At 38.4% G+C, this 288,358-nt stretch overlaps 4 protein-coding genes, 1 long non-coding RNA gene and 1 other non-coding gene across 8 annotated transcripts; 3 read left to right on the top strand and 3 right to left on the bottom strand.

Annotated features, from left to right (window-relative positions):
- The first annotated feature begins 58,521 nt into the window (after window positions 1-58,521).
- Nsmaf (neutral sphingomyelinase activation associated factor) lies at window positions 58,522-121,281 on the top strand. The gene is made up of 32 exons (XM_042666836.1): window positions 58,522-58,948; window positions 75,592-75,681; window positions 77,902-77,980; window positions 78,074-78,141; window positions 78,220-78,256; window positions 82,450-82,500; window positions 85,018-85,089; window positions 85,577-85,624; window positions 85,730-85,782; window positions 96,820-96,949; window positions 98,449-98,520; window positions 101,299-101,407; window positions 103,461-103,637; window positions 104,803-104,882; window positions 105,370-105,460; window positions 105,564-105,627; window positions 107,039-107,090; window positions 107,191-107,311; window positions 107,697-107,828; window positions 109,024-109,066; window positions 109,330-109,481; window positions 110,771-110,879; window positions 111,561-111,619; window positions 114,355-114,422; window positions 115,985-116,052; window positions 116,411-116,534; window positions 116,903-116,986; window positions 117,914-118,064; window positions 119,211-119,313; window positions 119,442-119,551; window positions 120,372-120,470; window positions 120,723-121,281. The coding sequence occupies exons 1-31, from the start codon at window positions 58,899-58,901 to the stop codon at window positions 120,464-120,466; spliced, it is 2,742 nt and encodes a 913-aa protein (XP_042522770.1). The 5' UTR covers window positions 58,522-58,898; the 3' UTR covers window positions 120,467-120,470; window positions 120,723-121,281.
- Window positions 121,282-122,167: 886 nt separating this feature from the next.
- On the bottom strand, window positions 122,168-144,179 carry LOC122096301 (syndecan binding protein). The gene is made up of 9 exons (XM_042666851.1): window positions 144,075-144,179; window positions 137,256-137,321; window positions 134,075-134,153; window positions 132,186-132,295; window positions 129,085-129,243; window positions 126,937-127,112; window positions 125,373-125,544; window positions 124,979-125,070; window positions 122,168-123,258 (listed from the first exon to the last, which is right to left on the bottom strand). The coding sequence occupies exons 2-9, from the start codon at window positions 137,304-137,306 to the stop codon at window positions 123,204-123,206; spliced, it is 894 nt and encodes a 297-aa protein (XP_042522785.1). The 5' UTR covers window positions 137,307-137,321; window positions 144,075-144,179; the 3' UTR covers window positions 122,168-123,203.
- Window positions 144,180-149,192: 5,013 nt separating this feature from the next.
- Window positions 149,193-195,494, top strand: LOC122095949 (cholesterol 7-alpha-monooxygenase). Of its 3 annotated transcripts, none has more exons than XM_042666294.1 (8): window positions 149,193-149,249; window positions 165,488-165,575; window positions 187,090-187,193; window positions 188,593-188,833; window positions 189,514-190,100; window positions 191,153-191,283; window positions 192,530-192,705; window positions 194,063-195,494. In XM_042666294.1, the coding sequence occupies exons 2-8, from the start codon at window positions 165,507-165,509 to the stop codon at window positions 194,372-194,374; spliced, it is 1,620 nt and encodes a 539-aa protein (XP_042522228.1). In that variant the 5' UTR covers window positions 149,193-149,249; window positions 165,488-165,506; the 3' UTR covers window positions 194,375-195,494. The 3 variants fall into 3 exon arrangements, with proteins under 3 accessions (XP_042522228.1, XP_042522245.1, XP_042522237.1); XM_042666303.1 differs by lacking the exon at window positions 149,193-149,249 and adding an exon at window positions 151,518-151,727; XM_042666311.1 differs by lacking the exon at window positions 165,488-165,575 and having other exon boundaries at window positions 149,206-149,249.
- Window positions 195,495-236,871: 41,377 nt separating this feature from the next.
- Ubxn2b (UBX domain protein 2B) lies at window positions 236,872-266,229 on the bottom strand. Its single transcript, XM_042666581.1, has 8 exons — window positions 266,123-266,229; window positions 260,027-260,130; window positions 254,391-254,541; window positions 250,011-250,094; window positions 249,100-249,209; window positions 246,399-246,536; window positions 238,824-238,985; window positions 236,872-237,559 (listed from the first exon to the last, which is right to left on the bottom strand). The coding sequence occupies exons 1-8, from the start codon at window positions 266,204-266,206 to the stop codon at window positions 237,397-237,399; spliced, it is 996 nt and encodes a 331-aa protein (XP_042522515.1). The 5' UTR covers window positions 266,207-266,229; the 3' UTR covers window positions 236,872-237,396.
- Window positions 266,230-266,358: 129 nt separating this feature from the next.
- Window positions 266,359-267,327, top strand: LOC122096404. Its single transcript, XR_006145296.1, has 2 exons — window positions 266,359-266,554; window positions 266,971-267,327. It is a non-coding gene; the product is annotated as an uncharacterized LOC122096404 (long non-coding RNA).
- An 11,327-nt stretch (window positions 267,328-278,654) lies between these two features.
- On the bottom strand, window positions 278,655-278,719 carry LOC122096518. Its single transcript, XR_006145326.1, has one exon. It is a non-coding gene; the product is annotated as a small nucleolar RNA SNORD36 (small nucleolar RNA).
- Window positions 278,720-288,358: the final 9,639 nt, after the last annotated feature.

The raw sequence follows: 288,358 nt of genomic DNA, 5'->3' as shown, positions 1-288,358 counted from the left end.
GGAGAGTTTTATTTCTTCTTTCCCTATTTGGATCCCCTTTATGTCTGCATCTTGTCTTATTGCTGTAGCTAGGCATTCTAACACTAGATTGAAGAGAAGTGGAGAGAGTGGGCATCCTTGTCTTGTTCCTGAGTTAAGAGGAAATGGCTTTAGTTTTTCACCATTGAGTATAATGCTGGCTGTAGGTTTGTCATATACAGCCTTTATTGTACTGAGGAATGTTCCATGGATTCCTAATTTTTCCAAAACCTTCATCATAAAGGGGTGTTGGATCTTGTCGAATGCTTTTTCTGCGTCTATTGAGATAACCATGTGGTTCTTATTCTTGCTCCTGTTGATGTGATGAATAATATTAATTGATTTGCGTATATTGAACCAGCTTTGCATCCCTGAAATGAATCCTGTTTGATCGTGGTGTATGATTTTTTGGATGAATTGTTGAAGTCGATTGACCAAGATTTTGTTGAGAAGTTTTGCATCAATATTCATCAAAGAAATGGGTCTATAGTTCTCTTTCTTTGATGAGTCCCTGCCTGGTTTTGGGATGAGGGTTATGATGGCTTCATAGAATGTGTTCGGTAGTGAGCTTTCTCTTTCAATTTCATTGAAGAGTTGGAGGAGTATTGGTGTGAGCTCTGCTTTGAAGGCCTTGTAAAATTCCGCTGTAAAACCATCTGGTCCTGGACTTTTCTTAGCTGGGAGGTCTCTTATTGCTGTTTCTATTTCAGTGCTTGATATGGGCCTGTTAAGATAGTTTAACTCATCTTGGTTTAGTTTTGGCATGTCAATATTTGCTAGGAAGAGGTCCATTTCTGTCAAGTTCTCAAACTTATTAGCATACAGTTTTGAGAAGTATTCCCTTATAATGTTCTGAATCTTGCTTGTTTCCGTGGTGATGTTTCCATTCTCATCTCTGAGTTTATTAATTTGGGTGTGTTCTCTTCTTTTTCTGATAAGATTTGCTAAGGGTCTGTCAATTTTGTTAAGTTTTTCGAAGAACCAACTCTTTGTTTTGTTGATTCTTTCTATAGTTTTTTTGGATTCTAATTCATTTAATTCTGATTTAATTTTGATTATTTCTTTCCGTCTACTGGATTGGGGTTTATCTTGCTGCTCTTTTTCAAGGAGGTTTAGATGCGTCATTAAATTGCTAGTTTCAGATCTCTCCAATTTGTTGATGTAGGAGCTCAGAGCTATAAACTTGCCTCTGAGTACTGCCTTTGCTGTGTCCCAGAGGAGCTGGTAATTTGTGTGTTCATTTTTGTTGAATAGCATGAACATTTGAATTTCCTTTCTAATCTCTTCCATGACCCACTCATGATTCAGCAGTGTGTTGTTCAGCCTCCATGTGATACCGGACTTTCTTTGGTGGCTTTTGATGTTGAGTTCTAATTTTATTCCCTTGTGGTCAGAGAGAATGCAAGGTATAACTTCAATGTTTCTGAATTTAGCAAGTTTGCTTTGTGGCCTAAAATGTGGTCTATTTTAGAAAACGTTCCATGTGCTGCTGAGAAAAACGTGTATTCTGATGCTGCTGGGTGAAATGTTCGGTAAATGTCTGTTAAGTCTAGTTGATCTATGCAGCTGTTTAGATCTGCGGTTTCTCTGTTGAGTTTTTGCCGAGTTGATCTATCTAGTGGGGAGAGTGGTGTGTTAAAATCCCCAACTATTAATGTCTTTGGATCTATATGGGATTTGAGGGAAAGTAGTGTTTCTTTGATAAATTTGGGTGCTCCATTGTTTGGTGAATAGATATTTAGAATTGTAATATCCTTCTGAAGGAGAGATCCTTTAATTAGTATGTAGTGACCTTCTTTATCTCTTTTCACGAATTTTAATTTGAAGTCTATTTTATCTGATATTAGGATTGCAACTCCCGCCTGTTTATGGGGGCCGTTTGCTTGGTAGATTTTGTTCCAGCCTTTCACATTGAAAATGTGTTTGTTTTTACGGGCAAGATGTGACTCCTGCAGGCAGCAGATAGAAGGGTCTTGTTTTTTAATCCAACTAGACAGTCTATGTCGCTTAATTGGAGAGTTCAGTCCGTTAACATTAAGAGATAGGACTGAGAGGTATTTGGGAGTTCCGGCCATGTTATCTACCTTTTTGGGGGCTGCGAAAACTGGGTTCTTCCTATGGTTCTTGGATTCTCAGTTTGGGTGCAGTTTCTTGGCCTTTATTGCGGTCTTGTTGGTTTTCTATGTGTAGGACATCTTTAAGAATCTTTTGTAGGGCTGGTTTGGTGGAGATGTATTGTTTCAATTTTTCTTTGCTATGGAAGGTTTTTATTTGGCCTTCGGTTATGAAGGAGAGTTTAGTTGGGTACAGTATTCTTGGTTGATAGTTGTTTGTTTTTAGGGCATGGCATACATCGTTCCAGGCTCTTCTTGATTTGATTGTCTCTGCTGAGAAATCTGAGGTGATTCTAATTGGTTTCCCTTTATAAGTGATTACCCTTTTCTCTCTGACAGCTTTCAGGATCTTTTCCTTGTTCTGAGTTGATCCTGTGTGGATTATAATGTGGCAGTGGGATGTCCTATTCTGGTCTGGTCTATTTGGGGTTCTAACGGCTTCTTGTATCTGGACAGGCCTATCTTTTTGCATGTTTGGGAAGTTCTCTGCTAGGATCCTGTTAAACAAATTTCCTAGACCATTAACTTCTGTTTCTAGGTGCTCCTCTACACCCATTATCCTTAGATTAGGCCTTCTGATGGTGTCTTCCAGGTGTTGGATAGATCTATCATATTTCTTGGACTTGTCTTGGATGGTTGTATGTTCTTTCTCTATAATATCTAGGCTGTCTTCAATCCCTGAGATTCGATCTTCTGCATGGTCTAACCTGCTGTCAAGACTCTCTACTTTGTTTTTTATCTCTTTTCCTTCTAGTTGGTCATCTTTGATGGCTTCAAGTTCTTTGTTGAAGCTCTGTTTTAGGTCTTGTATGAATTTCTTTACTTCCTTAATTTGGTGTTCAGTGTTTGTCCTCAAATCACTTAGTTGATTGGTTGTGGTTTCTTTGGGCTCCCATTCCTTCTGTTGGGTTCCATTCAGCATTCCCTTTGTGGTCTCCCTGACTTCCTTCAGCTCTTTGTTAATGGATTCCATGAATGCCTTTAGTGATCTTTGTGTGTTCTCTACCTGGTCTCTCAATTCCTGTATTACTCTTTGATTAGCTTCCTCCCGTTCGTGGGATTCCTGCAGATCTCTTTGAGTGTTCTCAGCCTGCTCATGCCATTCCTCCCTTTCTCTTTGAGTATTCTCAAGTTGTTCACGCAAATCCTGTATCAGTTTTTGAGTAGCTTCCTGACGCTTATGATATTCCTGTATAAACTTCTGGGATGCCTCCTCTCTCTCCCTGTCACGCTCATACAGAATCCTTTGTACATTGTCAAACTTTTCATTTATCATGTTTGCCAGCAGTGTTTGTAGAGCTGTTTGCGAACTCTCCTCTGGATTATTCATTATCTGTTCTAACCCCTGATTATCAAGATTGGGAATTGAGATACCCGAATTTGCCATTTTTCTTGTGTTTTTCCGGCTTACTCTGCCCATTTGACATGAAGATAGCACCAGTTTTGTGCTAGAACACTATCTTAAGGCAACCATCAACCAAAGTTTGCATTTGTACAGTCAATAGTCTACAGATACAATCTAGTTCAACAGATACATCTATTCGACATCAAACAAGTATATGTTAAAGGACTTCGAACCGCAGAGAAGAATTTGGAAAACCAGAAATTATTAGGGTTAGGGAGAGATGTGGGTAAAAAATAGGAATAGATTGGTGTGGGGAGGCACAGGGAGAGTTAACTATGTCCTAATCACAGTGCAGGAAATAGGTTGGGTAGGATGCAAGTAGAGAGAGAGAGAGAAAGAAGAAAGGGAAAGGGGAATGAAAAGAGACCAGAAAAAAAAATAGAAACGTAAAAATTAATGTTATTTTAGGGATTAAAAGACCATCTATTTATAGAGGAATATGAATATGTTGAGAGAAAGGGAGGGACATAGAGGAGATGTGGAAAACTTTAAAAAAATGCTTAAAATATTATATAGGTATAAAGAGGTAGTACTGCTATTAATGAATTTAAGTCTCAGAGGTTTTGAATTGAGTAATAAGTTTGTGGGTTAAGTGTGTACACAATGGGGGATAGGGTCTACTGGTTAACTATGGGTTTATCTGAGGATGTGCAGGACAAGAGTTAAGTCACATAAAGAAGAACAAAGAGGAAAAGATGGAAAGGATAGGAAAGTGAGAAGAAAAGATCAGAAGTTCAGTAGAGCTAGACAAAAAACAAAAAGATAATTAAGAATGAAAGAAAAAGAGAAAGAAGACAAGAAAAGAAAGGAAAACACTCATTCACGTATTCCTAAAATAAAAATTATAAGAGGAGAAAAGAAAAAAAAAAAAGTTAATGGAAAACAATTATTTTTTCAGAAGAGGCAAAAATTAAAGATTAATAAAAGTTTTAGAAAAGCAAAAAAAATTTTTTATATATATATAAGGTAACAAAAAACGAAGAAAAAAAAACAAAACAAAAAAAAAGAAAAAAAGAAAAGAAGAAGAAGAAGAAAAAAAAAAAAGGTCTTTGATTTTTTTTTGGGGGGGGGGAGGGGTGGGAAGAGTCCTGTATCTCCCTTTTGTCTGTAACCAGAGTGTGGTTGGAGTCTCTGGTCAGCTTGAGGTCCTGTGGCTTGATTGGTTTCTTAAGTCAGTTTGTTGGAACAGGCAGAAAAATGCTCTGCTTTACCCAAGATTTTGAGATTCCCCCTCCCAGGTTAGTTTACTGGGAGGGTGATCTGCTTTGAGAATCACAAAAGAGGGGGATGCAGTGATGAGGCTAGGTTCTGGGTAGAGTTGAGGCCTTTCAACAAACAGTAGCTTTTCCCTGGGGCTATTTTGTGAAAAAAACTCACAGCACCCAGCCTGGAGCCATTCTCAGGGTTTCTGTTTTTCAATTGATTGTGGTGGCTGCTAGAGGGAGGGGCAGCCTCTGGCTCTGGTTACCCGGTGAGGAGAGCCATTCCAATGGCTGGCGCCTGAGCTGGGTGACTTTTCCCTGGATGGAACTGAGTCTGTGAGGTCACTTCGCCGTTAAGTTCTTGTGACCTGCTAAATGACTAGTTTTATTCCAAGGCCTGAGCTGGAGCTAGCCGCTCCTCTGAGCTTTGTCGGTATCCAAGATGGAGATCACCGGTGCTGGGGGGCGGGGAGGGGTGGCCTTCCCTCCTCTGCTCCCTGGGAGGGAGTGAGGAAGTGGGGCTACTCACGCCGAGTCTTGGATCCTGGGTCGTCTCTGGTCTGCAAAGTGCAGGATGAAGTTGTCCGCTCCTTGTTGGTTCTTGCTGGTGTTGAGTAGAATCCGCTCGCCCGCTGCGTCTGGCTCCTTAGTCCCGGACTCTCTGTGTGAGCGCTCAGGTATGGCCGCGGCTGCGGTCGCCGCTGCGACCCTCTAGGTTGGAATTATATTAAGTGAAGTAAGCCAAACCCAAAGAAACATAGGTCCCATGATTTCCCTTATTTGCAATATCTAGTATATGTATGAGTCAAGCAGAAAAGATCAGATAAGGTGATGTTAGGAAAATGAACCCTAAGATATGTATTTTAAATGTTTTTTTTCTTTCATGCATTTGTTTCTAACGCAATTATAAGATGATTTCTTTGTTGCTTTGTATGTCCCTCCCCCACAGTATAACCCCTGCTTTCACTGTATTTGATGTCGGTATAATTTGTGGAGGGGAAGGGGAAAAACAAGTCATTTAAATAAGGATACAGGTGGACCTGTTGCAACAATGAGAAGTACAAGTTGTCATGTGGAAACGAACTTTACAAATTGGAGGGGGGGGGGAGGACTGAGTGGGGCGGGGGGAGGGAGGATGGGAAGGGATGGGAAGGGTAAACAAAGGAGGAGGCTACAATGCTTGATAAGAAATGTACTCACTATCTTGCCCATGTAATTGTAACCCCTCTGTACAGTATTTTCACAATAAAAAAAATATAAAAAAAAATCCAACAATAAAGAATTTATAATATCTGGAACTTAATTAAAAAATTATCTGAAGCCTAGTGCCTTTGGCTCATAGCTAAACTGTGAGCTATGCAGGAGGCTGAGATTGGAGGATCATGGTTCATAGCCAACCTGGGCAGGAAAGTCTATGAAGTTTTTAATCTCCAATAAACTACTCCAAAAAAGCCAGTAGAAGCTCTGTGGCTCAAGTTGCATTTTGCTAGCCTTGTGCACAAAGAGGCTCATGTACAGTGCCCAGGCCCAGAGTTCAAGCCAAAGGACCAGCAAAAAAAGAATAGAAAAGAAAATAAAGAAAGAAAAGAAAAATTACCAAGCATACCAAAAATAGAAAACTGCAACTAATACTCAGGAGGGAAATCAATCAATCCAACCCAAACTAGAATGGACATAAATATTAGGATTAGCAATCAAGCTAGTAAGAACTATTTATATTTTATATGCCCAAAATGTAGAAACATAGAATATATTTTTGGAAAGACCAAAATGTAATCCTTAGAGAAAAAGAAGTATAATATCTGAGATGAAAATTATACTTCATAATATAGTAGCACATTGTATATTGCAGAAGAAAAAAAATTTTGGGGGGGTCCAGTCGTTAGGCTTGAACTCTGGGCCTGGGTGCTTTCCCTCAGCTCTTCAGCTCAAGGCTAGCGCTCTACCACTTGAGCCACAGCGCCACTTCCGGTTTTTCTCTTTTTGCTCATGTGGTGCTGAAGAATCGAACCCAGGGCCTCGAGCATGCAAGGCAAGCGCTCTACCACTGAGCCACCTTCCCAGCCCCTGCAGAAGAAAATATTGAAGACAGCAAAACTACCCAAAATAAAGCAGACAAAAATAAGAATTTTTAAACCTCAACAGGACATCAGTAGGCTCTGGTGTAACCTCAAAGGGGTGGGGCTAAGGGCAGAGGAAATGTTGAAAGAAACAATAACTAAAATTTTTCCACATTTGATAAAATCTATGAACCCACAGATCCCAGAATCTGAAAGAACTCCAGGCACAAGAAACATAGGGAAAATTGACAAGACAAATCATAATCAATTTGCCCCAAGCCAATGGCAAAGAGAAAACTTTAAAAACAGACAGTGGAACAAAGAGAAATGGAGGGCAACAATATAAAATGTTACATGGAAAAACTCCACACCCAATAATATAGAATCTGTAATGCCATGGATCTAATTAAAGATAAAACAACAACCACCCTACCAGGCATGCAAGAAGGATGACAGATTTCTTATCAGAAGCAATGTACACAAGGAGACAATAGAGCAAATACTTTAAAATACTGAAAGAAAAAACGATCAACCTATAATTCCTTTCTTTCAATTTGCTTTACTTTCAGAAATTAAATAAAAATAAAACTATTGCTGATATATAAAAGCTGACAAATCATCACCAGACAAAGCATAATATAAGGAATATTTAAGAAAATATTTTGAGTAGAACTAGGTGAATGCCAGGTGGAAATCTGGATTTATACAACAGACTGATAGACATGGAAAATGTATAAGATTTTAAAAATTACTTAAATCCCCTTTACGAATAGTCAACTGCCTAAACAAAAGTTTCGAAATATAGCACAAGGCTTAAAACTTATGGACAATAAATTTGTATGACAAACTAGCATGGAAATTGGAAAGGTCAAAGTAAAAGTATTTCTACACCACCTAATGATGAAGAAGTGTTCTGAAAAATGCATCATTAGGCAATTTCATCATAGTGCAAACATAATGTGCACTATACAAACAACAATCTCTCCTGAGCATGACTATATTCTCTTGTAGAATCTTTATATTATATGTATATTGACCAACTGTCCCAGGTTACCTGGACCTGAGAGTTTCCTTTACCACCAGAATTTCAGTCCAGTCATCTTAACATATCAAATGTTACTATCACTTGAGGATTAACTACAATAGCTTTGCTTACTTTAGCCAAAATATTTCATCTCTCTATGCTTCAGTGTATATATCTCCGAAATAGGAGCAAAGATACTGTTTTCTTTATGTTAGCTCAAGAACTTAACCATAGGCTTTTAGAACAATAGGAAGGAGAAGGGGAAAAGAAAAAGGGTGAATAATTTTGAGAAACAGTGCAACTATGTATGAAAATAGCATAAAGAGTCTCAGTGGAAGCTGTTGATCAAGTGGAGGGGGGGTTAGAGAAAAGGACAGGCTCTGTTAAAGTAGTGGACACTTGCAATAGGAAGTTATATTAGAAAGGGTAAAACAAAATGGATATAGTCAAAATATTGTCTGCAAATATATAAATAGAACAAGAAAACTTGTTTTAGGAAGGGGGTAAAAGAGAGTGGTAGAGGAAAAGGTTGATTGGAATATATTGAATACATGTGTGGGAATAGCACATAAAATCTCCCTTTGTATAGCTAAACAATGAAAGCTATCAACAAAATAAATATGAAAAAATTTTAAAGTATACGCTGTATACTATGGATTTGTAAATAGTGTGTTTTCTAAAGCCTAGGATACCTAATATGCCAGGCCTGGTTCTACCACTGAGCTACATCTCAGCCCCTTAACAGCTATTTTTTTTTATTGTGAAAAAACTGTACAGAGGGGTTACAATTACATGGGCAAGATAATGAGTACATTTCTTATCAAGCATTGCAGCCTCCTCCTTTGTTTACCCTTCACATCCCTTCCCAGCCTCCCCCCACCTACCCAATCCTCCCCCCACCCCCCCACCAAAGTTGTAAAGTTCGTTTTCAACATGACAACTTGTACTTCTCATTGTTGCAACAGGTCCACCTGTATCCTTATTTAAATGACTTGTTTTTCCCCTTCCCTTCCACAAATTATACCGACATCAAATACAGTGAAAGCAGGGGTTATACTGTGGGGGAGGGACATACAAAGCAACAAAGAAATAATCATATAAATGTGTTAGAAACAAATGCATGAAAGAAAAAACATTTAAATACATATCTTAGGGTTCATTTTCCTAACATCACCTTATCTGATCTTTTCTGCTTGACTCATCATACATATACTATTGCAAATGAGGGAAACCATGGGACCTATGTTTCTTTGGGCTTGGCTTACTTCACTTAATATAATTTTTTCCAAGCCTTTCCATTTCCTAACAAATGGGGCAATGTCATTCTTTCTGATGGAGGCATAGAATTCCATTGTGTATATATACCACATTTTCTTGATCCATTCATCTACTGAGGGGCATCTGTTATTGTGACCTCACTTGGTTTGTGGGAATCAAAGTTACCTGAAAGAGAATGAATCAGAAATCACCAGGACAGAAAAAAAAATTAGTATAATAACTAGCCAGATGTTTGCGATTAGAATTGAGGAAGACAGTAAATGAAGGAACCACAGGAAAAGGACAGACAGGAGTGTCTAATGCTCCCTTCCTCCCCTGACTGAGCACCTGTGTGTTCCATGTAACGTATTAGGTGCGCATGCGAGCGCGCGCACGCACACACACACACACACACACACACACAATCAGGAGACCAATATACACTAAATTCTCTCTCTCTCTCTCTCCCTCTCTCTCTCTCTCTCTCTCTCTCTCTCTCTCTCTCTCTCTCTCTCTCTCTCTCTCTCATTGGTTGTAGGGCTTGAGTGCTGTCCCTCAGCTCTTCAGCTCAAGGCAAGTGCTCTGCTGCTTGCGCCACAGCACCACCTGGTTTTCTAGTGGTTTATTGGAGATAAGAGTCTCATGGACTTTTCTGCCCTGGCTGGCTTTGAACCATGATCTTCAGATCTCAGCCTCCTGAGTAGCTAGAATTATAGGTGTGAGCCAGCACCCAGCTAAATAAATTCTCTTTTAAGAATGTATTTCATGCTTGAATTTTGATCCCCAGATTCAAACATCTATTACTCTAAAGACTCAGCTATTGAGTAAATTTTCTCCTCTGCATATTGAAAAGTTTTAAATGTTAAGAGAAAGATTGTTTTCAGTCAAAATATGAAAATATTTTCCTCTTTAGACCTATTCAGACCCATATGAAACAGTAAGCCTTAGAAACTCTTCTCTTTCCTTAGTAAAATTGCTTCAGGTTTTAGATGTTCATTTTTTTTTAAAGCACATGAGGGCAGCATTAGATTTATTAGATTTTGCCTGTGAAGACTTTTATCTATCATTAAAGATGAAAGGATTTTGACTCACAGCTTTTAGATAGCATTGTGTAAAATGTTAAGAAATATTATAGGGTTTTTCCTATTTCTCTGTTTCATAAAAATTTGTGTGGGCTACACAAAATACCAATTTGACTCACCAAGCTCTTCTTGTTAAGGGTAAAATTAATGTTCCTTCTGTGCATCATATAGCTTTTGGCATTTTAACAATATCTGATTGCTCAAGAAATATCCTAGATTGTTTAAATAAAACAGCATACCAGAAGAAGGAGGAGAGCTAATGGAGAGAGGGAATGAAGATGAACATGAGCCAAGTAGTTTATTTGTATGTATGAAAATAAAACAATGAAACCTGGTGAAATTATTTTAAGAAGATGTAGAAAGTAACAGGGAATATAGAAGAGATAAGGTTGATGAGGACACATTGTGTGCATATATGGAAATGTCCCAAAGAACCCTTCTTGTACAATTAATATATGCTACTAAAAAATTTAAAACTCAGGCTTTATGTAGGTTTTTAGTCTCTCTGGGATTTGTTCTCGTTTAAATTTTGGAACATCTATTTACCTATTTTTAGATTCTTATAATCTATGGGTAACATTTATAAATTGACAAACAATAGAAATGCTTTAACGCTGAATGAGGGTTTTTTTCCCGTTCTCTAGAGAAATAAACAGGCTCTGAAATATTTGGGTTTTCACTGTAAAAGAGGAAGGAAGTGGACACTGCAGACTGGCAGTGACAAAGTACAGCACTTAAATTAAAAGTCACATGCACAGTTTATTTTCTCGCAGGGTCTTTGCCTTAAAGACCTGATTGTCTTAAATAGTGAACTGTTTAGGGGTACCACTGGGAGGTAGGAATCAGGGGGAAAGAGAGGGACTTGGGGTGAGAGTGATAGTGTGGTCATGATGAAACCCATCATTGTGGGAGTTGATAGAAATCAACAGAGGGAGTGAAAATGATAAAAGAATATTACAAGCATGTATAGAAAAAAATCACAATAAAATCCCCACACTACAATTCCTATGCATTTGTGAAAATGTGGAGAAAAAAGTGATCATCTCAATGCATGTATGGATATACTACACCAACAAACCTTCCCAGAAAGGTTGAAAGGAAAAGATCAGTGAAAGGATCCTTCACGCCCATCCCAGAGGACCACTCGGAGGCAAAGCAGGCACAGGAGAAAGATTATCACAAGGTTTATTAAAGGAGCTATATCTCCAGGAGAGGGAGCACATAGTGTCTGCCCCCATCCAAATCCTAGATAGGTCTGGGGGAAATAAGGCAAAATGGATGTCCTGGCAGGTTTGCACAAAGAGAGGGAGTGGCCAGCTGTAGGGCCAGAACTCCAGGGCAGGGAGGAGCTCAGGTCTCAGGGGAGCTGAGGACCAAAGGTGGGGATAATACTAACGATCAGGTCTTAAAACAATAATTCATTCATCGTATTTGAAAATAAGCAATAAGGCCCTGCTCTCACAGGGCCTCCTGACTCCCCAGGACAACAGAGCCTGCCAGGTTCAGAGGTCAGAGACAAGCAAAATGGACTCTAGCATCCTCACACAGGAAGAAAGCCCTTGCAAAAAATGTATAAGAATCTAAGTGAAGTCCTCTACTGTATTGCAAGTCAGGAAAAAGGCCTGTTACAGTTACTCTAAATAGAGATTCATGTGTCCTTTATGATTCACGTTTTGCAATTCCAAATTCCCATACACTTAAGGAATGATTTTGTTGTAAGGTGCATTATTGCAGAAGCCACATTTTAGAAGATGGACTATTGGAGTCTTTGTTATACAGTTAGCAGTCTGTAGGCAGCCAGTTGTTACAAAGGCCTGCAGCCCCCAAATACACATAACATGGTTAGGAAACAGGCTAGAGAGAAAGAAAGAACAAAAACAATACTAACAAACCAATTCAGCTCCCATGGAAGAGCTGAATAGACGCTATGATGACTGGATACACATGGTATATGCATAATGGCGTCTGGGCTAGTCTGAGCCTAAACAGTGTCCAAGCAAGGGGCAGGTCCACAGGAAATTCCCAGTCCCAGGCATTGGATTGATAGACTCAGCAACCAAGAAGCCAAAGGCCCACCACTGCCTCCAGGGATCTGGGCACACCCATCACCTGGAAAGCAGGTGATGGGCAGGGACATTTCCTAACCTCAGCATGAAGACAAGATGCCAGACCCTACCATCCATCATGTGGCCAATATGGCACCAGCCAGACCTGACCTCCTTACTTCAATTTCACTCAGAAAATGTAAGGGCCAATTTCTTTTGTGTTGGTTCAATTATGTGAAACAAGAAGTCATGACTATTTGGTCTGCTCAGGAGGACAGCCCCTCCTCCCTTCCTCTTCACCTGCCTGAAACCAGTAATCACCTGACTGTCAATCACCTGACTCTGAGGTCATTTCTTCATTCACGGAGATCATTTCCTGAACCACCCTGGTCACACTTCCTTCAACTATGAGAGGTTCCCCAGGCTCTGAGATCACTTCCTCATCCCCTGTGGTCCTGCCCCTGTCCGTTCCTTGTATAATCCTGCTCAACACAAGCCTCCTCCTCTTTTTCTCCTTTTCCTTCCCCTCTCTCCACACACCTACATCTCGTTTGGGCTGGCTGTTTGCTTTCCCCCTTAATGAACTCTTTTCTGCCTGAACCATGTGGTGGTTTCCTCTCAGTGAACCTTACAATGACTTTATTTGATGTATGCCCTTTTTAGCAAATGTATCTCAATCTAGCCTATCAATTTTCTGCAATCTATAATCTCTTCATCAACCAAGAATCACTTGTATTACTTTCGACTAAAGGGTCAGAACAAAGAAGCCTTATTTTACAAGGACAAAAGCAACAGCAAATGCTAGTGAGGATTCAGGGATAAAGGAACACTTATACATTGTTATGGGAATGTAAATTAGTGCAACCATTATAAAATTCTTTAAACTTTTTCCTAAAAATATAATTTACCTCTTCTCCCTCTTATCCCTCCCCCCTCGCCCCCCCCCCCCCCCCCCCGGCCCAATCAAACACTAAACTAAAAGTAGCTAGAGCTACCATCAGATCCAGCGATAGTCACTCTTGGGCATGTATCTGAAGAAATGTAAGTCAGTATACAATAGAGGCACTAGCACATCCACATTCATTGCAGCACTATTCAGAATAGCCAGATCATGGAAACAGCCTACCTTCCCTACAACTAATGAACAGATGAGGAAAATGTGATACATAACCAGTATATATGTATATGTGCGTGATACATATGTACATAAAGAAGAATAAATTTGACAAACAATGATATTGTACCATGGAAGTAGGGATGCTATATCCAACCAGCGCCATCTTGGCCACGTGGTAGATGATAGGTATTGGGCATAGTTGGTGCCATGTTGCCTTCATAGTGGAAGCAGGGAAGTCCTACTTCCCAGGTGATTGGAGGTGATGGAAGTGATGGCTTGAATTCGTAGAGGCAGGGGCAGGGACTTGGACCATATGTTACTGGGCCTTCTGGTCTTCGGTCTTAAACTCTCCAGCTCCCTGCGACCCTCTCCTCTGACCTGACCCTATTTAGGCCCAGACCAGCTCAGGTGTAAAGACACCATGCTACATGTCTCTTGTCTGCTCATGTCCTGTCTCCTGGCTCTCCTCTAGTCAAATGGAGTCCCACTTCAGCTCTCCATTGGAACTGATCTGGTTTGTCAGTATTGGTTTTCTTCTCTTTCTTTCCTTGTCTGCTCTCATGGCTCAGTTTTCTGACAGTATTAAGTGTATTCACGAAGCTGCAGGTCTTCATGACAAGTCCACCTGCAGTTACTGGCTTTCTAATAAAGACTTCTGATTCGACTTCTCAAAATTTGGCTTCTCTGTTTTCTCACCATATAACACTATTTGTAAGGAAATGGAAAAACTTGGAAAAAAATATATTAAGTCAAGTAAGCCAGAGCTAAAAAAAACATAGGCTGCATGGTTTGCCTCATTTGTGGTAAATAGAATTTGTCTATAAATCTACAAGTAAACACATTGAAAGATTTAAATATACATACACATGCACACACACTGGGACATAATAACTCCTATGGGACTCTGGTCATTAAAGGAGGATATGCATAGGAGTGGTGGACAAAGGCTCAATGGCTAGGTACAGATGATCATATAAAATAATATGTGTGAAATGAACTTCAAGAAAAGGAAACAAAAATTTTTAGCTACCATTTTTGCTGTTTTAATTTTCTTTTTCTTTTGTCTTATTAGTTTGTTTGTATTTGGAAGGGGCTGGGAGGGCAAATAAAAGGTTGAACAGTGATGAATGAATGCAGTAGTGGTACTCACTGGACACCACACCGAAAATGAACTGGATATGTTGTGGTTGGGGATGGGAGGGAAAACTTGGGAGAAAATGACAGAATGGGAGACATGATTCAATAAGAATTGTACTCATTACTCATTCCCTGATTCATGTAACTGTAACCCCTGTTTGTAACACTACAATAACAATAAAAAACAAGTATTTCTTTTGTATGTGGAATATAGAGCTAAAAGATAAGTTTAAACATAAATATATGCATGATCATATTCATATCTATATTCTTAATAGTGAGACTATTTAAAGGGATTGGGGAAGATGAAAAAAGAAAAGGGAAATGATAGAAAGTGAATACTAAAATATATGTGTATAGTGATGGTATAACAAAAATTCATCAAATAATAGGAGGTGAGGGATGGGGAGAGAGCAATAGAAGGGCATTAATATGATTCCAGTAAAGTACTATATATACAAAGGTATGATCCCTTTGAAAAAGGAACACATACTCTAAAGAATGAATGACAAGAATGTAAATCAAATCCTGCCTACAGGATTTGTGGTTGGGTACCAGTAAAAGAGGAAATGGGGTGGACAAATATTGTCAAAGTAATTTACATTTGAGGATGAAAATGGAACAGGTTGAATATGAAAATTGAACAATGAAGCCTGTTTACATTGTTTTAAGAAAGAGGGAATGATGTTGTGGGGGAGTGATGAAGCAGATGAATCTAATCAAGATACATTATAACCTCTGATACTGAAAAATAATATTTATCAAAATGAATTCCAAAAAAGATACATTGTAAGCAAATGGGGAGTCACAGAAAAATTTACTGTACAGCTAATATTTGCTAATAATTTTTTTAAGATATAGGCAAAGTTGGGCATGGTGGTGCTCACCTATACATAGTCTCAGCCCTTTAGCACTTAGGAGGTTGAGGCAGGAGGATTGTGAGTTCGACACCAGCCTAGGCAATTTAACAATTCCATGTCTTAGAGAGACAGAGAGGCAAAGAAAGGAGACATAAGCAAAAGGGCTCCTCCCAGAAGCAAAGCATGAGAGAATCCCACCTCCCTCCTTAACCTGCAGTTTCCCTATCCTGGCTTCCCTCCTGTGAAAGTTCTGTCTCCTCTTGGATCTACTAGGAAGTAGCAAAACCTCCTCCTCCATTCCATCTTTCTCAGGAAGTAATTCCACTAGAAATCTTGTGATTCATGTCTATCAGGACTCTAATAGCTCAGAGACAATATTATTGACTTCCCTAGGGCTCATAAGAGATGAGGAAGAAGCAAGAGACAAGAAGATAAAAGAAAAACTCTCTGGTCCTAAAGAGTTCCAATGCATCTTTTTTTTTTTAAGTCTTAAAAGCAGCTGCAATTCTTTAAGAATGTTTAATCTTTTTTTCCCCACTGAGCATATTCAAAGCTCTAAGCCAAGAAAGACCTTTAGCATTCATAAGGTCTAAGATTATGGAAACACGCTGAAAACACATTTCTGCAGCAAACTGCCAGGAAGGATTAGCCCATATTCGATGTTAGTTTAGTGCCATCAAGTGGAGTAGTAGAAGAAGTTACACTTCTGAACGTTTCTATCACTGTCAAACTTGTAGACATTTTAGCCCCCTTTTACGCCTGGAGGCATTTTCTGAAAGTGGAGTAAATGAAGGGAAATCTTGACTTTATTTTCATATTCCATATGGCTATAATAAAAAGAGTTGGCCTACATTTCCTGCAAAATTAATAAAACAGATTGCTATTGTCAACAAATTTCACCAAGAATCTTTCTATCTGTAGCACTTATGGTTAAAAAAATATGAGTATTAAAGTTCAGATGTCTAAATATTTGTAATTATAAATAGTAAGTAAGCACATTATATCCTATATTAGATATTTCCTAGAGCTAAGAAAGTATGATGCAACGGCATCAATGCTACACCCCATTATAGTGCATCAGAGGAAATAAGGATATCTGACAGACAACTATAGCTATCCACTTATTCTTTTTCCAATGGGATCTTAGCTAATCTTGGTTCTTTATATTTTCAAATAAATGTCACAATTGGTATATCTAGTTTCCTTTTTAAAAAAGTGAAGATTTGATTTGGATAAGAATTACATTGGAGCTGCATATCAATTTAGAAACAATTTCCATCTTTATATTAGTATTTTCCAATCTATGCATATACTATATCTCTCCACTTAGTTATTTTAAAAAAATCTCTTGCTATAGTTTCATGACTTTGTCTATTGAGATCTAGCACATATTTGTTTATTTTTCCTCTTAGATACTTGGCATTTTCTTTTTAACCTCACTGTATATGGTACATTTTTATATTTGCTTTTTCTTTCTGGTACATAGAAATATGGTTGGTTTTTAGGCATTAATAATTCACCCAAATATTTCATTTATTAATAATTTTAATAATTATTCTGCTACTACTTCCAATGATTTATATTTTTAGTTTGCTAATATTACTGACAGGTAATTAATTTCTACCTTTAATTATTTATGTTTCCCTTATTTGTTTTGCTAAAGTGCTACAGTTTGGATCTATGTGTTAAAAGCTTGTCCTTTATCCTATAACTGTTAAAAGATAGAAGAACCCTGAGAATGTAGAATCTAGGAGGAGGAGGGCTTTGGGTCATCAACACATGCCCTTGAAGGAGGTTGTGGGAACACTATTCCTTCTACTCTTAGTTTTCTTTTTTGGGGGTGGGGGTGGGGGGCGCGTCCAGTTGTGGGCCTGTACTCTGGGCCTGGGCACTGTCCCTCAGCTCTTCACCTCAAAGCTAGCACTCTACCACTTGAGCCACACTGCCACTTCCGGCTTTTTTTTTCTGCTTATGTGGTGCTGAGGAATCGAACCCAGGGCCTCATACATGCAAGGCAAGCGCTCTACCACTGAGCCACCTTCCCAGCTCTTAGTTTTCTTTTTGTCTTGTTCTTGTCTCAAATTCTCCCTCTCCCTTCCTCCATCTCCTCCATCCTCCCCAACCCCCACCCCCACCCCATCTCTCTGTCTCCCATTCCTTGCCCTCCATCTCCTGCCCCTGGTTTGAATTCATGGTCACATCCACAACATTTTTTTTTCTTGTCGGTTGTGGGGCTTGAAGTCAGGGCCTGGGCACTGTCCCTGAGCTCTTTTGCTTAAAGCTAGCACTCAACCACTACAAGCCACAGATCTATTTCCGGTTTTCTGGTGGTTAATAAGAGATAAGCGAGTCTCATGGACTGTCCTGCCTGGGGTGGCAATGAATCGCAATCTGAGGATCTCAGCCTCCTGAGTAGCTAGGATTACAGACGTGAGCCACCAGCGCCCGGCCACCACAACCTTTTTGCTTTTCTTATTTAAGACACATGATCTTGCTTTTTTCCCAAGGCTGATCTCGACCATGTTCCTACTATTTATGCTCCCCTACCAATTCATATGGCAGGTGTCACCACCACATCTAGTTTTTTATTGGTTGAGATGGGATCTCAAAAATATTTTTTCCTGAGATGGCATTTTTGCTTCATCATCCTGATCTTTGCCTCCTTCATTGCTAGGATGATAGGAATGAGTCACAATTCCTAGCTAATGCTTTCTCTTTGTAAAGATTGTCTCAGGTATTTGGTTTTTGTTTGCACCTACCTGTGTGTTTGTTGGTACTGGGATTTGGACTCAGGGCCTCCTCTCCCACTTGGCATTTTCCACTCATGTCTGGCACTCTACCACTTGAGCCATGCCTCTAGTTCCTGTCTCTGATGTTTGTAACAATAATAGAGCTGTAACTTAACACAAGTAGTTAACTAGCTAGACCTCACAATAGGATGTGTTGTGTGTCGTATGATGATAAGCAATGGTAATGCGCACTCTTATTCCTGAACTTAAGGGAAGATTTTATTATATTTATTTTATTAGGGATGATAATTGCTTCATTTACTTGATTTGCTTTATGAGACACCTTCACCACACTGAACAAGTTCCCTTCTATTTCTGTTTCTTAGGTTTTCTTTTCATTTTTCTTTGTTGGTCATAGGACTTGAACTCAGGGCTTGAGCACTGTCTCTGGGCTTTTTTACTCAAGGCTAGCACTCTATGACTTTGAGCCACAGCACCACTTTCAGTTTTCTGGTGGTTAATTAGAGATAAGAGTCCCATGGATTTTTCTGCCCAGGATGGATTCAAACCATGATCCTCAGATCTCAGCCTCCTGAGTAGCTAAAATTATAGGCATGAGCTGGCACTCAGCTTTCATGATGTTTCCTAGAAATTATTAGTAGATACTAAATTTTTATCACATACTTTCCTTTTGGCATCTACTGTTAATCTATATATACATATATATAATTTCTCCATTCCATTCATGTAGTTTTATTTTTATTTTTTATTGTTATTGTAAAGGTGCTGTACAGAGGGGTTACAGTTACATAAGTCAAGTATTGAGTATATCTCTTTTTGGACAATGTCGCCCCTTCCCTCACTCTCTCCAGTTTTCCTCTCCTATTCCTACCCACAAATTGTGTCCAAGTAGTTTAAAAAGTGATGATAGTTGAATGTGAAGCAAATTGTGCATTCCAGAAGAACCCAGACTGTCTGTGATAAATTATTATCATTGTTTATAAATAAATAAATGTATACAAATTTACATATTAATTTAATTCTCTTCTTTCAAAACATTTATAGGTACATCTGAGTGAAATTAACATATTTTCCCTTCCTTTCCCTAGTCCTATAGGACTTGAATGTCAAAATTATGGTAGCTTCCTGAATTGGAAGTCTGCTTTTTTTCTTTTAGAAGAGTTTGTATAAGACTAGAATTTTTATATGAATATTTGCTATAACATTGTTGAAATCATCAAAGTCTATAGTTTTCTCTTTGGACAAATTTAATTCAAATTTTAAAGTAATTATTATAAGACTATTGTTGGCTCCTTCTGAAAAATTTGGCATGTAATATTTTTCTCAGGATGTAGTCATTTCATCTAAATTTTTCAGATTTGTAGGTCTATAGCTATGCACATAACCTCTAATTAACTGTTAATATTTGTAAAAATCTATGAAGTATTCCTTTTTTTGTTCTCAATAATAGCTATTTTCTTTTTCTTTTTTCTTACCAGGATTTTTATCAGTTTCATTAATCATTTTAAAGACCTAATTACCAGCTTTGTTGATACTTTTTCTATTCTATTTTCTTTCTATATCATTATTTTCTGCTATTGTCCGAATTATTTCTATATTTCATGTTCTTAGGATTCATTAGGTTATTCTTTCACTAATGTGCTAATATAAATGTTTAGTTCATTCTGTGGTTCCCCTAATTACTATAAAAGTTGTATAGTATTTTTACCATAGAGATGAAATATGAAATCCTTATAAATACTTCTTGTATTCATGGGTCCTTTAAAAGATTTAAGCTATATAAGCCTTGGAGGGTTTTCTTGCCTCTATTGCACAATGGCATTGTAGTAATATAGTATATTATTTCAGCCTTTCCATATTTTTGATGTCTGCCTGATAGAGCTGTCCATGGTGAGTATTTTAAATGTTCCTGCTCCAAAGGTAAAGGTACTCTGAAGCTGTTTAGTGAAGTGTCTTGTAGTTGTTAACTGTGTCTTTAAAATACTCTATTCTATTTTCTTTTATTCATGCCAGTCCTGGGGCTTGACCTCAGGGCCTGAGCACTGTCACTGAGGGTCTTCTGCTCAAGGCTAGCTCTCTACCACTTGAGCAATAGGTCCACTTCCTCATGTGGTGTCTACCTCCAAGACCTTACATTCTACCCAAAACATCCTATTTCTTGAGATAGTTAGCAATTACAGTGTCTTTCCCCTTCAGGAAACTCTACAGTTTGATCTCAGGGGAATGTTAGGGACTTGATAGCACCGTGTTAATATCAACAGTAAGAGCTAATAATTACTTAGCAGTGTCAAGACTTTCTATGTAGTAATAGCAATTACATTTTACAATAAACCCTGCAAGGTCAATAATATTGATATTCCACTTTTAGATGAGAAGATGCCTTACCTACTGACTTGCTCAAGATTACATAAGTAGTAGGTTGTAGTAGCTACCAAAAACCCAGATCTAACTCAAATCAGTTTTTAACTTAGGCTCTAAAGAAAATTACTGCAAGGGTTATGCTCATAAATTAGTCAAAGATATCAGAGGTAGCCAGTTTACACAATACTCTGTAATTATGTATACACCTGGCTCAAATATGACTGTCATCTACTATATAATTGGTGACATTAAACATTGTAAGAGCCAGGTGCTGGTGGCTCACATCTGTAATCCTAGCTACTCGGGTGGTTGGACTCTGAGGATCACAGTTCCAAGCCAGCCCAGGCAGACAAACCCATGAGGCTCTTATCTCCAGATAACCATCAAAAATCCAGAAGAGGAGCTCAAGTGGTAGAGTGTTATCCTTGAACAAAAATGCAAAGAAAGAGTACATGCATGTGTGCATGCATGTGCACATTCACACAAACACACACACACACACAAATATAATATGGGAACTCTCTAAGCCTTGTCTACTTCATTACCTTATACTGTGAAGATTAAAAGAAATGGCTTTTACAAGGTCACTAACAATGTCTGGTATTTTAAGGTGTTTAATAAATGCTAACTATAATATCATGACTGGATTATTTCTTGTCTACAGTCATTTCTACATGTTTGAAAAGTCCATATTCAGCATATTGATAGAGAAATATCTAAAGCAATTTGAAATCCATAATATGTCCATGATATAGTTCTTCAAACTGTGATGCTAAACAGTATTCTCACAAGTATATTAACTATCTTAGTTTACTCATGGAGCTATAGCAAAATATCATAAACAGGATATTTTATAAATAATTATAAATAAATTGTTTTCCTCACAGTTCTGAGGGTAGGAAGTCCATGAGTGAAAGGCTGTATGATGAATTCTGCTTCTGGGTTCAAAGCTGATGCCCTCTGTATGTGCGCTCATGGTGGAAGGAGCAGGGCAGCTTTCAAGGGTACCATGAAGACTCCATCCCCATGGCTTCATCATCTCCTCAAGGTCCCATCACCTGCAAGCACCATCAGACCGATGACTAGATTCACAGGTATTAAGTTCCAGGAGGACACAAACATTGAGACCACAGCAATGAACGTATTGCTTACGTACAAATAGAGGTTCCCAAAGTAAAAGAGAGCAAGATGGCTGAAAAAACACTTTTCATTTACCAATTCTAAATATTTTCCTGTGATTGGAATAGGCAGTAAAAAGAGTTCATTGATATATGAGTGGTCATTTTAGACAAACATAGTCATAAAATAGAATATATGGGTTTGAATAAAACAATATATACTTTGAAGAGTGTAAATAAATCTATCATGTAAATGTTTATATTCTACCACATAATTCCCACAGATACATTTTATTTTTATTCATAGAGTGACAGCAAAATAGTATTTTTTTCCTTGTTTGAGTGTCTTTTAAAGGCTGGGAATGTGGCTTAGTGATAGAGTGGTTGGCTAGCATGCATGAAGCTCTGGGTTCCATTCCTCAGTACCACGTCAAGAGAAAAAGCCAGCAGTGGAGCTATGGCTCAAGTGGTAGAGTGCTAGCCTTGTGCAAAAGAAGCTCAGGGACAGCGCCTGAGTTCAAGCCCCAGAACTGCCAAAAAAATTATAGGATGTCTTTTTAAGATTTACCAGCATTTTGAATGAAGTAAACGGATTCTTTCATTCACTCTTTCACTGACCATTCTCAGAAGACAGAAAGATAAACTCCAATACACACACACACAAACACACACACACACACACACACACACACACAATTAATCTAGGAGGTCCTTCTTAAAGAGTTTATTATGGGACAGGGAAGAAAGATGGATGGGATGACTATGATGATGAAGGGCTGGACACTTAGGTAGACATGTTAGATTGGAACTCTGTACAACTTTTTAAAGTCAGAAAATAAACTAAATTCAATAAAATCTAAAGATGAAATAAAAAATAAACCAGAAAAATTTCACTTGCTATTATAAAGAAAAGCTTCAGATAAACTATTCACAACTCAGTTTTGTACTTTCAAAAATATTTAACATGTAAGCTTGCCTTTTTCCATATACTAGCTTGTCTATTTACCGGGATATGAATTTTCCAGTCAAATAATCTTGGAGATTGCTAGATTATACTGATCAAACATAAGGATTCTAGGAGTCTTTTTGTAAAATATGTGTGTGTGTGTGTGTGTATGTATGATTTCATGAAATAATAAATATTTCCTTAAAACCATTGGAGATTTTTTAAGAGAAAGGGGTCTTGGCTGCTCTGTGAATTATGCAAAGTATTCTTTAAGTATTTTTCACAAGAAGAAAATAAACAGGGCTGAGAAGGTGGCTCAGTGGTAGAGCGCTTGCCTTGCATGCCTGAGGCCCTGGGTTTGATTCCTCAGCACCACATAAGCAAAAAGAAAAAAGCCAGAAGTGGAGCTGTGGCTCAAGTGGTAGAGCGCTAGCCTTGAGCTGAAGAGCTGAGGGACAGTGCCCAGGCCCAAAAAATAAACAGTGGATGGATTCATTATAGATAGTACATGTATGAAGAAAGGACATTAAAATATCCATAGTCCCACCAACAAGGACAACTATTTTTAATACTTATATTTACATACATTTTGGAATTGGTTTTGTAAGAATTAAGAATATATGGATTATTTTATAGATACAACAAAATACCATAAACACCATCCAGTATAAATATTAATCTATACAAACATTTTAGTACTTTTTGTTCCATTGAGACAAGGTTGTGCTGCCTAGATGAGGCTGGCCTCAATTCTATAGCACAAACTAGCATGGAACTTACAGGCTTCCTGCCTCAGTCTGTCTCTTGAGTGGTGTGGAATTACAAGCATGCATCACTACATTTGGCCATAAAAGTTGTTTTATTAACTAAAGATTAATTCAAAACATGTCAATTAATAATCTACTTTCTGTCCTATTGATTTCCTTGTTCTGGACATTTCATATGAATGGAATCATACAATAGATGGTCTTTTGTGAAGAGTTTCTTTTTGTTTCCAAGGCTGATTCATGTTGTAGCATAAGTAACTTACTTCATCCCTTTAAATGTTGAAATGTGTATAGTGGATAGCTCTGCCACACTGTAAAGTCCTATTAATCCCTGCCACCAGGAATGCATCTAATCAAGATTAACTATTAATTTTTCTATATCTTATTTTGGTTTTTGGTACTTTTGTTGTGATTCTGTTTGGGTTTATTTCTCAGCTCTTTATTCTGGCCCATTAGTCTATCTTTTTTAAACTGGTAAAGGAAAGAGTTGGGTTAAAGGAAAATCCACAGAATGGGAGAAAACACTTGGAAATATTAATCTAAAAAAAGGATTGACATCCAGAACATGTAAGGAATTTAAAAGCTAAATAGTAAATAACAATCCAATTGAAAATTACCAAGTAATCTGAAGAGACATTTCTCAAAAAAAAATACAAATGCCCCCAATATATATGGAAAAATAATACCATTAGCTACCAGGAAAACATAAAACAAAACCACACTGAATACCATAAGTCCGAATAAGAGAGTTTATTATCAACCCCCCCCAAAAAAAAATGCTAGTAAGGATGTAGAGAAAAGAGAACTCCTGTACACAAATGATGGGAATATAAATTGGTGAAGACATTATGGAAACAATAGGGAGGTTCCTCAAACTAAGAACAGTCCTTGGAGCTGGTAGAGTGGTAGAGTGTTTGCCTTACATGCATGAGGCCCTGGGTTCAACTCCTCAGCACTACATAAGCTAAAAAAGCCAGAGTTGTCACTGTGGCTCAAGTGGTAGAGTGCTAGCCTTGAGCTGAAGAGCTGAGGGACAGCACTTAGGCCCAGAGTTCAGGCTCCGCGACTGAAAAAAAAAAAAAAGAATACTCCTATATGATTCATATATCACTTTTGGGTATGTATGTGCAGATGAAATGAAGTCAGAACATTAAAGGGACGACAGATGCACTCACATATTTTGTGGCACTTTTCACAATAGCCAAGATACAGAATAGGCTTGTGTGCCCATCCAATAGATGACTGCATAAAGAAAATGTGGTATAGAAACACATGGAATTTTCTATAGTCATAATGAAGAACGTACATTTGGAAATAGATGATGGAATTGGACATCATTGTGTCCAAAACAAAATGGCACATATTCTCTTATATGTGAGAGAGAAAAAATAGTCTGGAAGTATAATAGTGATTATTGGGTTGGAAAGGGAGGGATTAAAGGAAAGTTGAATAATAAGTATCAAAATATAGCTACATGAGGGAATAAGTGCTAAAGTTCCACAGCATAGTTGGATGACAATAGCTTGCAATAACTTATTATATTATTTGATGAAAAATTACAACAGTGGTACTTAAAGGTTCCACACATAAATAAATGATAAGGAGAGGGAAATGCTAATTACTCTACTTTGATCAGTACATGCTTGTATGTCAGTTAAAATATCATATTATCCCTCATAAAATATCATACCACATATTAATACTTTTTAAAATATAAAGCAGTTTTATTTCTTTCCTATGGCCATTAATGCAAATTCTTTTCTCTATTATGGATTTAGCCTGTATTTTAATCTCTAGAAACAACTTCTCATTTGCCAACAATGTAAACTCTGCCTTACGAAATATCTTCAGCCAGCATTGGGAATCTACCTCCAGGTAGCTACAGTGGCCTTCGCTTCTATAACCATTTTTCTTCAATGTCCCAGCTGAAGTGGTAACATAATGACTGGGCATGGATCACTCTCTAGAATGAGTAACAAGATCTGACAGAGGGCAAGACATAAAAAAATCAGGGGATTTATGAAGTCTAAGCACGCAGTAGACATACCCTGTAGCTCCACCAGTTTTACCTCTTGATGAATTCAGCAAATCTAGATTTAACTACAAGAAAAAAAATTCAGAGAACTATTTATTTAACTATTTAAAATATGAATGCTTTCTAGAGAGTTATAAAGTTTCATATGAATTTTAGCTCCCTGGAATAAATCTAATTTAGGTACTCAAGACCTTAAGTTTTCTCTTATACAGGAATGGCAGCGACAGATCATAAAGAACAAGAGAAAATCTAAAAAGATAAAAGTCGCATTCCAAGAGAGAGAAAATAGATATTGAAAATATTTTCCTTTAAGTGGCTCATGGATTCTGACTTGCTGAGAAGGATATATAATCCTAGCTTACCAAGAAAGTAAGTAATAATTTAATAAATATGAGAGGAGTACAGTAGATGTTCAAGTATGTTATATATTAAGAGCAAGCTTATGGAATATATTATGGCATCAATGGTTATGATGTAAAATGAAAGGGCAATTTACAAAAGAAGGGAAATTTTTAAAGGTGCTATGGTTTAAACCTGTCCCACTAAAACCAGCATATTTAAATGTGTCCTGCTAAAACCAGTATATGTTGGAACCTTAATTCTCAATGCACCAGTGTTGGGAGATGGAGCCTAATAAGATGATTGGGCCCATAGGCGAATGGAATAATGCTGTTATAATGGGACTAGGTTTGTTATCTTGAAAGTCGGTTTCTTATAAAAGGAAATTTCTCTCCCTACTTCACCACAACCAGCACAGGTGTGCATACATATATACCTTTTTGCCCATCTGCCATGGGATCATACAGCATGAAGTGCTCCACAGATGTGAACTTCCCAGCTTCCAGAAGCATAAGCCAATAAATCTCTGTTCTTTACGATTTACTCAGTCTCAGATATTCTGGTAGAATAGTAAAAAACTGACTGTGCCTTGGAGAAAATTTTAAGTTCCTGTTGTCTTCAATTTTATATTGAGGAGAATAGCTTAGCAATGGGTCAAGAAATTGAATTTTATGGCATGCATATGAGACTTGTAGAACCAAATTTTTTTTTTATTTTATTTGAGAACATACTGTACAGAGGGGTTACAATTACATGGGCAGGATAATGCATACATTTCTTACCAAGCATGCTTACTGTTGCAATTAAGTCCAAAATTACAATTTATATGTTTAAAATATATGTTAAGAAGTAGCATTTTACATAGTATTATGCAGTAACTACTAGAAGAATGAAGCATATGCCATTATTGCCTCTGATGCATGAGTCTAAGTTGAGGGAGAGCTAGGGAAGGAAGTTGGCTGTATCAGAGCCATTATTTTACTTGGATTTTTACCATACACATGTTACTTTGATTACATTTTAACATATTTGTCAGAAGTCATTGAGAAAGCTATATTTGGGGAAGAATGCCTAAAATATAGGGTAACGAATCTCTTTTCTTTTTATTTACTTGGACGCACTGATGATATGTTCTCATAACTCCATATTGCTCTCATGACCCACTCACTGACCACCCTCCCCAAGGGATCTCTCCTGGTTCTCTGGAAAACTTCACCCCTGATCTTGTGTGAAAGTGCAGAACTGTCAACATCAGAAGGATACCCCTACCATAAATTCCCAACAGGACAGGACAAAGGCATTCCAAAGAAGGATCTCCTCTTCGAATGTATAAACGCCCAACCCTACCCTCCACTCCCTGCAATTTGTTTCTCTGACTCTGATCGGTATTACATGGAGACCTTCTGCAGTACTGATTAAAGCGTGTTCTGGTCTGTTAAGGTCTCTGCCTTCTTTCTCTCCTTTTGTCCACTTTATCTTTCCTAACACTTATGACTCAGTTTCCCAATACCCATTATTTCTGGATCTATGGGCCTTATTACTTAGGATCTCCATCCAAAAATGGCTATTTCTATAAGAAAAATACCTGCTGGGTACTTCATAAAGAAAAGAAGTGATTTAGCTCAAAGTTTTAGGGGGCAAGAGTCCACAATTGTGGGGCTTGCATTTATCTGTCCCTTGATAAGTTTCTCACATAACTTCATGGCAGTAACTGAGAGATCACAGAGTAAGACAGGGAAGTCAGAGACAGAGAGGAACAAGTCCTGCAACTCATTGTGCAGAACACACTCAGATATCAACATTAATCCTTTCTGAATGCAGCACTAGCTGACTTAATTACCTCTACACAGCCTCATCTCTTACAACCTCCATCACCTCTCACAAAGGCACTTAGCTAACTGTGCTTCTAGAACAAGACCCTTGTGAGATATACACTTAAATCTTATCTACACTACAGAATGTGACTAAAAAATGTAGCATGAATCTCTAGTGGGCAATGATAGTATAAAAGCAATCCCAGGAAACTCACTCCTTCATTTACAGTGGGTGTCTTTTGAGCTGTGGATTAATCCATTGCTCCACTCTACTAATGAGAACATGCAGAAAAATATTTTCTCTGGATGTAATGTCAGAAATAAATGTGTTTCCCCAAGGAACTGGCTAGCTCTTGTCACTGATTCAGCTAGCCCATCCCATCCCCTCTGTGTTGTCTCAGAGTGCAGCAGGTGGTCCATTTCTGTGCCTCAAAGCAGATACTAATCTGTTTCCATTTTCTCTACCTTTCCTCTCTCTTCCCAAATTTACTCAATTAAATCTAATTTTGGTCTTGTTTAATGAACATTTGTAAACAAGTAAACTTTGACCCTATTCAAAAGGAGGGAAAAGAGGCAGGGAGGGAAAAAAGAGGAATATTCAATACATAAATTGCATAAGATTTTCTTCAGATGATCATAACACATTCAGGAAATGATTTACAAAGAGAATGAAATCCAGGTGCCAGTGGTTCATGCCTATAATCCTAGCTATTCAGAAGGCTCAGAGTTGAGGAATGCAGTTAAAAACCAAACCTAGCAGGAAAATCCATGAGACTCATATCTGACTAACCAGCAAAAGGGCAGACATAGAGCTATGGATTAAGTGGTAGAGTGCCAGTCTTGAGTGAAAAAGCTAAGGGATAGCCCCACTACCAACACAAGAGAGAAAGAGACAGACAGACAGACAGACAGACAGACAGACAGACAGAGAAGAAAAGAAGGAAGGAAGGAAGGAAGGAAGGAAGGACAGAAGGAAGGAAAGAAGGAAGGAAAGAAGGAAAGAAGGGGGAGGGAGGGAAGAAGGAAAGAAGGGAGGAAGGAAAGAGAAAGAAAGAGAAAGAAAAAACATCTTTGTAAGGTAATACATAAGGACTTTTCTATTTATAAAGAGCACCAATTTAAAGCCAATTATAATGTTATAATTCTAATATATAGGAGTAAACAAACATATAAGTTTTTTTTATCTAGGAGAAAAAATAAAAGTAATCAATAACAGAGAGCTAGTCCCATAGATGGCCCTCAGAAAACTGAAAGTAGCTAATTTGAGAGCATGTGCATTTTACTGATGAGAGAATTCATATTTTTTTGTTAAAATGTCAAAGGCTCTACAAAAAGTAAAAGCTTATAAAACAAAACTCAATCTCAGCCAGGTGCTGGTGGCTCAAACCTATAATCCTACCTACTCAGAAGACTGAGATCTGAGGATCATAGTTCAAAACCAGCCCAAGCAGAAAAGTCTGTGAGATGCTTATCTCTGATTAATCACCAAAAAGCTGGAAGTGGAACTGTGGCTCAAGTGGTAGAGTGCTAGAGTTAAACAAAAAAGCTCACAGACAACACTCAGGTACTGGGTTCAAGCCCCAGGACTAGCACATATACACAAAAATAAAACCCTCAATCTCACCATATATACTTATTCTGTTAAAGAGTTAAGAATAATTTCTTCTTTTACACATTTTCTAGAAATCATCTTACAGTTACATACAGAACCATTTGGAGAGCTGAGGGTGTAGCTACCAGTGAGAATTTTATTTTTGGATAAGTAAACCTACACAGGAAAAAATGCCTTTACAGAAAGGGAAATAAAAAGCTAGACTTATGACTTGATTTTTTTTTAATGATCTGATAGATTTGTGTATGAATTCTCTCTCCCCCCGCCCCCAATTCTCTTTTGTTGGTTAGGGCTTGAACTCAAGGCCTAGGCACTGTCCCTGAGCTTTTTTGCTCAAGGCTAGAGCTCTACCACAATGCCATTTCCAGTTTTCTGGTGGTTAATTGGAGATAAGTCTCACAGAGACTTTTCTGCTGTGGCTGGCTTCAAACCGTGATCCTCAGATTTTGGCCTCCTGAGTAGCTAGGATTACAGGCATGAGCCACCAGAACCCTGATGTATGAATTCTTTAAAATGTAACAAACTTCAAGAAACTATATGTGTATCCTATTTGAGGCAGTTCTATGGTGTTCCTGGCCACACATTTGTGGAGTTTCTTGAGGGCAGTAGAGATTACTACTAGGCACAACACAAACTCTTAGAGAAGTGAACTGTTAGCACTCTACCAAGAAAGAGTGTTCCAAGAGTATTTTCCAAGAGATCTGACCTAGATGGGTAAATCTGAGTTCATTTCCTTTTTAGTGCTTTAGTATTACTGGATTAAATGGTTGCCACTTCCTGCTGGGAGTCAGTTTCATTTCCCATCACTCCCAAATTCATCTGCAAAGCACTGAGAAGTTCAAGTGGCATACACTGAAGTAGACTTCAGTACATAAGAGTCCTTATTACACACAATCCAGCCAATGTGACCTTAAATAAACTTATAGAGGAATTTAGGAAGTATGGAACCAGGGGTCAGTGGCTCACATCTATAATCCTAGCTGCTCAGCTGACTGAGATCTAAGGATCACTGTTTAAAGCAAACCTGGGCAGGAAATTCCAAGAGAACCTTATCTCCATTCATCTACTGAGAGGCATCTGGGTTGGTTCCATATTTTAGCTATGATGAATAATGCTGCAATAAACGTAGTTGTGCTGGTACCTTTAGTATGATCTTGTTTGTGATCATTTGGGTAAATGCCCAAAAGTGAGATTGCTGGGTCATAGGGGAGCTCTATGTGGATGGAATCTTTTGAGGAACCTCCATACTGCTTTCCAAAGTGGTTGAACAAGTTTACACTCCCACCAACAAATGCAATAGGGTTCCCTTTTGGCACATCCCTTCCAGCATCTGTTGTTATGTTGTTATTAGATTTCTTGATTATAGCCATTCTAACTGGGGTGAGGTGGAATCTCAATGTTGTTTTCATTTGCATTTTTTTATGGCTAGAGAAGTTGACCATTTCTTCATGTGTCTGTTGGTCATTCTTATTTCCTCTTCAGAGAAGTCTCTTTAAGTCTTTAGCCCACTTATTTATTGGGCAGTTGTTTCTTTGAGGATTTGTTGTTGGAGGGTTTGATTTTTTGAGTTCTAAAGGGCCTCATGCATACAAGGCAAGCACTCTACCACTGAGCCACCCTCCCAGCCCCTAGCTCCTCTGTTTTATCCTCAACTTCTGAAGTCCTATTTTCCATTTCAGTTATTCTATATTATACCTGTAGATTCCACTGTGGTGTGCTTTGTGGAAACTGAACCTTTTATGGTTCCAAGATCAGTTCTCATAGTACCTATTTCATCTTTCACCACAGTGTGTAGTGCATCTATTTTTCCATATCTTTCTGGGAGTCTTGTCTTTTTCTTTGTCATTTCTTTGTTTTTGTATCACCCCTCTTATTGACCAATTTTGTCATCATTTTTTAATGGTCCTTTGTTTTCCATCTCTTCTTTATTCTCACTGGAGTCCTTTCCTGGATTGTTGGCTATTGTATTTTGTGTGTTCTCTTGATTGCTCATGAATCTTATAATCTTTTGTTATGATTTAGGCATTTGGGCTCAGAGATTGTCAGGGCCATGTCCCAGCTTGGCCTGTTTTTGCCTGACAAATGGCAGCCCTCGTTTGGCTTGCATGAATTCACACTGGGTAGGCTAGCACACACTGGTCCACGGGCCAGCTAACACCTGTGCACGAGCTCAGTCAGTTCTGCCGTGTGGACTGGAAAGGTTAGATTCAGGTATCCCAGATGGACATGCTCTGGGCAGTTCCTACTGTCCAGCTGGTAGGCCACTCCTGCCACCAGACTACTCCTACTGCTGGGCCAGTCCCACCACCAGGCCTGTGAGCAGGACAGCCACTGAGCCACTTCCGCTGCCAAGTTGCCTGGCCATTAAATCATTCAGCTGTTGGCCATTCCCGCAGCTCGGACAGTAGGCTACTCCCATTGCTGGGCCACTCCCGCCACCAGACTGCTCTGGCTGCTTGGCTGCGGGGCACTCACTGTTTGGCATGTTGATTGTAGGTTGACCAATGGAGCCAGGAGAGTTCTCCGGGTCTGGGTGTGGTGCTGGCTGGTCGCTGGTCTTTCTCTCTATGCTGTCTGGGTCCACTGTTGGAGTTTTCAGCGTCAGAATGCTACAGTCCATTACTGGGTCCTAGAGTCGAAGGCAGCCACTTTTACTCGCTGCTTGGGTGGGATGGGGGGAAGGGAGAGAGCTTTCTGCCATTTTCTGTTCTTATGTAGAAGTTATGAGGGTTTGGGTTTTTGTTTTTTGTTTTTTTTTTACAATTCCCATGACTATCTTCTTATTTATGTATTTGTGTTGTCGATCATTTGAGGAGAAGTACATCTTAGGAACCCAAATCTCTATTTCATTACAGAGAGCTATAGCAATTCCCTATTGCTTGGCCACCATATAAATTCCTTCCTGAAATTCTTATATATTTTCTATATTTAGTTATTTCCAACTTATTTTTTGTTTGAATTGTAATTTGCAACTACTTCCCCTTCCTTTCTCAATCCCTCTTGTTAAAAAAATGTGGGTAACTGCTAATGAGTTGGGCAGATGTGTAGTATTTTATATGCCTTTTTTTACTGAGATTAGGTGATTACATAAATTTCAATATTTCACAGTATTGTGGAATAGTGATACTTAGGTAAAGTCACAAACACATTTTAAACTTCACAAGGCAAATTATTATTATCATGGTCTATAAAGTGTGTGACTTCTATGAGCTTTGACAATACAATTATTTCTTCTACATCAGGTGATGTTCACGTCTTGCCTTTTGCTTACTGTAAGCTGTTCCCTCTTTTTCTCTCATTCCTCCCCTCCCATTACTGTCTTTGGATTTTATATGCTTTTTTAAGTAGTGTAACTTAATATTTGGATCATTCTTTTACTATCTATAATAAAATGGTGATGTGTATTAATGCTAGTTTAACCATATATTTATTCTGTCTGGGAATGTATGGCTATAGCTTTGTGGTAAAATATATGTGTTTAACATTTAACTAAATAGTTAAATAAGACAGGCACGGGTGGCTCAAGCCTGTAATCTCAGCTACTCAAGAAGCTGAAATCAGAAGATTGAAATTGGAAGCCAGCCTGGCAGAGAAGTCCACGAGAGTCTTATCTCCAATTAAGTACTAAAAAGTCAAAAGTGGAGCCTATAGCTCAAGTGGTAAAGCACAAGCCTTGAACAAAAATGATCAGAAACAGGGCTTAGGCCCTGAGATCAAGCCCTGGTATAAGCATTTTAGGCTTATGAAGTACCTAATTTTTTATTTAAAGGTAATAGCTGTATTCCTAGCCATCCAGGAGACTGGAAGATCACAGTTCACAGCCTATTGGAGCAGAAAAAAATTACTACATTCTATCTCCAAAACAATCAGCAAAAAGCTAGAGGTGTGGCTCAACTGGTAGAATGCCAGTAGATCAAGCAAGCCCTAAGTCCAAACCTCAGTACTACCAACATATACCCAATATCTTAAAGAATTTCCCTTCTCGAGCTTTCTTTGAAGAATTAAAATGGAAAAGAAAGTATATGGGATTTGTTGTCCTACGCCCAGAGTTACCATATCAACATCTAGCAGTTCTTCAGTGATTCACTTTATTTTCCCTAGTGCATTTTCTCAATCACAGGCTGGAGAAAATAATAATCAATAAAAACATCTATTTTATCTATTCTCTTGGTTTATAATCAGATGAGAACTTACAGTTGAAAGGTTTGTAAACTCTAACTAGCTTGAAGATACTTTTCTATAATGAAAATGCTGTAAGTTTCCAAAAATATTTCCATATTTCCTCTTTTAAAATGACCTAGAGAATGGAGAGTGATAAAAGTGATGAGATTGATTAGAATACATTATATACATATATGAAAATGTCACAGTGAATTCCTTCCTGTATCCTAATAAAAATTATCTGAAATCAATTCATTTATTATATAGGAAAAATATCCTACCACAGTCAAATTTTGCTGGGCAGTTTTTGGCCCATTAGTATAACCCTGACTACATAGAAGACTAAAATCTAAAAGATTAAGATTCCAAGCTAGCCTGGGCAGAAAAAAATCTATAAGATTCCATCTCCAATTAACCAGAAAAAGCCAGCCTGGAGGCATGGCTCAAATGTTAGTGTATCAGCCGTGAGCAAGAAAAAAAAAAGAATTCAAGGCCCTGAGTTCAAGCCCCTAGTACAAACACACACAAAAATATTAACATGTAGGTTTTGCCTGGTTCATTGACTCACACCTGTAACCCGAGAGCTACTTAGGAGGTAAATATCAGGAGGATCAGGACCCACAATTAGCACCAGATAAAAATAAGAGAGTTTACCTAGAAAAATAAGTGAGATTAAAAGGGGCCGAGGGTGTGGCTTGAATAGTAGAGCATTAATCTCAGTGCCTAAAAAGAGATAATAAATTTTTATGGAATGATTTTTTATCATTACATATATATGTGTATGCATGTATTATATATCATATATACATATTAATACATATAAAATGTATGCATATATACACATATGCAAAAATATAGAGAATTAGATCATTAGTCAAAAGTCTGGACATTTTATTAATAAGTAACAAAAAATGTTGAAATGAACTAATGATTAGTTCTATTATACCTGTCCTCAAAAATGACATAAGTATGAACAAAAATATAACACAGAACCAAAGCCCTTTCTCCATCTTCATTCCTAACCTTATCCCTAATTTCACCACACCTTAGTTCATTCCACAATAGAAATATGAAATTTATCCTTTAGGATATATTCTGGCAGAAGAATAGCCACACTCACTACAGGGTTAGTAACCTGTGTCTCCAAAACTCTCTTTTCCTAAGAGTCACAAGTTGAATTATTATCCTCCATTTGTAAAGCTGAACATCATTCTGTTGCATTATATTGCAAACACAGCTCATATTATTTTGTTTTGATGACCAGGTCTTAGCAATCACTGTGAGATCAAATGACTGCAGATGCTACAGATGGATGTTTCATAATAGCTTTATACCGCCAGAAGGAGCTCTAAAACAGACCACAGGGAAAGATGGGACCTGCTGGCAGAGACAGGGAAATGATATACTGCCTACAGATGGAGAGTTTAAACCACATTAAAACTTAATAAAGAGTTACAGAGTGGCTGAGGGAATTACAACAGTAAAAAGTCTTCTGAAGACAAAATGCAAATGCCTAAAGGCATTATGTTGGCACCGTGTTTGTATTTTTTAAGGGAAAAACTACACAAGAAATATTGATTCAATTAGTGAAGCCAAATAAGCCATGAGATTGTAAATGAGAATGGATTTACACAGAGTTTCTCAACCCTTCCATCTGCCAAAATATTCCTTTCAGTGGAGTCACAGTCACACATGAACCATTGGAGGATGTTTCAAAAGATGCTCAAACTCTGTCTTAATCATAAAGCTCTCTCCTGATTAACGCTTGGTGCCTAAAATTCTTTAAACTTGTAATTTGTCTTAACGTTACCAGTGCTTGTAAGTTAAGGCCTTGCCTCAGCTTGGATGGGTGACATCTATTATTAGCAAGACTTAGCTGGGGAGTCATAATCTTTACACCCTGATACAATAGGAAGGGAAGGCTTTGAAGATTAACGTGATATAGTTTTTAATGATGGGGAGGAGGCCAGGTGTGTGAAGGGAGCCCCGTGTAAAACCATTTGACTGAATAGTGTACTGAGAGCATGCCAGGACAAAGGACATAGGAGGAAGAACAGCATCAATCACAAAATGATGGGAAAAGATGAACAAAAAGCCAGGCTCACACCTGTAATCCTTGCTACTAAGGAGGCTGAGATCTGAGAATTGTGGTTCGAAGCTAGCCTGAGGCAAGAAAGTCTGTAAGATTCTTATCTCCAATTAAGCACACATACACACACACACACAACAGCTTGAAGTGGAGCTGTGGCTCAAGTGGTAAAGTACTAGCCTTGAATTAAAAAGCTCAAAGACAAGGATAAAATATGATATGCTACACTGTACTATGCTATGATATGATGCACAAAAGCCATAACAAACTCCACTCTTACATTGCATGAGCTGCCATAGCAAAGTATCACAGACTCAGTGATTTAACAAGAGGAATTCATTTTCTTACAGTTTTACAAACTGGAAATCCAGGGTCAAGTTGTCAGAAGGGAGATATAGGGATATTTGAAGATATAGGATAGATAGATAGATAGATAGATAGATAGATAGATAGATAGATAGATAGATAGATAGATAGATAGATAGATAGATAGATAATGTCTTCAATACAGTCACGTTCTGAGGTACTGTGAGTTACAACTTTGAAATATGAATTAGGAGGCCTGATTCACTCCATAATGCTCCCATTATTCTTAGTGGTGCTCATATGTTTTATTCTTCCTAGTGGTGCTCATATGTTTTATTCTTCCTAGTGGTGCTCATATGTTTTATTCTTCCTAGTGGTGCTCATATGTTTTAAAATCCCACAGTGGGGCAAGTAGAGAGGAGTCAGTGGCAAGATTTGAGGCAGGAGGATCTGGTTGGTACTAAGTGTCATCACTACCAAACATGATCACATTTTAACAGTGTAGTCAGGGGAAAATTAAGCTCTTAGCCTAGGTCCCCAATGTTTGTGATAAAGCTATAATTACTTTCCTCACCAGGCAGAGGTGAGAGTCCAAGGAGGCGATCAGCATAACAAAGGGGTATGGTGTCTTTCCATCACCCACGGAAGCCCCTCAGGAGCCCCTCTATCCCTTGGAGAAATGAATCCTTCAACGGGACCCATCTGACCATTTTCTCTAACAGAGTCTTTCCTGAGATGAGTTGGCTCTAAGTCATATAGAATTTCTGATGTTTCTCATAGAACAATGAATAAGTGCCCAAACAGGAATCTTTAAAAAATTGTATTGTTATTATAAAGGTGATATACAAAGGGCGTTACAGTTACATAAGTCAGTGTTACCCCTACAAAGTAAGAAATTTTAAACAATCATATGCTTTAAATGCTTACTTGTGAGCAAATACTTTCAATATTCATATATATTGGGACTGTGATTCTATGAAAGTATAGCACAGTACCAAAAGATATTTTGAGAGAGACCACATTCACAGAATTTTATATAATATATTTTATAGTCATTCTACGCTAGTAGTAGTAGTAGTTATTATTGTTGTTGTAAGAAAAAGCAATCTTTTCTGTCAAATTAAAATGTCTCCATCTTGTAACCAGTCACCATTCTGTACTGGTATTTCCTGGTACTGGTATTTCCAAAAATTATGTTTCCTGACTTCTATTGTAACTGTGCTGTTTGCTGTAACTGTGTTTCTGTGTTGTTTATAATCAGCTAGTCATGTCAAAGGTTAAGTACTGAAATAATAGACACCCCCTCGAGTAGGAACTTGAGTGGGAACTTTCCACCAACTTTACCAACTTACTCCAACTATATTCCTAAGCAGTCATGTTTCCATTCCCCAGCCCATCCCCAGCCAGCCTTGATGAGAAGAATATGAACCTTTGCTTCCAAAAAGACAGCTTCCCCCCAGTATAGACTTTCCATTGATGGTTAAAATGCTTTCTCGTTGTTTTTGCATTATCTCATCCTCTTGATAAACAATTATTTTAAAAGTTGTGAGCCTGTCTCCTAAGCCACAGGGGCAAGGGATAACATCACTCCTTATGGTAGGATAAAAACTAAGCAGACCATCCAGCCTTTGCGCCTGCCTCACTCTGGGAGAGGAATGGCAGAGCACCCTTCTGTACAGAAGTAAACTATCATAACAAGATCTATCATCTCTTTGTGTCTATGCATTTGCTGATACTAGAGGATCATTATATTTCCAATATTGTTAATGTCTTAATGTGCTTAAGTTGGAAAGTGAAATTTTATCACAAGGATGTATGTAACGGGTCAATTCTGCCAATGGTTTCAGGCCTCCAGTAGGGGTCTTGAAATGTATCTGCCTCAAAATAAAGGGAAACTAGGGTTTGTGTAACCTCAACTGGAGATGGATCAAGAGTCTAAGATAAGCCACACATTGGTGGTTCACACCTGTAATCCTAGTTATTCAGGATGCTGAGATAGGAGGATCAAGATTTGAAGCCAGCCCAGGCAGGGGATAAAAGCATTAACTACCAAAAAGCTGTAAGTCAGTCTGGGAATGTGACTTAGTGATTGAGTGCTTGCCTAGCATATGTAAAGTCCTGGGTTCAATTCCTCAGTACCACATAAACAGAAAAAGCTGGAAGTTGCCCTGTGGCTCAAGTGGTAGAGTACTAGCCTTGAGCCAGAAGCAGCTCTGGGATAGTGCCCAGTCCCTGAGTTCAAGCCCCAAGCAGGCAAAAAAAGCTGGAAATGCAGTTGTGGCTCAAGCAGTAGAGTGCTAGCCAAAAAGCTAAGGGTAAGTACCCAGGCCCTGAATTCAAGCCCTACTACTGGCACCAACAAAACAAAACAAAAACCCAATCTTAAATTTGAGGTTGTGGTAAACAGGCCAAGCCCTTGCAAATTCATGCTCCCAACAAATTCATGCTCCAGAAACTCCCCACTTTCCCTCATCTCATTTTGCAAGGATCTTCCCTCATCACACTTGACAAATAGTCTTTGATATTTATTTATTTATAAAGAATGTCTCCTCCACACCAGTAGTTTCCCATGGGAGTGGAATCTGAGTATGTTACACAGGTATTTCAGTCATCTCACATGGTTTTATCAAACTCTTCATCTTTCTAATAGTGACCACAATTACAGTTAAACCATTCATTGTATAATTTGTTAATCCTTGCTTCTCCACATGCCCATAAAAATATGTTTGCTTTGCTCAGCATTCTGTACCCAGAGCCCTTGTATACACCCAGATACTATACTTGATTCAATCAAGATGTCAATTTAGGCAAGACACAGTGACTTACACCTTTAATCCCAGCTCGTCAAGAGGCTGAGACCAGAGGACTAGGATTTGTTGCACAGCTGAGCAAAAGTCTGAGACTTCATCTCTAATTAAACCAGCAAAAAGCCATACTAGGGATCTGGTTCAAGTTGTAGAGTACTAGGAAAGCAAGCCTTAGTATGAGGCCTTGAGTTCAAACTCAATACTCCTTGGACAGATTTCTGATTATTTCTTCTGCAAGTGTCATGAATCTATTTGGGTTTTTTTTAGTTACTAGAAAACAGCCTCTAAGAAATTTTAAATTTTGAAATACTTGTATGTATTTATCTGCACATGTCAGTTACTAACAAGAAGTCCAGATGGAGTAAAAAAAAAATATCATCACCAATACAAATGATGTAACTTTTTAGCCAATAATGATAAAAAAAAAAAAACTTTCTGGCTATCACTTGGCCCTGAAATATTCTCCCACAGGTCCATGTACTAAAGGTTTAATCACCAAGTCTATGGTACTATTGGGATGTGGCAGAATCTTCAGAAGGTAGAGCCTCTGGGGAGCAAGTTAAATCACTGGTAGAATGTGCTCATCCCCTCTCTTTTTGCTTCATGCCCACAATAAGATGAGCAGCTTTGCTCCACACAACTCTGGCACGATTTACTGAACTACCCCACGCCCAACATGATAGAAATAAAGTGACCATGAACTCTGAAACCATGAACCAAAACAAACATTTCCTCTTTCAAAGTTATTTACCTCAAGTATTTTTTCATAGAGATGGAAAGCTCATACACATCTGTTTGATGATGGGAAATCAAGGCAACTGTACTCTGTGCCTTAGCTTTCAGAATGGCAAGCTTGAATGACAAATTTTTATTTATTTGTCCCTTTTCTTCATAAAACAGCAATTTTTGAAGAGAGGAACAAAAAAAAAGTTGTTGGGAACACTGTTAGCACAAAACAGCCTTTTATTCTGGCTTCTGACACCTACCATACAAGCTGTGGGCATGATTTACCCTCCACATAATATTTTTAGTCAGATAACTCACTCAGAGCTCAATGAGGCCCAAATAGCCACCATCTGTATTCTGCATCAGCTGTTGTGTTAACGAGTACCCATTAAAACCCATCATAGAAGCAGAATGTAGTTAATTATATAATCCTCAGTAGTTCAAGCTTAACTCTACTGAAATGTAGAATTAAGAACCAGGGATGTTACCGACATGAGAAAAATGGGATGTGGCTCCTGAGACTCACACAAATACTTCGATTTATTTCCAGCCAACTTAAGAAGAAAAATTTTAGACCTAGAAAACTTCACTCAACAAATTTCTGCTCCATGCCTACTCCACTACCTTAGATGCAGGAATGTAGCTACAATCTACTGCAGCAGGCCTTCAATATGTTGGAGGAAAAGGGGACCCATGGCAAGCTCAAGGTCCTGTCTCCTTTCCTGTTGCCACTCAGAAGAACTGGAGCACCATCACCCATCCTGTTCCTTAGCTCAGAAGTGTTCTGTCACTATTCTTTTCCTCTCCTAAACAAAACCATCATCCATCTATTGCCTCCATCCTCCCAACCTCGCCCATTGTCCTGTGTTTGTCATCCTGTTCCAAGACATCAGCCACACAAACAGCCAAGCTAACCATTCTATAATCATTTTGTCTCCTTTCTGTCTAGTCTTTGTTTGCTCTGAGTGATTAACATGTGTAGAGAAAGAAAATTTATCACACATTTGATTATCTTTTCCAATTCAACAGTCTCTAAGCTTATCAGGGAAAATGCCCAGGCCCTGAGTTCAAACCTCAGGACTGGCATACACACACACACACACACACACACACACACACACACACACACACACACACACACACACACACACATCCTCCTCCTCCTCCTCCTCCTCCTCCTCCTCCTCCTCATCATCGTCAGATTATTTTAATTTATGGAGGTGATTGGGTACCAATACAGATGGCCAATGACACGGAAAGGAGAATTATTACTTTATATTTTCCAAGAGAAAAAGACCACAGAACACAGTCAAAGGGGAAGCACCAGGTTTGGACAAGAGGCAGGGCAGGAGCAAGAGAAAGGATAAGATATAGCTATAGCATCAGCTTTTCCCCAAGCTGGCCTTTACCCAAGCTTCTGCAGAGTAGGGCTTTGAGGTACAGAGGCTGTCCTTAATTGTATGATGCCTGGCCTTGGATGACTAATGGCAAGGTAAATAATGCTCTGATGTTTAAGTTATATAAAAAGGTGGGTGGGGCACACAGCCTTGGATCAGCCAGCCTACATAATATAGGCAGGCTCCAGACCAGACTAGTTCTGTACTACCCTTGGGAATTAGCCAAGTCACAAGAGATCTGTAAGGCCCCTGACAGACTTGAAAATGTTTTAAGAGGCAGAAAAGTTTAAAAAAATCATACTAAATACAAAGTCTCCTGCCTATTGCCTACAGCCTGTTACATAAGATTTGAACTTACCCTGCATCAATGCCCAGGAGTATTTATGCCCTCACTGCCTCTATTCTAGGTTTGTGGTTTATTGTTTTCTCCAACCCTTGCTCCTTTTCCTCTTCCTTCTCCTACTCCTTTAAGTCTTGTTTTTTGGTTTTTTCTGTTTTATTTTTGTTTTAAAGACAGGGTCTCACTAGGTAGACTAGGCTAATCTAGATGTCTCTATGCAGCACAAGCCCTCCTTAAGTCAGTGGTCCTCTGTCTCAACCTCCAATCCCTTTCTGTAGTCTGAATTAAACTAGTGAGAACTTCCTGCTCTGTTCCATTAGGACATGGTCTTTTGTTTGGTTGTATTTTTGTGCTGGTCCTTGAACTCAGGGCCTGAGCACTGTCTTTGAGCTTTTGTACTCAAGGCTAGCACCCTACCACTTGAGCCACAACTCCACTTTTGACATTTTTGTTGATTAAGTGGAAATTAACTGTAGACAAAAGTCTCCTGGACTTTCCTGCTAAGGTCAGCTTTGTACCTCGATCCTCAAATCTCAGCTTCCTGAGTAGCAAGTATTATAGGTATAAGTCATTGGTGCTCAGATAAGAATCTGTCATTTTAATCTTCCTGTATTCCCTTTACCTGAGATAACTTCCTTTGCATCCCTACCTGGAGAAGTCCAATTTATTTTGGGGCTAATATAATTTCAATGACTTTCTTTGAATGACTTGGCAGAATGAAATCCTTGCTTCAGTATTTCCATCATCCTTCCCTATATTGACTGTATGTGTGAGTTCCTGTTTACTCTATAGCCCTAAGATGATGAGCAACTATTTCTTTTGTTGTTGGTGGTGGTGGTGGTTGTGGGGCTTGAACTCAGGGCCTGGGCACTGTCTCTGCACTCTTCAGCTCAAGGCGAGAGCTCTACCACTTGGGCCATGGCACTACTTCCAGTTTTCTAGTGGTTTGTTGGAGATAAGAGTCTCACTGACTGTGGGCTGGGAAGGTGGCTTAGTGGTAGAGCACTTGCCTTGCATATATGAGGCCCTGGGTTCGATTCCTCAGCACCACATAAGCAAAAAGAAAAAAGCTGGAAGTGGCGCTGTGGCTCAAGTGGTAGAGCGCTAGCCTTGAGCTGAAGAGCTGAGGGACAGCGCCCAGGCCCAGGATTCAGGCCCCACAACCAGACCCAAAAAAAAGAGTCTCACGGACTTTCCTGCCTGGGCTGGCTTTGAACTGTAATCCTCAGATCTCAGCCTCCTGAGTAGCTAGGATTACAGGTGTGAGCCACTGGTGCCCAGCCTATTTCATTATTTTTAAATTATTACTGTCTTTAAGTAGTTGTACAAAGGGGTTTCAATTCAACATGTCAGGTTGTAAGTACAAGACAGCTTGATCAATGTCCTCCCTTTCATCATTCTCCACTCTCTCTTCCCATCCCACCCATCCCCTCAATTTACCTGGCTCTGTTCTCACATATGTACATTGGATATTATGATACTATATGATATAGTATGGTAAAATATTAAATTTTCCCACACTTCCTCTCTCCATTTGTCTGGCCATCCCTTCTTTGGACATCATATGTTCCATTTTTCTGCTATTCATTTTGGTCTTTTATTTATTTAGACCTTCTAGCACTTGCTAGGCAGTGCTCCCTAATGTTTGGTACTCCTAGATGTAGGCAATTTAGTTACTACATTCCTGGACTTCAAAAACTGTGAGATAAATAAACTTCCTTTTCTTCCTAAGTAGCTAATATCAAGTAACATTAATACATTTTATCAGTTAATGTAGACTAGGTTGTGTACTTAGCCATTAGTTGCTGAAGCAAGAACACTTGGCCAACAAACCTCCACTAGGGGGAGGGATAAAATAGTCCTCAGAAGGAAATCAGCATTCTATGAGAAGGGCATTAGATGCTATGTACCAGAAAACCACCAGCATCCCCTGTACTCCTATCCTAAAGTCAGCTTTAACTCAACACTCTAACAACCATTGCAATGCAATCTTTACTGAATCATGTAATTTAATCTATAGCCTCTCATTCAAAGAAAATAGATCCTTTATCCAATAAAGGGCTTTTTTATTTGTCTAAACTAATGTATGGGACACTAGATAGGTTGTGACATGGCTTCGTAAATGAGTAGTAAAACAAATGGCTAGAAGGACCGAAATAGCAGTATATTCAAGCCATCACCATCCATCTGGATCACCATGAAAGCATTACTGGTAGCAGAACTGTATGTGGCAATGGAGTATTGCAATAGCTTTTTCTGCCCAGTGCTATTACAGCCCATTTAGCTCCTGTGTGTGGTTATTAGAGTCTGAGCATTGAGGGACTCATTGGCTCAATTAGCCAGCATTAAAATTCTGTACCTTTAGAAACCTAACAGGAGAACATTATCATTTACTCTGGAAAATACCTGATGCATTTTCTCTGTTGGGTTGAGAGGGAAAATTGAATTATATAAAACTAATTCCCAGTTTTCCATATGTGAACTATCCATACGTTAATTGTCAGTGCAAGAGCTGCTATTTGTCACTGTGGCCCTGGCCATGACCCAGATGGTCTAGAAGTGGCAGTTGAAAAAATTATAGACAAAAGAATGTGTCTCCCTAGTTATTTATACTGTATACTTTATAAAAACTACAGAAAGATTATTCCTTCAACTTGAGGCTTTATCTTACCTAGCATATTACTCTTCTTTTTTCAAGTATTCCTTCAGCCAAGTTAGAAATTCAAATCTATTCATGGTCAGAACACCATTCATCTCCAATGATTGGCCTCAATATCCTTACATTACAAATTATTACATTACACACATACACTTACTCTTGCAAATTTTAACATTTTTCTTCTCTCTTAACTTAAAATATATTTTCTTTTAAAGCAAAGTGTTAAAATGTGTTGTACTTTTGTGTCATTTATTGCTTATAGGAAAGAAAAATCACTCATATTAAAGCAATACACTCAGGATTCAGGTTTTCACAACAACCAGAAATCTGATCAGTCATGTGGATGGGTGAGACTGTTTTTGGGACTGTGGTATTTTTAGCTTCTTTGAAATGACAGGAATGTCAAGCAAGACATAGAGACTTATTTTTAATTCCCTTCATCTGAAGTTAAGAGATTCTAGAACTTCATGGTTTTGTTTATCTAGGAATTCTTGAGTGTTTGTTCTCTCAAAACCATTCTATTCCCAAAGTGTACTGAAAAAATTTTTGATTATGTAAGTTGTATCTACTGAAATTATATTAAGAAATAGTAAAAAGTTTTTAAAATATTTAAAGGCTTTTAAAAATTACATTAATTAAAATGGCATTAATTAAAATAACATTACATTTCATTAATTAAATTTCATTAACTTAAAATATTGAAAATATGCTACTAAACCATATTAAACTAGGAGGGCATGCACTATTTTAAATTTGGGATTTTTTTTTTTAGTGTCTAGCTTTAGAGGAAAAAGCTGGATTTTCTAGTCAGCGATATATGTCATTTTTGTTGAAGTGTATGAATTAAATCCATCCACATGTAGGTAAGTACAGAAAGTGAAGTATTTAATAGTCTTCCCAGATAATTGGATATGCTTTGGTCAACACTGAGATTCAACTAGTGGTAATCTCTTAAAGGGTAATTGTAACCAGAAAACTCAAACAGAATCTCATAACTTTCCTTCCTCCATTATTTTAAAACCCATCATCCTCCCACAAACTTCAAATGGATCTTTTACCCATGAATAACTGATAAGCACATGGTGGTATATGAAGATATGGAAAATTCTATTTTTTGCTTAAAGTTGTATGTATGCTATAACCAAATATAACCCACTCTGTGTCTTAATCTGGGGTTCAAAGCCAGCCTAGGCATCAAAATCAGAGAAAAATCTATCTGTAAAATAAGTAGCAAAGAGTGGGACTGGCAACATGGTTCAAGTGGTAGAGTGTTAGCTAAGCAAGTTAAAAACCCTGCTGTCAAACTCTGGTATCTGCCAGAGAGAAAGAGAGAGAGAGAAAGAGAGAGAGAGAGAGAGAGAGAGAGAGAGAGAGAGAGAGAGAGAGAGAATTATGTTCCACATAACAATGTGAATGAACCTCAAAGCACAATGCCAAGTGAACAAAGTCACATGCAAACACTGTATACCTTCATTTGTATGAAATTCTAGAAAAGATAATCAAGCAGATCAGAAACAGACCAGTGGATGCTAAGACCCAGAAATGACAAAGGTTCCTCACTGAGGGCACCAGGAAACATATTAGGGTGATGAAATATTTTGCATTATAATCATAGTGGTGGTCTTGTAACTATATACATTTTCTAATATTCATCCAGTTACAGACTTAAAATTAAGAAATGTTACACTGGGGATGTGGTTTGAATGATAGAGTACTTGCCAAAGAAGTGTAAGGCCCTGGAGCTCAAACCTCAGTACTAAAAATAAAACAAAAAAATATTAATTTTATTTCATGTAAAGTATAACTTAATAAATCCAACTGAAAATGGATTTACAAATGTGTAATTATTTTAAGTGGCTACTAAGAGAATCTAAGTAAAAGCAAACTTGAAGATTGATGTCAGAAACTTAATCTTGCTCTTTCCTCTCCCTTCTTTTTCCCCTAGAGGCCATAGTTTCCAGGGACAACTTTTGAGATAAGAACTTAGAGATAAGATTGTTCAGAATCCCTTTTACACTTAAGTTATTGAACTTCCCTTGTAATTATTGGCAGGAACAGAACAATTTGTTTTCTTCCACTGATGTCCCTTAGAGTTTTACTTCAAACAATGAGAAATTCTGATTCTTATCAGTTTCTTTAAAAGCCTCAGAATTGCTAGCTGAAGAGACATAATTGCAAAGAAAGAAGACCCTGGGTCAAATCATGTCAGTGTCATTTATTTGTTCTATAGTACTGTGCACATTATTAAATGGCCAAAGCCTGAATCTCTCTCTCCCAAAGATTGGAAATAACAGAGCAATCTCACAAAGTGACCTAAAAGATTTGCAGAGAAGTCAAGTCATTTCTAAGGAATAGCAGGTGATAGGTGTTAGGTTGACTCTCCAGATATTCCCAGAGTTGGTTGAGGAAACAGCAAGCTCAATTGGATTTAGACAGTCTGTTATGGAAGGCAAGTTAGGCATCGTGAGTTTGACAATGCAGTTTCCTTTGCCCCTCAAGTACCATGTGGTGAAGCAGAGTCCAAGTGGATGCTGTTCAACCGAATCTGTGTAACACCTGAGATAAGGCAAGGTTATTATGCTTGGACTTTATACAAAGCCTCTGGAAAACTGCCCACTCTGCCCTTGGAAAGTAACATTGCATTTGCTACTTGGAATGTAAGCAAATTCTCCTGGGAAAGAAAATTGAGGTCTTTATCTTTATTACCATGAAATGGCAAGAGTGAGAATGACAGAGAGAGAGAGAGACAGAGACAGAGAGAGACAGAGAGAGAGTGTGTCACTCAGACTACAAATAAAACTGGACAGTTGATTGTTAATGTAACCATAGGAAGATGTGGGAAGGCCACAGGGAATTTTCTTTTTACCAGGATCAAAGAAGAAAAAATAAATGCAAAGTATTGAACTCAATGTTTGAGTATAAACACATAATAAATTCAGCTGTCACTAATATTGATAATTACAGTGAGGTAACAATGCAAACAATCATATTTTCTTAAAACTGGAACCATCAATATAAGCAGGTTAGAAAGAATCGCTTAGGTTTTTGTCGCTGTTTTGACTGGGTAAATTGTGACAACAGAAGTTTCTGGGGCTTATAATCCGATTCTATTGGGGGCACTTTCAGCACTGGTTCTATCAGAGGTGCTAAAAGGCTACTTTTGCTAAAAAGCAATGAGTATTTAATTTTGGGCCCATAAATCAACTAAAAGAAGAAAATCTTTGCATACCTTCCTATATGTTGTATGTCCATGGTCTAGGTCATTCTCTTGGCAGTCACTTTATAATTATCTTGATATCCAAAAAGCATAGGATTAATTGACATACAACTTTATGACAAAGGACCAAGATCCTCCTCAGGATAGCCCACTAATACTTTTTTTTCCTAGCCAATGAAAACTTCTGCAGAACCCTTCCCAAAGTAAAGATTGAGCTGTTAATAATTATGTATACTTTGCTTCCCCATTCTTTGTCTATAGACCCTAGAAGATGACTGAAGGTGAATTGTAGTTTGCTGTCTTCCCATGGCATGCAGGTGCCACGTAATAAAATCTACCTTCTCTGCTTTACACCATATTTCTTTATTTTGTATATAGGGACAACTGGCCTGATGTGAAATCCCATGAGTTTCGAATCTGGAAACTAAAACTCCAGTTTCAGCCCTGGCACACTATGTCTAATGCCACTAGCACTGTGAACTAACATTTATTTTGTTCTACTTTAGATTATTTATAGGTATTAGCTCATTTAGTCCTCTTAATGATTCTATGGTATAGATACTACTATGTTCTTTCTATGGTTGAGAAAATAGAAGCATTGTCAAGCACTGGTGGCTAGCTATTCAGGAGTCTGAGATCTGAGGATCATGGCTCAAAGCCAGTCCAGGCAGGAAAATCCATGAGACACTCAGCTCCAACTGGACATGCAGAAGTGGTGTTGTGGTTCAAAGTGGTAGAGCACCAGCCTTGAGCAAAAAGAGCTCAGGGACAGCACCCTGGCCCTGAGTTCAAGCCCCACAACTAATAAAAAAAAAAAAAGGAAAGAAAAAGAAAATGGAAGCATAAAAATCACATATCTTGTAAGTAGAGGAGACAGAATTGGAATCAATGTACTTTAGATCCAAAGGCCTTTACCTTAATCACGAAAACATATTGCTCCTAAAAACAGAATGCCACTGACTGGGCATTCACTTTAGGCTTCCATCTTCTTGAAATAACAACTATAAAATCCTTGCTTTCCTTTGAAGACTAATTTTTAATGAAGATCAAGTTTATATCTTTTATATTCCTCCCTTGTCATATAAAGATATCAACACACTGAGCAAATTACCATAAGTTAAATGAAAAGTTTTGGTCTCTGGAACTTTCAAGAGGTAATATTTCTTTCCATTATGTTTTGGTACTAGAGAAGAGTAATTTTTTTCCTTATAACCACTTACAGCCTTTGTTGGACTCATTATTGTCATATACTAATGGCTGTTGTGGTTTAGATCTGAAATGTCCCCCAAAGACCTATGTGTTGAAGGCTTAGTCCCAGCCTGTAGTACTCTTGGGACTGTGGTGGAACCCTTAAGAGATGGATCTGGTGGAAGAAAGTTAGGTCACAGGGGATATGCTCTTGAAGGGTTACTGTGACCTCAGTCCATGCTCTCTCTTTCTTCTCTGCCTTCCTATCATGAGATAAGTAGCTTCGGTCTATTGTGTATTCCCTTCAATGATGGGTTGGTCTCTCCACAGGCCCCAAAGCAATGGAGCCAACAAAATATGGATGGAACCTCTGAAACTATGAGCCAAAATAAATCCTTCCTTGTAAGTTGATTTTCTCAGCCATTTTGTCACAGTGATGCACAGCCAACTTTCATTGTCCCAGAACACCAACAAGCACCTTCTGTTCCAGAACTCTGATTTGTAGATTAAATTGCTTGTAAGACTCATGGAATTTAGAGCCCTTTGCAAAATATCCCTCCTTTATCCCTCTTTCTCTGAGAATTTCTATTTTCTTGGTTCTGGTTCCTCCTCCTCTTCCTCTTCCTCCTCCTCTTCCTTTTCTTCCTCCTCTTCCTCGTCCTTCTCTCTCTCTGTTTTTGTCTCTGTCTCTCTCTGTCTCCATATCGTTCTTTCTCTTTTGTGCCAATACTAAGGCTTGAACTCAGGGCCTGGGCACTATCCTTTGGCTTATTCACCTGAAGCTGTCTACCACTTGAGCTGCAACTCCACTTCTGGCTTTTGGTGGCTAATTGGAGATAAGAGTATCGCAGACTTTCTTGCCCAAGCTGGCCTGGAATATCAGATCCTCAGTTCTTGAACCTCAGATCCTCATATCTCAGCCTCCTGAATAGCTAGGATTATAGGCATGGACCATTGGCTCCAGACTTCTGTCTCTTTTTTTTTTTTTTGTCGGTCGTGGGGCTTGAACTCTGGGCCTGGGCGCTGTCCCTCAGCTCTTCAGCTCAAGGCGAGCACTCTACCACTTGAGCTACAGCGCCACTTCCGGTTTTCTGGTGGTTTATTGGAGATAGGAGTCTCACAGTCTCTCCTGCCCGGGCTGGCTTTGAACCATGATCCTCAGATCTCAGCCTCCTGAGTAGCTAGGATTACAGGCTTGAGCCACCAGAGCCCGGCAGACTTGTGTCTCTTGAGGTCCTGCTTTTTCACATGCAGCCAAGGTTTCCATAATGTATGGGACCTTTTCTTGAACTCCACCCCCTGTGGTGTATTGTTAGAATCTTTACAGGACAGCTGTAAGGCCAGGGTAAAATAACATCAAGGAAAAGAGCTTTTAAAAAAACTTAGATCAATTATTCTCTTATTCTTCATCAGGATTTTAAGTTTATCAGTGAAGATTGTTTTTATGTTCTTCTGTAAGGAGTCCAAGCTTACACTTATTCCTCCTCTCCCTTTTCTTCTTACCTCTCTAGAGCAGGTGTCTCAAACTTCACTAATCATTAGGAGCACTAAAGGAGTTAATGAAACTCAGATTTCTGGGCCTCCCACAGAGCTGATTTATTAGGTCCAAAATAGGACCTGAGAACATACATTACTATTAAGCTCCTGAGTGGTACTGATGCCGTCTTTGAGATGACATTTTAAGAAGTACTACTTTGGGGCTGGGATGTGGCTCAATGGTGGAATGCTTGCCTAGCATGTGTGAGGTCCTGGTTTTGATTTCCAGCACTACAAAAACAAACAAGCAAATAAGCCTGATAGAGTGATAACCACCTGTAACCCTAGAACTCAGGAGGCTGAGGCAGGAGGATTAGTCACTGGTAATCATGTAAATTCAAGGTCAGCCCATGCTATATAGCAAATCTCTGTCTCCAAAAATTAATGCTACTTGAGTATTGTACTTGTCTACAACAATGTCTTTTCTACACCATACAGAGAATGGTTCTATATCCTCTTTAGTTTTGGTTTCAGCAAATATACAAGCCCATGGTACTCACTTTTGCTGCAAACACCTATCAACATATTTTCCCAACAAATGTAAATCCACTTCCAGCTATGATATAAACTTAATACCCTCCTCAAAGCTCAGGTTGGAATTTTTTAATTTGTTTACTTTTTATTATTATCTTTAAGCAGTTTATTAATACTAATATGCTTTGATCAATGTCACTTCTTTCAGCATTCTTACCCAACCCTCCCTTGCCTCTCTTTTCCCTCATTCTTTTTAATTTTGTAGGATATACGCTGAATTTTTTTATTAATAAGTTTTTTATTGTGAAAATAGCGTACAGAGGGTTTACATTACACGAGCAAGGAAATGAGTACATTTCTTATCAAGCATTGTTCCCTCCTCCTTTGTTTCTCCTTACCATCCCTGCTATCCCATCTCTCCACCCCCCTAAGTTGTAAAGTTTGTTTTTTTTGTACGTTGAATTCTTGACTGCATTTTCCACTTCTTCTCTTCATTCACCCATCCCTTTCCTCTTGACCGCACCCCACCCCTTTCCAATACCTCTTCCTAGTATATCATTTTGCTGAACTTTGACTTTGCCTTTCTAAGGAAATTTGAGATCTCTCTTGAATCTACCTTATTTCAGTGTCATGTTGATATTTAATTGCCATTAAGACAGCAAAAAGAGGTGGAATTACTGAGTGCCAATGGCTTATGACTATAATCCTAGTTACTCAGGAGACTGAGTTATGAGGAAGATTGAGTTTTGAAGCCAGCCCTGGCAGATAAATCAGAGAAAGACTTATTTCCAATTAACTACAAAAGCTGGAAGTAAAGGTGTGATTCAAATAGTGGAATGCCAGTCAGCCTTGAGTAGGAAAACCCAAGTGAAAGTCTGAAGCTCTGAGTTCAAACCCCAGAACTGGCACACACACATCAACAACAATACCAACAACAAAAAATGTAAAACTTTCAACATGAAGTTAGGTCTATCTGCATGAATGGATAAAAGAGAGGTGGGTTCGTGGTGTCAGAGCAGATAAGGAGAATGAGTTAGGCTTAATTCTCATTGTCTTGAAGGTTCTTGCAGATACTACATCAAGCTATTGGACTCCTTAGCCCTTGAAAGAAAAAAAGACATTAATTAACACATTTGGGAGAAAATAAACCAAGAGCTTGATTGATTGATTGACTTTTAGTGTGGTCACTTGAAGATAAACATCTTCACCTGATAATGAATGTTCTGGGAATCAACAAGAGAAAGGAAACCAACCTGAATTCTCAAAACCATAGCAAAAGAGAAATCAGAGACCTAAGAAGCAAGCCTGAGCTGGGGAAATAACCCCAGGACCAGAGTGGCTTTAACTGGGACTTACTATAAAGGAGAAAATTTAAAGAAACATTCCTTTAGTGATTTCCTACCCTAAACATTGAAGAAAATGCAAAAAAGAGAATGCATGGTTTATATACTCTTTGTGTGAGAAAATTACTAATAAAAGCTGTTGGCTTTTCAATTTCAGAAGTATACACAATCTTTGGAAAACATGTAAGAGCAGAAAGAAAAAGAAAACATCTTTAGTATTTCCATTCAAAGATGGCTGAAATAAACACTTCTGTATTTTTCTTATATATTTAAAATATATTGTGATTATATAAAATACAATATGTTATTTCATAATTTTAGTTTCAATTTCTATTTCAGTTACTTTTCTTCATTAGAAACAGGATTTAAGTGGGCATATAATAATGTATTGAGGCCAGATGCCTGTAATCTTAGCCACTAAGGAGGCTGAGCTCTAAAGATCACAATTCAAAGCTAGCCCAGGCAGAAGAGTCCCTATGAGACTGTTGTCTCCAATTAACCATCAGAAAACCAGAAGTGGCACTAGTGAACACTAGCCTTGAGCAACAAAACTCAGGGACAACTCCGAGGCCCTGAGCTCAAGCCCCACAACTGACTAAATAAATAAATAAATAGTCTATTTAACAGATTATAAATAATGTATTTAACTGTTGACCTTCGTTGGACACTACTATTAGTTTTTCATCTATTACAAATAAAACCAAGCTGGGTGCCAGTGGATCATGCCTGTAATCCTAGCTATTCAGAAGGCTAAGATCTGAGGATCTCAGTTCACAGCTAGAGCAGGCAGGAAAGTCCATTATATTCGATCTGCAAATATCCCCCAAAAAGTTGGAAATGGAGCTTTGGTTCAAGTGTTAGAGCACTAACTTTGGGTAAAAAGTCTCAGGGACAGCACTCAGGCCCTGAGTTCAAGCTCCAAGATTGGCACAAAAAATAAAATATAACCAAAATAAAATATTCTTTGGCGTCTCACTTTTGCTGAATGTTTTCTTTATTGTTTTGGCTGCTGAAAATGGTTCAGGAATATATTTTGAGACATCAGTTTACTATGTTTTGCCATTGATTAAAACTGTTCACTAGAAGGGCTTGTTCACATGTTCCTAACTTTACATTTACTTACTTCATATGGATGGCTTGAAACTGATCATAGAAACAGACAGGTCAAATTAGGCTGTTTTCTCTGTTATGGCTGCTAAAGTTTCCCAGTAAGCACTGGAGAAATGTACTGAGTTTTACTCAATAGAAATATGACTTCTCAGCTGGGTGCTAGTTGCTCATGCCTGTGATCCTAGATTATTGAGAAGCTGAGATTGGAGAATTATGGTTTAATAGTGTGGAAGAAATAGAGTGAGAGAGAGGGAGGAAAAAGAAGAAAGAAAAGGAGGGAGGGGAGGAGAAGAAAGAAGAGGAGAAGAAAGGAAGAAGAGGAGGAGGAGAAGGAGGAGGAGGAGGAGGAAGAGGAGGAGGTGGTGGTAGTGGAGATGGTGGTAGAAGTGGAAGAGGAAGAGGATTACCGAAGAGGGTGATTACCAAAATTAAAGAATTCAGAAGAAAGGAGAAGTTAACCTTTGTTAGGAGCAAGTACACCTTAAAATAACAGGAACAAAGGAAAAAACCTAAGACAGCAGAGGCTCCCTAGCAGGGTGGAGGTTTGGCGGTGAGAGGCTGAGAGAGTACCAGGCTCAGTTCTCTAATTCTTCATGAGCACAAGTCTGTTGTAGCAGAAGCATTGCTCTTCTGAGCTATTGTTCAAGAAAATGCTTTTTTTAAAATTCTTAATTACTCTTTACTATGATTGGTTTCTTAAATTGATATTGTAAAGATGATGTACAGAGGGGTTACAGCTACATTAAGTACAATGAGTGCATTTCTTCTTCCCTCATTTTCTCCCAGTTTTCCCTCCCAACCCTTCTACCTCCACATGTACATAGTTCATTTTTAATATAGTGTCTAGAGAGTATCATTGCTGCAATTCTTCACCCTTATTCCACCCTTTCTGTGCTCCCCCTTACCCTCCCCAAGACAGACAGACTTACGTACAAGAGAAGTGGTACAGAAATTTAAAAAAAAAAAAAAAAAAAACAGTGATAAAGGAGGAAAAAGAAAGAAAAATTAAAAAAAAAACAATTCTTGTTTCCATTTCTTGGAGTTCATTTTGATAAACATAGTTTTATACTATCATGTGTACATAGCTATTGAGCCTTTGTGATCCTCTCTGAGGGTTATTTTCCTTTGGTCTCACTCTGTGAATGTCTTGAGTCCTATATATCATGTTCAAGTGCATTTTTTTTTGTCTTTTACCATCCAGTGTATTTACATGTGGATTTATAGGCACATTCTAGTTATAACAAATGAGGGAAGCCATGCAACCTATGTTTCTTTGGGTCTGGCTTACTTTGCTTAATATAATTTTTTCCAAGTCTTTCCATTTCCTTATGAATGGTACAATATCATTGCTTCTGAAAAACATAAAATTCCATTGTGTAAATAAACCACTTTTTTATTAATAAGTTTTTTTATTGTGAAAGTACCATACAGAGGGGTTACAATTACATGAGCAAGGTAATGAGTACATTTCTTATCATGCATTGTTGCCTCCTCCTTTGTTTCCCCTCACCACCCCCCCCAAAGTTGTAAAATTCGTTTTTCATTTTTCAACATAGCATCTTGTACATTTCATTGATACAATGGGTCCACCTGTATCCCTATTTAAACAATTTGTTTTTTCCCTTCCCCTCCCCAAATTATACCAACATCAAAACTTTGGAAAGTAATATGTAGGTTCCTCAAAAGACTCCACATAGAGCTCCCCTATGACCCAGCAATCCCACTTTTGGGCATTTACCCAAATGATCACAAACAAGACCATACTAAAGCTACCAGCACAACTATGTTATTGTACCAAACCACTTTTTTTTGTTTTAGTCTATTCATCTGCTGAGAGGCATCTGGATTGATTCCATATTTTGGCTATGGAGAATAGTGCTGCAGAGAACATCGTTGTGCTGGTGCTTTAGTGTGGCCTTGTTTGTGGTATTGGATAAATGTGCAGGAGTGGAATTGCTAGGTCATAGGGAAGCTCCATGTTTAGTCTTTTGAGGAACTTCCAAACTGCTTTCTGGAGTGGTTGTACAAGTTTACATTCTCACCAACAGTGTAGCAGTGTTCCCTTTAGGCCACATTCCTGCCAGCAACTGTTATTGTTCATTTTCTTGATAGGCCATAGTAATTGGGATGATATGGAAACTTAATGTTGTTTTGATGTTGAACGTTTCTTCATGTGTCTACTAGCCACTCTTACTTCAGGGAAGTCTTTTAAGTCTTTAGCCCATTTATTAATTGGGTAGTTGGTTTTTTTGAGAGTTTATTTTTGGGAATTACTTTTTTGAGTTCTATATATATTTTAGATATAAAGCCTTTGTCTGATGCATAGTTAGTATTCTCTCATTCTTTTTAACATGTTTCTTTCTTTTTAATGCTTTGCAATGTGTTTCTTCCCTTCTTGTCAAAGATAAACAAGGTAAGACCCTAAAGGTATCAGGACAACTTTTAATCAGAAATATGTCCTTGAAATAGAAAAAAAAAACTCAGCAAGAATTTTATTCAGCTTTGATTTATGCAGAGGTAAACTAGACTTTATGAAGGATAAAGGAAAACAGGGAGAGTAGCAATTGATGGCTCAGTAGAGTCAGTGGATTAAAAAAACCACCAAGGGCTTGTCAGTATAAATATGATTGGCAAGTGTGTCTATTAGCTGGTAATTATAGAAGTTAGGATTCTATCTTCAGATGAAACCTGTGAGACAAAGGCTCTAAGGTTCCTGATGAGCTCATTTCAAAGGATGGCTTTCAGGTCCTGGAGAAAGATACTTCTGAGTTGTGGGAGAAACATATATTTCCCAAAGGGACAAAGGAATCATTTACAAATCTAAGTCTCTTTTAGCAATTTTTCTGAGGAAGAGGCCTATACCAGAAGTTGACAGGAAGAACAAGTAAATTTTGAGAAGGCACTGAAGGAGAAGGCTAGAAACAAAGCCAGTGCTAATTTAAAGCTTTTTAATGTGGTAAGAGACAATGGACAAAAGTCATGTGTGCTGGGAGTCAGCAGTTTTTGAAGGCCAAGGTCAAGACCTAGTTACAAGGACTTAGAGAAATGTAGTTAGAATTTGTTTGGTCAAGGAGAAAATCTGTCACTCTCCACCTATTTAAATTAAAAGATAAAAACATTCTGGCCTGTTTGGTTTTTTTTCCTTGCCTTATTCCAGATAAAGTAATTTCCTTCATGGAATCTTCTGTGGTACTTCTTATACAGAAATTTGTCATGTGATATGGTTTTGCAAATTTTATCATCTTATCATATGTGTGTTCATAAATATTTGTGTCTTGGCTATTTAACAATATTACAATTTCCTACAGGAATATTGGGCCAATGCCTCTGACAATGATTTATAAGTTAAAGGTTTTCTACAGTACTTGGATACACGGAAGGGATTCAAAGTCACAAGATACTCAGGCATCTTCATTCATTCCAAAATATTTAATAGATGTCCATTCTATACTTTGCATTTTGTCCAGTGATGATAGGAATGAAATTCAAAAGACCCAGCCCCAGATTTTCTTGTAGATTCTCCCACCATTTCCTCAAAGTTCTGCAATACTACAAAGCTTCCCTAGATATCTAAAGAAAAAAAATCTACTATCGCAGTACCTTGTCCCTAAGACAATATTGTTTATTTTAGCATATATGCAATTCAGAAGTGCTAGGTGCTAGGTAAAACTCTTAGGCTTATTCTAGGAATTTAAGAAATCATTACCAACCTGATAAGATAGTCCTAATAAAACTCAGATAATGAATATTTGTCAAGCTGTGGCAAAATTGGAATACTTCAACACTGCTAATGGAAGTGCTAAATGGTGCAATCACTTTGGAAATCAGTCTGGCAGTTTTTCAAAATTTAGAGATGGAGCTATTTAACTGGTCACCAATTCCATGCCTAGATTTAAGTTTTGCTCAACAGAAACAAAAGCATCTCCATACAAATATAAGTACATGAATGCAAATAGGTCAAATAGTTCAAGTCGTGGGGCTTGAACTCTGGGACTGGGCGCTGTCTCTGAGCTCTTCAGCTCAAGGCTAGTGCTCTACTACTTGAGCCGCAGCACCACTTCTGGTTTTCTGGCGGTTAATTGGAGGTAAGAGTGTCATGGACTTTCCTGCCCAGGCTGGCTTTGAAGCACGATCCGCAGATCTCAACCTCCTGAGTAGCTAGGATTACAGGCGTGAGCCACTGGTGCACAGAGGCCCCAAGGGTCAGAAATTCAAGCTACACAGGAGGTCAGTCTCACCTAGATCTCACCTGGTAGATCCTGATTCCAAGCTAGCACCAAAAGAAAACATTCAGGACACTCTACCCCTAAAACAATCTGCAAAAAGTGGTGTGAAAGCAGAAAGTAAGCAGCCCAGAGATTCCCAGGCTACATGTTCAAACTCTGGTTCTGTGAAAACAAAAACCATAACAAACTCCACTCATATTGCATGAGCTGCCACAGCAAAGTACCACAGACTCAGTGATTTAACAAGAGGAATTCATTTTCTTACAGTTTTACAGACTGGGAATCCAGGGTCAAGTTGTCAGAAGGGAGATATAGGGATATTTGAATATATAGGATAGATAGATAGACAGATAGATAGATAGATAGATAGATAGATAGATAGATAGATAGATAGATAGATAGATAGATAGATAGATAGAGTCTTCAATACAGTCACATTCTGAGGTACTGTGAGTTACAACTTTGAAATATGAATAAGGAGGCCTGATTCACCCCATAATGCTCCCATTCTTCCTAGCGCTGCTCATATGTTTTAAAATCCCACAGTGGGGCAAGTAGAGAGGAGTCAGTGGCAAGATTTGAGGCCTGGTTGGTACTAAGTGTCATCACTACCAAACATGATCACATTTTAATAGTGTGGTCAGGGGGAAATTAAGCTCTTAGCCTAGGTCCCCAATGTTTGAGATAAAGCTATAATTACTTTTTCTTACAACAATAACTACTACTCTAATAGAGTAGAATGACTATAAAAATATAGTATATAAAATTCTGTGAATGTGGTCTCTCTCAAAATATCTTTTGGTACTATGCTATACTTTCATAGAACCTTGTAGCATGTGAAAACACAAGGAAAGAGGGACTTGTACAGTCCCAATATATATGAATATTGAAAGTATTTGCTTACAAGTAAGCATTTAAAACATATGATTGTTTTAAATTTCCCACTCTGAAGGGGTGACATTGACTTATGTAACTGTAACGCCCTTTATCACCTTTATAATAACAATACATATTTTTTTAAAGATTCCTGTTTGGGCACTTATTTATTGTTTCATGGGAGACATCAGACATTCTATCTGACTTAGAGGCAACTCATCTCAGGAAAGTCCCTGCTAGAGAAAATGGTCACATGGGTCCTGTTGAAGGATTCAATTCTTCAAGGGGCAGGGGGCCTCCTGAGGGGCTTCAGTGGGTGATGGAAAGACACCATATCCCTTTGTTGTGCTGATCGCCTCCTTGGACTCTCACCTCTGCCTGGTGAGGAAAGAAGAAACAACTGACATGTCCATGGATGGCTAAATCGAAAAGTAAATACAGGATATTCATACAGTGGAATACTTTCCAAAAATAAAAAGGGTTAAAATACTGATTTATGCTACTGCTTGAATGATGCTAAATGAAACAAGCATAATTTCCAGAACTTTGTAGGTATGACGCTAAATGAATGAAAGCCAGACACATATGGCAGTCTTTATTTGAAATGTTTTAATAAACTAATTGTGTGTGTGTGGGCGGGGGGGGGGGGGTGTTGTGTTTATCAGCTGAGCGGTTTGAGGAGGGTGGTGTTGGGGTAATGATAATTTTTGACACGAAGAAAGTTAAACTTACGGTGATGACTGCACAAATATCTGTGAATATTAACTAAAAACCACCGAATAATCCACTTTGAAAGAAAGAGTAACTTGGCATTTGAGTTACGGCTCATTAAAGCGGTTCTAAAATGAGGAAGGCTTGCTACCAATTATTTCAACCCTGCAGCTTGGGGACTGAAGCCCCTCAGACTGTTAAGTCAAGTGGCTGCAGCTGACAGGTTGGAAGTCCAGAGCTAGCTTTAGTCTAGGCAGCCCGGCAGTGGTTTCCTAGGGAAAGGTTTGGTGTGGAGGGACAAGCGGCTAGTTGGGGCCTCAGGGCCTCGGAGAACCCCTGGGGAGGCCCGAATTTGGGGCGCCGCGGGTCAGCGGGCGCCCCTCCTTCGGCCTGAGTCACGGTGCCGCCGCCGGAGTCCCCACGCGAGGCTGCGGCGTTGAGCGCAGCCAGGACGCCGCGGGGCCCTGGCGCAGCGTCGGGCTCTCCGCCGCCCAGTGGCGCCGCCCGGGAAGCCAGGCCCGCAGCCGCGCGCCCCCGGCCGGACTAGAGTTCGCTTCGCCTCACCTCGCCTCGCTGCACGACCCGCGGCCGCTCCGGCCTAGTGAGGACTAGGCTGCTGGCGGCTGCCGGCGGTGGGGCCTCCGGGCGCCCCATGCCCGCCGGCCCTCCATGGCGTTTATCCGGAAGGAGCAGCAGCTGCAGCTTTACTCCAAAGAGAGGTACCCGTCCGCCGGGCGTGGAGGCTGGGGAGGCGGATAGGGACTCGGGCTGAGATAGGAGATAGAGACGGAGCCGCCATGCGGGCCGGGATCCCAGGCCCTGTCGGAGCCGGGGGTCGTGGTAGGCGGACTCGGAGAGGCTCGGCGTCCGAGACCCGGCGGCGGCGTGCTCCCGGCTCATCCGGAAGGCCGCGCGGCGGGAACCGAGCCCTCGTGGGGCTCGCGGGCCCGGTGGGGGACCGGGAGCCGGCGGGCGGGACGCACTCCCCTTTTCGCACGCCCACCCCCAAAACTCCGAGCACGCGGCGCCGGGCCCGCGTCACACCCGGGCGGAATCGCTGGTGCTGGCCATCGTCTCCGCCCGCTCGCTCCAGGGCCGACGCTGACGCCCCAGCCCGGCGCCCTTCCCGCCGGCTTCTGCAGACTTTCAGCGCACTCAACCCGGCTGCTGCCCCGGGGAGGACGGGCGCCCCAGAGGCCTGGTTCTCACTGCGCGAGGTCTGCGCCGAAACCGCGGCTTCCCGGCGGCCGAGCCGATCGTGAATGAGGTTCGGACGCTCCCAGGCGGTCAAGACTTCCCATCTGAAGGCGCAGGTGGTGGGACAGCCCTTGGCACCCGGAGTCTGAGGGGCTGGGGTCCCAGGAGTCAGGGGATTGTCTCCACGAGCTGCTGAGCCTGCCCACGAGGGGACTGTCGCGCACCTAGGCCCTGTGTGCTCTTCCCAGTGCATTTCTGGTGACCCAGATAGCTTGCTTAGAGTCAGGTCTGTGGTCCAACTCAAGTGGGGCCAAGTCCTTTCACAAGCACGGGATTCTGAGAGCTACGGTCATCTACTGGCTACTGCTGCTGGACTGTCAGTTTGTCTCAGTGGAAGCCAGCGAAACAGATTGTAGGTTGGAGCACACTTGGCAGAGTTGAATTTGGGAGTGATTTTGCAGCTTGGACACCTGTAGATGTCCCGCCACCCCGTTCACTCATGCCTCTCTAATTTGGAGTTCTGTGATCCAGTCTGAAGTTTCGTGTTCGTCCTGAACACAGATAGGGCTCTCTGCCCCCCTCTTCCCTCTCCAGAACCAACAAAACTTGTTAAGTCTTGCTGGTGCTTTGCATTAAGCAGATGAACATTCACGTTAACATCTTAAGGACTTTGAAACGCTTGAATTGCCGTCGTGTTCTGGCACTCAGGAGTCATTTGTAGCAATTCTGTGGTTTCTTTGGTATATAGCAAAATCTGCTTTTCATTATTTTAGTGGAAATAATTTGGCTAACGTTTACAGCTTTGCAGAGGCAGGAAAACCTACTGTTGTATGCTTTATTCATTAATGTGCTTTGATCAAAGACTCCTTGACTGGGCAAAATACCCAAGGTAAGACTTCCTCACAACCAAACGTTTATCAGCAAGGAGCCCCAACAGTCCTGAGCATCAGTAATTGGGGAAAACCAATGGTGCCATGTGTTTTATATTTGAATTCTACTTACTGGATGCCCAGACTCTAATACTCTCCTCATGGCTTTGCAACCTCAGGCCAGTGCAAAGGTTGGCTATTGGTAGAGTGCCAACCATAGAATATGGATTGGAAGTGCTGACATCTTTGAGACTCCATGAGGAGTGGACTAAAATCAAGCGTCTTCATAAATCTTACATCTTGTTTTAAAAGACAAGAATATGTTAAACCAACTTTATTGAACCCCAAATTGAACGTTCCTGCCTAGATGTTTTTCCCCTGTCTTATATGTTTACAACAGTAAATAATTAACAAGATTGGTATAGGCCAATGGCTGGGACATACACAAGAGAATTGTTATTTTCCTTAGACCCTTGAAGGTCCTTTTTAGAGGTTGCCCATGTTTTAGAGGCTCACCTCATTGTGAGATAATTAACTTTTCATGCTGAGTTTGGACATTCAGATTTCTTACTTTAAAGGTTGCATTTAAAGTAAGTTACATTTTCCATAAAAGTAGATTGGGAGAAAGAGTGAGAGGGTCTTGCATTGGTGGCTTAGACTTCAGTTATGGAAGAGGAAGTAGAGAAAAAGTTGGTAAGTTTTAGATGTTTATATGAGGTAGAATGGACAGGTCTTGCTATAATACTCTGTGTGTATGTGTGTGTGTATGTGTTATGTGTGTGTTGTGTGTGTATGTACTTGTATCCGGGCTTGAACACAGGGTCTTGTACTCTTTCTCATAGCTAGTGCTCTTATCACTTGGGCTACACTTACAGTTCAGAATTTTGCTAGTTAATTAGACATGGATCTTGCAGACTTTTCATCCAGGCCAGCTTCGATCTTCGAACTTACAGGTCTCAGCCTCCTAAGTATCTAGGATTACAGGTGTGAACCATTAATACTGGCTAATAATTTGGTATATTGTAAGTATAGGGGGTCTGCTAAGATGTGAGAATTACAGCTGGGCTAGTCAGGTGCAATCTAAAATACTCAGTTATATTTGAAGTTCAGATAACTAAAAATGTGTGATGTATATTCTGGCCCATATTTAGGAATTCTTTTTTTTCTTTTTTTGGTAGTGGAGCCTGAACTCTGGGCCTGAGTGCTGTCCCTCAGCTCAAGACCAGTGCTCTACCACTTGAGCCACAGTACCACTTCTGGCTTTTTCTGCTTATGTGGTGCTTAGGAATTGAACCCAGGGTCTCATGCTTGAAAGGCAATCACTCTACCACTGAGCCACCTTCCCAGCCCCATATTTAGGAATTCTTAATACCAAAATTTTTTTTGTAAGTATGCTTATCTGAAATTAAATTTTAACTGAGCATCCTATATTTTATTTGCTAAACTTGACACTTCTATCAAGCTTCTGCTTTGCATAACTATAGTGGTGTTATTTGTTGGTGATGTTCATAAAGAAATGTTTTAGTAATATTATGAATAGAAAGTAATTAAGAACCTACTCCATTCATATGTAGTATAGTAGTAGTATGGTTAAGATGAAGATAGGAGGAGCAATATTGGTTTTACTAGTTGTTAAAAATGTCTGGGAAGATGTTGATGAGGGTAAATAAAGATAATTTCAAAAGTCATTCACGTGTAGGCTGGGAAGGTGGTTCAGTGGTAGAGTGCTTACCTTGCATGCATAAGGCCCTGGGTTCCATTCCTCAGCACCACATAAGCAGAAAAAGCCAGAAGTGGCACTGTGGCTCAAGTGGTAGAATGCTAGCCTTGAGCTGAAGAGCTGAGGGACAGCGCCTAGGCCCAGAGTTTAGGCCCTACAACCAACAACAACAACAACAAAAATTCACATGTATTCCTTGGATTTGTTGGAAATGGCAGATGTGGCCAGTGGGTTAGAAGGTGAGGAAGTTCTCTTAAGGGGTGCCATTTCAGATCCATCTAATTTAAGATCTAGGTATAGAGTAATTGTTAATTTTTTTTTTTATATCTAGATGTGGCAATAGGACTGTAGCTATTTCCGTCATGGGCATGTATAGTTACTGTTCTGTTTCTATAATGTCATAGACTACATGATGTAGCTGTGTTTTGTAAGCTGTCATTTAGGACCAAAACATGAATTTGCTGGGACCCTAGATCCCATTAATAATTTTACAACATTTCTGAGGTGCCACTATTGCTTCAGAAGACATCTGGTCATATAATCCTCCAATTCTAGTGATATTAAATTTCTTTTACTCAATATGCTTGCCTAACAAATTGAGTCATATTAATTATTTTAATGAATATATTAAAGTATTCATTATATTAAGAACACTTGAGAAGGCAAAATAGTCCTGTTTAATCTTTCATTTCTAAGATGTCTCATCCTACTCTTTATGGAAGTAGGGATATGCCAGGCATTGAGAAACAAATGTTATGGAATCAGTTAATTAGTTGGGTTCTAAGAGGGTTCATTTTGCTCACATGATCAAACAGTATGAGAGGAAATAAGAGTTGTACGTAATTTGAAATAAGTGTTGTAAATGTTTTAAACAATATTTTTCCTTTTGTCTGGTATTAATAGAGCTATGTCAAGTTTCTTGCAGGCCTATCCATTTGCATCATATAGAATTTCACATTCTTTTAAATTTTTTCTTTGTGCTGGTCTTAGTGCTTGAACTCAGGGCTTGAGCACTATCCCTAAGCTTTTGTGCTCAAGTCTAGTGGTCTACCTACCACTTGAACCACAGATCTACTTCTGGCTTTTTTTTGTGGTTAATTGGAGGTAAGATTCTCCAGGTCTTTCCTGCCTTGGTGGCTGGCTTTGAATCATGAGCCTCAGATCTCAGACTCCTAAGTAGCTAAGATTACAAATGTGAGCTACTGGTGCCCAACCATCCTTTTGCTTTTAATCTTTTTTTTTTTTTTTAATTTTTGCCAGCTATGGGCTTGAACTATGGGCCTGGGCATTGTCCCTCAGCTCTTCAGCTCAAGGCTAGCACTCTAACCATTTGAGCCACTATGCCACTTTGGGCTTTTTCTGCGTATGTGGTGCTGAGGAATCGAACCCAGGGCCTCATGCATGCAAGGCAAGCACTCTGCCACTGAGCCACCTTCTCAGCCCCATCCTTTTGCTTTTAACTCTTCTGTGTTAGGTTTTAAGAATATTTCTTCTAAATATCATGTACTTTTTATAGTTCATTTTGATAATTTTTGTCAACATATTGTCCCATTTATACTTATTACAAACATTTGGATTTATTTCTGCTTTTTAAGACTTTGTTCTTTTACCTGTCTCCCTCTGCAGTCCTTTCTTTGGATTCAATGTAGTCTTCTTGTTCTCTTTCGTTTTTTTTCCTGCAAAGTGTAGAGATTACATATTTTGTTTCTGTTTCTATGGTACTTACCCTTGGAATTTTAACATATTTAAGATCTGAAGCTAATTATTCTCTTTACCCACCTGTCTTAACACCTTGGATTAACTAATTCCTATTATCCCATCTTAACATGTAGTTTGCTGTTGTCCATAATTTTTGCACTATACTTTAAATGTATTCACTAGGCATGATTTTCTGGTTAGTGCTTTATAATTTTACATGCATTTGTTCAGCTTTTCTTGCATATGAAATTGCTTTTTCTTTCTTTCCTGAAGAATATCCTTTAGAAGTTACACCAATTCGCATCTGAAGATAGTGTGCTGACTATGTTTTTATTTGTTTGAATATATCACTGTTTGCCTTTATGGCAAAAAATAACTCTTGTTGGGGCTGGGAAGTTGGCTCAGTGGTAGAGTGCTTGCCTCGCATACATAAGGACTTGGGTTTGATTCCTCAACACCACATAAGCAGAAAAAGCCAGAAGTGACACTGTGACTCAAGTGGTAGGGCACTACCATGAGCTGAAGAGCTGAGGGACAATGCCCAGGCCCAGAGTTCAGGCCCTACAACCACCACCACCAACAACAAAATCAGTCTTATTAGATATGTCATTGCATGTTTTGAATATTGTACCCACAAAGGCAAATGGGCAGAGACTACACTGTAGACTTGCTGGAGAAGCTTTAGGTGAGGGAAATGCATTGAGAAAAAGTCACTACATGTGTGGCTTGCACAGCTCGTGCCTATCTGACTTAGCCACTTCAGACTCCAGGAGAAACCTGGGTCCTACACCAAGGTGCAGTAAGGCTGTGGGCATTGGTGGAACAGCTGCATTCTCTGAAGCTCAGCATTTGTGACTATGGGTTGTCGTTAGCCCCCAATCCAGGCACAAGGCCCAAATCCTGTGACAAGGCAGGGTGGGGGCAGGAGGTATTGTATCTGTGCTCATGGCAAAGGAAGCACTAGCACTTTCCCTGGCTTGGTTAGGATTGCACAGTTCAGGCCTTGAGTTGATCAGGATTGGGTGCCTGAAACCTAAAATCATAGCAGGATACAGGGGACTCATTTTTTTTCCTTAGTCGTGTGGCTTGAATTCTGGATCTGGGCTGTTCTTGAGATTTTCTCAAGGCTCCACTCTACCACTTTAGTCACAGCTACTTCCAGCTTTTTTTGATGCTTAATTGGAGATAAAGAGTCTTATAGACTTTCCTGTCCAGGTTTGCTTTGAACTGTGTCCTCAGATTTCAGCCTCCTGAGTAGCTAGTATTACCGGCTCCTGGCTCAGAGGAGCTTTGGCAAGAAGTTTCCTCGTCTAGCAAGCCTGCAGCTTGTTCAAGTCTAATTATTCTTTGTAAGCATCTGTCTTTTCTCTGGATGCTTTTAAGACATCCTCTTTGTAGTCTTTCACTGTTTGTCTACATATAGGCTACTTTTCTGTTCTGCTTGAGTTTCCTAAAGCTGAAGTAGTTGGATATTTTAGCACTAAGTTATTAGAATATTGCTTGTCTCCTATTCTTTTTATGTTTCCTAATGCCTCCTTAGTATTTATCATCTTCAGTTTCCCATGGTGCATTGTGCTGATATAAATCCATTTTAAAATGTACTACTTTTTCTTTCCACCTGCTCAATTTGTCCATTATTTAAAAATTAAATTTTATTTATTTTTAAATTTGTAGTTTTAGTTCTTTTATAATTTCTTATTTTATTTTTATTTTTTGTCGGTAATGGGCCTGAACTCTGGGCCTGGGCGTTGTCCCTTAGCTCTTCAGCTCAAGGTTAGCACTCTACCACTTGAGCCACAGTGCCACTTCTGGCTTTTTCTGCTTATGTGGTGCTTAGGAATTGAACCCAGGCCTTCATGCATGCAAGGCAAGCACTCTACCACTGAGCCATCTTCCCAGCCCATTTTATAATTTTTTTTAACTTTTAAATTTGAGACAGTCTCACTGCACAGCCCAGGCTGGCCTTAAATTCATGATCTTCCTGCCTCAGCCTTCCACGTGCTAGGATTATAGGTATGTGTCACCACACCAAGTTGATTCATTTTTATAACCTAGTTATTTTATTTTCTTAAACATATATATGGGTTGTCTGATACATAGTATAAAAGCTGTATAGGTTTTTTGTTGTTGTTGTTTTTTGGGTTTTGGTTTTTTTTGGGGTCTGGTCGTGGGGCCTGAACTCTGGGCCTGGGCACTGTCCCTCAGTTCTTCAGCTCAAGGCTAGCACTCTACCACTTGAGCCACAGCGCCACTTCCGGCTTTTTTCTTATGTGGTGCTGAGGAATCGAACCCAGGGCCTCGAGCATGCAAGGCAAGTGCTCTACCACTGAGCCACCTTCCCAGCCCCTGGATGTAGCTTTTTTTTTTTTTTTTTTGTCAGTCATGGGGCCTGAACTCAGGCCTGAGCACTGTCCCTCAGCTCTTCAGCTCAAGGCTAGCACTCTACCATTGAGCCACAGCACCACTTCCGGCTTTTTTTCTTTTTGCTTATGTGGTGTTGAGGAATCAAACCCAGGGCCTCAGGCATGCAAGGCAAGTGCTCTACCACTGAGCCACCTTCCCAGCCCCAAAAGCTGTATAGGTTTGATTGGTTTGTTCGTTTCCTGACTCTTAAATCAGTAATTGTACTTCCTTATGTGTTAATGATTTATGTATTTATATTTAGTTATATATTCTTTATTATTTTTAAGTAGCTGTATAAAGGGATTTCAATTCAAAATGTTAGATTATAAGTAAAGTGTATCCTTATGAGTGTCACTCCATCCATCATTCTTACCCATTTCTCCCTATTTTATTGTGGCTTTTTGTTTCTTAGAAGTTTTTCCTTGGGAATTCTTCTAGGCCTAAGCTTAAAGTGCATTTTGCAGAAAGTATGTTTCACACTTTTTTTTTTTTGATCCAGTCGTGGGCCTGAATTCTGGGCCTGGGTGCTATCCCTCAGCTCTTCAGCTCAAGACTAGAACTCTACCACTTGAGCCACAGCACCACTTCTGGCTTTTTTCTTTTTGTTTATGTGGTGCTGAGGAATCGAACCCAGGGCCTCATGCATGCAAGGCAAGTGCTCTACCACTGAGCCAACTTCCCAGCCCCTGTTTCACACTTCTTTCATTTTTGTTTTTGAGACCAGGTTTCAAAACATGATGGTTCAGGCTGGTCTTAAGTTCATTATGATCTCACAAGTTTCTTGCCTCCCCTCCCATTTTCTGAGTTTACACATGGGTATTTGTTTCACACTTCTGAGACTTCCCCTACTTACTCATCACCTCAGCCAAACATTTGCAAAAGGCTTTTAGTACTTTTTTTTTTCCCTAGCAATATCAGAACATTTGAATTGTTGAAATGCCTGAAATGAAGTCTTACTAATGCCTTTAAACTCAGGCTTTTTTTTTAACAAATCGGTTTATTACCCAGAGGATATTTAGAAAAGAAGAGATTTCCCCACCAGAAGACAGGAACTCTCTACTCAGTTTTCCAAGCCTGTTATGACCTCCAAGGTCTTACACAGACTAAAGAAGAAATGAATCCTGAAGTTCTTCTCAAAGAAGGCTAACAAGTAGCAGCCAGCACAGATTTATTTAAGGTAGAAAGACAAGGCAGGATAGTAAGGAAAGAGGGAGAATAAGCCAGAACCACCATCTGACAAACTGTCAGAAGGTGGGAGTTAAGGGCTCTTGGGTGGGCTTTAGCCCAAAGATACAAAGTCCTCTCACTGGACTAGGAATTTCCAGTTCAGAACTGCTCACCTAGATGTACGGTTACATAGCAACTTTGCATTTGTACTCTTTTGATACTATTACTCAACCCTGGGTCAAAGGGCCTGGGTTGGCCTTAAAATCAAATAGTCTTGTGATATGGGTATCTGTTCTTTATTTTTATTTTATGTATTTTATTTTTAGGTACTATTTCCAGTCACATGTACAAAAAAAAAACCTTTCTCTTCTCATGTTAACATGAGGGTCATTTAACATCAGAAAGAGAAGGAAGAATTATTGAACAGTTGATACAATTTCTTGTTCTAGTAATTTTTTAAGCCTTATTTTCTGGTTCTGCCTCAGCTATTGGACCAGTTTTTGATGTAGTTTCTAATTTCCTTGTCACTTTACCCTAGATATCCTGCCTCAAGCTGATTCTCTGGTTGGAAGCGATTCTTGATGTAATCTATTCTGTATTTCCTGTTTTTAAACCTAAGGCCTATGCCAGTAAAATTATTTCACCAAGATCAAACAGCAAAGTTGTGCATGATGATTGATCTCAATTGTCAACTTTTGGTTTGAATGAGAAGTACCTAGGACATTATTAGAACATACCTCTCGGTACATCTGGGAGGGTGTTTCCAGGGAGACTTAATTAATAGGGATAGAATAGCTCTAAATGTAGGTAGCACCATCCAGTAAACAGAAAGCTGAGATAGAAGGAAAAGAATGAGATAGCCAGCTACTGTTACTTTTTTCTCTCTTCTTCTCAGCTTCCATTGACCTAAGCCATTTTTCTCCATCCTCTCTTTTATAATGGAACCTCTAAAACCATGAGCCCCAAAACAGATCTTTCCTCTCTTTAGGTTGTTTTATGTTGTATTTAACACAATGACAAAAAAATAACACTCATGGTTGAGCTAAAGTTAGCAGTGATGTTCCCTAACCCAAGTTTGGTCCCTTGTCCACTGTAACATACTGCTTTTAAATATAAGGCATGTGGCTTGCTGGTCATTACATATATTTTCATGGCCTTTCTGCAGTGTAGATGATTGTGGAATGGCTGAACCTAGTTTGTATGATATTAGAATTTTGGTTTTCAAAGTTATAGGCCATTGGTCAGCAAGATAAGCATGCCTGGAACTTTTTAGGCACATGTAGTCTCAAGCTCCATCCCAGAGCTTCATCAGAATCCAGATTTTAACAAAAACACATACAAAAAGTGTGAGAAGCATAACTCTAGATAATAGTAATTAGATTTTCACCCTCATTTTCTAATTTTTTTTCTTCAAAATGTACTTCCCCTTCTTCAGCTTCCTGATTTATATAAGGCTCATGAAAGAATCTATCTTGGGCCAGGGCTCTTGATGTGAACACTTAACAACTTTTGTGATTGGTGGTATTTCTTAACCTTCTCATAGATGATTGAGACTTGAAATTTGAAACAGCTAACTTTATGGATGGTGTCAATAAAAGGGATTTTGCTAGGTGAAGTATTTTGGCTGGAAGTAACTGTTGTGCATGGTTAGAGGAGAATGTTACTTCATAAAGTCTGGTTGGATGGTAGATTTTTAACCTTATCACAGAAGGGAAAGGCTACAAAAGCCAGGGGAAATAGTGGAATTGCTTATGTTGGAGAAGATCAACCATGAGATGGTGCCTCTTCAGGGGAGGAGGGACCATTAATTTACATGAAAAAAAATGGGTAATGATTTGGATACATGACTTAGTCTATCAGATGTCTGTATACAAAGGTTAGGATATATATAATAAAATGAGTTGGGTTTTATTACAAAAGAAGATTAACATGCCTTTTAAAAGTGTCACTGAAACTTGACAGAATGGGTTTAAGTTTAGAATCTAGTGCTAAAAGCAACAGATCAGTGCAGAAATAAAAACTTGTTATCAAGAGAAGGGAATGGTTCTGAATGTCAAGAAAGCTCTACATCTAGATGGGAATTTATGACCAGAAGGAAAAAACACCTCAGGAAACCTAATTGGAAAGAGGAATTGAGACAATATTCAGTTACTAAAGGCTACATTAAGTATATAGGAAAAATGGTAGGTGTGTACCTGGTATAGATCAGAAAACAAGGAAGTGGAAATACTAATGTGTACTGAGAGAGTTAGTGTGATCTAATTAGTTTCTTGACTTCCTTGTTGAAGTTTTAATGTATTTAAATGCAGAGAGCTTGGAAACTTAATTCTGAACATTGAAGAGAAATGTTAATTAACTAGCAATGAAAAAACCTTAGTCAACTAAGTTACTTACTGGTGAAGTTCAAAGGGGTTAAAGGTACTACCATATATGGAATAAAAGCAGAAATTGAAAGTTTCAAGGAAAGAAAAATGCTAGTACTACAAAACATATTGACCCAAGAAGTGTGTGAAACTGTCAAAAAAGTAATTTAGAGTTTCAAATCCAAATGATCTTTTCTGAAGAGTTACAGAAGTCAATCAAGCAAATAAAGAATGGTTATTCAAGTAGTTTTTCTCTGAATTTATAATTTTTTAAATATTGCATAAGAAGGCTGCATACTACTATCTTCAACAAAGTAAAATCCACACATAGAAACTTTAAAAATACCACAAATTAAAAAAATCCTGCAAACATAAAAACAAAAACAACACCAAAAGAAAATTTTCTAAAGTTATTTTATTGTACAGAGGGAAAAACGGAGAAGCCACTTTTTGAGAGGTTGAATCTTTTGAAGTCTTTTTTTAAAAAAAATTTAATTTTTTTATTGTGAAAGTACCGTACAGAGGGGTTACAATTACATGGGCAAGGTAATGAATGCATTTCTTATCAAGCATTGTTGCCTCCTTCTTTGTTTCCCCTTCCCATCCCTTCCCATCCTCCCCCCCCCCCAAAGTTGTAAAGTTGTATGTCTCATTGTTGCAATGGGTCCACCTATATCCCTATTTAAACGATTTGTTTTTTCCCTTCCCCTCCACAAATTATACCAACATCAAATACAGTGAAAGCAGGGGTTATACTGTGGGGGAGGGACATACAAAGCAACAAAGAAATCATCTTATAAATGTGTTAGAAACGATCGCAAGAATCTTGGAGTGCTAGCAGGTGTGCAGGCAGCCAGTTGTTACAAATGCCTGCAGCCTGCAAATACACTTAGAACAGTTAAGAAGTCCAGAGAGGAAAGAAAGAATAAAAACAATACCAACAAACCAATTCAGCTCCAAAGGAATGCTGAATTGGGACGCCATGGGGACTGGCGAAGAGTCCAAGGAGACAGGAGATGGGAGACAAGACATGAACACATGGCATGGCACCCTGACACCTGTACTGTTCTGAGCCTAAATAGGGTCAGGCCAGGTGGCAGGATCACAGGAAGCTCTCAGTCCCAGAGACTGGACTGACAGGGTCAGTAACCTATCAGCTAACTGTCTGCCCCTGCCTCCAATGATCTGGGCATGCCTATCACCTGGAGGGTGGGGGCTTCACCTTCTCTCACCATGAGGCCAAGATGCCATACCCTACCATCAACCATGTGACCAAGATGGCACTGGTTAGACCCGGTCTCCCTACTTCAGTTTGAAATGAGATAGTACTTGACTGCTGAAGAAGCCCAGCCTGGTGCTGTGACATTGATTTATGACAGAGAAAGTGAATGCTGTTTTCCACTCTGTTCCTGACACTTTGAGACTAAGTCACAGTGAACTTGTATGAAGATGTAGAGGTCTCTGTTGGCTTATGACTTTTGGCATAAAATCCTGGGAGCATTTGAGTGTAGAACCACTGAATTGTTCCAGGGATCTAGGAATTTTAAGAGCTGCTGGAAGAACAGGCACACTCGTAGGTTTAGTGTTAATTCTCCATGTGCCAAATTATTTATTAGCCACTAAAAGAGGAAGCTGTCACCAATCTTCAGCCTGAATTCACTACAAAGTCATGCCAAATTACTGATGGAATTTCTGCTGACAGTTCTGTCAGTAGATCAGAAAAATATAAATTGCTGTACATTTTTATCATCTGAACTTTGATAGGAAAAGTATATCTTTGTGATATCGTAGCAGCAGAATCAGAAAGAGCAAATTGATGTTAATAGAATTAGTTGGAATAATATTGTTTGACTGTGTTGGGGCTCAGGAAATTATGTCCCAAAGTGTGATTCTTTGGCACATTGTATACTTGAGAGAGACTGGGAAACCTTAGCAGCAGCCTCAGAAACGGTCTCTGACCTTTCTCTGATCTCCTGCTTACTTTGTTTTATACTCAGTGAGTCATGAAGCCAGAACTTCTTCCCCAAGCTGAACCATAGAAACTGGAACTCCTCTCTCCCAAAGCAATCCATAAAACCTAAGAAGATCACTTTGTCTTCTCCCTTAAAGACCTTCATTCTGGACAAGTTCTGTCCATCATTTGCAGAAGGAAAGAATGCTACTTGTAAAGAGCAAGAAGAATCTTAATAGACAAGTCCTATTTGTTTCCCCTCACTATTACTCTTTTGTTCAATCACATTTCTACAGGGCTGTTCATTTTACTTTGAGCCTAAGAATTACAATATAATCATTTCCCCAAAGATTGTGGAGCTTATTTCTGAAAGTGACTCCATCATATGAAACTTTGATTAAATACATTGGTTAGACTTGTGTCTTGTTGACCTTTGTTGTGAGAGTATTGATTGGAACCCTAGTGATAGATGAGGATAGGAATCACATTATTTCTGTCCCTACAGATCTTTTCATACATTTTTGTCAGTGTATTAATGGGAGAGGGAATACTTCCTCTGAGGAGGGGCAGGATTGTGATGGTGCCTTTTTTCTACCACTTTATCTCATAAATCCTTTTTAGAGGCTGTAATTTTTTTTTAATTTGGTAAGTCAGCTTTCTGGTGAAAGCACTGTAGTATAGTTTAACCAAGGGTGTCATGATACCTATTTGCATCTTGAAGATGGCACAGCACTATCTCCTTTGAGCTGACCTCACATTTACATCTATAATCTAGGCACGGGATTGACTAGCAATCTACATCCACTGGCAATACTATTTGTCAACACAGTGTTGATATGGTATGGCTGTGAATGCACGTCCATCCCTGACAGCTGCCTGGAATAGTGCTATTTTATGTTGTTAGTTAGGTGTTAAACATATAAGTGAACTTTAAAAATACAGAAGAATTTAGGATAAAGTATCTTTTTTTTTCTTTAGTGAAATTGACTTGTTCAAGAAGAAAATTTAACTAAAGAGAATGGCCCCCACACTTTTCTTAACAGGAATTAAATTAGGACTATGCGGGGACAAGTTTCCTTAACAATATAGAATGAAACCATACTGCTACAAAAGATTGGGTGTATTCTTTTTAAAGTATGGAATCTTTGGATTTTAAAAAAATAATGGATTATTGTTTATAAATCACTGTTAAAATTTAATTGTGATAATTTTACATGGAAAAATTTCAACACAATTAAAAAGTTTAAACTTATTTCACTTTTTTTAAACTTAAAAAAAAAATCCTTGGGGAATTGGCGCTGTAGCTCAAGTGGTAGAGCGCTCGCCTTGAGCTGAAGAGCTGAGGGACAGCACCCAGGCCCAGAGTTCAAGCCCCACGACCGACAAAAAAAAAAAAAAAAAAAAAAGAAATATACTCATTATCTTGCCCATGTAATTGTAACCCCTCTGTACAGTATTTTCACAATAAAAAAAAAAAAAAAAAATCCTTGGGCTGGGAAGGTGGCTCAGAGGTAGAGTGCTTGCCTTGCATGGTTGAGGTCCTGGGTTTGATTCCTCAGCACCACATAAGCAGGAAAAGAAAAAAAGCCAGAAGTGGCGCTGTGGCTCAAGTGGTAGAGTGCTAGCCTTGAGCTGAAGAGCTGAGGGACAGTGCCCAGACCCAGAGTTCAGGCTCTACAACCGGACCCCCAAAAAAATCCTTAATCTATTACCTGTGAACAGTACTATTTCATTATATCCCTGCTCTGTGGTTTCTATTTCTTGCAAAATATACATATTGATAAACTTAGGAAGCAACAATTTATTTACCAACATGATGGCTTTGGTTTACATTTTAATTGTGGAAGAGCTAATTATCTCTGAAGATGACTTATGCTTTGTAACTATACATTTTTGTGTCTGAAGAACATTTACTTTACTTTTCTCTTTTTATAAGAGAAGAAATGGGGAGATCAGGAGAGAAGGAAGTATTGCACAGCTCCAGGCCAAGCAAGAGTTTCTAATCATTGAGAAATTTTAAAAATTAAGGGGCAAGTTAATTAGCAAGTCTTCCTCTGACTTAACCTTAGTTGTTATATCAGAGGATTATTCTTCCCCAATCCTAACTCTTATGATTATACTGAAGTTCATATCATGTCTAATTCTTAGAGGAGGGAGAGAGAGAGAGAGTGTATGTTTGGAATGAACCTGTTTTATGATTTTTTTGTCCACATATTTAAATATAGAGGTCGTTAATAAAAATTACCTATTAACATGGTAAAACTGGTTCCTGCAGCCATTAATATTAACTTTATGAGTCTTTTTTTGAGTCAGCTTATTTTTAAAATGAGCAATCTTTCATCATGTATATAATTTCTTCTATATAAAGGTATCAATTAGTCTTTTTTTGTTTCCTGCATTGTCTCTAGTCCTTCAAGTCCCATTTTTCCTGCTTGTTTTTGCCTTATTTTGGCTAGTGATCTTCGGCTGTCCTTTCACAAATAAGTGCCATCTTGCTACATGATATGCTACTCTTTGGAAGTTCTGTGACTTCACTGTGAAGTACCACTCTTTAGTGGTACCTTCACTATAAGCATCTGAAAGTCTCATCTCTGAGAAGTACTGATTGTGCCCATCTACTTTCCATCTCACATCCATCAGCTCATATCTCTTTGTGGCTCCCATGTCTCTCTAGTTTGCTTTAGTCTGAATTTTACCACTGAAAATATTTTTGTTCACATTTTAGTGGTAATTCAGGAGTATAGAAAGAAAACATATATGTAACCTGCCATATTTAATCTAAATATCTTCCCCCAACACATCAAGTTTCAAGATCATCCACTTCAAGTCTCACACATCCTATGAAAGTTTTCTCCACATCTCTAGACGCTGAGGATGTTCTATGGTATTTCTGTGAAATGAAGGATGTGTCAGTTTACACTGCTTTCCCTTCTATTTCTTTCTGTATCCATACAATTGAAGACTATGTTGCCTTATTGCTTTGTCTTACCTTTAAAGTTTGAAGCAGTTATTAAAGAACTTAATTGAATCTCATTCCATTCAGTGTACTTGTTTTACTTGTTTGTTTGTCTGTTGTAGGGCTTGAACTCAGGGCATGGGCACTGTCCTTGAGCTTTGCACTCAAGACTAGCACCCTACTACTTTAAGCCACAGCTCTACTTCTGGTTTCCTGGTATTTAACTGGAGATAAGAGTCTCATGGACTTTCCTGCCCTGGCTGGCTTTGAACTATGATCCTCAGATCTCAGCCTCCTGAATAGCTAGGGTTACAGGCATGGGCCACCGGTGTACAGCTTGTTTTATTTGTTAAATACTATTGGTTACAAAGGGTTCATTTGGTAGTTACCATCTTTAAAAAGCATGTGGTATTGTGGGAGTAAGAAGAATTCAGGTCACTATGAAACATGATCTTGAAAGGGAATCTGTGGCAGTAGTGATGGGGAAACAATTGCAGAAACAGAAAGTGACTTCCATAGGTGAGAGAGCACCAGTTTTTTGAGACAGAAAACAAATTTTGATTTCATGAAACTTGATATTTATGTTAAAGATAGTACCCTGTAAGGAAGTTTGTGTGGGTGACAGGGTAGGAGTACAGGGGCTTGAACTCAGGATCTCATGTTCTCACTTAGCTTTTTTGCTCTACATTGGTGCTCTACCATGTGAGCCACTCTCCCACATCTGGCTTCTTGCTGGTTAATTGGGGATAACAGTCTCATGGATTTGTCTATCTGAGCTGGCTTCAAACCATGATCCTTTGGATTTCAGCCTCCTAAATAGTTAGGATTACCGGTTTAACCACTGACAGTCAAGAATTTCATTTTTTGGCATCATGTTGGAACCATGAGACAGAGAGGAGTGTGTCATTCAGTATATGTTTCACGAGTGTCTCTTCACTTTTAGGCTGGAAAAGCACTGCATTGTCAGATATTATAAAGGTAATGGCTTCTTAGCCTCTCAAAAAATATAACAGAAAGGTCTTTTTCTCCCCCACTTAGGTTTTCCTTGCTGCTGCTTAACTTGGAGGAGTACTACTTTGAGCAGCACACAGCTAATTATGTTCAGCATGTGGGCAGTCTCGAGGAAAGGTAAGAGAGCTTGTGGAGGCCTCCACCCTACCAAACACTTGTGTTGCCTGATACTCGTAAAATTTAATGTAAGATCACACAAGGATTTTCACTCTTCTTTATTACCCAGAATGTAATAAGAATGTAGTGTTTTTTAAAACAAAAAGGCACTTATTCATATTTCTGTGAAGTTCTAGGATAGGACCTCATCACTTTGTTCTTCATCCCTTACTGAAAAACAAAGGAGGAGGTAACAATGCTTGATAAGGAAATGTACTCATTACCTTGCTCATATAACTGTAACCCCTCTGTACAGTATTTTTACAGTAAAAAACATATTAAAAAGTTATTATTAGGTAAGTTTGAGTATTAAAGTACATGCATTAAGTACCATGAAAAAAATGTAGCATAAAATTTCAAAAACTCTGACAAAAATTATAAACCTTCAATATGATAAGTTTTCCTATATCTATCTTTCTCTCTCTCTCTCTCTCTCTACATATATATATAATATGTATATATATATATATATATATATATATATATATAGCACTAAATATGGGAAGCTAAAGCTGAAGCATATGTTTTCCTTCCCACAAAAGTATGGGGTATGTTACCTTAGATGAGCAAGGAGGAGAAATTCTGAGAATATGAAACCGAATTTTTCAATGTTATTTTTGTTTAAATAGTTTTCAGCTAGTAGGTACTTAAAATTATATGTATATGTGGATATACAGTTGTCTCCAGTATCCAGAGGGCATTGTTTCTTGGACCTCCACAGATACTAAAATTCTTGAGTTCCTTCTGGTGTAATATTTGCATATAACTGACACACATCCTCTTGATTATGTTACCTATATATCACTTCATTCTCATGGATTCAGCACAATACTCTGCACATAGAAAATTCAAGTTTTGCTTTTGCAACTTTCTGGAATTATATATATATATATGTGTGTGTGTGTATATATGTGTGTGTGTGTGTGTGTGTGTGTGTGTGTGTGTGTGTGTGTGTGTGTGTGTGTGTGTGTGTGTGTGTGTGTGTGTGTGTATTGATCTGATGTTGGCTCAATCTGTGGATACAGGACTTGGGATATGGATGGCCAGCTGCAATTGGTTCAGTTAAGTCAGGGAGACAAGAGAATCTTAAGATGGACAAAGTGAGGAAATTTACAAGGACACCAGTGAATGGCTAGAGAAAAAAAAAATCCAACTGGCATTGAAGTGATTTTAAAGAACAAAGTGTCTTTAAAATTATGCCTGTAGATAAAATGTATTCTTGGAAACTGAACACGAAGTGAATTTTTTTAACTTAAATTTTATTATCTCCTAACCTAGCTTTTAACTTCATAATAAACAATTGTCTTGATTTGATCCATAAGAGAAAAATAAAGTTGTAAATTTTCATTCGATTCAGGCAGATGATACATTTTAGCAAAAACTAATAGCTGCTCCAGAAATACTTGAGTATGTTTCTTTCCAAACTTATTAAAGGCACATAAATGTCCCAGATATGATAAAGTCCGTACATGATTTATTTGATATTATAATAGTTGCTACATAATCTTAAAAATGCTTAATTATAGTCAAAATTTTTTCTGGAGTTTCTCACCAAAATCACTGTCAAAAGCATTTTATGTGCTAAATTCAAACTTAATTTTTCTATCATTTAAAAAAAAACTCTTTTCCTAATCCATTTTAACTGCTTAGTATTGCTCTATAAATAGTTCTTCCAGATATGTAGAATTGAAAGCCAACAGAATTTACTAAAAAGATGGTAGATATAGCACTTGTTAATGTTCCTGGTCCCTAATTTTCCTTGTAGAGTAGTTGTGAAGACAAAATAAAGCAATAAAGTTAGAATATTACAACATGCACAGATTTCTCAAACCTCTAAGATTGTGGAGGAGATAAGGGGAGGTGGTGGTTATTTGGTTTCCAGACTCTGGGCCTGGGCAGTGTCCCTCAGCTCTTCAGCTCAAGACTAGCATACTACCACTTGAGTCACAGCACCACTTCTGGCTTTTTCTCCTTATGTGGTAATCGAACCCAGGGCCTCATGCATGCGAGGCACGCACTCTACCATGGAGCCACCTTCCCAGCCCCTGTCATACCTTTCTTTTTAATCATGTTGTTGAATTTTTATTAGCTAATGTCTTAGAGTCTACTTTCTAGTTAAAATACATATATATATGTATATATATCATTACTAATTTGTGACTCTTCTATTGTGATTCCTAGGAAAATCAGAGGATCTTTAAAAATATGTTCAAAATCAGTTATTTTTGAACCAGATAAAATCTCCCAGCCCATCATTAAGGTAAATACATTTTAAGTGCGAAGAGAAACATGTTGTAACTTTTATTTGTATATTTTATCTTTGCTTTCTATATTTTCTCTAAATTTTATCCAGATTCCTTTGAGAGATTGTATCAAAATAGGAAAATATGGAGAAAATGGAGCCAATAGACACTTTGCAAAGTATGTCATTTTCACTAACTTAAATTTTACCTCAGTCAAAAAGTTTTATATATCTGATGACTTTTATTTATATTCTAGGGAAAAATCTGGAGGAATTTTAATCATTTTCAGTCAGGTAAGAAGCAACTTCCAACTTATGTGAACATTTGTACATCTACATGTGTGTGTTTATAATTTTTCACATGATGAAATTGGTAGAAATCTAAAATAAAGATCTAGAATAGATGTTTAAGTGCATTTAAATTTTAATCATTGAGAAATAAATATATTTAAAGATGTGATCCCCAATAGACTTTTCAGTGTTGACAAAGTATGCAGTGTGCGTAGGTTTATGGTTTTGACTTCAGCAGCTCAGACAACGTGGGAAGGGTTGAGATGAAGCAATGGCAATTCTTCCTGTGGCCTCCTAGTCATCTAGAAGATGAAAAAGCAGCGCCATGCTACTTAAGGCAGTCAGCCTGACTCATGACAACCCAGAAATGATGCAAGATGGGTAATCATGAGTCATGGGTAGTCATGGGTATCATGATCCTTATGCTATGGTCTTTTGTTCATTCCAGATATATTCTTTTTGTTGTTGTTGTCTTTTTGCTGGTCCTGGGGTTTGAACTAAAGGTCTGGCACTGTCCCTGAGCCTCTTTTTGCTCAAGGCTAGCACTTTACTACTTGAGCCACAGTGCCACTTGTGGCTTTTTTTGAGTAATTTATTTAAGAATGAGTCTCATGGGGTTTCCTGCCCCGGCTGGCTCCAAACCATGATCCTCAGATCTTAACCTCCTCAGTAGCTAGAATTACAGGTGTGAGCCACTGACACTCTGCTTCAGATATATTCTTTATTCATTTATGCATCCTCTACTATGCTCAGTAGAATACTAGCATTAGAAGGCAGAATAAAACATAGTTTTCCTCGTGTCATATAATTAGTTTATATATAGATTTTTCTTTCGAATTTAAAGTAAGAATGAAATAAAGATCTACTGCTTCTTTTGGCTCTGGACTTTTCCTTCTTTCTTAAAATGATGTATTAGCTGTGTTGCCTTGACTCACAAAGCTTTATTTCATTCATTCATTTACTTAATTTATTGTGCTGGTCCTCAGGCTTGAATTCAGGGCCTGAGCACTGTCTCTTTTTGCTCAAGGCTGGCACTCTACCACTTGACCCACAGCTCCACTTCCAGCTTTCAGGTGGTTCCTTGGAAATAAGAGTCTCACAGACTTTTCTGCCCTGGTTGGCTTTCAGTTATGACTGTCAGATTTCAGCCTTCTAAGTATCCAGGATGAAAGGCATGAGCTACTATCACCTGTCTATTTGTGTTTTGTTTGTTTGTTTGTTTTTTAATTTGTTGTGTAAATGTGTTTTAACTCCACAGGTCAGATGAGTACATTGCATTTTGATCTATGTCACTTTTCCATTGTTCTCATCTTTCTCCAACCCACCTATACCAAAAGTTATATAGTTCAGCTTTTACATAATGTATTTTGACTATACTGTCTGTATCTGTATTTGTTCACCCTTCCTCCCTCCTTTCATTTGGAATTCCAAATCTTGCATTGGTGAGTTGTTCAGAGAGACATGACCCAAGAAAGTATAAGAAAAGCTGCTGGAGACAAAGTTACCCAGATGTCTTGTTTCAGAACTTGACTCAAAGCTTCTTATGTAACATTACGTAGAACAACTAGCGGAGGTCACTTGGGAGTAGGAGAGAATAGACTCAGCTTGCTGTGAATCACTGAATGCTTTGAGTTAGGAACACTTTTTTTTCTGGCAACAAAGAAAAAATATCTCTTGAGGAAACACTTTTTAATATGCATTGAAATTTGTTTTATGAAAACTGGGAAAATTCAGATTAGGTAATTTTCTGGCAGAACTATTTTAAAAAATAAAATATAAAAATATTTCAGGAGCTGTCTTCAACTTCATATTGTCTAACTAGCATCGTATTCTAGAGAATACCAGTATTAATAATTCTGTTCAGTTCTGTAGTCACATGTATTTTATCATTTTGTGACCTTTTTCTCAGTTTTTGATGGAAGAGGTGCCTTGTCAGTTGGACATGTCATTTTCGTTAGAAAAGGATCCATTTTAGCAAAGTACTAATAACTTCAGGATTTGAAATAAAGCCCCCCACATCCTTTTACCTATTTTTAATAGTTTGTAGAAGAGATTTCAAATCAAAGTGGCTGAAAATCAGCCTAACATCAAGGGAGACATAGCTACTCTTTCAAGAATTACTTTAAGCTTCTCATGTTAAGTGTACTACTTTTGTGTTTGTTGTTTTTTTTTTATTATTTCTAGGTTAAACGTCAGAAACATAATGCAGATGTAGTTTTACCTCCAATTTTTTTGTTACTGCTAGAATAACAAGGTGTGTGTGTATGTGTGTGTGCATGCACGTGTGTGCACGCATGCACACAAGTATTAGGTTTTAATCATTGATCCAGTAAATATTTTACTCATGGCCCCCCAAAAGAAGATGTTTAAAGCCTTATCTCCATGAACTTTTCTTTCCAATAGAGAAGACAGCCAGTCATATGTCTTCTCCAATGTCAGGTAATGATGAATGTTACAAAAAATGTAAATAAGACGAAAGGTATTAAAAACCTATAGGATCCAGGCACTGATGGCTCATGCCTTTAATCCTAGCTACTCAGGAGGCTGAGATCTGAGGATTGAGGTTCAGAGCCAGCCCAGGCAGGAAAGTCCATGAGACTCTTATCTCCAATAAACTACCAGAAAACTGGAAGTGGCGCTGTGGCTCAAGTGGTAGAGTGCTGGCCTTGGGCTGAAAAGCTCAGGGACAGTGCCCAGGCCCAGATTTTAAGCCCCATGACCCTCCAAAAAAATAAAATAAAATAAAGAACGATAGGGAACAGTACTGTGTTGCGGTGTTACTTTACATAGAGTGGTCAGGGATCCCTTGCTGAGAAGTTATCATGTGACAAGAGACACAAGGCAGGAGGGGGTGATCCCAGCAGGCGCAAACCTGCCTTGTAGGCTTAGAGAGTTAGAGTTCCAGAGATAGTGGGACCTCCCCCCCTCCCCCTGCCCAATCACTGAGGTAGTAGTGGCACCTAGGTGTGAGTGCATCAGGGCTGGGAGAGTCAGGGAAAGTGCTGGAACAAGTGAACCTTAGTAAGCCTTGAGAATAAGGAACAAAACAGAAAGCCATCTGGGGAGCTGGGAGAGAAGTGGGGAAAAAAGGCTTTACAGGCCTCAAGAAAAGTCTCCAAGCAGGAAAACACATTTGTCTAGGTTTCAGAGAGAAAGCTGATGCTAAGAATGATGAAATGGAGAATTGGAAATTTCCAGAGAGTTGGATAAGATTTGTCAGGGGCTCAGTGTAAGCAGGGAGGTCCACAGACTAACAGCTTAAAGTTCTAAAGCATTAGAGGTTGGGAGGAGAGCAGGGCTCAAAAAGGAGACAAAGAGCAGGCTCCCTTGGAAGAGACCTAGAAAATGATTTAGGATCCGCTAAAGGCTCTTTCATAGGCTCTGGAAAGGACAGCCAAGGAAGTCATAAGAATTGTCTGTTGGATTTGTGACCTGGAGATCTTACATACCTTACATGATCATCAAAGGAGTAGATTCAAAAGGATGGTGGGGTGAGAACCTTTTATAGGCCCAAGAGTAGATACAGGCAGCTCTAGCAAAGAGTTTTGCCATAAAAGGGAATAGGGAAATAGCCAAAGGAGGATGTGAGACCAACAGGGTGGTTACCTGTGGCTTGTGTAAAATGGAAGAGGATGCCATGTGGAGTCCTAGGGACACAGTTATTGTTTGACTCACAAGTGGATGCCCACATTCTGTGCCCAAATAGAGAAGCTGGCTTTTGAGACTCCAGGCTGCCCTCCATTGTAAACCGAGGAAAGGAAGGGTAAGGGTACAGGTGTGAGGAGGTCCATTATCTGGCAGGTGCTGTTTCTTGTGCTACAGAATTAATGTAAGAGAGGACTAGTGGCCAGGTATGAACACCATGCATCCAGCTTTCCTTGAGGGAAGAGACCTTTCATACATTTCCTACCAGTGACTGTTTTACCCTTTTCTTATCTAAGCAGTGCCTAGATGAGCTTCCTTCTGGTCTATGTGGTACAAATTATAGCATTCATTTACCCAATAACTTATTATTTTGATGCCTTGCTGCGTTTTTTTAATTACAGAACTTTAAAATCCTACTAATATTAATGAAGATACTTTTGTGACTATGTTACAGTGATTTAAAACATTTCATTTTATAGCTTTCTAATGTATACTTACTCTTAACAAGGAAAGTTTTTGATATTTCACAAATATTGGTTTGTCTTTCTCAGGTATATTTCATTAAAGAACATAATATTGTTGCACCATATAAAATAGAAAGGGTAAGTAAAGTGTTTCTTATAATCCCAGAAATTTATATAGTGCTTTTAAGCAGTACAATTTTGTGATTCTCTTACCATTTTTAATCAAATCTAGTAATATTGAGTACCTCAAAGCTTATCACACAGTTAAAATTATCCTAGAGAGTTACAGATTTAAGGGAGTTACAGATTTTAGACCAAGAGAATTCAATTCACTTGGACCAATGTCTGATTCTTAGCACTAGAACATGTCTGGTTCCCTAGGACTTTCCAAAGAAACGTACAGGCATTCTTTCAACTCTTTAAAAAAAGAAAAAAATTGTTCTGGTCCTGGTGCTTGAGCTCAGGGACTGAGTACTGTTCCTGAGCTTTTGTGCTCTAGGCTAGTGCTCTTAGGCTAGTGCTCTTACCGCTTGAGCCACACCTTCACTTCAGGCTTTTTGGTAATTAATTGGAGATAAGTTTCAGCTGGGCTGGCTTCAAACTGGTCTCCTCAGATCTCAGCCTCCTGACTCGAATTACAGGAATGAGCCACTGGTACATGGCTCTTTTAACTCTTCTTGTGCTTTAATTCTTTCCATTCCAGATTAATATAGGATAAATAGATGACTTCTGAAGGAGAGTTTTTATAGGACTTAGGGACATGGCTAACTCTGAATTACAAAAGCCACTCTGGGAAAACACAGCTTCACAGGTTGAATTGTGGTCTTAGTTTTGTGGCCAGCAGCTTATGGAATGCAGAAACTGTATATGTAGTATCCTGGAGTTTACAGGCAAAGCAGTACTTTCATGTGCTGATTACTCAGAAAGATAAAGACTAATCACACACAGGAGATGCTGTGGTGATTTTGAATGGTTCTTTACTGTGTGGGATTATCCTTTCTTTCTTTTCTTTCTTTTTTTCTTTTGTCAGTTGTGGGGCTTGAACTTTGCAAAGGCCTGGGCACTGTCCCTGAGCTCTTCAGCTCAAGACGAGCACTATACCTCTTGAGCCACTTCTGTTTTTTGGTGGCATATCAGAGATAAGAGTCTCACAGACATTCCTTGCCTGGGCTGGCTTTGAACCATGATCATCAGATCTCAGCCTCCCGAGTAGCTAGGATTACAGGCATGAACCACTGGGTCCCCAGCTGGATTATCCTTATCGCCTCTTCTCACCTCTCAAAACTGCTCCCTATTGTTGTGACAGCATTTGAGTACATTGATCAAAGCCCCTAAGGCTTTTCTCCCCACTACTCATGGGTTGCTTTCCCTCTAAAATCTGTACTGAGACTACCTGCACTGCAAGTGCACCTAGGGTATAATCTACACTTGCAAATATATGTTTTAGGGTTCTTAAGAGAAACAGAGCCAATTAGATGCATATGTATGTGTACATACACATGTATGAGAATATATGCCACATGTACACACATAGGGATGTATGTCAAGAGGTTATTATAAGGAATTGACTCATGTGCTAGTTGCCCCAGGAGAGCTAATGGTCTAAGTTCTAGTTTTAAGTTGAAGAAAGACAAATAGTCCAGTTTGAAGACAATCAGAAGTTTTTGTTTACACTTAAATCATTTATTCTGGACAACTTATATGAGGCCACATATATAGGGATGGTCATTCAGCTTTCCTTATTCTATGGATTAAAGTATTAGTTTTATTCAGAAACATTCTCTCTAATACACACCTAGAAATAATATCTCAGCTCTGTGTGACTGGTTGTCATACAAAAAATAGCCACTGCAGTACATATTAACCCATCCTCAGAGCACCTAGGTATATGAAGTGACAGAACTGAAAACAGAAACGGATATCAGTGCAGGATCACAGGAGATTTACATATTCCTCTTTCAACAACATGGAGAACACTGATGAGGAAACAGAACTTGAACACTGTGGACCAAATGGACCTAATAAGACATATACAGCACATCTTCCAACAGCCACAGAACACATGGGACATTCTCAAGCACATGGAACATTCTCCAAGGCAGAGCGTATCGTTGATCACTAAAGTCTTTACAAATTTAAGAAGATTGAGTCATATCTTTTTTGTCCACATTGAAATGAAACTAGAACTCAAAAATACACACACACACACACACACACACACATCCATTGACACATTCTAGACAACAGTAGATCACAGACAAACTAGCAGTGAAATTTAAAAATACCTAATACAAATGGAAACAAAGCAAAACAAAAACAATGTATCACAATATATGGAATTAGAAGCAGTTTTGATGGAATTTTATATAGATAACTGCCTCCATTAAAAGAAAAGAAATCTCAAGATAAAAATCCTAATTCTACCTTTCCAGGAGTCAGAAAAAGAACAGACTTGAGTCCTCAGTAGTGAAAGACAATGAATAAATAGGCTCACAATGAGTCTGTAGGCTCATGAGGGCTCTCATTCCAGAGACCTTAGGCAGGAGTAGGCAGAGTTTAGCAGTGTTTAGTAGGCAGTGTTGTGCAGATGATCTTAAAGCAACAGGGCTGGTATGTGGCTTTTCTTTTTGTTTTGAAATCTTCCCCTTTTGCCAGGGTAAAATGGAATATGTCTTTGAGTTGGATGTTTCTGGGAAGGTCGAAGATGTTGTGGAGACATTGTTGCAGGTAAGCCCTTGACTCAGACACTGAGGCAAAAACTGCTTTTGAAATTCCACATTCAGATTTTCTTATTGCCTACATTAATTTTTTTTAACTCAGGGCTTGGACATTATCCCTTAGCCTTTTCACTCAAAGCTGGTGCTCTATCCCTTGAGCCACGGCTCTACTTCTGGCTTTTCTGGGGGTAGTTAACTGGAAACAAGAGTTTCACAGGTTTTCCTGCCCAGGCTTGCTTTGAACTGCGATCCTCAAATCTTAGCCTCCTGAGCCACTAGTGCCCAATTTAACCTCTCCTTAAAATAAGTTGCAGATTTACTTAAATACGTTGAATTTGAAAACTATTAGGAGGAAGCCATAGACATATCATAATTACTGCTGATATTCCTGTTGGCACATGATGGCATGGATAGCTGATGATGTTTGTTGCTCCTTAAGAAATAACTTGCTATCACCTTCCAGGAAAACTAATCGTGTGTGTTTCTGGTATTTGTAGCTTCACAGAGCATCCTGCCTTGACAAACTAGGTGACCAAACAGCCATGGTAAATGCTTCTAACAATTGTTTTTTGGGTGTAAATAAACTTACATTGATATTTTATTATACATATTTATATCTGCTACTTTTAAAACTGGTTCTCTTCTCACAGATAACAGCTATCTTGCAGTCTCGTTTGGCTAGGACATCATTTGATAAAAACAGGTAATTTGGGTTTTTTTTCAGATTTTGTTTCCTCATTAGGAAAACAGTGGACATTTTTATTGTGGGCCTCATTGAGCATGATCAGAATGGCGTTGGGTTCAATCTCCAGCACTGCAGACAAGCAAAAAGAAATATTGACTGAAAAGAAAAGAATATGGGAAAGCAAAATTGAAATAGTCTTAGAAAATGCTGCAGCTTAAGAAGATAAAAAATCTATGGGACTTCTTCCTCTTTCCTCCTCTCAGTTATTTGTCACCCAGTTGTCTCTCCAGCCTGTCTGCTTCTGTTTTTGCACAGGAATTACCCCAGTTCAGGCCACTGTCACCTTCCACTCAGAACACCATAACAACTTTTAGTCTTTCCACCTGACTCATGACTCCTATCTTCCCTCTTGTCTTTATCCCTAGACCTAATGTCCTTTTCAAATCTGCTTTTACTAAAGAACCTGCTCGTTACCTCATTTGCCTGTTGAATATTCTTCAAGCTGTGCCATTGCCTTCAGTGAAGACTTTTCCATGGGCCAGTGCTCTTGAATGCCCCTGTTTTTCACTACTCTCATTGGCTATTTGTTTCCCTGAGTTCAGTGCTCTACCTTCTTGCAGTACCACATTTGTCGGCTGTAAGTTGACTTACTTTGTTATTTTATTTATACATACTCACATCTACTATTTAAAAAAAAAAGTTCCCTTCTTATGTGTTCCTTTATAAGCTCTTGTTCGCTTTTCCTCTGCTTACAACATACACCGCCTTCTCTTTTGCATGTGGACAACTCTCATTTATTTCACCTTAGCTGTCAGTTCTTCAAGCTAGTACTTTTTTTGCCTGCTCAAGTTACATTAAACACTACATATGCCCCAAAGGGACCGAGAGTGATATTATGCTAATGGTTTTTTTTTTTTGTCAGTCGTGGGGCTTGAACTGTGGGCCTAGGCGCTGTCCCTCAGCTCTTCAGCTCAAGGCGAGCGCTCTACCACTTGAGCTACAGCGCCACTTCCAGTTTTCTGGTGGTTTATTGGAGATAGGAGTCTCACAGTCTCTCCTGCCAGGGCTGGCTTTGAACCGCGATCCTCAGATCTCAGCCTCCTGAGTAGCTAGGATTACAGGCGTGAGCCACCAGCGCCCGGCTCTATGCTAATGGTTTTTGCATTGAGTTTTTGAGTATTCAAAAGTGTACAATATATTTTCTACAAATAATGGTAATTTATGTTATCATGTTCTTTCACTCTTTCTTCCTTAATATTCGGTCTATTTGAATTTTCATTTCTGTGTACCCTATGTTCACAGCAACTTTATGTCTAATAGTTCAGGGTCTCACATCTTATTTTCCTATTTTAACAATGTATTCGTTGTTCTTGGTCTGACTTATTTCTATATGCATTTGCATCAGCTTCTCAGTTTCCATAAAATGAAATCTTTGGATTTGCTTATGATTGCAGTGAATCTTATGGTGTTTTAGCTCTTTACTTGAATCTTCTCTAAAAACCTTTCATAGTTTTCTTCTTGAAAGTATTTTCTGTCTTATATTACATATTTTAAAAAAGTATCTTATTTTTGATGGACTTATTAATGGTCTGTCCTAAAATTTCATATTCTAGTTGTTCTTGATACATACAAATGAATAGATTTCTATCTGCTTGTCCTGTCCCATCAACCTGTGATCAGTTCCACTAGCTTTAGATTGTTTATGTGTGTACAGTCTCATCTATGAGCTATTTCCAAGTCTATTTGCAAGCATTTTTATTTTGCTTATGTAATCATGCTTAGGACAAAGTAGAAAGCATTGATTGAGTAGATTAATTCACTTATGGATGATTATGTGCTAGGCTTTCACAGGAGCTTATGTTTATAAATAAGACTACTTTGTAATATTCTATTTTATTCCCACCTTTGTGAGATTTGGGAATTAGACTCATCCTGACCCTTACCCTGCATTATTACATGTTAAAGAGCTTACTACTAAAGCTGTCAAGCTAGTAAGTGGTTTTTGTGTTTGTTTCACTGGTACTATTAATTTTTGTTCTATTTTTTTAAAGGCAGATTTATTAGGTTCTTAAATTGCTGAGGTAGAAATAGTTTCCATCCTAGAAAGGAACAGAAATAGTAGAAAAAAAATCACCTTCTCCTGACCTATTTTGAGTGTATAATTTGTTTAACTAGTTATTTATACTCACATGTCTGGGCATTAGCATGACAGTGTTTAAAAGAAGTGGTTTGCTAGGAAAGTTAAAAATTTCCCAGTCTCTGAAATGTTAGGCTGAGGAATCTAAAGGATATTTTTTGCATTTATGAAATGAAGTATTCTAATATTGTATACTTTCTAAAAATATTCCAGTATTGTATAATTTATCAAAAAACCCTGAAGACTAACTTACCAAGTTGAGCTTTCATCATTCTTAGTAATACTTTTACTGAAAGAAAACTATTTTCTCTGCTTTTTATATTGAAAATTTCAAATCCTCCTAAGTTGAAAAATGAATACAATGAAGTACCAGTTTGTTAACATTTTGCCAAATTTGCTTTTAGATCTTGCAGACTCAACTCACTCATGTTAGTGCTCTGTGTGTATATACATTATATGTATGTTAGCTGTCTAACACAGTTAGAGTTAGCTATCTATGTTTGTGAGTACTGCGCCTGTGGAGTCAATCAATTATGGATTGAAAACACTTGAAAAAATGCTTCTCTACTGAACATGTGCAGGGTTTTTTTTTTCCTTAATACTTCTAAACAGTACAGTATAACAACTATTTTATAGCTCTTAGTCATTTATAATACCTACTGGTATTATAAAATAAATTAGGGAAGCTTTCCCTAAATGGTGTAAATACTACACCATTTAACAATATAGGACTTGAGCACCAGTGGATTTTGTGTATATGTGTGTATATATGTATGTGTAATTATATCTATTATGTACATTTTATACATAACATACAATAATTAGTTATATACTATATATTATGTTTAAGTAATAGTATATACATGCTTTTTATGTTTGCATTATGTATTAAATAATACAATTTTTGAATCATTTGAAACTAAATTGTTAGACATTGTGACATTGCCCCCATGAGTCCGTCAGCATACATCCATTAGCATGTATCCATTAAGGGATATTGTTCTTTATCTCCTGATACCATCTAATATGTAGCTACATATTTACAATTCTCCCATTTTTTTATCCTCAAAATATCCTTTTAAGATACTCTGATTTGAGATGTTATAAAAAGACAGAAGGATAGAGCAGCATTCTCTTTCTGTCTTTTTGTTGGTGGTGGTGATGGTGTGGTCGTGGGGCCTGAATTCTAGGCCTGGGTGCTGCCCCTCAGCTCTTTAGCTCAAGACTAGCATGCTACCACAGCACCACTTCTGGCTTTTTTTTTTCTACTATGTGGTGCTGAGGAATCGAACCCAGGGCCTCATGCATGCAAGGCAAGCACTCTACCACTGAGCCACCTTCCCAGCCCTTCTCTTTATGTCTTATCCAGTGTTCCCAGTTGATACATGCTTAGTATGGAGACACTCCCAACTTTTCTTCAGAATATTCTAGACATTTCCCTGAGACTACTGAAAAATTATCCAATTATTTTTTATTTGTATATAGAACCAATATAATTTTTAAAATACTAATATTATTTAACTTTCTCAAATTTACTCATTAGCTCTAGAGGAATTTTTCAGAGTGCAAAGACTTCTCATGTCTCTAGTCATTTAATCTGTGAACAATGACCTTTCAAAGAAAATCTATGGGTGTGTGTGTGTGTGTGTGTGTGTGTGTGTGTGTGTGTGTGTGTGTGTGTGTGTGTGTGTGTGTGTGTGTGTGTGTGTGTCTCGAAAATCTATGGTGTGTGTGTGGGGTGTGTGTGTGTGTGTGTGTGTGTGTGTGTGTGTGTGTGTCTGTCTGTCTGTCTGTCTGTCTGTCTGTCTGTCTGTCTCTCTCATGGGGCTTGAACTAAAGGCTGGGACACTGTCCCTGAATTCTTTTTGTTCAAGGTTAGTACTTTACCACTTTGAGCCATAGCTCTACTTCTGGTTTTCTGGTAGTTAACTGGAGATAAGAGTCCCATGGACTTTCCTGCTGGGTCTGGTTTTGAACTGCGATTCTCAAATCTCCGCCTTTCTGGGTAGCTAGGATTACAGGTGTGGGCCACCAGGGCCTGCTTATCTCTGTGGCTTTTATTTTCTACTTCCTGTCTTATTGTATTGTCTTAATAATAAATGTGGTGGGAACAAATACCCTTGTTGTACTCTAAAGCTTACAGGAAAAGAGTTTAATGCTTTCTTGTTAAAGAGAGATACTAACATACTGTCTTGTATCAGTGCTGTTGGTTAACCCTTTGTCCTTTGTCTCACAATTTTTTTATTATCTGTCTTTTTTTCTTTTATTTTTTAAATTTTATTTTATTGTCAAGGTGATGTACAGAGAGGTTACAGTTACAAATGTAGGGTAATAAGTACATTTCTTTCCCACTTTTCCTCCCCCAGTCCTCCCCTCCCCCTAGTTGTAAAGTTCACTTCCAAAAAAGAGAGATACTAGCCCTAGTGTTTCCACACTGTTTAAAAAGTATTGATACCTTCTTTTTCATATTACTAAAAGCATAATTTTAATTGTATTTTAAGCTTATATCAGTTACACGGGGGAGATTTTGTTGCTAAATATGTATTTGCATTGTATTCTACTTGCTCTCACCTTCTGTGCCACGTTCTTCATAGATGCCTTTTATCACGTGAGGAGGTACCTTTTTATTTTCAGTTTTCTCACATTTTGTCAACTTTTTTCAGTGTTTATGGACATTATCATATTTTCCTTTATTGTGCTCATATTGTGATTTTCATTTATTTTTAATGTTCAGTCAACTTCGTATAAGTGTAACTTGAGGTCATGATGTGCCCTTATCGTTACGTATTGCTGAGTTGCTTTGCTTCTGCTTTGTTAAGTGTTTTTGCATCTATATTCATGAAGGATAGTGCTCTGTCATTCTCCAGTAATGTTGGAGGTTGGTCAGGTTTTGGAACAGGGCTCTGCTGATCTCATAAAATATGTTGGCAGGTATTTCTTCAGTATTCGGAAAGTGTGGGTGGGATTGGTGTTATTTCCTTCTTACATTTTTAGTACAATTTTTATAGGATTTATTTAGGATCTCCAAGTGTTCTTAGAGATTTGTTATTATTTTTTTGAGACAAAGTCTTGCTATATGTAGCCCTGTGTAGCCTCTAACTTAAGATCTTCCTACCTCAACTTTTTGGGTGCTAGAATTATAGGTGTGAACAACCATGTTTGGCTTACTTTATTTTTAAACCAGACATAGGGCTCTTTAGTTTGTTTCCTCTTGTACTTTTTTGGTAAGTGTGTAGATCCAAAAAAAGTGTCCATTTCACTTAAGCTGTCAGATTTATTGGCATATATTTGTCAATGACCTTTTAATTTAACAGAATCCATAATAGTGATTACTTTTTTTTTTGGTATTGATTCTTAAGTTTTCTTTGTTTTTACTTTATCAGTATTAGCTAGGGCTTACCAATTTTATTGACTGCTCAAATGACAACTTTGGAATTTGTTGTCCTTTTTTCTATTTTATTTAAGATTGATTCTGTTTTTTTTTTTCTCTTTTACTTCCTTTAGCTTACGAAGAACAGAGTAGACTTCCACTAGCTCCTTGAGAACAAGGCCTAGCTGACTGATATGCTACCTTCCTTTGTAATAGAAGCACTTAAACTTAAAATACTTTTTCAGTACTGCTTTAGCAGCATTAGACAAATTTTGTTACATTTGCATTATCGTATAAAATAGTTTATAATTTCTGTCGGTCCATAAGTATTTGGGGTAGGTTGTTTAATTCCAAACATTTAAATATCTTATTGTTGCTGAATGCTAAAGTATTACTTGGTCAGAGAGTATATTCTGTATGATTTGTCTTTTTGTATTTGTTAAAATTTGTTTTATGGCCCAGCATTGATCTCTTTCCTAAAAAAGAATATGTGCTCTGCAGTTGCTGAATATAGTGTCCTATAAGTGCAATGTCAATCCTATTGGCTAATGATTGTTAATGCTATATACTTTATTGCTTTGTGGACTTATTCTATCAGTTAGTGAAGGATGTTCAGATTGCCAGTGATATTTAAGAATCATTTCCCTCATGTCTTCTAATTATTTACATGTATAGTAGCTTCTTGATGTTATATCTTTCATCCATGTGCGGTGCCACCTTTTTTCTTTTATCTGCAATGCCTTTGGTCTTGGTGATTTCATGTAGCCATGTCTCTTTACGTGTTTGATGGATGATGAATCTTTTCCATCCATTCCATGCCTAGCCTGTTTGTGCATATATCCTATTTCTAAAAAACACACATTATAATTAGATAGTTGAATCATGTGTTATGCATTCTGATAATCTCTTCTTTTAAATTGGAGTATTGGGTACATAAATCATGATTATATAATTGTATAGTTTTCAGCCCACTATCTTAGCACCTTATTTGTTATTTGTTCCTTTGTTCTTGCTGTCTTGCCTTATTTTGGGTAAACCTTTCAGTTCGCTGTTTTATTTATTATTTACTTTTTTAGGTATATCACTTTGTGTTATTTTTATGGCTACTGTAGAGTTCAAAATATATACCTTGTACTTCAAATATTATGTTGTGCTACTTTAATAATAATAATAATACTTGGGTGTATTCTTTTTAGCCTTCCCTGCGTATTGTGGTTCATTATCTTTAATTTCTACACATATTAGAAACTCCACAATACAATAATGGTATTTCTGGTTTAAAAAGCTACAAGCTGGCCAAGCACCAGTTGCTCTGGTTTAAAAAGCTACAAGCTGGCCAAGCACCAGTGGCTCAAGCCTGTAATCCTAGCTACTCAAGAGACTGAAATCTAAGGATCATGGTTCCAAGCCAGGCTAAGCAGGAAAGACCATAAGACTCTTATCTTCAGTTAAATGGCAAAAAGCTAGAAATGGAGCTGTGGCTCAAGTGGTAGAGTGCTGTCCTTGAGCAAAAAAAACTTCAGGGTTAGCACCCAGGTCCTGAGTTCAAACGCCAGCAGTACTGGGTTCCCCCCACCCCCCCCCCTCCACCTTAGGGTTTGGTTTGTTTGTTTTTGGTTGGTCCTGAGGCTTGAACTCCGCCTGGGTACTATCCTTGAGCCTTTTTTTTTCCTCTCAAAGCTAGTACTCTACCACTTTAAGCCACAGCTCCAATTCTGGTTTTCTAGTAGTTAATTCAAGGTAAGCATCTCACGAACTTTTGCCCAGGCTGGCTTTGAAACACAGTCCTCAGATCTCAGCTTCCTGAGGAGCTAAGATTATATACGTGAGCCATCAGCACCTGGCTATCTTCCTTTTTCTTTATGTGGTTTATCTGGTGTCATTTTTCTTATACCTAAAAACCTTCTATAGCATTCCTTATAATGTGGATTAATTCTTAATTGTTAAGAGATTCAGCTTTTTCTCTCACCAGGTTTTGCAGGACCTTTTTAGATACAGAATAGTTTTGTTTTTTTAAATCATCATTTTAAAGATTTTTACTCCATGATTTCTCATGTGGAGTCACAGGAACTGGTATTATCTGTAAGTCCAATGTGATTTCTTTGTATTCATTCTGCTTTGTAGAATCAGTGTATAAGGAGAAAACACAGCTTTCCTACTCTGCTTCCAATGTGTAATACTTTTGTGATGCTGTGTTGGTTCTCTGACTCCAGCTAGGTATCCTGCAATTCAAGTCTGACACTGTCCACCAGGTGCTAGCTCAAATTGCACAGGTTAGGAACTCAATTCCACAGGACTGCCCCCAATTCAGGCACCAGCTATATGTCCAGTTTGTCAGTTATGCTCTAACTCGCTATAAATCAGAGGTTTCCACAGCCTACTCTTTAGGTTTGATCTTTTGTTAGAATAACTCGCAGAAGTTATGGAACACTTAGTAGTATATTAGTCAGATTGTGATAAAGGATGCAGGTGACCAGTCAGGTGGAGAGATCCTTAGGGGTCTGGAATGGTCCTGAACACAAGTCCTTCAGTTCCTGTGGAGTTGGGAGTTGCCACTCCTTCTGCACATAGATGTGGTCACCAACCTGGAAGTTGTCCAAGTCTTGTAGCTTAAAGGACTCTTAAGGAGCCTTCACCACATAGGATGATCTGTTATTAACTCATTCTCTAGCTTTTCTCCCCTTCACCAAGGATGGGGTGAGGTTGAAAGGTCCAATCCTTATAATCATGGTATGATCTTTTTGGTGTCCTGACTATATCCAGAAGTCCACTAAGAGGCTTTGTTATCAAGAAAATCCCAGGGGAGGAAGTGCTCTGTGTCATAAATTATGTCCCAAGATCAAATATTACAACAAAACAGTCACCTAGTACCCTTGCTGCTTAGGAAATTACATGGATTTTACAAACTCAGTGCAGGAACTTGAAGTAGAGAGGAAACACATATTACTTTACCATGGCGCATGTGCTTTAGAATATCACATACCCATGAATTGATAGCTTTCGTCAGTTGTCAGCTGTTTTCTCCTTGGATATATTTTGTTCTATTTCCTGTTGTTTCTTCATGTTGTACTTAATGTTACTATGTTGTTGTTGTTGTTTTGGTCTGTTATGGGGTAGGGCTTGAACTGTAGGCCTGGGCACTGTCCCTCAGCTCTTCAGCTCAAGGCTAGCGCTCTACCACACCATAGCACCACTTCCGGCTTTTTCTGTTTATGTAGTGCTGAGGAATCAAACCCAGGGCCTCATGCATGCAAGGCAAGCACTCTACCACTGAGCTACATTCTCAGCCCTGTTACTATGTTTTATGGTTACTCAGAGGCCAGATATTTGGTTCAGTATTTTTTCTTCTTCTCTTTCTCTCTGTCTTCCTCATTGCTGTCAAGACATTTTTATTGACCTGTTTCTCAGTTTTCCTGGGCTTTTCTACTCTGTCCACTCTGTTGTTAAGCTTCTTTAACTTACTTCTGATAGCCAGATTTTATTTATTTCCTTTGGTTTTCATACTTTCTCTTTCTCTTCTGGAATCCTCTCTTTACATATGTTGTTCATCCTTTTTGCTTTGTTCCTTTTTACATTTTTTATTGTTATTATAAATGTGATGCACAGATACATAAATCAGGTAAAAAATGTATTTCCTTTTGGACAATGTCACCCCTTTCCTCACTCTCCCAGTTTTTCCCACCCACAAGTTGTATAGTTTAATTTCAACATAGTGTCCATTGTGTACCATTGCTATATTTGTTCACCCTTTGTCCCTCCATTTCCATGTCCCCCTTACCTTCCCAAAGACATAAATGAACAAAGAAGACAAAAATAAAACAAAAACAGCAACAAAGAAAAGTCCTTTTGTTTCCATTTCCTGTCTTTCTATGTTCTTGAGTATATTCATTATGGTGGCCATCTAGTGTTCTGACAGAGCCAACACTTGGGTTTCCTTCTCTTAAGTCTTTTTTTTTTTGAGCATAGATCATATTTTCTTGTTTCTTCGTGTGTCTTGTAAGTTTTTATTGTATGCAGGATAGTTTGTTTACTGGTAAAGACTGAACTAAAAAATATATACCTCCAAAAATAACATGTCTAGCCTTTTTCTTGTTGATTCTGTCAGGTTGTTTTTGGAGTAAGGCTTTGTGGTAGCCCTGGGCTAACTTCAGGTCACTGCTGTCTGCACACTATGGAGGGAATAGTTTAGACTTTTCAAAGAGACATAGAATCTGAGCACTTGAGCAATTCTGGAGATTCTTTGGAGCTTTAAGACAGAGCCTTTTGAAATGGTTGAGATCAGTCTTACTGTCACTGCAATCAAGAGCCTTTCACATCTCTGGGAGCTTTCTTTCCCCTCCAATCCCTACTGTGGCTTTCTTTGAAAATCCCTTCTTCTATACCCCTTAGTCCTACCTGTTATAAGCTACTCTTTTCCTTCCACTTACCTACTACTTTTTTTCCTCTGGTTAAATTCATGTAGGTTTCTTTGCATCCTCAGCTTTCTGAAGGGCTTTAAACATTGTGAGGATTGTTGAACTTACCAATTGGTTTTGGTCATTTCAGTGAAAGCTTCAGGGTTCTCTTTCAATTTGGACGTGCAAGCTTAGAAAGCTTATTGTACTCCGTTACTTAATCAATAGATATTCGCTCCAATTTTGGTTCTGCGGAGTGACGCACGCCCTCATGCATGCTAAACAAACACCACCACTAAGCTCCATCTCCAGCCCCAGTGATTTAAATAATTACCCTAAAATGTTGATTATTTGCTTGTTTCCCTATTAACTTAGTAAAAGAATAGACTTTTCTGATGATGTACTATATAGATTGGTAGTAGAAAGATTATCTTACCACAATAAATCCAAGCCAATATTTCATCAAACTAAGGCTTCAGGTTATTGTAATTATGTAGTCAGAGCCTAATAAAAGTGTATGTGGAATAATTGACACCTGTGTCAGAGACTACAATAATAGATCATTCTTTTTAAAATTATAGATGTATTTGTAGGTTGTGAGTTAGGTTAAGTCAGTTCTTTTATTACTTTTGATAGTATGGATTTTGAACTCAGGCACTGGTGCTTGTTAGGTAAATGGTCTATCACTTGAGCTACATGAGGATCCTGCTCAGGCTGGCCTGTTTTCACAATCCTCTTACTTCCACCTACCAGAGCTGGGATTCCAATTATATACTACCACACCTGGCTCTAAAAACTGGGCCTAAAACAAAAATTGAAAGTTATATAAATGTAGGAACAGCTTCAAGGACCATTTATTTTGACAGGAATTCAAATAGTTATTTGATGTTACTTGAAAAATATGTGTGTGTGTGTGTGTGTGTGTGTGTGTGTGTGTGTGTGTGTGTGTGTGTGTGTGTGTGTGTGTGTGTAATCTTCTGCTCTTAAGAAATCAAGTTTTCATTATACCACCAAACACATCAGCTTCATCCATGCAACCAAGTTATAAAATGACTTCTCTCACTTAAATGTACTGTTTAGATATGTGTCTGTCACACCATCTAGACAGTGTAGCAAATTCTGACTTTTCATGTTGTTGCATAACATCTTTTCAGATTCCAGAGTGTTTCCGAAAAGCTCCATATGGAGTGCAAAGCAGAAATGGTGACACCTCTAGTGACAAATCCTGGACATGTGTGCATCACAGACACCAACCTCTATTTTCAGCCTCTCAATGGGTACCCGGTACGTAGACCTCAGGGCCAGGGTTGGAGTAACCTCATCTATAGGTGCAGTTTTCCAGATGTTTGCCATCAAAATCACTGTACCTTTGAATTTTGGTGGTGATCAAAATCATTTACTGATTCCCAGCCTTTGTGTCTGCACAGTCTCCCTATGTAGATCTTGTGACTAGTCACCAAAATTTAAGCTTCTCTAATCTACTTTTGTTATTCTGACACCCTCACTGTTGGTGCCAAGAGTCACTAGGAACTTAACATTTTTCTGCTAGGAAGCATTGCTGGAAAAGAAATGGATGTTTCCTGCATATTTGTGTGCATACACTTATGTTGGTACTTCTTACCTCTCCTAATTGTAATCACAATTAGTAGTAGATCCGAATCTTCTCTGAGGCAGCACTGTTACCTGCCATTCTCCACTCTACCAGACATGAGGTAGAGATGCTACATTCCAATTTGGCAGGGTTCCTTCTCTTTCACAAAGACTTTAGCCTTAGGACTAGGCCACAAAGCAAAGGTAAACTCAGATTTCTACACCACCGCTTGTTACTTACCTATAACTAGTCTCTTTTTGAAGTGGATCCTTGAAAGGGGAGCAATCCTGACACTCTTGCAGTACATTTTGCGCCATTTGTCCATGCTGCTTATTGAATCAGGAGTATTTTCCCCTATTGTTCATGGCTCTAAAACAGAAGAGATGCTAGAAGGATTTTGTCCACTAGGTGGTGGTGCACAAATGCCAAGTTCTCCCGTGTGCTTGCCTAGAGTGACATTCTCTTGGAATACCTTTGGCTTGGCTACTGCCATTATTGTTGCTTGGGTAAAACATTTATAGAAAAATGTATAAGTACATGCTACAGATTCAGGATCCATTGTATGAGCACTCATCCCTTCCCAGGGCTCTGGGCCAGGATCCATGATCTGACTTGGAGTCTTCAAGGCAGTTTCCACAATTGAATAACATGGCCTCTGTACTTCTACTTCCTCTCACCTGGGCGCAGGGATATGGAAGTTTTGCCTTTGGGCTGATCACCTGTATTTTCTACTGTTTCAAAAGTTCTAGGGACTGAGGAAACTTTTCTTCTTCCTTAAGACACAGTTTAGAGACTCTGTCTTTTATAGGCTGAAATTGTTGAGGAGGTAAAAGATTCTATCAAGAATAAATGTATACTAAGCAAACCATTGATCTGTAAAATGTAGCTGAACTCCTGCATATTTAGTTGTTATTCTTGCCCTTCAGAATTCTGCATCATCCAGCAGTCTCACAGTAACCTGAGAGGTAGATGACTGCGTTGTCCTTTGGGAGGTACTGTGTGGGAAGTAGGAGACATGGTCAGGGTTACAAAACTACTGAAAAATGGCAGAACAGAATGCAAAACCAGATACATGATCTGTGTTGAGAGTTCCCTTTCTAGTTCTTTAGACAGTACTCTTGGAAGATTTAATTATTCCCCCCCCCCATATAACATTAAGCAATATTTGACATTGTCTTTCTACTTTTTAAAGAAACCTGTAGTCCAGATAACACTCCAAGATGTCCGCCGTATTTACAAGAGGAGGCACGGCCTCATGCCTTTGGTGAGTTCAAGTGCATTCCCAGGCTAAGTGGATGGTTGCCATACTTTCAGTTTGGTTGGTGGCTTATGGACTTTCAGACTCTTTATTGAGAGAGATCTAAAAAGGTGCAAGTATATTATAGGCATGTGAACACCATTATAGGCAAGTGCTTTTTTTTCTCTTGCATATACTAGAAATCAATAGAGGAAAAGAGCTTCCAATGCTAAACCATTTTTAGTTCCACAAACATGAGGGCTCAGAGCATCTTTGAGTTTCTCACTATGAAATGTTGTACCCCTGTTTCCCAACGGGACACCCCAACACTCAATTAGGCTAGGAGTCTTTATTGCTATGTGGTGACTGCCTCCAGCTCCCAGAGCTTCAGAGTGTAGCAGCCAAGCCCTCTTACAGCAGGATTTTAAAGGGATAAGCCACACACAGGTGACAATTTTGCAATAAGCCAAAGCAAGCAAGCTGGGGATACAGAAGCAAGGATTACAGTTAGCAGGAACTTGGCTCTGGGAGTACAGAAGCAAGAATTACGAGTTAGCCAGAATTTGGTGGTTATACCTGGGTTCCCCCTCACCCATTTCTCAGATTCTGCAAAAGGTCAGGTGTTCTTGATTCCGGTTAGTCAGGTCACTGTGTCTTCTGCATCATCCCTGGCCGGGAGAGTCCCCTAAGGCAGATGCTGAGTGTTTTACTACTATTTATTGAATGCCACTAACCTGGTACCTGGTGTTTAACTCTCCCTAATTTACTTCAAGCCTTTATCTTTGGAATTTTCCCTTTAGTGACTAACCTGTAGTTTCTTTCTACAAAGAGGTTCTGCCTTTAATGTTTTGCCCTGTTCTGTTTTGTTTTGTTTTTTTTAATTTTGGCTAGTCAAAGGGTCTGAACTCGGGTCCTGGGCACTGTCCCTCACCTCTTCAGCTTAAGGCTAGTGCTCTACCACTCGAGCCACAGCACCATTTCTGGCTTTTTCTGCTTATGTGGCACTGAAGAATTGAACCCAGGGCCTCATGCATGCAAGGCAAATGCTCTACCACTGAGCCACCTTCCCAGCCCTTGCCCTATTCTTTTTTTTTGGGGGGGGGGGGAGGGTGGTCCAGTCGTGGGGCTTGAACTCTGGGCCTGGGCACTGTCCGTCAGCTCTTCAGCTCAAGGCTAGCACTCTACCACTTGAGCCACAGCACCACTTCTGGCTTTTTTCTTTTTGCTTATGTGGTGCTGAGGAATCGAACCTAGGGCCTCATGCATGCAAGGCAAGCGCTCTACCACTGAGCCACCTGCCCAGCCCCCTTGCCCTATTCTTAATGAATAATTTTGTTCTTTTTCTGATTTCACACTTTACATTCTTTTGTGGGGGTTATCACACTAAATTTTTATGCTTTCTGGGCTTAGGCTAGAATAATGTTTATAGAACATTCAAGTGCTGTTCACCATCTGCTCAATGTAGCTAGTTCTCAAAGTAAACAATGGAAGATTTTAAAGAAATTGACTTGGGTTTCTAGTAGGGCTATAGTAAAAATTAACTTATATAACAGTCTTTGGGCTTAGAAACAGGGAGAATCACTACTTAAATTCTATGTTTTTCCCCCATTGTCCACCTTAAACTTCTGTGAATGCTTACATTTGTCTAATCAACTTTGGAAAGCAGTTTTACAGAAGTGGTGATGCCTTTTTATATGGACATCAGTATAAATTAATTTTCTTCTTTTTGAAGGTTCATTAATAACTTGAAGACATTGTAAAAGCATTGTAGAATTTTAACTATCTCTTTGTATTTCTGAATTGAGAAATTTAACTGTCTTGCTGCAAAAGGAAGCTTCTCCATTTCTAGCTCTAACAGGGAACTGGGGAGATGGATACTATTAGAAATCTCCTCTGGGTATATAGGAGCAATCAGAAAAGAGAAATGGGTTTGGGGGTATGGCTTATTTGGTAGAGTATTAGCCAATGAGTGAAAGCAAAAGGAAAGAAAAAGATGAAAGTAACATTGATTAAGTGCCTTCTATACAATGTATATAACATCAATGTATATAACATCTCCCTCTTTGCCCTTACAATCCCTGTGGAATGAATGATTTCCAGTGTTGCAGATGAAGAAACAGACTTCAAGAGTTAATTTCTTAAAGTTTGTTGGCTAGCAAATAGCAATAGTCTGAATTTGAACCCAGGATAACTTTGGGCTATCATCCTTGTCTGTGTCTGTTCTGAATAAGCCTTTACAATATAATATTCACAAAGCCCATCTCTCTTTCCTTCCTTCCCTTCCTTTCCTTTTCTTTTTTTTCTTTTCTTTTCTTTTTTCTTTGAGTCATACAGAAGTTGGCAGTCCTAAGGTTTGAACTCCACACCTTAAATTTGTTAGGCAGGTGCTCTACCACTTGAGCCACATCCCCAGCCCTTTGGCTCTAGCTGTTTATTAAATAGAGTCTTGCAGTTATGCCGGGGCCAGCTGGAATAACAGCTGTATGCCATCACACCCGGATTTATTGGTTGACATGGAATCTCATTAGTGCTTTGCCTCTGGCCTCAAACCATAGTCCTCCTGATTTCTGTGTCTCAGGTAGCTAAGACTACGGGCATGAGCCATTGTGCTCAACCTACCAAAGAACATTTTACAGTATATGTAAATGCTTAGAGAGATAAATGATATCTGAGTCAAAGTATAGATGTGAAATATTAATATAAGATCTACAAAATAAGAATATAAATGTTTAAAAGGCTTTTGTAGTTTTTAATTTATGATAGGATTTGAAGGTGACTATGATGTTTTTCTTTCTGAATTTATAGGGCTTGGAGGTATTTTGCACTGAAGACGATCTGTGTTCTGACATCTACCTAAAGTTCTATGAACCTCAAGACAGAGATGACCTCTATTATTTTATCGCCACATACCTAGGTTTGCTGCTCACCCTTCATTATGTCTTCTCATATAATGATAGTTCATTCCTAAAAGCTAACAGCAGACAAGAGAAGAAAAGTGCCCTGTCTAGAGTTCTTTCTGTGATTCTGCTTCCTTCCTCCATCAGTAATGGTCATTGCTGAAATTTTATCTTAAAAAACAAGGGAAATGGGGCTGGGAAGGCGGCTCAGTGGTAGAGTGCTTGCCTTGCATGCATGAGTCCCTGGGTTGGATTCCTCAGCACCATATAAGAAGAAAAAGCTGAAAGTGGCACTGTGGCTCAAGTGGTAGAGTGCTAGCCTTAGCTGAAGAACTGAGGGACAGCACCCAGGCCTAGAGTTCAGGCCCTGTGACCAACAAAAAAAGGGGGGAAAGGGGGAATATTAAATTCATGTAGGTAATAGTTCATTTTAGTTATGTGTTTTTAAAACTCTAGATAATTTTTATCTGTTTTAACTCTTTCAATGACCTCCAAATTGAATGAATTATGAAGAATCTACCCAGATGTTTTTATATTCATTCATGTCTTCTATTGGTCTAATGGAAACTAAAGATTGTGTGTCTGAATGTGAGACAATACAGTCACTGATTGTGGTGAACCATGCACAAGCAACACTTGAGCTGTGTATACTTCAGGCTAGCAGGATAATTTCATTAATGACTGTTCAGTGTTTCAAGGACAACATGAAATTTTCCACCTTTATATTGTTGTTATTGAACTTGAATTTTTTAATCGAACTGTATGACTAAACCAAGTTTACAAGGTTGTCAGATCAGTATAAATGAATTTTTTAAATGAATGTTGGGATTTGATTACTATCTGAATTTTGTTTAACTTTTAGTGTGCAATGAAATCTTTATGAGCCATATGGTAAAGTACATCTTTCCCTAGATATGAAATTTTCCTACAAGAAAGAATAGTTTATTTTTCCAAGAAGTAATCTATCTTATTATACAGGTTTGTAGTTAATGTTTTTTTCCACTCCTGAGCCATTTAAGTTTATTTAACTTGTAAATATAGTTTTCCTACAACTTTGCTTTTATCTCTAGTTCCTGATTTTTATTTTATCTTATTTTCCTGACTATAACAAAATTATAGCAAAAAAATTCAACTTTGTGGTAAGTCCTAAAATCTCAAGTCAGAACTGTGTCATGACCTAAAACATATTTTCTCAAGCTGTCAGCTCCCTTTGAAATGATGCTAAGGTTGTTCCTTGGTTTGCAGAGGGGTTTCCAGAGTGGAAATGAGGGGTAACAGAAATACTTTAATTTTCCTGTTAGCTGATTAGTAACTTGCTAATATTAAATAAGAATAAATATTGAGGGGCTGGGAGTGTAGTTTGGTGGTACAGTGCTTTCCTTGTATGCATGAAGCCTGGGTTTGATTCCTTCATACCACATAAACAGAAAAAAAGCCAGAAGTGGAGCTGTAACTCAAGTGGTAGAGTGCTTGAGCAAAAGAAGCTCAGGGACAGTGCCCAACCCCTGAGTTCAAGCCCCAAGATTGGCAAAAAAATAAAAATAAAAATAAATATTGAATCAACATGTGAGTTAAGTTGCTTGATAAAAATTTGAAAGCAGAATTTTCTGAACAAAATACAAAATGTACTTGTTTTTAGGATAGTTGATTCCTTTGTACACTAAGCAACTACTTTGAGAAAACTAATCAACAGCCTATATTTCTTTATTTTAAAATGTATGTTCCAGCTGGGTGTTGTTGGCTTATACCTACAGAATCCTAGCTTCTCAGGAGGCTGAGATCTGAGGGTCATGGTTTGAAGCCAGCTCCAGGCAGGAACGTCTATAAGATTTTTATCTCTAATTAACTGAAAAAAAAAAAAAAAGCTGGAAGAATGATGTGGCTCATGTAGTAGAGCTTCACAGCCTTCAGTAAAAAAGCCAAGGGACAGCAACCAGGCTCTGTGTTCAAGATCCAGTAACAAAAAAAAACATGTTCAAGAAGTTTGTGACTAGATTTTTAAGCAGCTAGTTCTTACATGTGAAGTAAAAGTGAATGCAGTGACACACTCCTGGGTCTGTTTCCCATTAGAGCACCATGTTGCAGAGCACACTGCTGAGAGCTATATGCTACAGTGGCAGCGAGGACACCTGTCCAACTATCAGTACCTCTTGCACCTCAACAACCTGGCCGACCGCAGCTGTAATGACCTCTCTCAGTACCCTGTGTTTCCGTGGATAATTAATGACTATCACAGCACAGAACTGGGTAAGTGCTGCATGTGTGGATGCTGACAAAGCTAAATCTGACATTGTCATCTTTCTAAATAGTTTTTAAGGAGAGATGACGTTCTGTTTTAGAATTATGATGTGGTAAGTGAAGAAGTTAGAGCTCATTCATCTTTATTTTTAAAGATGACCAGTTTCCATGCATACACACACACACACACACACACACACACACACACACACACACACACACACACACACACGTATATTTTCTTTGCCATCTCTTGAAGGATATATATATATATGAAAAAAAGGATAATTTTAATCGGTGTTATTATTATTTGTAAGTACCAAGTTTTGAAATATTTAATTTTCTTACTGAAAATTATGACTGTTGATAAAATTATTTTCAAATATTAATAAAACTTATGATTACTCCCCTCAAATTATGCATTATAAAAGATCAGAAAGGAAGAAATAAAAAATCATCCATAATTACATTACTGAAAGTCATTTTAGTTTTGCGGTACATAGACTTTGGTCTTGTTCCCTCAAATTATTTTAATAAAAATGTGATATTTTAAATTTTACTTTATAATTTTTAAAAATAAAATTAGCTGCTTTTGACAGTTTGAGTTGAACCTTTGTAACTGAAAGAATAGATTGTTTTAGGAATTTAAGAAGAGTAAAATAATGAGCTTTTTAATTAGTTTAATTTTTATGTTTCATTTGAAAAGAAATTTTTTTTAGTCAGTCATGGGGCTTGAATTCAGGGCCTGAGCACTGTCCCTGAGCCATTTTGCTCAAAACTAGCCCTCTACCCCTTGAGCCACAGCTCTATTTCTGGATTTTTGGTAGTTAATTGGAGATAAGAGTCTCACGGACTTTCCTGCCTGGGCTGGATTCCAACTGATTCTCAGATCTAAGCCTCCTAAGTACCTAGGATTACAGATGTGAGCCAACCAGCCCCTGGCAATTTTCTGTTTTTAATCAGAAAATAATTGTTTGAAGAAATTCACATTCAAAGCCAGATTAAAGGTACTACTTTTCTGTACTGTGCTTTTCTGTGCTGCTGTATAACAAATATAAATGCTATTCTTCATGGATTCATGTCTATCTAAAATTACTTTGTAGAAATAAGTGTGTAAATTTGGATCAGTTAAGGAGTGGTATAAGCTGAAGTACTTACTTATTTATATTTACAGACTTGTCAAATCCAGCAACCTTCCGGGATCTTAGTAAGCCAGTGGGAGCCCTGAATAAGGAGAGACTAGAGAGACTGCTGGTATGTGGACTGGATGCAGGATTCTTGGTTTTTAAGTAACACAATGAGCCCTGGACTCTGCTTTCTCCCAGCCTCAGAGGAGAGGCTGTAGGAATATCTCACCAATCCTCTAGAATGAGTTGTCTTTCCTCTTCTCACCACCAATATCACTGCTTATTACTATTTGCATTTTTTTGGTCTGGTATTCATTCTGGAGCTAGGTTGGAGACTCCTTTAAGGGTTTCTGAATTATTTTCATGAAAGTATTCTGTATACATTGAGAGATGAACAAAATCCATTCTGTTTTCATCTAAACTAATGCTGTTAACACAAAGTTAAGTAATCTGAAGGACCTGTGGCAGGAATGGTTACCAGTGCTCTTCCCTTGTTGTCCTCACTTCTTCCTGCCCAGGAGGGAGTGAGGGAGGACACTGTGTCTGTGCCAGGTCTCTTAAGTCAGCCACTACTTTCTGGCCAGCACTTAGCACTATTTCTTCCTATGTTATAGACACGCTACCAGGAGATGCCTGAGCCAAAGTTCATGTATGGAAGTCATTACTCTTCCCCAGGCTACGTGCTCTTTTATCTCGTCAGGATTGGTAAGGCTGCTCAGGGTCCCCCAATGCAGTCTGTTTTACTTGGCTCCTCAGACTAGATTCTAGATGGTGGCATGATGTAACGTCTTATTATCTCTCCCTTTAGCTCCAGAGTATATGCTGTGCCTACAGAATGGAAGATTTGATAATGCAGATAGAATGTTCAACAGGTTTGATATAAATGTCTTATTTACCTTTTCTGATGCTTTCTGATTACATATGCATAAGATGTTTATTTTGATTCGTTACATATAAACAAAAATGTCCAGAAATGTTTAAAAATTACTAAGAGCTATTCTCTTTCATGATGTGGGTGTGAATGTAGGTGTGGATGTGTGTGAATAAATGGTAGAATTTATTTTTAAATAGAGATTTTTTTCCCCTGCCTCTGTAAGTTTAATAGTAGGTCTCGAAGTTTTCCCCATATAGATATATTTCAAAACCATGATTTTTTTCAAAAGTTATTTTTTAAAATTAGTGTATCATGTTCTAACATAGAACATAATGTATTTAACTTTTTTATTTGTTGAAAATTAAAATTGTTTTTAAATTTTTAAGATTTTTTTTGGTAGGGGTGGTTGGTAGGTAGTGGGGATATTTGAATTCAGGGCCTCATACTTGCAAGGTTGATATTTACTGCTGAACCACACCCTCAGGCCTTTTTCCACTGGTTACTTTTTGAGATAGGGTCTTGCTTTTTGTCTGGGCACATATGTAGACTGCCTGATAGATTTCAGTCTACCTGTTTGGGATGATCAGCATGTGCAGTCATACCCAGCTTCTTTCCATTAAGATGGAGCCACATGAACTTTCCTACTCAAGCTGGCCTGGAACTGCTATCCTTTCCATCTCCGCCTTCTCCATAGCTTTGGATGGATAACAGAGACATGCCACTGTGTCCAGCTATTGGATGAGAAGGTGATCTTCTCATGAGCTAGTGGCATGAGCTAGTGGCATCTAGCTTTAACATTTTATTATTCTTAATAATTCTGCTACAAACTGAAAATAACTTTAGAGTAAATATACATACACATATACACAACCCATACAAATTTTTCCAAACATTCAAAATGCAGAGAAGGAAATCAAGTTCATTTTGTATCCTACCACACCTGCATGATAATGTTATTATTCTATTGGTTTATGTCTCTCTGATCTTTTTTGGAACTCTTTACATATCTGTGACCTCTTAAATCAGTTGTTAAATTTGTTGTGCTGATTTATTAGTGCTTGGGCACTTTGTATGAGGCAGTGTGTGTGTGTGTGTGTGTGTGTGTGTGTGTGTGTGTGTGTGTGTGTGTGTGTGTGTGTGTGTGTGTGTGTGTGTGTGTGTGGTAGGTGGGTGTGGCAGTTAGTGGGATGGACTGGGACTCCACACTCAGCCCTGTGTGATCCTAGAGAAGTCACACCAATTCCCCGGGCCCATTTTCTCTTCTGTCCAAGGGAGGGGGTATTCCCATGGTGCTGAGAGTGATGATGCATGAACCAGTAGATGTTGCAGGCGTAGATGCCAAGGAAGCCCTGTGGCTACTGGTACAATAACTTAGATTTCACATTGTGGGAATTTGTTTCTCACACTAGTATTGCAGAAACCTGGAAAAACTGTTTGGATGGTGCCACAGATTTCAAAGAGGTAAGGATTCATAGAACTTAATGATTTCTAGAGCCTGTGGTTTTGAATTGTTTTTAAAAATGCTTCTTGCCATTCTTTATTTTCCCTATTGAACTTGCAGTTGATTCCAGAATTCTATGGCGATGATGTCAGCTTTTTAGTCAACAGTCTAAAATTGGATTTGGGAAAGAGGCAAGGAGGGCAGATGGTGGATGATGTTGAACTTCCCCCATGGGCCTCAGGTGGGTATCACCTGAGGCTCTGTATCCTGTGTGTGTTTGCATGTTCAGTACCTTTAATTATTATGTGGCTGAATGTTTTAAAAATAGTATTCTCTATCTAAATGAAACAATTTTAGTCTGCCCCAACTCAGAAGTCCTCTGCACCTATGAGTTAATAAAATCAATGTATATTCGAGAGGCCTAAATGTTATGAAAGTGATTCTTGTCATTTCTCCTCTCCTTTCCCCCCCAAAAAATTTTGTTTCATCTAATGGAGAAAAACCTGCATTAGAAATATGTACTTCTTGCCTCTCCTAGAAGCTTAACCTATGTATGGATACTCAAAAGAAATGAGAGGAAATAAAATGGAGACTATGTGATGTTCTGATTGAGTCCAATCTGGTAGGTCCCAAGGACTTTCTCCAGAAGAGCAAGGATGCACTAGAAAGCAATTATGTGTCTGAGCACCTTCACGAGTGGATTGATCTGGTATTTGGCTACAAGCAAAAAGGGAGTGATGCTGTTGGTGCCCATAATGGTATGTAATGTTCATTAACATCTCTGTTTGATGAGAACAAAAAATAAACAAGGTTTGGTGGTGCATGTTTGTAATCCTAGTAACTCAAGAGACTGAGACAGGAGGATTGTGAGTTGAAGCCAGCCTGGACTACATAAAGATTTTGTCTCAGAGAAAACAAACAAGGACAGAACAATCAAATTTATTTCGGCAGCAGGATGGTCTTACCTTAGGAAACATGAGTCCATGGTTCTGTAGATACTGAGAAGGAAAGAAGGGCTTTGCCTAAACACCTACCTCACCATGACCCCCAAAGATACTCTCTAAAGTCTTCTGCTTTAGTCTATGGAGTCATCTGTTAGTATTAAGGAAGGAGGCGGGGGTTGGGGGGAACCTAGTTCCAGGACCTAATCTGGACACCAGAATCTTTGGGAGTTCAAATTCTATGTAATGTTATGTCTGCATGTAACCTACACGTACCTTCCCATGTATTTTACTTCTTCCCTAGATTACTTATAATTACAGTGTAAGTACTATGCAAATTGTGGTCATACTGTATTATTTAGGTAACAATAAAAGATCTATATAGATGCGGCTTTTGTTTGAATATTTCTCATGTGCAGTTGGGTAAATCCACAGATTAGAACCCATGGGTACATCCATGTATCCATGATGTGTTCTCATCCCATTGAAGGCTTTCAATCAAAATGCAATCAAGGGGCTGGGAAGGTGGCTCAGTGGTAGAGTGCTTGCCTTGCATGCATGAGGCCCTGGGTTCAATTCCTCAGCACCACATAAGCTCAAGTGGTAGAGCACTAACCTTGAGCTGAAGAACTCAGGGACAGCTCCCAGGCCCAGAGTTCAGGCCCCACAACTGACAAAAATAAATAAATAAATAAAATGCAATCAAATTGAGGACAGTGACCTCAATTCCTTTGAAGGGCTCCAAAGTTTCTTTTTAATTAAATGGCAAGAAATAGCAATTTCCCTCCTTTTAAGTTTCACTCTGCCTCCAGGTTTCTCTGGAAATCCAACCTGGAGGCTATAATGGCCTTACAGTCACTAAAGCTGTGAGAAGAGGTTGGTGTCACAAGGTCAAAGTACATCTCCTTGAGCACAGTTTTGAGTTATTGGTTTGAGTTTGTTTAAATTTTTAGCTGTCAACATACTATAACTGAGTAACACATTTTTCAAAAGTGCTTTTTATCTCTTTCAGTATTTCATCCACTGACTTATGAAGGAGGTGTTGACTTGAACAGGTACATGTCTATAAGGTGTTCTTGTTGTTTGAATGATAACATACCTCTGTTATGAATACACTTATTTGAGAACGTTAATATACAAAAATTTAAAAATAAGTTCTGTCTTGCCTTCACTATGGTGAAATCAAATTTCTAAGACTCAAAAGATAATGTAAAAGTCTGGGATGAGATTGAGGCAGTCCTGGCCCAGGATTCATCTTTCCTGATGATCTGGGAACTTGAACCTGGTGGCTCACTGAATTATCTGTTCTGTCCTAAAGCATCGAAGACCCTGATGAGAAAGTAGCCATGCTGACCCAAATCTTGGAATTCGGGCAGACACCAAAACAGCTGTTTGTGACACCACACCCTCGGAGAATCACCTCCAAGCTTAAGGTCCCCAGTTATAATTCTTTGGTAGAAGATTCTCCAGGTAAGTTGTATAAGGACACGAACATGACTGTTCCCAAAAATGAGATGAAACATGCCTGGAAAGAAATGTTTGGTTTTGTTGTTGTTGTTGTTTTGGGTTTTTTTTAAACCACTTACTTTCAGAGAAATCAGACCACTTTGATTTTCTGGTAATTCAGTGGCTGAGATATGGCTGTCTTTATGTTTGTTTCTTTGTTTGTTGCTCTGGTTCTCTTCCTTTTCTACAGATTGACAAACTAGTATTCAGTTCTTAGCACTTCCCCCTTCATGTCTACAGCCCTGGCGTTGCCTGCTTTACCAGTCACCATGCACTTCTTTTGTCCTGGAAGTGACTTTCTCTGCCTCCAGCTTTCTGCCAAGCCCACATACAGATCTTGAATGCAGTTCAATCTGTTCTGTCTCTTTGTATGACTCTGTTGCTTATTTACCATGTGGCAAACATCCTAGCACTGTTCAGTCCAAGCATATGCTAGGTGCTAAAATGAATGTGACCAGGACTCACATCCAGAATTAAGAAAAGGGAGAAAGGTCTCTCACACTTTTACTTTCATTCCATTATTCATTCTTCCCACTTCATTTAAGAAAGCCTCAGGCCTACAGGCTCCTAGGAAGAGCTGATGACACTATATGGCTAAGTCACTGCTCACCTTTTGCCTACAGGCCTCTCAGGCACATGGAGCTGAGCCATTCTCCAGCAGCATGCAGGCACAATTTCCTGTGGTAACCTGACCCGGGGCAGCCCGGTATGCAGCTCTAAGACACTCTTATGTCAGGGCTAAGGCAAGATGACTGTAGGATTCTCTTGTGATTCCATTACATCCTGTGCTTGCCTTAGTCACAAGACACACCACCTTCACATGACTTCACATGAAACAAAGAGGAAACTATCCCACTTCTTAAGGAGAAGTGAAAGCATTACTTCTCTCCAGCAACCCTTAATTAAAGTCATAGATTTCTTCTCTGCATTCTTAGGCAGCTGTGGGGCATTTGCAAAGAATGCTGAGAAGGAAATGGTTATTCAGTCTTCACTGCCTGGAATTCCTAAGTTGGCAGCCAAGTGAAAACTTTGCCCATGTTTTTAAGACACTAGCATTATAAGATACTATTGAATCTTATTGTACAGGATATTTTCTTTGATGAACATGGAGCTTTCCAGCAAGTGTATTTGAATGCAGTTACATTTTGATGGGATGATTTTTCTTGGTTTGACTTTTATACAAAATATTGTTGTATTACCAAGAATTGTCTGTTGGTAATGTAGTTGACTCACTGTGTCATGATTTAATGTAGTCTCTCCAGGTGAAGAGTCTTTTGAAGACTTAACTGAAGAAAGCAAGTCACTGGCCTGGAATAACATCACTAAGCTGCAGCTGCATGAGCAGCATAAAATCCACAAAGAGTAAGCATGTCTCCATATCCAGTAGCCCATGTCAAAGCTGGAGTCTCAGACATGATATTCAACTGTTTACGCTGAGTCACAGAGGAGAGTTTTCTGTTAGTGTTGTTGTCTTTGGTTGGTTTTTATACCCTCTGGATGTCTATGGTAATCTGCCACCTAAAATAGATGTAGCAAGGGAAAGTTTGGCACTAAATGATCTGTGTTAGTCCCTATACTCAGGCAGTGATTCTATTGTGTGCCACTGTGTATGAGATGGGCTCAAGACAGCAGCTGGGTTTGTGCCTCTCCAAGTAGATAGACGTTTGGTCCCTCTCTTTGAAACCCTGTGAAGCTACAAGACAAATGTGATCTGGCCTCTCCAGTACTTAACTCATAGATAATGTGGGAGAAATGCATCCTTTTACATATATGAAAACAAAGATGGATATTTATATATTAAATTCATATAGATACGAGGGAACACTTTTCTGAGTTTACATGAATTTTAAATGTAGGTCAAATTAATTGGGCTTGCAGTTGGACCCCAGGTGGGTATAGGCATTGTAAGACGGTGATGTGGTAAATGCAACAGATCCAGCAGAAAAGTTCTGAAGAGAACATTAGGGAGACTTGGAAAATCAAGACAGAGCAGGTGGACTGGCACTTGGCTGCTAGTCACTTATAAATCTTTGTTTTAAACAGGGCAGTTACAGGAATCGCTGTCTCTCGCAATGGATCTTCAGTCTTCACAACATCACTAGGTATGTTTTCTACCCAGACTAGTTTAACTGGAACCATAAAGTGCCCATATTCTTAACTCCTGGCCAAGGAATGTACTTGAAGGGCTACCTCCACAAAAAGTACATCTAGAGCAATATACCTGTGGTATATCACATAAAATTTCATTCTGGTTTGCCAGAAACCAAAGGAAAGTTCTGCCTGTTGTTGGGTTCCTCTTTTCTGTTACTTTTCTTGGTTGCAGCCTTTCTCTCCTGCCATGAGAGGGTCTACATCTAGTTGGTGGCTCTCCTAAAGTATAGAGTCATGGCCAGGGCTATGCCAGACTTAGACATATGTGTTCCAGCACTCATGTGGAAAGGCAGATCTGTGTTGGATTTTTCAGCTTATTCATCATGTAACTTTTTTTGGTAATAGTTAGCTTGAAATTGAGTTTATATATTGCTAGTGGACCTAATACTTTATCAAAAGTACTAAAACAAAAATGCTTCTGGTAACCATGTAAATGCCTTTGCAACCATATTTTATGGCTAAATCAGAATTTGTCTATCTTGACCTTATTAAAAAATAAGCAAAATGAAGTTCTTGCTGTACATACCCTTACTGTCTATACCTTTACTGCTCTGTGTAATAGATGTTCATTAAAATGTATCTCGTTCATGTTATTATATTCCAAGTGCTGGGTGGCATCCTGGAAAGTGTGTAGGTAAAGAGACACTATCTTAGCTTTCCTGCTTCAGTAGTAAGACAGCTGGTTATCATACTGTGTAGCTTTTTTTTTTAATGAGGCTGTTGTTTCTATCCTTATTTACCACAGAATTACATTTTTCACCCATTTGGAAATGGCATTATCTAACCAAACACTTCCAAATAAATGAGTTACTATTCTCAGATTCTCTCACTGTGGTTTGCTATGTGAAGCATTTCATTCCTTTCTCTTCGGGATTTTCCACAATGCATAGAAAAGTATTCTACAGTGGACCCTAAGGAAGGTCACACACAGGACCCTTACTGTCTGAGTCAGGGTCCCAAGATGATGCTCTTGTAAAAGGTAGCACTTCAGGTTTCGTCAGGATTTCTACCTGCTGAGTTTGCCAACCTTAGAGCAGCAGACAGAAAGCTTTTTAAGCAAAGCCTGTGTTGTTAGCTGGATTTGTCTAGTGTGATTTGGTAAATCCTTCAGGGCGTTGTACTTGTGTCACCTGTGGACCACAGGTTTTACTGAGAATTGAGTCTTCAGATCTCTCGGGCTTATTATTAAGTACTGTATCACTTCTTGATGGATTTGCCAAATACAGGAAAGGGAGTCAGGAAGAGTTGTTTCATTTTGTGTCTTAAATCAAAGCTCTTGCTTTTTCTGTCTCACATTTGGATTTTCGTGATTTGGGTTACTCATTGATATGCATCCTAATGCATTCGGTGTTCAGGTTTGTGGCCATTCACAGCACTTGTCACCTATTAGACTAGCTCTTCCTGAGGTCTTTCCCTGATCACTTGTGGTACAGAGAGGAAATCTTCAAGTAAAACATCTTTATACACTTGGCTGGTTTATAGTGTGTTCTGTCAGCTACCCAGACTAATTATATTTACTAGTCTTTGTGGTGAACTCTCAAAGACGAGGTTGGGAAGACTTCCAGCATTAATTAGAGCCCCCAGGAAAGCTCAGGCAATATTGTGTTCATTCCTCTGTCTTGGTTTTCAAGTTAATCCTGTGGAATGTCTTATTAAGGCTCATATTTACAAAATTCTTAGTACATTTTTGGAAAAAATGAGGCCCTGGGTTCTATTCTCAGTGGGGGTGGGGATGGTAAGAAACAACTTCTTGTCTGAAATTTAACTATACAGAAGAAGTTATGTAAGATTCTGGTATTTTATCATTTTGTAATTTAAAATTAAGAAATTTATTGTTACATATCTCAACAATGGAACATTCACAGCACAGTAGAGCATCATAATTTGTGAATCTTGGCTTTTGTTGTTTTATGGTGCCTGACATTGAATACATGACAGGCAAGTGCTCTATCATGAGCTATACCTCTTAGTCTTCTAGGGTGTGTGTGTGTGTATGTTTGTGTGTATCTGACGCTTTTTTACCTTATTTGTACAATAGGTTCTGGGTTTTGCCTGAGCTGGCCTCAGACAGTAATCCTACCTCTGTTTTATCAATAGCTTAGATTATACCATACTCAGCTTGCTTTTTTGAGATGGAGTCTTGTTAACTTGTATCAAGGCTCACCTTGAACTACTACTCTTCCATCTCCCCTCCCTGTGTGGCTAAAATTAGGCATGCCCAACCATCACTCGTTTTGTTTTTTAAGAGGTTGTTTTGGCAAATTCATAACTTCTGTGAAATTAAATGTTGGACATTTTAATTTTTTTCTTTTGAAAGTGGTTCCCTTGATAAATGTTAGGTCTGTACAAGAGTGTCAGTACATAATTAAGCTATTTGTTAAAATATTTCAAAGTTGTTTTTTTTTAACTGCTGTTAAGATTCCCCTCTCCCTTCTCTGTATCTGTTGAGCTCACCTAAGTTACCTGGATCCCTATGAGCACAATAATGCTGTGCTGTCAGCAGCATGTTTGTGCTGGGGTTTCTAGGGTTAAAATTTTATTTGTTCACATTGACAAAGCCTTAGGTCACAATCCCTCTGGGAATTACACCACCAGTTGGCCTCTAGGAACAAAAAGAGCAGCCATCCTGTAATGTCTGTTGTGTTTAGGAAATCTTTCTTATATATTTCTTCTTTCTCATTATAAGATTCCACCTTGAAGATGTTCTCCAAAGAATCCAAAATGTTGCAAAGAAGTATATCATTTTCAAATATGGTAAGCTGGTTTTTCCAGGGTGATGATAGAAACCCATGTCATAGTTTGTTTTATATCCACATAATGATAATTTCATTTTTACCAGAATTTATTCCCCTGTCGCATCTATCTAGTCTAAATTAGATTATTTCTATATTTGATTTTTCAGGTTGCTTCTTTCTCATACGCTTGTTTTCAACAGTTTTAAAATATTGCCCATAAACACAAAGGATTCATATCTTCCCTTACATGTGGAAGCTAGATTTAGCTTATAAACTTATAAGTAAATACATTGGGTGGTGTACAAGTATATACAAATATATTAGCTGAAATATGGTAGATTCAAGGGAGACCTCAAACAGTGTAGTTCCTTCGAAAGACAAAAGTTCACACTATGTTGAAAATGAACTTTACAACTATGTGGAGGGGAGGGAGGAGTCAGGGAGGTAGGAGTCAGGGAGGTGGGGAGGGAAGGGATGGAAGGAAGGGGAAAATCAAAGGAGAGGGTAACAATGCTCCATATGAAATGTACTCATTACCTTACTCATGTAACTATAACCCCTCTGTACAATATCTTTACAATAAAATATATATATTTTAAAAAGTCCAGCAAAATAAAACACCAGGTACTTGAAAGGGTTGGAATGGGATCAAGGGGAAAAGGGTGGACAAATGAAGAGAAGAGCGGGAGAATGCAGTCAGGAATCCAATGTAGATCCCACAAAGTTAAGAAAAGTGGGGGAAGGAGTAGGTAAGGGAGGGATGGGTGAGAATGTTAAAGAAGTGGCATTGATCAAGATATATTGTATTCATAAGCTGCTTTGTTAAGTGACATCTCTTTAATAAAACATCAAAAAGTTAAAAAAAATTGAAGAGCTAACTAGTGTAATTCTCCTTAATAAAGCTTTCAATTGGGCTGGGAAGGTGGCTCAGTGGTAGAGCGCTTGCCTTGCATGCATGAGGCCCTGGGTTCGATTCCTCAGCACCACATAAGCAAAAAAGAAAAAAGCCGCAAGTGGCGCTGTGGCTCAAGTGGTAGAGCGCTAGCCTTGAGCTGAAGAGCTGTGGGACAGTGCCCAGGCCCAGAGTTTAGGCCCCATGACCGGACCCAAAAAAATAAATAAAGCTTTCAATTGCAGGAAGAAATGTTTGTCACTTAAATAACTTCACATTTCTGAGTTGGTTGGTGTACAGTGCAACAAACCTATTCTTCTGAAAGGACATATTTTATTTTTAATGTAAATCATCCAAAAATCATTCCCTAAGGAATTTGTGTTTCTTGCACACATGATTCAGTAATCCTTTTCATTGTTGAGCATTATCCCCACCCCCTTTCTCCACCCCAGTCCTATCAGGGCTCAAGAGTTGTCAGGCTAGCCTTCACACATTTTTCAACATTTGGACAGCTGGAAGGAAACTATACTTCTACAACTCATGATAGACAACCTGCGTAATTATAAGCAAAGCCCCTAGAGGACTGGAGCATTAACTTTGGTGGGAGGATGGGGGTGGGAATCTATAAAATAATTGTCTCAAGTTGCAGGTTTACTAATGCAAATTGTTAACATCAATTTGAATTTCAGGCTTTATCATCGTGTTTACTTTTACCAGGAGACTCCACTGTCATCAGCTCTTCCTGGGATAACAATGTGTACGTACCTCTCTGCGTGTTCATGTAATTCCACTGGTGTGTAAGAACATATATCCCACTGCAAGATACCGTGTTCTCTCAAGAACAGTATTAGAGACCAGGACAGTATCATTAGACTCAAGTATCATTTTTAATTATTCCAACTGAAATCTATCATTTTTTTCTAAATTTAAGCATAGATAGGCCACATGAGGAAATTTCTAGTTTAAAATCATATTTTGAATATTCTAGTTTACTATAAGAACAAGTAACTTAAAATTCTAGTGGGCCTTAATAATATAGAATTAAACAATATTATTTCTTAAACATGAGCCTTAAAAGCTGGAATGTTGTATTAATTGCTCTTGTTGTCTTTTAGCTATTTCTATTCTATAGCATTTGGGAGACGCCAAGACACATTAATGGGACATGATGATGCTGTTAGTAAGATCTGTTGGCATGACAACAGGCTATATTCTGCATCATGGGACTCTACAGTGAAGGTTTATATCTAATTTTTAACTTATATGAATATATTATAAAAATATTATAAGCACCTTTTGTTAAAATGCTACTTCACTTTTCTCACAATGTGCAAAGGACATGTATGGATGTTATTTTTTCTTAAAATGTGTACATCTTAAAAGAAAAATTATTGCCATTTCTGTACAGTATTTAACTGGTATAGGGTGGGTGGGAGATACACCTAATATTCACTCAATAGGTCCTTTTATATTACTGGAGCTGGTAGTTCAAAACTGAGAAATTTCCAGTTCAAGTGAGTAGTCATTCATAGATACATTTTTACATAAATCTAAAATATACAAAGGCTTGTTTAGGTGGACATATTCTGCAATGTGTTCCATCCTAGGTGTGGTCTGGGGTTCCTGCTGAGATGCCAGGCACCAAAAGACACCAATTTGACTTACTGGCCGAGCTGGAACATGAAGTCAGTGTAAGTATAGGAGCAAAGCTCTTTGGCAAACTGAGTTTCAAGGCCCCGGGGTGCTGGGAGAAGGCTCTTGATCTTTGTTATACAAGCTCTTTCCCTTTATTTTGCTTATTGGAGATTATAGACTAACCATGTTCTTTTATGAGTTAACTCAGTAGGTTTATAAGTCTGCTTTATTTATTCCTTCCCTTTTGGGGTGTGTGTGTGTGTGTGTGTGTGTGTTGGGGTGTGTGTGTGTGTGTTGGGGTGTGTGTGTATGTGTTGGGGTGTGTGTGTGTGTATGTGTGTGTGTGTGTGTGTGTGTGTGTGTGTGTTTAAAGAATTAGCTTCTAACCCACTATTGATTTTTAAAACATCCATTTTAAGGTGAGCCCTGCCATCCTTTATTTCCTGACCTGAGGGGTGGAGGGGACCACCTGCCCATAAGATGCTCCTCCCAAGGACAGTAACCTGCTGGCTAGAACGGCCAAGTGTGCACAGCTTAGTGGCAGCTAAAACAGAACTGCTGCATCTTAAGACTCTGAATTGATACTTAATTTTTATGGTCATCAAACTAACAGAAATATTTAGCATTTAATTTCAAGTGTTCCACAAGTATAATTTCAATCCACAAATCCCTCAAATAGTTTGGCATCTCACTATACTAAATTGTTCATAGTTTTCTGAGGTCAGCTTTAGGCTATTTGAAAACAGTGCTGCAGTTACCCTAGTACTACTTCATTTTCATTGTTGCTCTATATTCACAAGCCTATTGAAAGTACTTTATGTCATGCAAAAGGACGAAATACACCTAAATTAGCCACAGCAGCATATTTAACTGCACAGTAGTTTTATCTGTGCCCTTGTGACCAGCTATTTGAATCAGCGTAGGAGAGCAGATCTAATGACCATTGATTCTAAGTGGATATTTGTTGCTGTATTCTTCCTTAGGTAGATACAATCAGTTTAAATGCTGTAGGCACACTATTGGCTTCAGGCACCAAAGAAGGCATAGTGAATATCTGGGACCTCACCACTGCCACTTTATTGCACCAGATTTCATGCCATTCAAAGACTGTATGTGATACTGCTTTTAGCCCAGGTAAGTATCAGAGTAGGTCAACTTAAGTTTTAAATCAATAACAATGTTTAAAAGGCTTGCAGGTAAGAGATTTTGTCTATAACTAAGCCTGTTTGTGCCAAGATACTGCATACTTGTGGCATTGGTTCCTTGTAGAATGGCAGAATTGGAGTGTCATTCTTCTCATCAGAGAAATTAGTGAATAAGATGTAAATGAGCTCATACCAAAGGGTCATCTCATCCCTGGGTCTCAGGAACAGACAGAAGCAGCATTTCAAGGAGTATAGTCATTGCTTAAGTACAGGGGGTAAGGGAAAACTGACACAAAACCTCAAAAAATCTCACAAAAGGTCTAAAGTGCTTTTTTGTATATATTTTTATTGTAAAAATACTGTACAGAAGGGTTACAGTTACATGAGTAAGGTATTGAGTACATTTCCTATCGAGCACTGTCACCTCCTCCTTTGTTTTTCCCCTACCATCCCTTCACTCCCCACCTCACCAACTCCTCCCTCCCCCACCCCCAAGTTGAATAGTTCATTTTCAACATAGTATCTTGTACATCTCATTGTTACAATGGGTCAGCCTGTATCCTTGTTTCAGCATTTTGTTTTTTCCCTTCCCCTCCCCAAATTAGAAATATATATATATACATATATATATATACATACATATATATATATACATATATATATATATGTATATATATATGTATATATATACACACAAGATGCAGGGCACTGGAATCAAATACAGTGAAAACAGAGGTTATACCATGGGGCAAGAACGTACAAAAGGGATAAGGTCTTTTTTACAGTCATCTCAATAGGCTGAGGATTATTCAAATGTGCACTGAGATTCAGAAGGAGCTGGGGCATCCAGGTGATAAGCCTATTGGAGGAAGAACAACTTGAGTTCCGTGAAATGGCTGCTACTACTTTAAGTCGTCTATTACAGTGTAACTTCCCTACCACTGACAGTCCTGTGCAGGTTCATTCACTTTGCAAAACTATCTAAGAAAGCGAGATCCTGGTTCAGTAGGAGACACCATTCCTTCTGTGGAGTTGGTGAAACGCCATGCGGGGGGTGCTAGGACTTGGTGCATGTGTTTTTCCTAAAGCACTTTCTAAGGCTGTCTCCACACCTGTGTCTCACCTCCTGTTGCAGACAGTCGCCATGTCCTCAGCACAGGAGCAGATGGCTGTCTAAAGGTGATCGATGTGCAGACAGGAATGCTTATCTCCACCATGACATCAGAAGAGCCCCAGAGGTATAGTTCCTGCAATGGTGAAGACATTTCCCAGCACCTTCTTGGTTATTTCGTGAGGGCTTATTTGACCAGTGTAACATACTCTTTCCTTCATGATGCTAAACAGATTATTCTAATCATTCTTGCAGGTGCTTCATCTGGGATGGAAATTCTGTTTTATCTGGAAGTCAGTCTGGTGAGCTGCTCGTTTGGGACCTTCTTGGAGCCCGAATCAGTGAGCGAATACAGGGCCACACAGGTAGTGTGTAGTTATCTTGGTCCTTCTTGCTGAGAAGCCCTTTTCCATCCAGGAAGCACTCTTGTCAGACAGAAAACACTTCACACATTCTTTAGGCTCTGAAGACTTCCCTTGAGTAGTGTTGGCTGGGTGATCTTTTAAATGGTTCAAGATAAGATTTACTGATGCCACACTGTGGACTCTTATTATAATATTCTAGATGTGTAGTGTGGTCATATATCCAATGGTGTATGTGGATAGAACTACATACTACACAAAGCATCATTAAAGCTGCTCCGCCCTTTTACTTTAATAACACCTTGTGGATTCACTTTTATTCTGCTGACATTTGCATGCTTTCCTCCCAATCATTTGAATTCTTTTTGAGTTTTTTATTCTAGTTTCAACTGTCAACCTCTGCATTTTTAGCAGTCAGCAGTTAGTTGCTTCCTATCTTTTCACTTTCTATCATGTGGTTTTGTGTGGTTATTTCTTCTTAAACTACACATCTATGCCTTTCCTTCTTAAATGAGTAGCTTTACTAGCTCTAGTTCACTCATCAGGAGGTAAATCAGCACATGGTTATTGATCACTTTGACTTCTGTTGTACACCAGTGCATTCCATGCTGTACCAGTACATCTATACTTTTTAAGCTTTAGACATATCAATGGCTTATTCTTTTCAAGTTCTCTGTACTAAGCACTTAATTTACACAAGAATTATAAGAAAGTTGAAGAGGTCAATTCTCTTCTCTGCAAACTCCTAGCAAGAATGAGCCTCACAGTATATTTTTGCCACCTTTTTTCATTCCTTCCTAACCAACATTTGTTTTTCTCTCAGGTGCTGTAACATGCATATGGATGAATGAACAGTGTAGCAGTATCATCACAGGAGGGGAAGACAGACAAATTATGTTCTGGAAATTGCAATATTAAGTGCCTTTTCCATTTTTTTTTTTTTTTGGTTAGTTGTGGGGCTTGAACTCTGGGCTTGGGCATATATCCCTGCATTCTTCAGATCAAGGTGAACGCTCTACCACTTGAGCTACGCACCACTTCCGGTTTTCTAGTGGATTACTGGAGGTAAGAGTCTCACAGACTTTCCTGCCCGGGCTGGCTTTGAACTGTGATCCTCAGATCTCAGCCTCCTGAGTAGCTAGGATTACAGGTGTGAGCCACCGACGCCCAGCTCCTTTTCCACTTCTGAGTGTTACAGTCAACTCTACCTTAGAGTTTGGTATTTTAAACCAAATGTTTAAATGAACTGGTGAATGTGCAATGATATTAATTCGAAGTCTTGCCACCACATGGAAAGTTTGTGGGTTCAGACTTTCTGAATCGTGGTGACTTCATCGAAAGCCATTTGTTGCCATCTTCTAGAGCAGGTAAAATAGCTAGGAGAGAACACGGTGTTTTAAGATCGACGACTGTCCCAGTGTGATGGTAATTAGAAGACTGGTCAGAGAGAAGCTTAAGAGATAACTGAACAGCTTAGAACTTTCCAAGAAAGTATATCATGTCCTCTGCCACTTTGGAGTCACTCTGGTCTTCCTAATCTGTTACAGTTGCTGCCATTGGTTTGGTGGGTGTGTGTTAATGGAATGGTTACTTTCTATAATGCTGTACCCAGATTCTAAGAACCTGGGAAAAGATTAGCAGTTCTTAACAGTTTCACTGTGTAAGGGAACCGTTTGTATTTCATTAAGCTATTAAATGCTCATCTTTTCTACATTAAAAATATTTTTCTGTAATGAAAGCAGTTTTCTTTTTATTTAAATTATTAGACTAAGATTTAAGACTGCAAATATTAATCCTTCTAGAAAACCACATGTAGTAACATTGTTAGGAAATATCTTTCTTCCACTTGATCTTTTCTAACAACATGACTATAATATTCCACTACTTGTGAAGTATTTTTAGACCCAAGTGCAGATATGAAGGGAGATAATCTAACTGGAAAATGTTCCATGCAAGACAGGCTTTTTTCTCATATTCAGTCTGAATCATAGTTAATTATGTGATTTTTAAATATTCTGTACTCTTTACAAGCACTGTTTTATCCTTTTTTTAAATGTTTTTTTTTTGTGAAAATACTGTACAGAGGGGTTACGGTTACATGAGCAAGGTAATGAGTACATTTCTTACCCAATATTGTTGCCTTCTCCTTTGTTTTTCCCCTACCATCCTGTCCCTCCTACCTCAACTACAACCCCCCACCTCTCCACCCACACCTAAATTGTAAAGTCGTTTTTCAACATAGTGTCTTGTACATCTCATTGTTGCAATGGGTCAATCTGTATCCCTATTTATTTTGTAGGCAGTGTGACATAAGGAAAATTCATGGATCAGATAGAAGTAAATGAATTTTCAAAGACTTTGTTAGCACATATTGCATAGCCTGAGGTTCACAGGTGAACCAGTAACTCACACTGGCCATCTAGAGCTGGGCCACTCTGCTGGCAGCACATTTCTAGACTCTCAGCACACTTCTAGTCTCTCAGCTCCAGCTGTTCTCAGGGCCCCAGATGTCACATCTTGGGGAGAAGACTGCTACAGCTGCACAGGTTCACATGCTCATGTTCAAAGCAAGCAAGCACAAGTGAGGTGATGGCAAAGTCCCCAAATGATACAACAGACTAAAATGTAACTTTATTTATATACATTTAATTAAATCAGGATAGACATAAATCAAAAGAAAAATAATCAGGAGAGTTATTGCAATGTTTTGTTTGGAGGGTGGAAACTGGAACAAATACTAGGATACCATTGCAAAACCATTGCAAAGTAGCTAAGTTACATAATGAATTACCCCACTCAATCTACAAATGAAAAAAAGGAGCTTAGGGTTTATCCTATTTAGTATAAGAAGTTCTGCATTAAATATATAGTGATTTGTTCAGAAAGTGATAGTGGCAACTTTTACAAGAAGTTTCCATTATGCAGTGACTACAAAATCTCAAAATACAGCTAAGCAGCTATGTTATAGCTCAGTAAGTACCATTCAATTGTTCTGGACATTTCAGTTTAACATAGAACTAACATTCTGTGTTTTAGAAAGGCAGCAATAACCATTTGGCTTTTTAATTCTAAATGCTTAACATAGTTAAGGCGACAGTTGAAGCATATTGGTTAAGTGAAGGTAGTTAAAATTTAATAACAATCCTTACAATCCCTTGCATACTACATACACTGTATAATGCTTACATAGAATGAAATCAGAAACTTAATTGGTAGTTTACACACACCCAGAACTGCAGTCATCCTAAGTGTACTATGGGTAATGTGTTGAAATGCAAATAAACACAACTAAAGTAATAGGAACAGTACTACGCATCACCTAGGAGAAAGGTGATTGGTCTCTCACACAAGGCTAAGCTTGCATCAGTCATCCTAATCACAATGGCTTATGAAAGAAAAGTGTCAGGTTTCCAGTAGAGAAACTGTTCTAGGAGTCAGTAAATCTCTTGAAAGTTTCACATCCATAAAGTCAGGATAAGGCTACAACTATGTTGAAATCTGAAGATACCAGGTGAAACAGGAAGACTCCAGCCATGGTATACAGACAGGTCCCCATGCAGCATATGCTCCCTGGCTCTGGAAAGCTTCGTGTGCATAATGCAGGAGTTGCTGAAGAAGGAAGCTGAAGTTCAACTACAATTATGCTGTTTGACTTTTAAACCTCAGGAATGGTGTGATCCATCAAGCTTTTCATAATGCTTGGAGCCATCCTACAAAAGAATCACTTCTATTATATACTGAAGTTTCTTTTCAAAAGGTTATATAAATCTAAGAAAACAAAAATTCCAGGTTAGTATCAAGATTAGGGAATAAAAGCCCTTTTTAAAATATGAGCTGAGACCAAGAGTCTCTGGTAATGTAAAATCTGGCAAATAGTGTGAACAGCTATTTGTATCATGGATAAACAAGTGAAATAGGGAACGAGTCCTTGTGCATTAAGACTGGTGATTAAGAAGCTTAAGCTTACAAACCTGGTTATTTGGGAAGCAGAAGTCGGGGGATCAGTCTGAGCATAAAAGTTCATTAGACTCCATCTTAAAACAATGGCTAAGGGGCTGGGAAGGTGGCTCAGTGGTAGAGCACTTGCCTTGCATGCCTGAGGCCCTGGGTTTGATTCCTCAGCACCACATAAACAAAAAAAAGAAAAAAGCTGGAAGTGGCACTGTGGCTCAAGTGGTAGCGTGCTAGCCTTGAGCTGAAGAGCTGAGGGACAGAGCCCAGGCCCAGAGTTCAGACCCCATGACGGGACCCCAAAAAAAAAAAAGTGGCTAAGTGCAGTGGTGTGTACATATCCCAGCTACAGACGACACACACTGATACATACATCCCCAGCAACTGGAGGTAACACAAGCAAGAAAGAAGGCAGCAGCCCAGGCTCGCCCTGACATGAAGTGATTCTATCCTAAAAATAATGCAAAAAGTGGCCAGAGGCATGGCTCAAGTGGTAAAGTACCCACCTGGCTAATGTGAGACTGAGTTAAATTCCCGGTTCAGAAAAAGAAAAGAACAAGCGTGGTGGTGTATGCCTATAATACAGGCACTCAAGGTATAGACAGGCAGTAGAATGGGGAGTGTGAGGCTAGCCTGGGAAAACCTGTTTCAAAAACAATCAGAAGGGCTGGTGGTATAGCTCAAGTGGTAGAAGCAAGCAAGCATAGATCTGGGTTTACTTCCTAATACACCAAAGTAAATTTACATATTAAAAAATAGGCGGTGATGAATTTGAGAGGAAATGGAAGAACAAGGACCAGGCAGTGGCTTAAGAGAACTCTAGAACAATTAGTCTTAACAGTAACTTTAGTCTAAGAGGGGCTAGTATGTTCTACAAAATCCAACACCAATGAAACTTTGATTACAAGGGTTATATTCGTGAATTTTTAAAATATCATTTCTACCTGCAAAACAGAAAACCAAAGGAGGAGTCCAACTTGGCTTAGTAGAAACACACTGTGCCAAAAGCAACTGTCTGAAAAGCTTTGAAGCAGCCAGCCCTTGCTAGCTTTTTAAATTGTCCTCAGTTCTCGAGGGCAGTTAGCACTGCACACTTCTCCCTGCCTTCTGAAGTGCTGGAATATAAGACAATGCTCCAACTCCCCAGTCAAGAAATCTCCACCTCCAACCCCCATGGCTACATTCCTACTGAACAAAGGAATGAAAGCAGTTATGGCTGTCAGCTATATACAAATAGCAGCCTCAGTACCTTTTCTTTTAGCTGGGCATTCTCAACATTTATCAAGGATATGGTAAATTTTACTTCATACTTGCAAAGATAGATCCTTATTACCAACCCAATCCTGATTTAAATAGTCTCCAACTGTTAGATAAATACCAAAGCCATTCCGTAGGTTAAAAAAAAAAAGGTTCAGGAATTAAAATAGAGTGTATATGATGTCACATACTAAACTGTATCAAGTTGAATCACCTACTTACCTTTTAATAATATGTTCAAAGATAAAAGCAGGCATGATTGTAATGGTGATGACAGTCCCAGATGTGGACAGGATGTCTGCGATTTGAGAGTCCTGATGAAAACAAAGAGAAAGTGAATTTTGCTGAGGCTTTATTTCATAAATGTGGAACTCTAATTGGTATAAGAAATCTGCAACTTATATGTCCAGGTTTAACTCTACAGAATACAATTTTTCAGCTTGTAACAATCTTCATTATTTTTTAAAAAGGAAAAGCATTAGTACATTCTGAAAAGTATCTTCTGCATTTTGTTAAGACTGAATAACTTTCTGCACCCCCTACTAAGTTTCTGTACTTAGAGATCAGTGAGAAAGCTGCAACATGTAAAACTGCAGCAAAAGCAGTTCATCCTTACTTTCAATCCAATGACATTCTGCCCGTTGACTTCACAGATGTTATGTTCAGTGAGAAGACCATTTCTGGCTGCAGAACTATCTTTTACAATGGATGTTATTTTTCCATTTTTAAAGATAAAACCAACATGTCCGCTGCTATCTTTATGCATAGTAACTGTCCGTTCAAAGGGTCTGCAAATGTAACAGAGCAGGTGAGTTAAAAAATATAATTCCATGGGGGCTGGGAAGATAGCTCAGTGGTAGAATGCTTGCCTTGCATGCATGAGGCCCTGGGTTCGATTCCTCAGCACCACATAAGCAGAAAAAGCCAGAAGTGGTGCTGTGGCTCAAGTGGTAGAGTGCTAGCCTTGAGCTGAGGAGCTGAGGGGCAGTGCCCAGGCCCAGAGTTCAGGCCCCACAACAGACAAAAAAAAAAAAAGTCACCCAATTACACTTGTTCATTTCTCTGTGACTGTCATTGTGTTATAAAATCTCACCATTAAGTAGTGTTTACATGAGAAATCCAGAACAACTATATTTGTTGGCTGTTGGTCCAACTTACTCTTAAATTCTGCTTAGAAATAAAGCAAAAATAATATTCTTCTATAAAATGTTTACTGAATGAAATGTATAAGAAAATATAAATACAGGGCTGGGAATTTGGCTTAGTGGTAGAGTGCTAGCCCAGCATGCATGAAGCCCTGGGTTCAATTCCTCAGTACCACATAAACAGAAAAAGCCAGAAGTGGTGCTATGTCTCAAGTGGTATAGAGTGTTAACCTTAGCAAAAGAAGCTCAGGGACAGTACCCAGGCCCTGAGTTCAAGCTCCAGGACAAGAGGACGAGAGGGAAGGAGGGAGGAAGGAAGGAAGGGAGGAAGGAGAGAGAGAAAGAGGAAGGAAGGAAGGAAGGAAGGAAGGAAGGAAGGAAGGAAGGAAGGAAGGGAAAATAGAAATACTAAGTCAAAATTTAAATAAAGTTAGAAAAGCCAAAACTCCAAAATTTACTGTAGCACTGTGGTACAGTTTCACTTCAGTACTTGTGGGGGGCTGGAAAAGAACGTAACTAGAGGCCCCTCTTTCATGTGCTAATAAACATCTAACTAGAACCGCTACCCAGAATGCATTATCCTGGACAACTAGTTTCACAACTACCCAGGAGGCCAGATTTGGATTTTATAACTTCTAGACTCAGTGAGGGACCCTGGCACGGCATGTGGACACTCTAGGCTATGGGATGTTTACCCAGGATGTTGCAAAGTGAGGTTACTTCTGACAGCTTGAGTAACCTCTTCAACACACATTTTCTACTTTCTAGAAATTTAAAAAAAGGAAAATTTGTTTAAAGAACAAATTCTTATAAAGTGTGAAATAAAGTATTGCAAAATCAGAACTCTTAAAAAAAAACTATGTAAGCAAAATCTGTACAAAACAACTGTAAAACTGTAAGGTTCATCAATAATAGCATTTTGTCATTTTCTGCAAAAAGAAAAATACTATTATTTACAGAAGCTTTCAGGGGTTTTCCCAAGAAAATGGAAATCTGGTCTTGAATTTCCATTGGAAATGTTGAATATCAGCTTACCTATCACGAATGGTCATCGTGATCTTCTCTCCAAAGGCCTGTTTAAGCACCTTATGTGCTTTGTCCGAGCTCCAACCCGCACAGTTCTCACCATTGATCTGGAGCACTTGGTCCCCAAATCTCAGACCAACCAATGAAGCTGGAGAATTAGCCTGAACTAACTGAACAAATATACCCTAGAAAATGAGGAAATAACTGTCATTTACCATTGTTATTATACAGTGTAAAATGATAGGATGTGATTAAAATGCTGGTTAGAACTCTCAGCACACAAGATAAACAAAAATAGAGAATATGATGTATTAACGAACTGAAAAAATTACCACAACCCCAAAGAATGAAACAAGAAATTTACCCAAGCCATAACTCACCTGACCAACTACAATCTCTTCTCACCTGAGAATTAAAGAACCAAGGAATATATAAAGGGGTGACTTTACAAAACATGAACCATTAGGAGTCTGGTAGAATACCAAATAGGTATCATCACATGATCATTACTCTGGTGGAAAGTGAAGTGTTAAGTGTGTTGAATTCTTGCACTGTTTTACAAAAATGACAGCTTAAGCTTCAGAAATGGGAAAATTATTTGGTAACCATCATGGAGCAAACATGAAATGCTTCTTGATAGTTGCTTGTGGCCCATCTGCATGTTTTGATAATTTGCGTGGCTTTCAAATAATGTAATAAATATCCAAAATGGTCCTTAGCAGAAAAAAAGATTCCCTACCACTGGTAAGGGAACACTTCTGCCTTTTGAACTGAAAGATTACTGTTTGCTAAATTATGAATCATGGAGCAATATTATGGTATAACAGCCTAAAGTGATAAGCATATTAAATATAACATGAGCATCAAAGAATCCATTATAAATAACTATAGAAATCAAGTATCATTAAGAATTAAACCCATACAAATCTCACTTATGGACATTTAGATGTTGAGCCAAATATAGACCAACGTAAAGGAAGAGTAAACCTATCTTCAAGGCTGGACCTTTAAAACTTTTAACCTGGGCATGGCTTCTGTCATGGCTCTGTTATGCTCTAAGGTGCCAAGAACTAGGTGGCACCCATGAAATGGACCAATGTGTTTTAAAGATGACAGTCTAGTGCAAGAACAACTGTGATGGGGCAAGGGACCTACAGGAGGTAACTTCTCTTTTGAGGACAGAGGAAAAGCATGCAGATGCCCTGGAACGGCGGAGTTATACACTGTACTCACTGAAGAGGAAGAGAGAAGGCAGGGAGGTCAGGGATGGGTCTTGGGTAATCTTGAATTTGCAAAGATACTTGACCTCTGCCCTCTGGGGGACAGTGGACTATTCAGATGAAGCAGTGAACCACATGTACTTCCTTTGTGAAAGGCTAAGCTTACTGACCAAGGCAAAGACTAAAACCATTAACAAGGGTAAAGATCCAGCCTGTCCTTAGCAATTCTAAAATGTTTCTCAGAGTAACCCTATTTAGTGTCTTTAGCATAGGAAGTTGAGAGACCGTAAGATAAAGTAATAGCTGTCCTAATTAGAAATGTGTTATGAAAATGGCATTAAATAATTTTTTTTTTTGGTTGGTGTTGGGGCTTGAACTCTGTCCCTGAGCTTCTTTTTCTTAAGGCTAGCACTCTACTTGAGCCAAAGTTTCACTTCAGGCTTTCTTAGTAATTCCTATCCAGGTTGGCTTAGAACCATGATCCCCAGATCTTAGCCTCCTGAGTAGACAGGATTACAGGTGTGAGTCACCAGTGCCAGGCTAAATTTAAATTGTAAAGATAGAAATAAACCTTTAAAACCATCTGCTAAGTTTAATAGTAATCATGTAACTTAAAAATGTACTTTCATTCTCATTTTTCCTAAATTTTAATGCTACACTTTGATTCCAGAGCTTATTATACAAACTTTGATGTATCTACTGTAGTTTAAAATACATGGACAGTGGTGAAAACTTATTTCAGTATCAAAAAAGAAAAATCAAAGGATGTGCTTAAAAGTTCTAATTCTGCCTCCTCAAAATAGGGTATCTCCAAGTACACAGATTGGAGTAGCAGTTATTGTTCTCCATTACAATAAAAGCAATTTCCGTGTCAAGTTTGTTCTCACCTAATACTCTATAAGTTATTTAAGTTCAAATAAACATAAAAAATACTCACATTATCTATTGATTTAAGCCGGAGCCCAATTTTTCCATCTTGATCCTTACACAAAATGACTTCACGGATTCCTTGCTTAATTTCTGCCCTGCGAATTCCAACATCATTACCTGTTACAGGAGCCACCATGTAGTTCATACTGGATGGTCTTCCCACCAACTGTGACAAAGACAGCATGTGAGTATTTAGAAATACTCTCCTTGAAAAAAAACTTTAAAACTCTTAACTTTTCCACAAATTAATTCAGAAGCAATTTTTCTCATATAAGTTTGATTTCAAAACATGAAATTCACAAATTATAATTTTGGGGAGACTAAATGACTTCCTCTTTGTGTGCTGCCTTGAGTTCAGTGTATCATGACTGCTATAGAATGTCGCTAAGAACAGTCACTATCTAAAGCAGTGTCCCCATAGAAAAGAACCCCAGAACGTAATGGTCACCTTTGTTTGCTACATACACTCTGATGTTCAAACAACATGGAAAGCAGTCGAACAATCATTTCTCGGAATATACTTCTATCATTGAACAACTTTGGTTTCACTTGTCTTCATCTCAAATGCACTCTCCCTGAATTTAAAGGACACATTATACTTTGAAACACACATTTTTATGTGGTGCATAAATTTTATGTGGTATGTAAGGATATGTGTGTGTGCGCGCTCTCTCTCCCTCTATGTGTGTCTATGTGTATTTGACATTCTGAGACTTCCCATAAGAAGTCACATTCTTACAGTGTAAGTCCCTTTAATAATGTTCTATGGATTAACAAACTATGTGCAAATCAGATTGCCCCAGAATAGCTATGCTAGGGACTTTTGTCAAGTACTAAGATTTTCATTGAGGCAAGAGCTTAATAAGTGTTCTTACTTTAAGTACATTACAGAGAAAAGATAAAAAGCTCTGATCTGCTAAGAACTGATTAGCTATGAAACATCATTCAATTTTATATTCAGAGCCGATGAAAACCCTGACAGCACATTCTAAATCCACAGTGTCATAATAGTGAACACATCTGTACACACACAGAAATACTAGACGTGAGAGCACAATGCCAGAAGAATTATTTATGAAGTATTAAGAAGGTTTAACGATAACAGCTAGAGACAAAAGAAAATCATCAGTGGAATTCAGAATAACTCAAGAATCAAATGAATTTACATTGTTTTAATTCACATGCTTCAGAATCTCCATGAATTCTGAATGAATAAATACTCTAAAGCTGACAGTGTAATAAACACAAATTCTTTCAGAATTAGTCATGACAGCTCCCTAAGCAGAGCATCAGACCCTTGGCTCAGTTTAGGAGACAGAGATGTAAAGTTGGGAAGGCTGAAACAACTAGAACTTTAGGGCAGAGTTTGAAAAGGAAACAATTACATAAACAGCTCCAAAACTGCATTGGGCTCCCATCTGAAACACCCTAGAACACAGGGGAGACATGTAAGTCCTACAAAATCATTTGGTACTAGACAGGACAATTTATACTTCTGTTGGCTGCCCTCAGCTCATCTGCCTGTATTGATAGTTTGTATGGCTCATGAACAGTGTTATAAATAATCCAAATGGCCCTTGGCAGAAAAAAGGTTCTCCACCCCTCCCTAAAGAAAGGCTGGAGTGACAAGCGCCTATCCCTTCCTGTTTGCTTCCTGCTAATGTTGGCGCCTTCTAAGCCTGGCTCTGCCTGAAACCAGGCAGCAGCCATTGTTTCCAGTCTTTACCCTTTAAGGACACTCAGAATCCACTTAATTCAATCCTTAGGGTTTCTGGTGCTGCCAGTAGGATCCCCTCCTCTAAATAATGAGCCCCAGTTCTGGTGGGCTCTGTGCCTAAGAGCCTGCATTCTATTAATACCAACCCTCTTCTTTGTGTTACCCTCACCCTAAAAGCAGCAGCTCACTTTCTGAAATTATGCTCATTTTTGCTTTCTCAATTCTTTAACCTCTTTAATTTCTTAATTTTTTTTTTTATTTTTTGTCGGTCGTGGGGCCTGAACTCTGGGCCTGAGCGCTATCCCTCAGCTCTTCAGCTCAAGGCTAGCACTCTACCACTTGAGCCACAGTGCCACTTCTGTTTTTTTTTTTTTTTTCTGCTTATGTGGTGCCGAGGAATGGAAACCAGGGCCTCATGCATGCAAGGCAAGCACTCTACCACTGAGCCACCTTCCCAGCCCTTATAATAATTTCTTATTGTAAGCAGGACAGTCACGCCTGTAATCCAAGAGACTCAGGAGGCTGAGATCTGAGGATCATGGTTCAAAGCCAGCCCAGGCAGGAAACTTATCTCCAATTAACCACCAGAAAACCAGAAGTGGCTCAAATGGTAGAGAACTCGCCTTGAGCTAAAGAATTCAAGGACAGCGCCCAGGCCCAGAGTTCAAGCCCCACGACTGATCCAAAAAAAAAAAAGGAAGAAAATACTTATTATAATTTGCTTTCACAATGGGACCCTAGATGGTATGTTAGGAAGTTTTTAATAGATACTTAGTAAAAATTAGGTACTGTGTTAAGAATCTGAGTTATGGAAACAGATACACAGGTTCAGTATTTTAACTATAATTATAGTAACTTCTGTAAAATACCACGATGTTAGAGCAATGACTGAATATATGTTAAGCCTAGAACCTGGAATGTAGTTAGAAGCAGTTTTCTGAGGAATGCATAGAGATTATGAACAAAGAATTAACAGGACTTCAGAATGACTTACTCAGAATAGATATCGCTGTCTGAAATAAGTTACTAAAGAGAATGTACAAGATCAATGTAATAGTATAGGTTGGAAATAGAAATCCTTCATATGAGCATATAGAATGGAGAAAATGAACACAGGAAACATGGCAGAGACACAATCAGTAGGTTTCAGCAACTGACTAAATACAAAAAGCAGAGGGAAATGAGTCTTCAAGTCCTAATAAATTCAAACACTGGTAAGAGCACAAAAGAACAATTTCAAGCAACCATTACAGAAGAAACTCTAAAATCTGATAAAATCTGATAAAATCTGATAAAATCTGAATAAAGTTATTAATTTTTAAGCTAGCTACCAAAAAAGCTTGTGTCTATGGTTCAAGTATATCATTCAACAGTAATTATACTCTACCTACCCCCTGAGTTGGTGCTCCAGGAACCATAGCCATATTTGCACGGATTTCTGCTTCATTTAAACTCAGTCCCATGTATTGTGAGAGCTCCGGATACAGTTTAGGATAGAGATCTAACACGAATGATATAGGGAGAATACGCAAAATAATAATATGGGTTTCTTGAATTTTAAAATATTATATTAAACTTTAAAAAAATCTAGGATGCATTTAGAGAGGCATCCATCTATCTATATAATAAATTAGAATGGAAACAATAGAAAAATCTTTCAAGGGAAAGCCATAAAATAATCTCAGATTTCTAAAAGTTAGCACTTGGTACCCACAAGGAACTGGTTTCACGAACTCCTCATATATCCTAAGACTTGGTACAAATCTTACATGAAATGACATAGTTACATATAACCTGTGCACATCCTCTTGTATATTTCAAATCACAGCTATGTCACTTTTAATTCTTAATACACACACAGCAGCTATTGTATAGTAAAAAGACTTAAAGAAATCTTTGTACATGTTCACACTACAGTTTAATTTCTTAATTCTAGTATTTTTCATTCTGCAGTTGTTTTAATATGTAGTTGTAGAACCCTTGAACACAGACAACTACTCTAAAGTAGAAATAATGTCTTCCAAATATATTACTTTGTCTTTTCTGTGTCTTAAACCTATATTCATTAGTAATTGTGTAAAACTATCACTTGTTCTCCAATTCAAAGCTGATCAAAATGTCTAGCTGTTGAGCCAACGACCTTACATTTAGTTCTTTTAACATGAGTATAGAACAACTCTTATCAAGAAAAACAATGTGTTTGTAAATTTACTTAGCAATTTAACATTTTAGGAATATTAATCACATTCCAATGAAATCATGGAAATATGTTTAAAGATTAAAATGTCTTTAACTTCTGAATAGGTATATATACTTCTGAATGCTTATACATTATATATGTGTGACTGAAAATGGATTTTCTAAACAACGTAATCCTAGCTACTCAGGAAACTAAGATCTGAGGATCAAGGTTTGAATCCAGCCTGGGAAATAAAGTCCATGAAACTCTTACCTGATTAACCAGCAGAAAGCTGTATGTGAAGCTGTGGCTCAAAAATAGTAGTAGAGTACCAGCTTTGAGCTTAAGAGCTAAGGGACAGAACCCAGGCCTTAATAGGCCACAAACACCTACTTTATATTTACACTGACTGAAGTCATACTATTTAGAGACTGTGTCCTGAATTTCTCTGAACCTTAAAGAAAAAAGGACCCAGAGCCAGACACACACATCAAAATGACTCTTAGCTAAAAAAAAGCACCAAAAGGAGGTGGCTGGAAGACACAGAAGCTCCTCTGACAGGGAAAAACAACAGAAGTTCAAGAGCACCAGTGTGGAAAATGAATTTCCATGTGAAGTTTTTTCATTAAAAATATCAGTTGTAGGAATCAGACTAAACTTAATTTTCATTAAGCTATAAAACATATATTCATACTTCTCACTCTTTACATATATAAAGGGTTATTTTTTGAAATAACCATTTGTTTTTCTTATTGCTTAGACTTTTTTTTTTTTTTTGGTAGGTCGTGGGGCTTAAAATCTGGGCCTGGGCACTGTCACTCAGCTCTTCATCTCAAGGCAAGAACAGCGCCACTTCTGGTTTTCTGTGGTTTATTGGAGATAAGAGTCTCAGGGACTTTCTTGCCCAGGCTTTGAACCGAGAACCTCAGATCTCAGCCGCTTGAGTAGCTAGGACATCAGGCATGAGCCACCAGTGCCCGACTGCTCTTAGACTTTTAACCACAAATGTTATATAGTTTGTAAAAATATTAAATATAATTTCTAATTTCTTATTTCCACAAAATATTTCTCTGGAAGAATGGACTAAAACTGTAAACCTACTTCCATCTTGAGAAATGGGAGCAGAAGCTTCCGACAAAATTGCTGGGTTGGCAGGATTTGCAGAAAAGGCAGTTTGAGCCTGAAAGAGAAAAGAAGAAAGTTCTACCAACACGTGATTATGTTAATCCAGTACTTCCAAAAAGGCAATAAACCTTGAAATTTTATTCAACAAGGTTTCATTTCAAGCTCTTTAATGACTTTTTCAAAGCAATCTGCAGATCATAAGTGTTTCGGATTCTATGTATCTTTAAGGCTAGCATGTAAGTTGAGTAAGTACTATTCTATATAACTTACAAGCATTGTTTGTCTACTACTATAAATTAATATTTTTCAGAACAGACAAAATGTTTCACATCTTCATTATTCTTTTACTAACTGCTCCAAATAAAAACATTTCATGTGCACTAGAAAAAAGCTCAACTCAACCCTATTCATATTAAAAGTTATATATCAGAAAGATCACTAAATTGCCGATTTTTATTTTCATTTCAGCATATCCCACTGAAATAATCTTTATCTTCATTTAGTCAATACAGGAAGGATTTAATATAAACTATGCAAAGGTAGTTTTACAAGTAACATAAAAGAATGGTAACAATGTAACTTGTTAACTGTTAAATTTGCCAAAACTGCTTGGATAAAGTATGTATGGGACTTCCTCTTGTTCATACTGAGCATATGGCTTCCTCCCTTTCTCCGGGTTTCACAGCTTTGTTGTATTTGGTATTTTCTGAAATAGTGTGTCATTCACAGCTATTTGTAGTAAGTTGTATGAGCATTCCTCAATTCCTAATTACTGCTGATTTAGAAATGTCTAATTAAGATATTAAGCTTATATTTATTTCTCAATCCAACTCTGAAATCTATTCACAAGAGTGTTCTCAAGCTAAAAGAGGTAGAAGCTTACTTTAAGTAAGCACACATATAAAAGCTTTGAGCTGGACTGTAAATGTTCTAACATACTGTAATATTTTTAAAAATTCATCATTTTAAAATTTCTTAAGCCTTCTAAATTAAAACACAAGCACCGTGGAAATCTTTACAACTACAAATAATTCATTTTGAATTTTGGAAGTTGTTTTACCAAATAACAACTAAAAGGAATTAGTAGCCAACTAGCCATTTTCTTGAATTTCTAAAACAAATACCATTCAATGCTAAAAAGAAATGAGCTATCAAGCCATGAAAACATAGAAGGAAGCTTAAGTCCAAAGGCTATTGTAAAAGAGTTTTATAAAATACAAATTTTGGCCTGTAACCTAGTTACTAAAAAGGCTGAAATCTGGAAGGATATCAGTTTGAAGCCAGACCAGGAAAGAAAAGTCAACTTTTATCTGTCTCTAAAATAATCAACCTGGCTAAAAGCCAGGCTCAAGTCGTAAAGTACCATAGAGTGAGTGAACCAGTCTGGGAAGCCCAAGGCACTAAGTTCAAACCCCAGTGACAGCAAAAAATAAACACAACACCTACCAACTTTGCTATTGTACAAAAGGCCAATAGGTAAGAAAATGAACACTATCTATTCCTCTATAAAACCTTTTCAGGGCCATCTCAGGAATAAAAACAAATTTTAACTATCATCTATGTTAGAAAATTCAGGCCCCCCCCCCAAAAAAAAATAGAGGTCAAGATTGTAATGTCTAGTCTATGTGAAGAATACTTTCCCATCCAGGAGGAGTAAGAATCATGGTTCCCCATCCCCATTCACTATCTCCCAGCAGCTAGCTTTCTGCTCTGAACATAAAAGATTCTCTATTGGAAATATGCATATAATTTGCTTCTCTTTAAAGGGTTAGACCTATATAGTAGCCCTCTTTTTCAGCCCAACATTGGCAACGTAGAAAAAAACTGATGTTGACACAAGCAAAAACTCTACACAAAGTCAATTATGATTTTTAAAAAAATTGATCATTCCTTACATTCTTCTCAAATCTTTAGCAGATAATGTACTGGTGTCAGATTAATCGTTTAATGGTTACTTTACAAAGCTAAACATGACAGATAAAAGCTTTATGAAAAGAAAAGAGTGCCTGTTCAGATGAACTTAACTTGACAAAGTAACAAAGAAAGAAATGTTACAGCATTTAAAATGAATAGCAAGCCACTGGAAACTTAGAAACATCAAAGCCTTGGCAGCTAAACTGCAGATTTCAGAGACTTTACAAACCACATTTTAATACCCACTCTGAATCTATCACAGAAAATAACTGTCCTCACAGCAATCTGCCCATCTACTGCCACAGTTTCCACAACAGCAAGAACTGATGCCAACTCCCTATTTTCTTAAACAGAAGCATCTGTCTTATTATAAAGCTAAAAGTTACACGTAAAGAACTATAAAAATCTGACTTACTACAGTTAAAAAGACTATAATCTTTGCTGATCTCTGAAAGAAAAGAAACCATTGTACATTCTTGTGCTTTTTACCTCAGTTCTTCCAAATCTCTGCAATCTAACTTCAGAGAGAAGGCTCCCAGTTATTATGTAGACTTATACCTAAAGACCCCCCCTAAAGATATACCAACTCTACACAAAACTATGACTACCTGAAAAGATGGGTCTATTTCAACTTACATATATAAAATCTTAATTTTTAATTAGACAAACCAAGCAGTATTTGAAGAGTTTAACTGTTAAAACACAATATCCCATGGCCATTTATTCACAGTGAAATAAAAAACATAATTACTAGGCTTTTGTACTCTTTTAGTATATAATAGAAATGAATAAAGGGTTTATAAATTATATAAATCTATCTGTAGTTCTTGGTTAACCACACAAGTAATTAAATTGTATGTTAAGAGTATTTTTTAAATTTCAGTACAAATAGTTCACACCAAAAAAATGAATGACAGGCTAGTGACAAAAGCTTTGACTGACAGGAAGGTTTACAACAGGAGAGGTGAGAGCTAATGAAGGTCAATAAGGTTAAATATGATCCAAGGAGCTTACTGGCATCTACAACAATACAACAATGAGACCTGTTAAAACTTTTTAAGGAGGAAGAGGTTAAGGAAGGATGTTAGAGGGAATTGAGTTTGATCAGGATATATTGTGTATGTATGTATGTATATGTGTATACATATAATATATACAAAATGTCATAGTGAAATCCTTCTTGTACAACTAATATATGTTAAAAATGTTTTAAAAAATAAAATTTTGAAGTATTTAAACATACCTGAATTACTTTGTCTACCTTCAAATCTTCAAGAGATGGATAGAGAGACATTTTTGCAGAATTTTTCTAAAGAAAAAGAAACAATTATTCAAATGTCTTAGAAACTGACACAGTATGCACTGACAGCAATATATACTTTTAAACAAGAACAACTGTTTAATACAGTAAAAAAAAAATCTGAACTGATAAAACAGAAGAATGTAGGCTATGGCCTGGCACCTCAACCTCCCAATATTTTTAAACTATATTCATCATAGGTAATAAAGTTGTCTTCAAGTACAATTCCCTTCATTTCATAAGTTTAGAAAATCATAGAAAAGTTATATCAAGTCCTTGTTTATACAAGTTCATAAAAGCAACTAAACCAGGATTAAGAGACCAATGTTAGGACAATTCTCTTGGTCACTGCAGATGATATTTCCTTCTAACAACAAAACATAAAAGTAGGAGACACACACACACACACACACACACACACAAAACCTTATCACAGTATGTGTGCTATATATGTTCTGTGGCAGTTTTATTTTCAGGAGATAGATAATGAGAGTAAGGGATACATTTTTATCATTTTGTGAGTGTGTGTGAGCTTGAACTCAGGGCCTGGGCACTGTCCCTGAGCTTCTTTGGCTCAAGGTTAGCACTCTACCACTTGAGCCACAGCACCACTTCCAGCCTTTTCTGAGTAGTTTATTGGAGATGTCTCATGGCCTTTCCTTCCTCAGTTGGCTCTGAACATTAACTCTCCTCAGATCTCAGCCTCCTAAGTAGCTAGGAAAGAAAGCTTCATACCTCATTTCACCCTCCCTTAACTTCCAGGCAACCACACACACACACACACCTCCTGCTTCTGATTTATCAATCATTAAATTCACCTGTACTTAATCCAGGAGCATAGGATATGTGCTCTTTTGGGTCTTGTGTCTTTCATACAATGTAGTATTTTCAAGGTTCACTCTTGGGGCATACATCATTACATCAGTTCTTTTACAGGTAAATAGTGTGGTACACTGGGTGTACATTGGGTACTGTGTCTATACATTAAGCAGCTGATGACATATTTGTACTTCCTGGCTTTTATGAATAATGTTAATAGTGCTAATTAACATTTGTGTTAATGGAAAATAATATATAAGCTTATGTAAGTTTTTGTGTAAAGACATGTCTTTAAAAATTGTTTTGGTATACAGACAAGTATGTAACTGCTAGCTAAATATGGTAATTCTGTGGATAATTTTTGAAGAATTGTCAAATTGCTTTCCAAAAGGACTGCATTACTTTACATTCCCATATATCAAGATTCCAATTTCTCATATCCTCACCAACATTCATTGTCAATGTGACTTTGAATCCAGTCATGCTAGTAGATTTGAAGAGCATCTTACTGAATTTTGATTTGCATGTATCATGTTTTCATGTTTAACCATTTGCATATTTTATTAACTCTGCATCTTATTTGTCCTAGAGAGAAATGTCTATTCAAATCAACCGCCTTTCCCTTTCCAATACCATCAGCATCTATATGTGAACACCAGCTTTCCAGTGCTAATTTTTCTCAGTGTAAAAATCCTGTCCATAAGTAGTGATAAGAGATGGGACACTGCAGGCGAGGCTTATCAGAAAGAGCCAACTGGTGCATCAAGGACCTCCTTTGGCAGGTTCAACATTAGCTTGCAGTCACTGAGATCAGCCTCTCTGCCTCCCAAAGTGATCTCATATTGTATGAGATGATAGTGTTTCTAAAATCCAGGAAAATCACCCAAACCTGTATTTGTATTTTAGGACTGAAACTGTATGGGCTTTTAACTTTAATACCTCAGCTGGAAAAACACAAATGTCTCACTTTCAAAAATAAGCATGCCATTTAATTACTTATCAAATCAAACACTGAACAATCATAGGTAATGGCACATCATCCCATGGAAATGAGGATTCAACTCCCAAGTTCAGGTAACAGAGTTGTTAACAGAGTTGTTACCTGAACAGAATTGTCTACTGTCAACGTACATTTCCTAGCTTTCTACAGATCCACCAAGAACTTGCAAGTCACAGGGGCTGCAGCATGGCCTAAATAATGTATGTAAATCTTTTATTTGAAACTGAGTGGCAGAACTACTTAACCTTCTTTTAAGAACCACAAACTAGCCTTAAGAAACTTCACAACTGATGAGAATAAGATTCTGAAAACTATTACATCAGTGAAGAAATCCATCAAGTACTAAGGTAATTGATAGAAGACAGAGTAATCAATAGAAAGATACTGTTCCCAAGGCTTCTGAAATCAGTCAGCAAAGCACTTGCCATCTACCTGAATTTGATCACAACCTTTCTCATGCCAATAGTTGCTTTCTATATTCTCTAGAATGAACTAACGTTCTCAACCTACCTTTAAACCAGGTTTGACCAATCTTATACTTTTTCAAACTTCCTGGACTCTCTTTATGTTCTATGAAAAAAATCTCTAAACCTAATATGTCCCTGAGTCTTAGAAAATAACCCTATTACGAGATTTATCAATATATCTGGCTTACTTCAAAACATCTGAAGACAACAATAAAACCCCTATAACTGCAGAAGAATCAAGATTCCCATTTGTGACTTCAACCCCCTCAGGACAATATGAAAATTACAGACCTAAGGCTCCCACAATTCAAATATAGTATATGCTATTTAGAACATCTAATCATTTTTTTCTTTCTAGCTGAAATACATACTCGATTAATAAAGTAGGGAACACACTAATGAAGTTCCCAGTTGGAATGGCAATGCTCACTGGCCTCACCCGTCTCAAACCCACTACAACTACACATATAAATTACACGACTAATTTATGTTTGGTTGCTTACTTAATCTATGCAGCAAAAAAAAAAAAAATTGTTGGATTGTGAAAATTCAGAACTGCATAATCACTAATCTTCAAAAAAATGCATGGCAAGAACCAAAATACTTGAGTCCTAGTCTCAGCATTGCTTTCCAGGGTCTCAGCTTCATGTGTAAGGCATTTAATTGGAATAAAAAAATTGTTTTTGAGTCAAACGAGAAGTTTGAACAGTTTAGACCCCTAAATCATTTCCATATGAATGGGGTGTAACAAACTATTCCTTTATTTAAGCAAAGTAATTTAATTAGTTTCAATTAAGTATAAGTGAAAAATAGTACAAAACTACTGCACTGGCACAAAAACAATTGAAATGCACACAGCATTAGTCTAAAGTACTACCATATGGTATCAAAGTAAAAACCAACTTTAGGCCCTAAAACAGTATGATTCCTCATCTTTAAAGTACAGTAAAAATCATTTGGAAATCTTGTTAATAACTGAGTCTTGAGTGCTAGCAGCATAAACTAGGACCAAGGTGGGGAACAACAGGTCTGGGGTGGGGTCCAAGAACTACCTTCAACTCTCAGCAGAACAGAGGTCAATGGATTCCATTTCAATTTTTGTGCCCCCCCCTTAGAGATATTTCAAAAAAGTAAAAGGGAATTTTTTTAACATATTAAAAATCTATCATACATACAGGTTTACTAGAAACTTTTAAATCTCTACTGTTCATAAAAACAAATTTTTTTATCCTAATTTAAATTTCCCAAAGTTAAGAATCATTGGGTAGACAACACATTTCTAATCAGTAGAAAGAAATATGATTCTCATTAAGTTAATCATCCGCAAGAATATCCTAAGTGCCTGAAGCCTGTTGTAAGAATTAAAACAACAATAAACTAGAACATATTAGAGATGTATTTGAAACGTGGAATGTTTTTGTCAATGAGCAATTAGTTGAATTCAAACATGTTGTCCATATTAGCTATGAAACCTTAAAACCAGGAAATCTGGAATAGTCAGGACTTCTCGTGTTGGAAATGTATTAAAATTTTAAATTAACTTTGTTCATCATCTTTTTGCTTCTACAAATTATTTATGAAATGATCTAAAAATGTAAACAAAAAATACCAGTGGGCCCTATATGGGAAAGTATTGATGTCCTTGCTTTTTAGTATACTGAGGGTTAATAAATATTCCTAGTGAATAGACTTTGATAAAGTTTTAAACAGTTTTCCAAAGCAGGGCCCTATATGGGAAAGTATTGATGTCCTTGCTTTTTAGTATACTGAGGGTTAATAAATATTCCTAGTGAATAGACTTTGATAAAGTTTGAAACAGTTTTCCAAAGCAGTGTTTCTCAAATGTAGCTAATCATCAGATCAGAAATACCGAGGGCACTAGACAAAAATAGCTCCCCAGGCTGACACAAATCTCATACAGGGAATTTTAGATATTTAAAGAAATATCCAAAAAGATTCTGATGACCAGCCACTAAGAAATATGAACACATGAGGGCTGGGAAGGTGGCTCAGTGGTAGAGCGCTTGCCTTGCGTGCCTGAGGCCCTGGGTTCGATTCCTCAGCACCACATAAGCAAAAAGAAAAAAGCTGGAAGTGGCGCTGTGGCTCAAGTGGTAGAGCGCTAGCCTTGAACTGAAGAGCTGGGGGACAGCGCCCAGGCCTAGAGTTCAGGCCCCACGACCGGACCCAAAAAAAAAAAAAAAAAAGAAATATGAACACATGAATGCTAGTTCAGGTAGGATGATTAATTCTCACGCAGTGGATTCCATTTCTCACCTACTGGAATCACTAAAGGAAAATATTTGACAACATTCTCTTAAAACAAGGCTTTGGGAGACATACATTACCAGTGGGAGTGTAAGCTAGTATAATTTATATGGTAAATGAGTTTGCTACATCTAGCAAACTATAAATTCAGATGGTCACAGCAGCATATCTTTAGGTCTTTAGTGTGAAAATGTACTTGCAAGAAAGTAACAACATATATATGTATATATATATATATATATACATATATATGTATATATATGCACTAACGATAACACCAAAGACTTGAAGGAAAAAAACATAGTGCACAATATTTTAGCAGTCATTCAATATTTGGAACGGGGTAGGGAGAGTGGAGGTAGGTGTGTGTAGGGGGTGTTCTGAGGCTTAACTGAACTCAGGACATGGGCACTGATGGGGGGGGTGGCTCTTTGTATGTGGATATATTCCCCTCTCTCCATCCTAAGGTAGGGTGCGTGGATGTGTGTGTGTGTGTGTGTGTGTGTGTGTGTGTGTGTGTGTGTGTGTGTGTGTGTGTGTGTGTGTGTACACTCAGATTGACAGAATTCAGGACATGGACACTGATCCTGAACTTTTTCTGCTGAAGTATGATGCTCTACCACTTGAGCTACAGTTCTGGTCTTTCCTGCCCTGGCTGGCTCTGAGAATCCACCCTCAAGATCTCAGCCTCCTGAGTAGCTAGGATTACAGGTGCTGAGTCATCAGGTCCTGCTATTTCTTCCCATTTACACAAATGTTAGCATGCTTAATATTAATATACTGCTCTACAACATGCTCTTGTTTTTCCACTCTTTCAATATCAGTTTGAGGGGAGACCTGGTTTGTTGGTTTTTTGTTTTTTTTTAGACTCTTGGCATTTATTAACTAGAAAAAGTACCCAAATCCGTCAAAAACAGGAAAAGAATAATTGAGTCATGCTCATTTCAGAGCAACTATTTAAAAAATACATGGCAACAACCCTTCCTTCCCTTTTGGTTGTGATATTTACATCATTTCTTACAGTGCCTAACACATAACTAAAACTTGATGCTCCCAAAGTTAAAAATGAATTATAAGGAGACTATTTAGATTATTTCAGTCATTCCACTTCAGTCATTCCTCATTTTTACACTGTGGCACAAACCACTTGACCTGTAATACTTATGTACCAATAACCACACAAGTCTATAGAACTATTCCTTCTACAGTTTATAGAACTATACTTTTTGTAACTGGGCACGTTTTTACTATTTGTCCTAGACCTCAACCAAGAAAATGAAAAGAATGAACAAACGTGAGCTTTAAACTGATCACAGTGATATTTTAAAATCAAGGTAATTTACCAGGGCTGCCGTTACCTTCCGTCGTTAACTCTCCCCAGGAATCAACTGTCTCTGAGACAAGTGAGTTTACCATGTTAAAGAGCGCCCAGAGTTAACTTCATGGGGGAAGCAAAACCACCCCAGCGTGCAGATAACACCATCAACATTAAATAAATCAACCAGTAGGTTAGAACCGAAACTGCTACTCCGCAGTTCCACTCTGGAGAAACTCAAGTTTGCAGAGCCGAACGCCTGCACTCTCCCGGGGTTCGAACGGAAGGCGGTGCGTCACCGGCCCGCCGGGGCCACGGCCTTGGACACCAGCCCGCGGGGAAGCGCGCGTCCGGCCGCTCCAACTTCCCGGTCCCTGGGCGCACGGCGAGCCGCCCTCCCCCCCTGCCCGCGTCCAGGCGGCGCCCACAGAGCACACAGCTCCTTCCTGCTTCCCGGGGCCGGCCGGGCCGGGGGCCGGCGAGCGCGGAGCCCGAGGCGGCGGGGCGCAGGGGCGGACGCCGGCTCGCCGCCCCACCTCCACCTCGGCCCGCAGGAACAAGGACGCGGGGCCGCTCCCCCGTCCCGGAGCCCGGGCGCGGGCTGCCGGGGGGCGGAGGCGCCCCGGCTGGGCCTCACGACTCTGCCCACCCCAGCCCCGGCGGGACCCCGGAAGCCGTGGGGGGCCCCAGCAGGCGGAGCGCAGCCGCCAGGGCAAAGTTTCCCGGCCCGGCCCCGGCCCGAGAACGGCGGCACCCCCTGAGGAGGGGGCGTCCCGGCCCGCGTCGCTGCCACCCCAACACCGGCACGCTCGCCGGGAAGTGGGCGGCTGCGCCAGGGTCCCCCGCCCCGCACGTCAAACCGTGGCCCTAGATTCCCCCTGGGCGCGGCTCACCTCGAGCACAAGGACCCGCTGGTCGCCGCCGCCTCTGGTTACTGGTACCGACTTCCGAGCCCCGAGGGGAAGGAGAGCGACCGCGATCCCGAGGACCGCCCGCGAGCGCGTCACGGCGCCGCCCCCGCCTTCCGCCCGCGCAAGCGCGCGCGGCCAGAAGGTCCTCGCGTCTCCATGGTAACCGGCTGTGAGACAGCACGGGGGCGGGGCCTGGGGCCGGCGCGCAGCTGCCGGGGCGGGGAGTGCCGAGCTGCCCCTTCTGTGGGCTGTGCGGACCCCGGGCCATGGAGGGTTGCGCGCTCTGCTTTCGGTGCATGCCCCAAATCCGTGCCCACGGGCTCTGTGTCACTCACTCACTGTTGTATTTCCGCTTAGGGGCACTTGGTTCATGCCACCTTCGACAAAACAAGGTCCCAGCAACCCGGGTTTCCTCCTTGGAGATATCCTTTCTCTCCCAGCCTTTGTCTTCCTCTGTCCCATAACGAGACTACTGACACTACCCTCTTGCTCTTCACCGAGTGCTGAGACGTTCATCTCTCTACCCTGCCCTGTTCTAATTTTTTTTTCTTTAGCTTTTATGACTCTTTGTTCACCTGAGCTAATGTTCATTGGCTACTGAGCACGATAATGTTGCATTACGCAAGAATAATCAGTGTATCCTAATACAAAACACAGACTATGATTTCTTGAGGGTTATCTGCCAGGAACTGTTAGAAGAATTTAATTAATATAATCTTGATCTTTAAATCAACATCAATCTGTAAGAAAGATGCAACATCCATTCCAAAGAATACCCGGGAGTATTCCTAATTATCAAGAAGTGCTGTTAAGTGCAAAACAGCATTAACATACAAACAGTTTATTTCTGGTTAAATTGTTTGATGCTACACTAATACAATCCATGATGAAGCTAGTAAAAATATGAGCAGGAAAGCTTTGACAAAGAGGATTAAAACTTTTGTCTGCAGGGATTTTATGAATTAAGTAATGAAATACACATTTAAAAACAATTATGTCACTGAAAAAGGAAGAAGACTTTCTGTTCTCAGATGACATGATTGTTTATGTAGAAAATCTCCAAGAATTAACAAAAAGAAGCTAATAAGCAATTATGGGAAGTCTGAAGATTAACAGAAAAGTTGATTGTTTTTCTATATACCAAAAATAAACAACCATTTGTTAATTTCAAACAGGCTACTACTTATAAAATAATATGAAAGCCAGGTGCCGGTGGCTCATGCCTAGCAACTCAGGAGGCTGAGATCTGAAGATCACAGTTCAAAGCCAGCCTGGGCAGGAAAGTCCATGAGAGTCTTATCTCCAATAAACCACCAGAAGTGGCACTGTGGCTTATATGGTAGAGCGCTAGCCTTGAGCTAAAGAGCTGAGGGACAGCACCCAGACCGAGTTCAAGCCCCATAACCCACCAATAAATAAAATGAAGTATTTAGCTATAAATCTTTTTTTGGGGGGGGGGTCCAGTTGTGGGGCCTGAACCCTGAGTTTGGGCGCTGTCCCTCAGCTCTTAAGCTCAAGGCTAGCACTCTACCACTTGAGCCACAACGCCACTTCCGGCTTTTTTCTTTTTGCTTATGTGGTGCTGAGGAATGGAACCCAGGGCTTCATGCATGCAAGGCAAGCACTCTACCACTGAGCCACCTTCCCAGCCCTTTTAGCTATAAATCTAATAGATTGTGTGTAATGAGAAAAACTACAAAATTCTACTGGGGTAACAAAGCTCTAATGGAAAGAAATCCCACATTCAGGAAGTGGTGCTGTGGCTTAAGTGGTAGAGCACTTGCCTTGAGCTGAAGAGCACAAGGACAGTGCCCAAGCCCAGAGTTCAAGCCCCATGACAAAAAAAAAAAAGAAAGAAAGAAATCCCACATTCATAGATGGAAAGATGCAATATTGTTAAGGTATCAGTCATTTCCAATTTGCTGTGTAGATTTCACAAAATTTCAACCAAATCCTAGCAAGACATTTTGTGGATATCAATAAACTGATTCTAAAGTTTACGTAGAAAAAGGAAAAGACATAAAAAAGCTAATACTGAAGAAGAGAAAAAGTATGAGGTCTGACATTGTTTTAGTTTGGCTACTAAGACAAATTAACAAGGACCAGGTATTTTAGCTCTCATAGTTCCAGTTCTGGAAGCAGGAAAGGCCAAGGTCGAGGTGGCAGAAGATCTGAGGTCTACTGAGGGCCCATTCCCAAGTTTCCAAGTGGCTATTGTCCCACTGCATATTCACATGATTCAGAAAAGGGAAGGAGGAAGCCAGACGGAGGGGAAAGGAAGAAGGAAGGGAAATAAAGGCAGTATCTTCCTTCCTGTCTATTCTTATAAGGGCACTGATCCCATCATGAAGTCTGTATCCTTCTGACAAAGTTATGTCCCAAAGGCCTCATCTCCAAATTATATCACTGTAGAATAGGCTTCAACAGAAAGATTTAAAGGAAAAGACACAAACATCATGTCCATTATGTCCAACTCAAAAGATAATAACTACAATAATCAAGGGAGGGTGCTTTGGGCAAGACAACAGACAAATACATCAATGAAATACAATACAAAGGCAAGAAATAAACCCAACAAATACATCCAGAGGATCTTTACAAAGGATCAAAAGCATTCATAGGAAAAAATAAATGTCTCCACTGAGAACAGAACTTAAAGGTATAGCACATCTTTAACAAGCTGGAGGTCCTAGATTTAACCCCCAGCATTGCAAAAGAAAAGGGAAGGGGGATTGGGAAGGAAAGACCGTGAGAGGGGAAGGAAATAATGGAAACATCTCCTCACTAAGTAGTGAAGGAACAAAAAGGATTTCCACATATAAAAAAGGAATTGAGACACAGACCTTGGACTCTTTAGAAAAATTACCTTGATATGTACTGCAGATATCAATTGAAGATGCTCAACTGTATATTTCTGGGAGATAATACAGGAAAAAATCTAGGAGGTTTTGTGTGCATAAAAAAAGGTTTTTAGATGCAACAAAAACAGTCTTCGGGAGAAAAATTGACAAATGAACTTCAATGAAAAGCTTACTCTTGAAAGACAATGTTAAGAAAAAGGCATGCTACTGACAAAAAATTGTAAAAATCACTTGAAAAGCCATTCAGAATATATTTGTTAATACTTTAATCTCAATAATAAGAAAACAAGCCAATTATAATTGGATGAAAGGTCTGAATAGGCATCTAATCAAAAGATATACAGTTGACAGAAAAATACATGAAAAAGTTCAATATCATATAACGCTAGAGAAGTGCAAATTTAAAATACAATACCACACTGAAAAGAGAAGAAAAGAAGAGCTGTGATTGACTCTTAAGTGCATTTTTTAGAAGGTGTTAAGAATTGAAATTAGGGTCTTATGTTTTCTAGGCAAGTGCTCTACCATTTCTACCATATTCATGTCCCTTAAATGAATTTTTCAAAGTGAAATAAGCCCTTCATATACTGTATGATTTCAAAGATACTAAATGCAGAAAAGGCAAAATTATAAAAATGGTAAAGGAAAAAATATCAAAGTTTGCCAGGAGTTGGGGAAGATTGAGAGGGATAGCAGGTGAAGTCCAGGGATTTTTAACCCTTTGTACAAAAAAATATTTGTCAAAAGCCATATATATAATTGCTATATATAATTTTTATATATAGCAACTCTCCCTAGTTCCTACCCACAGGAGAGCTTCAAAAACCCTTAGCATTTCCTGAGCGATAAAAATGTCTTTGCTGCTGGGCACTGGTATCTCACACCTGTAATCCTAGCTACTCAGGAGGCTGAGATTCAAAACCAGCCCCAGTAGAAAAGTCCATTGGACTCTTATTTCCAATGACCCACAGAAAAACGGAAGTGGAGCTGTAGCTGGTAGAGCACTAGCCGTGAGCAAAAGAGCAAGTCTTTGTTTTATCAATGTCATCAATGATGGCAGTGGAGTGAAATAAGACTAGAAAATTTTGAGGTGGAAACTGGTCACTAGAAACATCCAGCATGTGATTACCGGGAACTTTCAGCTTTAAACAATGACCTCCAAAGAAGTTTGAGTTTATACTCTTGGACAAATGAATTTAATCAACTGTGCTTTTATAATGGAATTCCCTCTTTCTATATAAAAACAAACCTTCTGGCTGCCAAGACTCAAGGAAATAGCCCAATTGGTGGATTTATCTAGGCACTGAAGAGAGTCATGCCATCCAACCCCAACTAATGTGTCCAAAGGCTCTTGTACTTGGGACCATTCTGGGCCTTCCCTGTGTATTTCTTCATCTGCTCATTTGTGTCCTTTACAATAGAACCGTAATACAGTACTAAGTAGAGTGCTTTCAGTGAGTTCTAGTGAGTCATTCTAGCTAATTATTGAACCTGAAAGGAGGATGTAGGAGCCTTCATATTTATGTCTAGTCAGATAGCATGAGGAAGTTGGACGATTTTGTTGGCAACCTTTTCATTTACCTTATGGAATCTACCCACTTTGTGAATGGTGGATAGTTAGTATCAGAAATGAATTGAATTCTAGGCTAGAGGATGGCTTAGCAGTACCTTGCCTTCCTAGCAAGCACATGGCCCCAAGTTCAACTGCGAGAAAAAGAGAGAGAGAAAGAGAGAGAGGTTTTGATAAAGAATTAATTGTAGAACACCCAGTTGGTGTCAGACAGTTGGTAACAGAATAGACCACAATGTACAAAACAGAGAATTCTGATAAAAATCAATGGGTGTTAGTTAACAATATTATGTACATATTGACTCATCAGTTCTAACAAATATACCATATTACTTTATGATAGAAGAAACTGTGGAATGTAGAGAGTATGTGGAAACTTTGTACTATTAGATCAATTTTCCTGTAAATCTAAAACTGCTGTGAAATGCGACATAATAAAACATTAAAAGAAGTGAATACATGAAAATGATGGATGTTCGAAGAGAAAGCTCAAGGGACTATAAAAGGATATTACAAGAGAATCAATATTTGTCTAAGACTTAGAGAATGTGTCCTTGAATTTGTGGAATTAGCCAAGCTAATAACAAATGCAGAAGCATTGGAGTGGAAATGAACTTTGATGCATTCCAGGAGCTGAAAGGCCATCCACACTTAGAAAACCAGGGTAGGGGAAGGGATAGCTTAAGACGAGGCTGGGCAAGTAAGAAGAAATGTACTGAAGCTAGGGTAAGTAACATGATTAGTTTTTATTTACAGCCATTGCTCTGGTTACTGTTTGGAGGATGGCTTGGATGTAAAATATAGGTGTGCTCCATGTCTTTAGATGAAGTCTGTCCTCCAAAAGGTCGTCTGCTCTCCCCAATGGAACATTTAAGAGATAGTGCTCAGTTGGAGGTGATTAGCTAACTGGTGGCATGGCCCTAGGTCACAATTAATATTTGTCTCATGCAGTTAGTTCTCAAAGAGTAATTTTATTTGGGGAAAAAAGGCTCTCAAACCCTCTTGGGCTTCCTATCCCATCTATATGGTCTTCTCCTGCACTCAGCCTTCCCATTCCCACCAAATGAGACCTTGCCAGAGGCTGATCACATGGGAACATTTGATCTTGGACAGTCAGCTTCCAATGAATTTTGATGATTGAATACAATGCTTCATTCAGCCAAATCAAGCCCTTTTCTAAGTTGTCAAGCCTCAAGTGTTTTGTTATAGTAACAGAAATATGACCTACTACAGATTGAAATGTGGAGAGATATGGTATGGGACCACTATAATAGTCTTGATGTGTCTATTACAGTGGAGATGGGTAAAATCAAAATATAAACACCACTGGATTAAAGACTTAGGAAGACCTGGTGATTGAATTGATTGTTGCACCTGGTGCAATCAATTCCAGGGAGGTAACTAAAGAAGCACCCGATTTCTGAAATAAGCAGAGGCTAAGGTAAGATACACAAAGATGAGGAAACATAGGAAGTAATATAAGATAGGAGATTGCATAAATTTAAACTGGAATGTGCATTAGCAGCCACAGAAGGTTTAATAATGGTGATTGAAAGATGTCTACAATCTAATTCCCTAAACAGTATATATGTTAATTTACATGGTATAGGACACTTGCAGAAGTGGTTAGGTTCAGTGAGATCGAGGACTGTTCTGTATCATCAAGGTGGGCTTGAAATACTCACAAGGATGTTTTGGAGAGGAAAGGCTGGAAGATCAAAGCTGCTAGTTATATATAATATAAGGAAGAAAGCAGACATTGAAATGATGTAGCCATGAGCCTGAAGGTGCCAACAGCCTATAGAAACAGGGAAAGAGAGAGAACAGGTTTTCTCCTGGAGCCTCTGAAAAAGCATTGTTGCCTTCACTGTGCTTTGCAGAATCACATTTATCTGTTTTCTGTCCACAGAAAACTGAAGACACACTTCATTGTAAATGAAGGGAGAATGAGTGCGAATGTTTATATAGAATAGACCAGTCTGTCACCCCTTATAAATTATCCATTCACTGGCTTCAAGGACATTGACAGGCTTATACAGATACCTACCCCTGCTTTAGACAGACAATTGAACATGCCTCTCTGGGGAAACCAAATGATTCAGGAGAAAACACTCAAAGGTGCTGAAGTTGCCTTTGTCTCTCTGTAATAAAATCTTATCCCTGTTTTTAGTTGCCTCCTTTGCTCCTCTTAAAAATAGGCAGATAACCCCAAATGCCCAACAATTTGAAAATGGTTCAACTATGAAAGACAGAAATCAAAGGAAGCAGAACAAATATTAAAGATAGAAATAAAAATTATTTAAAATCCACCATTAATTTTTGTGTGTTTGTTTGCCAGACCTTGGGCTTGAACTCAGGACCTTGGGGCAGTCCCTGAGCTTTTGTGCTCAAGGCTAGGGTTCTACCACTGAAGCCACATCTCCACTTCCTGCTTCTTGTGATTTATTGGAGAGTTTCATTGACATTCCTGCATGGGCTGGCTTTGAACCGAGGTCCTCAAATCTCAGCCTCCTGAATATACAGGATTTCAGATGTGAGCCACTGATGCCCATTAATCTTTTTTAATCAGATGCAGATATCTGAATTCATAATGCAGAGACAGACTATTTTGAAGAAATATTCAAAGTGTTAATGTTTAAAATTAGTAGATTTTTCAGCCTGATTATACTTGGTATAAAAGGTTTCATGCTGAAAACATGAACAATTAACAGGCAATACAGCACAAAGAAAATTTGGAAATTGAAACATGTCTGGACAAGGTAGTACTGAGAGTGGGTGGGCAAATGCAGAGGGTGAAAAACAAACATAGTCATAATAATCCAGTTACATGTACAAAATGGAACAAGAAAAGTTGGTGAGAATGGTTGAGAAAGGAGGATGGGGAGGAGAGAGAAGTTTGAAGGATGAACACTGATCAAGGTGTATTATATCTAGAAATGGACATACTTAAAATGAAGCACCCTTGTGCAACTAATTGACACTAATTAAAATAAAATAAAGTTAGTTATCTTGGAAATTAGAAAGTTCTAACACAAATGTACAAGAATTTCATCAGAAGTTTGAAGGATAAAGTCTATACAGTCTTTCAAAAATGAGAACTAAAAGTTGAAAGATGGCAAACAGAAGAGAAAAAATGATCCAGGAAGTGCAATGTTCAAGTTTCAGAAAGAAAAACAGTGAAGAGGAAGAAACTAACAAGCTAAGGTAAGAAACAGCCACAGAGCTGGAAAACATATCCCCAGACTGATAGGACGCAGTAAATTCATAGAAAAGTTAATTCTAAGAAAGACTCACACCATTATACATCATTGTGAAACTTTGAAACATTAGAGAGATCCTGAAAGTTCCCAGATAGAAGAACAGGTTGCAGTTCCCCAAGTGAAAATCAGGTGACTGACTTCTCAAGAGAAATGCTTAAAGCTAGAGGACAAGGGCTCAACACCTTCAAAATGGTAACAGATAGTGATTTCTAACCTAGAACTCTAGTACTGCCACTCAAGTGTGACAGAACTGATAGTTAATCCACCTAAGTAACCAAAGGTTTATGTCTCATACTCCCTCCATCAGGAAGTTAATGATGTATTCACTCCAAAAACGTATTGTCAAGAAGAAAAAGGCAAAGAGGCCATGAAGCAGGGAGCCAAGAAACACACAAAGGAGCTGTGGGATATTGTCAACCTGAGGGCTGGACATGATAATTATGTGACGGCTTAGAGAGCAGAAATTCAGATAAAAAAGAGAGGAACGGTGGCCAAAACAGTCATAACACTCAATGTATATATGTGAAAATGGAGCCAGGCAGCTTGAGGGGATGCGAGGGCGTAGATGTGGGAGAGAATGATGGAAGAGGTAACACTAATTGAGATTGCATTGTACTCATAAAATGACATGTTGAATTGAAACCCTTTTGTACAGCTACTTACAGATAATGATAATATTATTGATGATAATAATAAAGCAAAGCAGAAATCTAACTTGGAATTCAATCATAGAAGGCACTATTGGGGATATCTTAATAAAGTACTCTTTGATCATACTGAAGCATTCCTTTATCTGGTATAGAGTAGGCAGATTAATTATGAAGGCTAAGAGTACAAAACAGGAAGACCAAAGGACACATCAAGAAAAAAAATTAACTAGGTAGATATTATAGTGCATGTTTTTAACTCTAGCACTCAAGAGGCCAAGGTAGCAGAGTCAGGAGTTCAAAGCCAGCTACATAGTGAGTCCTGTCTAAAATAGAAGGGGAGAGAAAAAGAGAGGGAGCAGTAGATGAAGAGAAGGAGAGATAAACAGAAAGAGAGAGGGAGAAAGGGAGAAAGGAAAAATTCATATCACTCACATGACTCATTTTTGAATAATATTTACATAGATATGCTAAGATCTTTGCTTATGCCCAAAGCATGATTATAGGTTTGCTATAGATACTAATACAGTTATTCTCCATTTATGTTTCTTTCTTAGGGATTTTCAGAAGTCTGATATAAAAATAAATCCACAGACAGGAATACACTCTAAAAATTACTGTGGTAGGATATGACTAGCCAAAGATATTACTGCTTACAAAAATATCTTTAATATTTCATCTTCTGCCTAGAGTATAATATTCTTTATTAAAAGAATGCCTCTTTGCTTTCCTCTTGGCTTATAATAATTTCTATCAGTACACATAAAAGTGAGAATAATTACATAAATTTGTATTCAATTTTCAGAAGTAGAATTTTTATCTTTTCTCTGAAATATCAATATAATACTACTATCAAAATGAACATTGTTGCTTTTTCTAAACACTTTATTTCATCATAAAGCTAAAAAAAGAGTTAATCATTTGCAGGTCACTTGCTCTATTACATTATGCAATTTCCTCTTTTTTAAAAAAAATCTTAGCATGTGATTAAGCATCATACTCTAAATTCCTTGTATCAGCCTTTGTTCCAGAACTCAACCCCTCACAAAGTCTTATGTAATATCAGCAAGATTACGTTTTGGTAAACCCTGAAACTAGATTTAAGACACCCTCAGCTGAATTTCTTGAAATAAATACATGTACATTCAAGAGTAATGTATTTGAAAGAGAATATGTACTTAAGAGGAAGTATGCCAATTAAATTTTGTCTATTCAATCACTTCTAATTACACAGAGGCACTTGCTATTTAAAAAGAATGTTGAAGCAAGTGTGGTGGCTTATGCCTGTAACCCTAGCTACTCTGGAGGCTGAGATCAGAGAACTGTAGTTTGAAGCCAGTTGGGGCAAAGAAAGTCCAGGAGACTCTTATCTCCAGTAAACCACCAAAATATCAGATGTTGAGGTGTAGTTCAACTGGTAGAGCACTAGCTTTGAGCAAAAAGGTCAGGAACAGTGCCTAAGTCCTGAGTTCAAGCTCCAGAGTGGGTGCACGTGCACAGCGTGTGCGCGCGCACGCACACACACACACACACACACACACACACACACACACACACACACACACACACCACATAGAATATTAAGAGGCTTAGAGCATGAATTAAGTAATAGAGCACCTCTCTGAAAAGTGTAAGGCCCCAAGTTTCAACCCTGGTACTGCCAAGAAAGAATATGAGGCTGATGGCATATCTCAGCGATAGATTACTTGTTTGGCAAGTGAAAAGCCATGGGTTCAATTAATAGAACTGCAAAAATAAAAATTAATTAAATGAACATTGAATATGAACATTAATATGATTTTCAAAAGTTTTGATTTAGGGAAAAACATTCCTGGGTAACTTGTAGTCCCTATTGTTAAATTAAATATTTTCTCAGGTAGTGATGTTACAAGGCTATTTTATTTATTTATTTATTTCGCTGCTTGTGGGGTCAGAACTCTAGGCCTGGGCTCTCTCCCTCAGCATTTCAGCTCAAGGCTAGCTCTCTACCACTTGAGATACAGCACCACTTCTGCCTTTTTCTGCTTATGGGGTGCTGAGGAATCGAACCCAGGGCCTCATGCATGCACTGTACCACTGAGCCACCTTCCTAGTCCATACAAGGCTATTTTTAAAGTTCTTCTATCATAGATTATTTTGATCTATTATTTAATGTAGAGAATTTTCTTTTTACACTAATGTTAAACATTATTTGTACATATAAGCTAGTTTACACAACATTTGAATCTCAAGACATTTTCCAGATGTTAAAAATATTGTAGGTTTGGGCCCAGAGTTCAGGCCCCATGACCACCCCCCCCAAAAAAAAAAAGTACTGTTGGTTGACATACCATTAAAGTTACACATGATTGTAACATTTTGATCTCCTTTCGAAAGTTTGTGTTGGATTCTGACCTTCTAAACAGCGAGGGCCAGTGGCTCATGCCTGTAATCTTAGGTACTCAGGAAGCAGAGAATGGGGAAGAATAGCAGTTTCAGCCTATCTTTGTAAGAATCCCTCTCCCCCATACCCTTGATACATGCCTGTCATCCTAGCTATCTGGAGCTGAGATCAGAGTTTCAGGCCAGTCTGGGCCAAAAGAAAGAAAAAATTTGCAAGACATTATACCAACAGAAAAAGTTGGCTATGGTGATATGTATAGCTTTCATCCCTGCTAAAGGAGGAAGCATAAATAGAATTGCAATCCTGTGTGGCTCCAGCAAAAAGCAAAACTCAAAAAATAAGAGCAAAGCTGGGCACCAGTGGCTCTCACCTGTAATCCTAGCTACTTAGGAGGCTGAGATCTGAGGACTGTAGTTCAAAGCCAGCCTGGGAAGGAAAGTCCATGAGACTTATCTCCAATTAACCACCAGACCAGAAAAACAGAAGTGGCGCTGTGGCTCAAGTGGTAGAGTGCTCACCTTGCGCTGAAGAACTGAGGGACAGAACCAGAGTTCAATCCCCACAACTGACAAAAAAAAAGGGCAAGAAGGGCTGAGGGGGTATGTCTCAAATGATGGAGAACTGCCTATTAGAGTCAAAGCCCTGAGTTCAAACCCTAGTACCCCACCACCAACAACAACAAAAGGGTAAATTTTAGGGTTGAGAATGTGGCTTAATGATAGAGTGTTTGTCTAGCATGAATGAAGCTCTGGGTTCCATTCCTCAGTACTACCTAAACAGAAAAAGCTAGAAGTGGCACTGTGGCTAAAGTGGTAGAATGCTATAGCTTAAGCAAAAGAAGCTCAGTGACAGCACCCAGGCCCTGAGTTCAAGCCCCAGGACTGGCAAAAAGAAAGGTCAATGTTTCCCCTATACAAAATACATTTAAACTCTTTAAAGACATTAAAGCAGCTGGGTACTAGCAGCTAACATCTGTAGTCCTAGCTACTTAAGGAGGTTGAGAAATGGAAGGCTGTGATTTGAAGTCAGCCTGGGCAGGAAAAAAATCCATGAGATTCCATCTCCAATTAACCAGTGAAATGCCAGATTAGAGGCATGGCTAAAGTAGCAGACCACTAACCATGAGCAAAGAAGTCAAGCCAGAACAGGAGGCCATGAGTTCAAGATGGGGAAATTGATACACACACACACACACACACACACACACACACACACACACACACACACACACACAACTTAAAGCAAACAAAGTTGTGACTTCTTTTAAAAAGGAGTTCCAGTTGTTAGGTAGATTATAGCTTTTGCCTCAGTTTCTATTGTTTCCTTCTTAGATTGGCTACTATGAACAAAACTTATGTGAATAAAAAATTTAAATCTGTTATGAATCCCTTCATACAAAATTCCTATACAAAAAATATATAAAGATGTGTTAACTACATGCAAGGAAACACTACAATAGTCTTGAAACAGCCAATTAGTACAAAGAGGTTGTTCTTTCCTCCAGCGTTCAAGGTTTTTTTGAAAAAAAAATAAGAACACTAACTATAATATTTTTGTGGCCACGTACATTCAGTTGAATAGTTAGTAGTATCTGAATATTAACAGCACTTAAATTCCACGGAGGAAGTACAGTCATTAGCATCACTGAATGGCTCCACTGTTTGCAGGGGCTAGGCCACACAAAGGCTCAAGTTACTGTGTGCCATCATTTTATTGACCAGCCTTTTCCTGTCATACAGGACAGTACTCTTTCAGAGTGTAAAAATTTGTTTTTTACTGTGGAATTTACTTTGGGATTCTTCCCTAGGGTCTGAATGCACACACCCTTCAAAAAACAAGCCAAACGCTCAGTTCCAAGTTACATTTTGCCAAAAGTGTTTCGCATGTTCAGAATTCACCTCACTAATTGTATTTACACAACCATGAGAAGGTGTGATTTGTGACTCTGTTCCGATGGAAAATTATTAGTTTCTTTCATCCACTTAGTTTCCTGTTTGTGGAATATTGCATAGTTACTTTAATTCAACCTTTGACTCTCACCTTTATCCTTGAGCTCTTGTTATAATTCTTGCTGTGTAATTTTACATGTGACCAGAAGTGGCCTTTGCTTTACTTTTCTTTCTTGTTTCGTGAGTATTAGTCATTCCTTCATCGGATGGGAACTTCCTGAAGGCTGCTATGCTTTAAGTGCTCTCAGATCCTGGCACAATGCCCGAGAGTTTAAGTCTAGAATTACCATATTTCCTTGTTTCTAAGAGCCGCATTATTTCTCATCATTTCAGCAATCTAGAACTTAAGGTTTCCATGACCATCACATTAAAAGAATTTTCCATCTAACTAGCATGGTAATATATGACTAAAATCTCAGCTACTCAAGAGATAGAGGCAAGAGGAATTCCAGGCCAGCCCCAGACAAAGTTAGGGAGACTCAAAAACAAAATACCAAAGGAATGGCAGGGTCCAGATTAAGTGGCAAAGTGCTTTCCCAGTAAGTACTAGGCCCTGCATCCAACTGTTAGGTTGAAAACTTGAGACTGTGTACTTTGCCTGCTCAAGTGTGACTGTTAGCTGTTCTCCAAAGCATGCCTTTCCACAGATCAGTGTGTTATTTTAACTACTAAAGCACTTGGTTAAATTGTTAACTTAAATTGGGATTCCTTGTTGTTGCTGAAAATGCCTTCAAAAGCTTAGATAATGAGGTAACTCAAGACTAAGAGGTCACAAGATTGCTTATGTAATTATAGTTAATCAACTGAAAGAGATAGGATTTCTCTGTCTCATCCTGCAAATAAATAAATAATTCCTCTTTGAGAATTAAGCTCTTCTCCAATAACTTACTCTATGAAGAGCTGACCTTGACAATGGAATGTAGGAGGCCTAAATCTCAACAAGCCTAACTTGTGTTTTAAAAATACAGAAAATGAGCCAAGCATATAGGTGGCTAACGTGTGTGATCATAACTACTCAGCAAGTTAACGTCTGGATGATCTCAGTCTGAAGCCAGCCTGGGGCTGTCTATTTTTAGAAAATAATCCACAAGATTCTATCCTTAAATAAATAAAACGTTGGGCAGGAGACATGGCTCAGCTGGTAGAATGGCAGTCTAACAAGACAATCCAGCATGAAACCCTGAGTTCAAGCGTTGGGACCACCAGAAAGAAAGCAAGAGAGAGAAAAAGAGGGAGAGAGGGAAGGAAGGAAGGAAGGAAGGAAGGAAGGAAGGAAGGAAGGAAGGAAGGAAGGGAAGGGAGGGAGGGAGGGAGGGAGGGAGGGAGGGAGGGAGGGAGGCATAGCAAACAAGCAGGGGAATCTGTCAGGAGTCAGATCGGGGTTCAACATTGGAACTAGAGAAAACTGTTGTAGATTAAAACCAAAGTGACAGTTCGCATAGTCCTCTGCTGCTCACTCTCTCACTTCGGATGTGGGCATCCTCTAGTAGCTTCTCCAGAAAGGGACTGTGAAATGCAGAATACTTAAGGCTTTGCTTTTTGTCAAGATTTGATTCTAGGTATTAAGTGAAATTCTGGGTTTTGGAAAGTCTACTTTGGCTGAAAAAAACAGTGTTATGATATGAAAAGGGACTCCTTTGTCAGTTATAGTTTGCTTTGAAGCTATTCGCGCTTTCTTGTATATACTCATCTCTTCCCACCCCACCCTTCCCTGTTGTGTGCCCATACTACAGCATAAATGTGGGGCCTTGAGCTCTGTTGCTTGGCTTTTTTGCTCACAGCTGGTGCACTGTTTTCACCAACAGAAGTTGCCACTGTAGGATTTTTCTTAAGGTGTTTATATGTTGCTAAGGTTTGTTCTCTAATTCTGGAAATGATTTGCTCCTGACTTTATCAAACAGACATACAGGACAAAACTTTATGTATATATGTGAGCCAGAGCAATTTGGACGATATTGTTATACTGTTATCATCCCCCCACTTATCAATTTTGTCAGTTCCCATTGCTGACGTGAATATGGTAGCAGAACAGGCTGTTTGGCTTCCCAAAATACTTTAGCAACGACATCATCTCCTGGATCCTGCCATGTTTGGATTATCCTTGAAAAACTAAAATATCTCCTCATTGCTCTTAATCCAGTTTTTTCCTCTGTGGAAAAGTTAATTTACTTAGAAATTTATTCAGCTGTACACAGAAACCCAAAATAACATGGCTTAGGCAACATAGACCATCTTTCTCACATAAAAGAAATCTAGAAGTAAAAATTATGCCATGATGCAAAAATTTCTTCTCTTCCACAACAGTCACCACACCCGCATTCCAGATGACAAGCAGGAACAAAGGCAGATAGGCGGAAGATACTTCTCTCAGCCATTCTGTGCTGCCTTCCAGCAGTTTCAAAGTACATAGATTACATCTCATTGGCCATGTACAGCTGGCAAAAGTCTAAGAAATACCACCCCTTTGCCCAGAACTTTTCTACTAATGAAAAAGGAAAATAAGATATTGTGTACCCTCAGCTTTCCCAGAGTTAATCAAAATATTTGTACAAATGTAGTACCTGTAATATACCATAAAATATTTTCAGGGTAGAAAATTCAGATTTAATGTAAAACTTGACAGTTACCATTAAAGATACACCACAATGTGATACACAATCCCTTTGCCATAAGAATCTACAGAAAGCCACTAAATAAGGATTTGATCATGCTGGAGTGCCCCACTCAGAGTGCATCACGAAAAATTTTATTTGTTTAATTGGTTGTCACCTGCTTATAGGTAGAGACAGAAAAGTTACCTTGAAACAGATATTACTTGTGTAGGAGAACCAAGAACTTGATTTGAAAAAGATTAGAGATTCCCAGAGAAAGGGATCTCAGGTCCCAATTCTTCTTCTTTAAGATTCTAAGTTGTGGGCATCTTCTAGATTCAATCAAAGGGGCTGGGAAGTTGGCTCAGTGGTAGAGCGCTTGCCTTGCATGCATGAGGCCCTGGGTTCAATTCCTCAGCACCACATAAGCAGAAAAAAAAAAAAGCTGGAAGTGGCGCTGTGGCTCAAGTGGTAGAGTGCTAGCCTTGAGCTGAAGAGCTGAGGGACAGTGCCCAGGCCCAGAGTTCAGGCCCCATGACCGGACCAAAACAAAAAACAAAAAACAAAAAAAACAGATTCAATCAAAACCACCCAGAAAAGATTGCAAATTAGGCCTAGCAAATGAAGCCTGAAATAGAGTGACTAAAGAGTTGGATCAGCAGCCAGCTCTCATGGTGAATCAAAAAGAAAGGGAGCAGCCAGGTGCTGGTGGCTCATGCCTGTAATCCTAGCTACTCAGGAGGCTGAGATCTGATGGTCGAGGTTCAAAGCCAGCCCAGGCAGGAAACTCTGTGAGACTCTAATCTCCAATAAACCACTAGAAAACGGGAAATTGTGCTGTGGCTCAAGAGGTAGAGTGCTTGCCTTGCGCTAAAGAGCTCAGGGACAGCGCCCAAGCCCAGAGTTCAAGCCCCATGACCGACAAAAAAAGAAAGAAAGAAAGAAAGAAAGAAAGAAAGAAAGAAAGAAAGAAAGAAAGAAAGAAAGAAAGAAAGAAAGAAAGAAAGAAAGAAAGGAGGGAAGGAGGGAAGGAGGGAAAGAGGGAAGGAAGAAAGAGAGCAAAGAATGGAGAAACTGAGTCCAGTGAGGGTGGATCCTGGCATTGAACCCTACTCAGCTTCCTGAAGTCAGCTTGTCTGTCAAAAGCACTAGCACATATCTAACAGAGCAATTTGCTTTTAGATGTAGAAATTGAAGTTCAGAACCAGAAAGATAATCTGGAGAGGTTTATTTCCCTGAAAGAGGCTCAGATAAGTGTCAGCACGAGCCAGGAGACCATGTTTTTGGAGGCGGTAACTAAAGTTGGCAGCCTTTCTTTTGCTTGCTTCCTTCCCTGCACCTTTCTAAAATAACACTTCAATTCTTCTCCAGCACCACTTGTATTTTGGAGCCATTCTCCCACCTTAGCACCAAACAAAACTCAACAGCATTAATCCATGGATGTGCAAACCATCCTGGCTCTCTCTATGTGAAATGTCTTACACTACCGGTCCCTCCTCTACACGTTGGCAGGGAAGGCGAAATGCAAAAACTTTGGCTGGCTCATCTGAGAGTATGCAGCATTGAATATACCAGGGGAATTGAACCTACGCCCAGAGAAAATCATGATTGTTAGGCAAAACGATCACCTATATTGCAATTGCAAATAGTAAAACTTTAGTGACCAAAGGCAACACAAGTCTGAAATGGAACCAATAAGCAAAAACTCAAGGTGTTGACGGAACTGTGTCCTTTCTGGACACTCTACAGGAATATTCATTTATTTGCCTTCCCAAGTTCTAGAAGCATCCCTAATTCCTTGGTTCATGACCTCTTTCTCATCTTCAAAATGCGTGATTCCAAACTTTGCTTTTGTAATATATGTACCTTTCTGACTCTAACTCTCGTGCTTCTCGCTTGAGATTACCTTGAGCAAGCCTTGATAAGCCAGGATAATATCTCCATCTTATGATCCTTAATCATTATTGCTAAGTCCCTTTTGTCATACCATTTAATGCATTTTCAATTTCTAGGGACTAGTATACATACACCTTTGGAAGGCCATTATTTTGTGCAGTATACCACTCTGGCACATATATTTATAATGAAACCAAAAGACTGCTGAGGTTTTCTGGGCTGAAAACAATCTACCAAATCCACATTCTCCTTGATAGGCAGATCCTCTGTGGTATGCACACAGAATGAGGCAAAAATGATACAGACTCTTCTCTGAGGTACTTAGGAGCACTCAGATACAGGGCAGAGGTGCTCAAATGGCCTCTTCCCCTCCCAGAGAATCAATACTAAAAGAAATTGTAGCCCTAAGCACAGGTAAAAGGCCTCTGAATTGGAGCATGTGTATTTTACAGCAACCCCAAGCCCAAACAAGAACATTAGAGTATTTAGCAGAATTATTTATGATGAAGTAGGTTTATAACAGATTCTCTGTCTCTATCTTTTTCTGCCTGTTTATCTATCTTTCTTTTTCTCTTCCATACACACAGTCTCTCCCTCCCCCCCACCCCCAACAAAGGTCGGTGACAATGATTTTACAGATAATCACTAAACATGGAAACTAGAGCCATGTAAGTCAGAAAGTGCTTCAGGTGACTGATCTCTGAAAAACACAAGAGCACTCAAAGACATGAAAGTTAAAGGCATACTTTTTTCTTTTTTGGTCAGTCTTGGGGCTTGACCTCAAGGCTTGTCCCTGAGTTCTTTCACTCAAGGCTAGTACTCTACTACTTTGAACCCCAGCAACACTTCCAGTTTTCTGGGGGGTTATTGGAGATAAGAGTCTCATGGACTTTCTTGCTTGGACTGGCTTTGAACCTCAACTTTAAGATCTCAGCCTCATGAGTAGCTAGGATTATAGGCATGAGCTACCAGTGCCTGGCCCTACATGTTATTTATTTATTTAAGAACTGAGAATGTATCTAATAAACTAAACAATGACTATAAGAAACAATAGATGTATATAGTAGCCAAAAGAAGTGGCATTATCAGCAAGGTATGCTGGTTTATATGAAAATACAAAAGACTTTAAAATAACAACCTGGACCTTACGTTGCAAATGATCTCTACGTAACTACTGGGAATTAAGGATGAAGAAAATCAAATCCTGCTCAACTTTTCTGATGCTAGAGAAGACAAAAAGACACTGAATATGTTCAGTTATTGGTAGAAGAACAAATTTAAATACATGACTTAAAATGTGAGCATAACATTTATACATTTATAATATATATCTCTCTATCTATCTATCTATCTATCTATCAATGAAGGACCATCAGCTTCTTTGTTGCAAGAGAGTTTGATAATGAAATATGAGAGAAGTCTTCAGTACAACAAAGGTAGAAGGTATAAAAAATAATGTTCCAGGGAAAGCAAAAATAAAATATGAAGATGTGAGAAATCAAATAAACATGAAAACAATCACTTTATCGTGCTAATCTTCACCATTTAAAACTACACCATAAGAAGAAAAACCTCAGAAACAATGGGAAAGGTATTTAAAACAAACACTAGTAAAAATGTGTAATAATACACCAATAAAATGAACGTAACCATATGGCAAAATGTTTTATTACTGACAAATATGGCTAATTTTAATTACACACACAACCTATATCAACAAAACTTCCAATATGAAGAGAAAAAGTTGATCAGTGACAAGGAGAAATCAAGAAATTTCCAACTAAAGTAAAAAAATTTCTAATACCTCATAAATCAAAATGCCAAAATAAGAATATTAAGCTTATCAAAAATGTAAGCACAATCCATGATTTTGAATAATAAAAGACATTGAACTCTATGATTCATTTTGAAATCTACATGGCACATTCACTAATGTTAATGATGCATTAGCCATATTGAAAATTTTGTTTAAAAAACCCTCCACAAGTTACTTAACACTGTAAAATTTGTCCAAAATGTAGTAACAGTGGGACTTTATTACAAACTAATAAAAAATTAAAAAAATCATTTGATTTGAAAATTTATAAACAGTTTTTGGGTAATAATAAAACTGAAACTTCCAAATTAATTGGCAGTCTTTCCTATATTATACATTAAAATAAGATAAATAACTAGTTTTAGCACTATCATTCAACATTTGGATTCGAATTTAACTTTTTATTTGCTTAGACTTTATGAATGTGTGTGTGTGTGTGTGTGTGTGTGTGTGTGTGTGTGTGTGTGTGTGTGTGTGCCAATCCTGGGGCACTCAGGGATTGGGTGCTGGTCCTGAAGTTTTTTTGCACAAGGATAGTGCTCTATCATTTAAGCCACAGCTCCATTTCCAGCTCTGTGTGTGTGTGTGTATGTGTGTCTGTGTGTCTGTGTGTGTCTATGTGTGTGTGTGTTGTAGTTAAGGAGGAAAGAGTCTCACAGACTTTCTTATCTGGTCTGATTTCAAACCGAGATCCGCTCAGTCTCCTAAGTAGCTGGAATACAGGTGTGAGTCACCGGCTCTGGGCTTAGGCTTTATAATCTACACAAACCAAGAAAACAATTTGATGATAACCTACTGAATAAACCAGAATACAAACTCATTACTTAAATATGTTGCAAAAAACAGATTTAGCTTAGAAAGGCAACTTGCCTTTTTCCAAGTGATATAAGAACGAAGTCACAAGCCGGGCGCTGGTGACTCACGCCTGTAATCCTCGCTACTCAGGAGGCTGAGATCTGAGGATCGCGGTTCAAAGCCAGCCCGGGCAGGAGAGACCGTGAGACTCTTATCTCCAATAAACCACCAGAAAACCGGAAGTGGCGCTGTAGCTCAAGTGGTAGAGCGCTCGCCTTGAGCTGAAGAGCTGAGGGACAGCGCCCAGGCCCAGAGTTCAAGCCCCACAACCGACAAAAAAAAAAAAAAAAAAAAGAACGAAGTCACAACTGGAGAATGGGGAGCTAACTAATACCAAATTACACAGATGAAGGCTACAGGTTAAGAATTTAAAATTATTTTAAGTCAATCCTTTGAGTCTCTTTTTCTGTATGTTAAACATAATTCTTTCTCTTCATGAAAATAACTGTGCTTTAAAGTTGAAGTTCCAGAGGTAGAGGAGTGGCTCAGTTTGTAGAACTGAGTGAAAGTGGCAGCTACTGAGTTGGAGTCCTGGTCTGAAAAAAAAAAGAGAGAGAGAAATATGAAGTAAGTTGAAGTTCCATGTTAGCATTGAGAATGAGGGACTCTTCTCTTTACCGGGAAGTGGCAAGACTGATAACTGACTGAGAAACCTTTACACTGAGAAAAAATTGAATGCACAACACCCTTTTCTTATAAGGTAGCCTATATATGAGGAATGATAAAAATGTTAAGAAGCTGAGCACTGTAGCTGCCATTCTAGCTAATCAGGAAGCTAAGGATCACAGTTCAAAGCCATCTTGGGTGGGAAAGTATATGAGACTCTTAGCTCTAATTAACTGCTAAAAAAAAGTCTGAAGTGGAGCTGTAGCTCAAGTGGTAGAGCACTAGTCTTCAGCAACAATAGTCAGAAATAGCTCTCAGGCCTGAGTTCAAGTCCCAGGACTGGCACAAAGAAAAGATCAAGATATTGGGATTGTGTTTAGCTCAGTAGTAGAGCACATGCTTAGCATGTTTAAGACCCTGAGTTCAGTACAAGAAAGGAAGAAAGAAAGAAAGAAAGAAAGAAAGAAGAAAGAGGAAAAAACAAAGAAAGAAAGGTAAGAAAGAAAGAAGAAAGAAAGAAAAGAAGGAAGGAAGGAAGAAAAGAAAGAAAGGAAAGAAAGAAATTTTAGTAGTATGTTGGAAAGTATCTGTGGGAAAATCTGAGCTATAGCCACATAAGAACAAACCGCACTACGGCATATGTGTACGTGTGTATGTGGGGGAAGGGGGGTTATTAGGGCTCGAAATCAGGGCTGGGCATTGTACTTGAGCTTTTTGCTCAAGGCTAGTACTCTGTCACTAGAGCCACAGCTCCACTCTGCCTGTTTGGGTGCTTAATTGTAGATAAGAATTTCAGGGATTGTTTCTGCATAGGTTGTCTTCTATCTGTGATCCTCAGTTCTCAGTCTCCTGAGTAGGATTACAAGCATGAGCTACTACATGCCTGGCTTTAACTATTATTTCTAATGTGTTACTTTTATTAATTTTTTTCTAATAGTCATAATTGCTTTCTACCCATTAGATCATAAAATTACATCACCATGATTGCTCTGTGGACAGAGGGTGGATGTAGGCTAGAGAACATCCAACAATATCCAAGCGTCAGTTATGTAAGTAAGATATTCACTGTGTTTACTGATAGTATTTCAAGAGATGAAACAATTATGTCTCAACTTAGTCTTAATGCTATAGAATATGAAAGCCATATAGAATTACTTTTTTTGTGGCCAATCACTGAAATTTCAGTGGACTAGCTGGGCATCAGTGGCTTACACCAGTAATCCTAGCTACTCAGGAGGCTGAGATTTGATAATCATGGTTTGAAGCCAGCCTAGGCAGGAAGTCTGTGAAACTCTTATCTTTAATGAACTTCCAAAAAATCAGAAATAGAGATGTGACTCAACTGGTAGAGCAGTAGTTTTGAGCAAAAATACTCAAGGACATCTCTTAGGCCCTGAGTTCAAACCCCAGGACTTATGTGTGCATGCGCACACACACACACACAATTTCTATGAATTAGTGAAACCCAGAATATGTCTGAGTAGGTGTAGAAAGCAGTAAACTCTACCTGGCTGTGGGAATGTGTACAGGGTTAGAAAGGGTGGGGGAGGAAAGTGTTGGGCAGCTCTGAAGCTGTGTAACACAGTGTAATCAATGTACCAGAGCCTCCATGAATTAGCAATTGTTACAGGTAAAGTTCTCAAAAATAGCACTTGTGCCACTCACTAGCCATTATAGGCGAGGTATAGACAATTAGTGGGATAATGAACTATCTTCAGATAAATTGAAAAGCAGTATTCACAACAAGGCATGGTGTGCCAAATATGTGGGTCTTATAAGAAGGAGAATCAGTAAAAGTAGAATAATTATCCAGAGATAAGAATGTGTCTCATTGGTAGGATGTGATTAGAGTCCCATAGTATGTGAATATATTGAGATCTGCATAGGCAGTTGCAGTTTCACATGTCATCAATTCTCTAATTCCCTTCCAAGGTTCTATTTTTAACTTTACCCAATGAGTACACAACTTCCATTTCTACAATGACAATCCTGTATGAGACTTCAAAAGTCACTTTAGAAGTCCTGGCATTCTGTCACTGAAGCTTCTGGGAAATGTTTTTGCTTTAGGCATAGGGGACATAGTCTCAAAATGTAGGCTCAACTAATCTTGAAGAAAATACTGTATAGTTATTATACTGGTTCAAAGAACACTGGATATCATTTTAATAAAACTGATGACCATCATTATCAACATTGCTATAAAGCCCAAATGGCCTAAAAGATAACAGAGAATATCAAAGGGAGAATTTGCTGTTTGAACCAAAACTTCTTAGAGCCATAAATAACATTGGGTCCAGAGGCTTAAAACTTTGATTATATTTATTAGTTCAAAGCAAAACTAAAACCATGTTACCTATCACTATATAAAAGAAAAACTCGAATAAACCATGTATGCTAGGCATGCAACATCTGCCTAATAACATTCACAAGTTGTTAAAAGAGAGTGGGTGGAAGGAAGAGAGAAGGGAGGAGACAGAAAAGAAGGGAGGAAGGGAGGGAGAAAGGAGAGAAGGATGGAAGCAGGATAGGAGGAAAGGGAAGATGAGAAGGAAAGAAGGAAGAGAGGAAGGAAAGAAGGAAGGAAGGGGAAGAGGAAAAAGTATCTCTCTAATTTTCAGTCAAAAATAAATTTAAATATGAAAATAAAACAGTAATCAAATGAAAATAGGATCTTAATAGTAAATATTAGAAAGCTAGAAAGATTTTTTTTTTAACGTTTGACAAATCAGGAAAGCAGGGGAATTAAACTCCAGAAAAAAAAAAAAATAGCCTTGAGAGCTGGGGATGTGGCTAAGTGGTAGAATGCTTGCCTAGCATGCATGAAGCTCTGGGTTCAATTCCTCAGTGCCACATACACAGAAATAAATGGAAGTGGTACTGTGGCTCAAGTGGTAGAGAGCTAGATTTCAGCATAGAGAGGCTTAGGAACAGAGTCCAGGCCCTGAATTCCAACCCCAGGACTGGAAAAAGAAAAAAGAAAAAAATAGCCTTATCAAATAAGCACAGAGAAAAGACTCAATAAAGATAGAACTTAAATCACAAAAATAACACATAGGTTTGAACAGCATAGTTAAAATCTTATCTTTCAAAATGTTAACATATCCTCTAAACCAGATCTTTTCAAGAAGAGAACAAATATTAGAAAGAGCAAGAAGCAGATGTGACTACAGAGATTCTTAATGTTTAAAAGAAAACACTATGTAGACTTCTAGCAACATACTTAGAAATTTAGAGGAAATGATTACCCAGAAAAATGTATTGAACCTGTTTATTGAATAGGTTCTGTTCACAAGAGATGATATCTACAATAATTCTTATTCTTTTCCTGAACGATGAGGTTGCACACAACTCTTTTCCCCTTAGTCCTTAATCTGTTGACTTTTTAATTATCATGTTAAAATATCAATGTCAAATAAAGATTTAATTTATTGCAGTTGTACAACATAATGATTTTATCAATGAATCTACATTGTGTGATGATCGCCACAATTTTTAATCCTTTCAAGATGACTGAACACCAACAATTTTGTCTGAGGATCACCTGGGCTCCTCTGACTGCTTTCTGTGAAGCCTTCTCTCCTATTCCCAGTGGACACAGAAAGCCTCCAAACTGTGCCATGAAAATGCCAAGGGGCACACAACAAGCTCGTAGGGGTGTTCTTTGAAATGCTTCATTTGATTTGAGGGGAAGTAAAGAGAGATTTTTCAGCCCTTCCTTCCACTGTCTGGGGAGCAGACGGCAGGCAGCACACTGAAGTTTGTCAAGAGACTTCTCAGAATTTCCTCATTTCCTCAAGGTCTGCAAGGAACTGAGGTTTCACAATGTGTTTCACCATCTCTTGGTCTGTCTGTGTAAAGCAGTTGGCACCTGTGTTTCTTGGTCTGAAAGCTCTGAGACACCAGAAGTGTCTTATAGTTTCTTTATACATATAAACAAGTAAAATCAACTCAAATTTACAGAATAAAAAGGACCAACTTCTTCAAGTGGCTCATTCCTGTAATCCTAGGAGGCCGAAATCTAAGGATCACAGCTGGAAGTCAGCGTGGGTAGGAAAATCTCTGAGACCCTTCCTCCAATTAACTACCAAAGAGCTAGAAGTGGAGCTGTGGCTCAAGTGATACTGCATTAACCTTGAGCAAAAAAGCTCAGGGACAGTGTCTATACCCTGAGTTTAAGTCCCAGAACTGGCATAAAACAAAACAAAGCAACAACAAAAAAGACCAGTATAAAAAGGTAGTCAAAAGATTTAACTCTTAAAAAAAAAAGATTTAACTCTAAAGAAGAAAATGTTATAGGCTTAGTACAGTGGCTCAAGCCTATCACATTAGTTACTTGTGGAACAGAGATCAGAGTTCCAGGCCAGTTCAGGCAAAAAGTTTTGAAGATTCCACCTTGATGATGGCTGGATGTGTGACATGTGTTTGCCATCCCAGTGATACAGGGAAGCTCTTTAGGACTGTGTGGGCACAGAAAAATAACCAGTACAAAATTGAGTGACTGAAGTGGTAGTATGGTGGCCTAGAAAGCCACAGGCCCAGTAACACAAAAAAGAAACAGGTGTGACAGTTTTCATAAGTACTTACGAGATAATTCTATATGAAAATATCCAAGGCATTTAAGAGTCTGGAAACCTAAGAGATTTCTTAGACAAATATTAGATAAAAGGTGAGATATTAGACAAATATCTCACAACAAAATTACTGCCCATTGTTACTTATGATTATGAAGAAGAAAAATCCTAACTAAAATATAGGCAATTTAAATCCAATCGTATTTAAAAAGTGAGCCTACATTAGCTTCACAGGGAGAGGTTTCATTTGGACACTTCCACACACACATATACCACAGTATTTCAGTCACTCCCCCACACCACTCTCCTTCTCCTTCTTCCCTGCTCCTAATACATTTTCAAGAGGTTTATTTGTTCTATTTTCATATGTATTGACAATCTATTTCAACAATATCCATCCTCTTCCACTCCTGTTAGCCCTAATCTCCTTGTCCTAGTACCCAACCCCATCTGAGCTTGGTTCTCTTTCCATGTTCCCCAAGTTCCTACTGATCAACAGTTTTCAGTGAGGTTTTCGAATACAGTTGCAGAATACACCTTCTAGTTTTCTTTTTTACCTTTTTTTCCCTTTATCTATGATTTATTTTTAAAATTCAGTATTTGACCAAGTGTCAGAGATAATAAGATACATGTGGAAATGAAAGACAGAAGCAGCAGAAGCAACAGGCAATAGAACTACACCCATGTGGACTCCACGTGCTGGCATTTTGAGACATAGATCCTAGAGCTGTTATGCCTGAAATGCTCCAGGAAATGAAAACCAAAGTGTAAACTGGAATTAGAAACTGTAAAGGTGGCAAGGCATATTTGAACAAAACCTGTCAACCAAACAGGAATTCTAGAACTGAAACATGGAAGCAGTTCAGGGCATAGTTAATCGGTACACCTAGCAGACCAAACCAGTCTAGGTTCTAGGTCAGTTAAAAACATGTTGACTGTGCTTGGGAAAGGAGAATGAGGGGAAGGTGTGGGGGCTGGACAGGAGGTAGAAGAAAAGGGTGGAACACTGGAGTGCAAAAGCTGCTTAGGCTGACATCCTTGTTACACTGTTGGAGAGGGTGCTTACTGGTTCTTTCACACTGGGGTGTCCTTCAACACATTAGATACTAAAACTATCACCAAGCTGATAGGCTTGTGGATTTTTTTTAATTGTAAAGATACTGGACAGAGAGGTTACAGTTACACGAGTAAGGTAATGAGTACATTTCCCATTGAGCGTTGTTACCCCTCCTCCAAAAAAAAAGTCTTTTTTACCTTTTTCCTTCCTCTTCTCTTAAGCAATCCTTTATTTAGACTTATGTTCTGTGTTTATCTCTATCTATCTAATTATTTATACAAGTATTATATATTTTTGTTCATGAATATTCATGAATATCTATATTTTTAGGTTTAGCTTCTACAAATGAGCAAAGACATATAATAGCTTGTGTTATCTTCCTCAATATAGCTTCCAATTAAATCCACTTCCCTGAAAATAACATGATTTCACTTTTCTTTAAAGCTGCATAATACTCTGCATATATATGTATATACTCTGCATATATATGTATGAATATATATATATTCTCTTCTTTACGTATCTTTGTGGACATCCTGGCTGATTGCATCGTAAACAGTACTGCAATAAATATAGGTATGAAGGTGTTTTTCTTATTTAGTGTCTTTCTTACCTATTGACTAACTCTCCTTTGAATATATGCCCAACTGTGGTTTGGTATCATAGGGGAGGCCTATTTTTACTTGTTTTGAAGAGCCTTCATACTGATTTCTATAGAGGTTGTACTATTTTACATTCCCACTAACAGTGTATGAGACTTCCTTACCCCTTACATCCTTGCCAGCATTTTTTTTCCTGGATGATAGCCATCCTAGTGAAATGGAGTCTTAGTGTAGTTTGCTTTGTGACTAAATGTTGAGTAGCCATTTTATTGTTTTTTCTGAGAACTGTCTGTTCAACTCACTTGCCTGTTTATTAATGGAATTATTTGTTCTTTTGCTATTTATTTCATTTATTGAGTTCTTTGTATATTTTAAATACTAATCTTTTATCTGTTGAACAGCCCCATTCTGTAGACTGTCTCTTGGTTCTGTGGAATGCTTCTTTTTTTTTTTTTTTAATTTTTTCAACAGTACTGGGACTTGACCTCAGGGCCTGGCCACTGTCCTTAGGCTTCTTTTTGCTCAAGCCTAGCACTCTATTAGCTGATCCACAGTGCTGCTTCTGGCCTTTTCTATTTATGTGGCACTAAGGAATTGAACCCAGGACTTCCTGCATGCTAGGCAAGCACTGTACCACTAAGCCATGTTCCCAGCCCTGGACTGTTTCTTTTACTGTGCAGAAACACATGTAGTTTTATGTGTCAATTTTTGCTTCATCCTCTTGGCAACAAAAGTTCTATTCAGAAGCTATTTATCTGTGCCTATAACTTCCATTGTTTCGGTTATGTTTTCCTATAGTAGACTTAAAGTTGTGGATTGAGCTTTTTGATCATGTGGAGTTGATTTTTGGACATTGTGAGATAGAGGTCCAGTTTTAGTCTGCCAGTAGATAGCCATTTTCCAGTGTGTATTTTTTGCTTCTTTTCAATAACTAATTGGCTGTAGCTGTGTTTTCTTTTTTGGGTCTTCTCTACTGCTCCCTTGGTCATTGAATTTGCTTTTGTGCAACTACAAAGTTGTTTCTGTTATCATTGCTCTGTAGTGTAATATGAAATCTAATGTGGTATCTTCAGTCCTCTACTAATGATCTTTTTACTTAGAATTGCTTTTTTCTCCTCTTTTTTTTAATAAGCACCTATACCCTTTATCTATGGTTTCGCTTGAGTCCTGAATTCTTTGTTTTTGCAAGAGAACTCATGCATGAAATACTAGACTATAAAACAGATAAAAATGGACTTGGTTTGATAAAGTGTGAGATTAGTTTATTATCACGATTATATAGTCATGTGAGAGTTGTCATAATTTGAGGTGAGGAAACCAGAACTCTATCCCTACCCCACCGAGTGACCTGTCATTGAGTCTGGCTGTCCTCAGGATGAGGGATGACGCACAATCTTGGGTAAGAGTCTTGTATTTGAGGGTTATTCCCGGGCAGAGATCAGCTTTGAGAAGCCAATTTGAGGTTTATCCACAGCTATAGGGCAGTCTTGAGCCTGAAGAGAGGAAGTGCCACAACTATGGGGTAATCTTGAGCATTTATTTCTGCCTCACTTTCCTCTGAAAAATGTTTAGAAAAATGTTTAGCCTTGACTCTGCCATTTTGAAATGAAGCAACAATGTAACCCATGCAGTTGGGACAGTTGAGTGGGAGGTTCCAAAAAAGAAGAACCCAGTTAACCAGTGGAAGAGTTAGAAGTCAACGATTTGCTACCTCTAAATAAAAGTCTTGTGTCTGAACACAGACATCAGCAGACGACAAAATCCTTAGGGAAAGTTTGGAAGGAAACTCCATAGTGAAAGAAGCGGAGTTGCTTCTCCTGAACCCTGAGGATAAAATACAGTGAAAGAAAGAAACAAAAGGAACTGCCCTTCAAAGAAGGTAAGAGTCAAATTCAGACAGATGAATTCACCTATGCCAATGGCTTGAAAAGCAAGATGGGGTCAGATGTAGAGGCCAGGGAATGAACTTGAAAGAAACAAGAACTATAACCAAGTGAGAACTACCTCATCGACATCCCTAAATGAGCTGTAAAAGGCACTTAAAAATTAAAATATGCAATGGAGCTGCCATTGAATATTAAGAAATTATTCTCTAATTATATTAAGTATGATATTACCATTGTCGCTATGTTAGATGTCCTTATATCTTTGAAAATGAGGCTAATGTGTTAAGAGATAAAATCATACGATATTTTGTACTTTCTTCAAGAACTTCAGGCAAAAATAAGAAGAGGCGAAGTGAGGTAGCAGGGATGGGGTGTGCAGAAGTACTTGTTGTGTGTTTGTTTTTTTTAAATATTTTTCATTCATTTTTATTAAGTAGTATTCATTTTTATTTATTTATTTATTTTAGTATTCATTTTTATTAAGTTGTTGTACAAAGGTGTTCATTTTGTTTTTGTTTTTGTTTCGGCTGTATGTGCACATGCGCACGTATATACACAGGCATGTGTGCCAGTACTAGGTCATAAACTCAGGGCCCCAGGTACTATTCCTACGGCTGGCTCTCTACCACTTGAACCACACCTTCAGTTCCAACTTTTTGGTGATTAGCTAGTGATAAATGCCTCATGGACTTTCTTGCTCAGGCTAGCTTTGAACAGGGATCCTCAGATCTCAGCTTCCTCAGTCACGAAGATTATAGACATGAGCCACTAATGCTTAGCTAGAAATACTTTTGTTATTCAGGGTCTTTTATAAAATCTAATACTGGAAGTGGCGCTGTGGCACAAGTGGTAGAGCGCTTGCCTTGAGCTGAAGAGCTGAGGGACAGCACCGAGGCCCAGAGTTCAAGCCCCACAACCGACAAAAAAATAAAAATTGGAATTTATAAAATCCAATACTATTTCCAAGATTGGATTACTCCAGGAATGCTGGGAGGGATTGAAATTTAAACATTTATTAATGTATTTCAAACATTTACTGGTAAAGTTCTTTTTTTTTTTTTTTTGGTCGGTTGTAGGGCTTGAACTCTGGGCCTGGGAGCTGTCCCTGAGCTCTTCGGCTCAAGGATAGCACTCTACCATTTGAGCTACAGAACCACTTCTAGTTTTCTGGTGGTTTATTGGAGATAGGAGGTCACAGACTTTCTTGCCCAGGTTGGCTTTGAACTGTGATCCTCAGATTTCAGCCTCCTGAGTAGCTAGGATTACAGGCATGAGCCACCAGCGCCCAAATTTGGTAAAGTTCTTGAGATATTCAAGGCTAAATAACCTGAAAGCCTTTCTTTTATAACCCATCTAAATATTAGGTAAAATATAACAGTCACATTTTACATATCTAACTTTGCAATGCTTTCTTGTCTGCGCTTTCTTTTACGTTCTTCACGGTCTCTTAAGGACACTGAGCAAGCATCCTTGGTCAATGTGCTTGAGTCATAGTGCTCCATTTTGCACAAACCAAAGAACCATGCCAGTCACCCTTTGTCATTCCAATTTTCCGTTCTTCCCTTGTTTCTCCCCATTTGTTTCTCATTTTTTTGCACTTTCTCCTCACTTATTTAAGCCTGTTAATTGCCTACTTTTCTCAGACATTTGAGATAGACTCTAGTAGGAATTAAACACAAAAGCCACTGCTCAAAAATGCTAAAACTGCTAGAAGAAGAAATATGAAAAACATATACTCTCTGGCCTTGGGATAAGATAGATATATCTAAATGTCAAGTGAAAGCCAAATGGTATTTTAAAAATATTTTAAAAGTTGGACCATATTAAAGTTTAAAAAAATATATGTATCAAAAGTTCCCACCTGAACAAAGGGAAAGCGTAAGTCTCAAGTTAAGTAATATGTAATTCACATAATGTTTGGTGCATTTGTATGCAAAATATATGCTATGAGCTGCTAAAATTCAATAAGAAAAAAGCAAGCAACTCAGTAGAAAATTGGAAGAATATGAATAGACAGCCCACTAAGGAAGAAATTCATATGATCCACATATATGAAAAGAATGCTGAACCTTATTAATAATTAGGAATATATATATATATATATATATATTTGTATGGGGAGGAGTGGCATCTATCATTCATGAGATTTAAAATGTATGCACCTGTAAGATACAAAAGTTTGATTAGGCAATGGATACCTGGGAACCTTTATTTATCAGTACTTCAAAGAACAAATTGGCTGTTATGGGGCAAGTGAAAATGCAATACCTTCAAATGAGAATTCCACCAACTACCTCCTTCTAACATGATTTTCTAAACTCTAGAACTAATGTAGAACTATCTACACTAGTAGATAGTAGAATTAATTTAGTGACAAATACACCTTTTAATCGAATGGGATATAATAAAGTAGGATAAGAAAAATAAATTTCAATAGAAAAATAATAATAGGGAACTAATGAATCCAATGCATTGCTATTTTTGGAAACTGTACCTTATCTGCTGTCATGTCATGAAGCGTTTCTTAATTGTGTTTTCTAAATGAAACTCTTGTAACATTTAAGGCACACATTTAAAAATCATTCATTATTTATGTGAAATTAAAATATAACTGAGTATCTTCTATTAGTAAGTCTAATAATATTCAGTTGCATATGAGCATGGGGAGAAATTCATAATAACCATAGAAAATGCAAAGGAAGTTAATAGTCATTGCCAAGGAATAGATAAATCCGTTTTGTGCGTTCATTCAATGAACACACAAGAAAAGTTGTGGTTAAATAAATTAGAACTATGTACTATGTACTAGGCTGAATTTCAAAAGCAAAGTGCAGTGAAAGAAATGACATAGTGAAATGCATGCAGTGTAAAACTTTAAATATTTAAAGCAAGAATGAAAAGTCTCAGCAATAAAAAATGAATCACGGAAAGAACAAATTCACCCAATTAATAAATGAACAAATAAACAGTTCTCCAAAGAAATACAAATGGCCAACAAAAATATGAAGTAATTTTCCACACACTTAGCCATAAAATAAATTCAGATTAAAACAATATTGATACTCCATCTCTCTCCAGTCAAAAGTCCAGTCAAAATGGTCATCATCAAAATCAATATCAATCAATTAATCAAACAAATAACAAATGCTGGTGAGGATATGGAGGAAAAAAGAAACTTTGTGCAAAGTTGTTGGGAATGTAAATACAGCCACTATGGAAATCAGTATGAGGATGCTGTAATAAACTCAATATAGAACTATCATATAATATTGCTCTATCACACCTGGCCATGCTTCTGAAGGACTGTAAATCAGCATACACTAGAAATATCTACACACTCTTATTTATAGTATCACTATTCACAATAACCAAGCAATCAATAGTCAAAGTGTTCCCTTAATTTTTTAATTTTTATTTTTTATTTTTTGCTTATGTGGTGCTGAGGAATCAAACCCAGGGCCTCATGCATGCAAGGCAAGCATTCTGCCACTGAGCCACCTTCCCAGCCCCCCTAAACTCTTTTTTTTTATTGTGAAAATACCATACAGAGGGGTTACAATTACCTAGGCAAGGTAATGAGTACATTTCTTATCAAGCATTGTTACCTCCTCCTTTGTTTCCCCCTCCCATCCCTTCCCCCCTCCTCCATTCCCTGCTCGCCAAAGTTGTAAAGTTCACCTAAACTCGTTTTTGAGAAGTTTGTTCACAGCTGTTAGAGGAGAAAATCCTTCTGTTTAGTTGGGCAACAAGATTCCTTATCAGATATTGGGAACATATGACAAGTCAGCATTTTATCTTGTGTAAAATGGGTGTAGAGATCAGCTAACTTTGCATCCCAGATGAAGACTGACAAGACATCAGAGGAAGAGAAGGACAAAGCTGTCTGGACAGAGAGTAAGAAAAATCTACTCTCTTCCATGTAGGGCAAGTAGATACTCACAAGTCCAGAAGAGAGTGAAAAAATCAGTGGCAAATGACAATGGTGTCCTGTGTAAAATACCACTACTGCAACATACTCGACATTCATTTAGAGACAATGTTTCTTCCTAAATAGTCAGGTTTCATTCCTGGCACACAGAACACATAATGTTGAGAGGAATTTGAAGGCTTCATGGAGCTAGAGGATGCTGTTGGGAGAACAAGATAGAAAAAAAAAAACATAATTCTCAGGGAAGAATGTGAAACAGGAAAACTTTTTTTTGTTTTTTTATTGTTATTTGTCTATTGAATTTCTGGGAAAAGGCAGCTTGGAAAAACAGAGATTATATACAGAAATGTGGGAAAGTTTATAACTCAGCTAGTTGGGAGGCAGAGATTGGGAGGATCTATGTCCTAGGTGAGACCCTCTCAATAAAGTAACTAAAGCAAAAGAAAGCGTTGGTGGTTTGGCTTATGTGGTCTGCTAATTTAAACCTCTGTATCTCCAAAAAAGTAGGAGAAATGCAAGAAATACTGCTTGTTTTCCTACTACTTCATGACAACATTTATTAGCTTGTAATTTAAATGTTACTAATTTAATTTGTTTGAAAATTTCTTTAGATTCACCTTTTGAGGGTGATGTTTCCTCTTGCCTCTTGCAATATATAATAAAAGAGAATTTTATATTCTAGTTTGTTTTTAATCGGTTGTGGGGCTTGAACTCTGGGACTGGGCACTGTGCCTCAGCATTTCAGCTCAAGGCTAGTGCTCTACCACTTAAGCCAGAGAGCCACTTCTGGTTTTCTGGTGGTTTAATGGAGATAAGACTAGGGACTGAGAAGGTGGCTCAGTGGTAGAGTGCTTTCCTTGCATGTATGAGGCCCTGGGTGCTATTCCTCAGCACCACATAAGCAGAAAAAGCGGGAAGTAGCGCTGTGGCTCAAGTGGTAGAGTGCTATCCTTGACTGAAGAGCTGAGGGACAGTGCCCAGGCCCAGAGTTCAAGCCCCATGACCAACCAAAAATAAAATAAAATAGAGTCTCATAGATTTTTCCTGCCCTGGCTGGCTTTGAACCATGATCTTCAGATCTCAGTCTCCTGAGTAGCGAGGATTACAGGCCTGAGTCACCAGCGCCCAGCTTATATTCTAATTTATAGTTTTCTTGAAACATGAAGAGGAGAGGCAAAAGTTTGTAATACTAGGTCTTGGACCTAGTATGAAAGGATGATACATATCACACATCACACACACACACACACACACACACACACACACACACACACACACACACACACATACACACACACACACACTACACTCACTTCTTCCTATCTCAAAGTAGAAAGAGGGTGGAAAAATAAATGAAAGATAACTATGGCTATATTTGGCAGTCAGTTTACTAAACTTCTACTTTTTTTTTTTTGCCAGTCCTGGGGCTTGAACTCAGGGCCTAGTACTGTCCCTAAACTTCTTTTGCACAAGGCTAGCAAGCTACCACTGAGCCACATTCCCAGCCCAAAACTAATACTTTTTTAAGCTAGATTCTCCAAAGAGATAATGTAAAGTACTTGTTCAAAATACTTCCAAGCACATATTCATGTTTATACCATATTACCATCCTTAACCAGATGAGAGACAATTAGAATAATGCCACTTTCTTTTCCCAGCTAATTGCTTAAATACTCAACTCACTAAATTAGAAAGACACTCAATATCCCCACAAACTTTTCTTAGCAACAAGGTACAGGAACCCAAAGGACCCATTTAATCCAAAGGGAGCTAGTCTTGGACAAAATTTCATCTGTTCATCAGTTGATTCTACTTTTTCATATTATTGAATGATTAAAAATCAATTCTGGGGCTGAGAATATGGCTTAGTGGTAGAATGCTTGCCTAGTATGCATGAAGCCCTGGGTTCAGTTCCTCAGTACCACATAAACAGAAAAAGCCAGAAGTGGCACTGTGGCTAGAGTGATAGAGTGCTAGTCTTAAGCAAAAGAAGCTTAGGGACAGTGCCTAGGCCCTGAGTTCAAGTCCCAGGACTGGCAAAAACAAAGGAAAAAAGAGGAAAAAAAATCAATTCTAGTTGGCAATGTCAAACACAGATGGTGAGGACCCAGCTCTGTACTATCAGCTACATGAACATTCACTCCCTGGTTATAAGAATGCAAAATTCTACAGCTACTATGGTAATTTACAAGCCTTAACACAGTCTCCCAGCTCTACTACTGGCTACAAACTTTACTATGGCTTTCTCACATTTATAGTGTCCCCTCTATAAGTTTTCAGTTATCTGAAATTAATTATGGTTCAAAATTATTAAATGGAAAATCCCCCAAATAATCCATTATTTATAAACTATGTGCCATTTTGAGTTGCACATGACAACCTTTCTCCATTCTTGTCATCTCCTGTGGGATGGGAATCGTCCATTTGTCTGGCATAGCCATACTGTGCATACAAGCCACCCATTAGTCACTCAGCCAGCATCTCAACTATCTGATTGACTATCTAGATACTACAGGCTTCTGGTTTTTTGTTTGTTTGTTTTTGTTTTTGGTCATGGGGCTTGAACTCTGGGCTTGGACGCTGTCCCTGTGCTCTTCAGCTCAAGGCAAGCACTCTACCACTTGAGCCATAGTGGCGCTTCTGGTTTTCTGGTGGTTTATTGGAGATAAGAGTCTCACGGACTTTCCTGCCCGGGCTGGCTTTGAACCGTGATCCTTAGATCTCAGCCTCCTGAGGACCTAGGATTACAGTCCTGAGTCACCGGCGCTTGGAGGTGCTTCTGTTTTTATGACACTTATTTTTTACTTAATAGTTCTCAAACACAATAGTGACACTGGTTATTTGGATATGCCAAAGAAAAGCCATAAAATGTTTCCTTTAGATAAAAGGGTTAAACAATTAATAGAAAAAGAAAAAAAAATTACATGTCATAGTGTCTAAGATCTATGGTGAGAATGAATCTTTTATTCATAAAATTGTGAAAAATAAAAATAAATCAGTGTCAATTTTGCAGTTGTACTTTTAAACTTCAAAAGTTGTGCTTCAGTGAATAATAAGTATGTAGTTAAGATGGGTGGTAGCATGTTCCAGTTGATGTCATCAGAAAGCACTCAGGCTGGGTGAAGACTTAGCTATGGATTCCTCGACATGGGTGACCCCAAATCAGTTACTGCAAATCAGAGATATTCCTACATATTCAAGGATAGGTGTGGGCTGAAAAATATAAAAATCACCTCGGAGACTGTTTCTTCCAATAAAGGAGCTGCTTTCATATGCTGGGCAGAGATGAAGAAGTTGATTAAGGAGACAGGATACCATCCAAAGCAAGTCTAAAACCACATTCCAGATAGGCATTGTAGTATTTCATGTTTACCACAAAGATGGATAAAGTGCAATTAAGACATTTTGAGTGAAAGGGAAAGAGAAAGACATTTATACAACCTTTATTATATTGTTCTAGCTTATTATTAGCTATTTAAAGTCCCTTAAACACCTAATATATAAATTAGATTTTACCATAAGTATGTATGTATGGGAAAAAAATCCATAGTATATGTTAGGTATGGATTATTCATGGCTTTTTCCACTTGGGGCCTTGGAATATATCCTCCATCAGCACGTAACTACAGGGAAGGGATCAGTGCATGTAGCTGTACACTAGAGGGCAGTATGCACATTTACCTTGTTAAGTGATGTTAGGCCAAATTTCTAGCACAAACATATTTGTACTAAAAAGAATAAAATTTGCTCAAAACAAAAAAAAAGTCCTTGTACTATTTTACAATACTACATGGTTTTTAATGTGGTTGTAACATGTTTGATATTGTCCAGAAATGCACAAGATAGGAAAAAAGCATTACCTTATCATAAGAGACATCTAAGAAAAATGCACAGCTAATCGTATATTTAATAGTATAAAACAAAGGAGGAGGCAACAATGCTTGATAAGAAATGTACTCATTACCTTGCTCATGTAATTGTAACCCTTCTGTATGGTATTATCACAATAAAAAAGTGACTTGTCTTTCCTCTTTCTCTCTTTCTGTTTCTTTCTTTGCTTCCCCTCTTCTGTCCTTCTCTTTCTCTCATTCTCCTTCCTTCCTCCCTCCCCTTTCTTTCATCTCTCCCCTTCTTTCCCTCCCTCACTCTCTCTTCTTACAAACCATTCCCCTCTTCACCCTCCTTCCTTTCCCTTTTTCTTTCATTTTTATCTTCCTCCTCTTCCTGACTTCTCCTTTCTATTTCTCCCTTTTTTCTTCCTGATCCTTAGCTCCCTTCCTTTCTTTTTCTTTTCTTCACTCTAGTGGGGAATGAACCCAAAGCCTCATTCATGCTCAGTAAGCGTTTTGCCAGTGAGTTACATCCCAGGCCCTGTTTCTTAAAAGAAACTGCATACAAATGTAGTATTAGTTGATATGTGCTGACGGCTTTGGTTGTTCTTTTTACTGTGTATTCCTCCAGGGTAAGTGTGTTTCGTATATATTTGCTCCTATGGATAGGGTATTATTGGATTGGGAAGGTATGTTCTCTGACTTCCAGAGCAAGTTCTCTTCCCACCTAACACAGTGGTGTAGAGTGCCATACTGTTGTGCATGAATGTACAACAAAATTGTAGGCTATGGAGGAATTCAGGTAAACTGAGGCCTTCTGGCTATGAAAGCCCTTTCTTCATCAGGACACTGACTTACCCTTCCCTGCTGCAATGGAAAATCCACAGGGCAAAGGTCGCAGCTATGGTGTTTGCCTGGTGTCCTCGCTTCCCCACTGCTGACTCAGTACCTGGCAAATGTAGGTACTGTGTGTGTGTGTGTGTGTGTGTGTGTGTGTGTGTGTGTGTGTGAGACAGAGAGAAAAAGAGGCAGTCAGAAAATATATACAAAAGTCCAGCTGAAACAGAATAAAAAAGAAGAGTAGATAAGGAGTTGGCCTAGGAGGCAGATTTATTCAATATGGGAAGCACCAATCACTATGCTAAAAACACATCAAGACAGCATAAAACCTATACCAGGCAAGGCACTCCTTTGGAAATGTTGTAGGTATTTTCTTGTAATCTATGCATGGTTTTGACAACTGTAACAAGCTGTCTGAATTCCTATCCTCCAGATTATTATAGGCAGCACTTAGTACTATGAGAGAGACTAATTCTGGACATGTGACAATGGCAAGAAGTGACATCCTTGGAAGGAAAGGTGTAAAGAATGTACAGCAAGAAAACTTGCATAAATATCTATAGTCGAGCTTCTGCTTCTCTGTGTGTCTCTGGGTGTGTTTCCTGCATTATTGTTGTATAAAGAAGAAAGTATAAGCCAGGTACTGGTAGCTTGTGGCTGTAATCCTAGCTGCTCAGAAGGCTGAGACCTGAGGATTGCAGTTCAAAGCCAGCCCAGGTAGAAAAAGTCCATGAGACTCTTATCTCCAATAAACTACTCAGAAAAAGCCAGAAGTGGTGCTGTGGCTTAAGTGGTAGAGTGCTAGGCCTTGTGTACAAAGAGGCTCAGGGACAGCACCCAGGCCCAGAGTTCAAGCCCCAGGGCTGACATAAATAAAAAGGGAGGAGGAGGAGGAGGAGGAGGAGGAGGAGGAGGAGGAGGAGGAGGAGGAGGAGGAGGAGGAGGAGGAGGAGGAGGAGGAGGAGGAGGAGGAGGAGGAGGAGGAGGAGGAGGAGGAGGAGGAGGAGGAGGAGGAGGAGGAGGAGGAGGAGGAGGAAGAATTGTAAGTGAATTACAAGAAACAGATGAAAATAAGTGATTGGAAGATAAACACTAACCAGGCTCTGGTTGATAAGCTTGTAGTGTTCTGAAAAGGGGTAAAGAAGAATGCTGAGGTTATAAATATACTTTAAAAAATCATTTTGAAAACTTTATTTCCACATCATTATAGATACATAGGAAGTTTGTTGTCACTTGTCTGAGAGATAGCTTTAGAGGGTTAACTTCTCTGGATATTAGATTGGTGTTTGCTCTGACTCTAATACTCTGTCGTGATTGCCCATATAAAGGTTTGAGTTCTTCATTCATTATTTAAGATATGCAAAAACATATACTTTAGGATAAACATTTAAAACACTTAAAAGTCTAGATGTGTTTAATGTGAAAAATGCATTCAAACCATAATCAGATTCTGAGAGAAATCAATGTCCTGACAGAAAGTGATTGATCTTAAAGTATTTCATAAAGAATTTGTAGTCTCAGCTGGCCACCAGTGTCTCATGCCAGTAATCCTAGCTACACAGGAGGCTGAGATCTGAGGATTCTGATGATTATGGTTCAAAGCCAGCCCGGGAAGGAAAGTTCATGAAATTCTTATTTCCAGTTAACCTAAATGCGCGTGCGCGCGCGCGCGCGCGCGCGCGAGCACACACACACACACACACACACACACACACACACACTCACAGAAATGAAGCTGTGGGTCAACCGGTAGAACATCAGCCTTGAGTAAAAAAGCTAAGGCATAGTACCTAGGCCCAGAGTTTAAGTCCAGTACTGGTGCATACACACATAAAAAATTGTATACTGTTTTAGGAGATCAAAAATTATGAAATAGGGGCTGGGAAGGTGGTTCAGTGGTAGAGTGCTTGCTTTGCATGCATGAGGCCCTGGGTTCGATTCCTCAACACCCCATAAGCAGAAAAAGCCGTAAGTGGTGTTGTGGCTCAAGTGGTAGAGCACTAGGTTTGAGCTGAAGAGCTGAGGGACAGTGCCCAGGCCCAGAGTTCAGGCCCCACAACCGACCAAAACCGACCAAAGTAGAAATAACTCAAATGTCCATAAATAGGGAATCAGTAAAATAAATTATAGGTGATTATAATATGTATACATATTAGAATTCTAAGTACATGTACTTAATGGTATATAGTTATTTAAAGGAAATGCAAGGGTTTGGCATTCCGCTTTTAAAAATACTATGTAACAAACCTGAAGTCTTTTTTTTGAAGTCTTGAATATAACTCTATATATGTATGAATTATAAACTGACTAAGTGTTGTTACACTTTTTTGTCTTCTTGAACTCAGAGCAGTGTGTGATAGGGTTAATCACTCATCATTATTCAAATTCATTCTGGTCTATGCATTCCATTCTTGCTTTTCTGTGATGTCATGTGCTCTGGATTTTCTTCAGTTTATTTTTCATCCTTTATTTTCCCTCTCTGACAGACCTCTGTGAATGCAACGTCCTGTGGCCTGGTGTTGAATTGCACTTATTGCTTTGCCTTTACGTTCTTCTAAAATAATCTTATAGGGCCTGCTGGCTTTAAAAACCATCCTCGTGTTTACTTGAGATTAGTATCTCTGATATTCTCCTTTCTCTTTACCTAGAGACTCTTTTACTCAATTTTAATGCAATGTTGTCACATGAATGTCTAATAGAGCTCCCAGAATTCAAGTTACAATAGTATTCTGATTATTGCCCCTTTGTCTTTGTGTGTGTGTATGTGTGTGTGTGTGTATCTATGTATGTGTATGCCAGTATTGGGGTTTGAAGTCAGGACCTATGAACTGTTACTTAGCTATTTAGCTCAAAATGGGTGCTCTACCATGTGAGCCACAGCTCCACTTCCAGCTTTTTTTTGTAATTTATTGGAGATAAGAATCTGATAGACTTTCTTGCACAGGCTGGCTTTGAATTGTGTGCCTCAGATCTCAGACTCCTGAGTAGCTAGAATTACAAGCATCTGGCTTTCTTTTGTCTGTTAACCTAACCAACTTTCTACTCAATCAATTTTCCCTAGTCTATTGTACCTTCTTTCTGTTTGGTAGACAAATCGAGCTCATCCTTAACTCAGGATCTTGCTTTTTTCTAGTCCCACTCCTTGGAATGGGTGATCTCAATTTTCTTAATTGTCATTGAATTTATTTTGCATTTATTTCATGCTCATCAAAACCTGGATTAGTCAAGTTAGGAGATTTTTTAATTCCTTTAACAGGTACTACAAGGTTTTAGTTATTACATATTATTTAGCATAGGAGCTAAATAAGATTCACTCTAAGTAGTTTTTAGCTTGGATATGTATTGTAATCACAATTTTTTCCATTAATAAAGGCCATGGCATGAAGCAAGTCCATAAAATGAATTCCAGTGTGGTATATATAGGGCTTCTATTGCTAGTGAATACTTTATCCACTTCTTAACAAAATCATTTTGAAATAGTACTATTCTCAAAACTTCCACTCTTAGATAATTAGATGCTAACTCTCTAATTCTTTTTTTTTTTTTTTTTGTCGGTTGTGGTCTTGAACTCTGGGCCTGGGTACTTGTCCCTCAGCTCTTCAGCTCAAGGCAAGCAGTCTACCAGTTGAGCCACAGTGCCGTGTCCAGTTTTCTGAGTGGTTTATTGAAGATAAGAGTCTCACAGGCTTTCCTGCTCAAGCTGGCTTTGAACCGTGATCCTCAGATCTCAGCTTCCTGAGTAGCTAGGATTATAGGCGTGAGCTACCAGTGCCTGGCTTAACTCTCTAATTCTTAAGTTCAGGTTCCAGTAAGAACTATCATCAGGGTTATCTGTATTGATTTATATTCTGCTTATGTAACTGTAACCCCTCTGATATCACCTTTACAATAAAAAATAATGTTAATCTTAACAAAAGAGGAAAAGAAAATATCAGGCTTGATATGATTTAACAGAATTGCAATAGATTTTAAAACTTCAGATGCTAAATGTCATCTCCTGAGAAAGGCTTTCTCTGATCATCATACGTATAAACAGGAGTTTTACTTTTTGCTTTTACTCTATTCTTAGCATATTTTATCATCTGTCTCACCCATAGAATAAAGTCTCTATGAGAGTAGAGGACCTGCCTATCTTGGTAATACTTGTAACTAGAATACTGAGACAAGTTTTTGGAACATAATAAATGCTTAGTTAGTATTTATGTTCAATAGAGAGCTAGGGTATAGCTCAGTGAGAGAATGCTTGTCTAGAATCAGTAAGGGCTTGGGCTCAATCCTCAGTTCTTCAAAAAGTGCTAAGTAAAATTTGAAGAATATACATCAATGATTGCCTCTGAGTGGGAATAGCATGTGTAAATTATAAACTGATATCCAGTTAGCATTAAATTGTCTGAAATAAAGTATGCTATGTTTCAGGTAGCATTGAATTATTTGAGGTGAAGTGCATTGCTTTCAGCTGGGCGCTCATGAAGATAGGAGTCTCATGGTCTCTCCTGCCCGGGCTGGCTTTGAACCGCGATCCTCAGATCTCAGCCTCCTGAGTAGCTAGGATTACAGGCGTGAGCCACCAGCGCCCGGCTCAGCTGGGCACAGTGGCTCATGCCTACACTCCTAGCTACCAGGGAGGCAAAGGCAGGAAGACTGATGTCTGTGGATGGCCCTGGCAAAATCCCCAGATCTTATTTGAAAAACAACTAAAACAAACAAACAAACACACACACACACAAAAGCAAAAGGGGGGTTGTAAGGGGTCTGGGGTTGTGTCTGAAGTGGTAGAGCATCTACCTAGCAAGCATGGGTCCAGAGTTCAAACTCCAAGACCTCAAACTCCCCTCCCCCAACAAAGAACAAAACCCAATCTTATACAATTAGTTAATAAATCTTTAATTATAACTAATGTCTGATATAGTTTGGATATCTGAGATAAGCGAGAAGATGCACTTAAGTGGAATTGTTTCTTGCTTTATGATGTTACTTAAGTAACATATTAGGACCTATGTAAAATACACATGATTTTTAAAAACCCTGAAAAGTTAAGCAAGAGAATGTCTTACTCCTCTTTTAACACAGTTCTTATTTCCTTTGAATTTTTTTTAATTTATTTTTTATTGTGAAAATACTGTACAAAGGGGTTACAATTACATGGGCAAGATAATGAGTACATTTCTTATCAAGCATTGTAGTCTCCTCCTTTGTTTCCCCTTCCCATCCCTTCCCAGCCTCCCCCCGCCCCCCCCACCCAATCTTCCCCTCCTCCTCCGTGCCCCCCCCCCTCCCGCCACCAAAGTTGTAAAGTTCGTTTTCGACATGACAACGTGTACTTCTCATTGTTGCAATGGGTCCACCTGTATCCTTATTTAAACGACTTGTTTTTCCCCTTTCCCTCCCAAATTTCCTTTGAATTTAAAGTTCCTTTTTCAAAAGGCAAAATCAAATCACTACCTGGATGAATAACTTATGATTGTTTGTCTTTAAATTATATTTTACATCTTTATAAGACATATTCATCACTAACAGGTTTATTTGTTCTTTTTATAGACATTCTAAACTAGTAATATTAGCTGTTGTCCCCTAGTCTGAATGTTAAGTCAACACATGATAGAGAGAATTCCAGGTTATCAAGTATTGCAGGTCTCTGATTGTTTTGGAAGCTCTTCTGATACTATGGACTTAGTTCAAGGCCAGTTGATACCACTTTTTCTTTTTTCTAGTATGATGACAAATGGTTAGTGTTTGCTTTGGTCACTAAGTTCAAGTTATTGGATCAGGGTCCTAAGTATATATAAAGCCTGGCCTTGAGTTTCTCCAGGGACATCTTTGCTTTTCTAATCTTAGATTCTCCTCTTCAGGAGTTCTGCACCAGATTTACAAAAATGATGACCATAACTTTGATCTGGGGGATTGTTATAACAGTGTGCTGTTGCTTATGGATTATTTTTGGAATAAGGAGAAGGTAAGGAATATTTTATTTTCCCTTGAAATTATCTTTTAGTTCATTGTTCTAGTGCTTCTTTGCCTTTATTATTATATTCAATAATTCTGGTCTTGGCTATTTACACAGAATAGTATTTTAGTCTTTCATGTTTTTAGATCAAAATTTTAAATGCTAAATGTATCTTTTTTTTTCTATTTAAATGAGTTGTTGTTTCTTTCTTTTTTTTTAATTTAATTTAATTTTATTTGAGAACATACTGTACAGAGGGGTTACAATTACATGGGCAGGATAATGCATACATTTCTTACCAAGCATTGCAGCCTCCTCCTTTGTTTACCCTTCACCTCCCTTCCCAGCCTCCCCCTTTGTACTGTTTTGTTTTTGGTGCTGGAATCAAATTCAAGGTCTTGCAAATACTAGATAAGAGCAATATCACCGAGGTATATCCCTGGCCCCTAGAACACTAATACCTTTAAACTATGAAGACTTTGAAAACTTCACTGTGCAGTCCTTTGTGCTATTTGTTTTTCTCTCTGCAAAGAAAAGACACACATGAAACAGTTCCGATAGTAGGCAAATTATTCTTTTTTTGGGGCGGGAGGGTCCGGTCGTGGGGCCTGAACTCTGGGCCTGGGCGCTGTCCCTCAGCTTTTCAGCTTAAGGATAATGCTCTACCATTTGAGCCACAGTGCCACTTGCAGCTTTTTTCTTTTTTTGCTTATGTGGTGCTGAGGAATCGAACCCAGGGCCTCATGCATGCAAGGCAAGCGCTCTACCACTGAGCCACCTTCCCAGCCCCTGGCAAATCATTCTTAAAAACGATTGTAAATACTAGAAAGTAGTTTATTCCTCCATATCTTGGGAGGAGGGATGTTGCTGGCTTTGTTGATCCTTTTACCCACATCACTGGGAACAGCATTTAGCACTTAGTAGACCATCAAGTAGTTATTAATTGCATGTGTGACTAGGCAGACAGATGGATGAATTGATAAGCAAGAACAAGTGTATGGATGGATTTAGTAATCATTTTCAGCAAAATAATATTAGGTTATTAAGGTAATAGAATCTGTTATTTTTTTAAAGAACAGGTTTTTTTTATCAACACAATGAGTATTTATGCTTAGCATGGCAATATGCTACTGTAATCACAGCTACTTGGGAGATAGAGGCAGTGGGATTCAGCGTTCAAGGCCAGCCCGGGTAAAGTTAGTGAGACTGTCTCAAAGACAAAATGAAACAAAAAAATGGAATTGGGGGAGTAGCTCAGATTAAGTCCCCAATTTTACACCCCCCCACACATGCACATACACAATGGTACTCATAAAATACAGCAGAATGAAATTTGAGATTATGGTGAAAATTTACAAAAATATAAATATGTAATTTCATATATCTATTGTACATTTGTCTCTTATAGGAAGACAGGTGAACCACCGCTGGAAAATGGGTTGATCCCATATCTTGGCTGTGCTCTGAAGTTTGGGGCCAATCCTCTTGAGTTTCTCAGAGCAAATCAAAGGAAACATGGACATGTTTTTACCTGTAAATTAATGGGAAAATATGTTCACTTCATCACAAATTCCTTATCATACCATAAGGTGTTGTGCCATGGGAAATATTTTGATTGGAAAAAATTTCACTACACTACTTCTGCAAAGGTATTGGATTTTACATTTATACAGATTTTTTTGTCTTAAATATATCTATCTGTTTAGTAATTTGGATATTCTTAGACAATAGAGTAGGGATGTTGAAGAGAGCTAATCTATTGTTGAGATCTTTAGATAAGTAATAAAATCAAGCACCTTAAGTACAAATATAATAAAAACCCAAAGTAGGAACTGGATGCCATGGCTCAGAAGGCTATAAACCTAGCTACTCAGAAGGTTGAGATCTGAGGATCATGGTTCAAAACATTCTGGTCAGAAAAGTCCATGAGGCCCTTATCTCAAAAGACAGACATGGATCTGTGGTTCAAGTAGTAGAACGCCAACCAGACTTGTGGGAATAAAGCCAAGTGTAAGCATGACAGGAGCGTGCGCGTGCACACACACACGCACACACACAGAGAACTGATTAAAGACACTATTGGTTAGTATCAAATTCATGAAATAGAATAATTAATAAGAAAGATATGACTAGAGTTTTAATGAAGAGCTGAGATTTAAACTTGGCCTTATAAGAAGGACATGATTTTGGGGATCTCTTTGTAAATTCCTAAGATGTGATCTGTGGGAAGGCCAAGTGGAGAAGTTTGAAAAGATCTACCTTACTTTTAAGTTGCTTACTAGAACTAGGTCGGGTTCAATTGTTTGTCTTGCGTTTTCTTTGCTCTCAGGCATTTGGACATAGCAGCATTGACCCAAATGATGGAAATACCACTGAGAACATCAATGACACTTTCATCAAAACCCTGCAGGGTGATGCCTTGAATTGTCTCTCAGAAGCCATGATGGAAAACCTCCAACTCGTCCTGAGACCTCCCAACTTTCCTAAATCCAGGAGTGCTACCTGGGTATCAGAAGGGATGTACGCCTTCTGCTATCGAGTGATGTTTGAAGCTGGGTACTTAACTCTCTTTGGCAGAGATCTTACAAAGACAGAAGCACAACGAGCCCAGATCCTAAACGATCTTGACAACTTCAAGGAATTTGATAGAGTCTTTCCGGCCTTGGTGGCAGGCCTCCCCATTCATGTGTTCAAGACAGCACACCAAGCCCGAGAAAAGCTGGCTGAGGACTTGAAGCACGAGACCCTCCGCACCAGGGACCATGTGTCGGAACTGATCCGCCTGCGCATGTTTCTCAATGATACGCTGACCACCTTCGATGACATGGAGAAGGCCAAGACACATCTTGCTGTCCTCTGGGCCTCACAGGCAAACACCATTCCCGCCACTTTCTGGAGCTTGTTTCATATGATTAGGTGACTACCAGCTTCTATTTGTTCCCTTATTCAGGAAGACAGCACAAATTTAACTATTTAAACTTTTTCAAAAAAGCAGAAAGATTGGTAGTGTACTCTCATGCTATCAACATAACAGCAGGCCTGTGGTTTCTCTGTATCAATTCATTGAACCCTCAGAAAAAAAGTAAGCAGAGTTTTAGAAAACGTTGGCAGCCAGACAGAAAGGGTGTCCCTGAAACCACAGAACTTAAATAAGCTGATAGTGGGTGAATTCAGGTCACCTGGCCCAGTGCCCTTGCTCTTAAGTCCACAATGTTCCTCTTAAAGCCAGTTTAAGTTCATAACTACAGTCTTCATATTCACAAAAATACACATGTGATAACTGACATAAGGATTACCATTAATGAAGTGGCCACACATTTATGTGCATTCATACCTTGCTTTCTTCCTCCAGTAGTAATTGACAGCTTACTGTTGATTGAATTGGAATAAATTCATATTATATATAGTAAGGTTGTAACATCAATTTAAAATCATATGGGTAACTTTAGCCATAGTTTCTGATAGTCACAAAATATTTATCAGTCAAATATTTCAAGGACTCAATTCACTTGAATTAGATGGTACAGATTCCTAAGCATAATATCCAGTCATTTAGATGAAGCACTCTTCACTTCACAGTTCAAAAATACAAACAGAAAAATTACTACACATGAAATTGTGGGATGAACTTTTAACAGTAACTTTAAATTTCCATCTGGAATTCAGCTAGTCTTCTGTATTGCTAACTCAGATGCAGTGTTCTTTCCAAAATGCTATGTTTATGACTCATTTGATTTTCCATCCCTTACCAGAATCATTTATTTATTGATGTCTGGTCAATGTTGCCCCTCTAATTCCCTTTCTTGCCAATAGTCAAGGACAGAGACACCGTTATGAATAGACTAGAAGTAGACATGTCTCTTTCTCACCTTAACTCCTTCGTTAAAAGAAGAGGGAATGCTTATGTGCTTGCAGATCACTGAGTATAGACACATTATTTTCTATACTTCTCTTTTAACTTTTAATAGGAATCCTGAAGCCATGAAGGCAGCCTCAGAAGAAGTGAATGAAGCATTGATGAATGGTGGTCAAACACTCAGCTTTGAAGGCAACCTGATTTCCTTAAATCAAACGCAACTGAATGACTTGCCAGTACTAGGTATGCTTCTATGTTTTCTTCCATTCACAGTGGCATGCTAGTAATAATGACAGTCAGCATATTTTATGCCCATCCTGAGGTCTAGACGTTATGCAATGTACCTCATATGATCTTGCTTTCTTAATCTAACAATAATCCTATACCTAGTGGCTATTTCTATGTTTATGTACCAAAACAAAGAAATGGACACCTAGGCAGAAAACTCAGGGACTGAATGGCAGAACTAGTGTCATCAATAATTTGCGACTCTTGCTAGTCTAAGATCTCAACCATAACCCTGTACTCTCTCTGCTTGTACCACTAATCTTATGGTTAAAGTGTGATATTCAAAAAGTCGATTGAAGATAGAGGCTGGAAGGCCAGCTCTTCTCATAAGAGCTCTGTATACAATTGTTCACAAGATAGCTCATTTTGTTCCTTCATGCCTTTACTTGGGCTGTGAAGCATTAAATACATCATCAAATAGTGTGTGTAAACAAATGAATGGAAGACACGTGAAACACATATTTATTATTATCATTGTTATTATTATCTTTAAGTACTTGTACAAAAGAGTTGCCATTTAAGAGAAACACATTTCTATATAAAAGTATTATCCATTTATTTAATTTCTTGAATAATTCACATAAAACTTGAATAACTCACATAAAAACCAGTCACTAAATTTTCAAATTAGCTGTTTAGTGTCATCATATTGAAATGCAATTTATTTTTATAAAATAACGGATATCTAGTTCCCACTGATGAACAAGAAGACTATCACAGTCTAGCATTAATGCTATTAATTCAGGTGGTATTTTAAAGATATCATTTAAGATATTAACTCAGATACCATTTTTATATTGAAATCACTGATAACAGCATAACAGTAATAGAAAAGGGGAAGTTTTCGGTTCTGTTTTTAAACAATAGTATATTGTTAACATCTAAGACACATTTATGTTACATCAGTATTGACAGTATATTTTTATGTGTGCTAATACTGAAGCTTCCTTGAACTTTCATTTGTTTTTTTTTTTTTGCTCAAGGCTGGTGCTCTAAACACTTGATCTAAATCTCCTCTCCCGAAAAGTTAGTCAAGTTTTTCTCTGATCAACTTCTCATTTTTGTTCATCTTCATATTGTAGATTGACAGAAATATTTTAGAGTCTGTATTATGTGACCAGCAAATACTTCAATTATTCTTTCTCTTATTTTTCCTCCTTTCCCCCTCCCCCTTTTTTCTCTTTTCCTTACAAATATTTAGATAGTATCATCAAGGAGGCTCTGCGGCTTTCCAGTGCCTCTCTAAACATCCGGACAGCTAAGGAGGACTTCACTCTGCACCTTGAAGATGGATCCTACAACATTCGAAAAGATGACATCATAGCTCTTTATCCACAGTTAATGCATTTAGATCCAGAAATCTACCCAGATCCTCTGGTAAGTGACTGCTCTCAAAATTCAGTGTTCAGGAGATGCCTATATAGCTCAAAGATGGAAGGGCATTTACAATTGCAGGACAAATTCAATCATTGTACTCATAGGGAATGTCCCTTTAATGATATCAAATATTTATGCATTTTAGGTAAAGTTAGATACTGACATTTTTATCCCTGATGTCTATCATTCCGTAGTCTCTGATAGATTGTATTAGCAGTCATGATAATGAAGATGGCTTTCTTTTTCCTTAAAAACATCTACTCTAAATCCATTGAATTGGAGGTCCAAGTATTGATTCTTCTAGTTTCTGATTCAAATCCTTCCCGATAGTTCTGCCTGATGGAGGAACTTGTTGCTAGGCAAGATAAGGAGGTGCCATAAACTTTTCTCAGTCCATCAGTTCTTATTACATTCTTCTTCCTTTATCTTGTGGTCCAGTGTAGGTTATTTGGGATGTGATTAATGCAGTGGATTAAAAAGGAAAATACTAAGCCAGGCACCGGTGGCTCAGTCCTGTAATCCTAGGTATTCAGGAGGCTGAGGTCTGAGGATCACAGTTTGAAGTCAGCCCAAGCAGGAAAGTCCATGAGACTTTTTTTTATCGGTCGTAGGGCTTGAACTCTGGGCTTGGGCTCTGTCCCTGTGCTCTTCAGCTCAAGGCTAGCTCTCTACTGCTTAAGCCACAGCATCACTTCCGGTTTTCTGGTGGTTTATTGGAGATAAGAGTCTCACGGACTTTCCTGTCCGGGCTGGCTTTGAACCATCATCCTCAGCTTTCAGCCTCCTGAGTAGCTAGGATTACAGGCATGAGCCACCAGCGGCTGGCTTCCACGAGACATTTATTTCCAATAAATTACTCAGAAAAAGCCAGAAGTGGTGCTGAGGCTCAAGTGGTAGAGTGCTAGCCTTGAGCACAGAAAAGGTCAGGTACAAAGCCTCAGGCCTGAGTTCAAGCCCCAGGACTGGCAAGAAAAAACAAAGAAGGAAAGAAGGAAAGAAAGAAGAAAGAAAGAAAGAAAGAAAGAAAGAAAGAAAGAAAGAAAGAAAGAAAGAAAGAAAGAAAGAAAGAAAGAAAGAAAGAAAGAAAGAAAGAAAGGAAGGAAGGAAGGAAGGAAGGAAGGAAGATAGGAAAAGAAAATTGCTGGGAGGGAATGAAGGAAGGGATGATACTGTACAAAAGGAAATGTACTCATTATCTGACTTATGTAACTGTAATCTCTCAGTATATCACCTTTATAATTACAATAAAGTAAATTTTAAAAAGAAAATTACTCTGGAGTTTCCAGGACAAAAAAAGAGAGAGAACTTTCAGATAGCTTTAAGGCTTTCTTTCTTTCTTTTCTTTTCTTCACTGCAGACTTTCAAATACGATCGATATCTTGATGAAAACAGGAAGCCAAAGACCACCTTCTACAGCAATGGAGTCAAGTTAAAGTATTACTACATGCCCTTTGGATCTGGAGCAATGATATGTCCTGGAAGATTGTTTGCTGTTCAAGAAATCAAGCAATTTTTGATTCTGATGCTTTCATATTTTGAATTGGAGCTTGTGGAGAGCCATTACAAATGTCCCCTTTTGGACCAGTCCCGTGCAGGCTTGGGCATTTTACCACCATTAAATGATGTTCAGTTTAAATATAAACTCAAACAATTGCGAAGATGTGCTTAGAAGAGGATAGACAACAATACATTACTCATGCAAGCGCTATCTTTAGTCCCTTGAGACAAATTCAATTAGTGGTCATAGGAATGGTTTGGCAAGTCCAATTCTGCTCACTAATGCTTTCTCATGAATCTAACATTTCAACGACAGTTTCCAGTTGCTATCTCAGGCTAATCCAGTGAGAACTAGTTTCTAGGAACACAATAATTAGTACTCACATGTACAAGTCCGTAAGTGTTTATAGCTAGGAATTGGACTTCATTACTTTTAGAGGAAAATGCCTTTTTTCTTTTTCTCAAAATGAAGATCTTCCAACTGGCATTATTTTTCCTAAGGAAATTGTTTTATTTCTATAAAAAAATCATTCAACAATTACAGAAAAGATTCAAATTCACGTTTTAGTGAAATGACATTGTTTTTGGTGTGAATATATACTACAGAAACATTTTAGAAGATTTTGGTAGAGGAAATATTTTTTGGCTTTTTTTCCTCTATATCCAATATTCATGGTATAAAAATTACTAAATTCTATAGATGCATATAGTATACTTTGAACAACTTCACCCCCTTATATTGACAATCTTCTTTTGCTCCCCTCTTTCTCAAAGTCTTTAGTAGTTTTCATCATGCTATCCTTATCTGTTTATGTACTTATCTATGCAGCTACTATCTATCATCTATTTATACACACATGCATAAATGCGTGTATATACTTCTTTCCTACCTACCCTCTCTCTCCTTTCCCCTCCACATTCCTGCTGATGCTCCTCCAGTCAAGCCTTTCGAAATGATGGCCTTGTGGATCTAAAAATAGAGAATGTATTTTGATTATTTTTCCTTTGTATTTTAATTTGCTGTTGCAGGACATTGTGTCATGTCCAGTTTTAACTATCTTACATGTATCTTTATTCGGTTTCATATAAGTGAGAAGAGCCTATTCAGAGATTTCAAAGACACCTGTTCTGTCATTACTACAGTTACTCAATATGTGTCAGTGAAAATAATGTATATGAAAACGACTATTTAAAAGCTTTAGTTATAAAACATGCAGGGTTCATTAAGTGCAGCTTGAATTTAGGCATTACCAAAATATATTTTATCTCAATGATATATAGTCAAGGAAAAATAATTTTTGTTTTTTGGGTCCGGTCATGGGGCCTGAACTCTGGGCCTGGGCGCTGACCCTCAGCTCTTCAGCTCAAGGCTAGCACTCTACCACTTGAGCCACAGCACCACTCCCGGCTTTTTTTCTTTTTGGTTATGTGGTGCTGAGGAACCGAACCCAAGGCCTCATGCATGCAAAGCAAGCGCTCTACCACTGAGCCACCTTCCCAGCCCAAGGAAAAATAATTTAAGGCTATATGATAGTGTTTAAATCATGTATACCATGCTTCAGTACTTCAAATATTAGAGTTATCAGTCATTGTATTGCTTTGATGGTTCTGTATGTATTTATATATAACTTATATTTATGCTTTCTTATATTATTAAAAATATTGTAAAATTTACTAATTTAAAATATACTCATCTTTCAGAAATAAAAGTATTAACATGTGTGCTATAAATTCTAATATCTATAATTTTAAAAAAGTCACCTACTGATAAACTACAACAACATTACTCAGGATTCAAAATATTTATATTTCAAAAATAAACAAAGTAATCAACTCATAAATTGTCTATATACTATACAATTTTATTTACTTATTTATTTATTTTTGTGATGCAGGGGATCAGAACCTTGTGCATGCTAAGCAAGTGTTCTACCCACTGAGTTATATGCGTAGCCTTCATCAGAAACTTGTGTGTGTGTGTGTGTGTGTGTGTGTGTGTGTGTGTGTGTATGTGTGTGTGTGTGTTTGTGTGTGTGAGAGAGAGAGAGAGAGAGAGAGAGAGAGAGAGGGCTGTCTCTTTTTCTTCAAAGTTAGCATTCTTCCACTTGAGCAACAGCTTCACTTGTGGCTTTCTCAGTAGTTTATTGGAGGTAAGAGTCTCATTGTACTAGCCTACCCTAGCTGGCTTTCAACTGTGGTCAGCCTGTTGAGTAGCTAGGATTATAGGCATGAGCTACTGGCATCTGGTTATTGGAAGGTTTAAAATCTTGCTATTTAATATTACCATGGAATTCTTTCTTCAATAGGTTCTATTTCTTCCCACCCTCTCCCTTGAACTCACACTACTGTTGTTCTTGAATGGGCTATTTTTTCCTATTAAGAAAATTAATCTCATTTAGAAGAGGTTCATGATTACTAAACTACTGTTTAGTAAAAACCTGTGACAAATAATTTTTAATGTGTTTTACTAATAGACTAATATTAGAATTCAGTCTCTGAATTCATCCATACATTTTCCCATGTCTTCTTTATTTTTGTACTATAGCATTTAACAATTGATAACTTGTGGACCCACGGTGCTCTCCAACTTCTTTTTATGTAACCTGAAAGTTAAGTGTGGTTTTTAAATTTTAAGTGGTTAGCACAAACCAAAAAAGAGTATTTCCCAGCATGTGAAATTTGCACATCTATAAGCTAAGTTATACCAGGATACAACATGCCCATTTGTCTTGTGCTCTTGTCTACAGCTATAGACCTGACTAGCTGCTACAGAGATCACCTAGTCATAGTCCCTGAAATATTTAAAACATGCTTCTTCACAGCAAAGGAGAGCTGTTTGTCAACTGCCATTTGACAGCAATTTCCAAAACTATTTTTAATTCTAATTTTGGGGAAACAGAGGAGGAGGCTACAATGCTTGATAAGAAACGTACTCATTATCTCGTCCATGTAATTGTAACCCCTCTGTACGGTATTTTCACAATAAAAAACAAACACGGTAGCAAGTGAACTTTTAAAATGCATGTGTGAACACTTTTTTTCAGATAAAATAGTATAGGTTTTTTAAAACTTAATTCTCACCTTGAGTATGCAAAAAACAAACACCACAAAATATTAATTTTAGGTTGTTTACAAATATACAAAATAAAAATTTGCTTGAATTTATAGTATACATTTATTAAGGCAAGGGCTATATAAAAAAAAACATTTGTTCTGCTTAAGGCATACTTGGAGTAAATCATTATACAAATTATTGCACATATGAAACCACAGTGCATAACAAACTGTATGCATAAAAAATGTTAAAGAAGGAAACCAGGTATATTTACCTGAGAATACTTTTCTGAAAGCTACATATATAATTACATTCTAAACAATCTCAACTTAGGGTTTTCTTAAAGACTACATTATTCTATTTAGCATTCATATAAAAAATGACTACATTATTCTATTTAGCATTCATATAAAAATGCCTGAATTCTGTTGCAAGATCAAATAGTCTGAGAACAGACTGATGGTAATTTTACTGTGATCTGTGTAGACTCAATAGGTCATATGTGTCATCTCCTTATGATTCTCTTTTTTAAGGCTTGCGCTCCTCTGTATTACAGAGGAGAAAAGAGACTTCAGAAAGTTATACTTTGCCCCAGATCACAATGCTTATGACATGTGGCATTTCTGGGAGTGTTAGAATCCAGGTCATTGTGACTCAAGAGCCAGTACTCTTACTTTGGAGTAGGTCTGGTTGAGGGACTATCTTTACCTATGTCAATGAAACAAATAAATCACAGTAAACAACATCTATGATGTCATTGCCGTCTCTAAGTCCTCATCACCACTGAGAGGTGGGACCACTGCAGCCCAGACTCAGCTGGTCCAAATGAACCAGGAAGCTTAAGGGTTCTGAGAACCTGGGCTGAGCTACCATAGAATCACATACAGTCTCCCTGAATTCACCTTAAAATAGTAAAGACTTCAACTCACCAAACAAAGCCCATCATCATGAGCTCTTGGAACCTTAGGATTCCAACTATATTGGGACTATAGTAAGGTTGGATCCAATTTTAGGATTGGAATTATAAATTGTTGAGGCAGTGGGACTGAAAGAATAGTTTCAGTGTCATTAACTGTCCTCTCTAGTGATTTCTCACCACATTTGTTGATACCAACTCAGAGGTTAAGATCTGTAATGTAAGGTCAAGACAGCAGCACCAATGCTTTCAAAGCTACTAAGTGCAAGTTCTCACTTTAGAAAGAAACTGACATTTGATGAAGAGAGGTCATTTCTGTTTAAAAATTGGCCCAGCTGGTTAGATGCAGGCCTGCCTCTAGAAGTTTCCCATTTGCACATTAGCTGGCATTTACTGATGGACTGGCATGCTATGGTAGGGATGAAACCTTCTAAAACAGAAGCATTAGATTTCAGAGGCTTCCCGAAGTCTATTTATTTTTAAAGCTACACATAAAATGAAATTTATAAATGAAAAATGAAAAATATCCATCTTTATACAATTGTCCATCACTATACTATGCACAAACTTTGTAGTTTTATTGAACAGAATGTATATCCAGTCTCTGAAATCCTCCATTCCATCTGAAGTCATTTCTCCTTGAAAGGTATTCAGTAATTTGTAGTAAAGTTCATTACATATAAGCTCAACAGGCCATCCTACTTTCCAGTAGATTAAATGAATGATGATTTTAGGGGAGCAATCATCCCTGTTCTGCTTTCAATTTGGCAAAATTGGCTATGAGAAAGGTCGAAGAATACAACAAACTGCCTAGTGTCAGGTGTTCAATTGTTCAATTGTTCTTTCTTTTTTTCTTTCTTTCTTTCTTCTTTCTTTTGACACATTTGCTTTCACTTGTTTTCATTTTTCTTCTTTTTATTATCTTTAAGTAGTTGTACAAAGGAGTTACCATTTAACAAATCAGTTCATGAATACAATATAATTTGATTATTCCTTTCAAGTTTATAATTCAAGATTTTTAATCTTCAAGTTTATAATTCAAGATTTTTAATCTGTGGCTTCTCTGAAGAGTTCATGAAGGACCAAGGGAAAGGAAGCTGATGGGCTTTTGATTACACTTTACAATTACCCACATTTACTTAAGTGAAATCTCCTTCTGTTCTTTTACTTCTCTGGCCAGGAAAAGTAGTGGAAGAAGTCACTTAAACTGGGCTGAAAATAGAATCTGTTGTTTTAAACCATGACAAATATGTACAAGTAGGGATACCTCTTTTTTTCTTTTCTCTTCTTTTTTTTTTTTTTTTGGTGCTGGAACTGGGGCTTATACTCAGGGCCTGGGTGCTATTAGCTTTTCTCCTTAAGGCTGGTTCTCTATCACTCGAGCCACAGCTCCATTCCAAATTTTTCTGGTGGTTTATTGGAGATAACAATATGATGGACTTTCCTGCCCAGATTGGTTTTGAACTGCCATCCTCAGATCTCAGTCTCCTGAATATCTAGGAATACAGGCTTCAGCCAACTTGCACCAGCTTCTGGAAGATACTTTTGTTGGTGATTTTTTTTTAAATATGTTGGTGAGAAGCTAGAAGCCCTCAAAACTCTTAACTGATGTCTGACAAATCGGAGGAGCTTTAGCAATTGATGGCAGAGATGGGATAAATAATGATTCATGTGGAGGCGTTTTGTACTGCTGTCCAGCTCCACCAAGTTACAAATGCTTTGTAACTAGCTGACATTTTTTCTTTTCTCTATTGATCTTTCACCCTTTTAAAGTATTGGGAAAGAGTTACACACAGAACTGAGAACATTGCTAGTCAGTGTTCAGGCCCACATTGCATGATAAAGGGGTTTGACTATTTGCTAACATCTACTGGAGGTGGAGAAGTCCTAGCAGTGTAGCACTCAGCAACAAAGAGGCAGGCCAGGGCAGAACTGCCTGCCACAGGAGGGCAGGTGTCTCTCAACTCAGTCATAAACTTCTGAATGCTTTGTTTATTCTCTACTTTGTTATTAAGTGAAGTTTCAGAGAAGTTCAATCAACTGAGAGTCTAAACCTATGTTTTTATTCATAAGGCTTTCACATAGTGGTACATGAAGTAACCCACTCACTGTACAGTTTTCTATGGCTGGGGGTTAGATCTAATGTATCAGCTACTTTTCAGATTTCTCCTCTTACTATAAGTATGCTGAGCCACTTGCTACAGAACAAGGACTACTGCCCAAGAAACAGTACCAGGACTGTTATGTTTCTTCTCAATTCAACCACATTTAGATAGCCCTCATGTAGATAGTAGAAATGTTCCAGATTGCTTTGTAAAGAGAATATTTGAAACTCAGAATACATCCTATTAAAGACATTATGTTTTAAATAAGTCTCAGATTTTCAGAGCAACAAACAAAAACTGTTTTGAATAATTTTACAAGACAAAAGAAGGGAAGATGTCAATATTTTAAATTGGCTGGGAAAGAATTCCAGTTTACTTTCCAGTTTACCTTAAAAGCAGATGGCCTGAAAGAGGGTGAGTAAAAATGGGAACTGAGGCTCAGCGGGGATCATCTAGTGAGGAGGTGACTCAGAATCACAGCCTCTGAGTTATAAGGGAACCAACTCACTTATTTTGTAGCTAAAGAAATCAGCAAGTAGATTATTTCTCCTATTACCTCAAAGTTTACCCATTTATAGGCCTTCCATCCAGCTGCATCACAAATGATGGGCAGCTAAATGGGACAAGACTGATTGAAGGATTGGAAATAAAGAGAAAAAGGGCAGTGTGTCAGTCTCCTAGTGCTGCCAAAACAAAACACCCTGTCTGGTGACTTGAATCATCTCATAATGAGTGGAGGCTGGAATCTGAGATTAAGGTGCCAGTGGGGATGTCTTCTCCTGAGGCCTCTGTCCTTGACTGGCAGATGGCTGCCTTCTCCCTGCATGGCCTTTGCTCTCTCAGCAGACAGGCATCCCTGGTGTCTTTCCTTCTGCTTATAAGGACCTGATTTCTACAAGATTCATACCCATCTTTGTGGCCTCATTTAGCCTGAGTGGCTTTTTAAAGGCTGCCAGGGTTTGCATGTGATTTTTCTCCCAGAGGTTCATGTGCTGAAGGTTTTGTCATCCATGTGCAATGTTGATGCTGCGGGACCCCAAAGAGTTGGGGTCTAGTGCAAGGTCATTGGAGTGGGGGTTGGGAGAAAGTGGCTGTCTTTAGATGGAAATACTGCTGGTCTCCTGGAGTTAATCCCTATAAAAATAGGTTGTTATAAAAGGAATATGTCTCATGTCTTGTTCCTCCATCTGATCTTTCCCTCTTGCAAAATCCCCTGCCATGCTGTCATCTGCCATGGCTCCCTTCCTGAGCAAATGGGGTCACTCAAACTTATACTTCTAGTCTACATAACTACAAGCCAGATAAAATCTTCTTCTTTACAAATGTCCTAGATTCCAGTATTTTGCTATTAGGAACAGAAATGAACTTACACAAAAGTCTGTTCTCCAAATACAGTTACATTGTGATGAACACGGGGTGGGCTGAGGGTGGTATAAGACTTTGAAGATGACACAGTTCAGACCATACCAAGTTCAGAAAAACAAGAAGCAGTCAGAAGAAAGTTAAAGATGATGTGTTGAGATCTAAGTGCTATGGGGAACACTAAGCAATGCTTGGGGCGGAGAAAGCTGGGAACCTCTGCCTGTGGTCAGGATGGAGTGGTGGGTGGTTCTGAGTTAGCCTGATCTGGTCTACATGTGTTGGGAGGGAAAAATGGAGGGTAACGAAGGAGTCATGATTTTCATCCTCATGAATTTTACTTTTCTACAAAGCAAAGCCACCATACCCAGGCTCCATGCAGGAAACTTTGTTCCATTTTCTCATCTGTCTCAAGTTTGAAATGGTCCTGAGATCCAGTGTCCCATAAAGAGTCAGCTCACCAAGATGGCTATACAGCTGGCCAAGGAAGGCATACTTCCCACTGTCCTTTCAGTCATGGAGAGTAGAGGAAAATGGCCAAGGGAATGCTTCTCTCCCAGTTAGCCTGATCCTGAGGACCAGTCACAGGTCTCCTCTACTCCAGTCTCAGGAGAACTTCAGAATGATGTGGAGTTGTGACCATGGTGCATTTCTTACTCTTTCCCATTCTTTCTGAAAGTATTTCACTGTTCTTCATACTATACTCCAGCATGAATTGTCAGTCAGGTGTGTCAGGAGAAGCAAATACTGTCAGTTTAGTTCACATTTCTCCAGATTAAGAGCAGGCATCTGAGTTAGGCACTGCTGGAACCCTAGCCTTCAGGAGGAGGCAGACACTAGGATTGTGAGTCAAAGACCAATCTAGGCAATATAGGGAGATCTTGTCATTAAAAAACAAAGGGAAAGAAAGAAGACAGGGAGAAAGGAAGGAGGTATGGAGGGAAGAGAGAGAAGGAGAGATGAAGAGGCGAGAGAGAGAGAGAACAAGAAGAGAGAGGAGGCATCTAATATGCTGACGTCTCTGCCAGAGATCCCAGACTTTCAGAACGCTGGCTGCACCACTTACGGAATCTCTCTTGGGAAGGCAATGAGTGTGTTCTACGGGGAGAAGAATGGAATTGTTGCTCCAAGCTGGCCAGAGGGGTATGTTCTTGCAGAAACAATGCCTCCTGTTCACAAATTCCACTTCCTGTCCCTTTCCTAGGTACACAGGAATACTCCACCCTCCAGCTTCAGTTGCATTCAGTGTGGGGCCCATGACTAGGCCCAGCTCACAGAATGATGCCGCAAGTACTCCAGCCTGTAAGCAACTCCAGCCTGTCTTCTTGAACCTTCTTCAAGGTATGCCAGTTCTTTCTCTCATCACTGGACCACCAAACTATAGCCTGGAGACAGCCACACTCCTACCATGGAGATGGAGGGCAGCTAATTCACTCCCACATCACCACTGAAACTTGGGTGTAGTCTTCTCTTTTCTGACTCTGAAATGATGATGTTTTTATGTCTCCTTTCCTTGTTCATTTTCTTTCCAATCTCCCCAGATATTTACTTTCTTTTTTTTTTTAGTTTGATTATTCTTTTTTTAAATTTTAATTTTTTGTGAACATACTGTACAGAGGGGTTACAATTACATGGGCAAGATAATGAGTACATTTCTTATCAAGCATTGCAGTTTCCTCCTTTGTTTACCCTTCACATCCCTTCCCAGCCTCCCCCTGCCCCCCCACCCAATCCCCCCTGCCCCCCCACCCCCCCACACCAAAGTTGTAAAGTTCAGATATTTACTTTCTATGATGACTTAAAAAATACGATTCAGAGCCAGGTACCAGTGGCTCACACATGTAATCCGAGCTACTCAGGAAGCTGAGATTTAAGGATCATGGTTCAAAGCCAGTCCAGGTAGGAAAGTCTGCAAGACTCTTATCTCCAATAAACCACTCAGAAAACCAAAAGTGGCGCTGTGGCTCAAGAGGTAGAGTGCTTGCCTGGCGCTGCAGAGCTGAGGAACAGCACTCAAGCTCAGAGTTCAAGCCCCACGACTGACAAACAACAATAACAACAAACAAACAAAAACATTCGGTTCTCTGTGTTCACTCATGCTTAGAGTCCATTACATATCTCCATTTCCAAAACTGTGCAATGCCTTATCAAGCAGCCATCTGGCTCTTCTGCTCCCTGGGCTGCTCTCGACCTGCCCTTGAGGCCAGGTTCAACTGAGAGAGGGGCAGCTGAGCGCTGCCTTAGTAGCTAATGGGTGAGGGGTGACAGGAATCACTGATATGCACCCAAGTGGAGAACATCATGTTTATTCAGATTTCCATTGGGAATATTCTGAACAGCTCTTTGGAATGTTAGATGCACATGTGACTCCCAAGAGCCACATTCCTGTAATAGCTGAGGTCTGCCTTGTGACTTTCTAAGAAAAACATATTCCAGCCCACACCCCCAGCCTGATGTGCTCAAGACTGACAGAAGAAGCACAGCAACAGTCCCTTTTCCTCTCTACCGCTCAGTGCTTAGCTCCTCTGAGTATCCATGTGACAGCTTCACTTAGTACAAGCTTCTTCCTTCTTGCTTTGTGGCTAACTTACCCACACATCCATAACAAAGCCAAAATAAGAAAGACGAAGCATAAGCTATTTTTTCTCATTTTAAAGTTGCTATTATTAAGGAATTGTACGAAGGTATTACAATTCCATAAGTCAGGTAATGAGTATAATGCTTCTTGGACAATGTCACCTCCTCTTTCATTTTTCCCCCATTCCCTACTCCTATCCCTGCCCATAAAAAGCATAAACTCTCGGGCTGGGAAGGTGGCTCAGTGGTAGAGCACTTGACTCGCATGCATGAGGCCCTGGGTTCGATTCCTCAGCACCACATAAGCAAAAAAGAAAAAAGCCAAAAGTGGCACTGTGGCTTAAGTGCTAGCCTTGAGCTGAAGCATTGAGGGACAGCACCCAGGGACAGAGTTCAGGCCCCACGACTGGACCCCCCCCCAAAAAAATGCATGAACTCTCAACAAATCAGTTATTGAAAGAATATACTCTGACTTAACAGAGGCGATATATGATCATCATGCACCTAACATATGCAGTGGTAAAAGGCTGGAAGCGTTTCCTTTTTCCCCCCTGTGAATGACACTTTGATTCAAATCAGCATAATTAGTAAGTAGTGGCCACCTGTTGGTCAGGTACAAATCTAACTCTGCAAATAAGAAGAGAAGTTACATTCATTCCTGCAATTTAGCTAACAATAGTAATATGATCACCAAATAACTACAGAAATCTAAAAATAATTCAATCAGTAATAATTATCACCTGGTCACCTTAAACTTAATATAAACTTGGTATAATTATTGCTTTTAATTATATCACAGTTGTCTCACAACAACACATACCTGCAACTTAGGAAAGACATTGAAATTAGACTTGTGTGTTAGGTTTTTTTCTTTGTATATTATTTGGTCTAGTGATCCCATCCCATTATGATTTGCTGCCTCAGATACATTAAATGATGCTTCTTGTCAGTTCAACCAGTTTAAAGTTATTTATTTATTTGTTAGTTTATTTATAGTGTTGGTCCTGGTGCTTCAACTCAGAGCCTGAGCACTGTCCCTAAGCTTGCTCAAGGATGGTGCTCTACCACTTATGCCACCTCTTCACTTCTGGCTTTATAGTGGTTAATTGGAGGTAAAAGTCTCAAAGGCTTTTCTGCTAAGCTGTGGAAGCTTTTCCTTAAGCTGAGGAACAACAAAGCCACTATCATTCAAAGAAGCTACTCCTATTCAACAAAGCACTAGAAGTCCCATTACAGCCCTTAGGTTAGAAAAAAAAAAAAGAAATAAAAGATATTCAGATTGGCAAGGAAGAAAAAGATGACATGATCTTATATATTTTGTGACGTGAAATATAGCTGGTTAAAAATGCATGAAGAAATAGCAAACATACTTAACTATAAATTATAAATCAAAACTACAATAAGATTCCATCTCACCCTAGTTAGAATAGCAATCTCAAGAAAACAACAATAAATGCTGGTGAAGATGCAGGGAAAAAAGGAATTCTCATATAATGTTGGTGAGAAAACTAAAAATAGAAAAACTAAAAATAGATCTAATTTATTACCCCATTATATTCTTGGGCACATATCTATAGGAGAATAAATCAACATTCAACAATGATATCTGCATCCCCATGTTTATGTAGCTCTGTGCAAGCAGGTGGATGTATAAAGAAAATATGGAATACATACATATATTCATGCACATACAACATACTACACACTTCAAAAAAAATGTGTGGAGGCTGGGAAGGTGGCTCAGTGGTAGAGCGCTTGCCTTGCATGCATGAGGCCCTGAGTTCGATTCCTTAGCACCACATAACCAGAAAAAAAAAAGCCAGAAGTGGTGCTATGGCTCAAGTGGTAGAGCGCTAGCCTTGAGCTGAAGAGCTGAGGGACAGCGCTCAGGCCCAGAGTTCAGGCCCATGACCGGACCCAAAAAAAAAAAAAAATGTGTGGCTGTATTGGGGCTTGAACTTGGGGCTTCTTTTTTTTTTTTTTTCTTTTTTTTTTTTACCACTTTAACCGTACCTCTCATTCCAGTGTTTTGTTGGTTAGCTGGAGATAAGACTCTCTTGGATTTGCCTGCCCATGTTGGCTCCAAACTACAATTCTCAGATCTCAGCCTCCTGAGTAGTTAGGATTATAGTCATGATCTACAAGCATCCAGCTGTACCATGGAATTTTGCTTAGTCATGAAGAAAAATAAAATCATGTAATTATCAGGAAAATGTATGGAACTGGAAGTCATCATGTTGCGTGAGATAAGCTAGTCTCAAAAAGCCAAGCAGCACACATTCTTGCTTACTTATGCAGTTCAGACTAAAATGATGATGATAGCAATGGATGGAAATGGAAATGAGACATGAATATAAAAGGGAGATTAATTAGGTGAGGATCAGTGGGTGGGGGAGGGGAAAAGGGGATACTCAGGGGTAAGAAGGAGTGAAGGGACATTGGTGTGAATAGAGAATAATGAACCCTACCAAATACTGTTTGGCTGAAGGGAAGGAGGAAAGAGAGAAATAAGAACATGTTGAAGTGGGTGATTTCTTTTTTTGGTCGGTTGTGGGGCTTGAACTCTGGGCTTGGGCGCTATTCCCCAGCTCTTCAGCTCAAGGAGAGTGCTCTACCACTTGAGCCACAGCGCCACTTCTGGTTTTCTAGTGGTTTATTGGAGATAAGAGTCTCATGGACTTTCCTTGCTCGGGCTGGCTTTGATCCTCAGATCTCAGCGTCCTGAATAGCGAGGATTATAGGCATGAGCCACCAGCGCCCAGCTAGGGGGTGAATTTTTTAAAAGTTGCACGTATGGAACTATCACAGTGAAAACTATGTCATATTACAAATGTATGCTAATTCAAAAAATAGAAATAAAAGATGTTGAAAGAAAGCTCCTACTTTTGGAGATGTATCTGTCTTTGCATGGAAACTATTAAATTCTGGATATGAATTTGATGAAGGCTCTATCATCTTTAATCATTTCAGTTCTGTTACCTTCTGTAAGAAAAGTCTCATCTTTTCTCTTAATATCATGGCAAGTGCTGAGACCATGAGCATCTATAATGATATTGATGCTGATATATTTCAAAAGTGCCAATTGTTGAGAGAGATTTCTTGTCATTGCACCAAAATGAAAGACTTCAGGGATAAAGGGTATATTTTGGCTCACAGTTTCAGAAGTTTCAATCCATAGTCTTTAGCTCTATTGCTTCTGGGTCCATGGTGAGATAGAACTTCATAGTGGCAGAAGCACCTAGTGGACATTATTCAGTCTCATGGTAGACAGGAAGTAGAGGTAGGGAGAAGGGACAGGGACCATGGATAACCTTCAAAGCCTATCTCCAGTGACCTACATCCTCCAGCTAGGCTGTAGCTCCTAAAATTTCTACCATCAGTCAATATAATGCCACTAGACATCAAGTGTTCAACACAGGAGACTGATGACACAACTTATATTCAAACTATGATGTCAGCATCATCTATCACTCCCTGCTCACTAATCCAGCACTAATGTTAGGATGATGTCTATGGACCACACTAACAAAAATGCTTTGGGAATGATGGATAACTGTGGTCATTCAACTCAAACTTGTCATGCTGTCATCACAACAGCTGATTGAGGAATATCATTGGGGCTGCAGCTCTAGGTTGATATGAGTCTATCCTTAAAAGAGGTAAAGAAAAACTCAACACTGATTTTAGTTTAGCTTACTGCTTTTCAGAAGAAATTTGGTTATTGCTTAAATTATTGAGGAAAGTAAGCTATCAAAAGTTATAATAAAGGTTGGGAAGGTGGCTCATTGGTATAGTGCTTGCCTTACATGCATGAGGCCCTGGGTTCCATTCCTCAGCACCACATAAACAAAAAAAAATCACAAGTGGTGCTGTGGCTCAAGTGGCAGAGTGCTAGCTTTGAGCTGAAGAGCTGAGGGATAGCTCCCAGGCCCAGAGTTAGGTCCACGACCGACAAAAAAAAAAAAAAAAAAAGTTATAATAAGAGAAAAAAATCAGTTTGTTTTTATGCACTCTCAATGAACTATCCAAAAGATTAAGAAAAAGGTATTGAATTTTCAACAGCATTAAAACACTAAAAATAATTTGAAAGTAACTTACCTAAGAAAGTATAATTTTCATCCAGAAAATCATAAAATATTAATTTAGCTGAAGAAGATACAGATAAACAGATAGATATCCATGTACATGGATTGGAAGACTATTATCAAAATGACCATACTGCCCAATGAAATCTACAGATTTAATGTAATTTCTATAAAAATTCAACAGTTATTTTGAGAAATAGAAAAATAAACCCTTTTCTGGAATTCATAAAGAGTGTCAAAAGACCCTAAATAGTAAAAGCCATCTTAAGAAAATAGAACAAAGCTATAGGTATCACATTCTTTGATTTCAAACTATATTACAAGGCTACTACAAGCAAAACTGTATGTATGGTCATAAAAGCAGACACATGGACAAATGAAAAAAGAGATCATAGAGATGAATATATAGAGAGAAGATATATATTATATATTCCATATATACCTATATAGATATAGATATCAAACTTTCTACATTGTATATTCTTGGTGTCTGTGTCTAGGGTTAGTTGAAACAACTAATATACAATGTAGAAAGTCTCTTCAATAAGTGGTATCCGAAAAGAAAACAAGATACTTATGAGAAAAATTTTCTTCAAATCACTGTTATTTTTATGAGATAAATATTATCTTTGTGTCATCTAGCAATCTTTAAAACTGTGATAAGAACAATTTCTTTTAAAAAATTTCCTTGTCAAGGTGATGTACAGAGGGTTTACAGTTACATGAGTCAGGTAATGAGTAGGTTTCCTTTTGAACAGTGTCATCCCCTCCATCAGTCTCTCCCAGTTTTTCCCCTCCTAACTTCCCTCTCCTCAAAGTTGTACAGTTCATTTCCAACATAATGTTTAGTCAGTTTCACTGCTGAATTGATTCACTCTTTGTCCCACCATTTCTGTGCTCTTCTTTCCCAATCCCAAATCAGATAAACTTATGTACAAGATAAAGGGTACAGAAATACAAAACAAGAACAGAAAAAATAATCAAATTAAAAAGAAAAGAACTGCAAACAGTTTTATAAAAAACCTTTTGTCGGGTGCCAGTGTCTCATGCCTAGCTACTCAGGAGGCTGAAATCTGAGGATTGCAGTTCAGAGTCAGTCAGGGCAAGAAAGTTTGTGAGACTCTTATCTCCAATTAACCACCAGAAAACCGGGATTGGTGCTGTGGCTCAAGTGGTAGAGCACTAGCCTTGAGCTAAAGACTGCAGAGATAGCCCTCAAGCCCAGAGTTCAAGCCCCATGCCCGACCAAAAAAAAAAAAAAAGAACCACCTTTTACTTCCATTTCTTTATTACTTTTTTTTTTTTTTTTTACTTACTTTAGCAAGCACTTGGTGGTCTATTTACATAGTTCAGAATGATGTACTTTGATATTCAAGAAGTTCAGTAGTAGTCAGATTCTGCTATCAGCTTGATATTCAGAAGTTTAAGTAGTCAGCTTCTGCTATCAAATTATACTAATTTATTCATAATATTTAATTATATATATTAAACTGTCTTAGAAAATAAAAAAGAAATGGTTCCTTGATATTATACCATACATAATAACCAACTCAAAAATAGTAACTTCTAGATGAAAACATAGGGAAAAAGCTCTTTGGCATCGACTTTTTGTTAAAACCTGACCATAAAAGCATAAGCAACAAAAATTGTAATAGTGTATATGTAGGTATAGTTATGTGTATATAACTATATATGTATGTATATACATGTACATATATTAATATAAAATATAAAACTATAAATATATATAGGTAAGTATGACTATGTTGAAGAAAAGTGTCCTGCAAAGCAAACAAAATCAACAAAATAAATAAAAGCAAAAAAAGAGGAAAAATATTTGCAAATTATATACCTGATAAGTTAAATAAGAACATAACAAAATAACAAAAACAAAACTAGAACAATTTAAAAGTGGACACAGACCCACACAGACATTTTCCCATAGAAGATATAACAACTGGCAACAGGAATCTGATATAATGTTCAACTAATCATCGTAGAAATGTCCAGAAAACCACAATGAGATACCCCCTTACATAGGTAAGAAATAGTTTTTATCAAAAAGATATAATAAACATTGAGAAAACTGTTGAAAAATACACAGCTGGTGTGAATGAAAACAAAGATGAAAATAAAGAAAACAGTATAGCAATTCTTCAAACAGAAATAGAACCACCATATGATCTAGCAATCCAGGTTCTTGGCACATATCAATATAGCCAAAGGAAATGAAAAAATATATCAAAGAGTTATTTGCAGTCTCCCTTTACTGCAGCATTATCCACAATAGCCAAGATATGGAAAGCCTAAAGTGTCCACTGATGAGTGAATAATGAAAATACTATATATATGTGTGTGTGTGTGTGTGTGTGCATGTGTGTGTGTGTGTGTGTGTGTGCATTTGTGTACATATGTATTTATATATGTGTGTATATATGCATACACACATAATGGGATTTTATACACACATACATACACATACACACATAATGGGATATTATTATTCAGCCATACAAAGAAATCCTGCCAGTAGTGACATGGATAGGCCAGAAGGACATTTATGCTTAGAGGCTAAGTGAAATAAACCAATTGGTCCAAGACAAGTACCTCACGATCTTCTTATATGAGGAAATCTAAAAGGTCAAACCCACAGAAGTAGTGTGGAATAGTGATTACCAGAGACTCAAAGAGACAGAAATGAGAAGATGTTTTCTGAAGGGCACAAAGTAAAATAAATAAGTTCTGGAGAGCTAATGGGCACCATGGGTGGTGTTAGCTATTTGATCTGAAAGAAGATAACATAAATGTCCATTCATAACTAGGATCCTCTCCATTCTCTTGATGGGCTGAACTATAGGGTCCACAGAACAAAGCTCAGCCCACCCTTGCAGCTGTGTTTACATGTATGTAGTGGGGCCTTTAGAAGCTAACAAACAATATTCTAACTACCCAGAACTTGTAGCATTTATACAGAGTAACTCATTGGACAGTTAGACTAAACCAATATTATGTTACCTAATATCGAGGAATGTGAAAGGCAAATGGGATGAAGTACATGGCCTTAGATGCCTCCTCCTCATCTTATCATGCCCACCTTACATTCAGGAACGAGTCGGGGACTGCGAAGTGGTCAAGCTGCACCAGCTCCAGTCTTGGCAGTGGTGATTCTTGGAGATGAAAGAGTTTCTCCCTACTCACAGGATACTACCAAGAGTCTAGTCTACTCAATACTCAGAGGATACCTAGATTCTAGTCTAATCCCTATTGGCAAAGCATTCAGTATTTAGTTTTATCTTTACTCACAGGTCTTCCAGAATCTAATTATTTTAGAAGTCCAGAAGGATCTAATCTCAACTGCATTCATTACCTAAGGGTGGATTTAAACTATTATGATCCTTTTGGGAAGTGGAATGGATGTTTGAAGTGTAACATCTAATTGCAGAATGAAGACTCTTTCTTTCTTTCTTTTTTCATTTTTGTTGGTTGTGGGCCTTGAACTCTGGGCCTGGGCTGTCCCTCAGCTCTTCAGTTCAAGGCAAGTGCTCCACCACTTGAGCCACAGCACCACTTCCTGAAGACTCCATTCTAAGTTAGAGAGTTCTAGAGACTGATGAGTGACAGTCTTCTTAAAGGGTGAGATATCTTCCTAACAACTTATAGTCAGACTGGCTCCTTTCAGAGTCTTGATGATTGCTCTTTTATCTAACTGTTACTTACAATACATCAAGGGCTATTTTGTTTCCATGGTATTTATTATTTATCAAAACTCTTCAATCCTTATCAGCCCTTGCTGTCCATAGGAATCCTAACAACCAAGTGCGGCCTGGTGCTCCAAAATAAAAACTGCTACTGGATGTCTTCCAATGCTGTCTAGTAGCTTTTGAAAGTTTGGCAGTAGATCTAGTTTCATAGTTTATGAAGTATTCACCCTTTTTTACCTCTGGTTAAATGGTGTAAGTTGTTCTATCTTCGGTTAATCAAACAGCCTTGAATCTAAAGCCACTAAAGGGCAATGGAAAGTTGATGGCTAAGAATGTAGAAACTGGTGGTTGGGTGTGAGGCTCAAGTGGTAGAGCATCTGCTTATAAAGTGCAATTCCTGAGTTCAAGCACTCACACCGTAACAAAACACAAAAAAATGTAGAAAGTGGAAGCCTTTTTAACACTACACACTACACACTACACACACACACACATACACACACACAACAACAACAAATAATAGCTTATCAAATAATAGTCAAAACCTCAACTCTAGTTAGCAAAGGAAAAATTAAGCAAGACAAAGAAATATCATGATAAAGAAGAGAATAACCAAAGATTAAGGAGACCCTTCTTAATATTCCTAAGACCACCTAAATTTATAAATGCCACCGTAACATTAATTCTCCTCTAAAACAGAATTAAGGACAGTAATGTTGAACTGTCCCTATTTCATAGAAAAGATGTTTAATTTCTTCAAAAAAAACAAACAAACCAAACAACCACAAGTTTCTAAAATGTTATTGAAAATAGAATTTTAGTCCATAGGCCCAAATGCCTGAAATGTCACATCAGGTCCAACCATTCATTTCCATACAGCAGATGAAAGGCATTGTGAAGGGTAGAGAAAGCTGATTATTTCAGAGCAGGAGCAGCCATGAGAAGACAAAATTTCACTTCATCTCAGGATATGTACATAGGTCTCAGGGTTCAAGAGACAAGGAATTAGAGCAGAGGGTAAAAGTTACGCAGTTATTAAATGGTTCTGGTTAAAATATGGCTTGGCTATTCATTGTGGGAGAAACCTAGAGAAGATATCATTGTTATCACTTGAGCAGAAGAATTTGGTCAGGATAAGAAAATCATTGTTGTCTGGAGGTTGGCATGGATGGAAGAGGAAATCTGTTGTTCCTTTTTTTGGGGACAGTTTCAGCCCTAAAGATGTTATCAATAGATCAATCCTGTCCTTCCTGGATTTCATTGGTGATTTCAAAGCTACTTTTAGTTAGCATGGGGGCCCCAGTAAGGAGTCAGTGTTTTTTGGCAAAAGTACATGGATACTGGGAGACCTTGCTGAGTAGTCAAGATTGTGAATGACAAATCCTCACAAGAGGAATCTAACGGGTCCTTCCCTGATTGTGATAGCTGAGTATCAGTGGCTTACACCAATAATCTAGAGACCTGAGGATCACAGTTTCAAGTCAGGGCTGGGAAGGTGGCTCAGTGGTAGAGCACTTGCCTTGCATACATGAGGTCCTGGGTTTGATTCCTCAGCACCACATAAGCAAAAAGAAAAAAGCCAGAAGTGGTGCTGTGGCTCAAGTGGTAGAGCGCTAGCCTTGAGCTGAAGAATTGAGGGACAGTGCCCAGGTCCAGAGTTCAGGCCCCCACAACCGGACCCCGAAAACAAACAAACAAACAAAAAACACAGTTTCAAGTCAGCTCTGGCAGAAAAGTCTATTGAGACTCTTATCTCCAATTAACTAGCCAAAAGTTGGAAGTGAAGCTATATATAGCTCAAGTGGTAGAGTACCAGTCTTGAGCAAAAAAATTTCAAGCAAGAGTGTTGGAGGCCCTGAGTTCAAGCCCTAGTACTGACGCCTCATGGTGAGCCACAGACAGTAACAGGATACCACAAATGGATCCAGCAGTCTTAGAACCTAATCTCAAAGGTATATTCCATTGCACATCAAAAAACAACTCAGGATGATCACTTATAGATTTAAAATTTTTTACTTTAAAATATTCTTTGCTCAAATATATTTAAAAATGTGCAAGTTGGATGGGCACTTCATATTATAGTTTCTTAATATTTTTAAGCTCCACTGATAAATACTGGATAAATGAATGAACTCTTTACGCATAATAAGTGGGTGAGAAAGCAAATAGGCAACAGAAAACAAAGAAGAAATACAGAATTTCAAAGAGTCTTTGGTAACTGTTTTAAAATTTTAACCATCATGAAGTTGTTACAGAAAAAATTCTGCTGAACATGAACAAGAAAGTTAGAGTAATTTGTTAACACAGACACCACAAGTAACTGAGTGCCTTCACTAACTACAGGCCTTAAGAAGTACAATGTCTACTTGTATATGTCATCTTAAAACAAAGCAAAAGGAAACAAAACTAACATTATGGTTTAGTGGCTGTCTTATTACTATATAACAAATTACCTTAAGCTGGGCATGGTGGTTCCACACTTTTAAACTCAGCACTCAGGAGGCTGAGGCAAGAGGATCCAGAGTACAAGGACAGGCCGGGTAACATAGCGAGACCTTGATCCAAAAACAAGCAAGCAAGTAAGCAAACCCAGTTACCCTAAAACCACACAAATATTAGCTCATAGTTTCTGGGATCCAGGAATCCAGACCTACTTAGCTGGGTGCCTGAGGCTTGGAGTACTACCTGAAGTTGCAGTCTTCTTCTTTTTTTTGGGGGGGGGTCCAGTCGTGAGGCCTGAACCCTGGAACTGGGTGCTGTCCCTCAGCTCTTCAGCTCAAGGCTAGTGCTCTACCACTTGAGCCACAGCACCACTTCCAGCTCTTTTCTTTTTGCTTATGTAGTGCTGAGGAATGGAACCCAGGGCCTCATGCATGCAAGGCAAGCACTCTACCACTGAGCTACCTTCCCAGCCCTGCAGTCTTCTTAAGGCCAGACTGAAGTGAGGAATTTGCTTCTGGATATACTCATGTAGTTCTTGGGCTTTAGAAATCTGTTTTCAGATTCGCTTGTGTGTTCTCCATAGGGCTGTCTCACAATACGGATGGGGCTCTCCTCATGGTGAGCCACAGACAGTAAGAGGGTACCACAAATGGATCCGGCAGGCTTAGAACCTAATCTCAAAGGTATATTCCACCACTTCCACCATATTCCATTCCCTGGAAATAAGAAATTTCAATCCATTCACCAGGGCACAATTAGCAGAAGGCAGGAATCTAGGCTCTACTTGGATGGAGGCTTCTTGAAGCAGAGGCCGGAAGGCTGTGTTATAGAAGTTGGAAGCTTCATGTACTTCTCTACTCCTCCACTGATAGCCTCATGAATTTCATCTTTCTGTAGCTCAGTTTCCTCATCTTCATTAAGGAGACCATAAAGCATTGACTGCAGAGGGTTATTATAAAAAAATAAGTCCTTGAAATACTGGTGTACCGATGAAGTCTTACAGTGGCTGTAGCTGTTATTTAACAAGTTATAGATCTCAAAGGGTGTGGGATCAAAATGGACTTCCCAGATGCCCCTCAGTAGATGAATGGATCAAGAAAATGTGGTAAATATATACACAATGGAATTCTATGCCTCCATCAGAAAGAATGACATTGTCCCATTCATAAGGAAATGGAAAGACTTGGAAACAATGATATTAAGTGAGGTAAACCAGACCCAAAGAAACACAGGCTCATGGTTTCCCTCATTTGTAGTAACTAGAATATGTATAGGATAGTCTTAGCAGAGGATCACAATGTCTGAAAAGCAATGTGGATATGACTATATAAAATGATGCTCATCAAAATGAACTCCAAAAAATGGAAGCAAAAGTTTTTTTATTGTACTGTTTGCCATTATTTCTTTTTTTCTTTCTTTTCTTTTCTCCCTTTTCCCCTTTGGTTTATTCCCTGTTGTCACTGTTTTTGATTTCTGTACCCTTTGTCTTGTTTATCTGGGGAAGGAAAGGGGGAATCACAGAAATGGTGGGACAAAGGGTGAGGCAATTCAACAGTGATGTTCATTAGACACTATTTTGGAAATGAACTTTACAACTTGGGTGGCAGGAGAGGGGGAGGGGGAGGGGGAAGAAATGAAGGAGGGAGTAACACTTTAAAAGGAAATGTACTTATTACCTTACTATGTAACTCTAACCCCTCTGTACATCGCCTTTGCAATAAAATTTAGAAACAAATGGAAACTTTCTATATGGGATTACATGTAGGCAACATGTTTGTTGAATGCACTATCTTACACAAAAGTGGCCCTCAAAAGTAAAAGGAAATAGTTTAACACCAGGAATTGTGGAATTATAAATGGCTGACTAGGTAAAGTGTGGCTAGAACTCCCTTCTCATAGCATAGGCCTCAGATAAAAGAGGATGCAGCATCAAATGAGCTAAGAAGTTCTCTATGTAGAAATTCACAGAACCTGAAGATCAGTGGCTTTGTCCTAGATTTGCAGTCCTCATCCCTATTCCTGAGAACAAAATAGGGAATAGGGCATCTCTTGACTTTGACCTTCACAAAATATATTTGAGAACTGTCCATTTTAGTTCAAGGTTAGCGAATTCCAATAGGACTAAAGTCAAAGTAAACATGTCATTGCAAACCATTATTGATTTAAGAGGACAGCTATGCCTGCCCACTAGACCTAAAAACCACACAAACACCCAAAAGAAAGCTGTCAGTAAAGAGTTCTCTCTTGAATCCCTTGTGAGACTGGGCAGTGTAGGAACAAGAGTATTCAGAGGCCAATACCAGCCATGGAAGTACATCATCTTTCTAAAATCATAACTCTCATCCTCCAACCCATGCAAAAGCAGAAGCATAAATTCTCTAGAAGTAAATGTAATTAATGAAGTTTAGTGATGGGAAGTAAAGTAGGAATTCTGTTAAATTAATTCTATTCCTTTTCAAAGGATTAGGCCTTGTGATTTATTAAATCAGATTGAAATGTCAAGTGTTTAACTCTACCCAATATTTTGAGCTGAGAAGAAACAAAAATGGTACATTTATTTCATGCTTATTACATATTAGTTATAAATACTTAGGGTTTTCATCAACTGCCCATTTACCCTAACCATTACCCTATGAAATATGGAATGCTTCCATCTCTTTTTAAAGATGAATAAACTGAAGCTTATAGAATTTAAATAATTTGTGACTAAGCAGTGATCGATAACTCTTACTGCAGAATTCATGTTCCTTATCACAATGCTAGCCATTGAGGAATAAAATAGAATTCTCAAACTGATAAACTATATATGAGAAAGATTTTTTTTTCAATGTGTAGGCTGTTGTATAGAAAATAATTGAGAGGAGGAATATCATGAAAAAAGACTCACTCATTGATTATAAAGGAAACACAAAAAAATATGAGATATTGCCATACATAAGTAAAAGTAGGATTTATCAAAAAGACAGAAGATAACAAATTTTGGTGGGTCTATGGATCGTTGGCATATTGTTAGTAAAAATGTAAATTAGTAGAACTATTAAAAACATTGAAAAGAGAATGACCTTGTGATTCAGGCACAATGTCACTTTTGAATATAGGTCTGAGGATGAAATTAGAAGATATTTATACTACCATGTTCATTTTACTATTATTTACAATAGTTAAGTGCAGAATTAGCTTGTAGCCTATCAATTAATGAATAAAGAAAATATTATACATACACATACACACACGCTCAATGGCATACTATTAAGCCTTAAGAAAAAAAAAGAAGGCTTTTTGTTGTTGTTAATGCTAGTGTTATCCCCACATGTAAAATGCAGAAGTAGTTTAAATCCCAACCCCCCCTGTATATGCTATTTATAGTAGCTTCTGACTGGTCACTCCCAACCAGTCCACTATGCTGTCCCCTACCCACTTGCCAAGAAAACCTAGACACACCCTTCCTGCCCCCAGTCCAGTTATTCCTCTTTCCCTGTAATGGGCCACAACTGGGCTTATGCTCCAAATGGAGCTTTACTGGCCTTTGGCCAATGTGTGTTCTCCTATATCATTCCTGTTAACTGACCTTGCCACCTTATCAGCTTTTTGCCTGACCTTTCCAAAAGTTTCTTTAAACTGGATAACAGCTCTTCCCCGACAACCAGGACACCACCTGGGAACAAGTTCAGGCCATCTTGTTACTACAGGCAACTGGAGATTTCACTTACGCTGCCCTGCCTTGCCCAGTGCAGACTGGGACTGTAAAGACCCCAGCTCCAGGAACTCCTCCACGCCTGTAGGCCAGCAGGAAGCAGCCAAAAGAGCCCATAACAGCTGTGGCTCTGATAACTATTGTCATGAAAAAGATGAGGACCTTTACCAACCATCATGCACGGTCAAGGATGGTACCCAGCCAAGCAACAAATCAGAGACCTCTGAATGCTTTGTCCCTTTACAGCAGGAAGTAGCTTCAGAAGAAATGACCTCTGTCCTCCCACCCCATTTTTATTAAACAATAAAGTGAGGAATGTTAGTGTTATCCCCACCTTTGGTCCTCAGCTCCACCCAGTCCTGAACTCCTCCCTGCCCTGGAGTTCTGGCCCTACAGCTGGCCACTCCCTCTCTCCTCCCACACCCACCAGAGCACTCACCTCACTTCTGCCCTGACCTCCCCCAGACCTACCCACAATTTGGATGGGAGCAGATGCCATGTGTTCCCTCTCCCTGGGAGATATGGCCTCTCTAATAAACCTTACAATAATGTTTCTCCTGTACTGCCTGCCTCTGCCTGGTCACCTGGGAGGGTCCTGAAGGATCCTTTCAGTTAACAGTAGTGAATAAAACTGGAGAACATTAGCTTAGTGAAAGAAATCTGGCTTTGGAAGAAAATTGCCAAATTATTTCACTTACATGTGGAACTTAAAAAGTAACATACATAGAACCACAAACTAGAATAGTGGTTTCCTGTGATTTCAATGAGGAAAGGTCAGGTGCTGGTAGCCCATGCTATAATCCTAGCTACTTAGGAGGCTCAGATCTGAAGATTGCTGTTTGAAGCCAGTCTGGACAGGAAAGTATGCGAGACTCTTACCTCTAAGAAGTTCAATTAATATATTTATGTGTGTATATATGTGTGTGTGTATATACTCATATGTGTGTATATATGTGGTGCTGTGGCTCAAATGGTAGATTGTAGCTTTGACCCAAAAGTTCAAGGACAGTGGCCAGGCCCTGCATTCAGCTCCAAGACTGGCACAAAAACAGAAACAAAAGATATAACATTCTTTTCAGTGAATGGTATTAAGGGGTATTGGTGTCAAAATTTCTTAACTGGTGATGTTTACCTTAATCACATAAATAAGATGGCTCCATTCTTCCACTATAAAATAACAATTTCCCCATTTGTATTTAATAAATATTACTTTGGGTCTAACTTTAAAAAAAAGACATAAGATTTTCATTAGACAGGAGGAATAAGTTTTAGAGCATGGTGACTGCAATAAATGACAATGCGTTGCATACTTGAAAATGCTAAGAGAGTAGATTTTAAATGTTTTCATTGCAAGAAATGTTATGGATCTCAAATAATGGATACATTAATTATCTAGATGTAGTCAATTATATAGATGTGTGTATATATACTATATATTTGTAATTTCTCTTTTAAAAAAACCCTCTCACTGGAAAAAGAAGAACATTGTTCCACAGCAGAAGTGGAATCTCGTTAAGCATACATTGTAAAGGAGTCTCTATTTTGGTATTTTGTGTGTGTGTATATGTCCTTTAAACCCTAGTCATGCTGTTTTTAAAAAACCAAAACAAGCCAAAACAAAAGATAGAAAACTTAACTGTCTTTCTATAATTCCTGAATCAAACCTCTGAGAGGCCAAGTACTCATTGTCCTTAGAGACACACATGGCATTTGGCAAGTAAATCCACCTTCAAGGTTGGCAAGGCTCTATCAGGTCCTAAAGCTTATTTGCCACAAGGAAAAGGTTGGTATGGATGGTAAGAAGGGTAGAGGTGGGGAGGGTTGGATTAGAGATAGATGTACATGTAAGAGAGAAAAGGTCTCAACAGCATTGGAGTTCCTAGTTCCTGCTACTCTTACAAAAGTGAGGAATGCTTTCCTTGGTACACCTTAGACTCTCTTTGATGCTCAGTGCATCACTGGCAATCATGAGTCTTCATTAATATTATTATTTAGGGAATCCAATCACCAAAGATATGTCATTCAACAGCTCCGTGATGTGTGGGCTTTAGCCTGTTCTGGAGGGATGAGACTTTTTGTCACATTTTCATTATAGAACATCCATTACAAATCACCAAGGCCAAAAACAACTATGGTAGTTGACCTATAAGCAGATGTGTTTACTTAAGAGGGGTGAAACATTAAACTGAGTCACTAGTTAGTGGCTTTTAAGAACTGTGATCTTACTCCAGGTCAAGTAAGTTTGTGGCATAATAAACACATTTACAGAATACCAACTGGTTAAACAAAAATATGGTATACTCACACAGTATAATAATATTCAGCTTAAGGAACAAAGGAAGTAGTCACATTTTACAGCAATGATCAACTTTGAGGTCATTACTTAGCATCATGCTAAGTAAAACAGTAAAATCACAAAATATAAATATTATGTGACTGCATGTGTAGAAGATACCTAGATAATCAAAGAGGTGGCAACCAGGGTCTGGCAGGGGTGAGGGGTGGAGTGTTAGTGTTCAATAGGCACAGGGTTCCAGTTTTGAGAAAGTTCTGGAGAAGGATGATGGTAATGGTAGTATGAAGGCTTCATTACCCAACTGCATATTCAAAAGTAGTTAAGGTGATAAATTTTGTCATACATTTTATCACAATTGAAAAGAAAACCAATATGTGAGATTAGTATTTCAGAGGCTTTGCTATTAGAAAACAAATGTATTAATTAAATTGGCTTGGATCTTAGACCAGATGACTTTTCTACTTGGATTTTAGAAATATAATGATAGCTATTATCTAGGTTAGCTTATGTAAGTTTTTTGTTGTTGGTGATGGTGGTATTGGGGCTTGAACTTTGTCCCTGAGTTTTTTCACTGAAGGCTAGTGTTCTACTACTTTGAGCCACAGTTACTCTTCTGGTTTACTGGTGGTTAATTGAAGAGTCTCATGACTTTCCTGTTTGGGCTGGCTCTGAACCACAACCCTCAGATTTCAACCTCCTAAGTAGCTACGATTTCAGGTGTGAACCACTGGTGCCTGGTGTAGTTTTTTCTGATAATGGAATACATAAGACATAATTTTATTCTAGGGAGGTGTAGGTTACTGGGGGGAGGGGGGATTTCCTATTTCAGGCTGGTCCTTGACTAGGGGCTGTGGCTGCTTCAGTACCTGATCTGCCTGCCAACTGCTGTATCTGTCCGGCAGTCACCTACCCTGGGCACAGCACCCAAAAGCTGCTATGCACAGGGTCTGTTCACCTCATAGTTACCTCAGAAAGTGGCTTGGTTCCAAAGATGATAAAGCAAGTTTATGCAACCTGTAGCTCTAAAAAGACTTGAGAGTAGTTTTGCTTAGACTGTTGTTTGGGAACCTGCTGGCATTATCTACAAAACCTTGAACATCATCTGTAATTTGTATTTAAAAGCAGCTGATGAACTGGTATTGGCTGCTCCTTACATCTTATTCAAGGGAAGATACATTGAAACAGGAATAAGCACTATTGTTATAAAAAATAAGCACACATCCAGATCCCACAAGGTTACTGGTCTTTTGTATATTTGTTTCTATAAATATTGAATGATTTAGAATTATTTCTTCTTACTCAACTGCTCATAATATCTCATGAAATAGTCTTTTCTAACTAAAAATGGGTATTTTTTTTTTTTTTTGGGTCCGGTCGTGGGGCCTGAACTCTGGGCCTGGGCACTGTCCCTCAGCTCTTCAGCTCAAGGTGAGCGCTCTACCACTTGAGCCACAGCGCCACTTCTGGCTTTTTTCTTTTTGCTTATGTGGTGCTGAGGAATTGAACCCAGGGCCTCATGCATGCAAGGCAAGTGCTCTACCACTGAGCCAACTTCCCATCCCCAAAGTGGGTATCTTTATTTGAATTTTAAATATTCTTATATATTTATTTTGTTTGTACAATTGTGAAGGAAAATGTTATCTAGTTCACAGATGAATTTTTAACTCAGCTGAAAACTGGGGTGTACATTTTTTGAATTTGTTTAAATTGTTAATATAAAGATGATGTACAGAGGGATTACAGTTATATACATCAGGTAATGAATCCATTTCTTTTTGGACAATGTCACCCTTTCCCTCTCTCTGTCCCAGTTTTTCTCTCCATCACCACCCACAAGTTGTATGATTCATCTTTAACATAGTGTCTAGTCCATACCACTGTTGCATCTATTCACCTTTTATCTCCTCATTAGAGTAGGGATTTTTGAAACTACAAAACAAGGGAAATTAATCCTGGAAATAAGACAGTAGTATTATGCTGGTATTCTGACATACTTGGTTCCAAAGTAAAACAATACCTTCCTAGAGAGCTAGCATTAGCACGCTGCTGCCTCCTAGATTCAGTGCTCCAAGAGCAAAGTCTCTAAAAGCTTGTGATAGATTAAAGGTGACACTCCTTTCATAGAGATAATTTCCTTTCTCTTTGCCTCTAGGTGGGCTTTTGGCTTATTTGACAACTGACACAGCATTACAAAACTCTTCCTTATAGCAGGGTGCTGATGGTTCATACCTGTAATCTTAGCCACTCAGGAGATACAAAGCCAACCCGGCAGCAAAGTCTGTGTGACTCTTATCTCCAGTTAACTACAAAAAAATAAAAACAAACTGGAAGTGGAGCTGTGGCTCAAATGTTAGAGCACTAGACTTAGCACACTTAGCTCAGGGACAATGCCTAGCCCCTGAGTTCAAGTCCCAGAACCAGCAGCAAAAACAAAACAAAACAAAACAAAAAACCTACCAAAAAACTCAAACGCTTTACATGATAAAACCTCATTCTCATAGAAATCATGCTGAATACCAAGCATCAAGCCCACCCAAGAGCTTAGATGTACTGCTCATACAGCTCTGTCTATAGCACAAAGCTGAACAGGAAGCACAAATTCCATACATTTCTCATAATTCTACCATGGAGAGGAGTTTATAGAAGAGCAATGTAGGAGATAAAACTCATTCAGAGAGAAGAATCCAAATGCTACGTCAACATAAATGAACAAAATCTGTTGCTTATAGTGTTTTTTTTTTTTTGCCATCCTGGTTCACAATCCTAGCAAGGTCTAAAAGCATCACAAAGTTAAAAGAATCTTTAAGAGGACAGATTAACATTCCTTCCTGACTTCGAGACAAGTAGGCTTGTCAGTCATGTTATTATCTTGGTCAAATGTTGAGAGTCAAGTTTGGAGAGGAGACAATAAGACCAAGATGTTGACCAATCAGGTGGCTTTATTATCATTTGTTATCACGTTCCCACTTGTTTAAAAAGGCTTGGTCCATTTAGATGTAAACAAACTTTAAAACAGCTAAGAGGAATGTTCACTATTTTGCACAGAGTATTGAGCAAAAGACTTAAACCAATAGAAGATAGAATTAGAATGTTATTATGCCATAAGACTTTAAAGGATTTGCCTAAGGTTTCCTTGTTTGCTAAGCCATCTGATTTTATACAAGCTCATTTGAGGCATGAACAAATAATTTGAGAAATAAGCAATTTCAATCCTGCAATCTGAAGAATGCTTAGTCTAGGACGCCAACCTAGTGGAATCTAATTTAGAAATGAGTTCAGGCATCTGAAGAAATGGGACATGCTGGTTTTTCTTGGATGCTTATGCTTTTTCCATGCTCAGCTTCCATTCTATCTTTTTTTTGGGGGGGGAGGGGAGTTTGGAGAGATAGTATATTGAAGTTCAAACCCAAGGCCAATTGAGCCATGCCACTACTCTTTTGTCATTGATATTTTTCAGATAATGTCTTTTATCTTGTATTTTTGCATGTGCCAGGACTGAACCACAGTCCTATTTATACCTCCTATTTATGCTAAGAGGTATGTTCCATTATACCTGGTTTATTGATTTTGATGACATCTTGCTAACTTTTTTAACCAAACTAGATTTGAATAACATTCCATCTGATCTCCATCTCCTGAGTAGCTAGGATTACAAGTGTGAGCCATGTCATCAAAATAAACACCATTGTGTATAGAAGGCCATATATTAAATTTCATAACTTCTTGAAAAAATAAATTGTGAACAAAGCATGAGAATAGGAGGCTGGTTTTCTAGAGATAAGTTAACCAAGTTGGGGATATGCCCCCTCAATTCACTTGAAAATGCTATACTTTTCAAAGCCTGTACAATAATAAGCTTATAAGAAAAAGTTAAATCCATGACTATATAAATCAGAACAACAACAACAACAACAAACCCAGAAGAGAGTTGTGCATGTGAGTACTAGAAAGCTTACAAATGCCAAGTATTTGGTCACTGAAGAGCTGTATGGTTTCCAAAGTCAACATAAGCCCTCAGTTTACACATAGAGCCAGAGTAACTCTGGACCCAACAGCCAGGATCAAGGCCATTTACTGGTAAGAGTAGATTAGGAACAGTATTTATCAAGGTCTTCTTTGAGAGAGAACATTGTTATCAGACTTGCACATGGCTTTGATCCTTGTATTCTTTACTTTTAATGAAGTATTTCTTATGCTAAGATTTTATAGTCTTAGGTTGCAAACTCTAGTCAAATGACATTTAAAAACAACTTACAATGCTATATCCACACTTTTCTTAAGATATCAAATCAGTTTGGATTGGATAGGGAAAATTCTGTTTACTATAATTTCTTTTTTTAAGTTGTTTTTATAAAGGTTACAGAGGGGTTACAGATACATAAGCCAGGTAATGAGTACATTTCTTTTTGGACAACTTTACTACAATTTCTAGGAAAGGCAAATTCTATTGAACTCCTTCTATCCTACTTTTTTTTTCTATCAAACATATCAGTTTTTCTCAGGGTCTAAGCTTATGGTTAGACAGAAAATAATTATTTGACTTAATAGGAAATTTGGAATTCTGGAAAGCATCTAGCCTCCATACAGGGAGTTCAGATTTAATAGCATAAACAGGGAATGAGGACAAAGGAACATCTTGAAGAATGGGCTCCTGGAAGGACTTCTAAATAACATAAATGCATTGTTCCCTGTAAGGACCAGGTAGTACCTTCACTTGCTGGGCATCTGCCTGTGGCTCACCTGTGTAATCCTAGTTACTCGGGAGATGAGAGCTGAGGATTGCTATTCACAGCCAGCCCAGATAGGAAAGTCCCTGAGACTTGCATCTCCCACAAACTACGAAAAGCCAGTTGTGGAACTGTGGCTCAAGTGGTAGAGTGCAACCTAGGACCAGCACAAAAAAGAAAAAAAAGCTGAGTTTACATTGCAGTTGTTTGAATTGCCATAGTATTTCTCTGTCCTGTCATCACCTTTTATTGAAGGTGGCTACCAATAAGAAAGGTCTTATGGGCTAAGGTTTGATATTTTTAAGGGTAGAATCAGAGGCATAGAAGTATCTTGGCTCAACATTTGTGTCCATGGAATTGGCACGAGGAATATATGGTAATACTGAGATGGTGGTTTACAAATCAAACTAATTAAACAGACAAGGATCTTCATCAACAAGTCTGCTTGGAATGTGGTAGAATTTGAGGTAGAACTTTTGACTTCTATAAGACATGGAAGCTACAGTAAATTGCCTTTAGAAATTAGGCATGACTACTTTTTGTTGCATTATTTGGTTTGGTTTGGTTTTTTGTTTGTTTGTTTGCTGGTTTTGGGGCTTGAACTCTCAGCTTGGGTGCTGTTCCTGAGCCTCTTTTGCTCAAGGCTAGCACTCTAGCTCTTCAGACACAGCTCCATTTCTACCTTTTGGTAGTTTATTGGAGATAAGAGTCTCATGGACTTTCCTGCCAGGGCTGTATTAGAACCTCAATCCTGAAAACTCAGCCTCCTGAGTGGCTAGGATTAGAGACATGAGCCACCGCACTTGGCTACCTAGTCTTTATTTGTCTCACTTCCTTGAAACCTCTGCCTCTCTTGGAGGAAACAGATGCAATTAACAAACACATAACTATTTTTCTATAATGTTTAGTTTTCTCACTCCTGGAAGCATTATTCATTTCTATTTTAACAAGACACGAGAGCTCTTATTTTTCCAGAACCATTTAGGAATGAGTAGGAATCTGTTGTAGGACACTTAGATTGTTCCCATATCCTGGCTATTGTAAATATGATATAATGAGGAGTGAATGCCTCTTCTAGGCAGGATTTCATGTTCTCTGGATATATTCTTGCATCATCAACTCTCTAAGGCTGTCCAGACTTCCATGCTTAGCCTAGGGCTGTATCATTGGTTCTTTTTGTTCAAAGGCCTCCAGCTTTTTTGTCTGAGCAGCTATTGGTTTTCCTAGCTCTCCAGCCTATAGACATCCATTATAGGGCTATCAGCTTCTGTTAGTGTAAGCCAATCGAATAAGCACTATTATTATATAGTCTCTTTACATATACATATATACATGTGCATATATGTTTATTCATTCTATTGGTTGTTCTTCCAGAGAACCTTAATACATCAGTAGTGGAGGCACATGGGGAATTTAGGATGTCCACTCTTACAATAATACCTTTCATCTTCATTTTGCAACTCCACCACTCTGATCACCCTGTAGACTCAATGATTAGTAAAGTTGAATCAATAATTTTGACAAGGTATAGATTAAAGTGTAATTTATTGTGATAAGAACTGGCAACTGCAAAGGTAGAAAAGAAAATCAGAATTTAGCTAGGGCAATCAGGAGGTGACATGACATAGGCTAAAAAAGGGTAGAGGACAATCTTATGGCAGTGGACAATGTACTACTTGAGAGACTGAAGAACTTGGTGGGATATGTTAAATGCTTTCCGGGCAGAATGGTTAATGAGTGTTCCACTCATGTGATGAACATCTGGTAATGTTCAATGGGTGATATGCTGAAAAGAGCCTCAGGCCTTAAGACTACACAGATACCACCACCATTTTAACAATCTCACATTATTACATTTCTGAAAGGGCTAATCACAGGTAGGCAACTATTTCTATACTGCAGAACACCACTAAAAGCACTGTTAGTGATAATGATGTTGGTCATACCATTCATTAAAGCAGCGAAGGTAAAGATACTATGGAATTCCTTCTCAACAATCACATCTCCCCGCCCCCTGGTGGAGGGAAAAGTAAGTATCACTATCCCATGGCCTAATGTGAACATGTCAAAGGTGATTAAGTACAAGATTTTACAAGATTCTTTCTATACACCAATGAAAAAAGAAGTGATGGTCATAACCCCAGTTAAAAAGATATAATATTCTTACAGAATAAGTGCCAGAACCTTTAATTCAAACACCATGTCTGACACATTTTTCTTTGAGACAGGGTCTATGTAGCTAAAATTGGCCTCAAACTCTTTATCCTTCTGCCTTAGCCTCCAGACTACAGCTGTGACTACAAGTATGAGCTACCATGCCTGACTTCGTTACATCATTCTTGATGTAATGAAGTTACATCAAAACTAGCAAATAAATATTAAGGAAATTAAAACAAATAATTGTAACATTACAATTCCAAGAGATTAAATACAATAAAAATTACAAATCTGTGCACATTTAATGTTTTATGAGGGTTTTTTTTTAGCAATTAATCCAGTAGTTACCATATTTTCTAGAAAACTACCTAATAATATAATCTACAACATTAGTATTCCAGTGTGTAGTTATTCTGAGGATCACTATAGGGAAATTAAGGAAGCCAAGTATAGTGGCATACGCTTGTAATCTTCATGAGGCTGCAGGCAGCATCTCTAATTTGAAAAACCAGCCTGGGTTACCCAGCCCCATAAATATAAGGAAAATATTAACTATGAGGGGTGTATCAGAACACAAAGCACGGCCCTTTGGCATGCTGAAGACTTCAGCTAGACTGCTAGCCCTCGGAAGCATCCTCACAAACACTCTGCCTCCTGGCTTTGACCTTTCTCTTTCAGGAGGGATGGATAGAAAGCAGAATTCTTCTCGTTTAAGGTAGGTCATAGAAACTAGCACCTCTCTCCTTCAAAGCAAGCCATAAAACATAGAGATTCATCTCCCTCCTTTCTCTTCTCTTCCTTGAAGATCTTGTTCTGAAGTGTCTTCATCTCATATATTACACATAGGACAAAAAAAAAAAATCAGAACAGGTTGGTTGTTTTTTTTTTTGACTCCCCCACTCCATCTATTGCCAGTACACCATGCTATTTGGTCCAATCGTTTCTACGTAACTATCCATTTCCTCACAGGTAATTTTCTCTGTGTCTTTGGATCTTTGTTTGTAAAGGCCTAGCTCATAGAAAACTTCACTGAAGTTGTTACTTTTTTCTCTTATTAACTAGTCTTTTGCCATCAGAGTATCAGCCATAGCCCTTGTGATCATCCATCATCTTCCTTCCCTGAAAGTCAGTGGGAACTGAACTACAGCAAAGGTTAGAAGACACTGACTTCATTTCTACAGAGGAGTCTTCTAAAGGCATTGGACTTTTCCCTCATGAAAATAAGAATAACACTTATTCCTTTTATCTTTTAGGTTTCTTGAGCAGACCATATAAAAGTTACACAATCCCAATTATGTCATGAAAAAGTATATGTTTGTAAAGGGCTTCATCTCCAATTACAAACTAAATGCCCCTTAAATGTTTATTATAAACTGGTTTTGTTTTGGTCGGCCGTGGGGCTTGAACGCTGGGCCTGGGCACTGTCCCTCAGCTCTTCAGCTCAAGGTGAGCGCTCTACCACTTGAGCTACAGCGCCACTTCCGGTTTTCTGGTGGTTTATTGGAGATAGGAGTCTCATAGTGTCTCCTGCCCGGGCTGGCTTTGAACCGCGATCCTCAGATCTCAGCCTCCTGAGTAGCTAGGATTACAGGCGTGAGCCACCAGCTCCGGCTATAAACTGGTTTTTGTAATTAACCATTCATAATACACAAAAAAAGGAATTTGTAGAGAATTCCTCAATTAACAAATATGCTGACAGTTTAACACCAATGTGAGTATAAAGTTGTCCTTGACAAAAGATATGCTACTATCTGGCTTTGCTGGAAATCCCTGGAGTTGACTATGTCCTACCCTGTCCCTGCTGTTGGGACGGTAGTATCCACTTTGGTCTTCCCCTATATGCCATTAGGATGGTATTTCAAGAAAAGTTTCCAGTGAATTTGAAAGCTGTGGAAATCATGCAGAATTATATGGAGGGCTGTGTAGTTCAGTAGTAGAGTACTTGCCTTGCAAACACCAGGCTTTGGATTCATTCCCCAGCAAAAGAGAAAATAGGAAGGGAGGAGAGAAGAGGGGGAGATTGAAGGAAGGAGGGGGGGGGCGTAAGAGGAGAGAGTAGATTGAGGAAGGGAGAAGAGAGAAAGAGAGAGACAGACAGAGAGAGGGAGGGAGAGAGAGAAAAAAAATACAACGAACAGAGTGAAACCAAAAAGAAAGAGAAACAAGAATGAAGGTTAAAGCTTATGTGTGGGCTGGAGACTTAGAAGTATATAAAAAACAAATTAAAAAAACCTATCTACCCTCAGATAGATTTTTAGATATTTCCACATATGCATGAAGTAAAAGTAAGCATGGCTGTTATTTATAGCAGGAACACTGATAAAATGCTTTTGTATATACTTCAAGATAATTCCCCATGTAAAATCCAGATCTGAAGAACCACAGAAGTGAAACTGGGGACTTATTTGCAGGTATGAAATAGAAATTTACATCATATCTTAAAAAAAAACTTCTAGAAATACAAGCAGCTTTTATTACTTTCATTAGTAGGTTAAATAAAGGTGTATTTTTAAATATAAAAACTGAGGAAACAATTTATGAATTTTGTCATCTAATTATTCTTTGCACATGAGGTGAGGTCAAATGAACATGTAATCATGAAGGCATGAATGTGACAGGAATCTAGTCAGCGTTTGTCCCTTTCATTACACCAAAATAAAAAAGATTAAAACAAAAACTTTAAAAGGATTACAATACCTACGAATATAATTGTATTAAAATTAATCTCTTATTTCAAGGACTACATATACAGAATCCCTTATTTTTACAAATTGGAAGCTTTAGTGCCATTTTTAATGTCAAATATAGTATAAAAACCATCCTATGGAAATGAAATACTGAACTATTGGTTGAATGTTTTGATATGCATAAAAGGGTTCTCTTAAGGAATATCCAAAATTAAGGGAGCATTATAGCATCATTTTCTTTCTGAAAAATAATTCCAAGAACACTGAAAATCATGCCATGTTTGCAGATACCTTTATCTGTTTAGAAAGGTTACTTGGAAATTGGTGACTCCAGGTCACTTGGGCTGCCGCCGCCGCTTGCGTGGAAGATTGCATAATGCAGAGAACAAGAACAAGACATAATGAAAGTGAGAATCTTCTTTATAAGTGCAGCCAAACAAAAAGAAGCCAAAGTCAACAGCTCCTCAAACTTCAGAGGCTTGAGTGCTACATGATTAAAGCCTTTACTATCATGACTTTATGCAGCTATTCATAAGCTTATTACATACATCTTAGCACACTCAATTATGATTAAATTTCATTAACTCCTCTCACACTTTTAGACTCTCAATAGTAAAGTAATAAGTAAGTGAGGTGAGCTGGCTGGTGTAGTGACTTCCGTTAAATTATGTGAAATTAATTTAATAAAACAAATTGAATAATGGCTGTTAGGTTGGCACTATACAGTCTATACAAAGACACAAGGTCTATAAATGAAAATAATCCTTTCTCCTCTATAAGTAGATTGTCAAGTGGCCAGCATATATTTGGTTGCTTCTGAATAAGAGCTACCAAATGGGTTGTGGGGTTTTACTCTGTCTTTCTAGGATAATGTTCTTCCTGGTCTTCAAACTTGTAGAATCCACATTCTAGATCTCCACAACTTCCAGTCTCATAAATTGCTGGGTTTCTGTAAATGCCAAGCATTTCATGTAATGTTAGTTCCATAAAGGAATCCATAGCCAGGATATTTTACTCATAGCTACACATGTACCATTTTTGGAAATGAACAAGGTAGACACTTCTGGCATTTTTTTCTTCTTTAAAATTTAATCAATTATCTACCCTTCTCCCCATGGCCCCACCTCCCGCTCTTGCAAGTAGCTATTTCCTGGTGATTATTTTGTTGGAAATTGAATATAGTCAAGAACCATGTGAAGGAAAGGAAAGGGTGGATGGAAGGTGGGTGAGAATGTTGAAGTGGGTGACACTGATCGAGATGCATTGTACTCAAAAGCTGCCTTGTTAAATGGCACCGTAAAACTATTTAAAAGTTAACACACACACACACACACACACACTCCAAACTTAATAAAAATACACAAATTCATTCTATCACCAGTGGTAGCATTTTGAAACTATTAGTGCATATATTCTTTCAATGTCTATATAGTAATTCACTGATTTATTTTTTGAACCATTCAGTGAGTGACTCCCATGAGAAGATATTGTTCTAGATTCTAGGAATACAACAGTGGATAAGACAAATCCCCACTCTCTTAGAATTCAGTTTCTGAGACTTTTGGTGAATGGGCAGAGACTATATTAGTAGATATAAATCAAAATTAAATTAACAAGAAAATACCCAAATTGGGCTGGGAAGGTGGCTCAGTGGTAGAGCGCTTGCTTTGCATGCTAGAGGCCCTGGGTTCGATTCCTCAGCACCATCTAAGAAAAAAGAGAAAAGCCGGAAGTGGCGCTGTGGCTCAAGTGGTAGAGCACTAGCCTTGAGCTGAAGAGCTGAGGGACAGCACCCAGTTCCAGGGTTCAGGCCCCACGACCGGACCCCCCCCCAAAAAAAAGAAAATACCCAAATTGCTAATGCTTTGGTAAGTAATATAAGGTAACTGAAGAAGACAAGGATAGCTATACCCTGAAGCATCGAAGAAAGAAAGGTTTCTCCGAGGACCTACACTCAACAGAGTGCTATTTAATATAATTTGCTACCTGCAGATATAGGGCCTTCAATAAATTATTAACCTACTGTTTTGTTAAATGATACCGCCCATATACAATTATTTAAAGATAGTAAAAACAAAGTCAGTGCAAAAACATTAAAGGACGTGTAGTACTCACTTCTATTAGTTTAAAGTTAGAAGTCACAAAGCATGTTGCCCAAGTAATCTGAATCAGTATTGCCATGCTAATGTAAACTAGGAGGAAAAGGACACCAGAGAACTTGGTGACTCAAAAAAAAGGCAGTTGTCTTTAATCTATCCTTAATCCTCTGGATCTTTAGATGGTGCCTATTAGCACACACACTTCAGTGATTAGACAATATAGAAAAAGTAATGCATTGCAAATTATATTTGAAATAGGACTCCACTAGTTTCTCAGTTACCTATTGCTTATTGGGCCTTTTAAAAAAGCCAAGTATGACACAATCAAAAAAATAGTGATTTACCTGCATTCTTTCCTGGTACCTGCCTTTGCAACTGTGCCAGCGAGGCCCTTAGATATCAACTGCAGAATTTAAGTAGCAGCTGCCTGATTTGCATCTCCTATCTAAAGGAAAACAATCATCAAGTTCAAATTTTCTAAAAGTGCCTTCCTGCCCAGATAAGAGATCACAGCTATGACTTCATAGAGACAAAACTGTTGAGATAAATGTATTACAGCTAGTTACTAGTTCTAGTACACATGCCACTTTCATGTGTCAAACAAATACCCAGTGTTATACATATGCACTGAGACTCTTTTTGTAAACTATTTAATTGGAAAAGACACTTTAGTTGAAAATTATATACTGATGATGAAAACTTTTTCATGACAATATTTATCACAAATACATTACTTTGTTATCACCATTCAGGGACACAAACTCTGAAGGGGAAACAATTCATTTTGTAATAATACACTTTATGATGTTTTCAGAAATTCATGGTGACAAAAGTTAAGAAGCACCTGAACTTTCTGTGTAGGTAGAATGTAAAACTGAAGCAGCCATGGAGAACAGAGTTGGCATTACTGTGACTTGAGTTCTTCACTGTTCCCAAAGAGGATTCAGAAGAAAATTACTCAAGTAAAACTACACACTGAAGAAATTTAAAAAAAATTTTCAATGAGTTTCAATGAAAATGTTCTTTATTAGTAAGCAAACACTTTTTTTGAAACTTTTGATTATATACATCATGCAAAATGACTGTCCTTAGACACTTGTCTATTTGCGTATCATGACAATTCTTTCTCCAAATGATTATATACGTTTAAAGTTACAGTAATTACAGTATTAAAAATGACTCTCAATGAAGCAAAACACTGAACACATGTGAAAGTACTGGCCATCACTTCTGGATGTTCAATCCCTTTCCTAATGTTAACATCTGCATCTTATAAAATTTATATACAAAAATGGCAGTCATTTTTTTATATGTGCATCTATAGGCACTCTACTTCATTGATTAAAAAAACAACATGGGGCTGGGAAGGTGGCTCAGTGGTAGAGTGCTTGCCTCGCATGCATGAGGCCCTGGGTTTGATTCCTCAGCACCACATATACAGAAAAAGCCAGAAGTGGCTCTGTGGCTCAAGTGGTAGAGCGCTAGCCTTGAGCTGAAGAGCTGAGGGTCAGCACTCAGGCCGAGTTCAGGCCCACACCGACAAAGCAAAACAAAACAAAAAGGAAAACTTCAAGGTTTGGTAAATGTTTTCCCTGTTAATCCAAACAGGACAATGACCTTTTATTTAAAATGTTTCTTTCAAGAATCACTTCATCAGGACAATCACTTTGCTTCATTTAAAAGGTAGTTTTACTAGCCAGGTACCAGCAGTTCATGAATGTAATTCATGGTGTGCACCTGTGATCTTAGTTAAGGATGGGAAGCTTTAGTAGGTGGAGGCGGCTCAGTCACACACCTGAGAGGGATAAGAACCTACCCCTGACATAATTAATGAAAAACATGGAGGCATGGCTCAGCAGTACTGAACAAGGCTCCAAGTTCAAAACCCTAATGTAGTTTATCACTGGTTATTTTTCATGAGCGTTCTTATCTATATATATATTTTTAAATAGACAGGTGTAGGGCATCCTATTGTATGGAAATTAAGGAAAAATTATCTTCTATGACAGAATTCTGCAATATTAAGATCTATACTTGTCTTATAAAAGTACTAGTGTTTCCAGGACTCAAAAATCCTAATTTCCTTGAACTAACCAGTGAGCCCAGGAAAAGATGACTCCCAGTAGTAACACACCCAAACCAACTAGCACTGAGTAGGTAGGTGTACACAACTTCTAGATGCCTGGAAATAGAGTACAAGTCTCCATGTCCAAAAAAATGGTAGAAGTGGTTTTGGAACTGAATGGGAGAGACTGGAGGAACTGGGAGGTACATTGAAAAAAGCTCTGACTGCTTGACACACTCTTAGAAATGTAGAGATTAACAAAGAATATTAAGTCATTAATAGATAGTTCACAGAAGTGTGGCCACTGAAGGCCTGGAAGGCAATATACAATATTTATGGAAAATTAAAGAGATCACTGCTGTATAGTTGCAAACTTATATGAGATTTGTACTTATTTGCACGCAGAAACCATGGGAGAGATTTCCAAGAAAATAGTGGAAGGTATTATCTGCTCTCTTCTTGCCAATTGTAGTAGAATGTGAATGTAAACAGCTATACTGTGGAGAGAGCAAATAGATAAGTGTAATGCAACCAGAATCTGGCGGAAGAAATTTTCAATCTACTCAAATAGCCAAAGACACTGAATTGAAGAGAGACCTGAGTGTGGCAGTATAGACTTGGGCTAATGTCTCAGACATCAGTAACCCAAAAGGAAGAGATTAAAGATATGACTCAGACTTCTGGTATCAGACTCAGATAAAATAGATGGGATTATCTAGGAAAGATACACTATCTCCACGACATTCACAGGACACCTACAAGTTTATTTTTCTCTTTTTCTTTGAGATAGTGTCTCATTATGTAGCTCAGGCTGGTCTTGAACTCACAATTTGCAGCCTCCTGAGTGCTAGGACTAGAGGTGGTATACCTCTGAACAATGTCATGTCAAGGCATACCTTGACAGTATGAGAGCAGAAACTACTCTCTTAAATTAAAAAGTAGAGTGTATGGTATAAAAAAACGTTTCCATCACTCTCCAAGATAAAAAGAAGAAACAAACTCCTACAACTACTCAGATGGAGGTATGTAATACTTTCTGTGAGAAGGAAGGATGCCTGAAGACGTTATGACCCCAGTGGACTGAGCACTGAGTCACAGCTTAATCCTGGGCTCTGAAGCCTACTGGAATACATTACTTGGCACCTGTGACTCATGTTTATAATTGCTATGCTACAGTTGTCCAGCCATTATGTGTGGAGCAGGTAACTTGATTCCTAGATTCACAGGTAGAGAGGCAGAATATCCCTAGAGACACAGATGCTCTCTTATACTTGATGTATATGACATTTGGGACTTTTCAGCTGGCCAATTCAGGTAAGATTTTGAGTTGATGCTGTAATCAACATGTTCAGTGAAGCTTTGAGTATCTTTGGATGGGGTACCTGGAATGAGGAGTCTGAGACAGCATAGACTGTGTAGGCAAGCATAATGTCTCTTTTACTCCTCAAGATGTTCATGTCCCAATCCTCAAATACAGTAATCCTGAATCTGATGGACCCCATCCAGTTAGGAGAACATCTCTGGCTGATATCAAGAACATGTAATGACAGAAGAGTCAGAGGACACAGTGTATAGGCTTCTAGGATAGATGGGGGTCATAAACAAAGGAGTACAGGTGGTATGTAGAAGCTGGACCAACCTGGAAATGATTTTCCCATAAATCCTCCTAAAAGGAGTGTACTACAACCAAACCCTGATCTTTAGCACAGTGAGCACTATGCTGAACTTGCAACCTATAGATTGGGAAGATAATGACTGTGCTATTTCAATGTGTGTGTGTGTGTGCGTGCGTGCGTGCACGTGTGCACATACACACGCACCCGTGTTCATGTGTATGCATGCATGCGCCTGTGCACTTTTTCTTTTTTTTTTAGTGCAGTACTGGGGCTTGAACTTGGGATTTTGAGCTCGTGTTTGGCTTTTTCACTCAAAGCTGCTATTCTACCACTTGAGCCACACCTCTACTTCTGACTTTTTGTGGGCTGATTGGAGATAAAGAGCTCATAGACTTTTCTTCCAGGGTTGGTTTCTAACATCCATCCTCAGATCTTAGCCTCTTTAGTAGCTAGGATTATAGGTATGAGTCACCAATCTCCAACAGATTCTGTAATATTTTATGGCAGAAAAAAACAAAGAATCAACCAACCAGAGGTAGTGACCAAAGATGAATCAGTGTCTAGAAAAAATAAAAGCTTTTCTATTATTCTTGACATAACTCATCATTTGAGAAATACTTGGCTTCAGTAGAAATGCAAACATTTGGGCTAGTAATTCTTTAGACTACCTGATTGAATTGATACTTTTCTGTTTGTACAGTAGTTTTGTTCTGAATTAGAATACATTCTGAGCTGCTCATTTAGAAATGGATAGAAAATCTGTTAAATGGATAAATGAATGTGATCAGGAGAATTATAATGACTTGTTTTTAAAGTGCTGTTTGTTACATCTCAAGAGTTGCTGACTTTCTTTCCTTTGGATTCTAATTTACGATGGGCCATAGTTCCACAAAATACAAGACCAAAGTGTATTTTTGTGATACAATTAACAGAGCTCAATCTGTAAGTAAAAAGGATGTGTAAAAATCTTAATAGGAAGCTGAGCACCTGGGACTCACAGTTATATTCCTATCAGGAGTTTGAGATCTGGAGGTTTGAAGTCCAAAGCCAGCCTGGTAGAAAAGTCCAGAATACTTTCCAAAATAACCAGCACAGAGTTCAAACCCCAGTGCCACAAAAAAGACAAAACAAAACAAATCCCCAATCTCTTAAAAGGAGAAATAATTGCATGAGCAAACAATTTCAATAAAACTCAGAATACAGACAGTTTTCAATATGTATTACAGAAAAATTTTTATCTTATATGATCAAAAGGATTTTAATGGCTGTTGGTCATTTCTGCATCAGGAAACTTTAGTGCAAATTTTACCAAGTACATGTATATAAAAAAGAGGTTTTTTCCTTAAACAAATATTTCATCATTGTTACAAACCGAGCATGTAACAAACTGGTTGGCTTAAATACTTAAAACCTATCAACTTAAGCCAGCCCTGCAACTAAAAATTTGAACATATTTATGGTCTACCCTTAGTCCAAATTAACTTAAACCAAGGCTGGAAGACAGAAAAACAAAACCAAATTTATCTGGTATAATAATAATTTCTATGCAGAAAAGTATTTTTCTTATTAACATGGCACATTACCTATTTCTATATGCTACTGCATAGATAGTATTATTTCAGTTGCTGGAGTATCACAGTGTTAAGAATATCTGCTTCTTGCAGTGTCAGGCTTTCATCTGTTAGCTCCTTATTTGGAAATGAAGTCACAAGAATAAAGTCAACAGTTGCAAATTCAGGGCGAGACTGTACAATAAATTCCCGAACATCCAGGATCCTGAAGAAATAAAAATAAAAAATTAATATGCTACAAACAAAGGTGTATTTCCATGCAAGCAAAAATTAAATCATAATATAAGTTACACAATTCTAGTTTAAAGGTGGTGCAATTTTCTTTAGTTTACATTATTTCAATGGGAAAATTTATCTCAGTCCTCAATTAAAATACAATGAATAACTTGGAGTGAACATTTACTTTTACTGTAAATAATCTGAGTTATACATAAAGTATTAACAATACTACTATATTAAAATTACAAGCTTTATGCTGGAGTAGAAAAAATGTTAGGACACCTGGCTGGTTTATGACAACATGAGTTGCATGTGGCTACATGCATGCATGTAATCTCAGCACTAAGGAGGCTGGGGCAGCAGGACCATGACTTTAAGGCCAGCCTGAGCTATATAGCTATATAGTAAGGCACTGCGTCAAAAAGAATTTTTAAAAAAATAAAGGAAAAATATTAAAAATTATGCTCATATACATGGAAACTTAACTGAAAAAACTTTATGTGCAGAAGAAATATTAAGTATTAAAGGGACACTTAAAACATACTATACTTGACACCAACACAAACTATTTACACTGTATTTTTATATCACAAATTCATATTACAAAGAATTTGTGATATAAAAGTTTATATAACTCTTATTGGAATTATCACTTTTTTGTGGGAGGGTATCATTATTCTTGAGATAGTCTCACTATAGCCCAGACTAGTCTTGAACTTAAAATTATCTTAAATTTTTAAAAGTAAATTCACCCAAGATTTTTTTCCCTACTCAACTTCAATCAGCAGCAATGCAACACTATAGCTCTTAATTTATTTTTTAGTGGTTGGAATTTATATAGGGATTTGGATGATTTGCAGGAGTTGCTTATTTATTATACATGACTACTGCCATTTATTCTGTCAAAAGCTCACTTTAACAATATAAGGGGACAGGTGCCCGTAGCTTGTGCCTGTAACTGTAATCCTAGAGGATCGCAGTTCAAAGCCAGCCTAGGCACAAAAATCCCCATGAGATTCTAATCTCCAATTAACCATGCAGTAACCAGAAGAAGTGCTGTGGCTTAAGTGGTAGAGCACTAGTCTTGAGCACAAAGAGGCTCAGGGACAGCCTAGCCCCTGAGTTCAAGCCCCACAACTGACAAAAAAAAAAAAAGTAATAAAAGGAATTTCATATTATAAATCTCATTTTACTTTGTTAAGTAACATTATATTATAGCAAATAGATATTCTGTTGGTAAAGCAGCTTACCTGTGTGTACTATTGAATCTTTGTATCAAACGACTGCCATCTGCTAATCGGATTTGAATTTTGGTAGTGGGCACTGAATCATCAATAAGAACAACTGCATTAAATAATGACTTGTCCTCTTCTTCTGGGGAGGAGGGTGTACTGACTATTTCAGGTGTAAGGCTACGGGAGAAGATTTTTCAGAATCAGAACACAAGTCTGAACATGGGAGACACCATACACTGAAGGTACAGAATAGCTGGAACTATAGCTGGCCGTCAAGCAACCCTTTGTATGACTTCAGGACAGGCAGGATACAGCTTCCTGTGCTTCTCCTCTGCTTCTCCCAGGGTTTTTCATCATATTAAAATTGTTTTGGATATTACAATTCTCATTTACTTATCTAGTATCATTCAAAAGCCTAACGGCATTTTCCTACTTTATCTCTGAAATTTCAGACGGTTCAGCATAAGTTTGATTAGAAATCACAGCAATTAATATCAAAGAATGATTAAGATCACACTCATATACACCTGACTGGGGGCTGGGAAGGTGGCTCAGTGGTAGAGCGCTTGCCTTGCATGCATGAGGCCCTGGGTTTGATTCCTCAGCACCACATAAGCAAAAAGAAAAAAGCCAGAAGTGGCGCTGTGGCTCAAGTGGTAGAGCGCTAGCCTTGTGCTGAAAGAGCTGAGGGACAGCGCCCAGGCCCAGAGTTCAGGCCCAGGACCGGACCCTCCCCCCCAAAAAAATACACCTGACTTCAACTCTCAACTATGTTAATTGTGTAAGTTAATCAATCTCTTTGAAATCCCATTCTATCACACTTATACATACATTAAAAAAAATATACACACAGATATATGTACCTATATATGGAGGAATAAACTCATGAAATCATGTAATCCCAGTAAATCCTTAATATACTGCCTATAACACAATGTTTCAAAAGGTTCTAGCTATATTTACACATATCAGCACAAACCTTTTTAAACAATTTACTTAAAAACATCTGATTTAAGTAGTTACTGCTTGGCAAAAACAAAGGTAACTGAAGTATTAATGAGGAATAAAATTATATTCATTGTGAAGAATTTATAATGAAGCTTACTAGACAGAACACCTTACTACTTGACTTTGATTAATAGTGACGTTACATTTTCTTAGTAGCTTGAAGATTTAAACAAGTTACAATCGTTTGGCAGGATGGTTCATCATGACAAATAATGTTAATCTCAAAAATGGGGGGGAGTTAGTTGAGAACAAATTTAGTTCAATCTTTTACAGACACAAACCTTATTCTCCCAGTCATTCTGAGAGATTCTTTTACAGCCCTCATGGTTAATCTAACATAGACAATGCACCTGGTTTCCTGTAAGTTATTTTATCATATTAAAAAGTCTCTGAGCATCCAGGCTTTAGTTCAATGTAAATTGAACCTATCATGACTCACTCCATCAAAAAAGTTGCTCTAGAATACAAGTTTAAGATAGTAAAAATTAATACTCACTGTTAACACTTTCCCTTTAGCTAGTTTAGAATTAATTTGAGAAAATATATAAGGATAAAAAAGGAAAAAATTATAGCAAAGAATTGCTATATATTAAGGATTTTCTTCTTTTTTTGTCTCAAGTTTAGAAATAAGGGCTTAAAAACTTAAGTGTAAAGCCATTTACTGTGTCAACAGTATAAATGAGAAGGAAGAAAGTCCAAGGGCAGGGCCAGGAGAATGCATAGGACTTTCTTTGCAACATTAATAAGCAGATACACACATAATTGCCATCATTTTCATTGCCACCATCTCCAACTCCTTTGCATCTGAACCATCTTGTGAGACAGTGTTGCATAATGCATTAACATGGTTTCTGGAGCCACACTGCCTGGTTACAATATACTCCACTATGTAGGTGTATGACCCCAGGAGTCACTCATGCTCACTCCACTAAGTCTTCTTGTTGGTAAAAGACAGGATGTGAAGACTTACATTCATGAGGACACAAAGGCACTTGAAATAAAGTCTTTGTGTAGCTGGATTTATACTGTAATGACCCTAAGGGCAGCTGGAAGGAAAAGTTACCACTTTCTCCTCAGTACTAAGTGAGGATGCTGGGTTTACTTGGAGCTCTCTCTTCTCCAGGACATAAAGCTGCCTCACATTTCTGTTTCCATCATCTTAAAGCTTTCTGTTTTAAATTGTGACCAGGTCAGGCTTTTCTAAAATATAAAAATAAAGTGTATATTCTAGATGAGGAAAACTTTTTATGCTCTTTGTAAAAATTATGTGTGTCAAAATGAACAGTAACACTTGAGAACTGGAATAAATGGACCGTGGGGTGAAGGTAGGTCAGCCACACTCATTGGCAAGAACTATTTCACAGAACAAATACCATGCTCATAGCTAAAGCTGAAAACTAAATGAGGTCACAGTCTAGCAAAACCAACCATTTTTAATAACTTGAATTAACTTTAATGTTTAGTTTTCAAAGTCACACTTCTGTTACTTGTTTCCCCTAACATCCCATTCAATCAACCATAGTGACTTTTTAAAAATTTTATTTTATTGTAAAGATGTTGTGTTTCAAGTTTACATTTAGACGATTATTTTTAAAAGAGCAGAAAGTTAAGTTGGGCACTGCATGCAATCCTAGTACTCAGGAGGATGAGATCTTAGGATCACAGTCTAAAGCCATTCTGGGCAGGAACGTATGTGAAATTTTAATCCCCAATAAAACGAATAAAAAGCCAGAAGTCAAGCTGTGGCTCCAATGGTAGAGCACTAGCCTTGAGCAAAAGAAGCTCAGGGACAGTAAAAAGGCCTTGAGTTCAAGCCCCTAGGACCAACACAGAGAAAGAAAAAGAGAGTAGAAAGAGTAGAGAGAAGAGAGAGGGGAGGGAGAGGGGAGAAGGGCAAAAGGGGAGAGAGTGGAGAGAGGGGGGAGAGAGAGCTGGGAAGTTAACTGATAAAACAAGGTCTTGGCAAACAGGAGGAAAGCATGTGATACTAACTTCCTCTATTAGGAGAGAGAACACTTTTTATTATCCTCCAAGTTACGGAAGAAGGGGAGGATGGATATAGTCCTTGGATACTGAAGTTAACACCAAAGTTCCCATTTGGCTTTATTTCTGGTACTATTTCTACAATGGGGCAAAAGCAAACAAATCTGAGATGGGTAATATGTACAGCAGAATGAACGCTTAATCAAGCAGGGAACGTCTACAGAGTATTTGGGGCCAGCCCTCTGCAAATGAGAAGGCACATCACTGCCTTCTCAGCAGCTGAGACTGTCCCCAGTCGTGTCCAGACACCGAAGCAGACAGTCCAATGACTGTAGAAAGGTGAAGGGCTGCCCAAGAACTGGGATAAGCACAGAAAGAAAGGAAGGAAGGGGCTGTTCGGCATATCCTTAAGGGTTCTGGGGCCAAGATGAAGTCAAACTCCAGATCCAGAATAACAAACAGAATATCCAAATTGACTAGGCAGTATGAAAAGAGGCAGGAACTGCTCTTTAAGGATCAAGATCGACTTCAAATAATGAGTTTTATTTTTATACATACCAATGCAAAAGCCTCAGTGATGGTCCACACTCTAGTCCTTCTGTCAAAAATGCTGATGATTAGCTGGGCACTGATGGCTCATGCCTGTAAACCTAGCTACTCAGGAAGATGAGAGCTGAGGATCACAGTTACAAGCCAGCCCACGCAAGAAAGTCTGTGAGATTCTGAGGTATCCAATTAACCATCAAAAGCTGGAAATGGATCTGTGGCTCAAGGTTAGAATGTCAGCTTTCACATAAATAGCTAAAGGATAGTACCTAGGCACTGGGTTTAATTAAGCACCAGTACCAGCAAGCATGTAGGGGCACACGCACACACGCGCGCGCACACACACACACACACAAACACACTTGCTAAGTCTACTTGTTGAGCTCTACCTTATCCTGTTAATTTTTACAACTTTTTTTTTTGTCGGTCATGGGGCTTGAACTCTGGGCTTGGGCTCTATCCTTCAGCTCTTCAGCTCAAGGCGAGCGCTCTACCAATTGAGCTACAGCTCCACCTCATCCTGTTAATTTTTAAATAATATAGCTCATGCTACCCCCTGTACCAGTAAGCGTGTAGGTGAGCACACGTGCGCACACACACACCGACTTGCTAAGTCTTTACTAGTTGAGCTCTACCTTATCCTGTTAATTTTTAAATATAGCTTGTGCTACCATTGCAAGTTTAGTTTTCCATCAATGATTTATTTGCTCTTATTATGTGAGCCTACTTGCTAATAACCCTCCCCCCAAAACACACATTGCTAATATTTATATTAGGTTTATCCATAATCAATAGCGAATCACAAGATTTTGTTAACTTTCTTCTCTATTTGTACTTAAGACTGCCATCTATGGAAGAAATGGATTGTTCCCCTCTTTTTTGCCAATTCAGGAAATAGTTGCTTGAGAAGAGTTACTTTAGAAATTTCTTCCTAAATAAATAATAGTTAATTGCTAAGCTTTTGTCTTACTACTTTTTTGGGTGAGGAGTGTTGGGGAATCAAGCCCATTGAGCTATACTTCCAGTTCCTCAACATATTTTTTAATGTAAAATCTTCACATGAACTGTTCAATTTAATACTTCATTTGCATTGAATTATATAGTAACACGTATTAAATATAAGTTCATGTGTATACAGGTTTGCACTATCACACTAAACTCCTAAATATAAAATTTCTGTACAATAGAAGCCAAAAAACTTAGTGGATTTATTACACTCCCCGCAGTTGTGATTATACCAGTGCACCAAGCAAACAAATAATTGTAGTATGCCTCTGTGTCCAAGGGTGCTACATTTATGGACTTAAAACTCTGGGTTGAAAACTTTCAGGAAAAAAAATATATAAGTCAGGCATGGTGCCTTATGCCTTTATTCTCAGTACTTGGGAGATTAAAGCAAGAGAATCAGAGTTTGTGGCTACACAAAAAGACAATTAAGAAAAACCTACCTTTATTGGCAGGAAGGGAATTTTTAAGTAGCTGTGATTAGGCAGTGAAGGACTTGAGTTGTAAAAACAAAGCTAAGTCAACCATACTCCTGTGTCTTCTGTATTTTCTAGGAAGCAATCTCCATCAAGGGAAAAGAATGAGAGAATAAAGACAGGAAATAAAAATTTAAAGAGCCATATACAAAATTCCTGTCTATTTTGAGACAGGACAAAGGAATTGATAAGCAATGTAAACATGGCAAATAGATTTGAAAAGGATGGAGTAGCATAAAAAGGAATAAAGACCCATAAAAGAGTAGTAATGCATGGAGGAAGAGAGGCTACTTTTCTAATATATTTTATTACTTATGAAGATTATGTCAAGCCATGGTTATAAGTAAGTCATTCAGGGCTGGGAAGGTGGCTCAGTGGTAGAGCGCTTGCCTTGCATGCATGAGGCCCTGGGTTCGATTCCTCAGCACCACATAAGCAAAAAAGAAAAAAGCCAGAAGTGGCGCTGTGACTCAAGTGGTAGAGCGCTAGCCTTGAGCTGAAGAGCTGAGGGACAGCGCCCAGGCCCAGAGTTCAGGCCCCACGACCGGACCCACCAAAAAAAAAAAAAAAAGTAAGTCATTCATATATTATGCCATGCATATTAGCATTTAAATTGTACTATTCAAAGTCCTATAGTTTCCTTGGAATGGTCTCAGATTCAATCCTTCCTTCACTTGCTATCAAATGAGCTCAGGTTTTATAGACAAAGCTTGCACTCCAAAATAAAGAATGTGGATACTTAAACTATACTGAACAAGCTAGGTGCCGGTGGCTCACACCTGTAATTCTAGCTACTCAGGAGGCTGAAATCTGAGGATCATGGTTCAAAGCCAGCCTGGGCAAGAAAGTCTGTGAGACTCCTATCTCCAATTAGCTAGCAGAAAACTGGGAACGGCACTGTGGCTCAAGTGGCAGAGTGCTTGCCTTGAGCTTAAGAGCCCAGGGACAGTGTCTAGGCCCAGAGTTCACACACAAACACACTCCCAAGACCAACACACACACACACACACACACACACACACACACACACAGCTTCCTGGACACCATCACTGTAAGCACACTGATCCTGCTGCAAGATCTTAGTACTCAAGGCAGACATGCATGCATAAAGCCATCATGTATGATGTAAAGTACCCTATTGTCTGATGTACTCAGCAACCCTTCACAATTCCCCATTTGAAACCATGTGCTCTAAAAGAGGAGTAAGGCATAGTGGCGAAAAGCGAACACCTCAGATACTTCGGTTTGAACCCTATGAGACAGCTATTTTCTTTCTTTTTTTAAATTTTAGTTTTTTGTAAAGTTGCTGTACAGAGAGGTTACAGTTACATCAGTAAGGTAATGAATACATTTCTTGTCAGGCATTGTTAGCTCCTCCTTTCTTTTTCTCCCACTATTCCTTCCTTCCCCTACCTTCTCCCACGCTCCAGCCCCCAAAATAAATTCTAAAGTTCATTTCCAACATAGTGTCTAGTGAGTCTCATTGTTGTAATGGGTCATCTTGTGTCCTTGTTTCAGCATTTTGTTATTCCCCTCCCCAAATTAGGTAAATATATATACAAGATGCAGAGTATCAAAATCAAATACAGTAACAACAGGGATATACCACAGGAGGAAGAACATACAAAAGAAACAAAGAAAAAAAATCAAAGAAAAAATAGTATATTACAAACAACAACAAAGAAAAACCTCTTGTGGGGCTGGGAAGGTGGCTTAGTGGTAGAGCACTTGCCTTGCATGCCTGAGGCCCTGGGTTCGATTCCCCAGCACCACATAAGCAAAAAGAAAAAAAGCTGGAAGTGGCACTGTGGCTCAAGTGGCAGAGCACTAGCCTTGAGCTGAAGAGCTGAGGGACAGTGCCCAGGCCCAGAGTTCAGGCCCCACAACTGGACCCCCCCCCCCAAAAAAAGAAAAACCTCTTGTGTTCTTGTTTTGAGGTTCATTTCACTTAGCATCATCTTATATGGTATTATGTACATAGCTTTGGAGATTTTCTGCTCATCTGATAAGATTATACTAGGCATATACTAATTATTGCAAATAAGGGAAACCATGGGACCTATATTTGTTTGTGTCTGGCTTACTTAATATGATTTTTTTCCAAGTCTTTCCATTTCCTAACAAATGGAGCAGTGTCATTCTTACTGATGGAAGCAAAGAATACCATTATGTGTGTGTGTGTATATATACGCATTTTCTTGATCCATTCATCTACTGAGGTCACCTGGGTTTTTTCATATCTTAGCTATGGTGAATAATGTTGTGATAAACATAGTTGTGAGACAGCTATTTTCTTATTGTGACTATAAAATAGAGCACTAATAGTATCTGTGCCTGAAAAGACTGTTGATAAATTAATGCAGGAAAATAATCAGAGAGAACCAGAAACACAGTAACTGCAACCTAAAAGTTCGCTACTAATATTTTATACCAGATTCACATATCTACTTCCTTCAAGAAGGTCATAAGTTCATAGTTTGGTTTTTTACTCTGAAGACTGGCTTGCTTTTATTATTCTCAAAAATAAAATTCAGGTTGAACAAAGCAGTATACTTCTCACTAGGAATTTTACCTTCCAAGTTTTTGTCCTTCTCCACTGAAAGCCTTGAACCTCAGTCTAGGTTTTGTGTACTCCTGATCCTGATGGTCTTCCATATCCAGATCCACCTGGCCACCATGAGCCAGTCGCTGGAGCTCCAGGGGTATCTCCCTTCAAGAGGGGGAAGAGGTATGAGTATGAGTTAAGGTTTTGAGAAATGAAACCACACTGTTGAGATTACCGTGATTAAGTCATGAGCTGTACAAAATTTCCATGGCTATTTGATCTTTTTTATTGCAAGTTACATACACTGTTTCTTAGTGGGTCTCAACACAGGAATGACATAGTGGTCAAAGCAATATTGTAGTGCATTAAAAACTATACTGTTAAAATAACAACTGATACCTAGATAGCAGTAGAAAATTCCTATTTTTTTTTAGTTAATACAAACATTTATTTCTAAACTGCCTGCAGGAAGTTCTGTGCCCCGACAGGTGTTGGACTGTTGGGTCATTGATGGGCACTGCTTCCCTTCACTGAAGAAGCAGGGCTGTGGGAGGTTTGGAGATGCACAGTGAACACTTGGATGACACAGAATTATAGGCTGCCAATAAAAACAACTCTGAGCCTAAACCTGCTTGAAATATATTTTGTTACTAGACTTTGAAATTTCCAGGCATGTAGTTTTCGATGTAAACTGAGAGAAGACCACATTTTGTTTGGAACTTTAACAACTTCTTGATTGCAATACTATAGCAACAACTTTATTAAGTTATGCCTCATTTTTTGTTTTTATACTAGTGACATTTACATGAGTGCTAAACTGAACAAATACACAAGTTTTTTATTTTTTGTTGTACAGCCTTTTGAACTCAGGACTTCATCTTTTGCCACGCAAGCATCAATTTGGTCATGCTTTTATTTTTTTTCCAGGTAGGGTCTCAAGCTTTTTTCCAGGGTGGGGCTTGGACCATGATCTTATCTCTTCTGTCTCTCACACAGCTGGATAGAGGTATGAACTACCATGTTCAGATTGTTGAGATAAGGTCTCATTAACTTTTTTGCCCAGACTTGCCTTGAACTGTAATCCTTTTTACCTATGCCTCCTAGAAATTACAGACCACCAGTCCCAGCTTACTACTTCTTGTCTGCTGTTGAGGTCTTACTTGAACACTTATAAATTGAAATGGCAATTTATACTAAAGAAATAAAAGCAGATCATCAAAAATTGATACATATTTCAATTTATGATAAATCACTTTAATATATATTTAAGGTGGAACATTTATCAATATTTGGCAAAATAATGTGGATAGACAATAATTTCTGAAGTTTTTTACAGGACAGTGGAAACAATATACAAAATATTATAAAGAAGCAAGGCTGGAGATGTGACTCAAGTGGTACAGCACCGGCCATGAGCAAGAATGCTGAGTTAGAGCTCAGGTTCTGAGTTCAAGCTCCAATGCCAGCACAAATACCCAATATATACACTGGAGACAATGGATCTTATAATTAAGAACCACTAATTGCTACCATTCTTTCATTCAATGAGCCTTTTATAAAATTCTTCCTAGTTATGACTTTCTAACATGTGTGCCTCAGATTTTAAAATCCTCTTAATATACCATTTGCCTGAAAATTAACATACAAAGTTTATAAATTATTTTAACAAAAAGTTAGTTTTGATCTATATCACAGTATAAAATCATCACTGTTTTCTTGTGGCATCTGTTCAAGATATCCCATCAAATGATGTGTTTCTTTTAGTGGCTCAAAGGTTCCTCCAGCTCACAGCTCTTCCCAGTGACTTAAACCATTCCATCCAAATAATAGCTACCACAATATACTGCCTCCCGGGACAGCTTCACATTTTTCTCAATGACTTAAGCACAGTTTATAGAATGTCTTGTCTTTGTGTGGTTTCTTATTTGTACAGAACTTCAAATAAAATTTATGCTAACTCATCTAAAACATCTTTCCTCCAGAGTTCCCTGACTATTTCAACTCCAAAGAACATTCTACTTCAGCTACTGTCTTGTATTTTTCTTCACTTGCAAAAAGCTCTACCTTCAATCCTGTATGTAATATAACCTACTTTGGTCTCTTCCTCATACTTTATCTCTCAGTTTATCACAAATCTTGTATCTTTAGTTGTATTTTTGCTTGGGAATGATACCATTGTCACCTGGTGAAATTGTACGGTAGAAAAGCTTTTATTAACATACCAAAATCACTTGACTCTCCATCCTTTGGCAAGAAGGGCTGGTAAGTTGCAATGCTCGTTGCATGAGTCAAGGCACTTTATATCTGGTTTATGGCTGAATATTATAACTTAAAACCTTTTGAAATCTCTGTCAATAATGCCATTTTAAAAGGGTTTTTATTAAGTTGCTGGATTTAAGGCATACATGCAATGAAGAGTTATCCCGCCAATAAGGAGAATAGTGGATTTGTGGATAGAGAGCTACATATGAATTGATTCACTGATTTATTTCAACAAAATGTTTCATCTTGGAGTGGAGCTACATTTTCATCAGATTTAAAAAGGGTGAGTAGCCAATGGCCCTCTGTACAAAGAATTAGATAAACTACCTCCCCAGCAATGACTTATATGATAGAGCCCACTAATCAATTGTTAAAAACTAGTAGCGCACAACTGAGCAATAGTCTGTTTAAAAAAAAAAATTCTCTGCACTCCAAGAAACAATAGAACATAAATGATACATCTTACCCTCTTTTAACAGACTCCAAAAATTGAGCATTTGTTGGATCACTATAAGGCCTCAATTCTCCATCATCTAAACTGAAACCATTGCTCCACAGTTTAAGCAAAATCTGGACCTGTATGATCATAAAAATTAAAACTATAAGAAACCATTTTCAAACAATTTTAAGATTTAAATGTCATCTTACATCATATTATGCAATTAATTTATTTGGAAGAATCTGTTCTGTTCTCTATTCAAAGTTAAAAGATATGGAACCGTATGTGTTTGCTTAGCAGACTTTTTAGCTTAACAAAAAATGACATTGGTTGCAAGCTTCTGCAGATGGACTCTGGCCTCGGTGTACAAACAGAGCAATGAGACGGCAGCACCTGCCACCCAGCTACCCCCATCCTGCTCCTTTATCTACAACAAGCAGGGCTGACCCTCCAACCACCTTCCAAGAAACTCCTAATGTTTAAAATAAATAGCAAATAATAGAATGAAATTATAATTCCAAAGTTTCAAATGCAATAGAATGACCTTATGTGTTCTATGTTAACTCATTTTACATTATGACTATATATAGCGTATGTTATATATATACAAGTATATATTAAGGTTATATATAATACGGGTATAATGTAAAATAAATATTAAGATAGAAATATACACCAATAAATGCATCAATATAATATATAATTTGAAATAATTATTATGTATGTTAACTATGATGACATACATTTCTTCTACAAAGTTATGAATCTCTAATTAAGTGCAAGGCTGACTGAGAAATACTAAAATTGAGATGGAAAACTCACACACTGGTCCTTAATCCATATATCAAAAAGTAACAACAAAGAGATTTTAAATTTATAAAAAAACAGTAGTAACTAGAGGCAGATACTTAAACATTTGTTTTTGTTATTGTACATACATCTTGAAGTTGATTTTCTCCATAGATATATTCAGACCGTTTACAAAAGGAATTGCCTAGTCTGTATCCTCCACCTGTAAATGACTAAAATACACAGTAAGTAGGTAAAAAATTCACTAAAGGAATAATCTAAATGTTATTAATGCTTGATGAATTTGTAAACTAGTAAATCATAACTGCATAACTGCCAAACAGGTTCACAATTACTAGGATAATTTTATATTAGAATGAAGACATAATGTTATAGAGAAGAAAGAAATTAAGTTTCCTCTCTCCTTCCTTCCCTCCTTCCCTCCCTCCCTCCTCTTTCTCTCTTTCTTTTTTTCCTGCTCATGGGGCTTAAATTCAGGGCCTGGACACTGTTTCTTAACTCTTTTGCTTAATGCAAATGCTCTATCCCTCTGAGCCAAAGCACCACTTCTGGTTTTCTGTTGGTTAATTGGAGATAAGAGTCTCACAGGGACTTTTCAGCTCAGTCTGGCTTTGAGCCATGATCCTTAGATCTCAGCCTCCTGAGTAGGTAGGACTATAGGTGTAAGCCACTGGCACCTGGCACAAGTTTCTTCAAATCAGAAGTTGAACTAATTTAAGGTAATCTTATGCGCTAAAATATGTATTTTTAAGAATATATAGTCATCTATTTTGTAACAAATTTTATAATAAAATTGTACTTCAAGAGTTAAGTTTTACAGGGTAAAGAAGAAATATCTATAAATGAACATGTTACCTTGAAAAGCTCTAATATATTTTATAAACTACTTTTTTAACTATAATAAGTCATCTATTACTGTACTTTTTTTTTTTTTTATCCACCATGGGACTTGAACTCAGGGACTGGGCACTGACCCTAAGCTTTTGTGATCAAGACTAGCATTCTATTACTTTGAGCCAAGTGCCACTTTCCAGTTTTCTGGTGGTTAACTGGAAATAAGAGTCTCACAGACTTTCTTGCTCCAGCTGGCTTGGACCTGCAATTCTCTTATCTCAGCCTTCTGAGTAGCTAGAATTATAGGCATGAGCTACCAGTGTCAGGCTTTGCACCTTTTATTTTGCTCTGTTAACCATAGGTTATAGGATAAGAGAATTTAGGAGAGAAAATGCCATTCTGTTTAATGTCCATCCAGCTTTCTTTCCTACACACTAAATCACATGGACTCCACACTTTTCTTACAGAGTTGAGGAACTTGCAGAAACTAAGATTACCTTAAGGCTTGACTGTAAAAGTCTCAAACTATTAACTAATAAATAAAGAGTAAAACATAAGTGTAGTTTAGAATAGAGATTCCTAAGTTAATGAAAAAATTATAAGAATTTTTTTCAAAAGACACATCTAGGAACAACTCAAATCTACTACTCCATAATACCCAAGACATATGGTGGTTTAGAAAATCCTCCAAATGACTCAAGAGACTTTCAGATTGAGAACTACTGATTATAGGAATATATGCAAGCTGGGTGCCAGTGGCTAACGCCTATAATCCTAGCTATTCAGGAGGTTGAGATCTGAGGATCACAGTTCAAAGCCAGCCTGGGCAGGAAAGTCTGTGAGACTCTTATCTCCAATAAACCACCAGAAAAAAAAAACTGCAAGTGGTGCTGTGGCTCAAGTGGTAGAGTGCTCGCCTTGAGCTGAAGAGCGCAGGGACAGCACACAGGCCTAGAGTTCAAGCCCCACGACTAACATGAGAAGAGAAGAGAAGAGAAGAATACATGCAGGGCCAAGTGCAGGTTGCTCACATCTGTAATCCTAGCTACTCAGAAGGCTGAGATAAGAGGACAGTGAAAGAAAGCCTATGCAGGAAAGTCCATGAAACTCATCTCCAATTAACTACCAAAAGCTGGAGCTGTGTCTGAAGTGGTAGACTGCCAGCTTTGAGTGAAAAAGCTAAAGGACAGCACCCAGGCCCTGAGTTCAAGCCCCCATATTGATATTAAAAACAAAACAGAAAAGGTCTAAAGACACGAGTGCCTGTCCTCTTTAGTGTCCCAATACTGTATCAGTTGTCACAGTTATAGAAACTATACAAAGATTTATAGCAACTTAGGCAGTTATAAAAGCAATGCAAGGGCTGGGAAGGTGGCTCAGTGGTAGAGCGCTTGCCTTGCATGTATGAGGCCCTGGGTTTGATTCCTCAGCACCACATAAGCAGAAAAAGCCAGAAGTGGCACTGTGGCTCAAGTGGTAAAGTGCTAGCCTTGAGCTGAAGAGCTGAGGGACAGAACCCAGGCCCAGAGTTCAGGCCCCATCACTGACAAAAAAAAAAAAAAAGAAAAGAAAAAGCAATGCAAAGGAGAAAGATGGGCCTTCAAAATAAGTAATCCAAACAGACACCCATAAGCACAAAAGGAATCTCACCTTCCATACAATTAGGTAGAGATGGGTCAAAGGCTAAAACATAGATTGTAAACTTGAAAATGTTTCTACGGAAAATCTTTGGGACCTGAAGTTATACCAAAAATTACTGGACAAGTAAGTGGCGCTGTGGCTCAAGTGGTAGAGTGCTCGCCTTGAGATGAAGAGCGTCGCAGGGACAGTGCCCAAGCCCAGAGTTCAAGCCCCACGACCAACAAAAATGAGATGTACAATGAGATGAGATGTGCAAGACGCTTTGTCAAAAACCAAACTTTACTATTTAGGTGTGTGTGTGGGGGGGGTGTAGCTGAGGAGGTGGGAGGGAAGGGATGGTAGGGGAAAAACAAAGGAGGAGGCAACAATGCTGGCTAAGAAATGTACTCATTACCTTGCTCATGTAACTGTAACCCCTCTGTACAGTATTTTCACAATAAAAAACTTAATTAAAAAAATTATTGGACAAGACACCAAAAGTACGATACATAAAAGAAAGAGATAAATTGAACTATAAACATTAACCATTAAACATTTATGTTCTGCAAAACACCTTAAGAGGATGAAACTGCAAATTATAGACTAGGAGAAAATATTTGGGTATCATTTATGTATCTAACAAAGAACTGCCATCTACTAAAATAGAGAACACTCTATATTCGACTATAACAAAACAAACAATCCAAACAGAATGTGGGCTGAAGTTATGAAGAGACATTGCACTGAAAACAGTCATGATAATGGCAAATAGACATTTGAAAAATGTTCAATCTTACCAGTCTTTAGGAAAATGCAAGTCATCTAATTATGATGAAAATGTAAGTTAAAAATCACACTATATTCTCATGACATATCTATCAAAATGGCTAAAATAAAAAATAGTATCACCGCTAATGGCTGACATAAGACTATGTGAGAATCTAATATAATCATTTCAGAAAACAAGTAAGCAGTTTCTTGAAACATTAAATATTCCCTATCATATACACATATATACCAATAAAAGTTCCTGGGTTTTTATTTCAAAGACATGAAAATTTTTATTTGTATAAATCTACAAGATGATTGTTCACAGAAATTGTAATAGATAAGAACTGGAAACAACTAAAATGTGCCTCAACAGTGAATGCTTGTACACATGGTAGTCTATTCACAATGTGAAGTTCTGCCAGGAATAAAAAAGAACCAAATATTAAAACAAACAATAACTCTGATGAATCTCAAGGGCATTATGCTGAGTGAAAAATTATATTCCCAAAAGGTCATATACCGCATGATTCCATTAAACTTAGAGAAAGAAAACAGATTGATAATGACCATATGTTAAGAGAGTATAAAGAAGTGGTTCTGTGGCTCGAGTAGTAGAGTACTTTGTCTTGAGCTGAAGAGCATTGGGACAGTGCCCAAGCCCACAGTTCAAGCCCCATGACCAAAAACAACAACAAAAAAGAGATGCAGAGATGACAAAATGGTATGCCATCAAAGAGCTTGATAACAATTGAAGAGCATCTTGGTTAGGTTGGTTATTACACAAATCTACATATGTTCCAATGTCAAATTCCTGGTTTTGATTCTGTATTATAATCATGCAAAATGGAATCACTGTGACAAATCGCGAGCTCTCTGCATTCTTGTTGCAAACCCTCAAGAATCTTTTTAAAAATAATCTATTACTCAGCAGTAAGAATGGCTTCAATTTTTTTCAAGCACAAAAAATAAAGATTATTATGTAACTGTAAGCCCTGTGTACATCACCTTTATAATAACAATAAATATTTAAAAAGGGAATCAAATAATTAGAAATTTATATTGAAAAGAAAATAAAAATAAAGATGATAAATCTCATTTAAATACAGTTAGAAAATAAGTTCTGTAAATAATTTTGAAACAATGGAAATATAGAATTGCTAGGGGTAGGTAGTGTAAACAGAGCGTAAAGCTCTATTTCAAACTTCCAGCACTACACACTTACACATACACAAATAAACACACACACACATACAAACATAGTATAGTTTTTAAATGGCACTGACCTTATGTTTGTCATCACTTGAAGATCTAGTGGCTTCATTCAGAGGAACAGCCCCATGTTCCCTTGCCTCTTTGAAAAGCTCATTCACAATTTTCTCAGTTGAAGGTCGAACTATATGTAATCCACCATACTCATGTTCTCCTGAATAAAAGCTTTAAACAGTATAGTCCATGAATAAAAATGGAATAGGCAAAATCTAAAGTAAGAAACTACCTTAAGTCTTATGAGATAAATTTTATTTAAGAGACATTATTGATTTCTGTGGAAATATTTGATTTTTAAAATGGAATTAAGGAAAAGATCGAATATAGGTACATATACTTCCTCACTTAGGTTGCAGAGATTCTGATGGAACATCTGGCACCCAGCTGGCACCCAGAGTTATAACTGGCATGCATGCTTCCCGTTCTGGGCTCAGTGGCTGCTTATGAAAGGCACCTCATTCACAAATCAGGGAAAAAGTGTGACAATGGGAGGCTAGTCCCTCCCCTGCAAGGAACTGACACTCAGGAAAGAGTAGTCAGTAGAGATCTTTATATTTAGTCATTATGAACATCCAACTCTATAGACTATAGGGCTATACAGTTTATCACAGATTTGTAATTGTAGGTCATCTACTCCATTATAATTCTCTATGTTAAAAACAAATAATTTGGAAGCCGTTGTTTTTCATATTTCTTATGTAGTGACTAATGTCCATATGAAACATAAAAATTTCCTTCACTTGAGAGTAACACTCTGTTTATCTTTTAACATATTTTTTTTTATCAAGAATACCAGAAAGTGGAAATAAAGTGGAAGATGACCAAGTCTACTCTAGTTCCAAACTCACACTAAACAGACTTGAAAAGCAATGGGGGAAATTATATCAGCACTGGAACTAGAAATGGAGTTCACTTGAAAGATTTTCTATACAATTAGCATGTGAAAAATGAACAGAATAGAGGGGAGAGCAGATCAACTTTCAATTTGTCAGTGAAAGAAAAATTCTACCTGGAAACAAATGGGCAGCAAAAGAACCCTACTCTGTGCTGTGGGGCAAGGGGCTTTCATTGGACTGCCAGTGCTTTGGAGAAGTACATTGGGAGGAGCAGGAGCTAGGGAAGACTTCCTCTCATGCTTGTACTCTGCCTTCACCCAGGCAGCTTGGTTTCCTCTTAGGATTAGCTGGATAGCAGATGGTCTTAGGACCCTGCCAAACACTGAAAAGCAAAAGCAAAACTTCCTGCTGCTTTTCCCTGTTCCAGGTTTCCAAACCCGCTTAAAACATGCATCCTCTTTAGCTTTCCTTTAGTGAGAAACATTTTTTTTTTGGAAAAGATTTACTAGCTCTTTTATGATTAATGGTTTTAATGTATATTTAAGAAGTCTTTGCCTACTCTAAGATTAAGCATATATTCTATTTTCTTATAGAAGCATCACTGTTTTAACTTTTATATTTAGACCCATAATCCATCTGGAACTGATGGTCTGCATATGGTGTAAGGGAGAGGCTAAGAATGATTCTTCACACAAATGTCTATATGTTCAAGTAAGTTACAATGCAATTCTCTCCCCTTCCCCTCTGCAGTGTCACATATCAGAAATCAAGTGGCCACCTGTGAGCACCTATGATTCCGTTCCTTGGATTTTCCCCTTACTGCCAGTCTTCACCCTCTTCACTACTGCAGTTTTGGTGTAAACCTTTATATCTGGTAGTGTAAGTCCTGTACTTTTTTGTAATCCTTCGTGAAGGTTCTGACTATTCTTTGGGTGTGAATGAGAAGCAGCAGTATTTTCTGACTAGTAAACGAACACTCTAGGCTTACATAAACATATTTGCAAATCAAACATTGATTGCAAAGATTTCTTTCCAATTTGTATACTTTTGTTTTACTTCTCCTTTTCGTCATGTGTTAACTATAGTTAACACTGTATAGGTTGAATGAAAACAGGGATAGGCGTTATCATTCCATTGACAACACCTGAACTTAAAATTGTACTATCTCATTCTTTTGATTACTTCAACTGTTTTCTTCTTTATTTCTTAGCCTCCTATCCTTTGTCTTACCATTGCCAGTCCTTCCTTTTAAGGACAAAACAGCTAACATTTACCAGGGTAAATGTGGTCATTTAATCCTCAGAACAATGATATCACCTCCAATTTATAGGTAAGAAAAATCCATCGACAGGCTAAAATTTTGTGACTGGGAAAGCCTACTAGGGCAGAGAGAGGGGACGGGAGGGGGGGCGGGTGGGGAGAGAATAAGGCCAAAACTTTATCACTTTAGTTTTTTTTGGCTAGTCCTGGGGCTTGCACTTAGGGCCTAGGCATGGTCCCTGAGCCACTTTGTGCTCAAAGTTAGTGTTCTACCACTTGAACTACAGTGACATGTCCGGCCTTTTTGAGTAGTTTATTGGAGAAAGGAGTCTTACAAGGATTTTTCTGCATGGGCTGGCTTCGAACTGTGATCCTCCAATATCAGCGTCCTGAGTAGCTAGGATTATAGGCAAGAACCACAGGCACCCAGCTTCACTATAGTTTATCACTAAATTTACATTTAAAAAATATTGACTCTACTGCATCCTCTATACAAATGTAACCCATTTGCTTGACTTTGAAGATTGTCTATGATATGGCTATATCCAGGACTGGCTATATAATTTGGACTAGTTGAAAACTGACAATGTAAGTCCCTTTTCTCAAAATGTATTAAGGATCCAAAACATTTCATAGAACACAGGTTACATACCCATGAAGTTCATCCTGGTTGCACCTCCACCTAGTAAACCTTTTTTTAATCTAAGTTTTTCTGCTACTAACCTGCTACGGTTCTGGTGGTTTAATCTGGATATATTGCTTATCAATCTAATGCTTCTTTATGCCTAGAATTGTATTTCTCATCTTCTATGCTCACCTAGATTCTAATAATCTTTTAAGTCTCAACACTGTGCTACTGTGCTAGACATCTACATACTTTATTATCTCAGTTAATCCTCAAAACAAAATTATTATATAATGACTTGTAGAAGACATGTGTATAAGGTGTATTGGAGTGTTCTTTTTTTGGTAGATTATGTATCTCCCTCTAATTTAAAATGAAGATCGCATTATACTTAGAATTTAGACAAAACATACATTGGCTTGAAATGGCAAGGAGTACAAACCATAGTGGCACACAACTATAATCCCAGCACTTGGGAGGTGTGGCAAATAATGAATCTGAAGCCAGTCTAGGCTCTTTTTCAAATAAAGAAAAAAAACACCCAAAGCTCATATAACCATGTTGATTTTAATAGTGCCTGAGGAGGTGGAAATAAAAATAAGCACTGTTTTTTTGTACCGCGCAAATCAGTAGATAAAATGACACTGAGCAAATGCAGATACTGAATGGGAAAGCAAGGGAACTATGTGTGTGCCTATCATTAAATGTTAGATAATAATCACACTAAGAAGCTAATAATACTTTTCTAGGCATCATGTCCTGTGTAATTAAACAGAGTTTAATTCTACATAAATATCCCTTAAGGAAGCTCATCTTTTTGGGTATATAAATAATACTCGAGATCAAACCAGGGCACAAAGTCTTTAAAAACTGCATTATTGCTGGGGACATAGCTCAACATAGTAGATATAGTAGAATATGTGCTTAGCATGTATGAGGCCCTAGGTTCAATTCTCAGCACCAACTAAAAAAAAACTGATTATGAAATTAAAGCTATTAATAACATTATTTCAGATAGCGTAAGTAAAACCATTCACTACAATATTCTAAGAATTATATACATAGAAAGCAAATTATTAATATACTTAAAAATTCATATACTTTGAGTTGCTATACCAAGAGCTAAAGTCATTCATTATATTGTCAAACTGAGGACAATACCAAATGAGTACAACTACAGTACACAAATACATACTGTACTTTAAAAATAGGAAAACCTATAAATTAAGAAGTTAAAAATACTATATGTACATACATATAAACATACATTATTTATATATATCAGAAATTATACTCAAGGACAGGATATTCAAATCGTGCCAAGATACCAACCTGCTGATTACAAAGGAAAAACTGTACCTTACAATGGAGTGATGTGTTGGTCAGCACCTTAACCAAGTGAGCATATCATCAATAGTGGTAAAACTTGGAATTATAGGGTTCCTGATGTGATATAATAAAAAGCAGAGAGTATCACTCATCTAGTATGCTTGACAAAAATGTTTTTAACAAGAATCTAATGAGGAGGAAACAATGATCTAAAATGTGGGGCATTTTATAAGACATGTGATTTAGACCCTTTTTAAAGTGTAATAAAACTCTATATTACGTAGGTGAGCTAACAACAAGCAACAAAAAAGGTAAAGAGAATGCTCTGGATTCAAAAATTCAAAACAGACATAATCAGATGGAAGGCAGATATGGTACTTGGTTGGATCCTAAAATTCCAAGAAAAGGCTGTAAGAGCTACCTAATTACAGATTATACAATAAATGATATCACAGAATCACTGATAATTTTGTGTTATCAGAGATATTAAGCCATGTACATTTATTCGTAGGGGATACACAGTGAACATTTACAGACTAGTGTCATGATGATTACAATTTGCTGAGTAAAGAAACATCATGCATGTTTGCAAGGTTAAGGCATAGTAACAACTAGTAACTAAGGTGAATTGTACTCCATATTTATTCATTATACTAACCTTTTGACTATGCATGGGTTTCAAAATTTGTAAAAATTAGTAGCGAAAACATAAACATTATTTTGCTTTATGTTCATGTGCGGAGAGATACTTTATATACTTGACTCTCATCTCCTTCAAGTTTCATGGTTGACATTTTTATACTTCAGGAATTTTAACAGCAAACACTATCCAGGAGGTTGCTTATTATATGAGGCATAACACAACAGAATCAGACAGAATCAGAAGTTCTATTAAGATATTCCTTTTTGGTAATAATGGGTTGAACCCTGGACCTCTCGTGCCTCCAGGCCTAGCAGTTAAAGATTCTTAAATGGAGAACAAAAACCAACAAATGCTGCATGGATGGCTTTAAGAAACATCGGAACCCTTAAAAACGTGACAAAACAGCACATGCCTGCTGCTTTGGAAGGAAGGGGCTTAAAATTTTCATTAGATCCTCAATGTGTCTTATTACTCAAAAAATACTTAAGAACCACTGAGCCAAACAATACCACTACAGATATGATTTCTGTTATTTCTTTTTGGCCAGTCCTGGGGCTTGGACTCAGTATCTCTAAACTTCTTTTGCCCAAGGCTAACGCTTTACTACTTGAGCCACAGTGCCACTTACGGCTTTTTCTGTAATTGGAGAAAGAAGTCTCACAGACTTTCCTGCCCCACCTGGCTTCAAATCATGATCCTCAGATCTCAGCCTCCTGAGTAGCTAGGATTACATGTATGAGCCACCAGCACCTAGCTTGATGATATGATTTCTTATACTACCTAATAGACCAGAAATTTCAAGTAATTTTCTTAGTTTCTTTTAGCCTTTGAACTATAAAAACTTTAAGAATACTATGTATTTTAAGAAATTATTATCATTATTAAAATCTCCAAACTCTTTTAAGTTAATTTGGACTTGCGAGTTTTAAATAGTCACAATATTTTTAAAACAAGACTTACCGTTGAGGTGGTGTCCTTGGGCTCTTAAAGACTGTAGCTTTAGGTCTATCAGACTTGGAAGATTTGCTTTTCACTTCATCTTCATATAATTCTGCCAAGGCCAACTATATAATAACATGCTTGTTATAAAACATATTAACACTAGAAATAGATTCTACTATACAACCTACAAATAGAATTTAAATTTAAATTGAGTTGTAAGGATTGTTCATGGAAAAAATGAAAGTTGTTGCTTCAAAAGATGATTCCTTTTAAAAATAAACTCATTGCATATTACACTGATTAGAACTAACTAGATTATTAGAGCAAAATTTAAATATAGTTGTTTAATTATTTTCTACTATTTAATTATTTTCTAATTATTAACTACTCAACAGTTTAAAACCCTATCAGCAAATCATTTTCAAGATTGGTCTTATATAACTCTTCGAATTTATAAAAAATTTCACTTAGATATTTCAAAATGTAATGACAATTTCAAAGATATTGCCTAAAAGTCTATTAGAGGGGCTGGGAATGTGGCCTAGTGGTAGAGTGTTTGCCTAGCATGCATGAAGCCCTGGGATTGATTCCTCAGTACTACATAAACAGAAAAAGCCAGAAGTGGCACTGTGGCTCAAGTGGTAGCCTTGAACAAAAGAAGCTCAGGGACAGTGCCTCGGCCCTGAGTTCAAACCCCAGGACTGGAAAAAAAAATGTCTATCGGAGAAAGGATGAGATGGTGGATTAGAAGTGTCCTGAGTTTGACACTGAACAAGAAGAGTGAAGTAACAAAGGAGAGACTGTATTCTGAAGAGCAAAAGAGACAGAACATAAAGAATCATGATGGCAGGATAGGTGGAAAGCAGGGAGAAACAAAAGATGCAAGAGAAAAGTACAGAGAAGTAGTAAAAGCCCCAAACCCTGTCCCTGGCTCACCAGGATCGGGAACTGGGGTCAGGGAGCTGAAGGTGAAATCATATATTTAAGCCAGACAGTGGGCAATTCCAGCTGGAGGGTAATCCCACACTGTCTGCAAACCTGCTGGGGTTTGATAAGCTAGGGACTGCTTTAGTGTGAAAAAGCTAGCTTTGCTCAAATAAATCTCATTCTCCTGTCCTCATCTTACCAACTATCTAACAGCTTTGCTATATAGCTTGATCTCAGTAACAAGACTGAGCTACTTCTGATGGCTTAAAAACAAGAAAATCAATGCAACAGTAATACTTACAAAACACTATGGTGGAAATAAACTTTACAATTTGGGAAATGAACTTTACAATTTGGGAAGGGAGTGGTGGGGGGAGGGAAAGTGAGAAAAAACAGGGAGGGGGTAACAATGTTCGACAAGAAATGTAGTATTACTTAGTTATATAACTGTAACCCCTTTGTACATACAATAAAATTAAATTAAATCTAAAAAAAGAACTTTAGGATAAAAACAAAAATAAAAACAAGGAACAATCATGGTTTAGGGAATCTAAAGACAGCTGACACTGTATTGAGGGAGGGAGAAATGGTTGTAAGAGATGATCATGGAGAGAGGAACAGTGTGATGTGGACCTGCGGAGACATTTAAGCCACAAGGAACTTGTGCATCAAAGGGTATGGTGCTCAAAAGGCCACCCTCAAAAAGCATAGAGCAAGTCCCATTGCTGGAGTCACAGCAAAAACACAACAAATCTGTGGATGGTGTACTATTGGACCTCCAGATCCTGCCTCCTGGATTTGTGTGTTGGCTGCCGGGGGAGCTGAGACTCATGACCCTAGAATCTTTGAATCATGTAATATTACTTCCCTTACACAAGGAGGGAAAACTATTGGGCAGTGTATGAAAACACAGAGGCCTATACTTCCATGAATCTTAGCAAGTGTTAGCTGCAGGTAAGTCTGAGAGCCCTGAGGTTTGGCTTTCTGAATCATGTCATCACCACAGACTCCTCCCACAAAAGGAGATAATTGTATGGTACTCAAAAGCATTGAAGCCCTCCTTCAGGAACTGCATCCCAGTATATGCTTTCAAGTGTAACTGAGACCCTGACCCCAAACCCTCTGAATCATCTGATATCCACAGCCACCTTCATCCCAAAAGGAAGGAAACTGCTGGGAAGGGCCTGGGAGCACAAAGAGTGCCTAGATTCCTGTCAGTGAGAATTCAGTGCTCTGCTTGTCTCCCTACCCCTCCCTAATCCATTCAGAGTCACACCAGGGTTTGGACACTTGCTTAGACAATGCCCTGAAAAATCCAATTCTTCCAAAAAGAAATTTATAAGAAAGAAAAATGAAATTAAAGAGGACAGTAATAAATACCTGGGAAAAGTCTAAGATAAATCAAAGAGCTTAATAAAATATATAAAGACAAAGGGAACACATTCACTAAAGATATGGAAATTCTGAAAAAAAAAATACAAAACCTGAAATTATGGAAAAGCTCAATAAGTAAGAACAAAAAACAAAACTCAGCTGAAAGCATTCCCAGTAGACTGGATAAAACTGAAGACAGATTATCAGGGCTTGGAAATGTATTATACCCAGGAGTACTAGCTCATACTTAGGAGGCTAAGATCTGAGACTCATGGTTCAAAGCTAGCCCAAGCAGGAAGGTCTATGAGATCTTGTTTTCTAGATAACCAGAAAAATGCGGAAAGTGGAATTGTGGCTCAAGTGGTAGAGCACTAGGTTTCAGTAATGTATTGCAACACTAAAATTTTTTAAAGTACAAATGAAACATACGAGACCTCTGGAATACTATCGAAAATCAAATTTACAAATCATGAATACAGAAGGAAAAGTAAACTAAAACATAGAAAATATATTCAAGAAAATCTTGATTAAAAAATAGGATTCCAATTAAGTCCAGAAAAGGACAGCTCAAGTATACATTACAGTTAAAACCTCAGGTTGTACAAAACTACATAGAAGAACGCAACACCACCAAAAGCTGTAAAAGAAGATCTTCCCATGTCAACTATAAAAGCAAATCTAGTAGAAAAAACAGATTCCTCAAAAGAAACTTTAAAAACAAAGAGAGAATGATTTATTTCAGACCCTGAACCAGCAAAGTTACTTTTATAATTACTCCAATATCCAAACTAGATAAGGGCACAACAGAAAAAAAAATTATAGAGTGATTTTCTTTTTCTTTCTTTTTTTTTGGGGGGGGCTGTCCTAGGGCTTGAACTCTGGGACTGGGCATTGTCCCTGAGCCAATTTGTGCTTAAGGCTAGTGCTCTACCACCTAAGCCACAGCGCTACTTCTGGCCTTTTCTGATTAATTCATAAGTCTCATGGACTTTCCTGCTTTGGCTGGCTTTGAACAGAGAGCATCAGATCTCCGCCTTCTGAGTGCTTATGATTATAGTGCCCAGTGCGGTTTTCTTTCTAACTATTGACACAAATGTTCTCAATTAAAAACTTGTAAACCAAATCCAAAAGATCATACATTATTCCCAAGGATGCAAGGATGGGTCAACGTACACAATCAATGAGTAAAACACAAAAACTGACTAAAGGACAAAAATTATATTATCATCTCAATACAAAGAAAATGTCTGATAAAGTCCAACATCTCTTCATGATAAAAGTCCTGAAGAGGGGCTGAGAAGGTGGCTCAGTGGTAGAGCGCTTGCCTTGCATGAATGAGGCCCTGGGTTCGATTCCTCAGCACCACATAAGTAGGAAAAAAAAAGCCGGAAGTGGTGCTATGGCTCAAGTGGTAGAGTGCTAGCCTTGAGCTGAAGAGCTGAGGGACAGCGCCCAGGCACAGAGTTCAGGCCCCACGACCGGACCACCCCCCCCCCCCAAAAAAAGAAGAGTATCTACTGAAAACTGTACTAACTAGGTAATTTTTACAATAAAATAGTTCAGAAGTAATTGATATCTAAGAAACCAGTTGGGAATAACATTATCCAAGTCTTTAAAACCTTTGATATCTACTTTATTTCTTAAAATATCATCACTTTGGTTGCTTCTTGCAAGTACTTCACATTCCAATTAAATCTTAGAGGGCAGATGATCAATTCTTTTTTTTTGGGGGGGGGGTGGGTCTGGTCGTGGGGCCTGAACTCTGGGCCTGGGTGCTGTCCCTCAGCATTCCAGCTCAAGGCTAGCGCTCTACCACTTGAGCCACAGCACCACTTCCGGCTTTTTTCTTTTTGCTTATGTGGGTGCTGAGGAATTGAACCCAGGGCCTCAGGCATGCAAGGCAAGCACTCTACCACTGAGCCACCTTCCCAGACCCAGACGATCAATTCTTAAATACTATTATTGGTGTATCAAATTATTATTAATAAATTTGTTATGTGCCTGCCATAGAGTAGAAAGATAAAAAATGTTATGCATGTATGTCTGTAAGCATATCTTGAACCATTAATTATATATTGATTCACTAGATTAAGTGTGTAAACCATCTGCTAGGTAACAAGTCATGATTAAACAAGTCTCACTTTTCAGATAAAAATTAGGAAACGGATTTAGAGAGTGGATGGTTACACAGTCTTAACAATACTGGCATTAAAGTGTACTAACTAGTGATAAGTAACAGCACACTTGTCAGGCAAGGACTGAGCCAGGATAATAAAGGAGTTGTACATAGGCCCTTTAGAGACAGCATTAATTCTCATCACCTGTAATTTACAAGTGAAGACATTGCTGACCATAAAGGCCAAGAGTCTTCTCCTAAATTTTCAGAACAAAATACTCCTTTTAAAAAACAAAAAACAAAAACAAACACAAACAAACAAAAAACTACAGCCTCTTAGGTCCACATTAGAAAACATAGAAGTGGATAACTTCCTTTTCTTCAGTTCTCTTTACTACCTCTACCTCTGAAACAGACCTGGGCACTGGAAGTCATCTCTGCATTCCTCAAATTCTTCATCTTATGAACTACTTGTTGGAGCACTGAATGATAATTCATCTTTAAAATGTCAAGTTCAGTATTCACCTCCTATTCCTTCAAAAAAAAAGTATGAAGGGTTCCAAAAGGTTGAACAATCTTGAAAAGGCAAATTCCTTAGACCAATTAACTATAGTTAACATTTAATTGTAAACCAAAGCCAAACAAAAAGAATTTGCAAATGGTGCAGTCCCCAGAACCAATGTGATCTGATTTCCAAGTGTAGAAAAAAGGAAGGCACAGACAACTGGTTGGATGAACAGGTTAGTTGATTATAGCTTAACTAGTTGCCTAGAGAGTTAACAGCAACCAAGCAAAGCTCCACTTTGGTTAATCCAGTTAAACTCCATTGATTCAGTTTACTGGGCCCAGTCCATCACTGTCCCCTAAAAATTTCATTTCATACCCTTCAACAGGTACCCAGCACCAACTATGGATTTGATGACCTGTTTAATATCTTCATCCCCAGATCTTAGCAGTAAGTTACGAGGCAGATAGTTAACATATTGGTTCAAAAATGCAGAACCAATGTGTAGTTATTAAACTGTTCTGTCCAAGTTTGCGGAGGAGTCTCGTTTATTTTCTATTATAGCTCCTTACCAGTGTAAACCTCCTGTAAGGAGGTAGGGAAAAAAAGAGCAGAATGGTGTTAGCATCTGCCCAGAGTGTTTGGTGCACTGGTATTTAGTTAACTGAGGTGGTTTTCAACATCACCAACTTTTATTTCTCTGTTCCGCGCACGGTCTCACCCACCCCCTCTTGCAACCATAGAGGCTCACTCCTTTAACAAAGAAAAGCTACTGGGTAAAAGGAACCATGTTTTAGGTCGAAGTCATCCACTCCGCGACGGGATCCTGGAGGAGGAGCCGGAGCACGGCGTCGCTTCGCTAGTGACCGCGGATGGGACCCCGCGGGCCAGAGACCGCAAGTCCGCGGAGTCCTTAACAAGCCGGCGGACGTCCGACCCCGCGGGATGCCATCCCGGCCACCGTTCGCTCCCCGCTTTGGGAATGGGGCACCTGCGCGCCGGCGCCCGCACACCTCTCCGCGGCCCGCCGGGGTGGCGCACCTCCCGGCTGGGCGGCGGGCGACCCCCGCGCCGCAGCGGCGTCGGCCCCAGCAGTGGTCGGGGGACGGCTCGGCCGCACGCGGCCACCCGCCCTCGCGGGACTCCCACTGCCACCCCGCCGCCAGCCCCCGACGTCAGCAGCCCGCCTCACCTGTAAATCCCGCGCGCTCGGGGGCCGTGGCCTGGAAGACCGCCCCTCCTGCTCCTCCGGCCCCGCGCCGCCACCCTCCGCCATCTTCCACCCGCTCGCGGCGCCCCTGCGGACGCGTTACGGCGACTTCCGGATCTGGTTGCTTAGCAACTGCGGGAGGAGGCGGAGCCGTGCCGGGAAGCCCCCGAGAGGGGGCGGAGCCGCGACCGAGGCGTGCGCGCTCCGGTGCCTTAAGGTTTAAAGAATGTCACTTAAAGGTCCAGAGAATATCCTGGTCACTGCCACACGCTTGAAGGTGCCGCGGGCCGTCCTGGAGGGCAGCGTCGAGTCACAGATTCACTTCACCCGACGGTGAATGAGAACAGGCCTTGGTTGTGTTACACCATGAACGTAGCAACCATATCTTGGTCAAGTTCACTCATAGACTTACAGGTACTGTGACCCCACGGTGTGAATAGGTAGTTAGAGCAGACAGCTTAAAACTGCAATCAGAGCTGCACTCTTTCAAACCTGCTTCATTCAACTAGAGTGGATCTAACTTCTTATTCCCAGGCACTCTTAGGCCCCAGAAATGCAGAAGCAAAAATAGTCAGGGTCATCATCCAATTCTCCATCTAGTGGGGAAGAGAAAGATGTCAGCAGGAAATACACGGATTTATAGTAGAGCTTTGCTGGAAGTGTTACGTGAAGAATGTGGGTGTGAAGGGGGCTGCGGGTGCCTGCTGTGCGCCTTCTGTTGTGTGCTGTAGCTTCGAGCGTGACACCCTGAAACATACTCCTTAGGTTTATTGATTAGTGTGAGCTCAAAGTGATTCTGGATTAGTTTTGTTTTTTTGTTTTTTAAATAGTCTGCAGGGAACTGCGCCCTACACAGCTTGCAGATGGCAGGATAAGCTGATAAACCAGCACCTTGCCTGACTACGACATCAGGGCAGGGACTACAGAAGAATAAGGAACTAAAGACTGGACGGTAAAACTTTGACCTCACAACTTTACAGGAAACAGAAAGGAGATCCACCGAGCAGAAAGGCATCCAACAGTCACTATTTAACCTACGGCCAAGCTCCATAACCAGGAAGATGAATGAAGATTCCCCAAGATAGTGGAGATAAGTTGAACTGCCATCTTTCCTATGATACTATGGCATGCACTGCCTTTCTCTGCCATATTTCTTTTCTAATAAATTTTTCTAACATTTTTACTTATGTTTGCGTCCTCCCTAAATTCTTCTCTTGTGAACCCAAGGATTGAGGTTGTATAGCCATCTTAAACTTACTGGTAACATTCAGTGGGTTAACAGGGAAGTTAGGAATTAAGTTGGACTTTACTTATCAAATGGTTACAAAACTACTTAAAAAACACCAGGTGCAAGATCACTGTAACCCTCCTCCACCCCCACTCTTACCCCTGAAAGCAAGGAACATACTTTCAATTGAAAAAAATGACCTGTGTATCCCAGGGGAAAGAAATCTTACCACTGGAGACAAGGAAGGAATTTACACCAAGGAAAGTCAGTGCAAATAGATCTTTTCTAACTAAAATCTTTCTAGCTTCTTTCCCCTCTTGGTTTACTTAGTAGGTAAACCCAACCATAGACATTTATGATTTTATAAGGACAACCCCATATACAGGTAAAATTGTATTAAATAATTCAGCTGAGCCTGGGAATGTGGCTTAGTGGTAGAGTGTTTGCCCATGTAAAGGCCTCGCTTGACCAAAGTAGCATCATCTTGACCTAGAGCTCACTTTACTTCCTCCTTCCTTCTGTGAGGTTGCTGGTTATTGTGTAAGGAAAAAAATATTCTGTTAAACCGCAGTCTGATTGGGGTAAGGGCCATGTCCTGTTTGGCTCAGAAATACCCAGATTCTGTCTGTGTCTGTGGATCCTGTTTTTGTACAAGTGCACCTGGATCCTGTTTTTCAGTATTGTAAATCTTAAAAAAAAAAATAACTGCTGCATTTATTTATTTTTGTTTTGTTTTTTTGTCAGTCATGGGGCCCGAACTCTGGGCCTGGGCACTATCCCTCAGCTCTTCAGCTCAAGGTGAGTGCCCTACCACTTGAGCCACAGCACCACTTCCGGCTTTTTCTGAGTATGTGGAGCTGAGGAATCAAACCCAGGAGGGCCTCATGCATGCAAGGCAAGCACTCTACCACTAAGCCATCTTCCCAGCCCTGCTGCATTAATTTCTAGAAACTTGTTTGCCTTGCAAGACAACACTTGGTTGTGGGTTTTTTTTGCTTTAAAAACCCTACCTTCTGGCAGGAGGGATCGCAGTCACAGCTCCTGAGTCTATGCTGCGTCCCTGGCCCATCAGTTGAGCTCCTCTATAATAAAGCTTAATTTTAATCTTTGAGCTTTAAGTGGTTGACTCTTTAGACCCTGCAATACCTAGCATGCATGAAGCCCTGGGGTTGATTCCTCAGTACTACATAAACAGAACTGACACTGTGGCTCAAGTGGTAGCCTTGAACAAAAGATACTCAGGGACAGTGCCCAGGCCCTGAGTTCAAGCCCCAGGAATGGCAAAAAAAAAAAAAAAGCAGCTGGACATGGTAGCCTATCCTGATTAAATGCTTGTAATATCAGCACTCTGAAGGCTTAGTGGAAGTAAGAAGAATTTGAGGCCACAGGTCTAGGTGGATGTAAGTAAAGATGTTAGGAAAACTGTCTCAAAAACCCCCAAAATGTAACAATAATAACCTCAAAGGCTGAGGATGAGCACTTGCATAGCACACACAAGGCCCTGGATTCAATCTCTAGCACTGTACAAAATAACGTTTTCATGATTTCCACCTGCTTAAACTTTTATTTTTTTAAAATTTTTTCTTTCATTGTAAAGGTGAAGTTCAGAGGAGTTACAGTACATTTCTATTTGAACAGTGTCACCTCTTCCCTCATTTTCTCCCAGGTTTTTTCCTCCCAACCCCCTCCCCTCCAAGTTGTATAGTTCATTTCCAAAATAGTGCTTAATGAGTATCACTGTTGCATTTGCTCACCTTTTGCCCTACCATTTCTTTGCATTCCCTTTACCCTCTCCAAATTAGATAAACTTGCACATAACATAAAAGGTAGAGAAATCAAAAACAGAGATAAAAGGGGAAAAACAGAAGGAAACCCCTCCACAAAACTATAAAAAAGCCTCTTGTTTCCATTTCTTGGAGTTCAGTTCAATAAACATAATTTTATATGATCATATCCACCCAGCTATTGAACCCTTGTGATCCTCTCCTAAGAATATCCTCCTTTGGTCACACTGTCTGACTGTTTGGAGTCCTGTTTAACTTTTCATGTCAAGTGTCATTTTTTTTGTCTTTTATTTTCCATTGGGTTTACTTGTAGATTTATAGGCACATTCTAATTATTACAAATGAGGGAAAGCATGCAAACTATTAAACTTTTAGTTTAGTTTGTTTTATATATCTAGCTCCAGACTCTGAGAGAATAAAGGAGGAATTTTTCTCCTCTACAGTGTATTTCATGTATAATCTCATCTATTCCTTTGCTAGGTAAGTATTGTTATTGCCCTTTTATACCCAAAGAAACAAAATGGGAACTGAATCCAGCCTGCAGTAAATGGCAGTATAGAACTGAAACCTTACGTTTGTTATATTGAAATTATTGTAGTGTGTGTGTTGGTACTGGGATTGGGCACTGTCCTTGAGATTTTGTACTCAAGGCTAGTACTCCACCACTTGAGCTTTACTTCTGTCTGGTGGATAATTGGAGATAAAGCGTCTGAGCTGGCTTTGCACCATGATCCTCAGATCTCAGACTACTGAGTAGCTAAGATTACAGACATGAACCACCAGCACCCTGCAGTTCTTGTTTTGAATATAAACTTATGGTATAGAGTAGAAGTTTAGGAGAAGAGACTAAAGATGGATATTGGATGGTGGAGAGGAGACAGATTTGGACTAGAGATGTAGGCTTGAGACAGGTTCTGAAGAAAGAAAATATACATTTAGTGCTTTGAAAAGTGAATAGGTAAATGAAGACAATAGGAAACCAACATTTCACTATTACCAAAGCCCTTTTCCATTTACAAAAAGTCAAGAAATAAAAAGAAGTCAGAACCAATGCTCATATCTAGTAAAAATCCTAGTTACTAAGGAGGCAGAGATTGGGTGGATCACAGTTCCTCTGATAGCTGGGTATGTTGGCATGCACATATCATCTCAGACTGGTAGAAAGTATAAAGAGTAGGATCACAGTCCAGTCTAGCCTGAACAAAAATTGACACCCTACCTCACAAATAATCAAAGCCCCTTCATGGTGTTCAGGTGGTAAAATAAGAGCGAAGCTCTGAATTCAAACCTAAGTAGCACAATTGGTGGGATTGGGAGAGTGAGAATAAGAGTAGGAGCAACAGAGAGAGAAAGAGTGAATTCACATTGTATAACTTTACCTATTCTGGACATCACAGGGTCAAGAACAGAGGTAATTGCAATGAACAGTGGCTTTGTTCCTTTAAAAGATGATTTTTTTAAATTTTTGTCTGTTGTAGGGCTTGAACTCAGAGCCTAAGCCAGTCCCTGAGCTCTTTTGCTGAAGGCTAGCACTCTACCACTTTGAGCCACAGCTTCACTTGCAGTTTTTGAGTGTTTAACTTGATATAAGAGTCTCACAGAGACATTTCTGCCAGAGCTGGCTTTGAACTTTGATCCTCAGATCTCAGCCTCCTAAGTAACTAGGATTACAGGCATGAGCCACCAGCACCTGGTTGAGGGGTTTTTAATTATTCATAAAACATATACTTTTTACAGGTAGCAATTTTCTTAGATCTTATATGTAATTTCATAGCATATATAGCAACTCTACTACAATTCTTACTTGGGTTAGGTATAGTCATTGATTTAATAGAAGTTATTAAAGACCAAAGAAATAAAATGATTTTTCACGTCATTCAGCTATTAAAACCTAGTTACTAAGTTCAAAATTCAGATCTACTACACTCATAAGTACATTTTTTTTGAGGATGGGAGCTGTCATGGGATTGGAACTCAGGGCCTGGTTGCTGTCATAGAGCTGTTTTGCTTAAGGCTAGTGCTCCACCACTTTGAGCCACAGCTCCACTTCTAGGTTTCTTTCTTTCTCTCTCCCTCTCCCTTCCCTCCCCTCTATTAATTTTGGTAGTTAATTAGAGATAAGAGTCTCATGGGCTTTCCTGCCTGGACTGGCTTTGAACCTCAGTCCTCAAATCTCAGCTTCCCAAATAGCTAGGATTACAGATGTGAGCCATTGGCACCTAGCCTCTTTTCTTTTCTTTTCTTTTTTAACCATTTATATCTTCTAGGAACAATCCTGAAGCTTCTGAGATTTACTTAGGATCTCACTCCCAACATCCTCTTTTTACCTGTTAACAATTTCTTTTTTTTATATGTTTTTAATTGTAAAAATACTGTACAGTTACGTAAGTAAGGTAATGAGTACATTTTCTTTGAGCATTGTTTCCTACTCCTTTGTTTTTCCCCTACCATCCCTTCCTTCCCCACCTCCCCAACTCCTCCCCCACCCCAATTTGTAAAGTTTGTTTTCAACATAGTGTCTTGTACATCTCCTTGTTACAAAGGCTCAACTGTATCCTTATTTCAGCATTTTTGTAAAGGCATTTGTCATACTAGTTTCCCACTAACTCTTTGTACTTCTGTTCTGCCTCCAGCATTACTTTTTCCAAAAGCACAAAGTTCATCATGCTGTTTCTCTTACTAAACCCCACCATCTAGGGGAGAAGTAGGGGTGTGTGAGATAACCTTTTATGGAATATAAAGCATTTCCTCATGTATTGATTTTATTGGTCCAATGTCACCTGCCCCATGTACTTAAGCTATTGCCAAGTCAGTCTTTGATATGTAAATATGACACATCATTTTTATCTCACTACCATACCCTTTGAATGGAATTTCCTTGCTATCTTTATATGTAATACACACATTCATCTTTCAGGCTTAATAATTACAATCTGAGCTTTTGGCAAATCTTTTCCATTTTCTTGAGGCAATTTCCCTGTGTAACTATACAATTTTGCACAAAAGTTTATTTAGTTAGGTATAAAATTGTGTGTATGTGTTTGTGTGTGTGTTTGTATGTGTGTGTGTGCATGTATATGTGTATATGCTGGTCCTGAGGCTTGAACTCAGGGCCTGGATGTTGTCCCTGAGCTTTTGTGTGCATGGCTAGCACTCTACCACTTGAGCCACAGTTATACTTCCAGATTTTTGATGGTTATTTGAAGATAACAATCTAATGGACTTATTTGCCCATCTGACTTTGAACTGCAATCTTCCGATCTAAGTTTCTAAGTAGCTAGGATTGTAGGCATGACGCACTGGTGCCTGGCTACAAGTTAATTTTGCATTAGACATTTTTACTGTATTATTATATGGTGTCTCTAGATTTTAATGTGGCAAAAAGCTAGCTAAGGCTCCTTTTGCTCTGTCAGGATTGGAATCATGGATACACAAAATGTCAGCTCTCTTAATGTTGACTGCCTTGAGTTCCAGAGGCTAACCAATGGGTCTTCCAAAACCAAAGGCTTTTGACCGTAACTGTAACAGATTACAGTTTCCTGACTCCAAGCTTTCACAGTTGTACAAGGCTGTACAAGGCAGAAGCCTATTGCTCAGGCCTCAGAGCACCAACATCCAAGACCCAGCCTTATAGATCTGGAGCTTTTTCCTTTGGTGTCTTAGCTCTTTATCCTTAAGTTCCAGCAGGAACTCACTGTCCCTGTAGTCTTAGCTCCTGCCTTTGGCTTTTTATCATATCACTTCTTCTGTAGTTACCAGTACAATTTCCTAGCAATTTATTCACTGATTATGGTACCTAAGCAGAAATAGGTCCATCTTGTTAGGTAAAATAACTCCTCTCTAAGCCTTCTTGGCAAAAAGACTTTATGGGGGATTTATATTTGAATGAAATATTTTTTTTTACAAAAATTCATTACATAGGAAAGCTTACACTTTAATACCAAAAATATTTTTTAAATCAAAAACTACCTAAAGAGGGCTCAAGGAAGGTGGTTCAGTGGTAGAGCGCTTGCCTTGAATGCATGAGGCCCTGGGTTCAATTCCTCAGCATCACATAAGCAGAAAATAAAAAGCTGGAAGTAGTGCTGTGTGTGGCTCAAGTGGTAGAGTGCTAGCCTTGAGCTGAAGAGCTGAGGGACAGTGCCCAGGCAGAAGAGTTTAGGCCCTACAACTGGCAAAAAACAAAACAAAACAACAACAACAAAATAAAAACAAAAAAACTACCTAAAGAAATGTTTTGTAGGCTATGGGGGATTCAAAGATGATTAATTGAGCCTTTGTTCTGATTCTTTGAATCTCATTGTATGCACATGATGCTGGTCAAACTCCGAAGTTAAATGTGTTACTATAGCAAAGAACTATGGGAACAAAAATGGAGAAATGAATTCTGTTTGAGGAGAAATGGGAGAAAGTAGAGGGTGGTACTTAAAGTCTTGGATATATCTTGGGTATAGCAGATAAGAGTGATGCCAGTCACTTCCAGGCAGGGGAGACAATGACAAAGGTTCAATGGAGAGACTGTGTTCAGAATGTTTGAGGAATAGTGAAAATATCTGGCTTGACTGGAGGAATAAAAAGGATCAGGAAAGATCATAAAAGCAACACGAAAGAATGCAGCTTTATTTCTAGAAACTGGTGAAAAAATAAAGTGTTGTTTTGGAGAGGATTTTTTGAGACTGTATCTTGCATTCAGAATTGATCATTATTAGATGAATCAAGGTGTGTAAGACTAGAAGTCAGAGGGCAGCAAGTGTAACATTTGAGATAGTTTTGTATAAGGACATAAGCTATCCACAAGACCAGTAATGATGGACACAGAGGAGAAACTAGATTCAGGGTTTCTGCTCAAATGGGTTATTATTTATGGAAGTATTTTCTGTCTCTGGCTCTGTAAAAAGTTTCTTTAAACCTTGAGTCTTGATATCTTGTTTTTACAACAATTCTTATCTACTTCTGACTCATTGAGCTTTGGTTGACTTAATAATGAAGCCTAAATATTCCTTCATAATTAATTCTCTTTATATCTCATGTCATAAAGAGCCTACAAGTGCTATTACTCCTTTCTATTTATAACTGAAATGTTATTATTACTTTATTTTCTAGGCTGGGAATAGACATGATTAAGACAGTTCTTAGTTTCCTTCCTATAGGGAGGAGCCAGAAAACCTAGGATGGTTTTCATTATTTGTAAATGAATGAATATCATTTGTAAACACATCCTCCAACCAACATTTCCTAAAGGTGATTTGCTTTTTCATGGCTGCAATTCAGATGAACCAAAGTGGTTTGTGGACTTATAGTAGATGCTTTTAAGCCATTATGTAATTTTTTAGAACTTTATGCTCTCATTGTTAAGGATTACAAATAATGTCAAGAAAACAACATTACTAGAGAAGAGGGAAATTACCTCTACAGTTAAAAAACATTGAGCTTCTGGATATCAGAAAGTGTTACTTTTAATTTAAGGAGCTTAGAAACATTCTGGAATTCCAGTTAAATTTAGAAGTGTTTGGTAGTCATCAAAAAATTAAATCATCATTTCTCAAACAGTCTGAATGGACTAGAGAGTGGCTGTTTCATGTTTAGAGTTTATTGGTTTGGGAGAAACCATGAAGTAATATGTTAAATCATCTATATCCACAAATCACTGGTTCCAAAGGTTCTTTACGTGCTCAAAGACAGTGATCAAGTTAATTGAGAAAAACTTGGTTTTGTAGATTTTGCAATATTTCTAATATGACCAAAAATGTGAGGTGAGTACTTTGAGAAACATTAAAAAAGTGAATTGTTTTGTGTCACATATAACTAAGAATACTTATTAAATGCCATGCTCTTTTTTTTCCAACGTCTTTTTAAAAAGTACTTTATCTCATATGAGGGTGCCCTCATCCATTTACTACTTACTATTTATTTTATTTTATTTATTTTTGTCATTTGTGGACCTGAACTCTGGGCCTATGCACTGTCCCTCAGCTCTTCAGCACAAGGCTAGAGCTCTACCAATTGAACCACAGCACCACTTCTGGCTTTTTTTGCTCATGCCTGATTTTAAGGGGCTGGATTCTCATTCCCCCCTCCTCTTCCTCCTCCTCCTTCACCTCTTCTTCCTCCTCCTCCTGCTCCTTCTTCTTTTGTCGGTTGTTGGGTTTGAACTCAAGACCTGGATACTGTCTCTGAGCCTCTTTGTGCTCAAGACTAACACTCTACCCCTTGAGTTATAGTGCCACTTCCAGTTTTTGAGTGGTTAATTGGAGATAAGAGTCTGGAGACTTTTCTGCCCAGGCTGGCTTCAAACTGTGATCCTCAGATCTCAGGCTTCTGAGTAGCTAAGATTACAGGTTTGAGCAACCAGTGCCCAGTTTGGATTCTTCTTTAAATTTGTGAAGATTTATTTGTTAGTGTGTCATCTAACTTTAAGTTTTTCTTTGTTGCAACGCTTCCTGCTTCTGACCCTGGTTGTATGTACTTACAATTCATTAGGTCTCATATCTAAGCCTTCTTAATACCTCCATCTTCAACTGAGAGAGAAGAAGTCATGTCATGGCCTAGTATATGTATAATCGAGTACTTCATTTCATTGCCTTGTCCACTCTTTAGTATCATGAGTAAAACCAAAGATTTAAGCAAGGACTCTCAAATCCTAGTCTGCAACTTAATAGTTGTTTAATCTTACCCAAAGCTTTAGTCTCTTCATCCAAAATAGAGAAAACAATAATCATTTTAAAGAATTGTCATTGCCAGGTGTTGGTGACTCACGCTTATAATCTCAGGAGGTTGAGCTCTGAGGATTGCTGTTTAAAGCTGGGCAGGAAAATCCATGAGACTCATCTCTAATCAATTACCACAAATCTGGAAAGAGAGGTATGGTAGAGGCTCAAGTGGTAGAGTGCTAACCTTGAGTGCACAAGCTAAGGGACTGAATCCAGGCCAGAGGTTCAAGCTCCATTAGATGACTGAAGAACAAATTAAATAGCAAAAGATCTGAAAGACATTTTATAGCAGAGCATGGATGAATGATCAATAAACATATGAAAAGTTCTTAATGTCACTAATCATCAGGATAATGCAAGATTAATCAATAGTAAGATACTGATATCCATCTACTATAAGGATTGAATTTGAAGTCTGACATTACAGTGTTGATGAGAGAGCTGGGCGAGTGAGAACACTTACACAGCTGAGGAGAAATGGGAATGAAGCATCTGTGAAAAACTAAAGTCAGTGAGGCATCTGTGGATAATAAAGTCAGTGGTGGCCCATTTTCAAGCCAAGGTATCCGACCCTGAATGAAAAGTTGCTTACACAATGACTTACCAGATTACCAATTTATGTGACTAGCATAGAGTATCTGCCCTTAGAAGTTCTCCAGACAAACAGTAGAGTATCAGAAGGTGGAGGGATCCAGTAAGAGAGGGAAGAGTAGAGGCCAGTGAAATGAGTAGGTGCCGGAAGAGCTTTCCTGCCACAAGAGAATAAAGAGTGGTGGTGGAGACAACCAACTGCAGGTGGTACATATGTTAAAATTAGTCAGTAAGGGGGCTGAAAGAGGTAGAGTGCTTGCCTCACATGCATGAGGCCCTGGATTCAATTCCTCAGCAACATATAAGCAGAAAAACCTAGAAGTGGCACTGTGGCTCAAGTGGTGATAGAGCGCTCGACTTGAGCTGAAGAGCTCAGGGACAGTGCCCAGGCCCAGAGTTCAAGCCCCATGACTGACACAAAAATTTACTCAATAAAACTGATTGGAGGGAGCTCTTCTCTGAGTGTTTTTTTTCCACCAGACACTTGCTTGTGAAAGACTGCTATTACCATTAAAGTCCCTTTATCGTTGTACTTGGTGTCTCCAAATCTATTCTTTGAGTTTGGGTGTGTGAGTGTGTGTCTCACAGTGTCCTTGTCTCACTCCTTGATGGAAGAGAAAGCTTTTGATGGTTTCTTCTTGAATGTGGTATTTGGTACATGATTTTGTTTTTGCAATATTGGGACAGAACCCAGGACCTACTGCGTGCTAAGCAAGTGTACTACTGAGTTAACTTCTTATATTATCTTCATACTTGCCCTTTACAGATTACAGAAAACATTTTTACTCCTGTTGCTAAGAACTTGCATTAAGACTCAAAGCTGATTTTTGTCAAATGATTACTTCTGGTTATCAGAGTATTACATGATTTTCCTCACCCCACTCCAGTATTGATAGTGAATCAGTGTCTCAAAATGAGTGGAGTTAGGGAGACAGGATGGGACAAAGATTTGAAGAAAAAGTCCCCTGTTTTCTTTTACCTTCTTTGAATATACATTTGGATTTTTTTGTTTTTATTTTAAGTAAATACTGAGTTTTCAGCCATTCTTCTTTTCTCCTATATGCTTTAAGGCTATTTTCCTCTAAGAATGGAACAACTTAAAAACAAATGTTTTTAAAAACAAGTAAGCATTTATATAATATTTAAATATAATAGAAAATCTCATTAAATATGGCCAACTTACATCCTAAAAAGTATGTAAGGAATGAGTTCACATATGAGTTAAAGAGTGAAGACAGAGGAACAGCTATAGTATGAAGAGCAGAAAGTACAAATGCAGTAGAGACTGGAGCTCATAGCCCAAAGGAACTTTGAGAATGTAGTCCACAGTTCCACCCCAGTTCCTGCACAGGGTGTTTGCAAAATCTAGAAAAGCACATTTAACTTTCCAAAGGAGAGTTTAAAGACACTAATATCAAGATCTTAGGAATCAAGAGATTCCTAAGTACAAATCTAGAAGTATCTCTAGGTAGCATGAATAACTCTCTCTCTCCCCCTCTGTGTATATATATATATATATATATATATATATATATATATATATATATATATATATATATATATATATATATTTTGGGTCATCATGGGGCTTGAACTCTGGACCTGGGTGTTGTCCCTGAAGTCTTCAGCTCAGTGCTCTATCACTTGAGCCACAGCACCACTCCTGGTTTTCTGGTGGTTAGTTGAAGATAAGAGTCTCAAGGGCCAGGCATCTGTGGCTCACGCCTGTAATCCCAGCTACTCATGGGGCTGAGATCTGAGGATCAAGGTTCAAAACCAGCCCGGGCAGGAAAAGTCCATGAGACTCTTATCTCCAATAAATCATCAGAAAACTGGAAGTGGTGTTGTGGCTCAAGTGGTAGAGTGCTCCCTTGAGATAGAGAGTGCAGGGGCAGTGCCCAGGCCCAGAGTTCAAAGCCCCACGACCGACAAAAAAAAAAAAAAGTCTTAGGACGCTTCCTTCCCGGGCTGGCTTTGAACCACGATCCTCAGATCTCAGCCTCCTGAGTAGCTAGGATTATATGCATAAGCCACTGGTGCCTGGCTTTGTTATATATTCTGGTTCTAAAGTTCTGTCACTGACATAAAAGAATACAGAATCAAAAGCACCTCTACTAGCATTTTTTTTTGGTTGGGCGGGGTGAGATCATACTGAGATTTAAATGCAGCAACTTGCTAGGCAATACTCCTTAAAAAAAAAATTGCCTCAGATACAGTATGGCCACATGGTTTGTTCAGGTAAAGAAATTCTTAGCCATCATTGGCATAGGAAATAATATTAACATTTGGTCCATACTCTCAGAACTCTAATAAAAATTAAAAACAAAATTTAGTAGAATTTTGACTATGGGTAATTGTGATAGCTTGGAACTTGCATGTGAAGTCACTGATAATCTACTGAGGTAAATAGGTTTATTGTCCCCCGATGAATACCATGGCTCATGTATTCATGGGAAATACATTCCAAATGGATTTCTGCAACCACAGAATGTGCTATCTCTGTATATAAATAAATTTAAATTTATAAATTAAGCATACTAAAATAGTAACAGTAATAGGAAATTACAATACATTGCAATTAATTTTATTTGTATGTGGTCTCTCTTCATCTCCCTGTTTTCGTCCCTCTCCTTTTCTTTTTCTCTCCAAAAATAATCCATTGTACTTTCAGCTCTTCACTTAAAGGAACCTCTTTTTGGCCTCTCTTTGGCATATCCAAATTGCCAGGACAACTCTTATACTTTGATGGCTTTGTTAAGAAAAATAATGACGATTTGAACACAAGCTCTGAGAAACACTGACAGTTGATCAGATAACCTAAATGATTACTGAGTGACTAATGGGCAGGTGCCATGATGCAAGATCATCTCATGCTAATCAGACTTACACAACTTAAAACTATTTATTTCTGAAATTTCCCACTTAACAGTTTTGGTCAGCAGTTAAATGCAGGTGACTGAAACTGCAAAAAGCAAACCCACTGTTAAGTGGAACTCTATTACTCCTGTTATAATTGCCTCTTCTGTTTATAGTAATTGTATGTACCATACAGCTGTTCCTTTTATAGGCCATGAATGAACAGATCAGCCTATCAGAACAAAGGCCTTAATTTTCATAGGCTTGGATAATGTATCTTCTATGGTTTTATGACCATGTATAAGATTGGACAGCCACTGAAGAGCAATATTGTGGTCTTCTATGTATGCAACTAGGGAGTGAGTATGCATCGGTCAGGGTATTGGGTATTACCCAGGCTAGGGTAATACCTAATTTGAAGATTTGTGTACAGAGATAAAGATGATTGGATGGGACAGTCTGCCTATGTTAGTCTTTTTTAATTGTAAGAACCAACACCACTTTTCTTCCTCTGGAACAGAGGAAGAAAAATTGGCCAACCATGCCCAGACCTAAAGCTTTTGACTAGAAGTGACACAGATAACTCCATTCACATTTCCATGGCCAAAGCAAATTTCATGACTGGGCCTAACATTGTGGGCTTTGGGGAAATAAAGTCCTACCAAGAGGACTGCCAGAGGATGGGAAGTCTCAGTTAGCAGTGCCAATGACAATCTCAGTGTAATTCACAAATTCAGAGCAAGGGAGTGTGTGTGTGTGTGTGTGTGTGTGTGTGTGTGTGTGTGTGTGTGTGTGTGTGTGTGTGTGTGTGTGTGTTTTCTCAGAGTACTTGTGGTAGTAAATGATTCTTTCATTCTTATTCTAAATTTGTGACAAATGATATCTGATACCCAGTAAAACCATTGAATTCTTCTTTTTCACAGCAGTAAAAGAAGCTAGTCTTATTCTCAGTGAACAGTTTCAGAATTATGCAAGCAGCCATTAATCTTACACACAGACATTGCACTGTCTATTTTTGGCTGTTCAGAGATAACGCCTTCTTCTTTCTCTTTGCTTACTTTCCATTTCTCAGTGGTGCAAGATGTTACCCTCTTTGTCTTTGCTTATGATTTTTGTTTAGACAAAAGAAAAAGACCAGATAGAATTTCTATAGAAATAAAGACAGAGCAACAGTCAGCTAAATTGCATGATTGCATTTCTGTTCACTTGTATCTAAGTATAGACTTGTTGAGTAACACACAGGGAATTGAAAAGCTTTTTGGAAGCTAAGAGGCAGAAGGTAATAAAGGACTGTACTCCAATCTCACCTAATGGCTCAGAACAGAATGGCTCAGAGAGATCAATTTCAGAAGAAGTGGAAGACTAGGCACAGGCCTGAGCCTGGGTTCCCGTCTAGAGGGTGGTTGCTCTGCCCTCTCACTCACCTCCACACAGTGGCCCTGCAGAGTACTTCTCTCCTCCTTGTGTTTAGATTACCCATGTCATTAGTGGTTTAGAAGCAACACAGGTCTAGGAAGGTAGAAACCCGAACTTCTATCCGTGAATTGGGCTCATGACATTATTTCTTGTATTGTTCTTGTTAATTAAAAAAAAAAAAAGGATTAGGAAACAATATATTTTCCTCTTTCAACTACTTCCAATAGTGTTCATCCAGTGGCTTTACAGATTTCCAGATTCATTAAGTGAAGGACCATGGCATTTCACATGCTAACATTGGTGCCTACTTCCAGTTGTCTCTTTAGACCTAAGAACTATTTTTCAGTGAATGATCTAGGGTTATTGTATTAGTTATCTACAATAACAAAGTGCCACAGACCAAGAAGCTTAAAACCACAGATATATTTGTATTTGTCTTATACTAGTGCTGGAGGCTAGAAGTGAAGCATGAGGATGCCAGCATTGCTGAGTCCTGGCAAGGGCCCACTTCCAACTTGCTAATTATCTGTCTTCCGTCTTCATATGGTAAGGTGAGAGAGAGAGAGCGAGCGAGCTTGAGAACAAGAGACAGAGAGGCAGAGACAAAGACAAGACTCTCATGCTTACTCTAATAAAAACACTAATGATTTCATGAATAGGGATAAGATTACCTCCTGAAGTCTCTACTTTTGAATGTTAGTATCTTGGAGACTAGATATTTTGAACTTAGGAATTTGGGGATAACAACGTCTACAAAAGTTCCACAAAGCCTATACATGCCACAAATCACATAGGAACAAAGAACTCAGGCTTATTATCATTTTCTATGGAAGGATCTACAAATTTCTCCTGTTAAATATGTACAAGATCCCAGGAAGGGCTCAGCATGTTGGGTTCACAGTGTTTATTGGAATGTTCTCCATTTTACACAAATTTTCTTTATGGTCTGTCTCTGTGGTGCCAGGCTATTCTAGGATGTGGGTGGGATTTTTCCTTACTTAGCTGCCCAATTTAAATGTCTAACCTTTTATCAGTCAGAACAAACATTTTACAAAAAATTATTAATGAGTCATCCTTACTGCCCACCAAAGACTGTTACTGAAATAGGGAGGTGGGGTCTGGCCAGTGCCATCATGGCCCCAAGGTAGATTGTAGGATTTGGCATGTTGTCTTCATGGTGGGGTAAGATGAAGCCCCTCCCTCCCAGGGCTTCAGTTGATGGGCATGCCTGAATCCCTGGAGGCAGAGGTGGGCACTTGGCTGATAGGTTCCTAAACCTGTCAGTCCAGTGCCAGGGACTGGGAGTTTCCTGTGATCATGCCCCCTGAACTGACTCTATTTAGGACCAGACCAGCTCAGGTACCATTACCATTGTCTCAGTATTCCTGTCCTGTCTCTAGTCTCCTGGTTCTTCTCCCGTCTCTATTGGAACTGAACTGGTTTGTTGGTATTGTTTTTGTTCTTTCTTTCTTTTCTGGCCTTCATGGCAGTTTTCCAAAAGTGTTAAATGTGTGTGCTGGCTTCTGGTCTTTGAGATAGGTGTCTACCATGCAATTGCCAGCTTTTTCATAAAGATCCCAAGATTCAATCCTTTAAAATATGGCTTCTGATTTCTTACCTTACAACATAATTAGCTTGTTGTTGTTATTTATCATTATCATGATCATTCTTAATATTTGAGGTGAGTTCTCACTTCATTTCCCACATAGGTTTTGAACCCTTGGGTTTAAGCCATTCTCCCACTTCAGCCTATGAGTAGCTGAGATTATGTGCATGTGTCACATCATGCCTAACTTGGTCTTGCTTTAAAAAACAAACAAACCAAAAAAAAAAAAAAACCCCACAATAAATTCTGCTGAATATGTAGTTTTCTCAGTATCACTAGATACACACATTTTTGATCATGCGAAGTTTGTTGCTGTTTTTTTTTTTTTTTTAGGATCCTAGCTGTTTTTTTAATTAAGATTACTTTCTAACTATTCTTGGCTTCACAAAGTACCTCTTGGCCAATGAGAAAAAAACACACAAAAAAAGCAAAAGATGTGTAATGTGGCAAGTGTCCACAAGAGGGACCAAGAGCCCACATGTTCCAAATGTAACTTGAGATTTAAATTCCTGATCTTTTTATTGAACGCAAAAATCTTCAGAAGTACAGTGTTATACAAGATGGACGATAATAGAGGGCTAAATATCTTACTATTTGATTATTTTATACAAAGGGTTAACTTCATTTGCTTAAAAAAGATGAAATTTTCAGCCCTTGTTTTCATTCATTTCCTAACACGCTAGGAAAGAAAATTTAAAGCCAAGATTTAAATCATCTAGAAAAATTGCATTTTGATTTTATTGATTGATATGGTAGAGAATTCGAAACAGGCTATTCCTTACATTTTCTTTAGAAATCTCTTTTTACTTCTCTCATTTCCTAGGCCTCCAACATTGTCCTCCTTTAACCCCCTTCTGTGGCCCAAGTATTAGATCAGCTGATATGAGTAACAAGAATACAATAAACAAATCTCTCTTCGCATCTCTGCTTATTATGCCAGGGACCTACTCTTCCACTTTATGGAACCCTGTGAATTATCCTTCATTGTCAAAGCAAAACATAAATCTAAGGAGAGAAACAGAGAGAGAGACAGAGAGAGAGAGAGACAGAAAGACAGAGACAGAGAGAGAGAGACAGAGAGAGACACAGAGACACAGAGAGACAGAGTAAGGAAGAGAGAGAAAGAGAGACAGAGTTCTCCAATGATGTGACATGCTTGCCTCAGTTTTATTTTTGATGATAATAAGTTATCTGGGCTTTGAAATTGAATGAGACTGGTTTGGAACTACGGCCGTTTGACTCTCACTTTGGCCAAGAAAACACCTGGTCCAAGGCTGAATAACCTCAATATTATTCCTGTGTATATATTTCTTTACCTTTTATACTAACAAAGAACAGAAGCCTTTTCTGTTTTCTTTCCTAAGTTTTTGCCTTCCATTTCTACCTAGGTAATGAATTAATTGGCCTAATGAATTAACTTAGCACCTTCACTCAAGCATAGCTTTTTAATTCCACTTCCCCCCACTTTCTTAGCTTATATTAGTTATGCAAATGAATATCATTTTGTCATTTTCATTATATATATATTTATTTCTGATCAGTCACCCTTTCCATCACGTTCCTTCTTCTCCTTTGTTATTTTAATAGTTTTCTTTGTTCTGTTCTATTTTTTCAGACTCACTACCACTTTATTTGACTTTAAGAGTACAATCTGTTTTATTTTTTTATATTTCCACGTATTTTTTTCATTTCATTATCTTTAGGTAGTTTTACAAAGGTGTTGCCATGTAACAAAGTAGTTTATGAATATAATATATCTTGATCAATGTCATCCATATCATTCATTTTAAGGACTAGAGTTCACATGTGACAGAGAACATGGAGTTGTTGATTTTCTCAATATTATTTTAACATGGTTGCTAGTTCTATCCATTCTTGTGTAAATAACACCACTGCAGTCTTTTTTTATGACTAAATAATACTCTTCTTCTTCTTTATTTTTATGGTCCTGAGGCTTGAACTCTGGGCTTGGGAGCTTTTATAGTGAAGGTTAGTGCTCTACATTGAGCCACAGCTCCACTTCCAGCTTTTTGTGGCTAATTGGAGATAAGAGTCTCATGACCTTTTCTGCCCAGGCTGGCTTTGAACTGCAATCCTCAGTTCTCAGTCTCCTGAATAGCTAGGATTACAGGTTTGAGACAACAGCATCTGGCTTCTCCTCTTCCTTTTGAATCACTAATTTTTAGCTCCCTTCTAAGTGCACATTAGTACATATCATAGGTATTTGAGTAATTGATTGATACAGAACTCCAGGCTCTAAAGATTTTTGTGTACATGTGATATATCTCTCCGGATGCTATGTAGACTTAAACACAGTTTGGTCTGCTTTTCATAGAGAAGGACTGACTTCATAGATAGAAGAGGGAGGCTAGTATATGGTTCAAAGAATGTAGGCCGTGCCATCTCTGTTCTTGCAATTGTTAACAAAATTCCTTTACTTGAGTCACTAGAACGTAGAATTAGAGAATTCAGAGAAATTTCCCTAATTATTATTAAGGGATGAGGAAATGCAAGTCAGATTATGATAAGACAAAGAGCACAGACAGTGAAAGAGCTTAGTTTTGGGGTGTCTCTTAGTCCTTGGGGACTGTACTCCAGTACAGAGATCCCAAAGAGACTGCTCCTTGAACAAAAATGAATAGATTGGTATTTGTCACCCAAGCATGGCCAATCTGTTTTTTTTTTCTTTTAGAAGAGGGAGCTAGGATTAAGGTGAAGCACATCCACAAAGTTCCAGAGGCTGGAACTGAAGTCCACAATTATTTTTCCCAGAAACAGGTAGGTGCAAATAACTGCTGGGTAGAGAGAACTAAAAGGAAACAGACCATTCTCTAGAGAGATTCTGAGATGAAATGAGAGCACTTTGACTTCCAACATGATCTTGTCATGTAAAGCAAGAGTGGTGATTTCTTCTTTAGTTTTTCTTACCAAACTCCACACAGATGTCCCTAAAACCCCTCCAGTGTATCCCCTAGTGTAGGACAATTATTTTGCTGTGTCTAGAAAATATGGAGAATATTGTCATAATATCTTCTGTATGTGTAAACAAATGTGTACATTGCTTATGGGTCTAGGCATACTTATCAAATTAAATGTTATGAATATACTAATACTTTGTATTTACTGTAAATAATAAAAATTTGAAACATTTTTATGCATATACAGTGATAGCACATCTATAAAGTAGAAACTAGTTCCTTTCCTTAAACATCAGGCTTATTGGTAAGTATACACAGTATGATACATACAAATATCTTTTACAGAATACATGCCTGTAATTCTAGCTACTTGGAAGACTGAGGTAAAAAACACTGCAGGTTTAAGCTGGGCCTGGGCAGCTAAGATACTGACTGAAGAAGAATTTCTATATCTATATCTACATCTATATTTATATCTCTGTAGCCTTGGGTTCAATCTCTATTACTACCAAGGATGGAGACACACTGGCAATATCCTCTACAGTAGTGCTGTATTGGTGTACAATCATTTATTTTATCAGTTTACTACTAATGATTTATGAGGGCACTTTTTCAACAGGGCTTTAAATTGTTGATCAGATTAAAAATTGCTACCATTTTACCTTAATTTCAGGTAAGAAATAAGAGAAAGATGATGAGAATCAGATTCATTTGATGAAATAATTCAATCAACTGCTATCTTCACAGAAAATATGAAAAACAAATAGAAATTTCACTGTTAATTATTCTAAGCCAGAACCAAAGATGCATGTCAAGTAACAGAGCACCTGCCTAACAAATGCAAGGGTTTGAGTTCAAAGAACAGTACTGCCAAAATTCTCAAACAAAAAATGAGACAGTAAGAGAGAAGCATGAAAGCCATCAATATGATAAGTACTTTTTATCATGTCAAGAGTGGGTTAGCCAGTATTAAAATGGATATTGACCTCCAAGTCAATGAAGACTTGGAGACATGTATTAGAGTCTTAGACATAATTAGTTGCACACACACACACATACACACACACACACACACCATTTAGTTTTATGCTTTGGAACACACCATTGAACCCTACTTATCCCATCTATATTTCTTTTTTTCCTGCATATAAAGGCAGGTTTTAGGACCTCTGAATCCTTCAAAAATGTTCCCAGTCAAGGAATGCTTAGATTCAATAAACACTGTGACTGATGGGGATCTCCAAAGCATAAACCTTTCCATTCTAATCCCCCAGTAGGTGGTGATATCATAACACAAAAATTTGATACTGATTCTGTAATTTGGATAGGATTTTTCCCTCAGGGTTCATGGTAGAAACATTCTTTGCCATAATAGTAAAAATTTAATGCTATAAAAGAATGTGCTTATAAAATTTATGGTTACATTTTATGTACTCACTTGGGATATCAATTTGTTCTTTTAATGTCTACAGAAATTGAATTTCTGATTCCATGAATAATCTTAGATGACATATGATTTCCAGTTAGTGATTTTTAAAATTCAGTGAATTTTTATCTATAGTTTGGTTTTAATTAAATGACTTTAATTAAAAGACTAGGAATGGGTACATTTTAATTTGTTTATCTTATTGAACTTTGGAGTGAGTCAGTGCTGAGAATTGAAGCTAGAACCTTGAATACAGTAAGTAAATGCTTTGCTATCGAGTATTCCCCAGTACTACCTTACTGAAACTTAAATAATACTGTCAAGAAAATTGAAGGACAACTCAAATAACATCTTCAGTCACCTGGTTAGAAGAGTAAATTTACAAAATTTAAAATTGTACCAAGATTTCAATAAGGCATTTAAAAAAGTAAAGTTCACACAAAATCTCAAGATTTAAAAGATATCTTAAAAGCAATTATGTATTTATATTACTGAGAAAACAAAACAACTTATAAAAGTGTTGGTTAAGTAAATGGTGATTTATTATTAACAGAATTATAAAATCTTAGTAGGTTTTAAGAAGGAAGATTCACAAATTTATGGAATAAAAATAACACTACCTAAGTTATGTGTTGATTAACTATAAATTCTCATCATGAGCTCCTATGAATCATTTTATACAACCTGACAAATTAAATAGTAAAAATCTTCTGGAAAAATAAGCTAACAAGCACATAAAATAATTTTTACAACAACAATAATTACTATCGTCTATAAAATTGCCAAACAATATGAAACTTTTGTTAAAATTAGATGGTAACTGGAAGGCAATACTAACTGTGTTTTAAAACATTAGGAATGGATGGGGGTGTTTACTAATGCTTATGGCATATCCAACATCAATGTTACACTTTTTAGAAATTGACTCTGGTGAGTTCCACTGCCAAACACTGGCTGTAAATATACAGGTTAAAAAGATAAGTAATTTTTGCAACTTAAAAAATATGAAATTCTTCTCTATCTCATAAAAACATGAAATGATTTAAGTTAGGAATGAGAAATCACTTAGAGCAAGGATTGCTACACATTATTTCCCTGGCAAGACATGTAATCTGGCTGTTAAAGTTTTAAATAGGACAGGCAATCATCTCAGTTGATTTAGGGGGTGTTATCTGAATGAAAGATGGGGCATGAGCTCAGAGAGTTTGCAAATTTTCTTAAAGAAAGGAAGGATAAATCTTAGCTACCAAGACTCTTACCGTCTGCATACAGACACCTACGAGACTTGGAGAAGTATTCTTCAAACTCTTGTAATCCAGACTCAGGAATGGAATACATTGAGGTAATAAGGGAAATTTATGTATTATGATGGACTTAAGCAAAATTGAAAGGAGAAAGGAACCTGAGAAAAGGCTGTAGCTGTGAAAGGGATCCTGTCTTCTGAACACACAGCTAGTCCACTACTTCCAGCCTGCCTTGATGTGGACATATGGGTTTAGCCCTCAAAGCTTTATGTGTCCAGCCTTCCTAGACCTCCCAACTCCAAGCAGAGGAGCTAAGGGCCCCAAGGGCTGTCAGAATCCTGGGTCTCTCAGCAGCTACACATCTCTATCATTTGGATTTGTGTGTGTGTGTGTGTGTGTGTTTCTAGAGATTGAACCCAGGGCTTTGTGCATATCAAGT

Source organism: Dipodomys spectabilis, unplaced genomic scaffold, assembly GCF_019054845.1.
Source record: "Dipodomys spectabilis isolate Male_0828 unplaced genomic scaffold, ASM1905484v1 ptg000015l, whole genome shotgun sequence".
NCBI lineage: Eukaryota > Metazoa > Chordata > Mammalia > Rodentia > Heteromyidae > Dipodomys > Dipodomys spectabilis.
The sequence above is the reverse complement of the archived record's forward strand: the minus strand, read 5'-3'. Positions and strand labels throughout refer to the sequence as shown.

Bases quoted from the DNA above. Each gene is read 5' to 3' on its own strand.
- Nsmaf (XM_042666836.1), top strand. From the start codon at position 58,899: ATGGCGTTTATCCGGAAGGAGCAGCAGCTGCAGCTTTACTCCAAAGAG. The intron at 77,981-78,073 runs GTAAATACATTT...AATTTTATCCAG, and splicing joins TCTCCCAGCCCATCATTAAG to ATTCCTTTGAGAGATTGTAT. The intron at 85,625-85,729 runs GTAAATGCTTCT...CTCTTCTCACAG, and splicing joins TAGGTGACCAAACAGCCATG to ATAACAGCTATCTTGCAGTC.
- LOC122096301 (XM_042666851.1), bottom strand. From the start codon at position 137,306: ATGTCTCTCTATCCATCTCTTGAAGATTTGAAGGTAGACAAAGTAATT. The intron at 132,296-134,074 runs GTAGGTTTACAG...CATTCGTGTTAG, and splicing joins TCCCATTTCTCAAGATGGAA to ATCTCTATCCTAAACTGTAT. The intron at 129,244-132,185 runs GTAGGTAGAGTA...TCTTTGTCACAG, and splicing joins CTGGAGCACCAACTCAGGGG to TTGGTGGGAAGACCATCCAG.
- LOC122095949 (XM_042666294.1), top strand. From the start codon at position 165,507: ATGATTGCTCTGTGGACAGAGGGTGGATGTAGGCTAGAGAACATCCAA. The intron at 187,194-188,592 runs GTAAGGAATATT...TGTCTCTTATAG, and splicing joins ATTTTTGGAATAAGGAGAAG to GAAGACAGGTGAACCACCGC. The intron at 188,834-189,513 runs GTATTGGATTTT...CTTTGCTCTCAG, and splicing joins ACTACACTACTTCTGCAAAG to GCATTTGGACATAGCAGCAT.
- Ubxn2b (XM_042666581.1), bottom strand. From the start codon at position 266,206: ATGGCGGAGGGTGGCGGCGCGGGGCCGGAGGAGCAGGAGGGGCGGTCT. The intron at 260,131-266,122 runs GTGAGGCGGGCT...GTTATTATATAG, and splicing joins CGAGCGCGCGGGATTTACAG to TTGGCCTTGGCAGAATTATA. The intron at 246,537-249,099 runs GTAAGATGTATC...CCCCTCTTGAAG, and splicing joins TTGGAGTCTGTTAAAAGAGG to GGAGATACCCCTGGAGCTCC.